General features: G+C 44.4%; 6 protein-coding genes and 4 pseudogenes across 6 annotated transcripts; 2 read left to right on the forward strand and 8 right to left on the reverse strand.

Annotated features, from left to right (window-relative positions):
* Positions 1-5017: 5017 nt before the first annotated feature.
* LOC136645293 (primary amine oxidase, lung isozyme-like) lies at positions 5018-6880 on the reverse strand. Its single transcript, XM_066621529.1, has 2 exons — positions 5401-6880; positions 5018-5076 (listed from the first exon to the last, which is right to left on the reverse strand). Exons 1-2 carry the CDS (start codon positions 6878-6880, stop codon positions 5018-5020), a joined length of 1539 nt encoding a protein of 512 aa, XP_066477626.1.
* A 16215-nt stretch (positions 6881-23095) lies between these two features.
* On the reverse strand, positions 23096-25429 carry LOC136645294 (primary amine oxidase, lung isozyme-like). Its single transcript, XM_066621530.1, has 2 exons — positions 23950-25429; positions 23096-23181 (listed from the first exon to the last, which is right to left on the reverse strand). The coding sequence occupies exons 1-2, from the start codon at positions 25427-25429 to the stop codon at positions 23096-23098; spliced, it is 1566 nt and encodes a 521-aa protein (XP_066477627.1).
* Positions 25430-33794: 8365 nt separating this feature from the next.
* LOC136645296 (primary amine oxidase, lung isozyme pseudogene) lies at positions 33795-35296 on the reverse strand (annotated as a pseudogene).
* Positions 35297-43018: 7722 nt separating this feature from the next.
* On the reverse strand, positions 43019-46251 carry LOC136645297 (amine oxidase [copper-containing] 3-like). Its single transcript, XM_066621531.1, has 3 exons — positions 44685-46251; positions 43317-43345; positions 43019-43057 (listed from the first exon to the last, which is right to left on the reverse strand). The coding sequence occupies exons 1-3, from the start codon at positions 46249-46251 to the stop codon at positions 43019-43021; spliced, it is 1635 nt and encodes a 544-aa protein (XP_066477628.1).
* Positions 46252-49378: 3127 nt separating this feature from the next.
* On the reverse strand, positions 49379-51492 carry LOC136645298 (amine oxidase [copper-containing] 3-like). The gene is made up of 2 exons (XM_066621532.1): positions 49920-51492; positions 49379-49575 (listed from the first exon to the last, which is right to left on the reverse strand). The coding sequence occupies exons 1-2, from the start codon at positions 51490-51492 to the stop codon at positions 49379-49381; spliced, it is 1770 nt and encodes a 589-aa protein (XP_066477629.1).
* Positions 51493-52361: 869 nt separating this feature from the next.
* On the reverse strand, positions 52362-55443 carry LOC136645299 (primary amine oxidase, lung isozyme-like; annotated as a pseudogene).
* A 35758-nt stretch (positions 55444-91201) lies between these two features.
* PLCH1 (phospholipase C eta 1) lies at positions 91202-217396 on the reverse strand. The gene is made up of 23 exons (XM_066620633.1): positions 217318-217396; positions 163650-163796; positions 162947-163190; positions 158133-158262; positions 154229-154399; positions 141730-141823; positions 138833-139036; positions 134077-134197; positions 132168-132339; positions 125992-126099; positions 121161-121322; positions 117026-117094; positions 114629-114723; positions 113887-113984; positions 110010-110189; positions 108101-108208; positions 107336-107460; positions 105089-105173; positions 101261-101407; positions 99586-99665; positions 96084-96143; positions 95198-95568; positions 91202-93245 (listed from the first exon to the last, which is right to left on the reverse strand). The coding sequence occupies exons 1-23, from the start codon at positions 217394-217396 to the stop codon at positions 91202-91204; spliced, it is 5094 nt and encodes a 1697-aa protein (XP_066476730.1).
* Positions 179538-179657, forward strand: LOC136647215 (5S ribosomal RNA; annotated as a pseudogene).
* Positions 201440-201559, forward strand: LOC136646127 (5S ribosomal RNA; annotated as a pseudogene).
* A 30493-nt stretch (positions 217397-247889) lies between the features above and the next one.
* C3H3orf33 (chromosome 3 C3orf33 homolog) lies at positions 247890-261625 on the reverse strand. The gene is made up of 5 exons (XM_066621686.1): positions 261512-261625; positions 257336-257395; positions 253203-253356; positions 251084-251244; positions 247890-250080 (listed from the first exon to the last, which is right to left on the reverse strand). The coding sequence occupies exons 1-5, from the start codon at positions 261596-261598 to the stop codon at positions 249814-249816; spliced, it is 729 nt and encodes a 242-aa protein (XP_066477783.1). The 5' UTR covers positions 261599-261625; the 3' UTR covers positions 247890-249813.
* Positions 261626-264553: the final 2928 nt, after the last annotated feature.

Consider the following 264553-nt stretch of genomic DNA (forward strand, 5'->3'; position numbering starts at 1 on the left):
ACTGTCCAGTCCTGCTGCTGGAATTTGCATGCCACAGAGAATTGGATATCCAAGAGCAAGGGATATTCTTGACCAGGGCAAGGGATTGGTGTGGATACCAGGAAGTTGAAAGCCATCCAATTCAATCAACCGATGGCATCATCAACTCTATACGGCAGCGGTATTTAAACTGGGGCATCGCGACGCCCCAGCCTGTGGGTCCTAGCCTCTGCCCCCTTAAGGGGCGGGGGCAGCCAGGAATCAGGGGGAAAGCAGCGGCAGGATCGCGTCACTCAGGGGACTGCAGGGGTTTGGTGCACTTGCCTAAGCGTCCTGCAGCCTCCCGGGGGTGCGGGGAGCCCTGCACAACCTTCGGCAGGGCTTCCCAGGTCAGGAAAAGTGAAAGCGGAGCGATCACGCCCCGCTCTGCAAAAGCGGAAGCGGAGCACGATCACTCCACTTTCCCTTCTGACAGGGCTGCAGGGACTGGGGTGCACCCTCCAGTCCCTGCAGCAGCCGTCCCTGTGTGCGGGGAGCCCTGCGCAAGCACCTGCATGGCGCCCCAGGTCAGGGAAAAAGAGAGTGGGGCGATTGCGCTCCACTTCCGCTTTTGCGGAGGCAGAGCAGATCGCTCTACTCTCCCGCTCCCTGACCTGGGGCGCCCTGCAGGCGCTCGCACAGGGCTTCCTGCACACAGGGACGGCTGCTGCAGGGACTGGAGGGTGCAGCCCAGTCCCTGCAGCCCCCTGAGCAATGCGATCCTGGGGATCATGTTGCTGCCTTCCCCCTGCCCCTGCTGCCTCCCCCCTGCCCCCGCGAAGATTTACTGCGGGTTTCAAACTCCTGGAGAGTTTGAAAACCGCAGCTACAGTCACTCACAAGTACACAATCCAACCCTGGTCTTCAGCCCAGGAGTGTCGCAAACATGTGGTAAGGTATGTTTGTGCCTCCTTGTGAGCTGTGGAGGTTGGTGTGAGGACACATGCTGGCCACCCTGTGCCTAATCCATGGGCAGTTAGCACCGGCTGAAAGCGGCCAGTGCAGGGGATTGGGGAGGGTGGTAAGAAGGCATACCAGGGGTTTTTGGAGTCAAGGGGAGGGTGGATTGGGCCCAGGAGGAGCGTGGGAATGGCCTGGATGACTAAGGATGAATTGTAACGCCCCTCATGAGCAGCCTGGCAAAATCATTGATGCAGATCTGAGTAGTCCCATTGGGGTTCCTGCCATGTGACACGGGGTTAGGGGAAATAAACCCCTTGTGCAGCAGTCAGCTCCTACTCTGTGCTGGATACACAGGATAGAATTGTACCAATGGTATATTTAGTCATCTCTGGGGAACAACTGCTATTTTAGTGAAATGGAGCACACCCTCCCTTTCCATAGCAAACTGGGTGTCTGGACCAGACCCTGGCATGTGCAAGCCACGCTTAGTTAATCGCATCAAGGAAATTTGATTTATTTAGCTACTTGACTTTTAATCTCTGTACCAAGGCTTTCCCAAACCCATCCTCTCTTTTGTTGTACCTTTTTTTGTTGTTTGATAAGTGTTTTGCTTTGATCCTTTGCATCCTCCCTTTTTATTACTTTGTTCCTTCATCTCATTCGTGCTTTATATTTGTTCCCCAATTCACTTGTCTAATCTGACTTCAGTTTGGTTAAAGAAGCACATTGTCACAGTCATCAGTTTGCCCAAGTCCTACTACTGTTTGTCTTCAAGAGGAACCCTTCAGGTTTTATGAGCCCTCTCACAAACCCTGGGAGGGAGCCTCCCCAAGGCAATATCCATCTGTGCAGGATTCCTAATCTTGGTGGTGACAGAGAAAGCTATAGTTTTTCCTAGAAAATTTTATTCTGACTAGTAAGAAGAGGAAAAGTGGGGAGAAAGAGAGAAAGGGGAATTAGCTAGGTATTCCACCCATTTTGCCCTTCTTCTATCCTCCCTCCATCTTCCTCCAAGATGAGAGTCTCCTGAGAGTTTGCAAATTGATCACAATGTAATCAAGGTGCATAAATGGAGGCTTACTTTTAGAAAATGCTTAGTCTTTCACTCACTGCCATACCTTTCTCCATAGACACAGAGCATCTTCCCTCTGCATTTCTGCCTTTGGACAACATGGTGGTATTTTGGCTCCACAAGGGACTGATCATACAGACCATGACATTTTAATCTGGTTGGTTTCCTACATAAATTACAGTCATGGCCGACTCTATCAGACAGTGACCACCATGATCCAGGAACTTCATACCTCAGTTTCAAATTGAAGCTGAAGGTTTGTTATCAATGCAATAATTGAAGGGGTTAGCATGGCTAACAGCCATTTGTGGTACCCACAACTTTCATTGCAAGAAACACATTTCTAGACTAGACAAAGATCATGAAAGACTATGTTGTGGTCATAACTTCTCAGACTGTGCCATGGCCAACTTTGCTTTCACAGTTTGCCAGCCTTGCTCCTTCACTCTGGAAAAGCCCATCTGCAAGGATTTCAGCCCATCATCCAATTAAAAAGGAACCTGCTTTTAAATCTATGTTTGGGATCATTAGAAAAGGTATTGAGAACAAACCGGCTAATATTATAATGCCGTTGTACAAATCAATGGTAAGGCCACTCCTGGAGTATTGTGTACAGTTCTGGTCGCCGCATCATAAAAAAGACATAGTGGAAATGGAAAAGGTGCAAAAGAGAGCAACTAAGATGATTACGGGGCTGGGGCACCTTCCTTATGAGGAAAGGCTACGGTGTTTGGGCCTCTTCAGCCTAGAAAAGAGGCGCCTGAGGGGGGACATGATTGAGACATACAAAATTATGCAGGGGATGGACAGAGTGGATAGAGAGATGCTCTTTACACTCTCACATAACACCGGAACCAGGGGAATTGAGTGTTGGGAGAGTTAGGACAGACAAAAGAAAATATTTCTTTACTCAGCATGTGGTTGGTCTATGGAACTCCTTGCCACAGGATGTGGTGATGGTGTCTAGCCTGGGCGCCTTTAAAAGGGGATTGGACAAGTTTCTGGAGGAAAAATCCATTACGGGTTACAAGCCATGATGTGTATGTGCAACCTCCTGATTTTAGAAATGGACTATGTATCAGAGTGCCAGATGCAAGGGAGGGCACCAGAATGAGGTCTCCTGTTGTCTGGTGTGCTCCCTGGGGCATTTGGTGGGCCGCTGTGAGATACAGGAAGCTGGACTAGATGGGCCTATGGCCTGATCCAGTGGGGCTGTTATTATGTTCTTATCTATTTTCAAAATAGCTAAAATCAGGTTCCTTGATCCCTCCCCAAAGCTTTTAAACTGCTGATTCTAGAGCTACACAACATAATTAACCCAAATACATATAAGAGATGTATACTTACTACTAAATGAGATACTCATACTAAATGAGATAATTTTATGTTCAGTTCATTTTATTCATTAACTTTCTTAGCTCCCTATGCACAATATAGGGATAATAATACTTAATTACCCTACAACAGTAGTTCTCACACATTTACCACCAGGACTCACTTTTTAGAATGAGAATCTGTCAGGACCCACCAGAAGTGATGTCATGACAAGAAGTGACATCATCAAGCAGGAACATTTTGAACAATCCTGGGCTGTGATCCCACCCACGCTTATCCAGCAGTAAGTTCCATTTACAGTGGTGCCTCACAAGACGAATGCCTCGCACACCAAAAAACTCGCAAGACAAAAGCGTTTTTGCAATTTTTTCTGGTAATTCGCAAGACAAATTTTTCTATGGCCGTACTTCGCAAGACGAATTTTTAAAATTAAAAAGTTGAAGTTTTGTGCTTGAAATTTTTGAAATCCTCTGTACAGTATGTATGCCTTTAAAGAGCACTTAATAAACACTTTGTAAACCAAATTTGACTTTGTTCTGACTTTTTTTGCCCATAGGAACGCATTAATTAAATTTCAATGCATTCCTATGGGAAACCGCGCTTCGCAAGACAAAATTTTCGCAATACGAAACAACTTGCGGAACGAATTAATTTCGTCTTGCGAGGCACCACTATACTATCATTGTTAAAACAATACACATAGTAGCTTGTTAAAAGTACAGGTCTGTAACATTACCCCCAATGCAGTCACATACCATGGGAGCATAAAGTCTAATATATTAAAAATAAAATATTGAAATGAATGGGGACCCAACTGAAATAGGCTCGGGACCCAACTGATGGGTCCCAACCCACAGTCTGAGAAACACTGGTCTACAAGGTTGTTGTAAGGATTGTTTGATGATAGCACATGTCAAGTGCTTTGAACATTCTGGCATAAGCGAAGTAAGGCTCAGGCACCAGATCTAGTACACTGGGGGGCGGGGCATGCAAGTGGCCCTGTGACTGCTCACCCATTCACAGCTATCAATCAGGCCTTCAGACCCTTCCCTCTGCATGCCCACAGTGACATTAGTGTTGCCCACACATGTATAGCCTTCCTCCCAGACACAGTCTTAGAGTTTCTGTGTTTGTGGGTATATCTTCAATCCTAACCCCAATCCTAACCCCATCCCCCACTGGCATAGTTAGTGTAGCACTGGCAGAGACTGCTTTAGGGCTGTCATAAAGCAGACTCTACCCACAAGCGCAATGGGCCTACTGACGTGGAGGCTGCAGTGGCCCCCTGCACACTGGCAGGTCCAGGGAGACCTGCCAAAGCAGATTTTTTGTGGATAGTTACAGACAAGTATGAACAATTTTTTAAAAATAAAATTTTGAACATTTACATAGCTATAAAATTCCACAAAATGAACACAGGTCACTAAAAATTGGCATTTTTGCATTACATCAAAGGACAAATCAGCACCCCAAATTACATTAAAATCTATGGAAATCAGGCTGAAATGGTGTGATGATTTGACATGGAAAGACTCAGTTACAGCACTAGCCAGCCAGGGAGAACATGATGCAACAGTGGAAGTGGCTATTGATACAATGCGCAGCACTGCATCAACAGCAATTTTGAGTAGAGAACAGTTTTATTTCTAGAACACAATGCACAAAAAATCCCTTTCTCTCATTTTAAATTTACAAACCACTCCATAAACGAGATGGAGGCAAATCTTCAAATAGCACATAATTAATACCTGCAATTCATTGCCACAAGGTTTAGTGATGGCCACTGGCTTCAATGGTTAGAGGAAGACTGAACAACTTCATGGAAGACAGGTCTATCAATGGCTCCTAATCATAATGACTATGAACTACCTCTAGGTATACTGACAGTATACATCCAATACCACTTTAGGGGCAGCCATGGCAAAAAAGATGTACACCTTTATCTCTTACATGTTTTTTTTCCAACACAAAAAACTCTTCACAGCGGAGCTCTTATTTGCCAACAAGCAAGGCATTAAACAAACATAGAAATTGCTTCAGTTCTTAAAAGTCATAAATAGACAGACACTTACCACTGAGGTCCATATCCACTTTGAAATTAATAGTGTGAGTGTGAATGGCTCCCAGCGTCGACTCTTGAACCATGTTGCCAAATTTTGAGGCATCACCAAAGAAAAATGCTGTTTGAATGTACCCACTGGCATAGACCCTGACACCAACAGCTCCGTTTTGGTGAAACATGAAATCCCACACATAATCGTAATTATCAGTGGAAGAAATGGATCTGAAAACCAGAACAGAATCAACCAAGCCCCCATAAAAGGGATTCTGTGCCCGGTCAAAATGGCGTCGCAAAGGCATCTCGGAATTCTGCTCAAAAATGCAGATGGAATTTTTGCGGGTGAGAGGCAACGTGGAGTCAAAGAAATAGTGTCTGTCCAAATAGGTAGCTAGGTAAGGACAATCAATGCCCTGAATGAGCGTGAAGGCATGATATCCAAAACCATAGCTTAAATCCATGTATCTGGTCAGCATCACTGCTGGACTGTTGGAACCGTAGGTGGAACTTCCTTCTTGCAAGCTTAACTCATAGACGATTCTCTCCCCCTTAAACCTGATGTCAAAGACACGGGGGGCCCCGTATGCATCCATCCCAAAGGCAAAACTCCAGGACATGAATTCAACTTTGTTATTCCTGACACGGTAGCGTGGTCCACGGGGTTCATATTGCAATGGACCTGGTTCTGTGTGTGGAACCCGCCGCTTCAGTGATGAGTATCCCCCATCAGAAGGAGCCTTTTTAACTTTGACCACTTTAACATTACCCTGATTGAACTGACTCTCAAGATCTTCCATGTTCTCAAAGTATCGTCCATTATAGAATGCTTTGCTTACCTTCCACTGAGAAGGATCCAGACTACTGACATCCACCTGCACCTCCAAGCCAATTGGGTGCAAGATGTAGCCAGGGACATTCTGGAAATGAGACAGCCATATTTTGCGGTCTCCTGATTTTAGCCCTGGTGGATATCCCCTAGGTACCACCGTGGTTCCATTGTAATCACTAATCTGATTCATAAAGTTTGGAGCCTTGGTGAATTCCTCATTCTTCAGGAAATTATTCACATCATCCATCTCTTTTCTCAATTGAACCCTTCTGTAATATGGCAACTTCCCTCCGTACTTCTGCACTGTGACATCATGGTGATATGCTGGCTCTGGAAGAGGACCCACTACATATTCCGTTACATTTGGGTCTTTCTGGTTTCCAAAAAATACCACAGCCAGAGCTTGCCGTGTGGGTCTGGCACCTTGATGGTCCAGGAACTTCAGTACCTCTGTTTTGGGGGGCAACTGCAGGACGATGGAATAAATGCAGTTGTCAGATGGTTCTGCTTCAGGAGCATCAACTAATGGCACTCTGAGGTTCTGTTGCAAGTAGCTCTTCACTTGTATCATCTCTCCAGGGCTTAAGTCATCAAATACCAGGCTGTGGGCAACATTGTCTTTCTTCTTTGAGGACACCTTCAGGTGCTGTTTCTCACAAACCATGGGCTTTCTCCCTCCACTTTCAAACACCCAGATTGCCAGGAGTGCACAAACCAATATGAAGTTCATTTTCAGCAGATCAGTAAAGCAGTTTCCTCAAACTGCAGGAACACTTGCAGGTTGAATCTACAATTTATGTACTTGGAGACTCAAAGGAAGGGCATGTTGAAAAGAGTGTAGGTGGAGACCTGATATGTAAATTTCCATACAGTATAGTCCCCTTGCCTTTAGTAACTACCAAAGCTGGTTCTGAAAAGTTTATATGCATAGAGCACAGAAAAAAAGCTTATTTTGTGCTGAACCTTTGTACTTTATCTAGGGATTGTATAGAATGCCTATCCTTTTTTTGACTAAGCATGCAATAAGCATCACTTTGGTCAGCTGCAACACAACAATCCACAGTAACCAGGCAAGGGTTTGATAAAGTACATGTCGTGTGTAAGACAAAGTATCAAACAAAGAAATTATGTTGTGTTAGGAGAAATGTTCTGTGCCATTCATAATATCATTCAAGTTCAAACTGCTGCAATAAATAGAAGTCTAATACAATGAAATGTTCACTGGAATATTTTCACATCGTTTCAGGTACCAGTCCATTAACACCAGTTCATTAAAAAAAAATTTGATTTCAGTTCATTAATAAAGTGTACCCCTTTCTCGTTGTTTGTTGTATTATACTTTGCCCAAAAATGGGTAGACATTCTATAGAATACTTAGGCATTCTGTACAATCCCTAGGTGAAGTATGTAAGATCAGAATGAAACAAGCTTCTTTCATAGTTTGCCAGGCATTCTATAGAATCCCTGAGTTTCACACAATGCCTATAACATATGCAGGTAGTATGCACCAGCCTTCACAGGCGTGTTCAGAAGAGGAAATTTGGGGAAAGCCCTTTAGAACATGAGAGTTGAAAAGAAAAACCAGCTGATCGGTCTTTTAATGAACCGAGCACCACTTCATGCAGCACTAATCACGTCAGGGTAACTTGCTTTATTTTGCTACTTGCCATTAAATCTCAGTGGACTGTTTGCCAACCACATCCTCTCTTTTGTTGTACCTGTTTTGCTGTTTGGTAAATGCCTTGCTTTGTTTCTTTGCATCCTTTATTTCTTTGTTCCTTTACCCTTCAATGGACTCCTTTTACTTATTTACCAATTCACCTGCGTAATCTGGGCTCAATTGGATTAAAGATGCAAGATGTCACACTCTGTATCCTATCCTCCATCCCGACACAGAGGCTCTGAAGTCTGTGCCAGCAAAATAGCTGACGCAGACTTGAAAAACCCCATTGAATGCATTTATCTGCATTTTCCTATGTGCCTGTATTGATATACCTAAACCTTTTACTTATTTACCAATTCACCTGCGTAATCTGGGCTCAATTGGATTAAAGAAGCAAGATGTCACACTCTGTATCCTATCCTCTGTCCCAACACAGAGGCTCTGAAGTCTGCGCCAGCAAACTAGCTGACGCAGACTTGAAAAACCCCATTGAATGCATTTATCTGCATTTCCGTATGTGCCTGTATTGATATACCTAAACCTTTTACTTATTTACCAATTCACCTGCGTAATCTGGGCTCAATTGGATTAAAGAAGCAAGCTGTCACACTCTGTATCCTATCCTCCGTCCCGACACGGAGACTCTGAAGTCTGCGCCAGCAAAATAGCTGGCACAGACTTGAAAAACCCCATTGAACGCATTTATCTGCATTTCCGTATGTGCTCGTATTGATATACCTAAACCAATGTCTGTGAGTATAAGTCCAGGTGTGCTAGAAATGGGACCAGCATGTGCTCATTTAGGAAAAAAAAAAGTGAAACAGGTCTCCCTATGTAAACATTGAAATGATTCAGAGGAGGAATGCTAAGGCCATGGGGGATCCTGGGTCATTCTAGGGAATAGAAGACCCCATGGGTCCATGAAGTTTCTTAAATCTAGGCCCCTGAATGGGTTCACTAAAAATCATCTCTCATTTCTCTGACTTAAAACTGCCAGTTATTTTTCCATGCTGCTCACAAGCAAAGGGTTAGACTAGCCTGTTGAAATCAGAAGGTTACCTAATAGTTGCCTAAACATAAAATATTGCAAGGAAACCCCAAAAGGTACCCTTTGCAAGGCTGAGAACCACAGGAAGTCCTTTCCGCAATAGCTTGATTGCTAAATTCAATAGCTTGATTGCTTAAAGCTTAAACAAGAAGATAAAGGAGAAGTTGGCAAGAATGTTGAAATGAACTGAAATTCTGCTGGAAGTGGAGAGAGGTGCTTTGTCATATGTACCCAAAAGCTATAGGATTCTAGCATTTTGCTTTCTGCCCTCAGGCTGATTTGGGTTTCTAGCACCAGCATCACCTTTATTTCCAATAAAGATACTCTCGAACCTCTTATTTTCCTGCCAGGTGTGATCTATTGGCTTAAGCGCACCTGGGAAACGAACCTAGCAATCTGCCCCTTGCTCCTTGCAGAACTCTTAACATGCAATATAGACATTGACATTTTAATCTGGATGGTTTCCAACATAAAATTAGTCATGGGAACTATTACAAAACTACAGTATGGGATAGTGACCACCATGATCCAGGAACTTCAAACGTCTGTTTTAAGGGGAAGCTGGAGGTTTGTTATCAATGCAGTCATCGGAGGGATTAGCCTTTCACTGCAAGAAAACTAGACCAGCGCTCCCGGACTGTGGGCACAATCCTAATCCACTTTCCAGCATGGACATAAGGGCAATGCAGCTCCTAGGCCAGGAAACAAACATTCCCTTACTTTGAGGAGGCCTCTGTGAGTGCCCCCCAACTGCAGGATGCAGCACATGTCCTATTGGCACAGCTATGCCAGTGCTGGAAAGTGGGTTAATGTTGGGGCCTAAGATCATTCAAGACTATGTTGTGGTTATAACTTCTTGAACTCCTTCAGGGCCACCCTGACTTTCACAGGCTGCCAGCCTTGGTCCTTCAATCTGGAAAAGCTCACCTGCAATAATTTCAGTCACGTATCCAGTTAAAAATAAATCAGCTTTTTAATTTATTTTCAGAACAGCTACAATCAAGTTCCTTGACCCTCACAGACACTTTAAAAGTATCAATACCAAAGTGACATACTGTAATTAAATCCAGACATGAAATGTGATGGTTTTTTGCTCTTTCATTTTATCAATTCGCTCAGCTTCCCAACCATAATATGGGGTTAATAATACTTAAGAATGCAATCCTATCCAGTCAACGGGCCAGTGTAAGTCCTTTTCACTGACCCAGGAGTGTTGCTAATGTGCCATAAGATCCTAGCTGATGACTGGTGAGTTAGTGCTGGCCTAGGGAGGCTGGCATGCAGGGTGGGGTGGGTGGCAGGAGAACAGAACTGTGGCATTTTGGGGCCAGGGGAGAGTGGGCCAGTGGACACACCAGGCCTGGGGGGGTTGGCAACCTAGACTAAATTCTATCTGCCTCCTGAGCATCCTGGCATTACACTAGGCTACTTGGATCTGCACCAGTGAATTAGCACCAGGAATTAGAATCCTGTGCTAGAACAGACTAGCCAAATGGTCTGCATTGTATTCAGCACAGGGTAGGAGGTGGCTGCCGCACAATTCAGAGTAAGGGAATTTATTTCCTCTTACTCCATGTCACACAGCAGTCGCCCCAATAGGGCCACTTGGATCTGCACCAGCTAATTCACATTCCTGCTTCCTCACTTGACACCATCCTCTCTCCTTTGCTGCCCCTTATATTTGCAATTACATCCTGAACACTTGTGGGTTGCTTCCTCACTTGAGATCTTCATCCTTCCTAAAAACCCACCTCTTTCATGAAGCCTAAAACATTAGTTCTTGCTCCCTTTCCCTCAGTGTAATTGCATCGGAGGGGGGGGGGTTGGCCTAGAGGTATCTTCCAGGTAAGGGAATATGTGATCCCTTGCCCAGGGTAGGGCTCTGTTTCCCGACTGGGTCTATGCAGACCTGCACCAGTGATTTTGCTGGTGCAAGTCCAAGTAAAGATGGGAAGGTGGATTCAGGTCAGAAAGGGATATTAGCTGCATTGATGGCACCTGACACACTCCCAACCTTGACCCAGTCTCTGCCCTACACCTCCCCCTGCGCCTTTCCGCCATCCGCCGCTTGCTTTTTCTGTTTCTATTGGTATGTGGTGGCAGCCTGAATGCACTCTATGGCATGTCACCTTTTTTGACAGCCATGAATCAGGCTGCAACACTGGAACACGGGTTTTGCAAGGACTGGGGCCCAAGTATATTGCTCATTACTATAGTAAGGAGCACATAAATATGGCCTACAGTTCCAGTGTGTGCATGTGGGGGGGGGGGAGAGAACAGTCCTATATCTAGAAGACAGAAATACTACTATGCAAAGAATACCTTTCATTTTAAACTTATAAACTACTCCATGAATGGTACGGACAAAATGAGGTAATTCTTCACACAGCTCACAATTTGTTTCTGGAATTAAATGCCACAAAGTGTGGTACTTGCCACTGGCTTCAATGCTTTTAGAAGAACAAACAAATTCATGGAGAAAGGGTCTGCCATTCTCTTCTTCATGTGGGCTTCCCAGTCACAGAAAATGGGCCATTTTGGATAACAGAATATAGACTAGTTGGGCCAATAGCGTCATAGAAATAGTGATCCCGTCTGATATGGAGTTTGAAAATAGCATCCAGAAACTAGCATTCACAGTAGAGTTATAAGTTGTTGACAAGCAAGTCACTAACAAAAAGAGAAATTAATTCATTTCCTGAAAGTCATAAAATAAACATGCACTTATCACCAACTTTCATATCCACTTTGAAGTTGATAATGTGAGTGTGTATTGTTCCCAGTGTCCATTCTTGAACCCTGTTGCCAAATTTTGAGGCTTCCCCACAGAAAAATGAATGTACCCACTGGCAGAGACTCTGACACCAACAGCTCCATTTTCATGAAACATAACATCCCAGACATAATCATAATTTTCACTTGAAGAAACAGCTCTGAAAATCAGAACGGAATCGACCAACCCTCTGTAAAAGGGATTTTGTGCCCTGTCAAAATGGTGTCACACAGGCATCTCCGTTCTGCTCAAAAATGCAAATGAAATTTTTGTGAGTGATAGGTAATGCAGAATCAAAGAGATAGTGCCTGTCCAAATAGGTAGCTAAGTAAGTACAATCAACACCCTGAATCAGTGTGGAGGCATAATTTCCAAGACCACGGCTGGAATCCATGTATCTGGTCTGCATCAATGCCGGACTGTTGGAGCCGTTGGTGGACTTGTATCTTGCAAGCTTAACTCATAGACGATTCTCTCCCCCTTAAACCTGATGTCAAAGACACAGGGGCCCCTGTTTGCCTCCATCCCAAAGGCAAAGATCCAGGACATGAAGTCAACTTGATTATTCCTGATGCGGTAAAGTGTTCCACGGGGTTTCCTCTAAAGTGACGATGCACCTTAATCCCAAAATCAGATAACTCTGAGGCTTGTACAAAAAGCTGCCTTGGGATATTGGTTGTCCAAAATGAAGAAGAAAACACTCCTGATGTCTCAAGTTGGGCAATCTTTCCTGCTTATAAAGATCTATCGCAGCAGGGGTCTTCCTGAGAAGGAACGCAAGATGCTGTCTATACGTCTCCCCCGGAAAGGGGAGATATTAATAACTAAACTGTTTATATCCAACTTAAGGGCAACAGAATCTTTCTCAAAGCTTGTCTGTGCAAGTTCCACATGCTTTGAGGAACAATTGGCCAAAAGCAGGTGGAATCAATGATTTGTGTTGGAATCCCAGAGAAGGGGAATGTTGAAATGAGCGTAGGTGTAAACCTGATATGTAAATCTCAGTACTGTATAATCTTGCCCTTAGCAACTACTACCACAAAGGTGGTTCTGAAAAGTGTATATGCATAGAGAGCAGTCAATGCATTCACATTCTTGATGGACTTATGGATGAGGTTTTGTCATCTTTTTCACATTTAATTAGTCATATGTTACACAGCTTGATAATACCTAAATGAATTTTACATGATCAATTATATGTAAAGGCAGGCATTGAGTACAACATACATGCAGGTAGTATGCACCGGCCTTCCCATGCATGTCCAGAAATCTGAAGAAAGCTCTTTGGAACATGAGAGTTGAAAAGAAAACCCAGCAGAACTGTCTTTTGATGGATTGAGCACTATTTCATGCAGCACTAATCACATCAGTGATTATTGTCCCCTGGGGGCTGGGGATAAGAATAGGCCCTCAGTTTGGCTGTACTTGTCGTAAGAGGCGACTGAACAGCCACCGGGTAGATGGGACTTGTTAGCCTGGGAAGGCAGCACCTCTGAGAGAAGGAAAACTCTGATCCCAAACCTCCACTGCCTTGTGGCTACATCCACTTATGGAAAAGGCAAAATCCAGGCAAAATCCAGAGCCGGAGTCCCTGAGGCAGTTCATGGCTGAACACAGTCACGTTCTGGCAACTCCTGTGACGCTGCTGGAACCAACCATATTGGCCTCTGCCTTTCCATTGGACCATTTCAGCGACGTGGAGAGGGGGGATTTGCTGCATGGGTAACAGTCTATCTTCCATATCTTCTTTACCCAGGCTTTGTGCACTGGAGAGGACACTCTGTTCCAGAACCACTATTCAGAGCGTGATACCATAGTCTTCTGAGACTGAAGGATGCCAACAATCACATCAGGGAAACGTGTTTTATTTTGCTACTTGCCATTTAATTTTTGTGCCAACTATTTCCAAACACCTCCTCTCTTTTGTTGTACCTGTTTTGCTCTTTGCTAAATGTCTTGCTTTGATCTTTGGCAGCCTCCCTCTTTATTTCTTTGTTCCTTCAGCCATCAACTGACTCCTTTTACCAATTTACGAATTCACCTGCGCAATCTGAACTCAATTGCGTTAAAGAAGCAAGTTGTCACACTCAGCCAATTGCCCATCCCATTACTGGTTCCACCCCCACCAGGGAGAGAGATTCCGCGAGGCAATATCCTTCTGTCCAGTCTTCCTAACTTTGGTGGTGGTAGAGAAAGCTATAGTTTTACCCAGTACATTTTATTCTGACCAATAAGAAGAGGAATGTCGGTAGTAAGAAAGAAAGGTGTGTTGCTAACTGCTAGGCACTGCAGCCATTTTGCCCTCCTCCCCCCCAAGATGTGAGTCTACTGAGAGTTTGCAAATTGATCTGAAGGTAGTCATGGTGTATAAATGAAAGCTTACTTTTAGCAAGTTCTCAGTCATTTCAAACTCACTCCCAAGTCTTTAACCACAGTAACAGAGCATCTGCATTTCTGCCATAGTGGTATCATGACTCTAGGAGGACTCTGATCATATAGACCAGCCATTTTCAACCACTGTGCTATGGCACACTGGTGTGCCATGGATGGTCTGCAGGTGTGTCGCAAAAGCTTGGGGGAGGGTTATTTGTGAATAGGGCCACTGGGGGACGTAAGCCTCTGCTGTCAATAGGTGTACCTTGTCAATTGTCAAAAGCGGACAGTGTGCCTTGACAATTTTAGCACCTTGTAATGTGCCATGAGTTGAAAACGGTTGAAAATCACTGATATAGACCCACAATTTTCAACCTTTTTCAACTCACACTGAGAAGGTGCTAAAATTGTCAAGGTACATTGCCTGTTTTTATAATTACATTAAATTAGTACATTACAATTAAAAAACAAAATTAAATTAATAAATTAATTCAATTTTCCTTGATGATATTGCAAGGATCTACAGGCCTGAATTCCTCCTCTGTATCCTTGCTTCCTAGGAAACTGGGCTTAGCTCTGTCAGTCAGGAATCTTTCCTTTTTTAAGGGCTAATCACGTTCTAGTGTTATTCATTGCCTCTCCCATCTATTGTTATGAAAACAACATAGGGCACAATCCTAACCAGGTCTACTCAGCAGTAAGTCAAATTTTGTTCAATGGGGCTTACTCTCAGGAAAGTGTGGTTAGGATTGCAGCCTTAGAGCCCAATCCTGTGGTCCGTGCCACGCCTCCACAGTCGCTAATGTGCCATAAGGCACGTTTGCGGGGCTTACCGCCGGGCTCCCGCCGGAGGTGGCTCAGCTCCGGCTGGTGCTGAGCCACCGCCTGGTGGGCGCCCATGTTCCGCAGCTCAGCGGTGCCCGCGACCGCCGGGCTGCGGAACAGGGAATGGGAGCATTCCCGGGGGCATGGGGGAGGCATTCTGGGGACGGGTGGTCGGGGGCGTTCGCGGGGGCAGGGGAGAGGCGGGTCCATGGTTCTGAGCTTTGCAGGATCCAGGGCACTTGGGCAGGGCTGCTCGCCCTACACCAGCGCCTTCACTTTAGCGGCAACCAAACAGTTGCCACCAAAGTGAGTAGTCCCATTGCGGGACTGCTTCCCTTACTCGGGAGAAGGGGACAAATGTCCCCTTCTCCTGAGGAGTCTCCTGAGGTAGCGCGGGAGACTCTGGATCTGGTGGGAGCCCTTTGTGGAGCCGCTGGGTCCCGCAGCTCCGGGAAGCTCAGAATTGCGCTGTTAATCAGTTACTTCATAATTACTACTAATGACTAGAACTGCCACTTGCAGTTCTGGTTGCAGTATGCGTAAGCTCATTATGCAGGGGATGGACAGAGTGGATAGAGAGATGCTCTTTACACTCTCACATAACACCAGAACCAGGGGACATCCACTAAAATTGAGTGTTGGGAGAGTTAGGACAGACAAAAGAAAGTATTTCTTTACTCAGCGTGTGGTTGGTATATGGAACTCCTTGCCACAGGATGTGGTGATGGCATCTGGCCTGGACGCCTTTAAAAGGGGATTGGACAAGTTTCTGGAGGAAAAATCCATTACGGGTTACAAGCCATGATGTGCATGTGCAACCTCCTGATTTTAGAAATGGGCTATGTCAGAATGCCAGATGCAAGGGAGGGCACCAGAGTGAGGTCTCTTGTTATCTGGTGTGCTCCCTGGGGCATTTGGTGGGCCGCTGTGAGATACAGGAAGCTGGACTAGATGGGCCTATGGCCTGAACCCGTGGGGCTGTTCTTATTTCTTAAGCTCAAGCAGACTGCTGGTGTCCATCCACACTCCACAGGAGCTCTTTTCTAGGGTCTCAGTGAGGATAGGAAAAACCTAGTGTCCAGTTCAGGAAGGCTGCAGTGGCACTGGGAGGTGCATGCGGCTGTGCAAGGAGGAGCCTGTGGAGGGACAGGCCCACCTGCCTGCTCTGTACGATCCAGGCATGGAAGAGTGGAGCATGCATTTTCTTGCTCTCCATCCTTCCACTTCTCTCTCAATAGCCAGAAAAGAGAATGCTCACAACTAGCAGGGAGACATATCTACACCACTCTCCTTTCCTTGTGTTGCAGGGAGAATGAATTAAATTTTTTAAAATTCCATCTTATGTGAATTGCCACTTCAACTTCAATGAACACCCAATACAGTATAGGACAGAATCGAGGTAAGCCACCTGGTGGAGCACTGCAAAACATCTGCAAAAGCAATGCCCAGGGAGCATGGCTAAAGTTTCTTTAGCGGTTCTAAGCCGCTGTGCTCCAAACTCCCGCAGCACATCTGAGGTCCACACGCAGCACACCAGTGTGCTGGGGACACCTGTTGAAAGCTTCTGATATAAATAATGGCATTTTACTCTGATTGGTTACCAACATAAATTACAGTTATGGCCTGCTGTATGGGATAGTGATCACCATGATCCAGGAACTTCACAACTCAGTTTCAATGGGAACCTGAAGGTTTGTTATCAAAGCAGTAATCGGAGGTGTTAGTGTGGCTGGAAGCCATCTGTGGCACCCACAAGTCTCACTGTAGGAAACATACCTTCTAGACCAGTGGATCCCAAACTAGTGAGTAACGACCCACCAGCCTGGGAAGAAGCTGTGTCTAGTCCTTTAAGGAGCTGGGAGGAAGGTAGGCAGAGACACGATCCCCAAAATCACTCTGCTGCAGGGAATGGAAGGTGGTGTTTGGCACTTACCTCCACCAGCACCAGCCTCTGGGGGATGTAGGGAGCCCAAGTCTCCAAAAAGGTAAAAATACTTATCGGAAACCAGTTCCAGTTTTCGATCACAAAACTGGAAATGGTTTCCGGTTATTTTGGGGAGCCCTGCAGAAGTAGCTGCAGGGCTCCCTGTACACCCCAGAGGATGGCACTGGCGGAGGTAAGTGTCAAACCCTCCCTTCCATCACAATCCTGGAGACTGCATTGCTGCCATAGGGTTCAATCCTGGGCCTGGCACACTGACTTACCGCCGGCGCACACTGTCACAAATGTGCAAAGGTGCTCTGGTACTGGGCCTGCATTCCGCCACCCAGCGGCTTGCCCGAACCACCAGGCAGAGAAGAGGTGATTGGGGGTGGGGGAGGCAGAGGCGTTCTGGGGTGGGGGAGGTGGAGGAGGGAGGGGAGAGGGGAGAGTAGGCATGGCAGGAGAGGAGGAGGGAGGGACCGACAGAGCTCAGCTCCACCGAATCCTGAGCCCTGTGTTGGGCCACGTGGCTGCCAAGCTTGCCCTTTAACTCTATAAAAGCCTACCTGCAATGATCTCAGCCACCCATAGAATTAAAAAGGAACCTGCTTTTTTTTACTTATTTTCAGAATAGCTACAAATCAGGTTCCTTGACACCCCTCCAGAAGCTTTTAAAGTACAGTTTTCAAAGAGACACAACATAATTAAGTTCAGATGGATATAAGAGATTATTAAATTTGACAGCTTTATGGGTGGTTCATTTTATCCACTCGGGGCCAAATTCTATCCAATTTTCCAGTGCCGGTGCAGCTGTGCCAGTGGAGTGTGCACTGCGTCCTATGGTGGGGAGGCAGTCATGGAGGCCTCCTCAAGGTATGGGAACATATGTTCCCTTACCTTGGAGCTATATTGCGGCTGCACCGGTGCTGGAAATTTGGATAGGATTGGGTCCTCACTCTCCTAGCTCTCCACTCGCGATATGGAGATAATACTTCTTAATTACCTTACGAGGTTGTTGTAAAGACTGCATGATGACACTGCATGTTAAGTGCTTAGAACATTCTGACATAGGTGAAGTAAGGCTCAAGCATCAGATCTGACTCATGGAGGCCTCCAACTGGCCCTGTGACTGCTCACCCATTCATAGCTATCAATCAGGCCTTCAGAGCCTTCTCCTCTGCATGCCCCCGATGATAGGAATGCTGCACATACCTATGTCACCTTCCTCCCAGACACAGCCTCAGTGTGTGTGGCCTCAATCCCAATCCCATCTCATGCTGACATTACTAGTGTAGCACTGGCAGAGACTGCTTTATGGCTATATGTATGCATAGACAGCAGACAGTGCATTCACCTTCTTGATGGACTTATGGATTATGTTTTTTCATCTTTTTCACATTTAATGATATGTGCTGGATACGTGCTGGATATGTGCTGGATACGTGCTGGAATCCCTAGCATGTATGCACTGCTGAAACAGAGACGCCTGCGTTGGCTCGGTCATGTCGTGAGAATGGATGATGGCCGGATCCCAAAGGATCTCCTCTATGGAGAACTCGTGCAAGGAAAGCGCCCTACAGGTAGACCACAGCTGCAATACATCTGCAAGAGGGATCTGAAGGCCTTAGGAGTGGACCTCAACAAGTGGGAAGCCCTGGCATCTGAGCGGCCGGCTTGGAGGCAGGCTGTGCAGCATGGCCTTTCCCAGTTTGAAGAGACACTTGGCCAACAGTCTGAGGCAAAGAGGCAAAGAAGGAAGGCCCATAGCCAGGGAGACAGACCAGGGACAGACTGCACTTGCTTCCAGTGTGGAAGGGATTGTCACTCCCGGATTGGCCTTTTCAGTCACACTAGACGCTGTGCCAGAACCACCTTTCAGAGCGCAATACCATAGTCTTTCGAGACTGAAGGTTGCCAATATGATATGTGAAACAGCTCAACCTCATGGAGGCTGCAGTGGCCCTGCAATGCCAGCAGGTCCATGAATGCGATGGGTCCAGGTGGGAATTTTTTACCATCATCGAGATTTGCAGATGGGCGGAGGGTTTTTTGCCTACCTCAGACAGGAGTTTTTGGTGGGTTTGGACAAGTAAATAGGTGTTAACCCATTGGTCACTTTAGGCAAGTGTTGTGGGGGGACTGGGGCAGGTAATTTGTGGAATGGCAAGGGCTGGGGAGAGCCCATGTTTGCTCATGCTTGGTTACCCAGCTGGGTGAGGCAGACTGGGTGACCCCCTGCCTGGTGGCAAAGGTGCACTTCAGGTTCGCCCAGGTGGCCTACGCTAACCAGCCACCCTAACAATCAGGCAAAACAATCTGCCTGTAATTAGCTTCAGGGGAGGTTGACGGGGAGCTCCATTTCCCCCATGTAGAACCTGCACAACCTAGTGAGTTTGGATCCAATCCTAGAGGGCTCGCGCCATCCCATCACAGATGCAAACTGTTGCAAATGTGCCATAAGGCTCAGCTGGTGCCGATCAGAGGCCGGTGCAACACTGCCTGACACTCCGGGCAAGCGCCAGGCAGCAGAGAGGTAAATTGGGGTAGGGGGGAGGCATTCCAGGGTGGGGGGAAAGTGCAGCAGGGAGGGAGTGGGAGGGGGTGGGACCAATGAAGTTTGGCTCTGTCAGACCAAAGTCCTACGTTGGGCCTCCCAGCCCAGCATGGGACTACTTTACTCTGTGCCAGCTAAATATACAGTGCGGAGTTGAGCAGTCCCATTGAGGGGCTCCTTACCTTATTCAGGGAAAGGGAACATATGTCCCCTACCCCCAAGGAAGCAGCAGTGTCAGGAGCAGCCCATGGCTGCCTGGCGTCTACAGGATGCAGTGGCAGCCATTGCTGTGACAGTTTAAGATTGGACTGTTAGTCCCTGCTGTTGTTAATAGTTTGTATTTAAATAGTTTAAAAAGTGGCCCTTTCTACCACAGAACCCAATCGGTGTCTTTATTGAGGGGGTACAGGGTAATAAGTGCCTCAAAACCAAAAGAGAATAGCAGACATGGAAAATGATGTGTGTAATCATCCCCTTTCCTACTCTTGTTTTCACACATTCAATATGGAATGTGTGTTTTAGGGAATCCGCATAGACAAGGGATTTTATAATCCAAAAACTCCATAGGAAACAAACTCACCAAACACCACACAGCCAGTGGTGGGATTCAGCCAGTTCGCACTGGTTCTGTAGAACCGTTTGCTAATATAGGAAGCAGCTCTGCGAACCGTTTGCTAATGAGCGGCGGGCTGGGCTGTGGGACTGCTGCCTGCTCGGTCCTTGCAAGCATGCTCAGAGGAGGGCTGGAGCAGCAGCTGCTCGCGGATTGGTGGCCAGTCGAAGCCCTGCAGCACGAATCACAGCCCAGCCTGCCTGCACAGCCTCGTCCCTTTCCCCTCCAGCCACCTCGGCACCCGGGAAACAGGCAGCGGCTTTGTCCTGGCCCCAGACCACCTGGGGGGGTCCATGATCTGCAGGGGAGCCTTTTGTTCTGGGCCCTCCCCTGGCTGCCCCGTGGGGAATGAATAGACCAGAAGCAGCAGGAGGTGGGGGCATCCGGACATCTCCCCTTTCAGGCTGCAATCCGTGCCACACTTTCCTGGGAGTAAGCTCCATGGACTAGAATGGCACTTACTTCTGAGTAGGCAGACAGGCAGGGGATCGGGCTCTCAGTGGGTGCGTGGAGTTCCACTGTCAATAAATAAATAAATTCATTTAAAAAGTTGGATAGGATTCGGCCCTTAGGTCAAAAAATCTGATGTGCCTTGACAATTCTAGTGCTTTGTTAGGTGTAAAAGGTAGAAAATCACTGCTTTCTCAGCTATGCACTTGCCTCCTTGAAAGAGGAACCTTCAAGCTCAGGAGCGTGTTTCTAACCACCCTGAAGTACTGAGACACTGAGCTGCGTTGCACACGAAACGGGAATGGAACGTCCCGAGAGTAGTTCAGGGCACGGAACTGGGGTGCACTCGGCTGCATTGGTGGGCAGCTTCGGTCTGTCTGAGCAGCAGCAGGAGGAGGAGGAAGAGGCACGAAAGCCTCCGAGATGGACGCAGTAGCAAGGGAATTGGCTTGGCTACTCACCCCATGGTTGGTGATGTGAGGCTGGCTAGAGAAAGCACTGCCCTCTCCCAGGCTGCAGTCCTGGCCACACTTTCCTGGGAGGAAGCCTCATTGACTCTGGTGGGACCTACTTCTGAGTAGGCAGGCAGAGGATGGGGGCTCTAAGGCTGCACTTTCCTGGGAGGAAGCCCCATTGACTCTGGTGGGACTTACTTCTGAGTAGGCAGGCAGAGGATGGGGCTCTGAATCCTTCATCATGGCAGGTGGCCCCTAAACCATGCCAGATGTTTGTGGGATGCTTCCCCATAATTAGTTTGCTGCACCCCACTGTATAGTTTTGCTTGACTGCTCCAGTAGGGTGGAGAGCTTGGCTGGTCTTACTCCCTGGACTGTAACTTAAGTGGGATGGGATGGGATGGGGTGGGAGATTGTGGAGAGGGTGTGTGATGTGTATTTTGCAGCATGCTGTGCCAGTGATTTTCAGTCTTTCTCATCTCATGGCACACTGCGAGACTCTAAAATTGTCAAGGCACACCATTAGTTGTTTTGTTTTGTTTTTTTAATTGACAAAGCACACCGTACTGCTCGTGGGGGCTCACATTCCCTACTGGCCCTACTAATAAATGATCACCCCCCAAATTCCCACAGCACACCTGTAGACCATTCACAGCACACCAGTGTGCTATGGCATATTGGTTGAAAATCGCTGTGGTATACCAATTTGAACTTCTGCTGCAGGCCTCCATCTCAACAATGAGACGATGAGTGCTAAGTCCGTAAGGGCAGGTTTTACTTGCAGCCCTAGCTCGGATCTGTCACTTATGAAGTAGTACTAGTAATACTATTTCTTAAACACCTCAAATAACAAAGAAATAGTCCATAATAAGTAAAAGCAGAACCATGCCTGCCGGATAATGTAAACAGACACCTGAAGCAAAGGAACTTGTGGCAAGTGGCTGTATATGTTATGCCAACTTTATGATTTTTTATTGCTATTTCTGGACACATACCTCTTAACAAACAACCAATTACCAGTGGTGTTGATTTTCTTCTTATATATCAATATACATGTTCATGACTATTGCTCTAATTATAACTGGTAGCAGGCCAGTGATGAAAATTTTAGGGCGCATCCTAACCCACTTTCCAGCACTGACCTAAGAGCAATGCAGCTCCAAGGTGAGGAAATATACATTCCCTTACCTTGAGGATGCCTTTGTGACTGCCACCCTACTGCGGGATGCAGCACATGTCCCATCAGAAATTTGGTTAGAATTTGGGCCTTACCCTTCTGTGCCTGATGAAATTACTGATATATAGTTCTGGGAAACTGGACTGTATATACATTTCACCTGGCACAGACGAGTAAGATTATCATCTATAACATACCACCAGTTACAACAGAACAATGGTCATGAATATTGTTCTCTACCAACTTCCATCTCTGCAAGTTTGTTGTTTAATAAAAATGAATGTGGAAGGGCATTACTTTGCCTTTTTGCTGCAAGTGTAAAAAAAACCAAGGCAAGCACTGCCTTCTGCACATGTTCAGAAGCGTGGCTGACAGCACACCCCCTTTTACGATCATCATCTGTCACTTATACTGCACCTATCACTATATCTGATTCAGTACCGTAACTCAAAAAGATTTTGTGGAAAACGTTTTTAAAAATTCCCAGAACTATTCAATTCCTGAAAGTGTTCGAAGAGCTAAAAATATTGTCAGAACAATTGCTGTGAGTTCAGCAGAAGTGGAAAGGGGTTTTTCAAAGATGAACATTATATGTTCAGACAAGAGAAGTCGCCTAACTGTTTCTAATATATCAAACATAATGATTATCAGTCTAATCGGCCTACCGCTAAAGGAATGGAATCCTACTCCATTGGTTAGGGTGGTTACAGATAAATCACACAGCCAATGATGCTTGTATAAAAGCAAAGAAAATTGCAAGTGAGGATGCCAATCAAACAGCAATATGGAAATATCTTCAATAACAGTTTGTCAGGTATTTAATATTTTTTCATTAATATTTCAAAACTCTTTATTAAAACATAACCTAGTTTTGTGTACCTCTTTTATTGTTCTTATTTGAGTATTTAATGCATGAATTATTGAACTACCTTTCGGTATATCTTTTGGTATACTTAAAACGGTCATTAGGACATAGAACCTGTTATTAATTTATTTGAATCCCATCACTGCACACAGCCCAATCTTATGCAGCACTGGACTGCTGGGCAGAGCATGTTGCAACAGTGGACGTGGCTATTGAAGGCATGCACAGCAATGCGATAGTGGCCACTTGAAAGAGAAAAGAGATTTATTTTTAGAGCACAAAAAAACCAATGTGCAAGGAATCTCTTTCTCTCACTTTAAATTTAGAAACTACTCCATGAATGGGATGGACAGAGGCAATAATTAGCACATAATTACCCTGTGGAATTAATTGCCACAAGGTGGAGTGATGGCCACTGGTTTTGATGGTTTGAGAAGAAGAATAAATTCATGAAGGACACATCTATCAATGGCTCCTGGTCATAATGACTTTAGACTACCTCTGTGTATAGTGGGTGCAGTATACCTGCAATATCATTTTCAGGGCAGCCATGGAAAAAAGATACATGCCTTTGGGCCCAATCCTATCCAACTTTCCAACTCCAGTGTAGCTACAATGCAGCCCCGTGATAAGGGAACACATGTTCCCATACCGTGAGAAGGCCCTAGAGACTGCCCCCCACCACAGGATGCAGCACATGCCCCACTGGCACAACTGCATCAGCACTGGAAAATTGGATAGGATTGGGCTCTTTCTCTCCTACATGTAGGCTTCACAGAAACAGAGAATGGGCCAATGTGGTGAATGGAATGCAAGGCTAGATGAGCTTATAGCCTGAACTGAAGGACTCTTCTTGTAATTGATGGACTAGTGATGCCCTGTCTGATTTGGAGCTTGAAAATAGCACCCAGAGACTCTTCACAGTGGATTTACAGGTTGTCAACAAGCAAGTCACTAAATAAGAATAGAAGTTAATTTATTTTCTGAAAGTCATAGAATAAACAGGCACTTACCATCAATATCCATATCCACTTTGAAGTTGATATCATGAGTGTGTATTGCTCCCAGCGTCCAGTCTTGAACCATGTTGCCAAATTTTGAGGCATCATCAAAGAAAAATGCTGTTTGAATGTACCCACTGGCATAGACCCTGACACCAACAGCTCCGTTTTGGTGAAACATGAAATCCCACACATAATCATAATTATCAGTGGAAGAAATGGATCTGAAAACCAGAACAGAATCAACCAACCCTCCATAAAAGGGATTCTGTGCCCGGTCAAAATGGCGTCGCAAAGGCATCTCGGAATTCTGCTCAAAAATGCAGATGGAATTTTTGCGGGTGAGAGGCAATGCAGAATCAAAGAAATAATGTCTGTCCAAATAGGTAGCTAGGTAAGGACAGTCAATGCCCTGAATGAGCGTGAAGGCATGATATCCAAGACCATAGCTTAAATCCATGTACCTGGTCAGCATCAGTGCTGGACTGTTGGAACCATAGGTGGAACTTCCTTCTTGCAAGCTTAACTCATAGACTATTCTCTCCCCCTTAAACCTGATGTCAAAGACACGGGGCCCACCGTATGCATCCATCCCAAAGGCAAAACTCCAGGACATAAAAACAACATGGTTGTTCGTTATGCGGTAGCGTGGTCCACGGGGTTCATAGTGCAATGGACCTGGTCCTGTGTGTGGAACCCGCTGCTTCAGTGATGAGTATCCCCCATCAGAAGGAGCCTTTTCAACTTTGACCACTTTAACATGGCCCTGATTGAACTGACTCTCAAGATCTTCCATGTTCTCAAAGTATCGTCCATTATAGAATGCTTTGCTTACCTTCCACTGAGAAGGATCCAGACTACTGACATCCACCTGCACCTCCAAGCCAATTGGGTGCAAGATGTAGCCAGGGACATTCTGGAAATGAGACAGCCATAGTTTGCGCTCTCCTGATTTTAGCCCTGGTGGATATCCCCTAGGTACCACCGTGGTTCCATTGTAATCACTAATCTGATTCATAAAGTTTGGAGCCTTGGTGAATTCCTCATTCTTCAGGAACTTATTCACATCATCCATCTCCTTTCTCAATTGAACCCTTCTGTAATATGGCAACTTCCCTCCATACTTCTGCACTGTGACATCTTGGTGATATGCTGGCTCTGGAAGAGGACCTACCACATACTCCGTTACATTTGGGTCTTTCTGGTTTCCAAAATAGACAACAGCCAGAGCTTGTCGTGTGGGTCTGGCACCTTGATGGTCCAGGAACTTCAGTACCTCTGTTTTGGGGGGCAACTGTAGGACGATGGAATAAATGCAGTTGTCAGATGGTTCAGCTGCAGTAGAGTCAACTAATGGCACTCCAAGGTTCTGTTGCAAGTAGCTCTTCACTTGTATCATCTCTCCAGGGCTTAAGTCATCAAATACCAGGCTGTCGGCATCATTGTCTGTCTCCTTTGAGGACACCTCCAGGTGCTGTTTCTCACAGACCATTGGCTTGCCTCCACTTTTGAATGCCCAGACTAGGATGAAGACTATGGTTGTGCACAAAGCCAGGAGTACACAAGCCAATCTCCAGTTCATTTTCAGCAGAATAGTAAAGCAGGTTCCTCGTGCTTTGAGGAACAATTGGTCGAATGCAGGTTGAACCAACCATTTGTGTACTTGGCGTTCCAGAGGAGGGGAATTATTACAATGAGCGTAGGTGGAGCTCTGTTACGTAAATTTCAATACTGTATAATCCTCTTGCCTTTAGCAATTAGAATCACAAATATAGTTCTGAACAGGTTATATGCATAGAGAGCAGAGAGTACATGCACACCCTTGATGGATTTATGTCATTTATTCATCTTTTTTCTCTCATTTAATTAGTCACAGCTTGATAATATCTACAATACTTTTAGATTATCAACTGTATGTAAAGGCAGGTAATATGTCCAATATATATGCACATAATATGCGCCTGCCTTCACACCCAAGTTTGAAGAGGAAATTTGGCATTGTTTGCTCAGTCAACTCACATGTTTTGTGGGTCACGTGGTGTGGTAATACATGGTGTCAGCCCCATGGACCACCTCATAAATGCAATAAATAATGTAATAATAAACTATAACAATAAATAATGTGCCGGTAATTTTTTTAAACCATAATTTTAAAAATCCCTGAATATTGGTTCTGAGGGTATCCATTTGTGTGTGCAGTTCTCCAACACAATGGCAGGCATTCTCATAAACATGTAAACAAAATGTGTCTTGAAATAACGGAATGGTGTATGGGGTGCCTCCTTGTATGGTGTTTACCTCCGTTTTGCTCCCACCACCCAAAATGGCTCCAAAGGGGAGGGGGAGGGAACACTTGCATGTTGCGATGAGGCTGCCTGCAAAACTTAGTGCTCTGCACCCACTCTGGCTATGCCACTGCAGGTATGATATCAATCTGATGAATAATGCTTATACACACATTTCTGGAATATAATTGGTAAGTACAAATTAAATTGTATGCAGAAGATACAATGGTTGCATATGTTCATGATACATAGGTAACACTACACTGGCTACTGCACGCCATATTCAGTTTTAGTTGGAACACTAGAACACTTAAATATACTTTGGATCTCATAAATGGGCAAAACAGCTAGCCAAGAAAGTTGTAGAACATGAAATGACTAAATGATTTGCTAACTGGAAGGATCAAGCTATAACTTGGCAGACAGAGGAGTTCTTGGATTATGTTTGTTACTGAAATATGTTTGTCTGTAGAAGTGTTCTCAAGCCCTAGAGGCTTCTGCCTGATTTATAAATGCCAATGGGTGTGGCTATAATGGTGATTGGGAAGTCAAACTCCCCAGCCTCCATGTATCAGCTTCTTTAACCTTTGATGCAGCTAGCCTAATCTGCCCCATCTACAGCACGAACCACCAAAAATTGTGTCACAGACCCAATTTTGAGAATCGCTGGTCTGTGGGATGCAGTTTGAGACTTACTTACCTATATCCAAATGTAACCTCTTTATGTAGCTTGTTTGTGTGACCCTATAAAGAGATCTGACCAGCTCAAGAGAATGAGCTGGACCCCTGAAAATTGTAAGGAGAACTATGCAGATCCTGAATAAAACAAAAATGAACTTTACTTCTGTTCTGCTGCTCTGAATACTTATTTGCATTCAGGTTAAAAAAAATCATACATTTTTCTACCTATAAGCACTGTATACAAGAGGGGTGGGGTTGGATTTCGAAATGAGTGAGCTTTCAGATAATCCCTCCTTTACATTGCTATACTTTCCCGGGTGATCCCAGGCCAGTTACTACATCACAGGGCTGAAGATAAAAAAAGGAAGATGAAGAATTATATTCAACACCCTGAGCACCTTAAATATAAGGGTATAAATATCATAGATAAGTTCTATGTATTTGAGAACACCATTTGCAGCAACTGTTACCCTGCACATGCCCAATCTCATCTGATCTCGGAAGCTAGGCAAGGTCAGGCCTGGTTAGTGCTTGGATGGGAGACCGCCTGGGAATACCAGGTGCTGTAGGCTTATACCATAGTCTTTCGAGACTGATGGTTGCCAACCAAAGAGCCCAGATAAAAATATAGACTGAAATGTTTAGTCCTCAAAGGCACTAAACATCCAGACCACTAAAGGCCTAATCCTAAACAGCCTAAGCACTGGTGCTGAGCTCCAGCAGCAGCACTGGGTGTTGCAAATGTGCCATAAGGCACGTCCGCTGCACCTGCAGAGGAAGGGCCTCAGTGCCATGCCATATGGACAGCCGGCTGGCACTTCTCCAGCACTGGCCAGTGGTAAAACTTCTTGGGATGGGAGGGGGAAGTGGGGAGTGGACGGAATGGAACGAAGGAAAGGGAGGATTGGGCCTGAGAGGGGGGGCCTCCCTCCCAGCCCAGCACAGGTCTGAAGTGACCCATTGGCTTCGCATTTGCTCCCTTACCCCGAGGAGACTCGCTGCCAAGGGCACACACCACTGGCACTCTGTACCACGATCTTCCAGGCGCCTCCAGAGGCATTGCCACATTACAGCAGTGGTGCTGCTGGCAATTGGCATCTTATTTTCTTAGCAAGGAACCTGCCTTGGCCACCCTTCCAGCTTCCAGATAGGTGCCAGGATGGCTAGGGAATGAAACAATAACAGGAGGTACAGGAGTGCCACCACCCGCCGTAGCTAGATGTCGTCATGCCCATAGCCAAGAGGCAGCACTGATTGGCTTACAGGCGTTGCAGGGTGTATACAGGGAAGGGGAAGGGAATCATATTGGAGTTGGCTGAAGGAGGGCCTTAAGCCTGTTAAAGGGACAACAAGGCTGCTGGGATTTGGGCAGACTGTTGCTACAAATTGGTGAGTGTGGGGCTGGGTTTTCTGGCTGGCTCCTCTTGATGGAGAAGGGATGTTTTTCAATGCTCTCTCTGTAAAAGTTTGTCCTGCAAGAAATCTTTTCCACCCTCCTGGTGGATTTGGGATCTTCACTTAGAAACTGATTAAATCTTGAGTTCTGATCATGTCTGAGTGACTCCAAAGGGGTTTTCTGATCAACGTGTACTAAAAAAGATTGTTGGGTCGTGGTTGAGCTTACTTCTTATGCTGGGGAGGGGGAAGAGAAGCTTAGACAGAATGCTGCCATGCTTCTGTTTAAATGTGATGATAGTGATAATACAATACATAGGAAGGCCTAACTCTCTGGTCTGTTCTTGTGGCAAGCTTGCAAAAGCCACCCAGATCTGATCAGCACCTAGATGGAATCTGTCTGGAAATGCCATGGACGCTGACTTAGGTTTAGTGGAACATTTCTCTTTCCCATTTCAATGGGTAGGCATGAAACAGAGAAATATGTTTTTATTCAGTGATATTGTGAGGAAACCCCCCAGAATTTAGAGCATTTGAATCCATTCAGGCCCCCGTTTGGGCCTAGCTGTGAGCATAAGCAGGGTGCTTTGGCCAAAGTAGGCCCTATGCTTAGCTGCTTGGGTCAGCAAGATATTTTAGAAGATGGCCCTTGAATGCCTTTTGTGTCTACAGGGGAAAGGGTGTTGCTAACCAAGCTTTGACCGCAAGAAGTTGTTTTGTAGAACTTTTGCAATTAAAAGGAAAACAGGAAACTGCTAGCTAACCGCAGCAGACAGGTGGTTAGAAGAGAAAAGAGACTTGCAAGTGCTATTAGCCAATGCAGGGAGAGGGAGATGAGACTTTTTGCAGCTAGAAAGATTTCACATTTTAAAAGTGCCCTATATGGTAGAGCATGCAGCGCGGAATTTAAGTAGTGGGATGTGTAGGCAGAGACAAAAGTCTCACGTGATATGCTGTTTGCCAATCAGAAGTCCAGCCAATGCTTTACAATGGAAGTTTGTTTGTATATCATCTCATACCGAGAGAATCGGTGTCACAGACTTTGGAAGCTATTCCTCTGTGACCAGCAGCTGGCTGAAAGAATAAAAGCTTGTTTTCCTTGAAACCTCCTGGTGTCCGCTTCTATCCTTGCCTGAACCTGCAACAATATGCCTTTTTTTCCAGGATACTATTTTTATTTATTTTAATTACGCTGCTTTTCTTTCAAATGAAACTCAAAAGAGTTGCCCAGCAAGCATTTTATGATAATATAGAGACATAAGATGTCTTATCAGAGAAACTCAAACACATTGTGATTTTTAAAATTTTCTTAAATTTGATTTTAATTACATTATTTTAAATTTGATTTCATCATATGGGGGGGTATTCATTATTGGGGGGGCACAAACTTTTCTGTGATGCCAGGAGCCAGACACTTTAGCAAAGTCACAGATAAACCACCAAGGCACTAAAGGGTTTTATAAAACTAGAACACAATAGCAGACCACGGAAGTTGCACAGGTACTTATTAACAGATATGAACATACTCTGAGAAAACAAAATATACCATGAACTGAAGGTGTAACTACACGGCACAAAGGAAACACCAGTCACCATAACAGGTTCCCTTCTGTAACACATAGCACAACAAGTCTGTAGTCACCTTACAAGCATCCTGGTCAGGTGGCATCAAATAGCATTCTGGGCATTCTGCCCCTAGCCAGGATGCTTGCAAGGTGGCTACAGATGGGCAGCTCAATCCTATCCTTCCCCAGTGCCCAGTGGTACAGCAGCACCAATTTGGCTGCCACTATACCCTATGGGGCCAAGGAAGCTGCTGGAGGTCTCCTCAGGGGTAAGGGAAAATCGGTTCCCTTACCCTTTGTCCAGCACACCTGGCTCAGATGGGTCTCCTCGGATCTGTAAATTGAAAAGGAATGGAAATCAATAGTATCAATGGACAGAACACTAAGAGCTTGTACCACCGGAGCGCATGCTGCATCTTTGGTGCCCTTCGGGAGAAAGGCCGAATACAAATCCAATAAATAAATAAATAAATAAATAAATAAATAAATAAATAAATAAATAAATAAATCCTGTAGGAATGGGAGTCGTGGTTAAGGTGACACTTATTCCAGTTAAGGTGACACTTGTTCTGTTACCCAGAAGTATGCTTACGGCATCTGAACCATTTACTTTGCCCTGTGATTTTACTGGTACAAGTCTAGCAAATTGAGGCCTGGAAGTGGGATGGGTCAGCAGCACAATCACTGATACAGCCCCCCATCCCGCCCCAGTTCCATCCATGTTCCTTGCCCTCCCCACCCCTTTCTTCCTGCTTACCATCATCCTCTCAACTCCCATACTGACTTACCAGTGCCAGGTAATGTCCAGGGGACCCTGGGAGGCCGCCACTTGCTGCTTGCAGCAGGGGCCCATCTGCTCTAAAAGATGTGTCATCTTTTGTGACAGCTAGAAAAGACCTTACACTGCTGAAACGCTAGTTCCTGCACTGTAAAGCCCTGTCCCAATGGAGCCAACAAGCATGCTTAGTATTTTTAGTAGTCCATCCCTGGGGAACTGTTGATGTTTTAGTGAAAGTGAGCACACCTACCCGTCTCACAGCATCCTGGGTGTCTGGACCAGGCTCTGGCACAACACAAACAAACCATGTCCAGTTAATCACATCATGGAAACTTGTTTTATTTTGCTGCTTGCTGGGCCAGCCTTAGGGTGATTCAGCCAATTTGACCGAACTGGGCCCTGCGCTGGGGCAGAAAGGGGCAGAAAGCCCACAGTCACCAACTCAGCACTCTACAGCTGATGCTCTGGCATGAATTCGTCCTATCTGTCCTTGTGCCAGCATGATGAGCATGCAAGTTCTCAAGAATATGCCATAAGTCACATTGTGGCAGTGCAGACAATCGTGGTGATGGCGGAAAGGCCTACCCTGGCATGCCGGCACCGGTTGAAGCCCTGTGGCCACTGAAGAAGGTATGGTCTCTGTGGGCTGGCTGTCGGGACAGGGAAGGCAGAATGGGGACAGTAGTAGGAGGGTGGGCAGGGAGGTGGATCAGTCTTAGGAGGGGGCAAAAAACTGCAGCAGAGCTCTCCTCAGTATCTTACCTCTTTTCCTGAGCCTGATTTCCCAACATGGTTCTGCTCGGAATTATGCAAGATATTTTGCTGACACAGGACCAAGTAGCCCCATTGCAGATACTGGGGCTTACCTGGGGGGCGGAGGGAGTGAATGTTCCCTTACCATGGGGTGCCTGCCAGCAGCCTCCTTTCCTACGAAGGATGCAGTGGAGGCTCTTTCAATGCCATTGCATCTCTCTGCGGAGCATAGGATTGGGCTGCCCCTCTTACCTTCTGTGCCGCAGGCGAAAACTCTTGTTCGTGCTCTGTTCATCTCTCTGCAGTCTCTTCCTTGCTCCTCTTCATGTTTCTTTCCTAGCCCCTCACCTCCACCCAGCACTCTGCTGCTGAGGTGATTGATCTCACTTGTTGCACAGACTACTTCATGTCCTTCTTCGAATCCAGAGAAGCCAGGGTGGTGTAGTGGTTTGGGAGGTGGACTTAGACCTGGATGATCCAGGTTCAAACCCCCCCTCAGCCACAAAGCTTCCTGGGTGACCTTGGGCCAGTCACTTTCTCTCAGCCTCACCTACCTCACAGGGTTGTTGTGAGGACAAGAAAGAGGGGAGGAGCAGCTATGTAAACCGCCCTGAGCTCTTTGGAGGAAGGGTGGTATAAAAAAATGTAAAAAAAAAAAATCCTTTCCCTGCCTTCCTGTCTGCTCCTGGATTGAGCACCACTCCTTGTCCTTACTGTCAAAACCTGCCTAGTCCTTCCCCTGCTTCTCCTGTACCCTTCACTTGACCACATTCATGCCTGTGCCCTTCCTTCAGCTTCACCAACCTTAACCATTCAAAGCTTTCCTGCTTGTTACCATCCTCTCTCCTTTGCTGCCACCTACATTTGGAACTGCCTCCCAAATACTCGTGGGTGGCTTCCTTGCTTGGAACCTTCACCCTTTCCAGAAACGCACCTTTTCCATGTAGCCTCAAACGTCACTTCTTGGTCTGTTTCCCACAGTGGAACTGAGTTGAAGCTTGTAGAACAGATGAAGTTTTTCTTCCCCTGATCCCCACTTCCCTGTTTGCCCTTGCCTCCAGCCAGTTCCACACTTTGTCTCTTTTGTGTCAGTGCCCAGATTGTAAGCCTTTGGGATGAGATCAGTCTTTTTATTTTGTGCAAAGTGCTGCATACATTTATTTCTTCAATTATTGTGGTGTGGTAATGAAGAAAATGGGCAGCCCAATCCTATCTAAACAACCCCCACTGATGCAACTGCAACACCAAAGCCTGTGCTGCTTCTGGCAAGGGGGGAGGTATCATGGAGGTCTCGTTCAGATAAGGGAATATATGATCCCTTGCCCAGGGTAAAGCTCCACTGCCCTAATGGGTGTATTCAGACCTACACCAGTAATTTTCCTGGTGCAAGTCCAAGTGCACCTGGCCTTGACACACCCGCACCCTTGCCCCCAGTCTCTGTCCGGTTCATCCCTGCCACTGCACATTATTGGCCTCCCCAACCAGTTTTTTATGGTTCCACTGGTATGTGGTGGCAGCCCGGATGAGCTCTATGGCGAATTGCCTTTTGTGACAGCCATAAAGTACGCTGCAACCCTGCAACGCATGATTTCTGAGGTTTAGGCCTCTAGTACGGCAGTCATGAATACTGTAGCAAGGAGGTCATATATTTAGGCTATAGTTCTAGAGAAGAAACAGTGCTATATCTAGAATACAGAAATACTACTGTGCAAAGAATCCCTTTTTCTCATTTTAAATTTACCAACTACCCCGTGAACAAAATGGACAAAAGAAGGTACAGTATTTCTTTGCTTAGCAATAGTATACAATTTCTCTCTGGAGTTCATTATCACAGCCACTGGTTTTGATTGTTTTAGAAGAAAATTGAACAAATTCATGGAGGACAGGTCTATCAATGACTCCTGATCATAATGACTATGCACTACCTCTTCCAACAGTGCCAGTATACCTACAATTCTTCTTTCAGAGCAGCCACGGTAAAAAAAGATGTACACCTTTTTCTTCTACGTATGAAACCAGAGAATGGGACATTCTAGCTAACAGAATGCCGTGCTAGATGGACCTATAGCCAATTAGACCTAGTCATCCCCTGCCTGTTCTGGGGCCTAAAAATAGTACCCAGAAACTAGTGGTGTTCCCACGCGGGGTAAAATGCTGTTTTTCAGGTACCTGAACCCTCCCCCTCAGTTTCAGAGCCATTCATGGCTATGTGGAGGAGATGGTTTCTCTTTACTTTTGAAGGGGAGGGGGAGGGCTGCTTTACACAGCGATTGAGCCAACTGAAAAAACTAGCAATTTCCCCCTTCTCTGGGAACACCAGTGCCAGAAACTCTCCAAAGCGGAATTGTTAGTTGTCCACAAATAACTCACTAAACAAGAATTGATTTCATTTACTAAAAGTCAAAACATACACAAGCACTTACCACCAACGTCCATAGCCCTTTTGAAATTAATATTGTGAGTGTGTATCGCTCCCAGTGTCCACTCTTCAACCCTGTTGCCAAATTCTGAGGCATCACCAAAGTAAAACGAAGACTGAATGTACCCACTGGCAGAGACCCTGACACCAACAGCTCCATTTTGGTGAAACATAAAATCCCAGACATAATCGTAATTTTCACTTGAAGAAATGACTCTGAAAACCAGAACGGAATCGACCAACTCCCCATAAAAGGGATTCTGTGCCCGGTCAAAATGGCATCGCAAAGGCATCTCCGAATTCTGCTCAAAAATGCAGATGCAATTTTTGTGGGTGACAGGTAATGCAGACGCAAAGAAATAGTGTCTGTCCAAATAGGTAGCTAGATAAGGACAATCAACACTCTGAATCAGTGTGGAGGCATAATTTCCAAGACCATGGCTGGAATCCATGTACCTGGTCTGCATCAATGCCGGACTGTTGGATCCGTAGGTGGAACTTGCTTCTTACAAGCTTAACTCATAGACGATCCTCTCCCCCTTAAACCTGATGTCAAAGACACGGGGCCCACCATATGCATCCATCCCAAAGGCAAAACTCCAGGACATGAAGTCAACTTGGTTATTCCTGATGTGGTAGTGTGGTCCACGAGGTTCATAGTGCAATGGACCAGGTCCCATGTGAGGAACACGCTGCTTCAGTTATGAGTATCCCCCATCAGAAGGAGCCTTTTTAACTTGACCACTTTGACATGTTCTTGATTGAACTGACTCTCAAGATCTTCCATGTTCTCAAAGTATTGTCCATTATAGAACACTCTGAGTACCTTCCACTGAGAAGTATCCAGACTACTGACATCCACCTGCACTTCCAACCCAATTGGGTGCAAGGTGTAGCCAGGGACATTCTGGAAATGAGACAGCCTTATTTTGCGCTCTCCTGATTTTAGCCCTGGTGGCATTCCTGTAGGAAACTGTTTGGTTCTATTGTAATCAATAAGCTTGTTCATAAAGTTTGGAGCCTTGGGGTATTCCTTATTCCTCAGAAAAGTATTCACTGCTTCCATCATAGTTCTCAATTGAATCCTTCGGGTATAAGGCAGCATCCCTCCATACTTTTGCACTGTGACATCGTGGTGATACGCTGGTTCTGGAAGAGGACCCACTACATACTCTGTGATATTAGGGGCTTTCTGGTTTCCAAAATAGACCACAGCCAGAGCTTGTCGTGTGGGTCTGGCACCTTGATGGTCCAGGAACTTCAGTACCTCTGCTTTGGGGGGCAACTGAAGAACAATGGAATGAATGCTGTTGTCAGATACCTTGGCTTGAGAAGGGTCTACTAATGGCATTCCCAGGTTCTGTTGCAAGTAGCTCTTCACTTGTATCATCTCTGCAGGACTTAAGTCATCAAATACCAGACTGTGGGCATCATTGTCTGTCTCCTTAGAGGATACCTTCTGTTGCTCTTTCTCACAAACCATAGGCTTTACTCCTCTACGGTGGATCACACAGGCTAAGATGATGACTACAGTTGCACAGGTAGCGAAAAGTACTCAAGCGTATCTCCAGTTCATTTTCAGCAGAACAGTAAAGCAGGTTTCCCTTGCAGCAGGATACTTAGGCAAATGCAGGTTGAATCAACGATTTATGTACTTGGAGGCCCAAAGGAAGGGAACTTTGAAATGAGTGTAGGTGGAGATGTATTTCAGTGTTTTATAGTCCATTAAATTTCATTCATTTTTTTCTCATTTAATTAGTCTAGGCCACACAGCTTGATAGTATCTTATCTTACATGATCTGCTATATGTAAAGGTAGGCAGTCTCAAGCCATTGAGATTTTATGGAAGAATAGCCACCATTACGCAACATTATCCTTACTTTGATCAGGCTTTGTAGATGTTTTGGCAGCTGTCCATCCAACAAAATATGCTATGATTTGTTTATTATTGGACCTTTTCAACCCCTCCCCCCCAGGCTTCTTTGATGTTGCAGGCTCCTAAAAACCTGCTGAGACATCCTGATACAGTAGATGTGAATCCTGAGGATCACGAGATCCTGAGACTCTTTGAATTCAGCAGCATTGCGGGGAAGCAACATGACAGAAGTCATTTTGAGGATTACCTTTTTTCATGTGTAGGTTCTCCCAGAATAATAATGGTCAGCCCTGCTGCTGGAATTTGCATGCAACAGAGAATTGGGCAACCAACAGCCCACCTGACCAGGTCAAGGGGCAGACTGAGATTCTAGGTGGATGTAAACTATCCAGTTTGAAGAACCAATGCCATCCATCAACTCTTGTTTTTATAAGGTCACTCACAAAGCAGAATCCTATGATTCTACACACACACATGCAGTTGCACCACCGGAGTACATGTTGCATCCAATGTGGGTGAAGACCTGTAGATCTCCTCTGGTTAAGGTAACACTTGTTCCACTACCCAGAAGTATGACTATGGCACCTGGATAGGTTTATTCGGTCATGTGATTTTTGCTGGTGCATGTCTCAGTGGACCCGAGAAGGTGGATCGAGGCCTGGAAGTGGGATTGGATACTGTCAGCTCCACTTTCGCCAATACTGCCCCCATTCCTCCCTGGTCTCCTCCTCATTCCTCGCCCTCTCTGTACCTTTTTATGCCCACTTACTGCCACCTTCTTGACCCACACAGGGCACAATCCTGAGTGGCAGATGGGCCAACGCAAGTCCCTTATGCCGGCCCATCATCATCATGAAAGTGCCGTAAAGCACTTTTGCGCCAACATAAGAGGAGATACACAGATGAGCAGAGGTGTGTGGCCTCACCGCACTGACGCAGGCCCCAGGGAAAGGTGAGTTGCGTCAGCTGAGCTTGGCCAGCACGGACGTCTTTGGGGGGCATGTGGAGGGCGGGGAGGAGGTGGAAGGGACGCATTTTGGTGAGGGGGAGGGCGGGCAGGGGGTAGGACCATGGGCTGGTGGAAGGGGAGCGGGAGTCGGGGCCAGGATCCGGAAGTTATACTGGATCCTTGCCCCATTCTCGGGTGGCCTGGGGTACTCCCAGGCTGCTCGGATTTACACCACCTCATCAGGTGGCAAAGATCCGAGTACAGTAATTGGGGCTCCTGTGGCTCTCCCTGGGGTAAGGAGCAAAGTTTCCCCTTGCCTCTGGCCAAGCCTCAGACAGCCTCAAATTTGCGCTGGATACAGCATTGCCTGCTGGCCTTCCTGTTTCCAGCGCAAGTTAGGATTGCGCCCACACTGACTTAACAGTGCCAGGGGATGTCCAGTGAACACTAGGAGGCTACCACTGTTGCCGCTTGCAGTGGCTGTCCAGCCACTCCTTATGGCGTGACACCTTTTGTGACGGTTGTAAAGGACTTTACACTGTTCCTGTATCATAAGGCCCTGTTATAATTGGGCAGACAAATATGCTTGGTATGCTTAACAGTCCATCCCTGGGGAACAACTGCTCTTTTAATGAAGAGTAGCACACCCACCCTTCTCACAGCATCCTGGATGTCTTGAGCAGACCCTGGCACAATATGAGCAAACCATGTTCAAGGAACCACATCAGGGAAACTTCTCCACACAGAGAAGGGGAAAGAACACTACAGAGGTGTACTGACAGATTTACACTACCAGACTACCATCACCCCCATCTACCCCAGCCCTGACTGCTGAGGGTTCTCTTAAAGTCAGAATTTCTCTCTTCTCCCCCAAAACAAGTGTCTTAAGAAAGATCCTTTGCACATAAGCTGGGTTTGTCTACACTTTTGAGCCAAGTGTCCCTTTTGGAAGGGTTGGGGTCTTGTCATCAGGGAAACTTATTTAATTTGCTGCCTTTTAATAGCTGTGAAATCTGATAGTAAACCACACTCTTCCTTGATCTACCTGTCTTTTTGTTTGATTTGCTATTTGATAAGGTCCTTCCTTTGATATTTTGATTGCTTTGTTTCTTCAGTTCTACAATGAACAACTTACCTAGTCTGAGGTCAATGGGGTTAAAGAAGCAAGTTGCCACACTCTCAAGAACTGCACGTCCCACTAATGTTTGTCTTCAATGCCTCAGGTTTACGGGTCCTCCTAGGGACCTGTGGAGGGAGCTTCCCCAGTGCAATACCCTTCTGCCCAGGTTTCCTAGCATTGGCAAAGAAAGCTATAGTTTTTCCCAGTAAATTTTATTCTGATCAATAAGAAAAAAACTGGGGAGTGAGAGAGAAAGAGATGTTGTTAACTGCTGGACACTCCACCTATCTTGCCCTTCTGCCCTCCTTCCTTACATAAGAATGGTAGGTCTGGGGTTTTTGTTTTGTTGAGATGTAAAATTATGAGCTGCATAATAAAAGAATTTGAATACAACTAAGTTTCACAGTTTTGAACAGGAACTTATGTAACCAATTTTAAAATCACCACACCAAACTCGGAATGGCTTATTAAATCACCAGTGGTCCCTCTGACCAGGAATACAATCAGACTACAAGGATGACAAAACAGAGGGGACAGACAAAATGTATCACAAAATTATACAGTGTGTGACGACAAACATTAAGGTTTTGGTAACAGAGGCTCAGTGACACATATTCTCTCTGGTTCCTCAAATCTAATTTCTCAAATTCCTCAAATTCCTTCAATTCGAGAGTCTCCTGGGAATTTGCAAATTGATCACAATGTAATCATGGTGCATAAATGAGGGCTCGCTTTTAGAAAGTGCTCAGTTTTTCAAACACTCTCCCATGCCTTTCTCTGTAGTAACAGAGCATCTTCTCTCTACATTTCTGCATTTGGACAACATGGTGGTATCCTGGCTCCAGGAGAAGACTAATCATATAGACCAGGGGTGTTCAAACCCCGGCCCGGGGGCTACTTGCAGCCCTTGGGGGCTCCCAATCCGGCCCGCAGTGAGAATCCCAATGATTCTCTGGCCCTCCTGAGACTTGCTGGAGCCCATGCTGGCCCAACGCAACTGCTCTCAGCATGAGGGCGACTGTTTGACCTCTCACCTGAGCTGTGGAACAAGGGCTCCGTCCACTACTTGCTGTTTCACATCTGTGATGCAGCAGTGGTAGCGAAGGAAAGGCCAGCCTTGCTTTGTGCAAGGCCTTTTATAGGCCTTGAGCTACTGCAAGACCTTCCTTCATTCATATAAGTGCAATCTCTAATGATCCAAGAACTTCACAACTCAGTTCCCATAGGGAAGCTGAAGATTTGTTATCAAGGCATTAATCAGAAGGATCAGTCTGGCTAGCAGACACCTGTGGCACCCATTGGTTTCACAGCAACAAACATACCTCCCAGACAATTTCTCTTGGACTAAGATCATGGAAGACTATGTAGTAGTCATAACTTCTCAAACTCCACCATGGCCAAACTGGCTTTCACAGGCTGCTAGACTTGCTCCTTAACTCTTTAAAAGCCCATCTGCAATTATCTCAGCCACCAATCCAATTAAAAAGGAACCTGCTTTTTTAGAATCAAGTTCCTTGACATCCCCTCAAGGGAATGTCCATCATTCACCATCAAGTTCCTTGACATCCCCTTCCAGAAGCTTTTAAAGTGCTGATTCCAGAGTGACATGTCATAATTAAGCCCAGATACATGTAAGAGATTACTAAACATGATAGTTTAATGCTCAGTTCATTTTATCTATTTGCTCTTGTAGCCACCCACCATCAACACAGTGATAATAATACGGGCAGCCCAATCCGACTGCCAGGCACTGCTGGTGGCCTGCACGCTGCCCCAGCAAAGGCCATTGCAAATGTGAGCTGTGTCTCCATGCTGGAAGGATGAGCATCAGTGAATAGACTGCCAAGAGGCGGGGAGGCATTCTAGGGTGGGGGGAGGCAGGAAGCAGGAAAATCTGGGTGGGTGGAAGGTAGGCTGGGTGGTTTATACCTGAGAGGGGGAGGAGCCAAAAGCCTTGGCTGCCACCAAATCCTAACCCCCCTCTTGGTCCATGGAGCCAGACATGGGTCTCCTCAGTTCTGCACCAGCTAAACACCTGATGCAGCACCAAGAAGACTCATACGGGCTGCTAGGGCTCTACATCAGATAAAGGAACCCATGTTCCTTAACTATGAGGCCACCAGCCGCTTCCCTGGCCCCACAGGATACAGCAGCAGCTATTTCAGCATAACTGTACCATGGGGCAATGCCCATGGATAGGACTGAACTCTCATCGACCAATCCTAAGCTCCCCAGCTCTGCAGACTAGAGGTGCCAAAATGGTCACCACTGTATCTTGCAGCGCCAGGGAAGCTACCAGAGGTCTCCTTGGAGGAAGAGGACATTTGTCCTCTTACCCAGAGTAAAGCCCCAGCCCCCACAATGGGGCTACTAAGTCCAGCTAAATCACTGATGCAGACTTGAGAAGCTCTGTGTCGGTCTTCCAAAGCCAACAAGGGGCCTAGGAGCCCGACATGGTGCATCCAGCACATCCCACACACACACCCCCCAGGCTGGTCCCTCCTCCAGTTTCACCCTTCCCCCACCTTTCACCCACCCCAGAATGCCTGCTGTCCCGCCATCCACCCCACAGCTCTGCACCACCCGCTGCTTACCTTTCCTTTGCTATGCCAGTGGCTGAGACTTCATTCACAGTACTGAATGAACACCTGATGCAGCACACATCAGGTGAGGCCTGAGGCCTGATCACCTAAGGCCTCCCCGCCAGCGCCGCTTACTCGAAGGGTGCCGCAAACGTACTTTACAGCACGTTTGTGACACCCAGAACAGGTGATACAAATGTGCCACCAGCACTAGAGCCTATAGGATTGGACTCTCAATTACCTCACATTACAAAGTTGTGTAGGATTGCATAATGATAGTGCATGTTAAGTGCTTTGAACATTCTGACATAGGCAAAGTTAGGCTCAGGCACCAGAATTGGCCTATGGGGGCCTTCAACTGATGCTTGACTGCTCGCCCTTTCATAGCTAACCATTTGGCCCTTTTCCTCTGCATGTCCACATTGATAGTGGCGCTGCCTGAACATATGCAGCCTTGCTCCCAGACACAGTCTCAGAGTGTCTGTTTGTGTGTTTTGCCCCAGTCGTAACCACTTCCCCACTAGAGTTGTGCTGGAGGAAGATGCTTTAACCAGCGGCCTCCCACAAGCTTGGCAGGTCCACAGATACCTGCTGGCACAGGTGAGCCTGCACAGGGTATTGGACAGAAATGGGAAGGGTTTGAAGGGAGAGGGTGGAGTGGGGAAGGGATGGGCGGAGCAGGGTGTGATGGGGCGGAGAGCAAATCAGCCCTGGAAGGGGGTGGGATCACTGGCAGCAGTGTGTGCCAAATCCCAAGCCCCTTCCCGGGACTTATCTGCCTGCACGGAACTATGTGAACTTGTTCCAGCGTCTGAGCTGGTGCAAGTCCAAGTTGCCCCATTGCAGGTGCTCGTGCTTAACCGGGACAAGGGTACAAATGCCAGCTGTCTCCTGTCCCACATAGGATGCCACTGCATCCTATGGAGGATAGGATTGGGTTGCCCCTCTTCCTTTCCGCCCCGTCCCAGGCAAAAACTGTTGCTCATGCCCTGGTCTTCTCTCTTCTGGATGCCTGCAAACACTGCCTTGCTATACTTCATGTCTTTTTCTAAGTCCCTCGCCTCCATCCAGCACTCTGCTTCTAAGGTCATTGATCTCACTTGTTGCAAAGACCACTTCAAGTCCCTCTTCAAATCCTTTTATTGGCTTTTTTCCTGCTCCTGAATTGAGCATCACTCCTTGTCTTTACCATCAAAACCTGCCTAGTCCTTCTCGTGTAGCCCTCACTTGACCACATTCCTGCCTATGTCCTTCCTTCTTCAGCTCCACCATCCTTAACCATTAGAAGTTTTCCTGATTCCTCACTTGACATCATCCTGTTTCCTTTGCTGCCCTTATATTTACAATTTCATCTCAAACACTTGTTAGTTGCTTCCTCGCTTGTGACCCTCCACCTTTCCAAAAACCCACCCTTTTCATGAAGCCAACGACATCACTTCCTGGTCCCATTCCCCCACTGTAAATGAACTGCATAGAACTGGTGCAACTCATAGAACCAATACAGTCATACATACACCCTTTCCCTGATTGCCCTTGTCGTCGTCCCCTTTTGTATCAATATCTAGATTGTGAGTCTTTGGAAAAGGGATCTGTCCTTTTTATTTGGTGTAAAGTGCTATACACATTTTCTCTCTGCAATTATGAAAATGGGCAGCCCAGTTCTATCTAAACAACCCCTACTGATGCAATCACACCACCGAAGCCCGCATCACACTAGGCAAGGTGGGGTTTGTCCTGGAGGTCTCCTCTGGGTAAGGGAATATGTGAACCCTCACCCAGGGTATAGCTCCACTGCCCTAATGGGTCTATTCAGACCTGCACCAGTGATTTTGTTGATGCAAGTCCAAGTGCACCAAGGAAGGTGGATCGAGGGCAAAAGGGGGGATAGGATATCAGCAGCACTGCAGGCACCGATAACACCCCCTTCCCAGCCTTGACATGCCCCCCACAGTTGCCCCAGTCTCTGCCCCATTCCTGCCCTCCCTGCACCTTTCTGCCCACCCCACCTGCTCTTTCTGGTTCCTCTGGCATGTGATGGTGGCCAGACTGCACTCAATGGTGGCTTGCCTTTTTTAACAGCAGTAAAGCATGTGGCAGCATGGGAATGAGGATTTTGCAAGGACTGGGCATCTGTTGTGGCAGTCATGAGTACTGCAGAGAGGAGGCCGTACATATGGGCTATAGTTCCAGTAGAGATATGCAGTCAGGGGAGGCTGAGTCTCACCACGTTCCAGCAATTAAAAAAGAAAGTACCTTGCCCTTCTGCACTGCGGCTTGCTTCTCCAGCATAGTCAGTGAGTTGACCCATTTTTGCCCAGCCCACAGCTGTACACATTTGGTCCCTGATGCATATATGCAGCGTTGGGCAGAAATGGCTTAAGCAGTAAACACACACATTACAATACACAGGGAGACAGGTAGCAGCAGATTGCTGTAATCATGGCTGGCTTTCAATTAAAAATAGGCAGGGTGTCTTTGTCAGCAATCGCTGGAGAGGCAGCGTGCAGAACTGCATCAGCTGGTTAGGCTGCAAACAAGGCTATCTTCCAATGAAAAACAGGCAGGGTGCCTGCATCCGGCAGATGCAACAGGGAGAGTTGCCTCTATTCAGTTCAAAGAAAGCCATGAAAACAGCAGAGAGCTTGCACAAAGAGACTCTAAAGCACCAGGGGAGGCAGCTATGCCTCAGGGGGTGTGCTGCTAAGTTCTCCCCAGCTCTGAGCAGGGGAAGAAGAGGTGAAAGTGTTCAAGAAGAGGGGGAGCGTTCCAGTGGCATTGCTAATGAATGTGTAGCCTGGTGCAGAGCTCAAAATGTTGCCCCGGAAGTGATGTCACAACCAAGAGGTGACATCATGCCTGGGCTTTTTGAAAAGTGCAAACTGGGGGGGGGGGGGAACCTGCCTCCTCCCCCCAGCAGTTCACCACCCACTTGGTCTGCCAACTCCCCCAGCTAGTGGCATAGCTCCTATCTGCTACCTGGAATCCAAGAAGGTTTTGTAGCCCCCCTTCCACAACAAAATCAAATTTAATTAAGTAAATAAATAAAAAGTGTGCCCCTTATCGTTACATTGTGCCCCTTATTGAGACATTGTGCTGGAGTGAAGAGGACGGTTATTCTCTCCTTGCTAAATATAAGAGGAGAACCACTTGAAAAAGTGCCTCTTTACCAGTTAGCAGGAGCAGCTGTATGGAGCATACATGGATATGAGAGTTGACTCATATTAACACCTTATTGGTTCCAGGCAGTATCATAATAGCATCTCATTAGATATTAGAACAATCAGTCTCATAGGTCTGTTTTGAGTTAAAGAAATCCACTTTTTGTTCTTTAAGGCAGTTGTGTTTTCATTTTCCGGTTAACTGGACATAACTTTTGATAGAATATAGATATTCTAATGTAGTTTGTTTAATTGCATTCTGCATTAAATTACCTTTCCAATGATATATAACATGATGGTATTATTCATACATAGCAATTTTTCCACAATTTTGACCACTAGTGTCAAGCTCAGCTTGTTGCCCCCCTAAAGCTTGTTGCCCGGTTCAACTGCTACCCCATGAACCCCCTTAGCTACGCCACTGGAGTGTTCAAGTGGCTGTGCCATCCTGGGCCTGGACCTCACTTTACATCACTGAGTTCCAGAGAAGAAGTTGGTGCTATTTCTTGAACACAGAAATACAACTACACAAGGAATCCCTTTCCCTCATTTTATATTTAAAGAATCCTCCATGAACCGAATGGGCAAAAGGAGGTAATTCTTCACTTTGCACATAGTTTGTTTCTGGAATCCCATTGCCACAAGATGTGGTGATGGCCACTGGTTTCATGGTTATAGAAGTAGTTTATTTATTTATTTGGAAAATTTTAATTTCACTTTTCCTATGCCACAGGAAATGCCAAAGGCGGCTTAAAATTCAGATTGAAATATACAATATATAAAAAAGATTGAACATGCTCATGGACAGGTCTATCAATGGCTCCTGATCATAATGACTATGAACTACCTCTGAGTATAGGGACAGTATGCCTCCAATACCTCATTCAAGGTAGCCATGGAAAAAAGATTTACACCTTTCTCTGCTACATGTGGGCTTCCCAGACACAGTGAATTGGACATTGTGGGTAGCAGAATACTGGGCTAGACTACGCTATAGCCTGATCAACTGATGTTATTGATGGAACTAGGGAACCCCTGTCTGATACAGAGTATGAAAATAGTGTCCAGAAACTCTTCACAGTGGAACTGTTAGTTGTCACCAAGCAATTCAGTAAACAAGCATAGAAATTAATTCATTTCCTGAAAATAAAAGGGGAAAAAAGAACAAAAGACAGATACTTACCACCGACGTCCATATCCACTTTGAAATTAATATTGTGAGTGTGTATCGCTCCCAGTGTCCACTTTTCAACTCTGTTGCCAAATTCTGAGGCATCCCCAAAGAAAAACGAAGACTGAATGTACCCACTGGCAGAGACCCTGACACCAACAGCTCCGTTTTGGTGAAACATAAAATCCCAGACATAATCATAATTTTCAGCTGAAGTAATGGATCTGAAAACCAGAACTGAATCAACCAACCCTCCATAAAAGGGATTTTGTGCCCTGTCAAAATGGCGTCGCACAGGCATCTCCGAATTCTGCTCAAAAATGCAGATGCAATTCTTGTGAGTGACAGGTAATGCAGAATCAAAGAAATAGTGTCTGTCCAAATAGGTAGCTAAGTAAGGACAATCAATGCCCTGAATAAGTGTGGAGGCATCATATCCAAGACCATAGCTTATATCCATGTATCTGGTCATCATTGATGCTGGACTGTTACAACCATAAATGGCACTTGCATCTTGCAAGCTTAACTCGTAGACGATTCTCTCCCCCTTAAACCTGATGTCAAAGACATGGGGGCCCTTATATACATCCATCCCAAAGGCAAAACTCCAGGACATGTATTCAACATGGTTTTTCTTGATGCGGTAGCGTGGTCCACGAGGTTCATAGTGCAATGGACCTGGTCCCGTATGTGGAACTCGCTGCTTCAATGATGAGAATCCCCCATCAGAAGGAGCCTTTTTAACTTTGTCCACTTTGACTTGTCCCTGATTGAATTGACTCTCAAGATCTTCCATACTCTCAAAGTATTGCCCATTATAGAACACTTTGAGTACCTTCCACTGAGAAGGATCCAGACTACTGACATCCATCTGCATCTCCAATCCAATTGGGTGCAAGATGTAGCCAGAGACATTCTGGTAAAGAGTTAGCCATATTTTGCGGTCTCCTGATTTTAATCCTGGTGGCAATCCCGCAGGTATCGGGTTGATTCCATTATAATCAATAGCCTTATGCATAAAATTTGGAGCCTTGGTGAATTCCTTATTCTTCAAAAAATTATTCATTTCGTCCCTCTCAGTTCTAAAAAGAACTCTTCGGTAATAAGGCAACTTCCCTCCATACTTCTGCACTGTGACATCTTGGTGATACATTGGCTCTGGAAGAGGACCCACCACATACTCTGTTATATTAGGGGCTTTCTGGTTTCCAAAATAGACCACTGCCAGAGCCTGTCGTGTGGGTCTGATACCTTGATTGTCCAGGTAGTTTAGTGCCTCTTCTTTGGGGGGCAACTGAAGGATAATGGAATAAATGCAGTTGTCAGATACCTTGGCTTGAGGATGGTCTACTAATGGCACTCCCAGGTTCTGTTGCAAGTAGCTCTTCACCTGTATCATCTCTCCAGGACTTAAGTCATCAAATACCAGACTGTAGGCATCATGTTCTGTCTCCTTTGAAGACACCTCCAGTTGCTGTTTCTCACATAACATTGGCTTCCCTTCTCCACTTTTGAATGCCCAGACTAGGATGACTATAGTTGTGCAGATAGCCAGGAGTACACAAGCCAATCTCCAGTTCATTTTCCGTGGTATGGTAAAGCAGGTTCCTCATGCTTTACGGAACACTGGGGTAAATGCAGGTTGAATCAACGATTTATGTACTTGGAGTCCCAGAGGAGGGGAATGTTAAAATGAGTGTAGGTGGAGACCTGTTATGTAAATTTCAATCCTGTATATTACTCTTGCCTTTAGCAAGAAACACCACAAAGTTTATTCTGAAAAAGTTATGTAAATAGACAGCAGAAAATGCACAATTAATGGATTTATCCATGACATTCATACATCTTTTTTCTCATATAATAATAATAATAATAATAATAATAATAATAATAATAATAAACTTTATTTATACCCCGCCCTTCTCCCCAAAGGGACTCAGGGCGGCTTAATTAGTCTCAGGCGACACAATTTGATACTATCTACAGTAATCTTGAACAGCTATACGTTCCTCCTAGGCATCCTTCAGTCTCGGAAGACTATGGTGTCACGCTCTGAATGGTGGTTCTGGAACAGAGTGTCCTCTCCAGTGCACGAAGCCTGGGTAAAGTAGGTATGGAGGATAGGCTGTTACCCATGCAGCAAATCCCCCCTCTCCACGTCGCTGAGATTGTCCAATGGAAAGGCAGAGGCCAATAAGGTTGGTTCCAGAGGCGTCGCAGGAGTTGCCAGAACATGACTGTGTTCAGCCATGAACTGCCTCAGGGACTCCGGCTCCGGATTTTGCCTCGAGGTTGACTCCTGAAGCCTTTTCCATAACTGGATGTAGCCACAAGGCAGTGGAGGTTTGAGATCAGAGTTTTCCTTCTCTCAGATGAGCTGCCTTCAGCTATACGTAAAGGCAGGTAAAATGCACAATATGCAACCAGGTAGTATCTTCCCTCCTTCACATACATGTTCATAAGTGGAAATTTGGGGAAAGCCATATGGAAAATTGATAACAAATCTTCAGGTTTCCCATGGGGATTGAGCTGGGAAGTTCCTGGATCATGGTGGTCACTACCTGCTAGTTTGGGCTGTGTCATTTATGTTGGAAAGCAACCAAATAAAAATGTCATGATCTTTATGATCAGTTTTCTCATGGAGCCAAGAGTCCACCATGCTGTCCAAAGACAGAAATGCATAGGGAAGGTGCTCTGTTACTATGGAGAAAGGCATGAGAATCGGTTTGAAAAGACAGCACTTTCGAAAAGTAAGCCCCTATTGATGTACCATGATTACGTTGTGATGAATTTGCAAAGTCCCAAGAGACTCTTGTCTTGGAGGAAGAATGGGGGAGGAGGGAGGGAGGGCAAAATGTGTGGAGTGCCTAGCAGTTAGCAATACTCCTTTCTTTCTCACTCTCTACTTTCCTTTTTTTCCTGATCAGAATAAAATCTTTTGGGAAAAACATAGCTTTCGCTGCCACCACCAAAGCTGTGAAACCTGTGAAGATTCCTCTGGAAACAAACAGTAGTAGGACGTGGGCAATCTCAGAAATGCGACAACTTGCTTCTTTAACCCAATATTAGGCAGGTGAATTGGTGAACAAATATAAGGGTTTCATTAAAGGGCTGAAGGAACAAAGCAGTAAAAAGGGAGGATGCAAAGGATCAAAGAAAGGCACTTATCAAACAGCAAAAAAGGTAGAGCAAGAGAGAGTGTGGTTTGCATTCATTTCAAAAGGCAAACGGCAAGAAAAAATCAAAAGGCAAGAAGCAAAATAAAACAAATTTCCCTGATGTGATTAACTGATCATGGTTTGCTCACACTGTGCCATGTTCTCGGTTAGACATGCTGTGAGAAGGGTGGGCAATGCTCCTTTTCATTAAAACATCAACTGTTTCCCATACTACTAAACATACTTACCATACTAGTCAGCCCAATTATAATAGGGTCTGTTGGTGCTGGGACTAGTGTTGTACAACTAGCTGTTGTAAAAGGTGACATGCTTTTTGGAGAAGTTGAGCCGCCACTACAGGAAGCTTCAACCCCTGGCACAGCTAAGTCAGTGAGGGGGTTGAGAAGATAGCGGTGAGCAGGCAGCAAGGGACAGGGAAGGGAAGGAAAAAGGAGGAGACTGTGGCGGAATGGGGATGTTATCAGAGACAGCGGTACTGACAATATGTGATCCCACTTCCAGGCCTTGATCCATCAGGTCCACTCAGACATGCACCAGCAAAATCAGAATCAAGTAAACCTATCTAGGTGCCACAGGGCACAATCCTAACCAACGTTCCAGCCCCAAGGTAAGGGAACAAACATTTCCTTACTTTGAGGAGGTCTCCATGACTGCCACCCAACTGCAGGATGCAGCACATGCCCTATTGGCACAGCTGTGTCAGTGCGGGAAAGTTGGTTAGGATTAAAATGTTAAACAGAGGAGACCTCCAGGACTGCTCTCCCCCACTGGATGCAACATGTGCTCTGGTGGCATGGCTGCGTTTGTGTATGGGGCAGAGGGAGAAATCAATACAATTGTGCTATGTGAGAGACCTTATAAAATGAGGGTTGATGCATGCCATTGGTCCATCAAACTAGATGGCTTACAACCATCTGGCATTTTAATCTGCCCCTTGCCCTGGTTAGGTGGGCTGTTGGATGTCCAATTCTCTGTTGCATGCAGATTCCCACAGCAGGGTTGGCTACTGTCTATTGTTCTGGGGGACACCAGACATGAAAAGAGGCAATCCACAAAATGACCTTATCAGCAGTGTTATGTTGCTTTCCAGCAATGGAGCTGGATTCAAAGAGTCTCAGGACTACATCTATTGTAGCAGGATGTCTCAGCAGGTTGTTATGAGCCTGAAACATCAAAGAAGCTGGGGGGGGGGAGAGAGAGAACTGAAAGAGTACAGGGATCATGAGTACTGTAGCAAGGAGGCCATAAATATGGGCTATAGTTCCAGGGAAGAAAACAGTGCCATATCTAGAACACAGATATACATACTATTGTGAAAGGAATCTCTATCATTTTAAATTTACAAACTACTCAGTAACTGGGATGGAAAAAGGAGATAATTATTCAGCAAGAACATAATTAGTCTCTGGAATTCATTGCAAAACGGTCTGGTGACAGCCACTCATTTCAATGGTTTTAGATTGAACAACTTCATGGAGGAGAAGTATATCAATGGCTCCTGGCCATAATGACTATGCACTACTGCTGCATCTAGTGGCAGTAGACCTTCAGTGTCACCTTCAGGGCAGCCACAGAAAAAGAAGATGTAGGAGAGAAAAGCATATATGTGGATCTTCCCAGAGAATAGGCATTGCGGCTAACAGAATAATGGGCTAAAGAGGTCCATCGCCTGATCCAGCAGGATGCTTCATATTGATGAAAATAGTTTTTCTTTGGATCACTTGAAGCTTAAAAACATGAAGCTTAGAAATAGCACCCAGAAACGCTAAAAAGTGAAGCTATTAGTTGCTCACAAGCAAGTCACTAAACAAGAATAATATATGTGGATCTTCCCAGAGAATAGGCATTGCGGCTAACAGAATAATGGGCTAAACAGGTCCATCGCCTGATCCAGCAGGATGCTTCATATTGATGAAAATAGTTTTCCATTAGAACACTTGAAGCTTAAAAACATGAAGCTTAGAAATAGCACCCAGAAACGCTAAAAAGTGAAGCTGTTAGTTGCCCACAAGCAAGTCACTAAACAAGAATAGAAGTTAATTCATTTCCTGAAATAAAAAAAGACACTTACCACCAACATCCATATCCACTTTGAAGTTAATATTGTGAGTGTGAATTGTTCCCAGTGTCCACTTTTCAACTCTGTTGCCAAATTCTGAGGCATCCCCCCCAAAAAACGAAGACTGGATGTACCCACTGGCATGAACCTTGACCCCAACAGCTCCATTTTGGTGAAACATAAAATCCCAGACATAGTCATAGTTATCAATTGCAGATATGCTCCTGAAGACAAGAGCTGAATCAGCCAACCCTCCATAAAAGGGATTCTGTGCCCTGTCAAAATGGCGTCGCAAAGGCACCTCCGAATTCTGTTCAAAAATGCAGATGGAATTTTTGTGAGTGACAGGTAATGTGGAAGCAAACAAATAGTATCTGTCCAAGTAGGTAGCTAAGTAAGGACAATCAATGCCCGGAATAAGTGTAAAGGCATCATTTCCAAGACCAAAACTTAAATCCATGTATCTGGCCTGCATTGGTGAGGGACTGTTAGAGCCATAGATAGCACTTGCATCTTGTAAGCTTAACTCATAGACGATTCTCTCCCCCTTAAACCTGATGTCAAAGACACGGGGCCCACCATATGCATCCATCCCAAAGGCAAAACTCCAGGACATGAAGTCAACTTGGTTATTCCTGATGCGGTAGCGTGGTCCACGAGGTTCATAGTGCAATGGACCTGGTCCCGTGTGTGGAACACGCTGCTTCAGCGATGAGTATCCCCCATCAGAAGGAGCCTTTTTAACTTTGACCACTTTGACATGTCCCTGATTGAACTGACTCTCAAGATCTTCCATGTTCTCAAAGTATTGTCCATTATAGAACACTTTGAGTACTTTCCACTGAGAAGCATCTAGATTACTGAAATCCACCTGCACCTCCAATCCAGTTGGGTGTACATAATAGCCAGACACATTCTGGACATGAGACACCCATATTTTGCGATCTCCTGATTTTAGCCCTGGTGGGATTCCACCAGTGTATATCAGGTTGGTTCCATTGTAATCAATAACCTTGTTCATAAAGTTTGGAGCCTTGGGATATTCCTCATTCTTCAGAAACCCATAAATTTCTTTTGTCTCAGTTTCCAATAAAAACCTTCGGTTATAAGGCAACTTCCCTCCATACTTCTGTACTGTGACGTCTTTATGGTAGGTTGGCTCTGGAAGAGGACCTACCACATACTCTGTTACATTTGGAGCTTTCTGATTTCCAAAATACACCACAGCCAGACTTTGTCGTGTGGGTTTGATGCCTTGGTGGTCCAGGAACTCCAGTACCTCTGTTTTGGGGGGCAACTGTAGGACGATGGAATAAATGCAGTTGTCAGATGATTTAGCTTCAGGAGCATCTATTAATGGCACTCCCAGGTTCTGTTGCAAGTAGCTCTTCACCTGTATCATCTCTCCAGGACTTAAGTCATCAAATACCAGACTGTGGGCATCATTTTCTGTCTCCTTTGAGGACACCTCCATTTGCTGTTTCTCACATAACATTGGCTTCCCTTCTCCACTTTTGAATGCCCAGACTAGGATGACTATAGTTGTGCAGATAGCCAGGAGTACACAAGCCAATCTCCAGTTCATTTTCCGTGGTATGGTAAAGCAGGTTCCTCATGCTTTATGGACTACTGGGGCAAATGCAGGTTGATACTTGGAGTCTCAGAGGAGGGCAGTATTAAAATGAGTATAGGTGGAGACCTATTATGTAAATTTCAATTCTGAATAATACTCTTGCCTTTAGCAACCACCACTACAAAGTTTGTTCTGAAAAAGTTATATACAGAGACAGCAGAAAATGCAATTACACAATTAATGGATGTATCCATGACATTTAGACATTTTTTTCTCTCATTTAATTAGTCTCAGGCTGCACAATTTGATACTATCTACAGTAATCTTACTTGAACAGCTATATGTAAGGGCAGGTAAAATGCTCAATATGTATCCAGGTAATATCCTCCCTCCTTCACATACATGTTCATAAGTGGAAATTTGGGGAAAGCCATATGGAAAATTGATAAATCTTCAGGTTTCCCATGGGGATTGAGCTGGGAAGTTCCTGGTTCGTGGTGGTCACTACCTGCTAGTTTGGGCTGTGTCATTTATGTTGGAAAGCAACCAAATAAAAATGTCATGATCTTTATGATCAGTTTTCTCATGGAGCCAAGAGTCCACCATGCTGTCCAAAGACAGAAATGTATAGGGAAGGTGCTCTGTTACTATGGAGAAAGGCATGAGAATTGGTTTGAAAAGACAGCACTTTCGAAAAGTAAGCTCCTATTGATGCACCATGATTACGTTGTGATGAATTTGCAAACTCCCAAGAGACTCTCGTGTTGGAGGAAGAATGGGGGAGGAGGGAGGGAGGGCAAAATGTGTGGAGTGCCTAACAGCTATACTCCTTTCTTTCTCACTCTCTACTTTCCTCTTTTTCCTGATCAGAATAAAATCTGTTAGGAAAAACTATAGCTTTCGCTGCCACCACCAAAGCTGGAAGCTTGGACAGAGGATATTGCCTTCGGGAGCCATACTCCCAGGATCCCTGGCCCATAAACCAGTGGAGATTCCACTGGAAACAAACAGAAGTAGGACACAGGCGATCTCAGAAATGTGACAACTTAAGCCCTCCAGGACTGCCTCATTGGATGCAACATGTGCTCTGGTGGCATGGCTGCGTTTGTGTATGGGGTGGAGGGAGAAATCAATAGCATTGTGCTGTGTGAGAGACCTTATAAAATGAGATTTGATGCATGCCATTGGTCCATCAAACTAGATGGCTTACTATCTAGCATTGTAACCTGCCCCTGGTTAGGTGGGCTGTTGGATGTCCAATTCTCTGTTGCATGCAGATTCCCACAGCAGGGTTGGCTATTATCTATTGTTCTGGGGGACACCAGACATGAAAAGAGGCAATCCACAAAATGACCTTATCAGCAGTGTTATGTTGCTTTCCAGCAATGGCGCTGGATTCAAAGAGTCTCAGGAGTACATCTATTGTAGCAGGATGTCTCAGCAGGTTGTTATGAGCCTGAAACATCAAAGAAGCTGGGGGGGGGGGAGAGAACTGAAAGAGTACAGGGATCATGAGTACTGTAGCAAGGAGGCCATAAATATGGGCTATAGTTCCAGGGAAGAAAACAGTGCCATATCTAGAACACAGATATACATACTATTGTGAAAGGAATCTCTATCATTTTAAGTTTACAAACTACTCAGTAACTGGGATGGAAAAAGGAGATAATTATTCAGCAAGAACATAATTAGTCTCTGGAATTCATTGCAAAACGGTCTGGTGACAGCCACTCATTTCAATGGTTTTAGATTGAACAACTTCATGGAGGAGAAGTATATCAATGGCTCCTGGCCATAATGACTATGCACTACTGCTGCATCTAGTGGCAGTAGACCTTCAGTGTCACCTTCAGGGCAGCCACAGAAAAAGAAGATGTAGGAGAGAAAAGCATATATGTGGATCTTTCCAGAGAATAGGCATTGCGGCTAACAGAATAATGGGCTAAACAGGTCCATCGCCTGATCCAGCAGGATGCTTCATATTGATGAAAATAGTTTTCCATTAGAACACTTGAAGCTTAAAAACATGAAGCTTAGAAACAGCACCCAGAAATGCTAAAAAGTGAAGCTGTTAGTTGCCCACAAGCAAGTCACTAAACAAGAATAGAAGTTAATTCATTTCCTGAAATAAAAAAAGACACTTACCACCAACATCCATATCCACTTTGAAGTTAATATTGTGAGTGTGAATTGTTCCCAGTGTCCACTTTTCAACTCTGTTGCCAAATTCTGAGGCATCCTCAAAGAAAAACGAAGACTGGATGTACCCACTGGCATGAACCCTGAACCCAGCAGCTCCGTTTTGGCAAAATATAAAATCCCAGATATGCCGTATTTTTTGCTCCATAAGACGCACCTGACCATAAGATGCACCTAGTTTTTAGAGGAGGAAAACTTACTTTTAAAGTAAGCCTGCCCTCCCCCTGTGGCGCCTGTGCAAATGAGGACCTTGCCCCCAGTGCAGACCTTGCCCCCACTATTCGCTCCATAAGACGCACACACTTTCCTCCCCACTTTCCCCCCCACATAAGATGAAGAAACGTGCGTCTTATGGAGCGAAAAATACGGTAATCATTGTTACCAACTGTAGATATGCTCCTGAAGACAAGAACTGAATCAGCCAACCCTCCATAAAAGGGATTCTGTGCCCTGTCAAAATGACGTCTCACAGGTATCTCTGAATTCAATTCAAAAATGCAGATGCAATTTTAGTGAGTGACAGGTAATGTGGAAGCAAACAAATAGTGTCTGTCCAAGTCTGTCCAAGCTAAGTAAGGACAATCAATGCCCAGAATAAGTGTGAAGGCATCATTTCCAAGACCAAAGCTTAAATCCATGTATCTGGCCTGCATTGGTGAGGGACTGTTGGAGCCACAGATGGCACTTGCATTTTGCAAGCTTAACTCATAGACGATTCTCTCCCCCTTAAACCTGATGTCAAAGACACGGGGGACCCTGTTTGCCTCCATCCCAAAGGCAAAACTCCAGGACGTGGTCAACTTGGTTATTCCTGATGCGGTAGCGTGGTCCACGAGGTTCATAGTGCAATGGACCTGGTCCTGTGTGTGGAACACGCTGCTTCAGTGATGAGTATCCCCCATCAGAAGGAGCCTTTCTAACTTTGTCCACTTTGACATGTCCCTGATTGAACTGACTCTCAAGATCTTCCATGTTCTCAAAGTATTGTCCATTATAGAACACTTTGAGTACTTTCCACTGAGAAGCATCTAGATTACTGAAATCCACCTGCACCTCCAATCCAGTTGGGTGTACATAATAGCCAGACACATTCTGGACATGAGACACCCATATTTTGCGATCTCCTGATTTTAGCCCTGGTGGGATTCCACCGGTGTATATCAGGTTGGTTTCATTGTAAACAATAACCTTGTTCATAAAGTTTGGATTCTTGGGATATTCCTCATTCTTCAGAAACCCATAAATTTCTTTTGTCTCAGTTCCCAAAAATAGCCTTCGGTTATAAGGCAACATCCCTCCATACTTCTGTACTGTGATGTCTTTGTGGTAGGTTGGCTCTGGAAGAGGACCTACCACATACTCTGTTACATTTGGAGCTCTCTGATTTCCAAAATACACCACAGCCAGACCTTGTTGTGTGGGTTTGATGCCTTGGTGGTCCAGGAACTCCAGTACCTCTGTTTTGGGGGGCAACTGCAGGACAATGGAATAAGTGCAGTTGTCAGATGTTTTAGCTTCAGGAGCATCTACTAGTGGCACTCCCAGGTTCTGTTGCAAGAATGTCTTCACTTGTATCATTTCTCCAGTACTTAAGTTATCAAATACCAGACTGTGGGCAACATTGTCTACCTTCTTTGAGGTCACCTCCAGGTTTGGTTTCTCACAAACCATGGGCTTTCCTCCTCCACTATACAGCACCCAGACAAAGATGAAGGCTATAGTTGTGCAGTTATCCAGGCATGCACCAGCCCATTTCAAGTTCATTCCTAGCATAGCTGTACAGCAGATGGCAGGGCTTTCAGAATAGTCAGTAGAGCCCTCATGTAATCAGCAAACAATGCAGTTAAAGCCAAGATGTCAGCAATGCCAATTTTAAAAAGGCAAGAGGGAGGAGGCTTCTGTGATAAATGGTGCTTTGTGGTTTCTAAAAAAAATACCGCAACCAATTTCAAGTTCATTTTCAGCAGAATTTAAAGCGAGTTTGAACTCATCTCTTTCTCTAGCAGAGATGCCCATGTTGCATTTTGGATCTTCTTTCTCTTCCATTTATTGGTCACTCCTAAAACCTCTGGGAGTGCCCTTGCTTCTGCTCTTCAGGTTTCTTTCTCAGTAAGACAGCTCCTCCATTTTGGGTCTTGCTAAGGAGCATCTTTGTAGTCTATGTATTATCCTCCTCTGGAACTGGAATCTCAAAACACCAGCAGAAAAGGATTGGTAAATCGCTCCTCCTTTTGACCTTCATAATAGCTCTCTCTCTCTCTCTCAATTCCCCAAAAGATTCAGTCACCTTCTCCAACTAAGTATTTCTTCTGTCATTTGAAGCTCAGAATCTGACCTTAAGCAAAGTAATTGAAAGTAAACATGTCTTTTACTGTTATCTACATTTCTTTAATAAACATCTTCTGAAAAGCTCAGTCTTATGGTTACTGGTAGGTAGCCTAATTTTTGAGGCACTCTGAGGTTATTTGCACTGCTCACCTACGCCAAGGATCCAAAAACTGCGACACTGCTAAATTTGACCTCTCGCTCTGAAATTATGCTAATCTCCCCATTTAGTTATTGTGTGTGTGACACGTGTAGGACACACATGTGAATGAGCATTGTTGGCAACATGATGACAGTGCATGTTAAATGTTTTGAACATTCTGACACAGCTAACAATCTGGCCAGAAGGCTTGCCATGGTTGGTGGCAGCTGTTGCTGTGTTCCTCTTTTTCACAAAGGAGACATCAGCCGAACATCAACCACTCATTGCTTATCCACACTGCATATCCACAGCTGAACATCATTGATGATGGCCACTATTAGGACTTCCCATCCAAGGGTTACTGGGGAGGGTGTCAGCCTGAAGTCAGCTGTATCTCGCACAACCCCCTTGCCAGTTCACCATGCCAGCACTTCCCAGACTACCACCATTGAAGCTGGGTGGATTGCAATAATTGCCTCTTTGCACGTCTGATGCAACCTCCCCAAATGACTCATTTTAAGAAACAGCATAGGAGGACTGTGATCATTGCTGCTGCTGCTGCTGCATCCTCTCCCTCACCACTCCCATCACTCCTTCTTCAAAGCAAGTCAGGCAGGGAGGATACTGGGAACTCTCAGAAACCTTCCTGCTCAGCCAATTTTAAAGAAATGGTACACAGAGATGGTGGAATAGCAGTGGAGTGCTCCTCATTTTTTAAAAATCAGAATACTATGAGGTGTTATAATTAAAAGATGCAAAATATTTCAACCACTCACAAGTACATGGTTTAAAATGTTTACGGTGCAATTCACATGCTTAATTTCTATTGTTCTCAATAGAGATTAAAATATGCTTAACCTGAGACTGGTGTATGGATAGTTTTGACAACGGAACATGGGTCTGCTGGCATAAAATGGTTGCTGATGGTGCAGACAGTGTGCCGTCAGCAGCCATTTGTGAGCACCACCACAAGAGGCAGCAGTGCTGCAGTGACACTGCCAGAGCCCACTGCCCCTACTGGAACCAGTAAGAGCCAACAGTGGGGGGGGGGGTGGAATGTGGATGGAACAGGGGAGGAAGGGGGAGAAACAGGGGAGTGTCTAAGAAGAAACAGTGGGCAGAAGGGGGCATATATCAGCAGCTGTGACTTGCATCAATATCCTTGCCCCATTTTCTCCCCATTCCCTCTCCATTACTCGTCTTGGACCTGCACCAGCAAAGTAGCTGGCACAGATCTAGGTTACCCATTGGACGAACAGAGACTTACCCCGTTGTTCCTTTCCCTGGAGGAGACCTCTGTGACTGTTCTCCCCATAGGATGCAGTTTGCACTGTGGTGGCATGGCTACATTGGAGGGGGCGATGTGCTGAGCTGCCCAGCACACGGGGCTGGTGCAGTGCTGAAACTGGCTGCCACAGCATCCTAAACATACATGGCAGCCGCAGGCATTTCCTTGGGGGAAAGGGACTTTTGTCCCCTTTCCCCAGCTAAGGAAAGTAGCACCTCAATGGGGTTACTCGATTCTGTGGCTGCTCTTTAGCCGGCGCAGAATCAAGGAGTCCCGTGGCATTCTGCGTGGCCTGACACAGGGCTCTGAATCCGGTGGAGCTGAGCTCTGCTGCTACTGCCCTCCCTTCTACCCTGCTCCCCCCCTCAGCTATGCCTCCTTTCTGTCCCAGAACACTTCCCCATGCCCCCACTCAACTCTTCACCACTTGGTGGTCTGAGCAAACTTCCAGGTGGAGGACCGTGGGCCCAACATCAGAGTTGGCCTAGCACAGACTCACACTGGCCTAGCTGTGATGCTGGGACTATGGTAAGACTCGCAAATGTGCCTTACAGCACATTTGCAACAGTGTGCGCCAGCGGTGACAGGTGCTCGAGGCTCAGAATTGGGCCCTTAGGATTGGGCTGTAAGTCTCTCTGTTTTCAGTGGAGACTACATTCTTAACAGTGCACATCCTTTTACTTTCATTGGCACTGAAAACATTTAGTTTTCTTTGAGTTATGCCCTTCATGTAGTCACAACTTGGGAAATATCATTCAGAACTGAGCATGGAGAGAGATTGGTCTCCCCATTCAGTGAAATTCATTGGCAGTTTTGAATCCTGAGTGACTTTACTACCCTCTAGTGAAAAATAAATGAACTTCATAAAAGGAAACTCCTGTTTAACCTGTGGAGTTCTCCTGTATATTGTACTGTATATCGAAGTAATTCAATATACAGTATCTAAAATATCCACTACAATAAGCATTATGAATATATAATATGAACTCTGGATTATGGGGAGATATTTCATCTAAGGAGGAGGGCAAGGAAAACCAGTTAGGAACTGCAGGGAACATTCTTCCTCCTTCCCCCCCTACCCCTGTCACAGTCACATCATAAATGATTCTTCTTTTAGAGCACCTGTATCACTGGTTATGACAAAGAAACCACAGTAAAATATTCTCAAAAGAAACTCATTCTTGCAATCTAATCCTGAACATCGTCAAGGGCAGCCCTTTCAACCATGTTGTGAATATAGGCTTCCCCAATTTGAAATGGTGCCCAAAAAGGTTTGGATTGAGATATGTTGGACTGCAGTGCCTATTTTGGGCTAGAAAAGGAAAACCTTCATGCTTTCCTTAAGATGAGGCTATGCATTTGCCGTTCCTTTATGATGTGGCTAGTCCTTCTGAAACGGTAGTAGATGTCTGCGCTGTATCACCTACCGTATTTTTCACTGCATTCCCTCCCAAAAAAAGTGGGGGGGGGGAAGTGTGTGCGTCTTATGGAGCGAATATTGCAAAAAAGAGTGCACGTTGGAGACCTTAATGAAGGGGGGATCTTCATGCCAGTTTATGATCCCATTCACCCTAATAAAGGGAGAGATCACGCCAGTTTATGCTCACATTCAAAAAATGTCATTCAAAAAATGTGGCATTAGCAATGCCTTAGATGGAAGTGAAGATGGTATCTTACATGAAGACAGCGAACAAAGTGATGTCAGTGATTGTGAGCAAATGAGCTTCATAAATTCTGACTCTAGCAATGATGAGTTCTTGGGGTTTCCAGAAAACTAGAGTACTCAAACCTTTAAGTCTCTCCATTTGTTAATGACAGTGATAATGGTTCTTAATGCCACTGTTGACTGCTGTTCACTTTACATGGTTCAAATGTTATTCTGTTATAGTTTATTAAATATTTTATTACACTATTTGGTTCAGAATATTTTTTTTCCTGTTTTCCTCCTCTAAAAAATAGGTGCGTCTTATGGTCAGGTGCATCTTATGGAGCGAAAAATACGGTATGCTTTGTGCCCATTTCTGCACAGCAGACACCATGAGCAAGTGGAAACAGATCCATAGCTCCACAATTGTGAATTGATTCTTTCCTTGCTTTCACAGTGAATCCCAGGCGGATGTCCATATGCAGAAGGCAAAGCAGTAAATCTGTTGCTGGTTTCTACATGGGAACCCAGCAGGATGTTCCACAAATGCAACACCTCTACCACACACCAAAGAGGATCATTGGATCAGGACAAGTTTCACCAGCAGACAGCAGGGAACTTGCTGTGAGAACAAAGTGCTTAGTTCTGGCCATCATCTGCTTAATGACATCACTTCCTGCTTAATGATGTCACTACAAGTTCTCAGCAAGCGCCATGAATGCTATTCAGCCCATTTTATGACACAAGCGGATTATCTGGATCCTTTTCAATCTGGTTTCAGGCCGGGCTTTGGGATGGAAACTGCCTCGGTCGTCTTGGTGGATGACCTACGCCGGGGACTGGACAGGGGGAGTGCATCCCTGTTGGTCCTGCTGGACCTCTCGGCAGCTTTCGATACCATCGACCATGGTATCCTTCTGGGCCGATTGGCTGAGCTGGGAGTTGGAGGCACTGTTTTGCGGTGGTTCCGCTCCTACTTGGAAGGTCGGTCCCAGATGGTGGTGCTGGGGGATGCCTGTTCGGCACCCTGGCCATTGAGGTGCGGGGTGCCACAGGGTTCAATTCTGTCCCCCATGCTATTTAATTTCTACATGAAACCACTGGGAGAGGTCATCCAGGGGTTTGGAGTGGGGTGTCATCAGTACGCGGATGACACCCAGCTTTATCTCTCCTTTCCTCCAGACTCCAGGGTGGCGGTTGAGGGCCTGGAGCGCTGTCTGGAAGCAGTGAGGATCTGGATGGGGGCTAACAAGCTGAAATTAAATCTGGATAAGACAGAGGCTCTCCTGGTTCGGAAATCCTCGATGCAGGTGCTGGATTATCAGCTTGCTCTGAATGGGGTTGCACTCCCTCTGAAGGAGCAGGTCCGCAGCTTGAGGGTCCACCTGGACTCGCAGCTGCGCCTGGATTCCCAGGTGGCGGCTGTGGCTAGGGGGGCCTTCGCTCAGCTTCGGCTGGTGCGCCAGCTGCGTCCATACTTGGATCGTGCAGACCTGGCCACGGTGATCCATGCTACGGTGACATCGAGGTTAGATTATTGTAACACGCTTTATGTGGGGCTGCCCCGAAGACAGTTCGGAAACTGCAATTAGTGCAGAATGCGGCGGCCCGTGTGGTCACTGGAGCTAGGGGGTTTGACTCTGTCAGCCCACTTCTCCGGGGGCTACATTGGCTGCCCATTCGTTTCCGGGCCCAATTCAAGGTGCTGGTTTTGACCTTTAAAGCCCTATACTGCTCTGGGCCAGGATATCTTAGAGATTGCCTACTCCCGTACAATCCGGCTCGTCCTCTCAGGTCATCAGAGAAGGCCTTTTTACAAGTGCCACCACCTAAGGAGGTACGTGGGGCGGCGGCAAGAAATAGGTCCTTCTCGGTAGTGGCACCAACGTTGTGGAACTCCCTTCCTCTTGACTTGAGAATGGCTCCCTCTCTTGAGACTTTTTGGCGAGGCCTGAAAACCTTGTTGTTTAACCAAGCCTTCTGACTTCATGGCCTTTTTAACATCTTTTATACATCTTTTAGTTGCTTTTTTACAGGCCTGATTCCTCTGCTGTTTTATGATCTTTTATTCTGACTTTTATCTGACTACTGTTTTTATGGGTTCTGCTAATGTGTTTTTTTAATATGTTTTTATCTGTTTGTGAAATTATGTTTTAATCTGTTTTATATGTTGTTAGCCACCCTGGGTCCCTTTGGGGAGAAGGGCGGGATAGAAATAAAGTTTATTATTATTATTATTATTATTATTATTATTATTATTATTATTATTATTATTAAGTTTGATGCCCCTGTCCTAGGGCTGGACTATGAGCTGCAAATCAACATTTCTCAGGTTCAAATTCCAGCTCTGCCATGAACTCACTAGAGATGCAATCACATACACACTCTCCTGAGAAAAAGCTCCACTGAACATGCTTACTTCTGAGTAGACATACCTAGGATTACACCATAAGTGGCCTTAATCAAGCCACTTCCTCTAAGCTTCAACTCCTCAGCAGGAATGCATACCTTAATTGTTATAAGGACAGTGGTCAAGAAGCACTTTCCACAGTCAGAAAGTACTTACACAAATGCTAAGGGCCCAATCCTCTCCAACTTTCCAGCACTGATGCAGTGTTGATTTCAAATGTTCCCTTACATTGAAGAGGTCTCCATGACTGCCCTCCCACCACAGGATGCAGCACACACCCCATTGGTACGGCTGCATCAGTGCTGGAATGTTGGATAGGAATGGGCTCTTTAAGTTTTCTTATTATACTAAAAAACAGAACAATCATCAATGTGTGCTTTATTTTTTCTTTATGGAGTTCATACTTCAGACTTAAAAATAAGTTGCTATTTATTTCAGAATTGTTACCAGCAGGTGGCAATCAAGGACCTCCTACTCACAGCAAAAGGGTAAATGAGTTTACAGGACAAATAACAATGGCATCTGGCTTGGTTTCTCAGTGTTGCTGGTTTTTCGATCAACATGTTAAATTGTACAATCGAAATATTTGGAAGAAAAATAAAACAGATAAAAATGGCAAGAAAAATAAAACAGATAAAAATGGCAAATTACATATATTACATATATATATGTAATATATATATATATATTACATTATACATTATACATTATTACATTATACATTATAATTACATATAAGAAGAAGAAGAAGAAGAAGAAGAAGAAGAAGAAGAAGAATAGGTATTTATATACCGCCTTTCTTGGTCTTTATTCAAGACTTTATTCAAGGCGGTTTACATAGGCAGGCTTTTATTTAAATCCCTTATTAAATAGGGATTTTTACCATTTGAAAGAAGGTTCTTTCTTTCAAGAACCACTACATTCAGGTGTTTCATTCCGATCTGGCTTCACATTCTGGCCTCCATCTCCCACGCTCAAAGCAGATGGAATAGCTTGGCTTCAGCTTGTCAGCTGCTTCAAGGTCGCACGGTGCTGGTGGCCTTATCTTCAGGCAGACGGAGGCTCTACCTTCTAGACCAGACCTCCTGCCCAGAAGCAGAAATATTTCAGTAATTTGGAACCCAATCCTATCCCCTGCCAGCTGGGACAATGCAATCACACCAAAAAGCCACACTGCATCCAGTGGTGGGAGGGTGGCCTGAGGGCAAATGGGAGGTAAGTACAAAATATGTATACTTGCCTCCTAGTAAGCCCTAGGGCCGCCTATGGTCTCCCCAGATAGACGCCACCATGTTTAGTGGTGTGTGTCCAAGGAGAGTAAAAGGGTGGGGAGCTTTGGAACAGAGGGGATAGGATCCAGTGTGTGCCATTGCCACAGTATCCACCCCTCCTAACTTCTCCCCTTTCCCAGTTCCTCCCCTCTCCCCCAATTATGCCTCTGTTATGCCGATTGCATGCTGCACACCACTGCCAATTTCAAAACTTGCAGCACCACACAAAAAATCTTATTACCTTGGCACTCAGATGCAAATGACCATCTATCTCTGCCATGAAAACCTGGGCTTTTTTGAAAAACTTCTACACACAGAGCTACTGCTGCACAACAGTATTTGTAATTTTTGTGTGTTCGAGAGTAAAATTCAGTTCAGATTTACAGCACACTGCTATGCATGTCTACTGAGAAGTAAGCCCAATTGGGTACAGTGGCACTTACTCTCAAGTATGAGTCTATAGTATTAAAGCCATGATTAATTAAATTCAGAAAGTTTGTGTTTTTTCTGATGGCCCCTAAGCTAATAGAAACATCTCTCCCCCCCCCCCCCGTGAGCTATTTTTAAACCAGCAGACCTCAAAGTTCAAACACAGCAAATGCCAAAGGATGTTTTATTCCAGATGAATACTATTTAAATTAGTAATATGTGCAACTGTGCTGATTTTGAATATTATATATTCAGAGACACAAACTGAGCTGCAATCTGCATGCAATGTTGGATGCACCTTTATCAGATAGTACCGAAATATTAATGTAAACTATACATTTTTACGGGGCTGGGGCACCTTCCTTATGAGGAAAGGCTACGGCGTTTGGGCCTCTTCAGCCTAGAAAAGAGACGCCTGAGGGGGAACATGACTGAGACATACAAAATTATGCAGGGGATGGACAGAGTGGATAGGGAGATGCTCTTTACACTCTCACATAATACCAGAACCAGGGGACATCCACTAAAATTGAGTGTTGGGCGGGTTAGGACAGACAAAAGAAAATATTTCTTTACTCAGGGTGTGGTCGGTCTGTGGAACTCCTTGCCACAGGATGTGGTGCTGGCGTCTAGCCTAGACGCCTTTAAAAGGGGATTGGACAAGTTTCTGGAGGAAAAATCCATTATGGGGTACAAGCCATGATGTATATGCGCAACCTCCTGATTTTAGAAATGGGTTATGTCAGAATGCCAGATGCAAGGGAGGGCACCAGGATGAGGTCTCTTGTTATCTGGTGTGCTCCCTGGGGCATTTGGTGGGCCACTGTGAGATACAGGAAGCTGGACTAGATGGGCCTATGGCCTGATCCAGTGGGGCTGTTCTTATGTTCTTATGTTCTTATTTCATAATTTAATGATTTATAAATCCTACCATTGGTGGCATTTGCTGTAGCATGAAACAGTTTTGCTTTGAAGCTTTATACCAAGAGGGTCTTGTTGTCCCTTTAATGTCTTAGGGCGCAATCCTAACCAACTTTTCAGTACCGAGGTAAAGACATTACAGCTCCAAGATAAGGGAACAAACATTACCTTGCTTTGAGAAGGCCTCGGTGATTGCCACCCAATAGCAGAATGCAGCACACACCCCATTGGCCCAGCTATGTCAGTGCTGGAAAGTTGGTTAGGATTTGGGCCTTAGTAGTCTAATTCTCCTGCTAACTGAGCAAAGAGGTACCTTTGAAAGTGGTCCTCCTATAGGAAGTCCTCCTATATCCACAGCATTGAGCTCACCAACCCAGAAGTTTGGCAATGACACCATTGCCAAATATCATCACCAAATATCCAACCCCTATGCTTTGCCCATATGGTCGGCAAACAAAAAGTTTGCCGACCCCTGAATTAATTGATCCTAAGTAAAATTCACTCTATCCTTCCAATTCTTCCACACACAAAAATTTTCTTCTCTATTTTTAGTTCAGGATAAACCCAAAGTATTATCTTGGCATGAGTAAATGGATCAGATTTATACTTCCTAGAAATTGTGGTCCATAAATATCTGACTGAAGAAATTGTAGGTGGAAGTCCATCCATTTTTACCCATGTAGATCCTAAAACCATCCATTTAGAAAGAGGTGCCAAAATAACCCATGGCATCTTGCTAGAATTTGAAAAGTGACCCCAATAACTAGTGGAGGTTAGAAGATATGCCTGTTTATATGAACTTAGAACTAGGAAGCCGAATCCTCCTTCAATATATGAAAGTTGCAACCTCTTTAGGGAAATTCTTGGTGAGAAAGAATCGCACAAACGTTTCCTAAACAAAACATAAAATTTATGTATATATCTAAATGGTATATATAAAGGAGGTACATATATAACACTAGGAATAATGTTCCATTTCAGTGCATTAACTTTGCCCCAAAGGGGCAAATTTAAAGGAGCCCATCTGTCTCGGTCTAATGCTATTTCATTTGTGACTTTATTAATATTCAATGCAACCATCTGTGATATATCCCTAGGAATCAATGCTCCCTAAATACTTTATGACATCTAGGCAGCATTGAAATTGACAGGCACAGTATATGCTATGTGCCTTAATAATACCAAGTGGCATCTATTCAGATTTTGTGCAGATGATCAAGTAACTAGATAAAGTTCCAAAAATATCTATTATTTTCACCAATTCTCCAATAGAAGACTGAGGTTCAAAAATAAATCAAAAAATATCATCTGCATATAAAAAGTATTATGTTCTTTAAAATTGTATGTAAATCCATGGATATTACGATTTTGACTAATGGCACAGGCTTCCATTAGCCACTGTTTCAGTTCCCACTCCTCCCCATCAACTACTGCAGAGCACCATTAAGGAGGTTGTAGTTTGGTCCAGGCCTCTCCCAGCCTTAACACCATAATCTGGTTTAAATGCCAGCAGCCAATAGCAGAATATGTGAAATAACTATTTTAAAAGGCAGCAACTTCAAACATGTACAGAGTTCCTTCTCCTAAGCATCAAAGTCTGAAGGAGAGGCTTTCCAATTCTAACAAGTGATTCGCAGGCCAGCTTGAATACCAGCTATGTTAGTTTTGACAAATGAAGCATCAGCAACTGATGTAGAAAAATCATTCTACCATTTACAAATGATCTCATAAGGCATCCACAAATCACATGGAGCTCATTTGTTTGCTTTTTAAACAATGTTCATGTACTTACCCATATATAGCCAACACTAGATAATAGGAACAAATTACTGGCACTGGACTTATCCCAATTTACAAAGGCTTAAGAATATATTATATCCCTTTCTCTTTGCATAGGCTAATTCAAGTTATATAATGGACCTGGATTTGCTTGCAACTGGATTCCAGATGGCAATATGGTATTAAGCCAAAGTTATACAACTGCAATTGGGCAGAAAGCAGGTCAGGACTTTATTTCGACAAAAGGCAAGAAGACAAGGATTCAAGGGTGTGAGATCATTTCAAAATGCAGAGGTACCTATGCTCACCCTACTCTAGTTCTAGACATGCAGCAACTGGTTGTGATGGCTCTGTAAGGTATTGATTGAAAAATATTCTACAAAGCATTCTTTACCACCAGGCACCAGTCACAAGTTTCAGAGGCTGGTGAGCCTTGCCTGCAAATTTCATTCTGCATCAGAATAAGGGGGCAATCCTACACACATTTACTTAGGAATAAGACCCATTGCAAATGGATCTACTGTACTTTCACATAAACATGCACAGGATTGCATTGCAAGTATTGCTTATGCTACTATTCATTTTGCAATTTTATAGATAGTGAGTGACAGATCCAAAGAACTGCATGGCTAGTTATATATACCCAAGGGGCATTTAAACTTGTATTCATCATACGTCCTAAGGCTTTTGTGGTCAGTATGGCTATCTTTAAAATTAAAATTGTCTAGGTTTTGAAACCATAGTCTATTAAAATCTTGCATTCCTAACATTTACCCACGCCTCTGATGGCCATTCACAATGGGTAAGAGATCAAGACACTCCAGCCTTTCAAGTCAATTTGACCATTGTGACCATTTGACCTTAGAAGCTTATGTAGGTTGCACCTGGGATGAGTGCATCTATCACACCACACTTTTCACACTATTGGCACCATTGTAAGGGCTTTGGATGGACAGCAGTATTCAGAATAGCTCCATTAAAAACCCTCATTGTCATTTACATCATCCTCTGTTTGGAGTGCTTCATATGAGGGCTAATCAAATCTGCCTCATTCCACTCCTTTGGATATACATGCTTCTTTCAGGACAGACACACTCTTGATCTCCTTTGTGTGGATGGGCTGGAACAGGAAGATGTATCATCCACCCAGTGTCTTTGGACAACACTCATCAGAATGTGTTGTACTAAGAACACAGAAATTAATGATAAAAGTAAGAAATCATATTCCAATAGCTGAACATTTAAAAACAATAGCTAAACATAATAGCTGATACTCCATTATGATCCTGGTGGCATCATATACCGCATACAAAAAATACTTGGGAAAATGCAGCTATTTGGCTCTCCTACATTATCATTAACCATTATCACTGAGGAGTTCTGAGCATGATCTGCATTTCCTGCATTGACAAAAAGGATTGTGCAGGAATTTAGGAGGCTGCATTCATCTTTCTGGGTTGTTGGCAGGGGAGGAGGGGTTGCACACATGTGATGCTGGCACTTCAGGAGCAGCGTCAAGCAGATCTAATTGGCTTCCAAGTCATCAGAAAATCCTGCCATTTTTGAAAAACCAAGGAGGCAGACTTTTAGCTGCTGCACCTTCAAATTATCTTATGGGGTGCTTTTCATGCCTTTTCTAGAAACTCATACTGTATAACCAAACACACAGTTTATGTATAGATATACTGAGTTTTCCCCCACTGCAAATGTGAATGACTTCCAGGATGGTATTTTGCAGACTGGAGGCGGAGCACTGGACCATTTAATCGCTAATGGCCCATTTAATTGACGTAAACTGTCTTGTACTGGCTACCTTGAGCTCTAGGGACTTTTCAGCCCATCACAGTATATCAACACTGAGTAGCTGAAGATATTAAATAAATTTGATTTTTTTTTCCTTTTTCTGTATTTTAAAATTATTTTTTCCCCTGAAGTTTTACTCTGATAATATCAGAGAAGTTGGGAACTGGGTCTCACTGGTGTTCCTTGATCAGTCAAGGTTCTCCTAGTGGAGAAGAACACTTACCACATTCTGCAATTGCCTCTGCAAACAGGCGCTGATGTTGGGAACATCCAGGGTTATGGCCAACAAGTGGGTCAGCACAGGGGACACAGCTGGTCATTTGCTCTTCATGTATTGGTCCTCCACAGACACATAAAATCTAAATGTGATTAGGGACAAGGAGTTTTCCGTTGCAGCCCTAATGCTATCCAACTTCCTCCTACCTCCAAACTGATCCAAACTGCCCCCTCCCTGTTGATCCTTTGAAAGGAGACAAATCCTTTGTTGCTTCAAGCTGACCTTTGAGAATTGACTGCTGTAGTCCTTGCTCTATGCTGGTTTTTACTGTGCTGTTTCACTTGTTTTGTTGGGGGTTTCAGTTGATTGTGATGTTGTATACTGTATTGTTGTTTTTTTTTAACTTTGCAAACTGCTTTGTTATATACAGAAATAGCCATATATTAATATTTTGAAAAAATATTTCACATAAATATTTATAGCCACATTGGAAAAAATATGTGGAAAAAATAAAGCCACATTGGTTTTTGTCTGCCCACTTGGCAAAGCAAATGTCATGAGAACTCATGTTCATATGATCAAGATCTCCAGAGAACAAACCATTGTGCCAGTGTTGCCCCTTCCCCATTCCTAGGCCTTCCACCAAGCTCAGTAGCAAGGCTTGTTTTGACTGAAAACTTCTTCAGTCACATCTAAAACTGCTCCTTATCACAAAACTCCCATTCAATTTAAGCTGTCAGATTTTGCCTCCATGCAGCTTTTGTATAGGTGCGAGACGAACTGATTCGTATGCAAAGATTGTGTGACTGAACAGATGGATTTGACAGCCGGAGCATATTATTTCACACCAAATGGCAGTATTATAAGTGAAAATCTTATAAACGTGACCACTTGTTTAGCAATATTGCCAGCTTGTCTGGGGCTCATTATACTCTCATGAGGTTAGGTTTATGAGGGAAGCAAACAGGAGCTCAGTTCTGAGAATAGCACTTGTACTACCCGTGGGATAGGCTTTGTATTCAAGATCCCCACTTTCTTAGAGAAATTACCTTGATTTCTCACCCTCTGATAGGGCACTATGGACCAGAACTAAGGGTTCAAGAGGCCCCTCTGATGGTGGCGGGGGGGGGCTTCAGTATCCACCTACCCTATCCCAAGCATCACCCTGGTTGGTCATCTACTCCGCACTGAATGTTTGTTACAGTAACTAGTTCTTGCAACTTTACAATCTTGCCTCTGTAAAACTCTTGCTGAGTTAGGTAGGGATACTTTTAGTGTTAACCCAAAAACAATAGTGAATCTCTAAAAGTCATCCATGTTTTTGTTTTAGACTTTCAGTAGATATGTTCTCAGAAAGGCAGGCAAGCCTGGATGCTGAATGATTTGGTACGCAGTCTATATGCTGAAACGTTTGGACATCCAAAAAAAAAAGCAACAAAAACAGAAGCCCCCTGTTCCTGCTTAACTGAAATTTTTCCTCTTTATCAAGAAAAATATGGATGGGAAGTCTGTACCAGAACCCCCGAGAATGTAAAATTATGGCAAGTTTTCTTTAGGCTTTACATCTGCCCCCTTGGAGCACAGGCATTGAAAAGAGAGAGTGACTGCAGATACAATGAAAACATCATTAGCTCGAGGTCTGCCTTGGGAGGATTAAACAACTCGGCAACTGAAACAAGGGGGCCGCAATTATTTCCCTGAGATTACCCCCCTCCATCACAAATAACTTTAGTGGACAACATGCCTGTGTGATTGAGGGTGATGCTTTGGGACCAGGGCACTGGTTCCCAAACTTTTTAGCACCAGGACCCACTTTTTTAAATGACACTCTATCACAGGCATGTCAAAAATAAGGCCCGCGGGCCAGATATGACCTCCCAAAAGCTCTTTATTCGGCTCTTGGGCAGGGCTGTATTGTTCATAAGGCTGACTAGGCTGAAGCCTAGGGGTCCCTCAGGGACTAGGGGCCTATCATTTTTTATTTTTTATTTTTTTTGCTGAGGCACTGTTTTACCTGGGCCCTAGGGCTATTCACATCAAAATATGACAGTACTGAACAATTACATCCCCAAAATGGGCTTCCTGAAGAGTTCTACTTGCACTATAAAAATATTTAAAAAAATTGGGAGACCCTCAAAACAGATATCAGGCAGCGATTTTCAAACACTGTGCCATGGCACACCGGTGTGCCATGAATGGTCTGCAGGTGTGCCACGGGGTTTTGGGGAGGATAATTTATTAATAGGGCAATTGGGGGATTTGAGCCCCCTACCAGCAGCATGGTCTGCCTTAAGAACATAAGAACAGCCCCACTGGATCAGGCCATAGGCCCATCTACTCCAGCTTCCTGTATCTCACAGCGGCCCACCAAATGCCCCAGGGAGCACACCAGATAACAAGAGACCTCATCCTGGTGCCCTCCCTTGCATTGGCATTCTGACATAGCCAATTTCTAAAATCAGGAGGTTGCGCATACACATCATGGCTTGTACCCCGTAATGGATTGCCATGGCAATAGTAAAAAAACTGATGGCATGCCTTGACAATGTTAGCAACTTGTCAGTGTGCCATGAGATGAAAAAGGTTGAAAATTGCTGATACAGGGCTATATACTGCAGCCTAGTACCTGCTGTACTAGGGTCAGGCTGTCAGCTATAGTGCAGTGAAGATTTAAGTGCCAGAAGTGGCCCAAAATACCTGTAAGCCTAGGGGCCCAGCCATGGGTTAATACGACCCTACTCTCGGGCTCTTCCAGTACCACTGTCAGCTCCTTAGCTGTCACTACTAAAAGGGCAGCCCGCATGATAATTGGGTTCCTCCAGATCTTGAAAATATGATCAAGATGTACATATTTTCTCTTCTGTCATTTGCAGTTCTAGATGAGTTCCTAAGTAGATCATGACCTGCTTAAAGACATCACTTCTGGCCCCCAGCAAGAATCATGAATGCTATTCACCCTTCTGTATTAAGTGAGTTTGACACCCCTGCTCTATCAGGACCCATCTAGATTTATGCGACTGAGGCCCAAATCCTAACCAACCTTTCAGCACTGGCATAGCAGTGCCAATGGAACGTGTGCTGCATCCTGCAGTTGGGTGGCACTCATGGAGGCCTCCTCAAGGTAAGGGAATGTCTGTTCCCTTACGTCAGAGCTGCATTGCCCTTATGTCAATGCTGGAAAGTGGGTTAGGATTGCGTCCTTAGGCCCCAATCCTAACCAACCTTCCAGTACTGACATAACTGTGCCAATGGGGCACTTGCTGCATCCTACAGTTGGGAGGCAGCCATAGAGGCCTCCTCAAGTTAAGGAAATGTTTATTCTCTTAACTCTCTTAGGCCAGCACATCTCCCTTATGATGGATCTCCTCCCATGCAGTGGGTGGGACAACACCCTGGGCAGTGGGCATAATAATGCAGCATTGCCCTGCCCCCGCTGGTTTTTTGGCTATAACGTTTAATAGAATTGAGATATTTGAACATGGTTTGTCTCACTGCATTCTGCATGAAATGACACATCAAATGATATATAACATGATGGTATTATTCAACATACCAAGATTTAAAAAATTTTGGCCAGTAGTGGTATCACACACACACACCCCCCCGTGTGTGTCAACTGGTGTGACCCACAACCACTGCACCCCTTTGCAGGCACATTCCCTGTTACATAAAGGGAAACAGTGTAACAAATCTCAGTGTTTCTGAGAACAGTAATCCATTTAAGTAAAAGACTATGAAAGAGTAATAGGGAGATTATAGGCAAATCAAATGCCTTAACGGCTGCTGTTGTCAGAAAATGCTGCTGTTTCCCATTGACCACACATAGGATTTAGATTTATCATCATTCCACTTCCATTACTGCTTGACCTACTGCTCATTTTTGTTTTTGTTTTTAAAGGTGAGTACCATTCTGTTTTAACTAGTGGGAGAAAGATGCAACAAATTTGAATACACTTTCCTTTTAACATTGAACAGAATACATGCAATACTATAACCAGAAGTGTTAGGGTTGGACTGGTGGGAGGGGGTGGGACCAGGAGGGGGGCGGGACCAGGATCCAGCACTTAGGTTGGATCCTAACCCCCTCCCAGGCAGCCCAGCCTACCACGATGCTGCATGGATCTCCACCACCTCTTTAGGTGGCACAGATCTGAGTCACCCGACTTGGCCCACTGACGCATCGCTTGGGGTAAGGGGAATTAATTCTCCTTGCTCCGAATTGCACTGCAGCCAGCCCCAACCCTGTGATGCAGGGCAGGCCAGTTGGCCTTCCTGCTCCAGGGCAGGTTAAGATTGGGCTGCCTGAGTGATACTGTTCAGAGAGTTTCTCGCACCTCCAAACATCCAGCACACCATAGTGTTTTAATTCCTCCCAGTTTATATGGTGTGATAATGAATGTTAACAGGTATCCAGGGGACATCCACTAAACTAGACTAGACTAGACTAAACTAGACTAAACTAGACTAGAACCAGGGGACATCCAATAAAATTGAGTGTTGGGAGAGTTAGAACAGACAAGAGAAAATATTTCTTTACTCAGCGTGTGCTTGGTCTGTGGAACTCCTGGCCACAGGATGTGGACTGGACTCCTTTAAAAGGGGATTGGACAAGTTTCTGGAGGAAAAATCCATTATGGGTTACAAGCCATGACGTGTATGTGCAATCTCCTGATTTTAGAAATGGGCTATGTCAGAATGCCAGATGAAAGGGAGGGCACCAGGATGAGGTCTCTTGTTATCTGGCGTGCTCCCTGGGGCATTTGGTGGGCCACTGTGAGATGCAGGAAGCTGGACTAGATGGGCCTATGGCCTGATCCAGTGGGGCTGTTCTTATGTTCTTACCAAAGGCATGACATAAGTCCTTCAGCATGTCTCTAATTTTCAGTACTTTCTGGCCTGGGTGCACACAGATACTCTGCTCGTAAAGAATAAGGAGCAATATATTAATCACTGAGGGGGAAATCCTTTTTGTCCAATGAACGACTAAGTCATTGTCTTTTCTTATTTCTAATTTATCTCTTCATCAGCAAAAGGACAGAAGGATAATCTTCCAAGAAACATTCAATCTGTTGTTGTTTCCCTCTTCTGCACATCAGAGCAGAAGAGTAATCAGTAAAATCAGTCAGTCCGTTGTCTTATTCATATTTAATAAGGACCAAAAAGGATTTATGCCCTGCCTGGCATCATAATGGCATGGCTCCAGTAGGTCATGGTCTGTTCATAGTTATGTAAGGGAATAGTCTAAAAATTATAGCATGACACAAGCTGGAGCATACAGAACTAATTTAAATGAATAACAGCTCTGCTTGTCCGCCTCTAATTTTTTTCCTCATGCACTTTTTAATGAGGATCTGCATAAAGTCAACTTCCTTGCAATAATCTACAAGCTTTTTGGGCAGCCCAATTTTACCTGAATCCCCGCATGGGAAAAATGGAAAATAGTTTGTTGTGCTCCATGCAGTCTAGCAGTTTGTTGTTCAGATGAATACAGGAAGCGGCCTTATGCCATGTCAGACCATTGAACCCCACCTAACTCAGTATCATATTGCAGAAGGAGATCTTTAGAACTTCAGACAGGGGTCCTTCCAATCACTACCTGGCAATGCCAGGGATTGAGGCTGGCATCCTCTGCATGCAAAGAATACTGTGCTACCACTGAGCTGCAGCCCTTCCCCTTGACATGTAACAAGTGAATAACACACAACTTAACTACACAAGAGTGCACAAGCAAAAAGAGAAGACCTAGCAGTTCAAAACCACCGAGGTTTATAAAATATCAAGATTATCTATGCATAGAACTATTGCAGACACACAGGCAGGCAGGCAGGCAGGCACATGCACGTGCGAGCGCGCGCACACACACACACACACACACGTTGTAACCTAAATTGCATCCTTGGGAGATTTGGGGCACAATCTTAACTTCCACTGGAACACGCGGGCTGATTGGCGTATGCTGTATCCAGCACAAGGATACAGCATAGAAGGTGTGAGCTGGAGTGCAACTCAGGGCAAGGGGATATTTCCTCTAGCTAGGCGGTTATTTATATCTGTGCCAGCTATTTTGCAGGTGAAAATCTGAGCAGCCCGTATAATGCTGCTTGGGCTAGGGATGGGGTTGCAATTTGGCCTAATCTGCTGTGGTCTGTTCCACCCCCCTCCTGGGCCCAATCTGCTTCCCAGGCTGCCCTCTCCCCACCCAAAAATACCCCCTTCCTACCTCCATTCCACCCTCCTTCCACTGTCATCCATCACTCCGGTACCTATGGATCCATCCTTACACTGGCCTAACCCACTCTCAAGTAGCCACAAACATGCTTTGCGGTACGTTTGCAACGCTCAGGAGCCAGTGCCAGGGACTTTTGCCAGCTCAGGGGCGAGTTTGGATTGCTCTGGTAACATATCTTCAGATGCAATGTGTGTGTGTGTATATATATAAGCAATATTTTTATTTTAGCATTCTAAGATAGACAGCACTGATTGTTTTTCTTTAAACTGGTACATTTTCCTTTCCTGAAGAAGAATATATCAGCTGTCACTGATAAAATGCCAAACAGCAAACAAAGAAACATATCCTCTGTTTGGTGAAAACTGTATTTTCCACAGCAACATTTTAGCCTATCTGTCAGTCTACTGTCTTCTCAATAGCCTGGTTTTAAATACAGTAGAACCTCCAAAGTTGACCACTTCTCTATATTGACCACCTCCTTAAGTTGACCTAATTTCACAGTATGGAAAGTTTAAGTTTCACAGTATGGACAGACACTGCATATACACTATAGGAGACCAACCTCTCTATATTGACCACCTCCGTAAGTTGTATCGTGAGCACTTGACCATTGCACAGAGTATTAATTTACCCTCTGTAAGTTGCCCACTGAATGTGATACTGTGGGCCTATGGTTTGTCCCATCTTGGAAAAGCAAGAAGCCATGCAACAATCCCTCCCCTATGCCTGCTAGCACATGCGTGAAAGGGTTTTTATAGATGGGCACACTGCACACAGCCGACAGACCTGCGCTGGCTGCCAATTGTACCTGGAAATGTACCAAGTTGTGAGGGACACAAGGTTGCTTGTGCATAGTGAAGCCACTGTCCTTTCACTTTGGTTCCCATCACCAGTGCATTAATTTACACTTATATTGAAACACAACTGCTATTTTGCTGCCTATTCTCCCGGTTTGGAGAGATGTTTCTGGAGCACTTCACAATCCCTTCTGGTCTTCACCACTCAGAAAAGTTTAGTGTCATCCACAAACTTGTCCACCTCCCTGCTTATCCCTGTTTCCAGGTCTTTTATGAAGATGTTGAAAAGCACCAGTCCCAGGACAGATCTTGGAGGCACTCCATTTTCCACCTCTCTCTACTTTTTTTGTCAATTGGCCATTGGCACCCACTCTCTGTTTCCTGGTCCTCAGCCAGTTCCCAATCCATGATGGGACCTGTCCTCTTATTCCCTGACTTTGGAGTTTTCTCAACAGCTTTTAGTGAGGGACTGTATCAAACACCTTCTGGCATTTAGTGAATCTGAGGAGACCCAGTGGAGGCCAGACAGCCTAAGTTAAAAAGTGTTTTGCTTTTTAGCTGTTGGGGCTATGTGACATGCTACATGCTATGGGCTCGCAAGGGATAGCATTGGTCTGCCTGTCTGCTATGAAACAAAGCATTTGTTTTAACTTACAATTTTTTTAAGCTTATGAATTTTCAGGGTTGTTTTTTTTTTAAAACACTGATTGTGGGTTGTTTATTCTCTGTCTCTTGATATAGATATAGATATAGATCAGGGGTGCTCAATAGGTGGATCGCGATCTACCAGTAGATCGCAAGGCAAAATGAGTAGATCGCGGAGTGCCGACCCCCCCTTCAGGTGCCTCTGGGAGGAAACACCGGGAGTAAGGCCCATTGTACTCAATGGGGCTTACTCCCAGGTAAGTGTGGCTAGGATTGCAGCCTCACAGCCTAATCCTAGGCATGTCTACTCAGGAGTAAGTCCTGTTATACTCAGTGGGGCTCAAGGTACACCAACATACATTGTACACATAAATGTTATATGTTATGATGGCGTGAACATTGTAAAAAAAAAAACTCTGGTAGATCTCCAGGCCTTGCTGGGTTTCAAAGTAGCTCTCAAGCCAAAAAAAGTGTGAGCACCCCTGATATAGATGATATAAATAGTGCCCGATCTCGTCTGATCTCGGAAGCTAAGCAGGGTCAGACCTGGTTAGTAATTGGATGGGAGACCGCCTGGGAATACCGGGTGCTGTAGGCTTATACCATAGTCTTTCGAGACTGAAGGTTGCCAACCAAATAGTAAGCATCACAAGAGGATCAATTCTCATTGATATTTTTCAATAAAACTTTTTAAAAATCCAATCTAAATAATAACTTGGCCTTGCATTTGTTTTCCTGGGAGCTAAACATGATAATATTTAAATGCCTTTTTTTCCATATGTTGACCACCTTCCTATGTTGACCAATTTCCTCCAGTCCCTTGGGTGGCCAACTTAAAGAGGTTCTACTGTATCAAATGCTTTTTAAATGGCAAATGTCCATCATAATTAAAGGGAGAGAGGTTGGGGCAGTCTGTATGCTTGACAGAAAGATGGGGACATCCCATGAACATCCTCATTCCAGCTCAAGTCTCAGCTTAGCAATAAATGTGGCATGTGGCTTTAGGTTCAGTTCTCCATCTGTACAAATTTTGCAATCTTAGGCCTGAGGTACAGGGAGAGTTAAAAATCCAATGACTTAATACCTGAAAAGAGCTAATAAAAGTGCTGGTGTTGTGTAGTGGTTAGCATCTTAGATTCTTGCTAGAGAGATGTGGGTTCAGATCCTCACTCATTCATGACGCTCACTGGGTGATTTGGACAGGTTACTGTCTCTCTGACCACCTATCTCATAGGGAGGTCGCAAGGATACACTATCCTGAGCTCCAAGTAAGAAAGTAATTAAAATACCTACTCCTACTACTGTCTTGTCTTATGACATTGGAAGATTGTATACATGAAGTTATGTACACTTCATGAAAGAGCTTTGCTTAAATCCTACACATTTTTATTTTTTGGCCATGATGAAGGGCCCAGGACAAGTTGCACACTGGCAGAAAGTCACATCTTGTAGTGGTTGGAGTTGCCATTTTCAAAGCCCTACCCTGCTGCAATGCACAGAGGTTGGTTCTAGGACTCTTAGTATGTCATGAACAGTTTATTTCTCAATGGCAATAAAATGGGGAGAGAGCTATATACATTGCTCAGCTCCTTGGAGAAAGGACAAGATACAAATATAATAAATGGTCTGTGATCTAATTACAATGACCCTGAGGAAATAGTAGGTTGAGACTTACCAAAGCCTGTGGGCAGTGCTGATGAGTGTCATAACAGGGATTTGAACCTGGGCCTCCCACTACTTAGCAAAAACCTCCAAAGATTTCTTACTCACTAAGGGCCCAATCCTAACATCAGCCTGTGCTGATGCTGAGCCCTAGTGCCAATGCTGGCTGCTATAAATGCGCCATAAAACATGCTTACGACACCTGGTGAGTAAGAAGCGCTGGTGCTGGGCCCACGCCAGTCAGGTGCCAGGCCCAGACTGGCAGGATGCACCGCTGCCAGGGGTAAATGCAACCACCAGGCAGCGGTGCAGCCTCTGGGAGTGGGGAGAGGGTGGAATGAGAGCACAGGAGGATGGAATGGGGGGAGGAACTGGGGCAGTCGGGACTGGGAGCGATGCAGCTCTGCTTCACCATATCCTGAACTCCGTTTCAGGCCAGAAGGTCCAACACAAAGTCTCTCAAGTCAATGCAGATTTGAGAATCCCCATTACAAAGTTTGGGGCTTTCCACGAGGGAAGGGGATCAAAGTCCCCTTTCTCTGGCTGCTTCCCAGATACAGTGGTAGCTGCTGACACCTCAGCTCCAGTGGGCATCGGGCAGCTCAAGATGGGGCTGTTAATCTGTAACATGATGGAAACTGCAGGAGACTGTAACGTGATGCAGCGTATGAGAAGAAATGTACATGTAAAAGATATGCTGACATTTCATCAGAATTTTTAAGCCATGTGCAAACCTTATGAAGTGGAGGGGTGATGTAGAGCAGGGGTGTCCAAACATTTTGGCAGAATGGCCACATCATCTCTCTGACACTGTGTCGGGGGCCGGGAAAAAGAAGAATTAATTTACAGTTAAAATTTGAATAAATTTACATAAATGAATTTATTAGAGATGGAACTTATATGAATGAATGAAGGTCTTGCATTAGCTCAAATAAAAGGGCTTGCACAAAGCAAGACCAGCCTTTCCTTCACTGCCACTGCTGCATCACAGATGTGAAACAGCAAGTAGTGGAGGAAGACCTTATCCCACAGCTCAGGTGAGAGGTCAAACAGTCGTCCTCACACTGAGAGCAGTTGCATCGGGCTAGCATGGGCTCCAGCAAGTCTCTGGAGGGCCAGAGGCTCATTGGAGACTGGGGGCTCCCCAAGGGCCTGATTGGAAGCCCCCAAGGGCCACAAGTGGCCCCTGGGCCGGGGTTTGGGCACCCCTGATGTAGAGCAATCTAGAAGCAGGGCAGTGCATGTACAAATGGTAAAAATGGAGGAACGATGTCAAACTGAGGGAAAATTCCTTGTGAACTACTAGTGTGGAAGAGGATCGACAAAGACGCAGGGAAGAGGATAGCATAGTCTCCAGTGTACTTCAGAGTACAATCTGTCTTGCAGAGATATTTTTCTCCAATTACCTCAGTGTGGGGTGTCTGTGAGCAGAATGCAGACCTGAATCAGAAGGGGATAAAAGCATTCAATTCTTCTTTGGTCAGTCATAAAAGGTGCTGTTTGTAATGCAGTCTGTATGAGGTATAGCAAACAGGAAGTTATCACTGAAAACTAAAATTGCCATTGAAATTTCACCAGAAGGATGATTTGAACTGCCTTAGGATTTTTTTAAAATTAGAAACCCTCATATAAATACGATAGTGCTAATGATGACGACGACAATGATTTACAGTGGTTTGGAGGTTTATCCTCCACAGAATTTTGAGGGGAGCCAAAAATAATTTTGAAAAGGTTTCAGAGAACCCTACAACCACCATTGCACTTCACATACCTGCATCTCTCTTCTATGCTGAATCTATCTAGACCAGCAACTCCCAAATGTTTTAGCGCCATATCCCATTTCATGAACCACAGAGGTTGTGTTGCACCCCAGAATGTGTTATTGCTTCCAGATTGCACCTCAGAACACAAGGCACATGACCACAGCTGCCCAATGTTTCATGTAGTGGAGCTTTGCTATGACGAAACACGCCATTTATGTTTTCAGCTGGGTTTTTCCCATTGGTATTTATCCCCCCCCCTTTTTTTCCTTTTTGCACATGCAAAAATCCCATTTTGAAAACTTTTCATGACTGACAGTTTGAGAAACACTGGTCTCGATCCAGATCAGAGGCTCCTGCTAACGACATTTAACAAAGAAAAGACAAACATGTAACTGCACAGCGTGTACTTATTAAGATCATGTCTCATTTGAAGCCAAGGGTGTGAAGGGTGCAACAGTGTTACTTCACATGCTCCCCTCCCTTGCAGTGCTTCCCACCTCAGATCATGGTACCTGACCTGCCTCCTTTTCAAGGCATACTATCCTGCAACACAATCAGAAATCAACATGACCATAGATCACCAGTATAGGAACCTGCTTAAATTCATGTCGGTTTTCATGTATAAATATTTCTAAGCATAAAAAATGAAATTATGATGCATTACTGATACTGACTCTCTCATCCTCTCTCATGCTGCTGTTGCTCTTCACTGTGTGGGCCAGATTTGTTAACTAGATGGGTAATGCTGCTCTGAATTTATGCACTCGTTTGGAGAGCACAAACAAATTAATTTAGAAATGCTCACACGGCATGAAAACTGTTATTCTTCATTGAGATGGAATAATTGCCTATTCCCTGCTTTGATTTTTAGCCACCAGGCAACAAATACATCCATTGAATGAGAAGCAGGGCCAGCTCACCCTTTGGCATTCTTTGCACATCTCTCTGGAAAAGATCCTTTTATAGGATAAAACAGAAAAACTAAGAGGTTCCACACATTGTTTTTTGAGCATGATCTTTGTCAGCATTGAAGAAGGAAAGTAACTGAGAAAAGAGAGTGAGGGTAGAGGAGAAATAGCCTTCTTTTCAGTTGCCATTAGTGGTTCCATCCACCACATGGCATGCTCCATTTATCTATGGAAAGGGAATCGGAAGCTTTGGCAACACACTGCCTCTCTTTCAGGGTAGAAAGATCCTTAAGGGAATTGCCTCTTTGTCCACTTTTGTTTAGTTCAGCAGGATAGCCAAGATTCTGAAAAAGTACTGACAGCAAGATGTCCAATAGGCACCGGATTCATTTTATCACCTTCTGGCTTCTCCTTTGCACAAAGGTCATTCATTCGTCTGTAGTTAACTGGTAAATTTCACCTCTTAAAATATACTCCCCTTGTGCTCCCCAGTTCTCCAAGTAGTAAGAGGTTCCAAACTCCTGCTTTTACAAGACAAGTTTCCTCGTGTGGAGAGTATACTGGAGACTTTATGTGTTTTGGTAATATCTATAAATATTTACAAAGACACAAGCTAAGCATGAGTGAGCAGGCAGCCACCCAGATGTATAATGCTAGATATTAAAAGTAGCACCAGGTCCCCCAAAAGTAAACAGCATGCATTTGCAGGCCCCACTAAATTCACTGGCTTTCTGCCAAGTTATTTCTCTCTGCATGTAATGTGTGTGGTAGCTAGTAGCCAGCAGCTAACAAAAGCCAACATTGCTAAATTAAACATGTATCCCTCCAATTTAGTAACTAAGAAGAGCCTTTAACAATTAAGCTAAACAAGTGAACAGAGAAAAGATCATCTCCCATATCTTGGATACTTGAGGGATTTCCTTCTGCATATAAACCTGTCCATGCACTATGTTCATTATCGAAGACCCTCATGAAGTATGGTTGGCAGGAAAACATGGCAAGTCCTTCTTGGTGGTGGCACCTAACTTATTGAACTCTCTCGCTTGGATGGCCCAGTCTTTGGCTATTTTTAAGCATGTAATTAAGACCCACCTGTTCCATCCGGCAATCTGTTAACTACAAGTCTACTTCTTTTGTTTCTTGGTCAGCTCTGTGTTGGGTTATGTCACATCTCAAAAAGGATACCGTGGAAATGGAAAAGGTGCAAAAAAAGAGTGACTAAAGGCGCAATCTTAACCTAGCATTAGGGACTTGGGACTTGTGCCAGCCTAGGAGGGTGGCAAATGTGCCCTAAAGCACGTTTGTGCCTCCTCGGGAGCAAGCCATGCTAGTGCACAAAGGTGTGCGAGAGCACAGAGTCTGCATCCAGATAACCTGGTCCGAAGCCTTGAAAGGCTTTCAAGGTAATCTGAATTGGATCTGGAAAAAAATCAGCTGAACAGTCTTCAAGGGCAGTCATGCACTGAATGCATTGCAGTAATCCAACTGTGATGTTACTAGGGCATGGTGGCGTAGCTGGAAGGGGGTGGGGCACCCTGTACGGCTCTGTTTTGCCCCCCCCTCCAGGAATGGCTCCAAAGGGAGGGGCCGCTTGCCCACCGGGCTGAGGCTCCCCACCAGACTTGGTGCTTCACCCCCCTCCAGCTATGCCACCACTAGGCATGGACGGTTGTCATTTCCATTGTCAGGGATGGCTTTGCTTATAACCTTTTATTCCCCCTGCAAGTACATGGCATCCTATGAAAATGCAGAGTGACATAATTTAATTGCTCAAATTGGCTCATGGCTCAACATGAACACCCGTCTCGGTCGTTTCTGTCATGAGTGCCTTCCATTTATGAATATCCAATACAATAAATGCTCTTGGGGCTTTCTGATAAATCTATCGTTAACTACTGTTCAGTCCTGGCATCATTATGGCAAAATCTATTACTTTCTGATTTGATTAGACAGAAGTTTTTAAATTCCGATGGTTTCTGTCATATTGAATTACTACCAAGATTCAGTGCTAGCCTTGATTGCTAACCCCATGTGCTTATACATGCACAATGGAAGAGAGAGTGGTACTCTTATTCACTGCCCAAATAGACCTAACACCACCACCCCCCAAATTCTGATGCAAGTGCACATGAATTCCACCAGCAGTGGGGGGTATAGGATTGGATGGTTAGAAGTGGAAAAATAATAGAAGGTAAAATTTAGGGGTTGGAGAATAGAATTTATAGGTTAATTTCATAATTGGACTTTATGGCCAGCATTAAATAACACCTTGTTATAAATATATATACTTCCACATGATTACTGGAATTTTTTTTTATATATTTAACTGCAGCTCCTCCTGCTACATTATGGGTGTTCAGGCAATCTCCTCCCACTCATACATAATAATTGCATGGAGGGGAAAGTGGGCTGTTGCTTCCACGCTTGATGTCTGTGTACCTTCTTGTCCTAACCCTCCCACATCTGTGCATACAGGAGAATACCAGAAAGCCTGGCCTAGATACATAGTTGAAAGCAATCTGGGCACAAATCCCAATGTTCTGCTAAACATGCAGAGATCAAGGTGAGCCTGGCAGACGGGCAGCCCAATCCTGAGCTGCATGGGGCGTGCGGCTGCAGCGGTGCAGAGAACGGCTGCTGCCGCATCCTGCCCGTCTCAGCCTGCCACAGGTGGCACCTCGGGAGAAGGGGATTTTCATCCCCTTCTCCCGGGTAAGGGAAGCAGCCCCGCAATGGGGCTATTCATTTTACCGCCAACCAAAAGGTTGTCGGTAAAGTAAAGGCTTTCATGTAGGGTGCCGAGCCCTGTATGAATGAAAAGGCGTACAAATGGACTGAGCTCCACTGGACCCACCTCCTGCCTCCCCCGCTCCCTTCCTCTCCCTGGCACACTGCCCTCCCTCTCTCAGCCCTCCCCACGTCTCCCCACTCCCCAGAACGACTCCCCCTCCCCAGAACGCTTCCTTCCCATCCCCCTCCCCACCCCCGCTTACCATGCCATGGCTCTGCAGTCTGTGAGACCGCCGAGCAGTGGAGGACGGGTGCCCACCAGTTGCTAGGCCAGCGCCGGCCAGCGCTGGGCTAGCACAGGTGCTGGCCTGGCGGTAAACCTCACAGACGTGCCTTACAGCACATTTGCGACAGTGCGCTCTGGCGGAAATCCGGAATGCCAAGCTCAGGATTGGGCTTTCAGTGCCCAATCCTAATTGCATGCTATGTCAGCAGTACGCATGTGCCACTGGCATAATGCCCATTCTGTCGCAAATGTGATAGCACTAGAGAGCGCATTCTGTCCCCCACAGGAAATTGTAAGCAGCAACAAATCTTGAATGCCTGCTACCTCAAGTAAGGCCATGCAGGAGGCAGGAGGAAGGTTGGGAGGGGGAAGAATAGGGAGGAGATGGGGCAGGGGAGGGTGAATTGTTTCCATAATTCAGCTAGTTCAGTGGTAGCAGTGTCCTCTGACTCCTTACGCCCTTTCCAGGTCTGATCCACCCTCATGGGTCAATGCAGATTTGCACCAGCAATAGTCCTGGCTGCAGTCCAAGTGGACCCAGCAAGCTGGCATGGGCCTTGGCTGAGGCAAGGGGAAAAAATGTTCCCTTACCCCAAGAAGGCCTCAACATGCCAAAACTACCCCGCAGGATACAATGGATTCCACATTGGTGCCACTGCATTGCCACAGGGGGAGTTACAGTGAATTGAGCTGACAGTCTGGCTTCCTCCATTCCCTTGCATTGTGTGTATGTGTGTGTGTGGGGGGGGGGAAGTGAGTGAATGGCCTTATTGAAGGACAATCTCAAAAGTTCCCCTATATTGTGGGAGAAACTTGGCAGGTGGCTTGAGGCACATGCACACATCTATATTAAACTCCCTAGCTCAGCAGTTCTCAAACTGTGGACCCTGAACCCACCAGTGGGTCATGACCCAATTTGTGGTGGTTCACAAAACTGATAGAGCTGGTTAGGCTATGCCCATCAAGGGTCAAACAAGCTGCTGCTTAAGAGGGAGGGGGCACTGATATCCAAGCACCATTATAGCCACACCCCTTGGCATTTATAAATCAGGCAGCAGCCTCTAAAAGGTTTGAGAACCACTGCCCTCGCCTATATCAACAAATTTCTTTGATCATTTTATTAAAGGAATCTGTTGGATTCCTGATTGTGACGGTTGTACGCTAATTATGGGGCTGCCATTTTGAATGATGTCTTCTCTCTTATATGCCATATATTAAGATGTCACAATGTGTCCTGTTGTACTTATAAAAAAATTAAAATGTGAAAATCCCCAGAATACCACAGCACTTTTCAAGATATAGTCATACGTTTTCATCTAGTGTGGGTTTTTTATAACCATCTCTTCACCTCAGGTGTAGTTCTTACTGAGGTGATGTCTAGCATGTTCTACTTCACATATGTCCCTACTTACAGTCTAAAGTAACACCATTACAACATCATTCCATGTGAACCAGCAATTAGCTGGCAGCCAGACTACATCGTAGATTTCCTGGCTTTCTAAAACATGGCAATGGAAAAGCAAAACGGGCCTTTTCAGGCCCAAATGACGAGACAGATCGGAAACATTATTAGAATCTGCCAAATCAATGTTGAAAGGTTCAGTAGAACTAACAGCCAATATATCTCTAAATTTCTATTAGAAAGAAATATAGATATGGCAATCCTTCAAGAGACACACATAGAAAACAAAGAACAAGAATCCAGCAGAGCAATTTCCAAGGTTATGACGTACTTGGGGCCACGTACCATCGCAGTTATGGCACAGCCACATATATCAGAAGAAACATAGAAAACACCTCTCTACTGTCAACCTCCACAAACAATAATATGCATGAAGTCGTTTCTAAACTAGGTGATCTCACAATAGTGAACATCTATAAGCCACCTCAGATACCCTGGCTACAGCACGTTCTGTGTGTCAAACCACGCCCTACAATTTATGCAGGCGATTTTAACAGTCATCACATCAACTGGAAATATCGCTCTTCGGACGATAATGGGGAACTGTTATTCAACTGGGCTTCTGAAAACAAAGTCCAACTGATTTTTGATGCCAAAGCAGAAGACCTAAATTTGCAGCCAGTCCCTATAACCAGGAAAGTACTGGACAAAATTCCCACACAGTCAGAATCGCCCTGTTTTGCTTGAAACTGGAATTCAGATTCCTTTAATCCGCTCTACTCCCAGACCCAGATGGAACTTCAACAAGAGCCAATTGGCCTAAATTAGCCAAAAATCTTGACAGGACTGTACAATGGATTCCACCTACAAGCCAACATTATCAAAGATACGCGAGGGCAATAATTGCCACAGCAAAAAGAAACATCCCCCGAGGATTTAGACAAGAATACATCCCAGGATGGAATGAAGAGACCGAAGAACTTTAGCAGACCTTCCTACATAGCGGTGACCCAGAGATTGCTGACGACATTCTACATAGTCTGGACACAGCACGAAGCAAGAAATGGGAACAACTTACTTCATCATTACCCCTACTAATTGAGTAAGAGGCACTTTTTCAAGTGGGTGCTCCTCTTTTTAGCAGGGGGAGAGTAACTGGCCCTCCTCACCCCAGCAGTGTCTTTTCTAGTGGCTGTCTGCTGGTGTTCTTTTTGCATCTTTTTAGATTGTGAGCCCTTTTGAGACAGGGAGCCGTTAGTTATTTGATTTTTCTCTGTAAACCGCTTTGTGAACTTTTAGTTGAAAAGCGGTATATAAATACTGTTAATAATAATAAATTAAATTCAGGAAACCAAGCAGGAAAGTTTGGAGCCTTTTAAGGAAACTGGGTGGTGCTAGTCAAGCCGCACAACAAATTCCCAGTGCAACTCCCAATCAAGTAGCCTCTCAAGTTGTATCCCTTTCCAAAGCCCCAAGGGGGAAAGAGCACTCTATTACCATCAAGAGAGCCCTTACAGCTTTTTTGGCAGTCGTCCCAAATGCATCCCAAATTTTCCCACCCATTTTCAATGGACGAAATCAACATAGCCGAAGTGTGGCAAAGCCCCTGGCTTTGACGGCATCCATCCTGAGTTTTTCACTTTCTGGGAGACACACAAGGAAGTGGCTTGGCAAATTCTTCTCGGACATACTTTCTAGCGGACATCTTCCACTGGAATTTAAAAAAGCTAAAGTAATATCAGTTCTGAAACCCGGTAAACTGCAAGAAAGAGTAGACAGAGTAGACAATTGCCATTCTGAGCTCATGCTACAAACTTTTGGAGAAAGTACGAGTACGAAAGTATGATTACGATAATTCGTAATCATAAACAGAATTGACCCTATAATAAATGAACATCAAGCGGGCTTTCAACAAAATCATAACTGTGTTGACCAGGTGTCAACACCTTGCTTGACAAGCTATATCGAGGCTGGCTTTCAACGAGGTTTAATAACTACAGTTGTATTTATCTACCTAACTGCGGCATATGACACCGTGTGGAGGGAGGGTCTGCTATATAAATTGTGTCACATCATCCCATGTAAAAAACTGTATCGATTAGTCAGCAATATGCTAAGTGACAAAATTTCCAGATCATAATAGGGGACAATGCAAGGTAAGAAGGCTGGACAACTGCCTCCCACAAGGCTGTGTAATGGCACCCATACTATTTAACCTGTACATCTCAGACTTGCCAGTAACAAGGGGACGTAAATTTGGTTATGCCAACAACTTGGTTTTGCAGTGCAGGGGAAAAAAAACATGGAGGTGTTGGATGCTCTCAGAAGACCTCAAGATCCTAGGAAAAAAAATTGCTGACTGGAGGTTAATACCCAGTATCAGCAAAACAGTGACTACATGCTTCCACCTTAACAATAAATTAGCTAATGCAGCCCCAAAGGTCTACCTAAATAACAACCTACTCCCTTACAATACCCATCCAAAATATCTTGGAGTAACTTTGGACTGAAGTCTCTCTTATAAGTCACACTGTGAGAACCTGTCTGCAAAAATCAATCCCAGGAACATACTCCAGCTCTTTTTACCAGTACATGCCAATCTTCCTCATCAATTGGTAGGCTTAAATCCAGGAAGCCTTCTCTGGCACTTGCACAACATCTGCACAACTATTTTAACATCAATGCCCAATGGAAAGCTCAAGGGGCAGTCGAATGCTCAGAAACGAGTAGATATTTAGACGATCCTACACTTAAGGTGTCAGGTTTTGACTTACCTTGTCAGCACTGGAAAACTTTGAACAGGATCTGTACCCTACATGATGTTAGTCAGGACTCAGTGTTTAAATGGGGGCTAGTATCTACCCCACAGTGTGATTGCAGGTTCTCCCGCCAAACCATTGTGTCTGGCTGCAAACTGAGGGTGTAGACTGGCCCATTGTCTGACTTTTTCAATGAAGGCAACCCTGTCTTTGAATGGCTGGTCGAACTGGACATTGACATTTGACCAAGTCTAATTGATATAAAAGTCCATGTATTATATGTCATATGCTAAATAAATAAATAAATAATTCCATCCATGGGGGCGGGGAACCAGACGTGTCAGGAATAAGCATTCAATCAGTGCTTTATATGGAAAACCGTCTTAAGGGGCGCATATAAAAAGGCAGTCTGTAAGACTGAGGCTATACTGTTTTTTTCTGCGCATAAATCTTATTTCCTGCATACTAATGGAAAGGGAGATTTAGCTGATTCATCCACAGTTCAGCTTGAAAAGATATTCCTTGCTACTGCTCTATAAACAGCAGATGAGGACGTACCATATCAGGCTAGGGCAGGGGTCTCCAAACCCCAGCCCTGGGGCCAGATGCAGCCCGCAGCAAGCCTCTTTCCGGCCCGCAGCCAACCTCTTGTCCCCTGAAAGCCTCTGGCCCACTCAAACCGAACATGACCAGAACTGTGCTCTGATTGTGTCTGGAGGGTGTTCTGAGGGAAATGAATGAGCCCATTCATTCATTTATTCACTCATCTAAGTTCCATCTCTAATTTATTTATTTAAATGTTATATTTAAATTTTTTCCCAGCCCTCCACACCATGCCAGATATTTGAGGCGGCCCTCTGGCCAAAAAGTTTAGAGACCCCTGGGCTAGGGGCATGAGCTGTACAGTTTGTTGTTACACATATAAGTTGAAGCCTGTCAAGCTATGGGGCTTGGAAACCCTGCTGAGAAAAGACATGTTTGTCATGGGTCCACAGCTCCAAATAAATGCTGCACCCTCCAGCACTGAATCTATTTAAAGAACAAAGCCAGTTTCTGAAGACATTGTCCTTTGAAGACTGAAATATTAAGGATTTCAAATCAAATCAGATAGGCTTATTCAGGAAGAGAAATATTTTTCCCATGTCAGTTTAAGTGACATCTACAGACACCTCCAAGTACAAGACTGGAAATATATTTTCAACCTATTATCTTCCTGCTAGAGTTTCTTGGGTCACAATCTTATTTTTTTTAAAAAGATTTTACTTCATAGCTTATAGTTTGCATAGATTATGTATGTGAATGATTATATTCAGCAGTGTGATTGACTCAAGTTCCAGCTGATTTTTTCCCCCACATTTTTATGCTACTCTTCCTGCTTGGAGGTATACATAGTTCCTCTCCTCCTTTTGTCCTCACAATGTAGGTGACATAGGTGAAGCTGAGAGAGAGTGACCAACCCAAGGTCAGCTTCATGGCTGAGCAGCGATTTGAACCTGGATCCTCCAGGTCTAAGTCCGACTCCTGAAATAGTACATTATCCTGGCTCTCAGGATCTTCTGCTTGTTCTCACTAGCAAAATAGGATGAGTCAAATTCCTTACTCAACAGGTCAAAATTACACATGCCACATAAACAACAGCCACTACTTTCAGTCTTTCATCACATGGAACACACATAAGCAGTTCACGCCTAGTGGATAACGTAAGCCTTGCTTACATTCAAGGTGATGAAACATCTGAAGTTCCTGGACCATGCTACTTACAGTGGTGGTGTGTACCCATTGTACCTCCTGAACCCCCTAAATGCCTCCTCTGTACATGTGCCCATGGATTGGGAAAGGACAGGTGGGCGAAAAAGCAGGCAGGCTCCATCCCACCTTGACTTATGAACACCATGGCATACAGACTCCCTGCTCCACCCCACTTCTGTTTGAAATGGGAATCCAGCATATATTGTTCCTGCCAATTATAAACAGAAGTGGCACAGAGAAAAGAGGTTGCCCTGCCAAACTTTTTGTAAGGAAAGGGAATGTGAATGTGCTCCAGATCTCCTTCACCTGGCCACTTGGTTCTACATATCATCCCACAAGTAAAAATCAGGCAAAGCTGCTTCAGCCTATAATTTATACCAGGTGTAGAATTCAGCTTTTCTACTGGGGGAGTTCGGGTACCTTGGAGCAGAAGTTGTATTTTTGTGCAGCCCCAATTCTGAATGTAACATTATAGCAAAACCTGAGTAATCTTCATACTGCAGACCCATGAGGAATGTGTACTATTTATTTTCCACCTTAAGTCTGCAATCCTATGCATGCTTTCCTGAGAGTAAGCTGCATTGAATGGGAGTGTACTTTTTGAATGGGGACATATTCCACTGAATGGGATGTCCTCCTGGGTAAACAGGTATAGACCGGGGTATAACAATTTATTCAAAGTGAAGTATAAAGCTTGCGGGAGTAGGGTAAAATAGACCTCTGGTTAACCAAACTTTCAATAGAAGGACGTTTAAATCTGAACAGACACAGCCCATTCTGTTGGAGAAGCAAGTGTTTAAAAATTCAAACCCTAGAAAGAGCAGTTCCAATGCTACATATTTCTCTGGCTCTCTGACCCTACTGGGGAAAAACACTTGCAAATCAGAAAGCATTCTTGAAAAGTGCTAACAGGAACAACAATTAAAGCTACAGTTATAAACTATTAATTACTCAACAGGATTAATTGCTTAACTTGGTTTCAATAAAATGAAAAAATGGCTGCTTAAAAATGTATTTTAATGTCTTTTCTCTGTGAATACAAATAATATCCTTTATTTTTTTTAAAAAGAGGTAATAGGTACATGTCTTTCACATAGAACAAAATGTGGGTCATACAGTGAAAATAAAGCTGAATTTTTCTACCATACTAGGAAGAGTTTGGATAGGTTTTTTGTTTCTACAATCACTCTCATTTTTTTTCGCAATAGAAAAAGCCCTTGTCTCAAAACCACAGCATGACAGGGAGCCTAACTGCATTTTTCTGTTGTGTGTGTGAAGTTAGATGTGGGTCAACAGTGTATCACTTTGAGACTGTTTGTTTACCAATTACATTCACAGCTAAATATACAGAATAAAAATGCGGAAAGCATGACATTCCCTTAAAAATTGCTCTGCTCTCTCATTTATACCCATTCTGAGATGATATGTAATTGGTACCAGTGAAATGCTAGACATTCCATAGAAAAGAAAGACAGCATCATATTGTGAATTCTGGGTTGGGTTTTATGATAAATATACAGGGTTGCTCTCTAGTTTACATATTCCCTCCTTTCTCCCATGTAAATTCTCCCTTTCCCCATAACTCTCCTGCTTATATAAATTGGTTTATTCACAATACTGGGTTGCATTTGCCTCAAAGCAAACCGTGGTGTATGTTAACCAGCAAGGACTGAAACACCAACATCAAGCTATCTTTTCAAACTCTGGTTACATGGATAATCTTGTTTGGCATTAACCACAGTTAGTACTGACATAGGTTAACCCCCATCCCAGCCCTAAAAGCCCTACATAGGGCTTCGCAGTTCTTTGCCTGCAATTTAGCTAGCATGGATCCAAGCAGCCCCATTGAGTAGGCTTGTGATTAATATGGGGCAACAGAACAAATGTTCTTTTACCCCAAAGAGACCTCCTGCCTGTTCAATTCCAGTGCTGGATACAGTGTGAGGCTGGTGGCCCCACTGTGCCTATGTTGGATAGGATTGGGCTGCAAATGTAGCTAAATGATTGCACAGAGAGAAAAATTACTGTACTGAGTGCTGCACTTTGCAGCAACTTATAGCTGTGCCAACTTTTGTTGTACATGCGCTGCAAATACAGGACATTGTGACTTACTGCATGCAAACAAAAAGCACAAATGCCTCATGTTTGTACATGATTTCTAAAAACAGAAGGACATGGAATCTTACAACATCTCTATTTATATCAACTTTGACGGAAATGGTCACATTAATTCATGACAAGACTCAAAGCGAGAAATACATTTCTGAGTAATTTAAATGCTAATGGCAGCAGTGCTTGCTTGCTGATAATCCTTCATTCAGTGAGAAAGCTTGTGAACAATGAAGATGTACATTTATACAATTTACAGTCTCAGAAGAAAATAAATTTCTGGTTTATCATCTTCACTTGACTTGGTCTCCAGAAGAGAGTCATCTGTATAAAACCGATCATTGTACCCATTGCGCAAAGTTGTACACGCACCTTCTGGGATACCGCGGCCTTCTAAGTTATCTGCGTTGAAGGTATCCAGATAGCTTGCTATGTAAGAGCCAGTGGAATGCCTGTTGATAACGTGTGGAGATGCAGAGGGCTTATTTCTAAGGACAACCCCTGTTACATTACTGACGGCATTTGAAAGTTTTTGCTTGTTGGCTTCTTGCCTTTCCTTGGCACGACTAGCAATGTTTCGTACTCTGCTTTGACTCCTCGATGATAGCTTTCGGACCAACATTTTAGGGCAATCATCATTCTGCTTAGAACAAAATGGTGGGCAACCATCCTCCTGATCAAAAGACACTAGTTTCCGTAGCTGTTCAGTCAGAGAATCTGTACCCTGTGGCTTCTTAGCCTTCAGAGCAGCCACCATCTTGTCTCTCATGCCAGATGTAATAAAACCTCTGCTAATGTACTTGTACTTGCTCTCAAAATTGCAGGAGATATCTTCTGAAGTCAAGTCTCCAAGACTTTTAGATTTGCAAGGACTTGGCTGTGTTTGAGTTGCGGGAGAAGGATAAGACAAAACATTCTTGGGCATCAGAAAGGAGTCCATGTTGGCTCTTTGAGAAATGTTCAACAAGTCATTTTGCGCATCTGAAATTTGTGAATAATTATTGTATAAGTGCGCCACACTTTGGTGTTCTGGGTAAGGGAGATACCGGTTCTTCTCACTGCTATACTTGGATTCTTTGACTAGGTTGGCACTGTGAAGGTTCTCACTGTTTAGATTCCCACAGATTCTTTCATTGTACTGCAGAGTGTCCTGATTATGCTTGAGTTTCAGTGGAGAAGCAAGGTGGGTCATGTCTTCTCTCTTATATTCGTACGCAGTTATCAAGAGGTCTTGTAGTGTCCCATCAGCCTCCATAAGGCTGCTACCTGTAGAATTTATGCAAGCTAAAGGGACAACTATTGTGTTCTCCAAGCCTGAGCTGTCACAGGAGTTGCTGAGTGATTCCCAGTTTGTCCCACACTTTCTTTTGGGGTTTGCTTTCCGTGTGCTGGCAGATGAAATGCAAGAAAGCAATGCACAAATGTCTTCTGCACAATGGTTTGTATCCTGGCAAGCAGATTTGCTGACAAATTTATGATTAGAAGGTGGAGAAAGAGAAGCCTCGTGGATAATTGAGTACAAAGAACATTCTGTTGTCTTAGGGGTAGAAATCATCATTGCTTCTGGTTTTGAGTATACAGTAGGTGTCATGCTAGGTGCCTGGTAGTCAAAAGTTGTATTTGGGTAATTTGGTAATGCCTGTGGTGAATGAACAGGCTTTATAGTAATTTTCTTGGTGCTGATTCCAGAAGGGCTTGAAACATCAGCCAAATTCATTTGGTCATCTGTGACATCCACCTGTCCTATCAATGCTGAAACAGAACTCCCTGCATCACTGTCATTGATTAATGACACTTCATTGATAAGGCAAGAAATATCACTATCTTGTGTGCCTGGTGTAGAATGAGAATCGGGGACATCGTAACAGAGAGCCAAAGATACATCCTTTAATGATAAATTAGTTAGAGTGCTATTTACAATTGTGTGAGATTTACTCTTATTCAGTGCTGGATCAGGAAGACAATTTCCTGCTACTGTTTTTTTGTCATTGCATAGCACACTGTCCGCCAACGTCTTTTGATCCGTACTACTTAGCTCTTGACCGTTTTCTCTTCCAAGTTCCTTCTTTGAATGAACAGACTCACTGGAAATACTACTTTTCCAATACTCAGTGGAGAAATAGGTTTCAGCTATTCCCATTGCAAAGTCAAGGCTTTCCGATTTTTCACAGGTAGGTAAAGTTGCACCGTCATCAATCTTGGGAATACCTTTCTTAAACGGAGATGCAAGCTTTGTAAAAGAGGGATCTTTTTCTGGAGAAGAGGAGGCTGGCTCTTTCACTTTTCTTTGGTCCTCGCTTGTATCGTTTTTACTTTCTGCTAAATCAATTAAAAGGAAAACAGAAAACAGATTCACTTGTTAAGAAGAATGCACTCTCCCCTGCTTACGTCTACTTTGCCTTGAGACAGACAAATGAAGAATGTCAAATTGGTCACAATCGTGAGAGGATTTAATTATGGGGTTGTGCAAGTTTAGTACAAATTATCCACATGATATGAAGAAATGGGAAAAAAATATATAGTCGGAGGCACTTCATTGAAGGTTTCCTTTAATGCTCTATTACATCATCAAAGACATGATGTAATACTGGTTGTAAAGAATGTCAATGAGGTACCATAATCTGGACATGTGGCATTACCTTCAGCTGTGTTCCTATTCAGATTTGTACTATATAGAAGCATGGCAAACAAAGACAGAACAAAACAGCTCTGTTAAAACACCATCTGGAAACAAGAGGCATACTTATTAGAACTCTTGAATTACACATCCAATACCTGGGTTCCGTGCACTGTGGCCTTAGGAAATCCTCTGACTTTCTAATGCCACACATTCATCAAATTAATGGGATTAAGAAAAAACATTCCACTGGGTAAAGTTTGCTTCTCTCTCAATCTGTCTATCTACAATTCTCAAACTGAAGAGAACCACTTCAAGGCAAATGGTTTAAAGATTGCCATGAAGCAAAGCAATCTTTATGACGGCTGCAAAGGCGGTCAACTTTGAACAACAGCTCGATAACATGAGCTCCAATCACTTCCTGACCCGTTCCAGGTCCCTAAATATAGCTGCAAATCAAACATTTGGGGAGATTTGGTAAGTAAGAAAGGAGGGATAGATGGAGAAAGCTTAAAAATAAGTAAGACAATGGCAAACATGACAAGCACTTTTGGAGTGACAAACAGCCTTTGTTTTTTAACTCTTGGATTCTGTTACAGCTTAAAATAATTAAATAAACCATGAAGAATTTGTCCACTTATCACTAATACAGGAGTTAAGTAAATCAGCTAATGAAAAGGGGAAAAAATAGTGAAGTCACTTCGCTATCTCATAGCCAGATAACAAATTTCCTTTTGTCTGGCTGCTTTATGGTTCACCCAACTATTGGCTTGTGATACACTGAGAATTTGTTCCCCAACCTTAAGGTGAAGGGGTTTTCCTGGTCAGACAAAAACAAAACAAAAAACCTGGGATAGTAATACCCCTATGCATGCTAAATGAACCAATTGTTTCCTAGGTGTACAAACTGAAATCACTTTGAAGCCTCCTTCAGTCATATTAAGCTATTTGGCAACAAGTTGAAACCTCCAGCTTTCCAAAAGTAAGCAATCTTTAAGGTGAGCAAAATGCTCTCGCTTGCCACTGCATCCGTTTGCCAGACACATATGTCAAGATCACAAAGTGGCCGCTCTTAGTCACTGCCATGTAATTAAGGACTACACTCCCTGGAGACTACCCAAAAACAAAATTGTAAGTCCTCCTTAGCACCCGTGCTTTGAAGCATGGGATACTGCAATGTGATCTCACATTGCTGGTATCTGTGCGGGCATGAGCAAATGCAATATGCATGCAGGTGAGCCAATTCCATCAGTACTGTCTTACCCAGCTGATTGGGTGGGAAAGATCCACATGCAATTGGTATTGCAATCAGTATTGCATGCTCCCCAACAGAGCTGCTAGTGCTCTTGAAAATGCACTGATCTGAATTCTAAAGCTCTAGTCTTCCAATTCTAAACCTTTTCACCACCATCATCCCAGCAATGCTAATGTGTCATGATCTCTGTTGCTGCTTGGCAAACCAGAGATGACACCTTCAACATCACATTATTCCATGGATCCCTGATGTCTGGAGAGTTGCTTGCTGTACAAACCTAACCCCATGCATGTTTCCTTGGACGTCTGTCCCACTGAGTTCACTGGAACTGAACTGATCAAAGAACTTATTAAAATGAATGCCTTAACAAAAGCAACTTACCAGGGGTCTTTTTATTTTGTGTAGCATCAGCACCTTCTGTATCACCCTGATCTGGTGATGGCAAGCCCATCAGAAGATATTTGTCAACTGGCATGGATATTGGACGTGCTTGCAAACTTCTGCTTGTACGTTTTAGAACTCCGTCCTTGTCTTTCAAATCTGTGCCCTCAGAAACACTTTCTTTAAGCTCAGTAGCTTCCTGAAAGCCCATTTTGCTCTTCTTCCTGCCCTTGGCTGGAGCACTGGCTGTGCGCCGGAGAAGTCGCTCTCCAATGGACCTTTTCCGAACACAATTAGCACTGTTGTCCACAGGATTATATTTGGGGTTCTTGTTAAAAAGCCCTCGGAGTCCTATCAGTTGCTTGTTCTAAAAGTATAAAGAAGTAGAATAAATGCTACAGATTTTTTGAAAATGTGGCATGTTTTACAGAAATGCATCTCTAAACTGTTGCCTGTGTACATCGTCTGGGCAATGAATGAAAAGAACCTCAAGCAAGCAAACAGCTATGAAACTAAACAAGACCACATCTAGTTGGTCCGGGAAAATACAGCCACAGCCACAGCTCACCATGAGTTCATGCATGCATGAGGGAGTTGCTGCCCATCAGGAAGGCAGGCTGCCATGATGGCAAAGGAGCTTTACAAAAGGTTCCCTAATTACACATGACAAGCTTGCAAGGAATGTCCTGAGGTGAAAAGGCTGCCTTGCCCACAGCCATGGACTTTGATGACATGGGCCACTTCAAAGCAACAGCTCAAGTTTTCGTATTCTTGATGGGAAATGAAGTGACACTGAAGTTACAGATCATGCGGTTGAGAACGGCTCCATAAAAGAAATCTGTGTCCAGCAAGAGCAGAAGTGCATGCTTAAAAAAAGGCTACCTTTGTGGCTCCTAGAAAGTGCATTATAGTGTAACTGGGGTTGAGGATTAAGGGACTCCACTGAAAGGCAAAGAAAGGCAAACACGTCGGGCAATTTGGTCACAAGAAAACAAGCGAAGTCAAGCGTTTGTCATAGATCAGTCTTGTGAATCATGGGGCTGCTTCAGGTGTTTTGTGTCTTCCTTCACATGAAGGAGTTCCAAGTATCCTGGAGCAGAAATGTGCTATTTGACCTGGTGCATTCCAGGTTACAGTCTCCACTCCCTGGTGGCTTGAGCATAATGGCTGAAAAATGCTATGCTATGTTTACATTAATCTCTGCAGAAAAGGTCTAACTGAGGATGCACCAGATTATATATTGCTTCCTTCATGTGGCATGCTCAGCTTGATCGACCTGGAAGCAACACTGCACGCCTGAATTGGCCCACAGAGCTAAACGGGGCATGCACAATTTTCTAGTCAATTCTCCATACCCACTGCATTCCCAAGAGCAGACAGGCCAACTAGCCTTGAAAAGCAGCCAAGGAAGATGGTTTTTTTTTAAACTTTTTTTTTTTTTTAATAAACTTGCTCTGCATCTTGTCACTTTGCTGAACTATGTCTACAATTAGGAAACTTTTTTCCCTTGTGCTGGATTTAACTACTTGTACTTTAAATGCTCATCTCTAGCTGGTAAGACAGGGAGGATCCAAAGCAGGACAAGTGTTCCTTTTTATAGAAACAGCAGAAAACCATCTACCCTATCCTTTAGAAACAGGTCATTCTCCATATACTTTAACTCAGTACCCTCCTGAAATCTTGAGATTGGCAGTACCTATGGCCCCTCAATACCCATTTATCCAACTCCAGTTTTTTAAAATAGACCTGAGTCAGCTGTCCAAGTTCTACATCCATGCAGCAACAACACAGGAATCAGCACCGAGCAAGGAGATAAGAGTTACTCAAAGCAACAAGCCACATCAAACAAAAAGCAGCAGCCCCCAACCTCTAGGCAGACAGGGGAAAAACACTGAGATAAAGGGGAGGGATGAGCAGGGTGACCAGACATCCTCTTTTTCCAGGACATGTCCTCTCTTTTAGCCTTGTGCCCTAGAAAAGAAATGCCTTCCTTTTCCCTGTGAGCGGGCCCCTGCAGGCAGCGCACAGCCTTCTTGCAATTAATTATACGTAATAAATTATATGTAATATAGTTTTAAATTTAATAAGTAATACAGTGTTTAAATTAACCACATGGAAACAATATACGAGTGTTTTTAGCTTTTATTTTATCATGTCCTACAAATTTCTTCGATATCCTACATTTTGGGGTGCCTTGTAATTACTGCAAAAGAGGACATCTGGTCACCCTGGGGATGAGTCTACTAATAGCAACAGTCAATTCATTCTACTATACAACACTTATTTTATCCGGCAACAATAAGCTGCATCTATCAAGTCGGATAATGGGTCTATGTTTTGCCTGTATTATTTGGGGGGAAAAGAATGAAGACAGGTGGCTAGATTATGGATGCTCTATGTTCAGAGGTAGCAACAGAGGGCTCTGAGGCATATTTCACCCGTCAGTTTTGGCTCTTGGAAAACCTGTTCCCCGCCTCCTTTCCCTGGTGTTAAGAGGACCACAATTACCCTCTGGTAGCAGTGTGGGGCTGCACTGATGAGCTTGATAGCTCCCAAAGGTTTCACATTGCCTGTCCTTGGCCCCATGTTGTCTGACCTGCAATACTGAAAACTGACTTAAGAAACTCAGCAGGATCTCCCTAAAAACTACTCCTTTGTGGAATGGTAAGCAAAACCTAAAAGCAAGTTAGCTTTAATCGTTTGATTCTTCTTTTTCAAGATATCTGTAAAGATAATAAATGTGCCTGATCAGAAAGGCCACATTTAGCTACAGACCTGGAGCAATAAATCAATCAATACAGTAAACTCTTGATTTAATGGATAAAAAGGGGGGGGGGAGACTGTCAAGTTCAAGTTTGTTAAATCCAAATAACCATTAAACTCCTACCTTAGAAAGCTCTGTTGGTGCTACCACATTGCTCTGCTCCCCATTAGGGTGCTCTATGGAGCTGCAGCAACACCAATGAGCTCGCTGAAGTTGGTAATGGTTTGGAGAGGGCTGCAGGAGTAGGCTGCAGGGCAGGCTATAGCTTGAAGGGGCAAGCTACCTTCCTTGGCTTGTGATTGAGCTGCTGTTCTCCATTTTGCCCTTGAGCAAGATGTACTGGGAATTTCTAGACATTTCTCCATTCCTGAGGCTGTTCTAAGTAATGGTGAGTTCCTCCCTTTCCAGGTGGATAAGCCTGCAGAGCGCAATTTCTGACTCAGCTGCTTTGGCATTCCCGAGAGAGTTCTGTAAGGGTTTAATGGACTTCTGGGACCTCAGAAATTGTCGATTGTTTCCTACAGCTGTTGAGCTGAAGTCTGCTAAATCATAGTTTTTCTGTGTGCGTAAGAGAAGCTGGGTCCATTTGCCTACTGCTGGCTTCTAAAGAAACTACCAGGAATAACAGTGTGATCACCAGAAACAATTAAAGTGGTGTATTTACACACAATTAAGCTAATTAAGCACTGGAACTCTGTTTTAAGTGATTTATGAAAGGCACCTGATGTTTCAAATTATCAGGTTTTGAAAACCTGAAAATTTGCATTCGTTTAAGACTATAATGGGTAGTAAAAGCAAAAATGCTAATATGATCCATAATGCAATCCTTTAAGACCAGATAACAGACTTGCAGCCCAATCCTATTCAGGCACTGTGCAACTAGATTCTCATTTTGAAATTGTTCTAGTGTGAAACTTGACTCGGGCTTTCAAAACACTGAGCTTTGAAACAATGAAAGTTGAAAATGTAGCTGTGATAAGAGAAGACTGAGTTTCAGTGTACTTAGGTTACCAATTGTCCAGTCCTATCCTTGGTAGGCCTGCAGGATTCAGCACCATTGACACAGCCTCTACTGCATCCCAAGGGCCAGTTGGGGACCAGATCGGTGGAGAGGTAAGTTCTTGCCTCCTCTACCACTCCTTGGTTCCCAATGAGCCTACTCAGGTCTCCACCAGCTATTCTGCTGTTGTAAATCTGTTAGGCCAAAGGGAGTGTGTTGGGTCCTGAATGGGAGCTCTGAATGTTGTGGATGTGATGACATCACAGTGCAGTGATGACAGCCTGCGTGACAATGCTGTCAGATGGTGAGATCTGCCAGCTTATCATATGATTAGGATTGGACCACAAGTGATGATGTACCAAGAGCACAATCTTGATTGTTCCATGTGCACAGAGCAGAGTGCAAAGGGGTTTCTACAGAGACCAGTATCCCTTTTTTCTGCCTAATCAGAACCATTGGTCCACCAAAGGAGGTACTGTCTACTCTCTACAGAGATGGGCAATTGTTACTATATTTAAATGCATTACTTTTATGTACTCAATATAATATTTTGAGTGCAAAAACATGCAACATACAACAACCCATTTAAGGCAGTGATAAGACCATGGTTCCCCTCTTACCTTTCCATAAATTTCATTGATTGTTATATGAACAAATATAGAGGCTTCTGTCAGGCCCTCCAGGTAAACATGACGGTACCCTGGTGAAGAGGAAAGTCAGCAATTAGTATTTTTTCCAGACCAAGATGCCTCCCACATGTAGCCATACATAGTCAATACACAGCATGTAGAATTGACCAGGAGAATTTTAAGCTGGGAAGCCTTATGTAATGATTTGTTTCTGCAGCCTTCAGCTGAGGAAGAAACTCGTCTCAAGCTTTTGTGAAGGGAGATGGAAATGCTGCAGTGTCTGATGTGGGAATGCCTGATGTAGGTGCCTGTTATCTCCTGATGGAGGAGAGACCAAGTTCCAGACATTATCCTGGAAATGTAAAGAATGGTTCCATCCCTTCCACAAGTTAATATCTTTCGGATTCAAAGTGCATTTGGTTGGTTGTTCCTATGCCTGGTCAGTGGCGGCTGCTTTTTGATGTTTTTGTCAATGTTTGGTTTTTCTTATTGTTTTGATTTACTCTGCAATTATAGTAAACTGTATACAGTACTGTATACACTGGGTCCTCCTGATTCGCGGGCTTAGCAGCTGGAGAGCCTCAAAGGACCTCCCAGACGCAACTAGAAGTGCCTTTCAGAAGCATCTAGGAGGTCTTCCGAGATGTAGGGTGGTCTTCTATGCTTCTGGTTTGCTGAAGTAGCCTCCTCCCTTAAATTTCATTATCTGCAGGATTCGGTATCCACAGGGATCCTGGAACAGATCTCCCATGGATACAGAGGGCCCACTTTATTTGAAATCTCTTGTTTGTAAAGGCAGAATTTAAACCAAGTGGTTCTCAAACTGGTGGGTCATGACCCATGAGGGAACTGGAAGAAGGCCATTCCCCCTTAAGAGGAGTGACCAAGAAATTGGCAGTGACTTGATCACCACTATCGTGTTGCTGCTGGGTTGGAAAGGGGTTTATAACTTTCCTGGGGGTCGCTATGGCTCTCTAGAGGGTCTGGGGATCCTGCAAACCCCTCTGCAGCACTCCCCATGCCTCCAAAGTACTGTAAAAAGCAAAAAAACACAACAAAAACCATTTCTGGTTTCTGTTGAGAAACTCAGAGTTGTTGTTTTTTCTTTTTACTGTATTTTGGAGGTACGGGGAGGGTGGCAGAAGGGGCCGCAGGCTCCCCAGACCCTCCAGAGAGCCATAATGAGCCCCAGGTAAGTTAAGAAAATCCTTTCTTTTCTGGCAGCAGCACAATCATGGCAACCATGTTGCTGCCCCTCCCCTCCCCACAAACACCATTCTCAAACTCCCTGAGAGTTTGAGAACTGCTACAATACATAAACCAATATAAAAGATCTGAATGACTCTAAGAGATCAGACTCCAGCAATGGCAGGTATCCCCTTCCAATTAAGTCGCAGAATTTGCTAAAACCATTATTACTTCAGCCTTATCTGGAGTCTAGCTTCCAACTCCAATGAAGACTACTGTTTCCCCCATTTGCCTATACATGTATTCTTGCACCCGTGCCTCAAGTGCTTAGACCAGAAGATCAGCATCATTTGTCCCTTTCTAAAAACCCACAACACAAGCAGAGACACTTTAGTCCTTTTACCTGTAGTACCGGTCTCACATTGCACTTCCTGGTTTCAACTCAGCAACAAAAAACAAGCAAACAAATTATACTAACCAGGCATAAGGCTGCTAAAGGCCACAGTTCTTTGTCCGACAAAGTCTCGGCCAATAGGATCATGATCCCAAACGAGAAACCGAACTAAAGCTATTTCAGGCATATGGATGGTGAAAGTGAGAGTTTCTTCCCAGACAGGATTGAACCCTATCAAGCATAGAGAATGCAAGAAGTCAAGGTGAGAAAAAAAAAAGTCATCTGTGCAAATTGTCATCATCATCATATCTATCTTTGTGGAGGAATGATATTCTTCTGGCCTTGGTGCTAGCACAGTATCTGAAGAACATGATGTCTCCTGATATTATAGAAGCTGGCCATCTCTACTTGGAAGTATCTTCTGTTTTCTCCAAAAACAGAGGTTATTTCAGCCACTTACTAAAGGCCCATGATCAGTGCATGCTGCAATTCTTTAAACCTGTGCATTTGTGTATTTCATTATTTTTATAAAAACAGAATAATGAAAAGTTTCAAAGCATGCACCTTGACCATAGTCATGCCTAGTCATGCCAAACTAAGACTAGGTGAAATGAAGCAGTAAAGGTCAATTCTCAAGTTAAGTCATTCGAGCAGCCCCATTACAGAAAGCCATTTCCATATGGTCTCACCCAGTAATCTCAATGTGTAAAACTGCTGCCATTAAGCCATTTCTGACCAACGTTGCATATATGCAACAGGGACCAAATGTGTACACCAGTGGCCTGGGCAGAAATGGGCTAACTGCCATTCTAAAGCACCATTTCAGGAAAATTCGAGCAATAGGTTCCAAGGTGACAGGCAACAGCCTATCTTAAGAAAGCAAGTGCAAGTTCCCTAACTCTTGTTGCCCGTTATTCAAAGTGACCCCAACAGCTTTGCGTTTTGCCTACATGAAGTGCCTGAGCACAGGAGCGCTGGGGGAAAAATCAGGTGGCATGAAGGGAGTGCCTACAGCCTCACCAATAAAGGGGGAGGCATTGCAAACAACATCTGGGGAAGGCAGCTGGACAGGGAACCTTCAAATCCCTGGAGTACTAATGCTGGAGGCCAGGTCAGCCAGCAAGAAGGGGCTCAAGTTCCACCAAAATGCTGTCAGGTACTCCAGAAAAACAACATTCTCCACCACGCTGTTTTATATTGTGCACAAATTGATACACAGGGCAGAAATACAGAGAGAAAGAAAAAGCGAGGTCTTATGAAAGAGATCTCTTTGGCTTGCCATTTCAGCATGTTTAGCTCAGAAAACGGAATATTAAGAATCAAAACAGCATCACCCATCAGAAGGAACCTGCAAAGCTTGACAGAGCAGGAGGACAAGCAATTATTTCTTACCCTGACATTGGTGGAGAAAGGGGGGAAAAAAATCTATAGCCCTTTGGCAAAGAAGTTAACATTTTTGCTAGCCTCTCTGAATTGGATCATGCTGTCGAACCAACATTCCTTGTGCCTTCACTGCCTAATTCTTCCCTTAGAAACTCAGTAATTACTCCAACACTATCCGCTTCCTTAACTCTCATTAATAAGGGTTTTCTTGCCCTTATTACCTCTTCTCATTATCTAGGAAACTTGACCTGCTCTTCAGCTTCAATATAAAGATTGTGACTTAAGCAAATCACACAGATTTCTTTCTGCTTAAATAAACATGAGGTTCAGTCTACATTGCTCATGCTTTGCAGAAACGTAGCCTTTGGGCAGTCCCTCGGGGGATTCTTTGTAAAATCTTGACCCATCAGCAAATGCATTGAACTGTTTAATATTCATTTATGATAGCGGAATAAGCTGCTGCTCAATGAGAATGACAAAATCTTCGCTGGTTCTAAGCTCCATGGGCTGTTCTGAGAGATGCATAGAACTCTCCATTCATTGGAGAGGTGACTGTTGAAGTCAGTGGGAAAGCTACAGGGGCTTATTTACCCATATGCAACCATCAGATCATGGCCACTAGCTATAGGTACGTAGCACCAATAAATATTAAGCAACTGTACAATATAGCAGAGGAGCAGCAGCCCTCTCCCCCACCCCACCAAATATCTAGAATCCTATTGGGGGGGCAGGTGTTTCCAGGGGTGGGCAGGCAGGGAGCAGGAGGCGGGGCCAGGACCCAGCACTTATGCCTGATCCTAGCCCTGCTCCTGGCAGGCTTGGGGCGGTCCTGGGCTGCTTGGATTTGTGTTGCCGATTGAGGTGGTGCCGATCCGAGTAGCCCCATTGGGACTGCAGTGGCTCTCCCCAGGGTAAGGGGAAAAGTTTCCCCTTGCCTCAGGGCGAGCCTCTGGCTGCCTGAAACTTGTGTTGCTTACAGCATAAGTTAGGATTGCTCTGCTAGTCCTATTGAGTTCACTACACTTTCCTCCAGTGGTTCTCGAACTTTTCCGGCTCTCGGCTCCCCTGATCCTTGTAGCCATTGGCCACGGCTCCCCATTACAACACCTTAACTCAGTTACCTCCAAAATGGGGATGAAGGTGTTATAATTATACATTAGAAACAAAAAAACAGCTGCCAGCACTCTGAGGCTGCAGTCCTAACCACACTTATCTGAGAGTAAGCCCCAGTGAACAAAATAGGACTTACTTCCAAGTAGACCTGGTTAGGATTGTGCCCTGAGTTTGTTAGCAGCACGCCTGGAGGGTTTTGGAAAGGGAGGGGGAAGTGATGAATTTGCTGGGGGACTCAAACCCATTTGAGTCAATGGGGCTTACTCCCAGGAAAGTATGGAAAGGATTGCAGCCACACCAAGGAAGATTACAACTCACCCCAAAGGCAGATGGGGGCTGCTCACACACATACACCCCAACATGCAGCTGCCACCCCTATTCCTCCCAGGCAAGATGGAGGAATGCAGGCTGAGGTATTTGGACCCCCCCCCCCACTAAGAGCAGGCTGGCTCTCCAAGTGGAGGAAAGCGCTGAGCTGCTTGTACTTACTCTTCCCTCCCAGTTTGAAGCCTTCAAGGAGCGTGCCTGGTGCTGATGAGATGCAGTACCTCTACCACTGCCCAGCCAGCCTTCTCTCGCACCTCCCCCTAACCTGTTTCACACGACCTCCCCACCTCATGCTGCCCCACCCACCTTGTTTACAGCCGAGGAAAAGCAGCAAGTAGGGAGGCAACACTTGCAGCTGAGTAGAGCAGCTACGGCCACCTCTCTCCCCTAAATGCCTCAGGATGCCCCTGGCAGCTAGCCACGCCTCCCTAGGGAGCTGGGATGCACAGACTGAATCTCAGCCTTACTCCAAAGTAAGTGCATACAGAATTATAGCTTTACAGAGTAATCCTATGCATATTTACTCAGACAAAAGTCCCATTGTGCTCAATAGGGTTTACTCTCTAGAGCAGGGTTGCCCAAACCCTGGCCCTCAGAGGCTCCCAATCTGGGAGTCTCCAGTCTCCAATGAGCCTCTGGCCCTCCGGAGACTTGCTGGACCCCGTGTTGGCCTGATGCAACTGCTCTCTGTGTGAGGATGACTGTTCGACCTCTCACCTGAGCTGTGAGATGAGGGCTCCCTCCACTACTTGCTGTTTCACATCTGTGATGCAGTAGTGGCAGCGAAGGAAAAGCTAGCCTTGTTTTGTACAAGGCCTTTTATAGGCCTTGAGCTACTGCAAGACCTTCATTCATTCATATAAGTTCCATCTCTAATATATTCATTTATGAAAAATTTATTCAAATTTTAAATGTAAATTAATTCTTTTTTCCCTAGCCCCCGACACAGTGTCAGAGAGATGATGTGGCCCTCCTGCCAAAATGTTTGGACGCCCCTGCTCTAGAGGCCTGCACAGGCCTGTTGTCTTAATTACATGCTAATACTTAAGAATGTAACCTATAAAAGATGCTTCAAGCTATATCTCTTACCATTGTCGTCTACCACTCTAGTCTGGTCCTGGCAGCAGTCAACAGGCAATCCAATAATTTCCACTTCAACAAATGGGTCAATTATCTGCTCGAGACATTTGGATATAGAACAGAAATTCCAATATTTCATATAATACTATCCCATTCATTAAATACACACAACAAATGACAGTTTTATATAGGGCCAGCCCATCCATGAGGCTGATTGTCATAATGGGTGAAAAGCTGATGTACTAATGAGGTACACATGAAAAGGGTCAACTTATTAGTAAAAAAAGAAAAAGTTTGTTTTTAGTACCTGCAACTACTCTATGGAGAAGTGATGCTGCCTTGCTCTAAACCAACCATTATTCTTTACATTTCAAATAGTATTATGATTCCGTAAAAATCACCATATAGCTGCCAGGAATTTGAAACTGAAGGAACATGATAGTCTACCTCCTGAAGATGGGACTTGATGAGACTTCTTGAGATTGAATTAACTTGCAACCGCTTGGCAATGCTATTAGCAATCTATCTTCAACTGATTTTCTACATAGCGCACCATCTAAAATTAATCTCTAGCTTGATTCATATAAAGAACCCCAGAGAATGGGTTCCATTCCAGAATGCTCAGCATTAAAGAAATCAGTGGACACCAAATCAGTGGAAAAATACCTTTGAAGACCCACTTCCAAGTTTCTTGTTCTTCCATTGTCACCCCAGAATGCATTGGTATAGATGCTATACAGCATTCAGCCAGTATAATGTCTATACCAATGCATTCTGGGCAACAATGGAGGAGCAAGAAACCTAGAAGTGGGTCTTTAAAGCTGTCTTTAACCCCCAAGACGCTTGCACCAGGTGAGGTTTAACAGTGCAAAGGTAGGAAATGGGAATTCAATGCTTTTTTGCAAGGCATTTGAAGTGGTCCCCAGTATCAGTGCGAGTCAAATCAGTGGATGACAAGGCATGACCTGTATCACGCTTCGTTTACTCTTTTACTTTTTCTGCCTGAAAAGAGCAAAACTAGTGCTGAAGTGGAATAGAGCCACTGCTGGACATTACATTCTAAAAGTGTGGGGTAGTCATTACTGTCTCATTTTCTTATCTAAGTCTTGAGTGCAAACTGAGATCCTGTCTAGCAGCTAGTGTGATTTATCCACAGAGTCTGCTTAATTCCTCATTCAAAAGAATGTTACAATTGCAGACTTCAAGAACTATTGCATTATGCCCTGCCACCCCCTGTCCCCTTTTTTGCTTTATTTAACATTTCTGCTCAATGTTGCATATATGCAACAGGGATCAAATGTGCACACCTGTGGGTTGGGCAAAAAATGTGTTAACATCCAGGCCAACAGCCCAATTCTAAACCCCCCTCTCTGCCAGCAGAAAATATGTTCTGTGCAACAAGACCACCAGCATAATGACTAGCAGTGAGGCCACCAGCCGCCGACACTGCTGAGGGTCAGAGTTGGGTTGAACACAGGGAGGAGGGGAAGGAATGGGGGAGTTTCTGCATAGAGAGGGAGTGGGGAGGGGTATGTGTTTCAGGTGGAAATGGGTAGTTATCAGTAGCGGCGCTCCACCAATGTTCTATCCCCCTTCCCAGCCTCGATCCACCATCCCACCTCCACTTGCACCAGCAAAATGGCTGCTGCAGGACTGAAGACCTATTGGGGCAGTGGGAGCTTATGCCAGAGTAAGGGAACAAATATTCCCTTACCTCAAGGAAGCTTCCAGGACTACTCCCCATGGGATGAAGTGTGTGCTTCACTGTTGCAGTTGCCTTGGTGATGGTGCTGGGGGCTTAAGTCAGATTGGGCTGTGACAAAGACTTCTGGAGCACCTGAATGCTTGCTTAAACTTATGTGTGTTTTGCTTAAAATTATGTGCATTACTTCTCCTAACAAAGTATTACCAGACTGTGGCAAATTACTGAGGTTTGCAAATTCCCAAGTCAAAAATTATTAAGAAATGTACTCTCATGTTCTAAGATGCAGTTAATCCAAACATTTTCCAATTTCGTTTTTTGTTGCAATAATAACTTAGTAAGAATTTTAATTTTAAACTAAGATAGCAGCTGTAAGCAAAATCCAGATGCCTGACATGCGTAGACTTAAATGTACTATAAAGGGCATGCAAGTAATATTCAGAAAATTGGATACTCTAATGACATTTGGTGAATATTATTTCTAGGAATTAATGTAAAGAGTTCTGCTAGTGGAAGAAGGATTTTCATTGTACAGTATCATCAATATCTTTTACCTCTCCTCTGTCTCCTAACATGGAATCTGGAGGTTTTGGTAGCTGCTGCCCACTGATGATTTTGAGTATAAGTTGCTTCTTAGGGAGAGCAGGAAGTGGATCCGCAGAGTAAGGACTGAATGTACCTAGAGGATTCAAAGAGCATGGAATAGTGCAATTGTTCAGATAAAGAATGGTATGTGTCACCCTCATCTCTAGATAAAAGCTTGCAGTTGTAAAGTGGTGAGTCCAATCCTATCCAATTTTCCAGCATTGGTGCAGCTGTAATGCAGCCCCAAGGTAAAGGAACAAATATTCCATACCTTAAGGAAGACTCTGTGACTGCTGCCCCACCACAAGATGCAGTGCTTGCCCCATTAGCCCAGCTGCACTGGCACTGGAAAATTGGACAGGATTGGGCCCTCAATTAACAATGAAATGATCTCCACTCTTGGCATTAGTACTACTTTTACTTCCTTCAAAGTATTCCAGGGTGTATTTCAATCTGTCAGTCTAGGTGCAGATATACAATTCCTTAGATACAAGTTAAAGTCAAATTCATATTAATTAGCTAATGTCACTGTTTAAGGTATCCTAATTCTGTTGTACAGTTCATCAGTCTTGCTCTGGTTATTAGGTTCTGGAAGTTTAACTATATCAGCTTTGCCCTAAACCTTCTACCAAAGAACTGCCATTATTACACTAAAGAAAATGCTGTAGTATTATACAAAATGATGAAAATCATAGCAGCACTAGAGAATCATTAAAAGAATTGCACAGGACTACCTTTGCACAACGGCTGAGGTTTCAAGATGTAGCCACAGTTTCCATTCATCCTGAACTTGGCTTGGTTTAACTGCATCACGCGCCCATCAGACTGGTAGTTTAACGCCACTGTAGAATTAATATTTTTGGATTCTTAATAAACTCTACTTGCATCTAATACAAAGTTGAATTGTTTGCTCATGGTGGCTTTGTAGCCTTACCCCCATGCTTTGATAAAGACCTTTGTTTTCAAACTACTACATGGAACGGAATCTCACAGTGGGTGTTCACCCAGGCAAGCCTGCCAATCATAAACCCTGTGAAGACTTGCAAAAAAAAAAGTGGTGGCCAATCATTTCTTCTCCCATCTCAAATGACCCACAGTAAGCACTTGTGGGCCAGCTTTAAGATGCCAGCTCTCCCTATATAGCTGAAGGTAAGGAGCATGAGGCAATTGCCCAGGTTAGAAGGAAGGGGTAGAGAGATTGTCAGGTAGGCACCTGTACCCCACCCTAAGAATTTCTCTTCCTGTCTATGGCCATCTTGTCTGAAAACAGGGAAGGCACACTCTACCTCAGGATCTCCTACTGTTGATCCTCCCAATTGCAGAATCTTTTGCCTGCTTATTCCACAGAGCCAGCAGACAAGAATTTGCCATTGCTGTACCCAACTGTGGTAGTGGTGTTCACAAGCATTGAGTACTCATCTGATGGAGCTCCCATCCCTCTGTCCCACTCCATCCACCGAATGTATAGTATCTATAGGTCTACACTTTTTTTAACCGCACTGCTGAAACAGAGACACCTGCGTTGGCTCGGTCATGTCGTGAGAATGGATGATAGCCGGATCCCAAAGGATCTCCTCTATGGAGAACTCGTGCAAGGAAAGCGCCCTACAGGTAGACCACAGCTGCGATACAAGGACATCTGCAAGAGGGATCTGAAGGCCTTAGGAGTGGACCTCAACAGGTGGGAAACTCTGGCCCGCTTGGAGGCAGGCTGTGCAGCATGGCCTTTCCCAGTTTGAAGAGACACTTGGCCAACAGTCTGAGGCAAAGAGGCAAAGAAGGAAGGCCCATAGCCAGGGAGACAGACCAGGGACAGACTGCACTTGCTCCCGGTGTGGAAGGGATTGTCACTCCAGAATCGGCCTTTTCAGCCACACTAGACGCTGTTCCAGAACCACCTTTCAGAGCGCGATACCATAGTCTTTCGAGACTGAAGGTTGCCAACAACAACAACACTTTTTTAAAATAATACTGGAAGAACAACCTGTTTAAGAATGGAAAACCAAAACACCACTAATGGTACCTGCCAGAATGCCCAGTGGATGCCATGCCAAAATCTAGGGTGTTAAAATGGGTGAATAGCATAAGAGGCCATTTTCTACTGGGCTGTGCCACTTGCAGAACAAGTGTTCCACCAGTGTTGACTGACTGATGGCAGTTGTAAACAGTACTCATGCAGAGGCACATGAGGTCCAACATGCTGTTGGACCACCAGCAGCAAGGCCAAAGTCTTCCCCGAGGCAAGAAAAGGTGGGCAAAGTTGAAATGGGGTAGGTGAGAAAGAACAGGGAGGCGATCGGAGCATGGCGTAGGTGGATCAGGTCTGGGAAGCGGGCAGCTTTAGTAGCAGCAGTGGCCACAGAATCCTAACCCCTTCCCAGACCTGATCCTGTAGAATGGGTCCATGCAGGCCTGTGCTAGTGAATTTGATAGCGCTGATCCAAGTGGACACTTCTGCACTGTGGAGAATAAGCCCTGGGTAAAGGAATGAATGTTTCCTTACCCAGAAGAGACCTCTGCAACTGCCCCCTCCCTGTGGAATTTTGAATTGGGAAGGAAAAATAGCAAATATAGCCGTGTTGCCCAAGGTGTAAAGAAATGTTAGAACCTTTGCATCTCTCTCACTCACTCACTAGCACTCACCTAGCTGACAGCCAACATTCCAGTAGGGCATAGGATTGAAGTTGCTAGAGTCAATTCGATACGCAGATGGATAGATTCTGGTGAGCTGCTTCTGGTTATAAAGCATAAATTGCTCTGCCTTCTGTTGCACCACCTGGTGAGCTCTTGTCTCGCTGAAGGATAACACATTCCCCACAGATCCTGAATGTTTAAGAGAAAATACTTGCTAAGAAAAGGGATAAGCTTACTGTACATGCTATAATTTCCCATTCCATTCTTGAATGGTTGTGCCATTGTAACAAATACAGCCATATGCCTGGGGCCCCTGGGATCATGTGGCACAGAAAAAATTTCTAAGTAGATGAAACAAATAGCTTGGTTTTAAAGAGGAAAATCTACAGGGGTCTGAAAATGAAGGCTCTGCCAAATTTTTACTTGGAAGGATTTTTGAGGTAAAGGGGTTCACTTCCAAATCCTTCCTTTTATTTTTTTGTGCATTTTCCCAGCCCTGTTCACAGCTATTCTTTCTCTGATCTGCTGCTGAGCTGGTGCCATTTTTAACTTGGCAGAGCTTCACATAGTCTTAGCTATTTTTAACTTGGCAGAGCTTCACATGGTCTTAGCCAACCAGTAATCACATTCCGAATGTGATGACATCATGGTGTCATGCAGCCAATCATATTTTAGGGCAGATGAAACCAATGGTTAGCAGTCACTCTGAAAAGCTGTGGGTGGGGAACATGATGTTCCACTGTTGAAGCAACAAGGTTGATATTCCCTGTTCTGCTACACGGTGATGGTTTGCTGGAACGTGCTGTAAACCACAGAGTATTGGGTACATCCCAAAGGAATGTATGAGTTTTGAAATGTGTTCAGTTTCAAAAGCATAAATATTCATGCTGGTAGTTCCAAAGCACATCTATATGTCCAATAGTAATGCAAAACAATTTATCTAAATGTTAACATGTCTGTAATATTTAGCAGGTGCAATTCTAAAAATGAATGATGATAATGATGATGAACGGAGTGTTAATTTTTGCACAACCTTGCATTCAGGTGGATTTCCTGAATCTGAATATACAGTATATTTAGATAATCTGAAGGATCTGACCAAGATTCTCTAGTCTCAAAGAATATTAGGCAAGACAATCACAATCCCAAGGTTGTACATAGTCATCAATTTGGGCCAGAATATCCCAATTCTGCACCAATTGCTATAGATTCTATGTCCTATGTAAATAATTGTACAAGCCAAGCATATTTACATAACATCCCCACTGGATCAGATCATAGGCCCATCTAGTCCAGCTTCCTGTATCTCACAGCGGCCCACCAAATGCCCCAGGGAGCACACCAGGTAACAAGAGACCTGCATCCTGGTGCCCTCAAAAAAATATTTTTTTGCCTTATAGGGATTTCAACCCCCAACCTCTAGCTTTGCAGGCCAGCACCTTATCCCTTGAGCTATAGGAGCTCTTACTTATACATTTACATTGATAGATATCTGCTTAGATTAGAGGGAGTAAGGGGTCACAACATTTGCTTTACTGCAGAATCAAGAGGTTCATGCCACAATTGGGCATAGCAGATACCATTTCAAGTCTGTCTTTGTAACCATGAGGACTAGAAACACAGGTCCCAATGCTGTATACTTGACCCACTAGTTTCAGCTGTAGAGAATTAAGCAAGTGTTCAATTCATCGAGCGGGTGGGGATAATGGTCCAGAAGGGGCATAAGTGAGAAAGACGAATCAGGCGGGCCAAAAAACTCAGGGGAAATAGTTGGACGAGGCAAGAGTCAAATGGGGAGAGAACGTGGGGTCAAAGAAATAAAACTTTGTAAAAGTGGGATTGAGGGATGAAAGGAGGAGCTAGTCATAGGATCCTTGCTCAGGGGGAGAGGATGTCAAAGGAAGTTGCTGTATGATCCGCCTACCCCCTTTCTGAGATCACCTGTGTGCTAGTTTTTAAGATAATTCTGGACTCCTCAGGGGTGCTTTGTTTTTCTCTTCCCCCATTTTGCCAGATTGGTGTTTGAAACAGCTGTGAGTAAGGAGGGCAAGTGGGAGATGGCACATGGTGAGAAATCAAAAGTGGAGAGCTGGAATGTTTTGAGAAATTATCCAGCCTTAACACAGGTCACTGATGCAGGACAAATTATTCAGAGAGATCAGTAGCTTAAAAGTGGTGTGCCCAGTTCTTCTACTCAGCTGAAAACCCCAAACACAACCCAGTGGGCCACATTTGCAATTAGCTCTCCATCCCCAAAGGCATAATCACGGTTTCTTAGGTACTTTGTCTTTTAGGCTCAAAGTGTATAATGACCACTAGCCCATTTTAGAAGCTGTGGCTGTGCTTAATAGCTATATTCTGCCAACTCCACTTGTTAAAATGGTTGCAGCCTTTCCTTCCAGATCTGGAGCTGCTGATCTTCATTCATGCCTTTGTAATGTTAAGGTTAGATTCTTTAAAAGCACTTTAAAGAAGGAAGCTGTATTTGATGGTGGCTTAGAAGTTTCAGCTGGTAAAGGACTCAATAGGCCTCATCTGCAGGCTTCAATAAAGCTACTCACCTACATGTCAATAGCTAGGGCACCTCTCCTGCAGGGCAGTGCTTCTGTGATTTAAGCAAATGCCCTGCTCTTGGGGGAGAAGCTACTTTTCCTGTCCTTCCCTCATTTAGAGTGACTGCTTCTCTTCTATTTTTTAGGTTTTGCAAGAAGTAGCATTCCTCCCTCATACAATGATCTGGCCAGCAGAAAGACCTAACCCCTTTCTTCTGCATGGAAGAAAGGCCTGTCCTATCATCCCCTTTTGTTTAGATGTTTGCAAAAGGGAGTCACTAGGCATGGCTGCTGCTTCCTAGGAAAGCCTAAATTGCAGGAAAATAAGTGCCTCTCTTTTCCTTGATGGTGAGTGAGGAGGAGAAAAGAGGTATTTTTTCTCCTCTAAGTTAGGCTGCAATTGTATGCACACTTTCCTTGGAGTAAGCCCCATTGAACACAATGGGATTTATTTCTAAGTAGACATGTATAGGCTTGTGCTATTCGGGAACTGCAGTCCTTGGGCACAGACCATTGTGAACATCTCCTGTTCAAGCCAAATTGGAATGAATTAATGATTTTTGCATAACTTTACTACTATGTTCTCATACAAACTGCATTCATTTCAACATTGTTCGGAAATTTGAAGGTAACATGCTCATTCTGTGTAAATGAACTACTAGCAGGGCAAGAGGTGTGATCTGATGCTTGAGCTGCTGTTCTGCCTGATGAGCTAAGGAGGAACAACCAGGGTCTCATTCTTGGATGGGAGATGGAATGCCAGGCTAACAAGCTGCTGTTATTTATTCTGGCAGAACAGAGCTGCTGCTAAGTTGATGAACCAGGATGCTAACAGAAAATGGGTTGGAGGGCTGAAAACAACATGAGGCTTAGTATTGCATTTTTCTCAGCCCTCCAACAAGCTTCCAGGTAGCTTTTCCTGCTTCCTGTTAGTGATTGCAGCAACACTATACACAGGCATGTACGAGTGAGAGAGCAGGGGAGTGTGTGACAAGGTTGGCCAGCAAAGAACAGAGAACAGCCCTGAGGACCTGTTTGGGCTTCATATATGGTTGCCTGAAGAAGCTTGATAGCACACAGTTAGAAGAGATAAACACGCCATGAAGGGAACATCTAGTGAACTGAGGGTTCTATTAGTCTTTTCCACAGAACATATTGTAAAAACCCCATTGAAAAATGGTGGTTTAGATTAGCCTGCCTATGGAATCTGCCTCAAATGCTGTGTAAAAACAGAGAAAAGCAATACATAAATACCTATGTGTGTATATATGTATGTATTAGATGTTCCCTCAACAGGAACAGGTATGTTAAATATTCACATGCAGTGGCCTTACCATCATCAACTATGTCTTGAGCGGCCACCGAATTTGTATACACCACCAAATCAGAAAGCTCACGGCACAGCTTCATGGTTTTTCGCCGCCGACCCAACCTGCTGGATAATAGTAATTTTAAAAAGAGATGATTTCCTAGAAGTAGACAAAAATGGTCAGCAGCTTTTCCAACACTTCTTGCTTTCTGCCATTAAAACCAGAACAAACCATTGACAAAGTACACAGGCTTTCTCTGTGCACTGTGACTAGACAAGAAGCAAGATGGGAAAAACATGACAAGAAAATAGGGAATGGGTTGGTTAGGTGTATAAACAATTCCCAGGACTCCAACACATTTTAACATGTATGCTCTCTCGCTCTCTCTCATCTCCTTCATACGCTCTCTCTACTTACATCTATCCAAGAGAACAGCAGGACATAAACCAGTTATGTTATTAATTGAAGGCAAGCAGCACATGACGGCTCTGAAAGACCATCAGGCAGGTGTTTGGTATCTACAATAAACTTATGTCTCATTTAGCGTATTTGCTACCACAATGAGCGGAGACAACTGTGTGGTAATATTTATTCAGCTTGCTTTCATCCAAGATTGAATGCGTCCTCTTCCTCTACCTGGAGTGCATTTCAACACTCCTGCTGTTCATTCTAAAAGTAATTGCTGCTCCCATTTCATGAAAAGTGAACCTTAGAAACATGCTTGATTTAGCAGTGAGATGGCCGAAAAAACCTGACAATTACTAACCTGTACAGTTGCCCAGGTTCCTTTGCAGAATAATTTTGTTGGGAATCCTCTTCATCAGATGTGCTATGACTCTTGGTCCTTGGTTTTGCTGCCTTCTGTTCGAGAAGTCAAAAGGTAGCTTTATCAGTACTGTGAACTTCTAACTACATGAAAAGCTGCCTTATTGGTCCATCAAGCCCAGTATGGTATACTCTGACAGCAGTTTCTGAAGGAAATGCTTTCACAGTCAGCCTCTCTTGATGCCTTTTACCTGGTGAAGATAGGACTGAACCTAAGACCTTCCGCAAGCAGTGCGGTGTGATGCTAACCAATGGCTCCTCCCCACTGTGAATTCCAACAGAAGCTGCTCACAGAAGCTTGGTTGGTATACTGTAATGTTGTTTGGTGAACAGAACTCACACTATTAGCATGACTGTCATGCTCAATTTAGTAACAAAGGTATAATCCAACCAAAGTTAAGTGATTGTAGTACCCATTCATTTCTGCTGGAGTAAATTAAGCAGCTGCATAACATTCCAACTGAATTTTATGGCACTGACACAAGATGAACTGGATAACCTACTCATTGCAAAAGGGCAATCCGTGTCCCCAAAAAATATGATTTCTATGAAGCACTTAGCCTAGCTCATATATTTTGATGTTAATAGTTCTAATTATCTATGATGGAGTTGGGGTAGGGTGGACCGAGGAAGAGATGGGGTGGGCATGAGCAAATCAGGCCTGGGAGGGAGGTGGGTTTGGGGGTGGCAGCACATGCCAAATTCAAAACCCCTTACCGGGACTCATCCATCTACACAAATCAAATTGGACTTACTCCACCTACATATCTGGTGCAGGACCAAGTTGACCTATTGCAGCTGCTGGGGCTTAGCCGAGCATTTAAGTAGGATTGAGCTACCCCACCTCTCTATAGCCAGAAGCATGCTAAATGAAAGCATTTTTAGGTTTAGGTCATCATGAAATCTCACCAGTAGTTTTCTATAAGGGTCATTAAAGAAAATATTCAGTCTACTTTTCATACAGATATGATGGAAATGGGGCAGAAATAATTAGGTTAATTAGCTGAAATGATTACATTATTGAAATATTTTGCAGCCTTCAAAGTAGTCAGCAACTGCATGTTCTTCAGAGGCTGATTTCTCTAATAAGCACTTTACTGAATTGCATTTATTCTCTTATCAGTGTGCTGGGAATTTCAATTGTTAATAGTGCCCATTAGCAAATATGAGCAATATTTGTGGAACTCCTCTGTGAATTGAAAATACAACCCAACTCATTAATTTTCCCTTTCAGTCCTTTGAAAGTCAGAGAATTTTACATATATGAGTGTGAATGAGTGGGAGAGTGTGTGCATGTTATAACTGAAATTTTAAAAAAGAAAATTAGTCTTAAGCTGGTCTTGCCAAATGCAAAAAAAAAACAAAAAAAAAAACTATACATAAAGCTAAATTCTTCATTCTACAAGCTCTATTTTTGAGAATCCTGGGCAGGAACCATTTTAAAAAAATGTATTTATCACATCTATACCCTGCTCTTTAACACAAGAGTTCTCAGGGCAGTTCAAAAAAATTTTAAGTCAAAATACAAAGCACTAACGGCAACACAAAATCAAGCAATAACAAAAGACGTAAATAACAGCAAATGAAAACCATGAGCAGATAAAACAATCAACAGCAGTTCAAAAGACCAGGAAAAATACTGCTTGGTGTCAGAATGACATCAGAACAGGCATCAGGTGAGCTTCTTTGTTCATACCAACAGGTAACTAAGCAGGCCTTCAGAAAGTGACTAATGCCGTTTGGCTGAGAAGCGTGCACCAAGAATTCTTCTAACATTGGAGAAAATCAACTACCCCCTGCTCAAAAATGTGAAATCATGTTTCTGTTGCTTTTTGTATTTGTGGGTATCACGAGTTCCTGCGTGCCAACACTCCAAGTTCAGAACACTTATGTACAAAAGCATTTTTAAAAATTGTTTTTGAAGCATAAATCTAACGTTTAGGCATCATATGTATATTATTCACAACAAGCTTAAATACGCCTCAGACTCCCATTCAAAAGCATGATTTCTCGAAGCCTAACATGACTCTGGATCACGGTTCCATTTTCCTTATATCAGAACTTATTTCAGAGTCCTGATGATATTAATCTCAAATCTGTTTCTTTTTGGGGACAGTTGTCTACAACAGGCATATCAGAGAACAGGGGAGAATCCCATTAAACCTCTTAAACATGAGATCCTCCCAGCACCTCTCTTAGCTGTCTGAGCAACACAGCTGGTATTGTATAGTTTACAGTAAACTGCCTTTGGGAATCTTTCAGACTGAAAAGCAGGGTATAAATCTTTCAAACAACTAAATAAAAATCAATCTCTACTTAAAGTTTAAGCTCTACTCACCTTATGCTTTCCAAAGTTGCTCATTAATCTACCATGGGATTTCTTGCCAGTATCTTTAACGTCAGAACTCTGTAGAAATAAAATGAGCAATGAATATACTTTGGGATTAGGAACTGTTATTAGCAAAAGCATTTATTAGGCAAACCCAAAGGGCCCACTGCTTCCACTGCAAGCCTGCCCAGCTGAGAAGATTGTCGTCCAAACCTTCTCCTCCAAGTGGCTGAGCCTTTGGAAGTTAGCTACATGTCAACCAGGGAAAAGGTGATGCCCTAACTTTTAAAAACCTTTTTTCCAAGGCTGCTCGCATAACACCCAATTTGATCAATTTTAGATGTCATGGTTTTAATTACAGATAACTTGGCAAAAGAATATATATAATTGCACAGGGGACTACAGACCAGTGCATGTGAAAAAAGCACTTTAAGTTGCTTCCCCAATAGCTATGACTCCCACTCTTTCTCCTGCCCCTTCCTTGTCACTGTTTCCCCCTCATTCTCCACTGAAAAAGGTCCAAGTTGACCCACAGTGACTGCTGGGGCTTAACCCAGGACAAATATTCCTTTACTCCAAGGAGACAGCCAGGTGTCATGAGCCACACCGCTGTGGAAGCCACACCAGTGTTGCTGCACTGCCATGCAGGGAATTAGATAGGATTGGGCTGTCTATCCTATTCAATTTTCCAGCACCTGTGCAGCCACAATGCAACCCCAAGTTAAGGGAACACATGTTCCCATACCTTAAGGAGGCTTCTGTGACTGCTGCCCCACCACAAGATGCAGTTCATGCCCCATTGGCACAGTTGCACTGGCACTGGAAAACTGGATAGGATTTGGCCCTTAGTCTGCTATTTATGCCCTTCATGCATCCAGTTTCCCCTTGTACCCATGACCACTGTAGATGAAAAGCAAAAAAGAATAAAGCTCAGTTAAGTGTGCATATATTCCTACAGAGTTATTTAGTGTTTTCAGATAGCATCGTAGCAGATTGCATTAGGATTTGGCAGTGAATTCACTTCCCAGCAATAATTTGTGCAATTATTAGATTTTGAATGACAAGGCAAGAGAAACATGCAACATTACATAAGCATAATTGGATGGTCCCATCTGGTACAATCACTTCTTTCGTTCATACTATTTAAGGGTCATATGCTATACTACAATACCTAGCAGTCCAGAATTCTGATGTTGCCCCAGTAATTAACCTACCTGTATATAATAGATACAAACACAAATGAAATAGCAGCAGGATTCTGATACCCCAAATAAGCAAGGGGAGGAGATAAAATAGGAAAATGGACTTAGGAGTTGAGCTGTTATCAAAAGCAATGCTATCCAAATGGACAGAGGGATTGACCCTCATGCTTCTGAAATTCTTAGATAAATGAGGAATAGAAAGCCCAACATCACAGAGACAGATGCAACGTTGGTTAGGCCACCTGAGATCCGCTGTAGGAGCTATCCCCTGGGTCATCAGTTTGATGATCTGTGGCAGGGTCTAGTGTTGCTGTCAGAACATCACATCCCTCCATCTCTCTGAAGAGCTGCAAAAATATATTCCCTCAGCTATTCGCAGTACAAGTCCCTTCACTTATGCAATACATAGCCTGTGGCTGAAATGTATTTTCCATCAAGTTTTTGTGAAGAACAAGAGAGGATTTTTTTTCCTTCCCATTTAGTCAAGCTTGACAAACTCTAACCAACATTTTCAGAATGCAGTTCATACATTGGGGAATCTCTTTGAGGATTGGTGTTCTCTATGGGAGAAATGTACATCTCTCTCTCTCTCTCTCTCTCTCTCTCTCTCTCTGAAATCTTGGAGGTTGGGGTGGGGAGAAAGTGCCCATAATGTACCTTTTCTCTCTCCCTGTTTTCTTGGAACATCAAAGGTGGCATTAAGTGTGCAAATTGAAGGGAGGGTATTTCGCATAAATAGGTCAGAGAAGCTGCATAAGTGCATGTAAACCAGCTGGACACGTTCATAAGACAGTAAAACACAACATGGATCACTGCTTGAGGAAAACCCACACGAGAGAACCCTTAAGCCAGGTACCACTTCACCACAGCCACACTGAAGGGAGAAATAAATATTGAGATTGGACTGTGCCAAATACAATATATTCAGGACAGGGGGACCCCCCCATCCATGGTTTCGGTTAACAGCCCCTCAATGACCCCTCCTGAGCTGTGGTTCCCTTGACTCTGGAGGGTCTTCTGAGCCCCACAGAGGCCACGTGTGTCCTCCCATGTCCTCTGCGGCCTCAGAATGACAGAGTGAAAAACGCTTTACTTATGGGGCTTCCCTGGGCCTTATAAGGCAATAAAAACATCACTTCTGGTTTTATCACAAGACTGGAATTAACTTTTTTCACTCTGTCATTCTCTAGCCTGTAGAAGCTGCAGGCAGATGTGTATGGCCTCTGTGGGGCTCAGAAGACCCTCCAGAGGCAATCCCCCATATCTGCGGATTCAGTTACCTGCCCGGGGGCGTATGTGTGTGTGTGTTCTGGAATGGAACCCCTACGGATACAGGGGCACACCTGTACTGTGCTGCCCACTGATGCAGACTGGTGCTTGTTGAATTTTATTACTTATTTAATGCTTTTATGACAATAGTTTTTTACTATTATTATTGTTATTTCTGCTGTTTGCCTCTGGTCTGCCTTCCAAATATGGTGTTCTTATGTATTTTCTAATTTTATTTTTAATGGATATGTATTTTTAATGTGAGCTGCCTTGGGTGCCCTTCAGGGAGAAAGGCGGGATATAAATCAAATGAACAAACACAACAAACAACGCTTCTATTTTTTTTTTTTAATTGTTTCTGGGGACACATCTGAAAATCTGGTACTGCTCGACAGCCACGACGCACTGGGAGAGAGGTGGAAGGTCTGCTCTCACAAGTTTGGCGATGAAGCTCCCTGTCTCGTAGGGGGAATGCTGGCTGCCACTCAGCTGACAGTAGTTGGGGCAAGAGGAAGGCAGTGCCTGCACTGGGTGTTGTAAAAGTGCTGTAAAGTGCTTTCTGACACCCAGTAAGCTGCACCAGCAGGAAGGCTACGCGTGCCGCATCCCACCCAATAGCCACTGCTGAAGGTAAGGTTTGTGCTGGGTGGGGAACCCTGTCCCAGCCCTGCCAGTGTTACACAGGGCTACTCAGTTCTGCACCAGCTAAACAGCTGACACAGACCTGAGTAACCTCACTGAGCAGGCATTCCCCTTACCCCAAGGACACCTCCCACCTCCTCATATCCAATGCTGGATACAGTGCGGGCCTGGCTGCCCCACTGAGCCAGCACTGGATAGGATAGGGCTACTAGTTCCTTGAAAAGTGAGCACTGAAAGCACAGAGGAAAGGCAGGCAGGAGGTGTTTAGCCCAAAATTTCTTTATTTGCATAGTACTGGCAACAATCTTGGAGCAGAATCTTTGAGGGGGGGGGGGGAAATGCTGGCTGCCAACATCGCAGACAGGAAGACACCTGTACCATTTTGACAGTCAAAGGAAATTTTTCACTAAATGCTTGAAGATTCTCTCCCTCAAAGAACTGAGCCTGCAATATAGGCTGTGCTGAAAACATTTTTTAACAAGACACTACAGGATACTAACAAAGACTTCTGTAAGAACCCCCTCTTTTTTGTTAGAGCTTTTTAAAAAAAAATCAAATATCTAAGGAACAATTTGTACTAGTGTTTTTTTTCCACTTTCCTTAGAAACCTTTGGGAGATGTGAACCTTTGCAGTAGGTTAACCTTTGAATTTGAATTAATTCAGATTTAACCTTTGAATTAATATTCTTGGTTTTCTACCATTTTCCACATTGCTAGCCCTGTTCATGAAGTGCAGCAGGGCAGTTGTCTCAGGCAGCAGGTAGAGTGAGTGAAAAATGTCTCTCCGTTGCCTCTCCCCATCTGTCCTACAAGGATGTGCCTCTTCACTGACTCCCTCCATCCATCCCATCTCGCCATATCCTACTGGACATCTGAGCATCACCCCACCACTCACTTGACAACTTTAAGTTAAGAACTTGCTTTATACAATACTAGTGTGATTGTGCCTTTTAGACAGCAAATCTGGAGTGCATTTTATTCCATTTTGATACTGCTGGATTTGAGATATCCAGAAGAAAAAAAATGCATACCTGTTTGAAGTTTACATTTAAGCCCTCATGTGTTGCTTTCAAGAGTGCCTTCACAGTGAAGCTGTCAGGGTCTTCTTTGTCCCTGATCTGAGATTCCTTTAACAAAGATTCAAGTTTCTTCCTTATAAAAGATTCCATCTGGTGCTCAGTGGTGCCATTATTCTGAAAGAGATTATCAGGTCCCAGTGCAAAATGGTTTTTCAAAAACAAAGTACAGAATAAATGTTTCCATACATGCAAACAGTGTCTCCCTACAGGTTCCATAAGCCTTCTTTGAAGTAGAAACGGGTTGGTGGAAGGAGATCACCTCTTCAAGGTGGGGTTTTTAATTCTGTATTTTGTCCTCTGCAGTTCCTGAGGTGGCAATAAAAGCCAGTACTACATGCCCTCAAAATTCAATCCTCTTCTAGCTTTTCGCTTTTAAATTTGTGCTTTCCTCAGTCAAACTTTTTAAAACACAGACAACCTCTGTCGTCTACTAACAATGTCTATCCGAGTCATTATACCAAAGCTGAAACCCTCAGGGGCTAAATGGGTGGATTCCACACATGCTCAGCTATACCAAAGGTCAATGCATACAACTGTATAGCATAGGTGAGAATGTGCATTAAAGCACAATCCTATTCTGCTTGTCCACTGGTGCAGCAGTTCCTGTGCTAGGACCATGTAAGTAGGCCAGGGGTGCTCAAACTTTCAACTTTAGGGATGCTGGACCTTTAACAAGTGTATAGAAGAGAGAACTGCAGCAGGTGCAACTTGACAAGCTGCACCTGCTGAAATTCTCTCTTCTATACACTTGTTAAAGGTCCAGCATCCCTAAAGTTGAAAGTTTTAGCACCCCTGAAGTAGGCAGTATGAGCAAGGAGGCCTGCACTGATTTGTTGACACTGCATCACAGACACTGCATCCAGAAGGAAGGCCACCTATGGAGATAAGAGTTGCGCCGGATGGTAGGGGGTGGCAGGAGGGTGGAACAGCATTGGGGAGGGGGGTTTCTGGGTGAGGAAAGGACAAAATGGGGAGCAGATCAGGCCCAGGAGGGAGGCAGGATCAGCCTCCGCCATACCCTTTACTCCCTTCTGAGCCTGGCCGCCCTTCACAGGGCTGCTCACACTTGCACCTACTATTTAGTAGGCACAGATCCAAGTAGCCACATAGGACATGCTGGGGCATTCCTCAGGGTAAGAGGAAAAAATCTTACCCTGAGGAGACCTCCAAACCTGCTGCTTCTAACAAGCGGTGAATACCGCAGAGGCCACAGAGCCCCTGCTACACCAGCAATAGTTAGGATTGGGCTGCCTGAGTTGTGTGGCTTAAGTTTGTGGCCAAATGATCATCTGATGGCTTTCTAACATATTCAGCCAAATATGTACACTATCTGCCACCCGACACCACCACAAAGCTGCCAAAAGCAGGCTGAACAGGGGCATGGTGACTGTGGGTTGAGTTGAGAATTGCATTTGGAGTGAACCACATACACAGTCCATGATAGTCAGAAGGGTAGATGGACAAGCTTTGCCCAAGGCCGGGAAGCTGGAAAATAATGAACTCCTTCCTTCACCTTTTTTTGAGTTGGGTCTAGCTCCCTTCCAGGTGGGGCCAACTTGAAAAAGGAGAACTTCCTGCATCCACTGCTCTCTGTTCTAACTTATCAGTCCCCCTCCCTGACCTTCCCCAAGCAAAAACCACCTTGTCTTGGGGGAGGGAGGAAGGGTGGGTAACAGGCAGAAGGACTCACTGGGTCACACAAAGGCCACTCACAGAGTATCATTTCCTGCTAAATGAAAATGTTACGTAATCAGGGTGACCAAATGTTCTCTTTTTCAGCCTTGTGTCCTGGAAAAGAACTTAAAAGACCTCCTTTTCCCTGTGAGCAGGTCCTTCAAGCAGTGCATGGCCGTCTTGCAATTAATAAAATACGGGCGCAATCCTAACCCGCGCTGGAGCAGGCAAGCCAGGAGGCTTGCGCTGCATCCAACGCGGGGTTGCAGCGAGCAGCGGCTCAGCCAGGGCAAGGGGAAGCTCTTCCCCTTACCCGTGGCTAAGGGCTGCGCGCCCCTATGGGTCTCCTCGGACCTGCACCACCTCTGGAGGTGGCGCAAATCCAAGGAGAGCAGAGTGGCTTGAAGCTGCTCCGCTCGCCCCGGGGACAGGGGTTGGAATCTGGCATAACCGCCGGGTCCCAGCCCCGCCCCCGGGCCCACCCTCCCCTGCCCCCTCCCCACGCCCCCCCATGCCTACCTTTGCTGCTTATGTTGGCGCGCTCGCACCAACACAAGCAGTGGCATGGGAGCCATGGTGGAGGCTTCTGTCTCCGTTCGCGCATCGACGCATCTGAATGTGCCGACGCAGCTCCTGCCTAAGGAGGCGCAAACGTGCTTTTTGGCACATTTGCGACCCTCCAAGGCCACCTATACCAGCATAACGGCCGGTTAGGATTGCGCCCTAAATGTAATAGACTTTTAAATGTAATAATATGTAATATAGTGTTTAAATTAACAATATGAAATCAATATGCAACTGCTTTTAGCTTTTATTTTATGTCCTACATTTTCCCTGGAAGTCCTACATTTTGGGGGGATTTGTCCTCTTTTGCAGTTATGACCTCAGGTCACCCAGATCTGGACATTTGCACATAATGTTAGCCAGCAAGACTCAGTGCTACTAGTAGGGACTGCTGTTTAAAAACCATTCATCCCCATGACCTGAGTCCTCCATTCCTTTTCTCACTTATGGGAATGAGTTCAGAGTCTGAGCAGACCCCCATTCTTCTATCAGCCCATAAGCAGCCATTTCCTAAGCAGAGTTCTAATAGTCTCCACAGTGGCTTTCAGGCTCTCACACTACAAAAAAGAAAATGCAGGCAGAGCACTGAGGGGGATATAACTTCTTGGGTCACTGCGCACACTGTTCCGCCTTGTGCTCTAAGCCAAATCATCTTTCTGCATGAGCCAACCTCACAATGTGCAAGGACTGAACCAGTGGTTGCAACATTCTGATCTTCACCTTCATCCAAGGGGGAAAATACGTTTTTCAAAACTGGAATGCGTTGAGATTGCTTCAATTCTCCTGCTTATTTGACTTTGGCAAAGGAACTGCGATATGAAAAGTCTTTGGAAAGTGGAGGAGGAGGATGTATTCTGAGCATCTGCTCTCTCTAAACCAAATCCAATGGGACCCTGCAATATCTAAAGCAATTCCCAAATCCTCCAACAAAATGTTTATGTCCCAATAGCTGATGCAAATGAGGAAGGCAGGAAAACAAAGAGCTCATTTTGCAGATGTATTGCACTACGCAAGAGCTCCCAGAGTGGGCAAGAGGAAGAGTTAGTGAAAAAAACAAATTCATCTGGTCACATTCTGACCTACAATCACTGATGTTGCATCTGCTTGTGCCAACTCCTGAAATGGCCAACTTTCTATCAGAAGTATCACAAAAATACTTTAACTCTTGTGGAAAATTTTGAACCATTCAAGTCTGACTTCATCTCGGCTGGAACACAACATCTGTTTCGTGATGGAACAGCAAGGCTGCATTGCCACTGACTGTTAGAAATTAAAAACTCATTACTGTAAGACAGTGTGGAAAAAAAATGGAACAGGAAGAGAAGGAAATACATGAGGGTAAAAAAAATACATTCAAAGTGAAGACAGGTATAAGCAAGTCTTGAGTCAGTCTTCAGACCTGCACATCTTAAAGATCTTAAGGGGAAAATGAGGAAAATTGTTAAGAAATCACTAGTTCTGCAAAGCTGAAAAGGCCAAGATTTCCTGGTGCACGGCCCTGCCTCAATCTTCCCCAGTGCTGGACCCCAACCCTTAAAATACTAGGACTGTAATCTGCAGCCTGCAGGGTCCATAACGCTTCTGTTTGAAATGGGGGTGGTTTGGGTTCCAAGCCTGCATTGCATCTGCTCATATCACACATAAGTGGTATGGACCAGGCAGGCTTCTGGCCATGCTCCTAGTAAGTGAACTAAATGGAAGTGGGGAGGGCTTCAAGGAAGAAGACAGCACTGCTTCCTTAGTGCTTCGTAAGCACCAGCTAGGTGGAGAGAGGAGATCTGGACTGCAGATGTCTTCCCCTTTCCTTCATCCAACAACTCTAGAAGGAGAACAGAAGGTAAAGCCCCTTACTACCTCACTGTACTCCATCCTTGCATGCAGTTTGATGGTTAAAGAGAATGTGTCCTTTAAACTTTAAATGCCACATGAGAAGGGAACAAGGGGAGGGGGCACCGAAGGATCCTTCCCCATGAAGTATTTAATGTTTAAAGGGACATGTGTGAGAACAGAGAGCTGGCAGGAAGGGGATGATCTGCTCCCACTCACATTTAGCAAACAGGGAGTGGATGAATGTCAGTTTCAACTGCAGTAGGCTGGAGGGAGATGACGGTGACAGACTTGGGGTGAAGTGCACCTCGAATCCACTGCTTCTTCCACCACCTGCCCTGATGCAAGCTGTATCATGCAGCTTCATGGTTGGGCCAGCCATTGTTGGGCCAGCCTCAAAAAGCTTGATAATGAGGAAAGCATCATGTGGAAGCTGAGAAGGTGATGGTTGGGTAGAAAGGGCCCAGATCATTGGCCACAACCATGGGGTTCTTGTCCTTGGAAGCCTGCTGAAGCCATGTAGAATCTCATTAGAGGGAACAGCTTCCATGCCTCACAGAATGTGGAAATGAGGCCATTATGTTGTAGATTACGATATTGTATCTAAAAATCCAACAGGCAAGCATTACCTACATCTGAACTTCAGTCACTTAGGAAGCAAAAGATTACACTTCTGTTGGGGGCAAAGGCATTGGGGAAAAAAATTACACAGACTCACATAAGAGAGTTTTAACTTGCAGTCATCCTCAATTTCGTCAGCACTGTCTTCATCAGAAACTTCCCCCTCTTCAGCATCCACACCAAGACTATAGGGGAGCTTTTTACCCTGAAAAGAAGGAAATAATCTTAACATAATGTTTTGACAAGTTGATGAATAGCCCAGAAGAAGGGCATGATGGAACAATTAGTCCCTCCATTCATTTCAACATCCTTTAAATACGAAAAACTTGTCAACATATCCCTGTAGTCTTCTTTTCACTGGGCTAAACAGAGGCCGTGGTTTTCCTTGTATGATTTGCAAAACATATAGTTTTGATAAAGTGCTCTTCATCCTGGGTTGATTGACAGCTACTGCAAACAACTTAAGTAGTGTATTTTAGCCAATCAGTATCAGTTTCCTGCCTTACTGTCAATGATGTCTCCTGTAGCACTGGTTCACACAGCATTTTTCCAGGAAATAACCTCCCCTCCCTCTATGTTTTTGGAAGGATTACTGTAACTACAAAAAGACAGGGGAGGAAAGAGGGTCACATGGCGCCATGCCACTAGATTGCCCAGTCCTAGGAGGAGGAGGCTTTTACATACCTCAGGGCATGACATGCTCTCAGGCTGGTACCAGATCTCAACACAAAGTTGCCCCATTGCCTTATAAGCATGCAATCCTTTCCTATGTGCTCTGGACTCACCTGGTTTTGTTACTATCCATCCAGTTTTACAGTTTACTGAAACAGGTGACAAATAGAGAAACTATCTTCCACTTTGTTTACAATCCTTCTCAGTTTTGCGGCATCTGCATATTTGCCAAGCATACGGTTGACTCTTTCATGTGAGTAAGTAATTACATACTTGAGATTGTGCCGGATCCTGCAACCGTGTTTTTAAAAAAGCTGCTGAAACCCTTTCTCAAGTCTGTGTCAGCCCATGAAATTGTTAGAGTCTGAATGTGAGAGTTCCTTAAAACAGGGGTTCCCACATTGAGGGTCAAGACCCACTGGTGGGCAGTGACCTGATTTTTTGGTGGGTTGCCAAAGGGTGATGGAAAGGCCAGAGAAGTAATTGCCTCAAGCTCTGAGTTTATTCAAAAATCAAATGCTGAAGCTGCTAATTACCCTGCAAAGAGCACAGCTCCTGCAATTTGCAAGCACATGTAAATATAGGGAGATAAACGTCTGAAAGTCTTTTTCGAGTTATTACTACATATAAATAAAATTATTATTTCTTTCTAGATCTCCTTTTTTTAAAGTCTGATAAACCTAGGTGGGTTCTGATAGAATATCATTTGAAAAAAGTGGGTCCTGGTGCGAAATAGTTTGGGAACGATTGTCTTAAAATATATCTTTTTGCGATGCCTTTTAAAATGTATTTTGAACTATAACACAGAGACTGTAATAGTCACACTACTTAAACATTAACATTTCCTTTGAGATCGGTTGAGCGACACAAAATTAGCAGATTTGCTTAATTTCCTGCTTCTGACAGATGTACACTAGGGATTGCTGACATGCCTGTAAATGAATATCTTAAATCTTTTCGACACTAATGGATCAGAACAAGCCTGCAAGCACAAAAGCGAAGAAACATGTTGGTTCTGCTCAGAGTACTGTGAGATAACTTTATATAATAAGGTATGTGCTTTGAGAGTATTTTGGTACCAGCTTGTTATTATCACATAACAATGACAAATAGGGTGACAGTCCCTTGCTACATTTTACATTACTTCACTGTGTCTGTATCCTTTCCACTCCACTGACTAAGGTTGAAGAAGTTCAGTTTTACTCCTTCTGGCCCTCTCCAGACATAATGCTTCACCACAGTTGGATTCCTTATTAATCATAGTTAAGTGTAACATCAAAATGCACATGCCCAATCTCGTCTGATCTTGAAAGCTAAGCAGGGTCAGGCCTGGTTAGTACTTGGATGGGAGACCACCTGGGAATACCGGGTGCTGTAGGCTTATACCATAGTCTTTGGAGACTGAAGGTTGCCAACCAAAATATCTGCACCATTGTTGGAAATGGGTAGGAGATGGGGCTGGGGATGGGTGGAATGGGCGTGGGAAGGCAGTGGGATTGGCAACATATTGGGCCTGGGTGGGGTCGGGATCAGTGGCAGCACACACCAGATCCGAGCTCTTTCCAGGGCCTGTTCTGCCTGCACGGAGCAACACTGAGTTGTGCCAGTGATTGATCTGGTGCAAGTCCCATAGCAGTTGCTGGGACTTACCCCGGAGCAAGGGGGCAAATGTTCCCTTACCCCAAGGAGACCTCCAGAAGCCAAAAATTCCCGGTGGGATTTAGGGGAAGCTGCACCAGTGCCACTGCATCACTGTACAGGGATTTAGGTATGATTGGGCTGTTGGCCAAATAATGGTAAAGAAATTCTTATTTATTTATTACATTAATTTGTACACTCCTTTTAAAATACATAACTGTGGTTATATATGGTGCCTTAAATAGAGTAAAAAGGAAAGATCCCTGCCCCAAGGTGTTCGCAATCTAGAAATAGGAGACAACAAAGGAAGAGAAGAGGGCAGAAAATGGGACAAACAGGAAACATACACGATTCTTACAGTTTCACCTATTTAAATTTAGTTGCAGTAGTGAATGCAAAAAAAGGCATGATGTTTCAGATGGGATTTGAAAGCTGTGAATGAAGAAGCATTTTATGATTGTTCAGGCAAGTGGCTCCAGGCATAAGCAGCAGCAAAAGAGTTTATCTGCACAGCAATATTAACTACAATTAGCATATCTCTTCCTTTTGCAACAGCTAAGAGCAGGGAGTGTCAGCTCTCTCTTGGGATGGGGGGGGGGAATGAGGGCAGCATACCAACAACCATGCCAGAAGGTGCCAGCAATGATGCCATGGGCAGGCATGCGTGTGGCTAGATGGATGGGTTGCTGCAATGGACATCCTGTATCACATGCTAGTCTAATAACTAGCCATGCCATGCTGCCATAAGTATATGTGCTAGAGCATCTCAGCCAGGTATGCCTGTCTGCAGCGACACACGGAATTAAATGCAGGATGAGGTATGTTTCACCTTTCTCCTGCTATGGCTGTGGGGATTAGAGAGCAGCTTTGATGAGCAGGTGTGGGCTCTAAACTTCTACTCTTTTTTTGTCCCTGCCATTGGGTGTTTCTGGTCAGGTATGCAAAAGGGGAGCACCTTGCCGGTTAGGGCAAATCCTTTGGCTGTGCCGAACCCCATCTGCCTGGCTCCCAGCCTGTGGTTTTGCACAGCGAGCTACCAGTATCTACCAGTGAGCTACAATAACAGTGCAGCTCCCCCTGCGGCTCATCCCATTCCTTCCTTGGGGAAAAAGAAAAGAGTTATATTCAGAAGTAAGCCCCACTGAGTTCAAGTGCTAAACATGTTTAGAAATATGCTAAACAAGTGCTAAACATGTTTAGCTAAACATGTTTGGAAATGCAACCTGAGAGAGTAAGAACCAGCTCTCATTAGAGAGCACATTCCACATGTGAGACATGAACCATTCCGTCCAGTTCTGGGCCTGAACTGGAAGGAAGCAGACCACTAACACCAGAAGCAAGCTAGCCTTTCCTAATGGCAAGTAATTTTTCTGCTGCATCTCTGCATGGTGGTGGTGGTGGTGGGGTACTGTTGATCAAACGATCTACTGACATGCTATACCTCATTTACACATCTCCATGAATGATTTGCATTAGAGGGTGGGTTCAATCAAGAACAGTGTTTAATCTGTTAAGATTACACTAAGTACACAGACCTGTAACACATTAACATGCTTTGCATGCTGAGCGTCCCAGGTTCACAACCCTTGGCATCTCCAGGGAGGGCTGTACAAAAACAGCTCTGTCTATAAACCCTGACGGATCTACACTGTTATCATAAACAATACTGTGCTACAGAGACCAATGACTTGGCTCAGCAGTTTCATATATTTCTCCAAGGGTCTTCTACTTGCCTGCAGCAAGTGGCTAATTGCAAAGTACTTTACAAAGTACTTGCAAACACTTTTGTCCATTCTGTTTGGTTAGTTGTGGAGTGGGGCTTTTCCTTGAAACAAAAGTTACTGGTTATTTTTTTTAATAACAGTGTACTTGTTGGACTAGCTGAATCAATAATGTTACTCATGTATTGACAGAATCTTTCTTGCTGGAGCAGATCAACTACAATATTCGGAAGAGTACTATTGATAAAAGGCCTGACTGAGATTGATGTTCGTGTGACAAAATACATGCTCACTGATTTTGATGAGCATCAAACACCAATAAGGGCACCATTACTCTGTGGAGGATGCCCACCGCACATCATTTATAGTCACTTTGATAAGTAAGGCAAGAGCACTGGTTCCAAACAGAAGCATAGGAAACAAAAAAAAATGCATCAAAAAATACCGGGCTGGCTTAGAAAGAACCAGAAAAAAAAAACTGAAAATGTTGTTGAACTGATCAGAAACAGTTACTACTGTAATATGAAAATAAAAATACAGGTGGGCCCTCAGTAGCCACAGGGATTCTGTTCCCAGAACCACTACAGATATTGAAATCCATGAATGGTGAAGTCCACAGATTTGGGCACCTGAAATCCTCTGAATGCAACCGGAGTTGTACTCCGGTCATGTCCAGAGGACCTTCTGAGGCCTCAGAAAGCCTTTTGAAGGCTCTGGAAGATCAAAAATCATGACTTCCACTTTTTGACTGAAAAATGAAGGCCTTCTGAGGCGACCCTCAGAAGGTCCTCTGGAGGCGACAGTTTCAGTCACCTCTGAAGAATACAGGCTGGACCCACCCCACGGGTTTGGAACCCACGAATGATAAAATCCAAGGGTTCCAAATTCGCAGGCAATGTGAGCTGCCTGTTTATGTAAATGCAAGTTGTTACCCTAATGAACTTTCTGAACATTTCTGAACAATTCATTTCAAAAGAGGATGTTCTCAAAAAGAAAGAATTTGTTAAAAGGAAAAGAAGAGACAGGATCCTGCAGATTAATTGAAGTCAATACAATAGATAAAATATAAACTCCAGATGAAGAAAGGCACAGACAAATCCAAGACAATGTGAGTGTGAAAGACATAGAGAGAAAAGGAAATAAGAAGGTTTCCCTTTAAAAAGGAGGAGTCTAATCTGAATGAGGGAAAGGGAGCAATAAGTCTGGGGAAACAACATATTTAAGTTGACAACGAGGCATGCAAAAGCAATGCCAAGAGCATTCTGCTAAAAATACTAATTTCTTTAAATACATCAGAGGCAGGAAACCAGCCAGGGAACCTTTCTCATTAGATGAGAAAAATGTGAATTGGGGGGATTGCAGAGAAGCTGAATGAATTTTTGCATCTTGTCTTCACTGTGAAAAACGTTGGACAGATACTGGTGTGTGACCACCTCTTCTGGGGGGGGAGGTGTCTGAGGAACAAAGTCAATTAGAGATGACAGAGGAAGAAGTTCTGGGGCAAACTGACCAATCTAAAAAACGAGAAGTCACAGGCCCCAGATAGCATAAAGCTGAGACTTCTGAAGAGACTCAAATGTTAAATTGCTGCTCTAACAAAAGCATGCAAGACATGAAACAAACAACAAAATGGGCTCTGTTCCCAGGTTAGAACTCCAGACCTGCAAGGAAACTCTGCTCTCTGAAAAGCAGTCTCAAAAACCAGAAGGGTTCTGTTCTCTGGGACATTCGGGTTTGTGGGCTTCCCTTCTATCACATCAGGAACGTACAGAGATTTTGTCTATTATATGTTACAAATGCAAACATGTCTATTTCAACAAGTGTATACATGGACAGGCAGATACGCAGATTCATTAAGAATCTACACACAGAGGATTCCTTCAACTTCCAGTTCACTTTGTGTCAGGTTGCAGCCCCTTCTATGGTCCAAACTGAATGAAGGTGGTTTTTCTTTCTTTTGACAGTATAAACAAAAACAAATTGCAATCAAATATATTAAACTGCTAGGACAGTAGTGGATCTGCTGCATGGACAACCCTAGCTTTTTCCAACTATCTCGGGGACAAAACCACATGTTATGGTTCCGTCATTACATCACACTTTTCATTCAGTTGTACACCACAGCACAAGAATGGAGGGTGAAAAAAAATCTCATCTTTCAAAAGGAACATGAGAAAAGGGGAAGAGGTGAGGACAAAAACAATTCAGCAACTAGCAAGCGTCACTCACTGCAGTCATTTACCTTGACTAGGATTTTTCCTCTCAAACTTTGCGGGCTCGGGAGTTGTTTGGAATCCCCTCCGCTCACCGAAGTCAAGTCCAGCTTGTCACCAAAAATCTCTTTGAGGTATTGAGCAATTTTCTTTTGCTGTTGAATACTGCAGTGGTTTTCAATAGACAGTATAATTGGAAACCTAAAAGGGGAGGGAAAAAACCCTCTAAGGTGTTTGTGATTCACCTTGACAAACAACTGGCCTACTCTAATGCAACTTACAGTGCACAACTATTATATGGGTTGTAGCCTAATGAGCACAAGTGAAAAGAAGTTCATGATGGCCCATGTCCCTGCCACCTCCGTGGCCCAGCAACCCTCTACATCAGAGGTCTCCCTGGGGCCCAGAAGCCACATCCAGCACCCTGAAAGATTTTATCTGGCCCGCAGCAACTTAAAATACTTTTATTGCTAATTTTTTTTTTTTGGCTATCATTTGATGTTTTTACTCATGATATATCATTTCTTAGTTCGAGCACGGCATTGTTCTTTTCTAATTGTCACATTTCTATTTTGTTCTGAATCGTATCATGCTGATTTCAAAATATCCATAAAACTTATTCATTCATTTATAAAACTTAGGGGGTTTTTTTGGAGGGAGGGCCTGCAAAAATATGTAAAATATACAATGGGGCCGTCGTACTGAAAGGTTTGGAGACCCCTGTTCTACAACCATCAAAAATTTGCTCCATGGGGTTAGTTCCCTCATTGAGCACGTCTGTATGATATGCAGAAGGCAGCAAAGTTAAGGAGGGATAGGTAAAAATGCCCCCCTTCCCCTTTATATGACTGGAAGCGCCTTCTTTTCACAGAAGAAAAACGTAGCATACAAGCTGTTATATGTTGGTTTTGTTCCTGGCTTGTTAAGATTGCTTTCATCTTTCCTGAAGCTGAAAATCCTCCCACATAAGCATGAAACCTGGCTATCAGTAAAATGGAGCATCTCTCTTCATCAGACAGATAATGATGGAAGAAGAGGAGAAATGGAATTGAGCTTCATGCTTCCTCATCATCTCCCTTCCTCCCAAATACCAACCCTCTCTCAGTGTCATAGAGTGCCTTTTGCTTGGAAGGGAAGAGAAAGATGGACATAATTCCCCATCATCCCCAGAAATAAAGCACCACCCTCTACCCTACTCTCTCCTCGTGTGATTCTTTCTTCACATGTTTTGGGCATTTGTCAGTTCCCTCCCTTATATTGAGAGACAAGAAGGAACTTGCTTACATTTGGTCCTAATGCCTGAATTTACCAAGGATAAGCGGTAAGTCTCTTGGATCTCTAATGAACATACAATTATCTTCCCCATATCCAGCCTTCTCTCCCCAGCCTTGCTGCTGTGATTCATACCCTTTGGAAATGTCAAAAGCAGCATCAGTTGCTATTTCTCTCAAAACAGCCATGGTAGTAAAGATAGGAGAAGCCAGCAAAGAAACCAGGGAAAAAATCTTTAATGACTTTCACTAAACAATCAATACTGCCCCTTGAAGCCTTGGACAAAAAAGGAATAGTGCTATTGCAAAGAATGCCTATTGCCACTGACATTGAGAATTATTTCCTTAAGCTCATAGCTATGTTCTTGTTGCTGCTGACTTTTGCAGCCTTTCAAACTCTTGGAAGTAAGTCCAATATAATCAATTTCAGCAGTAAAATAATCTCACTTTCTCTGGACTATGTCTTGAGTTAGTTATACAGTTTGCTTTAGCCTCAAAAGGATCGATGAATGTGAATGAAAATCCCATTTTTAAATGACCTCTTTAATAATATAAACACAGCAGTGGACAAAGAATGTCACAGGATTCCGCATATCCTCAGGAGATTAGGAGACTGCAAACAAGACACATGACTCACACATAGGTGCAAAGTTCCTTTTATACGTACTCATTTTTGACAAAGGCATTTTTGTTGATCGCTTCTACTACATCTTTAAAAAGTATTTTGGAAGTTAGAGTATAACCATGGTGCACAACGGGCTCGCCATCTGGACCATCCCAGCAGTCAACTATCAAGACAGGAAAGGGAGACATTAAACCATTTCTGCCCAATGTTGTACATCTGCAACAGGGACCAAAATTGTACACCTGTGGGCTGGGCAAAAATGGGTTAAAGAAATATCTTTTAGAGGAACAAACTGCCATTTTTTGCTGGAAAGGAAAGAAAATATACATAAAAATCAGGCATGCACAAATCCTGCCCTCAATAAATGGACATTCTTTGATCATTTGTATCATAATAGATTGAAGGAATAGTACAGCGGTTCTCAAACTTTGAGCACTGGGACCCACTTCTTAGACTGAGAACCTGCCAGGGCCCACTGGAAGTGATGTCATGACCGGAAGTGACATCATCATGCAGTAAAATGTTTAACAATCTTAGGCTGCAGTCCTACCGGCACTTACCCAGGAGTGAGTCCCATTTACTATCATTGTTAAAAGTATATACATAGTAGCCTGTTAAAAGTACAGATCTCTAACATTTCCCCAGATGCAGTCACACACCACGGTAGCATCAAGAATATTAAAAATAAAATATTCAAATGAATAGGGACCCACCTGAAATTGGGCCGTGACCCACCTAGTGGGTCTCAAACCACAGTTTGAGAAACACTGGTCTATAGACTTGACTATGGTGAAGACAAATTATGTTTTCCTTCAGATACCTATGTTTTGACTATGAAGATATTGTGTGCAGAATTATTTCTACGGCCGTGATAAATGACTGACAGCCCAATCCTATCCAACGTTCCTTCACCGCATACACCGCAACCGCAGTGCAGCCCAATAAATGTTCCCAAACCTTAATGAGGCCTCTGTGACTGCACCCCCAACACAGGAAGCAGTGCAAACCCCATAGGCAGAGCAGCACCAGCACTGGAAAATTGAATAGGATTGGGCTGTGAGGCTGCAATCCTAACCACACTTTCCTGAGAGTAAGCCCCATTGAACAAAATAGGACTTACTTCTGAGTAGACCTGGTTAGGATTGTGCCCTGAGCTAACTGCATAGCTAATAGATTTCCAAAATGTCCACCTTGACAGATAGCAAAGTTCAGATACAACTTTTAAAAATATACAATTGATTGAAAAAATTATCAGCAAAAATATTAAAACAGTTTGTTGCGTAAGCAGAATTTTCAGGTACATTTATTACTGGATGTCAAATAGTTAATTTGTTCAGGTGCTGGTAGAGTTTAACATATGCATACAAACAGACTCCAGAGCCATTTCAGAGATCAGAGAAGTGATCTGAGCTCCACTATATTAGGTCTCTGTAAATGCAGTTCTCAGAACTCTAATCAAGCACTTCCTAAGTTCATAATTGCATTGCTTTGTTTCGGCCGCTTCTGCGTACAATCTTTTTTTCCTAAAAGTAGGATTGTTCAAGCAAACCCTTCTGGAGAGTCATGTTATATTCTTAGGAAATAAACATTTTAGAGAGTGAATTTTTTCAGGCTGGGCTCTTTTTATTGATTTTGTCCACTGTAAAGCAGACTTGCCCTAAAACCCTCACCTGGTTTCCAGTGTCAACCTGCAATGCATGTCCCAGCGAGTGACATTTTTTTTGCCACTCTTTTTATTGACTTGTTTTGGCCATGTCAAAAGCAGCTGCTTTAACGGCACTTGAAGCGCTGCTCACGTACCCAGCAGCTGGCTCCAGGTGGTTGCCATTTTGTCCATTAAAATGTACCTGGAAATGACTCTGAGGCATGTTGCATTTGAAAGGCAAATATGGCAACTGGCAGGTGCCAGCCACCAAGAATACCATCGGCAGTTCCATGGCTGTTAAAGCAGCCACTGCCCACAGAGGTACAGCAAAAACAAGGTCTAAAACAGGGAAAGGAACACTAAGAACATAGAGGACACCCCTGCTGATGACAGCAGAGGCAGAAGGTATTTGTTTTTTAATGCAGCTGCTCAGAGGCATAACTAGGACTACAGCCTGAGGGGCACCTGCCCCTCGCACAACACCAAGAGGGTGTGTATGACTGCCTTTCAGGCTCCGCCTTATAGGATGCTCGCAGAGTCACACCCCCGTTTCTTCTCCTTCAAAGAGAAGCCTCCACTGGAGAAGGAACAGGGGCAAGAAGCCACTGCAGCAAGGGCTCCTTCCTTCCGGGAACCTAGCAGTGATGTCACGATGTCACATAATGTCATGATGTCACCTGGGCAGTGCATTATGCCTCTGCAGCTGCCACTGCCATCTTTGGGAAGCAGATGAGTAAAACATTTTGCTGGTGGGTAGCCATTTAGTTATTTGTCTGTAAATCGCTTTATGAACTTGTTGTTGAAAAGCAGTAGATATATAAATACTGCTACTAATAATAACAATTACTTTGACAAGACTGTTGTAAAGCACCTATTTAGTATTATATATTTATTATAAGAAACCTTCCTGCTTGGAAAAAAAAAATGTTATGCCATACTGAATGTCCGAAAGATGGTATATGCATCTAGAGCAGTGGTTCTCAAACTGGTGGGTCGCAACCCACCAGCTTGTGCAAAGCTGCCCCGTTCCCTTTAAGGGGTGGGGGCAGAGGGAAAGAAGCAAAGCAATCCCCAGGATCGCGCCCCTGCGGGGAGAGGAGGGCTACGTTTTCACAAACGTAGCGCAGCGCTTGCAGGGCTCTCCGCGGCTTGTAAACTGTGCAAGTTCCAAGCGCGATTAAACCAGAAATGGAATTTCCGGTTTCGTAGCACTTGGAACTTTCACTATTTACAAGCCGCGGAAAGCCCTGCAAGCGCTGTTCTGGGTTCCCCGCACCCCTCGGACCCTGGGAACATGTATGGTTTGTGAAGACATAGCCCCCCTCCCCCCACAGGGACATGATCCTGGGGATTGCTTTGCTGCCCCTGTCCCCGCCCCCGCAAAGACTTACCCCGGGAGTAAATCTCCCAGGAAGTTTGAGAACCACTGATCTAGAGTTTGGGAACCACTAATCTAGAGGGCATACTATTTTTTGCATCATGTAAAGTTAATGGCATCTGGAGGCCTCCTGGGGGAAGGGAATATTTGTTCCCATCCCCCAGGGTAAACCCCCGCTGCCCTCATGAGTCAGACTTGCACCATGATATCACTGGTACAAATCTGCATGGACCTGTGAAGACAGATCATCCTGGAAAGGACAATAGAATTTGGCAGGCACTACAGCAGCTGAATATGCCCTTTCTGGGTCCAGTCTGCCTTCCTCCCCCAAGTTGCCTCCCATTCCACATACCCCTGACCTATTGCACCCCTGCACCACCACATTTCCGCCTCCTACAAGGCCTTATCTGGGGCAGTGGGTATCCCTGGTTCATCTTCATGTGGAACCAGCCACTCACTGCTTCTGCCAGCAGCCAGGCTGCGCTCTCCAGCATTGCTGCATTTGCAACAGCTGGAAAGTACATTATGGCACCGGAATATGTGTTCTGGAGGCATAACAGCCAGATAGGATTAGGCTGTTAAATCTGCCTTTTTAAAGGTTACTCAACACCAGGAGTGCTCAAACCCTGGCCCGGGGGCCACTTGTGGCCCTCAGGGACTCAGTCCGGCCCGCGGGGAGCCCCCTATCTCCAATGAGCCTCTGGCCCTCCGGAGACTTGCTGGAGCCCATGCTGGCCCAACGCAACTGCTCTCAGCGTGAAGATGACTGTTTGACCTCTTGCATGAGCTATGGGATGAGGGTTCCCTCCACTGCTTGTTGTTTCACATTTGTGGCAGCAAAGGAAAAACCAGTCTTGCTTTGTGCAAGGACTTTTATAGGCCTTGAGTTATTGCAAGACCTTCATTCATTCATACAAGTTCCATCTCTAATATAGTCATTTATGCAAACTTATTCAAATTTGAAATGTAAATTAATTTGGCCCCCAACACAGTGTCTGAGAGATGATGTGGCCTTCCTGCCAAAAAGTTTGGACACCCCTGCTCAACACTGAAAAAAAATCACTCATTATTACTGAAGAATTACCCTCCAAAAAGAGAATTTCTTGGCACTATTTTAGCAGAATCTCCAGAATCTCTAAGCACTGAATGGAACTGCTAGATTGGGGCTCCTGTTTTAAAATGAGACATGGTTGGCAAAAAGCACTCTTCAGAACAGGGATGACAAAGTGGTGGTGAAGAAGGAAGGCTTAGCCTAAATCATACAAGGTAGTTCCCTCCTTCAACTTGCCTGTCCTTAGAAGACACAGTAAATAAATGATCCCCCTTTCTTCTTGCTGTTCCTGAAATACATGAAGATTGCCAATCCATTTCCCCTTAATTTTCCTCTCTAAAATGAATGAATTGTATTATATGATTCATGTGTTGTATTCAACTAATGTAAGATATGACTAACTTCCATTGAAATTAATGGGATTTATGTAAGTCATGATTAATTCGTCTCAATGGTGCTGGGTCATGACTAGTTTTCTTTGGACAGTCAAACCCAAAGGAAGTTAGTCATCATTAAGTATATTCCATTTCTTAATGTTTTCTTCATATAATCTATTATCAACAGCCTCTGTCATCTTGTAGCTCTTCTATGAATCCTTTCTAACTTTATAAACCTGAGACAAAATTGACAATTGTGTCCTGCTGGGGAAAGTTAACTTGGTCATTCAGTTCCAAACTCCCAGCAATATTCCATGCAAAATGAAATCAGATATTCGCAAAAAGACCTTCAAGACATCGGCAGCCATCTTGGAGAACTCGGGCATACATCTCAACTTTAGACTGAGAAAGAAGCTGGTCTCCAGTTAGGTATGTGTTGTGAGATGAAGCAATGTAATAATTGCAGAGGGGTTGATCCATATCCTGGTGCACTTCGCTGTGCAGTGGGTTGAACACATCACAGGCAGGGCTGCGCATGAAGTTGGTAAAGCCTGAAACAAAGGAGAAACATTGAGTATTCAGTATTATACTCAAGCACTAAAATAAAGTTGTTGATACATAATTAGAAAGTATCATTACAAACAACAAGCAACTTGTTTATTTAGTAAAAACAGGTGCTGGTTCTCATCAATCGACCATTTCCTTGCTACCAAAAAGGCACATTTATGCCAATTTTGACCTGAGGCTGGGAGATAATAAGGTAGTCAAATTTATCCAAAGCTGAGCTGGGATTTGGTGTCAGGCAGTCTAGGAAAAATAAAGAGCAACCCTCTCCACTGGGACAAACATCAATTTAAGTTTCTGTGCAAAGTCAACTGTGCTCATAGGTTGCTGGACTCACATCAGTGGATAGAGTGACACAATGAACATCATCAGATGAATGCACAGGCAGTGGTGTCGCTGGGAGGGGGTGCAGGATACACTGAGTGACGCGCACAGGGAGTGACACCACTACTGGCCAACATTTTTTAAAATCTTGGTGTTTTTTAATAATACCATCACACTATATACCAATGGGAGGAGGTCCATCACAGGGGTGACGTGCTGGCTCCCACACTTGGTAATGCAAACCCTAATGATGCCACTGTACAGGGGGCTGTCCCCTCTGTTGAAATGCAAAATGAAGCCTCTGGACACCAAGAAAGCTGCATGTTTCCATTAGGGTCCACAGCTCCATGGAACTGATGGGTTTCTCCACCCTAAAGATCATAGCTGTTATCAGAACACTGCAATGAATGCTGATGGTCAAAGGAAGAAGAGACATGGGCAAGTCCCTTTCCCAAATCTCTCCCATTTATTCCTGTGTTCATCTGCCATTTGCTGCTGAGTGAGATTGCATTCTGTCATTAACATGAATTGATGCAGTGGGCCCCAGGCAACTGGAGTCTTAAGAACTCTTTCTACAAAAGGCAACCACAGAAGGAAGAGAGATTCAAGTAAAACAGTATAAGAAAATAATTGTTTTAAAAGCAGTTAGCATAAGGTTACAAAGATCCCAGAACCCCAGAGCCTGTTTATTAAGCTTTGCAGTCTGCCTGTTTTCTTCAGGCTCTTGGGAAGGACATATGTGATAAAAAAATTTTCTCAGGCCCTGGAGAGCTTCGCCTTGCCAATTCCAACGCACACATCCCGGCGAGATTGCTCAAGTTGTCTACTGTAGTTCCATCAGCAAAATCATCCCCTAGCAAACAGAGCAACACACATTGTCGCCCCTGCTAACAGAATTTACTCAACAACCTGAACAATGAGTTTCCGTCTTTCATATCTACATTTGAAAACCATTTCTCTTCCTTCTTCTACGACCATGAACAATTTGGAACTGGACTGATCCAGCAACGTGTGCAGGGAGCAACCAAGGCTGTGTCAATGGTGAACCTTTTAAAAAAAATACTGATATTCCTATTCAGCAAAATTGTCTTGCTCCATCATTGATGGTCTTCCAGCAGATTTAAAGACATATTTTGTTTAGGCAAGCATACTGTCTTCCCAATTTTTTGTAAAAGTATTAGGCCACAATCCTATACACACTGGGAGTAAGCCCCACTGAATTACATGGAGCTTACATCTTAGTAGACATGCCTAGGATTGTGTTGCTGAAGTGCTGCTCTGCTGTTGTTTTGATAGGATTTTTAAGCAATATCTATTTTTTTCCCCGGGGTCTATTTTATAGATTCTAAACACTTTGAGAAATATTTAGGATAAAATGGTGGAATAAAAATTCTAAAATAAAAATAAATAAGCCTGGCTAATCAGCTGTTTACTGGATTCAATATCCAGTTTGTTCTCTTCCTTGTCTTGATAGGCAAGAGTTTTGTTGGGCTACATACATGTAGCCTAGGCTGTTGAAATGGGTAGACAGTATTTCTCAACCAGTGGTATGGTTACCACTGGTGGTACTTGAGGTGATGTCTGGTACTCAAAGGACCCCCAGACACCTGCCACCTGGCAGTGAAACCAGTGATGTGACATGGCAAACAGTGGTAGGAGGCTTGACTTCATAGGCAGAACTCAAAGCGTGCTTTTTGCATGCTCAAAAAAGCCCTCCTGTCCATCCTGAGCCTCTTACTGGCATTTGTCATACCACATCTGGCTTCCCAATCTTAAAGTAACTGGAGATGACATCATCAACAGTTACTTCCAGTGGTGCTTCCATTAGGTGGATCATGCAAAGTGGTACGGTGGTGGACAAACGTTGAGAAACACTGGGGTAGAGGAATCATACTGCACAGCATCAATTTACATGTGCAATTCTCCATCTAACTGGGAGGTCAACATATGAAAACCTGCTTCCACACACGTACACTAGCTAAATTGGGGCAATGGAATGTTATGTCACTCTCGCATAAAGGATGGCTGAACTGTAATCGCTCCCTGCCTAAAATGGCAACAGAAGGCAACCCTCCCTGTTCCACATGAAGAAGTGATGTGTGGCTGTCTTGGAACACCCTTCAGTTTCCCAAGGAAATCTTCCAAAAGAGTCTTTCCTATTTTCCTCTATATTCTTACCTGTGTTTTCTCCATCCGTTGAAATGCCTCAATTACTAGTTAGTCACCTTCATATTTCAGTTTCCTGCCACTACTTTTGCATATTCTACCCTGTCAAAGAACAGGCTGTTGCAGCTTTTGCTGTATGATTGTGATATAACATATTATCTGAACAAATTGAAAACTTGAAAGATGTTACCTTCTATGCCCAGTACATTTTGGGTCTTGTTTTCTTCTGAAACTTCAAATTTCTTTATGATGTCCAGACAATACTCCGTCGTCACATTATTCATCTGCACAAAAGACAGCACTGATATGTTTTTGACCCTTCTGAGTATAAGACCAACATATCAAAATCAGGCCCCAGAAGCAAGTTGAAAACTCCCATGGTCATACTCCGCATGTAGCCTGCCATGAATACCACTGACAGTAACAGTATTCTTCAATGACCTTTTAGACAGCTGGAGATTTTACTCTGTATAGTATCTTTTTTTTTGGGGGGGGGGGCATCCCATCTATCCATTTAAAGATGAACACCAAAAAAATGAGCAATCACAACTAAGAATGTACTCATATTTGTCAAGTTAGTAGAAAACAAGGTTACAGTAATTAAAAGTTGCAACAATATGTATTTATTTAAAAGTATATTATTGTCCCTGCCTTGCATCTCCTCTCTCAGAGAGAGAGGCACCTAAGGCAACTAAAAAACAATTCAACCATAAAACAAAACAACTGCCAGTTTCAACGAAACAAAATCAGAGCAAGCAGAGAAAAAACAACAACACATCCGCAGAAGCACAAAAGACCAATGAAAACAAGCGCCATAAGCAAGAGAGAATAGATATCCCTTAAGACTGAACCACATTTTTCTCCCAAGGCATGTGAGACAGTTTTGTGCTGCTTTTTCACTAAGTGTACACCATTAAAAAAATGCAGTAAGGAGCTGCAACCAGTCCCAGTTCTCAGATACGCTCTTCCCTGATGCAAGGGAAAGAAACCTGTGTACTGTACTTACCTCTCCTTTTAATAGGTATAGAGCTTTAATGGTTTGTGATTACCTTTCACTATAACGTGGCAACCTTGACTGCCAACACCCCCACCCCCGAGATAGTCTTGCTCTCCTAAACTGTCAGTTTGTCAGGCACTCCTAAATGAATTTCTGGCAAAAAAGAAAACCCACAAAAAAACAATCAAGTGTAACTTACAAGTGCTTGTAAGGAATGCTTCACCACCAGTCAGTGAAGGCTTGCAGATTGGGACCACACAATGACTATATTTATGTATTTCAAAATTCTCTATGGCACTTTGTATTATAAAAAGTAACGCAAAGCAGCATTTTTTGCCACAGGATGTGGTGATGGCGACTGGCCTGGACGCCTTTAAAAGGGGATTGGACAAATTTCTGGAGGAAAAATCCATTACAGGGTACAAGCCATGATGTGTATGCGCAACCTCCTGATTTTAGAAACGGGTTATATCAGAATGCCAGATGCAAGGGAGGGCACCAGGATGCAGGTCTCTTGTTATCTGGTGTGCTCCTTGGGGCATTTGGTGGGCCGCTGTGAGATACAGGAAGCTGGACTAGATGAGCCTATGGCCTGATCCAGTGGGGCTGTTCTTATGTTCATACAACTAACAGCCCAGTCCAGACCTACCCTGGAGCAGGCAGACTGGCTGACCTGTGATGCATCCAGAGCACGGCTAAGCCAGGTTGCAGCACAACTCAGAGTAAGGGGAATTCATTCTCCTTATCCCATCTCACACAGCAGCCCTATAGGGCTACTTGGATCTGTACCACCTAAAGAGGTGGCATAGATCAAAGCGGCCTGGTGTAAAGCCGGGCCATCCGGGATGGGGATTTGGTTCCAGCCTAAGTGTCAGATTCCAGTTCCACACCCCTCCCTGGCCCAGCCCAGCCCATCCCAGAATGCCCCCAGACCACCCTCCCTGAACCCCTGCACCAGTTGAGACAGGCCAGTGCAAACTTACCAGGCCCTGGCACAACCTGCCTCCTCCCATGGTGGCACAAAAGTGGCTTACAGCACTTTTGCGACACCTCCAAGCTGGTGCAAGAGACTTGCACCGGTCCAAGAGTGCTCTTGGATTGTGCTCTAATTAAAATAAAAGTTAGAAAATAAATGCAGCTGTAGATTTAAACAGCACTAAAAGCAATTAAATGCTCTATGCATGTGTGCACACATGCACACTCAGGATCTACCATCAAATGTTTTTTTCCTTACATAAGAGGTTACCTAATTTTACACCAGGCACATGAGATTTGCAGTAAGAGACAGGCTACCGACTTCCTTTTCGCCAACACAACTCTCAACCTTCATGGATTCAGGGATGGCACTAATGCATTGTCCTGAGCTGCTGGTAGGTTGCCAATGGCCTCACTTTCCAAAAGTTGCACAGTCTCTCCTAACTCCATCTTGGTTCCTTAGCAGTTCGGGACGTCAGCATGACACTTTCTTCTAAGGTCTTACAAAGTCAGGCTCAAATCTTCACCTTGGCATAATCTTATTTGCAAGCACTATCAATTCAGCCCAAGTGTCCAGTGGCCAAGTGTCTTCAACCTTCTTCTATATGATGTCTCTCCCACCAACAAGCTAAGCACAGGTGCAGCCCACACCCTGCCATACCTTTTGTCTATGGAGGGAACCAGGATGCAGATCTCTTGTTGTCTGGTGTGCTCCCTGGGGCATTTGGTGGGCTGCTGTGAGATACAGGAAGCTGGACCAGATGGGCTTAGGGCAGGGGTGCTCAATCGGTGGATCGCGATCTACCGGTAGATCACGAGGCAAAATGAGTAGATCACAGAGCCCTGTCTCTCCAAACCGTTAATATGTCAGTTTCGTCTAGTCACTAAACTAAACTGACATATTTAGCTGACACTAAACTGACACTGAAACTGACACTTTAGCTGCTCTTCAGGCATGCAACAACAAAACTGACAAAACTGACTAGACTCCAGCAGGGGCTCCATACATTAAAGGGGGTGTCTGTCAGACGCTTCCTTCCCCCCTGGTAGATCTCTGGGCCTTGCTGGGTTTCAAAGTAGCTCTCGAGCCAAAAAAGTGTGAGCACCCCTGGCCTAGGGCCTGATCTAGTGGAATTGTTCTTATGTTCTTATGTCTCTCAGGAACATTCCTGACTGGGGTGCAGTTAAGTCTTTGTGCCATCCTGGAATGACACACCTGAACTCAAATCAAGCCCTGAAAACCCCTGGCTGTATACCAGAAGATGTTCCAGATACCACTGTTCACCCAGGAATATCTTTGCATTCTTTGCTCTGGGAGCAGAATTTTAGGCATTTTCTTCCTTGCTGAAGGTGTCCATGCTCTCCATTTGGGTAGTCTCTTCCTCCACTAGAGACTTCCACTCTGTTTTTGTGAACTTTCTCTCACTTGGAGAGCCTCGTGCCTCTGTAGCCACCCTCATCTCCAGGGAAGTTAGTTTCCCTGCCCACCAGGTGGTACCTTTTTGGCTGCATTTTTCCTTTTTTCCCCAGGATCTGAAACCATGCAGTCTGGTTTTGCTTTGCAGGAGGACATCATAATCCAGCCTGCCCAGCAAATTAGAATATCTCTCTTCATCTAATCTTCATAACAACTCTTTTTCCCTTCTAAAATCCCCCTTTCCCCAGTGATTGTTTAAAACTTCCTCCAGATTTTCTCCTTCTCTCCAGCTGATTCATCTCTGGTGGAGGAAACTCAGTCCAACAATCTCTCTCTTTTTCTTTCACTCCTTCACTTAAATCAAGCCCTGTCCCAACAGAGCTAGTTAGAGGTCTCCTTTCATCCACAAACGCTTAAATCTATGTGCAACGAAACTTGCAAATACACATTGCCTTTTCCTTGTTTTCCTACTATATATTCTTTTGGAAAATTCTGCCTTATGGTTACTAATTAGGTTAGCCTGATTGGTGGCATTTTGAGGTTATTCAATGATCCCAGACAGACATACACTGCATTTTGATCTCTTGAGTATGAATTTCCGCCAATATGGTTTAATTCTGTGCTGAACAAACCTGGGCCTGAGACTCCCTGTGTGTGTGTCTGTGTACACAGGTACACACGTCTTCATGTGTATGAGAGCAGTGTTGGCAACAGGTAAGACTTCTCAAGCTTTTGTTGTGGGGCATGAGAAGTTAGTCTGACCTTCTATTACCTTTCTGCATGGCAGGTGACCACTGTCCTGCCCTAAGTGATCCCGCCTCTCCCCCCCCCTCCATTTCTGGCTTCCACCCTCAGTTGCCCGCACATGGATTTGTGGGCAACATTTGTAGAGGTGTTTGTTTCCGGTGAGTAAGATAGCATTACAGCCCAAGTCTTACTGAACACATTGGGCTTACTCCTGAAAATAATACCATTTTCAAACACTTCTAACCATTTGGAAATTAAATTCAGACCTTCTGGCTTCTGTGTGTAGTCAACTGAAAGGTACTTGCATTCCTTCCCTTACTCAGACTCCACTGCCCTGGCAAAGCCCGGAGGGACTTCCGATAGGGGACTTCCCCATTCAGCATAACAAAGTAAGGTCTTCATGCATGCGCAGAGTGGATCCCTTCTGAAGCAAACAGAAACCTGTTGCAAAGAAGGTCTATGTGCAAGAGAGCAGGGCAGGATCATTCTCACTGAGGACTTCAATTAGATGTCAAGATATAAACTCAAACGTGGTCTTTCCCAATGCTGCACAAAGCGAAGGTACAGCACAGCATTATTTTTCTGCAGCTGAGGTTTAGCATACAACACACTACAGGGGCCACTTATCCCAGCTTGATTTCAATAGCATGTAATGTGGCCTACAATATTCAACATACAACTAGAATGGTTCGGAGGGGGACCTTTGTCCATATTTGTCTAGAGTTCAGTAATCCTAAGCGTGTGACAAAAACCTTCCAATCCAAAATTGACTCTGTATAAAATTTATTACATTTTCTTTGTGCTTTGATTTCATTGTTTTCGTCTGGGGAAAAAAGCAACAAAAAACAAGCTCTGTATTCTCATCTACATTTCAATCATTTTAAATACATTCCCTAGAAAGGCTCCCTGTAAATGGATACTATTAACACTGTACTACCATACTGCTACACACAGCATTCCAAATGAAGAATATTAAAATTGCAAAAGCAAATGACCAGGAAAGTATATACACAAATACCTCCCTTAAAGGTCAGGGTGGTTTTCTGTTTGTCTCTGAAGAATCTGAAACATTTTTTTTTTCCTAGCCCGAGAACAATTATCATACTGACAACTTCAGAAATTCTATACACAAACTTCCATGCACTGGTGCTTTATTTTTTTCAAATTTATATAACCTGTTCAGCTGAAAATCTCTCAAAGTGACTTACAGATCCAGTGGTGTCACTAGGGGGTGCAGGCCATACTAGGTGACGTGCACTGGGGCGGGGGGAACACCACCAAAATGTTTAAAATCTTAGTATTTTCAAGTAATACCATCATGTTTCATATCAATTGACATGCAATTTCATGCAAAATGCAATGAACAAACCCTGCTGAAATATCTCTAGTCTATCAAAAGTTATAGCCAAAAAAAACCCAGTGGAGCCAGCGTGATGGTGCATTACCATGCCCAGCCCCTGGGACATTGCCCCTCCCACTGCACAGGAGGAGATCCATCATAGGGGGGATGCACTAGCCTCCCGCAACAGGTGACACAAAACGTAGTGAGACCACTGTATAGATCATCATGTTCTGCTCATTCTCTCTCAAAGTCTAACTTTTCCATGAAGCCTTTGGCCCAGCCCCAAAGGCACCATTCTGTTCTTCAACTGAAACCAAGTATGTGCTCATTAAATCAGGCATATCTTTCCCCAGCCTCTTCTGCTTCCTCTCTGTTGTCTCCCTTGTGCCTTTTTTCAAGCGAGTCCTTTGGGACACAGGGACTGTATTCTCACTCTGCATAGAGTGTGATGCACAATGGATGGTGCAACAATAATGATCCAGAACCATTTTAAAATAAACCCTTGAAAATGATTCAATACACAGTAATAAAGAATCATAACCAACGCAGAGAAGAGGAGACATTTCTATGCAAAGCTCAGATGTACACAAGATAAACATGGTGATAAGATGACCAAACCTTTTCGGGAGATCTCCCTGTGATCATGGGTGGTTGCTAGACTTTTATGTAAAGCAAACTCTGAAGTAAACTTTGTCCTCCGTCAAAACATCTGAGGAATTTCAAAGTTGGCCAAAAAAGTTTCAATCAGAACTTGAACAGACTGCAGCAGCACTGTAGCTAAGAGGCTGAGGGCGCAATCCTAACTGTTCTCTATGCTGGCCCAAGTCCCTTCGGCCAGCCTGGGAGGCTTGCAAACAGCCACCTTGAGGGGAAGCGGAGCTGGTGATCCGAGAAGCGCCAGCCCGCAGAGGCTGACATAAGCCTCCGTGCCAGCTTCCCCCCAGCTCCTTGCGTAAGCTCGGATGAGCCCACGCAAGGACAAAAGGTAGGCGTGGGGGAGGTAGGGAGGAGGAGGAAGGGAGAGATTCCTGGGCAGCGGGAGGGTAGGCAGGGCAGGGGGCGGCCCCAGGGGCGGGCAAGCAGGGAGAGGGAGGAGGGGCTGGGATCCAGCGGTTATGCCAGATCCCAACCCCAGGGTGAACAGAGCGGCGGACTTGTGCCACCCCCAGAGGTGGCGCAAGTCCGAGGAGACCCATTGGGGCCAGCAGCCCTTACCCTGGGGTAAGGAGAAATGTTTCCCCTTGCCTCTGGTTAAGCTGTTTCTGGCCACAATCCTGAGCTGGATACAGTGCAAGTGTCTTGGCTTGCCTGTTCCAGCACAGGATAGGATTGCACTCTGAGCTGTGAATTAGGACTTCCCCTGTTCAAATCTCACCACTCCCTTTAATCCTCTAGGTCAGTATTTCTCAACCAGTGGTACTCGTACCACCAGTGGTACTTGAAGTGGAGTCCAATGGGACCTTTGAGACCTCCAGACCCCTGCTGCCTGGCAGCAAGACCAGCAATGCAACGTGACAAGCAGCAATAGGAGGCTCCAGCGTTTGCTTTTCACATACTTGAAAAAGCCCTCCCATCTGCTCTGAGCCTCTTACTGGTGTTTGTTGTGTTGCCTCCCAATTTGGAAATAACTGGTGAGCACGTAATCGCTGGTTACTTCCTCTCAGCCGCAATACAATGAAAATAATAATTGCTTCCCTGATAGTTGTTGTGAGAACTACGTACTTCAAAATAATGCATGTGAGGTTCTTTGCACGCTCAGGAAGTCACACAAATGGTAAGTACTACCACTTGGCAACATTTCTTCATTGTGTGCATTTGCAGAGCAACCATGTTCCAAATGTTCCATAATTAAATGCTCTGATCACAGCATAAAGAAGAATAGCTGTCAGTTCAGGAAGTCAAGTGAAAATGCAGAATAGGAGGCTCATTTTGTAGACTGGAGCTTTTTAAAATCTCTCTCAAATCAAGACAAGAAAGCTGACGGCCTCACACGGGATAACTCTTCATTAGAGCTCTTCATTAGAATTGGTTTTAAAAAAAAAACCATTCATCTAAACTGAAGCGAATGTTTCAGTTGAATTGTAACATTCCATGTTGGCATCCTTCAGTCTCAGAAGACTATGGTATCACACTCTGAATGGTGGTTCTGGAACAGACCGTCCTCTCCAGTGCGCAAAGCCTGGGTAAAGTAGATATGGAGGATAGTTATACCTAGGAAAACCCCATGTGTAGTGTGAACTAGTTTCTGAAAACTCTCTTTTCTTAAGGCACCTTTGTCCCTGCCATCCCAGATATGGAAGGCTCAGTGGGGTCCACGAGGGGTCATGGCTGAGAGGCAAAGGGGCGGCTCCCCCTTTGCAGGCCCAGAGCTCTAGGTTCAGATAGGCTAGGGAGGAAGGGGGTGGCTTCAACCTTATCCTTCTCCCCGCTTATGGCTCCTTGTAGACTCACAGGCTAGCCAGCTTCTTCACCAGCCAGCCTCCTCACCACCACTGACCTTCATCCCCAGCCTGCTCCTGCCTTCTATAGGGTTTTCCGACGTCCGCTGGACCTGCCCCTTTCTCCCTCCCTGGTATAAGGTCTGTTGCAGGATCCTGCCCCCCTTGTTCCCCTTGCTCCCTCCCCTCAGTGACTCTATTCCTCCTTGTACTCTGCCCACGTCACCTCTGTCTTCCAGAGCTTCGACCCCAGCCACAGCTGTTTCACTCTGCTCAGCCTCTCTGGGCTGTGAACCCTGTTGCAGGGGCTCTGCAGACTTGACGGAGGGGCCGCCAGCCAGGAGGGGAATTGCTGCCCCCCGGGACACCTCAGACCAAACAAGTGTCCAGTTGGGACCCAGACAGCCTTGAAATCGGCAGAACAACATAGGCCCACATTGCTGGAATGAAAATCTGAATCCAGTCAATGCCCACATCTCTGTTCTGCATGTGCTTTTGTTCTTCCCTGTGATATATTCAAGTCCCTTACCTCAAGCCTCGAGTCAAAAGTCTCAACTTTCAACTCTCAAATCCAGGGGTGCCCAAACCCCGGCCCTGGGGCCACTTGCGGCCCTCAAGGCCTCTCAATGCGGCCCTCAAGGAGCCCCTAGTCTCCAATGAGCCTCTGGCCCTCTGGAGGTTTGTTGGAGCACACACTGGCAACTGCTATCAGCGTGAGGGCGACTGTTTGACCTCTTGTGTGAGCTGTGGGAGGAGGGCTCCCTCATCTGTGATACAGTAGCGGCAGCAAAGGAAAGGCCAGCCTTGCTTTGTGCAAGGCCTTTTATAGGCCTTGAGCTATTGTAAGAACTTCATTCATTCATATAAGTTCATCTTTAATATATTCATTTATGTAAACTTATGTAAATTTATGCAAATTTTAAATGTAAATTAATTCTTCCCCCCCCCCGGCCCCCAACACAGTGTCAGAGAGATAACGTGGCCCTCCTGCCATAAACTTTAGACACCCCTGCTCAAATCAAATCTAAAGTCCTTCTCAAAACCTTGAGCTGAGTCTCGAGTTTCAAGTCTCACAGCAAAATTTAACAAAAAAAGGAAGGTAGTGGTGGGGTGTGTGTGTGTGGAGTTGCAAACACTGCCCTAAGGCAGACACTCCTGGGTGCCTGCTCTCCACTGCCCGATGATCGTAATGCTGCAGGCAGCCTGGAGCCACTGGCAGCAGCAAATCACCTGGGCAAGGCAGGCAGGCAGGCACTTCCTGCCTTGGCCAGGTGAAGATGCTCGCTTCCAGACTGCCCAGGAGGTCTTGCAGTGCAAGGTGGAAGTGGCAGAAAAAAAGCAAGCAAGAAAACACACATAGCGACTCGGACATGAAAATGGCTTTGAGTCCCAAATCACTGCCTCTCAGTTCCAAGCTGAGACCAAGTCAGTGATTGACGGACTTAAGTCGGACTTGGGAGCAAGTCTGGTTCTCATGTCTAGATCACAGGTTCTTCCTTTGTGCTTCTGCAGTTGTAGTCTGGATTCTGCTAGGTTGGTTTGTGGCAACCTGACAGCAAGTGCGGGAGACCTTATAAGCACAACTACAATGCTACAAAGTTTGTGGTGGTTGCATTCCAAGACTCCAAGCTCTGTCCTTCAGTCACAACTACACAACTAGCGGTGATGGATGGAATAAGATCGGCCAACCCTGGCAGCCTTCACTGGCTTCACTTCTGCCGGTGAGCAAGCGTCAGCCTTCAAGCTCCAGTGACGTCTTATTACTGAAGTGCTTCCTTCTTTCCTTCCTCCTCTGCATTTTTCATACAGCTCCTGTTACTTGCTGGTGGAACTTCAAGGTTCGGTGAGCTGCCCATTCCACTGAAACCCATTCTTGTCTCCAGAAGGGAGGGTATAATGCTGAGCACGCAGGCAGGGACTATGAATGGACAGCAGGTGTTTCTCAAAGCCACTGATCCAGAGTGGAATTAATTGACACAATATAGCTGTCTTCCATGAGCACACTCAAAAAGCACCTACCATATTGAGAGAGGGGGCAGAGAGCCTGAACCGATGACAGCTGACAAATGTATTGGTAATGAACAGCAGATGACAAGTTGATGCTAGACAAACAGTGAAACAAAACACCAATTATTCATAACAGGTGTGGGCAGTGCTTACAGCCTGTGGCCCAGAGATGTATTTATGAAGCCTGTCATACTGGATCCCTCAAACCGACAACCTTTTATAGTTGTTCTCTCTTGCTCTCTTGTTTTGTTATGGCAGATGCTCATATGCCATTCAAGCAAGCCAAAAAAATGCTGTCTTTCTCCCCCCACACCACTAGGTGGCTGGGGCCATGGGAGCCAAGCCACAGAGCCCTCCAGCTTCAGCTGCCCAGAATGCAGTGTCCTCACTCCTTTTGGGTTCTGTTTGAAATGAGCAGGAAGAGCGGAGCGTGCTGGGAGCACAGCAGGCTCACTCGTCTGGGTCATTTCAAACTGGCAGAAAGAGGAGGCTGTGCCCATTAAGATGCAGCTGAAGCTGGAGGTAAGGGATAGGGTAAGGGGCTACACTATGAGAGACCCTGGAGGAAGAAAGGGGCTGCCACTGCCCAGATCCTCTTCCTAATCATTTTGAGTGAAAGCTGGAATGGGATCAGAGCACAGACTAGAGTGCCTCTGTCAGCAGTGGGCTGGAAGGGGCCACAAGAAGAAGTGGGGTATGGAGTGCCCCTCAACATTTCACCACCTCCCCAGATTTGACAGAAGGCCTTCAGAGCATAACATTATTATTATTATTATTATTATTATTATTATTATTATTATTATTATTATTATTATTATTATTATTATTTTATTAGTTTATACCCCGCCTTTTTGCCCAACGGGTACACAAGGCGGCTTACAATTTAAAAGTACAACATGAAAAACAATCATTAAAAACAATTTACAATAATTTAAAAAATCTAAAAACAAACAAACCCCGTGGATTTTCATATAAAAAACAAGAAGCAAGAACGCCAGCCAGCCTGTCAACAATTAAAAGCTTTTTGAAATAAAAAGGTCTTCAGTCCACGCCAAAACGTTAGCAACGAGGGAACAGTTCTCAGTTCTAAGGGGAGGGTATTCCACAGTTCGGGGGCCACCACCAAGAAGGCCCTCTTCCTGGCCGCCACCCCTCTCACATCTCTTAGTGGCGGCACAGTCAAAAGGGCCCCCCCAGATGATCTAAGATCACGGGCAGGATTGTAGGGAAGGAAGCGGTCCCTCAAATACCCCAGACCTGAGCCGTAAAGGGCTTTAAAAGTAAAAACTAGCACCTTGAATTGGGCCCGGAACAGAACCAGCAGCCAGTGTAGCCGCAGGAGCAATGGCTTGACAGAGTCAGGCCGACGTGCCCCAGCAACCACACGAGCAGCCGCGTTCTGCACTAGTTGTCATTTCTGGACCATCTTCAAAGGCAGCCCCATGTAGAGTGCATTGCAATAATCTAATCTAGATGTCACTAAGGCATGGGTTACTGTGGCCAGGTCCGCGCAGCTCAGGTACGGTCGCAACTGGCGAATCAGCCGAAGCTGAGCAAAGGCTCCCCTGGCCACCGCCGCCACCTGGGACTCCAGGAGCAGCTGTGGATCCAGGAGAACCCCCAAGCTGCGGACCTGCTCCTTCAGAGGGAGTGCAACCCCATTCAGAGCAGGACAATAGTCCAGCACCCGAGCTGTGGATTTCCGAACCAAGAGCACCTCTGGAATGGGCTGGCCCTGTGTTACAGAAACATGTTTGATTACAGGACAAAAGCACAAACTTATTCTGGTTGTGGCATTTTTTTTCTCAAGTTGCTGATGCTTTGATATTATTAATCTTTATCTGCATCCCTCACGACTGCTGCAGTGAATTCTGGAAAGTGAAAAAGTGAATTTCCACCCACGGTAAGTCAGGAGTTAAGGAGATTGCACCGGGAGCACCGTGGGCCAGGCAATTATTTCCTATACTGAGCAACACTACAGCCACTGCTAAGACGGTCTTTGCAGGTGGGCTTTGCCAGAACGCAAGCAACCCAGCCCAAAATCTTCCTGATCACATAGATCAGGTGATCACAGGGAACCAATCCTGTCCAGGGAACATTCCAAAACCCAAAGGAGTTCTGGATTTTGTCCAAAACTCCAGACATCTGTCTGGGTAAGTTGCCACTTTGTGAGGCTACCAGACTATCCCACTGTGCTTTCAAACTGATAAAGGGGGATTTGCAAGCCCTCAGACAAGTGTTTGAAATAGTTATAGAATGAGTGCAAGAGTGCTGAAACATGATGTCAGAGAAACTAATGGCTATAAGATTAGAAACACAGATAGGACTCTGTAACCTTGATGAATATAGACTTGGAAAACCTTTAAAGGTAAAAGGAATTGCAAACTCAACACTCAAATTACAGGCTACAAAGAGCACATCTGATGAAAGGGGGCTTTTTTTCCTCCTAGTCTTAAATGCATATTGATGTTATAGTTATAGTTTCTATGGATAATATGAAAGAGTATCATACCAATACAAGAACTGAAGTTCAAAAAGGAATCAGAAATAAAATGGGAAATAAAATGCAAATATCAACATTTTTCAAAGGTCCAAATATTAGAGGGAAGACTTTATAAATATTTTCAAGATAAAATTACTGATTTTTCTTTGCAGTTTACCTTCTCCACTTCAGCCTCCAATAGCTTTTTCTGGTTGAACAGTACAAAAAGCATTTCTGCTGTGCACTGAAGCAAAACCAATGTATATTCATTTGTGTTTCCCTACCTTTTGTTCTACCTTCAGAAACTGAGCAAACTCCTCAACTGTGAGGTGATCTTTTTTGTCACTGTAGCTCAACAGCAGCAAGTAGAGGTCACGTCTCAATGACATCATCTTGTAAAACACAGAAAACTCTTCAAAGGTCAAGGTTCCTTGGTTCTCATCCGTGTCAGCCTCCTGAAGAACAAGCATAACCAATTCATATGCCTGGTAAATGAATCAGGTAACAAGACAGAATATTCACAGTAGGAAAATTTCAGAGTGACATCAAACCATAGTTGGGGCTAAAACTCATGCAAACCATGATTTGGCTTTCCATACGTACAACTGGTTTAGAGCTGCTTATTTGCTTCAAATAAGCAAACGCTCAACCCTCAAGCAAACTCTCTCAAGACTTTATAGAATCACACTCATTTTCTATGGTGCGCAGCCTCTGAGGGGAGAGCGACGTGTATAACGATTGTTTGAGAATTCAGGCAGAAAATCTCAACCAAGAGTATAAATCAAACTTCCTTAGCCATGGATGGCAAGCATGATTTATTTATATACTGTATCTGTACCCTGCTTTTTTAAGAAAAAAAATCTACAGAAGGCAGCTTCCAAAATTTAAAACGCAGTAGAAAACATAATAAATAGCTGCAATTTTTAAAAGATATCTGCATTAAGCCAATGAACATCACTGCATCCAAAATTCCTGCAATTCCTAAATTATATCTGTGGTTGCTCTCCAAAGGTAACTCCAAGGTTACCAGCAAGCCTTTCAGCAGGAAGTCACATTTAATTGCCTCTACTGCAATGGTTCCCAAACTTTTTAGCACTGGGACCTTCCTTTTAAAAAAAAAAAAAAAAAGTCTAGTAAACCTAGGTGGGGACGATAGAAAAGGAGATCTAGAAAGAAATAATATTTATTTATTTAATTTATTTATCGGTAATAATAATCAGAGAAAAGACCCCTAACATTTATCTCTCTAGATTTACTCATGCTTGCAAATTTTAGGAGCTCAGTTCCTTGCAGGGCAATTAGCAGTCATCTTGCAAACTGTAGAAGCTAAGCTCTTTGCAGGATAGTTAGCAGCTACAGTATTCTATTTTTGAATAGCCTCGGGGATTGAGGCAATTAGTTCTCTGATCTTTCCATCACCCTTTGGCGGCCCACCAAAAATCAATCCATCAGTGGTTCCCGACCCACAGTTTAAGAACCACTGCTCTATTGCATATATCAACCTACAACCTACATGCATGTGGTGTTTGCATGGCAGCATTACACCTGCCCGCAGATCTACCCAGCACAGCATAGATATTTTGATTTTTTTTTCCATTTTACCAAACACTTTGGTCCACCACTCACTCACTAGTCTATTTCTGCTCACTGCAAACACGGGACTCAAGATGAAACAGCAGGACAGAGTAAGGCCGATCTGACACTTTACACAATCATCTTGTCGGCACAATCTGGCCTCAGTCATTGTTTAAAATAGCTGACAATTCAATGGGAACGCACAAGAGGCTTATAAAGAAACCTCCAGATGCAGAGGCAGTACTCCTTTGAATACTAGTTGTTCGACATCAGCGCAAAACTGCACTCTTGAACTGTGAAAAAAACTGGGGAAAGAAAAGCCTTAACCATTATACTTCCACTGCCAAAAATGAGGTTCAAGAACATGACAAGTCTGCAGTAACAGTAGGATTCCAGGCAAGAAAAAAAAAACCCAAACTCTAAACCCAGGCCTGATTGCAGTTTGAGTCCATCCTTGGGTAAGAAAGGAGTACTTATTCTACGTGATTACAGCTTTAAAAAAAAACAACAGCAACAACTTTGAGCATCTGCTTAAGAGGATTTGCTTGGGATTTAGAAAACATTGCAAAGCAAATTCTTCCAAAATACATTCTCTTGTGTGTAGGTAGGTCCCAACAGGAACAAAGAAGTCTGCTTTCTTTCTACATTTTAGGCAACTGACTGTAAGACAGTGAAGCAGTTTCACATCATGTTTTAAAAAAGACAATATTACTCCCTGTAGTAAGGCCTAAGGAAGGGGGGTTGATTTTTTTGTTGTTGTTTCTCTGAAACCAGATTCTTCACAAAACCTCTACCATGTGCCCAACTCACCACATTTTCTCAGTCAATCAGAGTTTGCGCAAAACTATGTCCTATAACAAGTCAAGTTATGCACCTCCTAAGGGCACAGAGATCATTTGTGTGGTATGGTAACCATGATGACTGGAGGACAAAGAGGTACTTCCTCACATGGAACTTCTGTTTCCTTTCCTTGTCACACAACTTCCTGTTTTATTTAAAGGGACTGCTTCTCACAACAAGGAAAAGAAGCAGAAGTCCTGTGTGCAGACAGCGCAAAGCAAGGAGAAAAGCAGTGTTCTCCCTTCCAATGATTTCTTCTTTAGAACATAAGAACATAAGAACAGCCCCACTGGATCAGGCCATAGGCCCATCTAGTCCAGCTTCCTGTATCTCACAGCGGCCCACCAAATGCCCCAGGGAGCACCCCAGATAACAAGAGACCTCATCCTGGTGCTCTCCCCTACATCTGGCATTCTGACTTAACCCATTCCTAAAATCAGGAGGTTGCGCATACACATCATGGCTTGTACCCCATAATGGATTTTTCCTCCAGAAACTCGTCCAATCCCCTTTTAAAGGCGTCTAGGCTAGACGCCAGCACCACATCCTGTGGCAAGGAGTTCCACAGACCGACCACGCGCTGAGTAAAGAAATATTTTCTTTTGTCTGTCCTAACCCGCCCAACACTCAATTTTAGTGGATGTCCCCTGGTTCTGGTATTATGTGAGAGTGTAAAGAGCATCTCTATATCTACTTTATCCTTCCCATGCATAATTTTGTATCTTTCAATCATGGCCTCCCTCAGGCGTCTCTTTTCTAGGCTGAAGAGGCCCAAACGCCGTAGCCTTTCCTCATAAGGAAGGTGCCCCAGCACAGTAATCATCTTAGTCGCTCTCTTTTGCACCTTTTCCATTTCCACTATGACATATGTGGGCAGACACAGTAGTGGCAGCTCAGGGGTCGTGGCACATAGCAGACTCAGTTGGGCCACCCCAGATGGTGAGCAATGCCAGTTCCGGCATTTAAGGGTCCTTTGGGCAATGCGTGCACATTAGGAATTCTATCCTGCTGCCTTTGAATCTCTTGTGCGATCAGGGCAAAGAGAGCCAAGAGGTGCTAGTGAGGCAGCAGGCCCTTTGCCAGCCTTGAGATGATGGCAAAAGCCAGCTTTGGCACTTCTAGAACTGGCCCTGCTTGCAGGGATCAAAATCACAGAACGAGTAAATCCAAACCTGAGAAAAAGCTGAATATGGTCATGCCATAAGGGATTCGCTGGAGCCCAATCTATTTAACACTGGCAAATGGAATGTGTTTACTTTTTAAAAGCCAGCTTCCACAAAGAAGTGATCAAAATCACTGGGAGTTTGGGAATATCCTCAATAAACTCCCAGGGTTCCCATTAAAGTTTGGGTTGGCTCTGATACTGGGAGAACTGCCCTCTTCTGGCTGCACAATATAAAGGGACCCATGTCTCAGAGAAAAATAATGGTGTAAAGGCAATGTTCAACATAAACACATTTATAAACTCAAACAAGGCTTGAAGGAATTAGGCCCGACTGCTATTAATCACTGGCCTCAAGGCAAAGCATAAAAAATTCTCTGTGTCCAGTCTGCAATTAATTGTTATAATTCCTTCCTGCCAGATGTCAGCAATCCAGCCAGAGCCAGATGTTGACATGACATTGTATGATTAGCTATCCCAGTTGCCTCCTCTATACGAACAATTAATTACACTGAGCTGCCTGCTCATTCATCTTTGTTCATGGCCTCAGGTTCCTCCGCTGAGAAGCTAACACTTCTGTACAAACAGGGAATGGCAAAGATGCTACTCACCTGAAACATTTGTCTTACTTTCCTCCGGGGCAGACTGACATTCAGTTTATGCATCAACTGGTGGATCTCCTCAATATTCAGCAAGCCATCACCACTCTTATCAGCTTCCTGAAAGGTCTGCTTCACCCAAGTGAGGATGGATTAAGGAAAGGATAAACTGATTGTAGAAAACATGAAGACTGCTAAGTTTTGAAAGCCCAGATACATAAATCAGGCATGGGCACATTAGAACAAGGCATAAATTAGAGGTTCACTTTATGAATAGTAGTTTTCCAGCAAGGGAGAGTGCACAAGTTTCACAGCCCTATCGAGTGAAAAATTGGCATATTTAGAGCAGTCCTTAATGTCACATCCTGCATATATCATTATTAGTTATGTTTTTATCTTGCTTTTCCTCTGTGGAGTTCAAGGTAGTTCTCTCCTCTTGACTTTCACAGCAACCAGGTCTGGCCCATCCATAAAGCCACTGAAGTGGTCACCTCAAGCAGCAAACTAGTGGCGGGCACCCATCTTTGTCTGCCTACTTTCCCCCACTGCTGTTCCTTGTCTTTCCACTCCTGGTTTGGAAAAGGAAGATGGGGGCTGAGAAGAAAATAGGGAGTGAAGGAGAGTGCTAAGCTAGAACATAGAGAATGGGAGGAGTAGGGAGCGGCACATCATCAGGTAAGGGGAGACAACAGTTGCCATGCTATCTCAGGGGTTAAGAGGTCTTGGGCCAGCCTTGGCAGCCTTTGAGGATAGATTAGGCTGCGAGGTCATGAGTTCCCCAGTAGCTTCAAGGCTGAGTGGGAATTTGAACCCATGTCTTCTGACTCCTAGTTTGACTATATACGGCCGTGTTTCTCAAACTGTGGGTCTCAAACCAATTTCAGGTGGGTCCCCATTCATTTCAATTATTTTATTTCTAATATATTAGACTTGATATGTGACTGCATTTGGGGAAATGTTACGGATCTGTACTTTTAACAGGCTACTATATATATGCTTTTAACAATGACAGTAAGTGGGACTTACTCCTGGATGAGTGTGGGTAGGGTTGCAGCCTAGGATTATTAAAAATGTTCCTGCTTAATTATGTCACTTCCAGTCATGACATCACTTCTGGTGGGTCCTGACAGATTCACATTCTTACAAGGCAGGGTTTAAGCTGAATGAGTCCAGACTCGCACCTCATTCAGGACTCATTCAGCTTAAACTCTGCCTTGTGAATTTGCAGAGTGGCTTTGGGCAAGCCACTCAGCCTCAGGTACAAAATGGGGGGGGGGGTGGAATTATAATGCTGACATATATTACTAGGTGGTTGTAAGGATTATAAAAAATAATTCATGCAAAGTTCCTTGAACACCCAAAAGTGCTTTACAAATGCTAACTATCATTATTTCCTCCTTTCCACAGATTAGAGCTGAACAAAATATGGAAGCAATTCAACATTCCAAAATGAAAGCTTTTTTGCTCCTGTAGGTAGAATGCAGGTGTGCACATATTCCTGACTAGAACACCAGTGGGGCAAAGTATCAAAGCTTTCCTAGTTCCATTCTCTGATACTCCAGATCACACCTCCTGTGCTACTTTTCAGAAAAGCAAATACATTTAAGGGCCAGTGCATGTGTTACTCATAACATGTAGTTTGGCATCCTTCATCTAACTAGGTAGTGAGTAAAACACCAATATTTTGGAAAAGAGAAGAAACTCTGGGAGAGCCTTGAGTTACTTATGCATGACAAAGTTATTTTAAAGGGGAAAAAAGAGTAGGAAAAAAAGATCTTAGAAAGTCTTCCTCAACAATGACATCATGTTAAAAATGACAGACACATGGCAATGATCCACCTCAATTAATGTCAAGAGATATATCCTTGATAAATATAATACCTGCATTACCTCTAAGTTGCACTCTCGCAAAAATTCCTCGCTAGATTAGATCAAGGTTAGTCTCATCTTTTCAGTCATGGTCAGCCAGTTGCCTTGAGAACTGAGCCTGCTGTTTGCTCCCGGTATCCAAAAATCAGAGGCCCATCTCTTATCAAGGAAGCAACATTTATCCTGTCATTGCTAACATCTCTGAATTTTTCAAACATTTTTGTTCTAAAACCAACTAAGCTAGAGGCTGCCGCCATGTGTCACCCCATGTGAACTACACAATTTGATGATGCATTGCAAGAAGTGCTTCTTTCTGTCTGTCCTCAGTCTACCCCAAATCAAATTCAGTGGATGACCGCAGATTTTGAGAAGAGAAGGAAAAGAAGCGTTCTATTTAACTCTCTCTACACTGTCCCAAATCTTGTACCCTTTAATCATGTTCCTCAGTGTGCTGTTTTTTTTTCTCCTAACACAAAAAGCTCAAACTGTTTAGCAAGGCTAAAGGAACAATGTGTCAACCCCTTGATCACTTTAGTTATTGTTTATTACATCTTCTCCGGCTCTGCTATATTCTGTCTCTCCCGTCTTTATTATTTCATTTCATGGAACAGCCTCCTATTGGTCCCATCCCTTTTTGACGATCAGCATCTAGCTCTTTTTCTGCAGATGCACCCTCCTGAATCCGCATCCCCTGGTGGCTTCTGTTACATTCTCATTCTAGCTGGAATTGTTAGAGGGGTCATTTCACCAGGCAGTCTCCCATCTGCCAGAACTGATAATGCAAACAAGCCTTGGAGTAAGGTTTCAGCGCAACCAAACACATGGCAGTGACATGCAGCCACCCAAAGTCAGGGATAAATATAGAAAGTACAGGAGGAGTCTATGGAGCTTGTAATTTACCAAAAAAAAAAAAAAAAAAAAAAGGTTGGCAAGTGTATCTCCATCTTCTGACAGCTGGAGCTGAATTTTGGAAACCAGAGTTATTAGGTGTGAGACAACATCCACTGTTCCCTCTCTATCCTGGCCACATGGGTCCATCCAAACAGCCAAGATCCAACATATCACAGGGAGAACTTAATTTTCCTCACAGTATCAAACTAATCTGAAGAGAATGAACTCCTTGCACAGTCAATTAACTCTTTGGAGTTTTTTGTTTTGTTTTTATAACTTATTTTCCTGTTCCTTTGTACAGTGTGTCTTATCGGAAACCTGGCCTATAAAAGGTCCATAAAACCTTATAAAAAAGAACTGAAAATAGCAAAATGTATCACCATCTAGTTGTGTTTTTTTACACTTTCATTTTAATTCCCCTCCCCCACTACCTTGTCTCCTAAGTTCTAATTTTGCTATTTGTAATCAAGTTAAAAGAGTCCGTATAGAAACCTTTTTGCTCCTTGGTTTGAAAGGCTACTAGAGTTTATCACAATCCAGGTGCATGCACGTCTGAGTATGCAGGTTTCGGACAAGGATCCAGAATGCCCTGGGAATAAAAAACATAACAATAACTAACACTTGGGCATTCTGTAATGATTCCCAGTTCTGCCACCAGAGATAGATGCCTTACTTTGCTCATTTGTAGGGAGAGTCAAAAATTCTAGCCTTTCATTGCAGAGGAGAGCCAGGAAGGACTGCCCTTCACTTCCTATCAAGTTTCTGTTTTAAAACTGTTTTGTGCCTTTGCAGGACTACCAAAAGCAAATCAACACTGAGTCGGTAGAACTGCCTTTCCTTGTCCTGAAAGTGAGCAGGAGGAAAAATGAATTGGGTAGAGTTTATCAACATAATAAGGTAATAAGCAAAAATAAGAATACTTCTGTACCGCTTTTCAACCTGAAAAAGCTCATGGTGCAGTTTACATAGCAAAACAAAAGCTTCCCCTGTACAAAAGCCTTCATGCTATTAAAAGATGCAGAAAAAAACATTGGGACTAGGATATTGGTGTCCTAGACCAGGGGTGCCCAAACCCCGGCCCGGGGGCCACTTGCGGCCCTCGCAGCCTCTCAATGCAGCCCTCAGGGAGCCCCCAGTCTCCAATGAGCCTCTGGCCCTCCGGAGATTTGTTGAAGCCAGCACTGGCCCAGTGCAACTACTCTCAGCGTGAGGGTAACTGTTTGACCTCTCGTGTGAGCTGTGGGATGAGAGCTCCCTCCACTGCTTGCTGTTTCACATCTGTGATGCAGCAGCGGCAGCAAAGGAAAGGCCAGCCTTGCTTTGTACAAGGCCTTTTATAGGCCTTGAGCTATTGCAAGACCTTCATTTGTTCATATAAGTTCATCTTTAATATATTCATTTATGAAAACTTATGTAAATTTATTCAAATTTTCAATGTAAATCAATTCTTTTTTTTCCCCGGCCCCCGACTCGGTGTCAGAGAGCTGATGTGGCCCTCCTGCCAAAAACTTTGGACACCCCTGTCCTAGACGATTGTGTCCCTGTCAAATGTGTCCCAGTCATTGGTGTCCCTGGACATTCACATCAGTTTTTTTTTTTTTTTAACCCCAATCCTACCTTTGTGTTTTAAAAATAAAAAGTACATCCAATCTAAATATACGTATATTAGGACACAAATGTCTGGAATGCAAAAAAACAAAAATTAAAAATGGCCACAATATCCAGGGATGCCAATGACCAGGATTCAATTGGCTGAAACACAGTTGTCCAGGATGCAATGACCCTGTTACCGAAACACTAGCAAACAACTATTAGAAGGACATTGTGGTGAAGGTGCTACAGGAAAGAAACTAAGCTGGGATGGCATTACTGGTGCCTCCAGAGGCATCAATCACTACTGTAAGTGAAAAGACATAACTTTAGGCAAATGCTTAAAATTGTATTTTCTAAACTGGACTGGGGGGAAAGCCCAGGCAGATCCTGAACCTTGAGGATCCTTGAGGGTCCTCAGCAATGGACCAGGCAGGGTCACTTGAGAACCACAGTAAAACTTCTTGAAAGGATATTGATCATGCGTTCTTTGTCTTTTAGCAAGAGAGTCCTCGTCACTGATCCCAGCCATCAGATATTTCAGCCCAGTGATCCAAGTGCGAGCTTCCTCTGGGTTAGAGGTGATCAGATCCAGCGACTCCATATGGTTCCCATGGTAAATAGTAAAGCAACAGCTTGGATCAAAGTTGCCCTCTGCATGGCGATGGAATATTTCTGACTGCCGGCCTTCAGTAACTTTGTAGATAGAGTCGATTATGACTGCAAAAGACAAAAGGGACATTAGGGGGGGAAAAATTAAAGGGCATCAAGCACCTTGCTTTGTGCTATGTATTCTCTTGTCCATGAATCAGTTGAGCATATGAATTCTCTAGGCAGGAGAGGCTGTAATAGCTGTTCTGTTTTAAAGGGCTTCGAAATGCTTCTTATCTGATGTCACAGCAAGTTACATCATTTAAAAAGGTGTGAGTGGACTGGCTGGACTTTCACTAAGAAAGGCCTCTGCAGCAGAAAATGAGGTGTGCCTCTGTTGGAGTGCTGCAGATGAAGATGAATTACTTTGAGACAGGGCGCTGGCACCTCCCTAGATGGGCCTATGGCCTGATCCAGTGGGGCTGTTCTTATGTTCTTAAGTTAACAGGGTTATGGAATCACACATCCCATAAATATGCAAATTCAAGGAGAGAATCCAAAATTGCACGAGTTCACAGATTAACTTACTTTTTGCTTTTTCGCTTTTCCTGGATGGCCTCCATCTGATGCAAGTTCTGTGTTCATCAAGGTAAAAGAGGCGTACCAGACCTTTGGCTCCATTTTTCAGCTTAACCATCTGAGTCCCAGACTGCATTACGCTCATGCATCTTTCCACTGAAAAAGGCGATTACAGTACATTAAACTAGAAGCTCCATGTTACTCTGCTAAATTTCAGAAGTGACCCCGCTGGAGTAGCAATTGACAAAGTCATTAGTATATAATCTTTTCAATGTTGCTCTTACGTGAAATAAATTTGGGGGAATTAGTATACTGTATCAGTTTTTATACATTAAAACCTTTATAATATTAGAGTGAGATGGGTTGGCAAACTGTAACTAGTATACACATATTTTCTTCTACAATACAGCAACACATTCATGTCCAACTGAAAGACAATGCATCACTTCACTGAAAACATAGGTACTGTATCTCATAACTCATTAGGCATTGACTTAAAGCCCAATCCTGAGCTCTTACTGCTGGTGCTGACTGCTGCAAACATGCTGTAAGGCACATCTGCAGCCATCAGCATCGGTTCAGCACCAGTGTTAGCCCAGCGCCAGTGCCGGTGGACTACTGCTGCTCTGCAGTCGCCCAAAACACCAGATGGTGGAGAGGTAGCTGGAGGCAAGGGGGGGGAGGTGGGGAGGAAGCATTCCAGACCAGGGGGAGGGTGGGGAGGAGGCGTGCTGGGGGAAGGAGTGAGGCAGGGGGGAGGCGGGACCGGAGGAGCTTCGAATCCTCTGCTCCTGTTCTGTGGGCCCGACACAGAGACTCTACGGCAGCCCAAGGGTTGCCACAGAATCAAGTAGCCCCATTGCAGGGCTACTTGCCTTACCCAGGGGGGAGGGGATAAAAGTATCTTTAATTCTAAAGCTGACTCATAGAATCATAAAGTTGGAAGGGACCTACGAAGTCATCTAGTCCAGCCCCCCCTGCCACAATTGTTCATCAAGCTGGTGTCCTGTCATAATAGAGAAACTTCTGAGAGTAACATTTCAGTTAATGAATAAAGGGGTCATGTGCTCATGACAGTCCATTTTTGCTAAACAAGAGAAACATAATTGGCTTGAATTATGTTATACAGAGAGAGTAAGGTTGTATTGCAAGCCTCTAGTCTAGCATGTTACTAAAGACATTTTTGGAAATTGTCTTTTTTCCCTCTTTGTTGATGTATAAATATATACCCAAAGGCTCAAATCTTTTTCTCACAACCAACTTTTGGTGCCACAATAACAAAAATAAATCATTGCAAAATGGCAGCTGTGATACGGCAAAGGATCTGGTAATCATGAGCGGAAAATAGGAAATTAGACACTGCAGTACATTTCTGAAATGGCTATCAGTTTGTGCCATACACAAAGTAGTCCTACAGCAGTTTGTTGAACCTTAAACTTTGCTGGGTCATGGGCTTCTCTAACAATTTGATGAAAGCTATGGGCCCTTTCTCAGAAAAATGCACTTAAAACACACACACAAAAATTATTTGCTCCTGGTTCACGGACACCCTGAAGCCCTCCATGGACCCCCAGTTAAGATTCCTTGTCCTAGAAGGTGCTGTACTTTCCATCAGGTCCAACTTCTTCTACTGGCAAGAACCTTACAGGAAAGTGTTGCACTGTGAAATTTTTCCTTGTATGGAAATTATAAAAGACAACAATACTCTCAGATCTTGACCTGGTAACACTCCACACATACAGGAGAGCACACTCCTATGAATCAATTGATCTAGAGTAACCACTATCCCAAGCTTCATAAAGCTCCATTAATCAGGATTAACCTCACCCATTGACTCATAAGGAGCATGAAGAAAAAGGGGAAAAGTCACTCTTTCATTCCTCTTTTAAACACCCTGGTTGTTTACATGGTAATGTTTACACTGGGTGATCTTGAAAATGCATCCATAAACTGGACGAGAATCATACAACACTAAATAATAGCCTAACCATGAACTGAGCCTCGTCAGAACAAATTCACAAGTGAACCTACCAATCTGTTTAGTAGCTACATAACAGGACCTGAGTATAGTATAACCCTGAAGTGGGTTATATTAATACACTGCATATATTCCATAGGAACATGTTTGGTATGCCTAATAATCACCAAGAGAAACTCCACCTTTGCAGACATGTACTTTTTTAAGGACACAGATACACAAATATAGTTGCCAAATTCTAGATCTTAACCAAACACCAATGCTCAAAGGGAACAGCTTTCCAGTGCTCAAAGAGAGCTTCGTGGTAGCAGAGGCCACCTGTTATCATCAGTCACATGGGGACTTGGCATATACAGTGGAGCTGTGCATATGGACAGAAATGTTGATTCTCAAGAAAATAGCAGGATTCACTATTTGCTCTAAGATGATCCACACATTACATTGTACGCATGAACATCTATGCACATTATGTTCAATGTTTATTGAGAGGTATGCACAATCTGGACCTTACTTTTGAGAGGTCCCGTCTCAGGCTTCACTTTGTATGTGAACTCAGGTACAGTCATTGATGCAAAAACATGTACAGGCACAACATCATATGCAACTAGCCCTTCTGAGCTCTATGTTTGCACCAAAGTGGAGCTTCTGTACCAGGGTATCTTCGTCTAAACACAATTGCTCCAAAAACTCCATAATGACACAATTACCGACACACTTAAACCAATACAGGTACAGTTTTGAGTGGTTTGTGACTTTTTCTCTAAGATTCCAAAGAGGGGGGAAAAAACAATTTTTTTTTTTTAAATAACAATTCATAGGACTGCTTTATTCTGCTAATAGGAAATGACCGATGACTTTATAAAGGAGGAGGAGAACCCAAAGAAGTGACTTTCTGCTTGGGCTCAACAAAATAACAAAAGATCTTTATATTCCAAGGCTGCAATCCTGTCCACACTTTCCTGAGAGTAAGATCCATTGACTACAATGGAACTTACTTCTGAGAAGACAGGCATAGGATTGGGCTCTAATATTTGCATTTTGACTGCAAATATTTCTAGATTAGTTAAGCAAATCTGCCAGCTTTTGGAAGCCAAGACACAGCCTGTTTCAGCCTGCACTTTCACATTGCATTATCAAACATTTCTCACACATCACAGCAGCCTAAGTTGTTACATTTTCTCAAAACATGTCTACAGAAAATGGGTTCCTTTCTGTGAATGTGCAGCCTCACCTTACTATCAGTTCACATAATGCTCTTTTTTTGCTTGTTTTTTTTAAGTATTAAGGCTTACTTACCTACATGCCCACTGAAGTAGTAACAGAACTACTGACAGAACTCAGTAAGTTAACTAACATGTTATAAGATTGGACTGCATGGCTAGAATCCTTCACGCAACTACTTCAGAGTAAGTCTCACCAGGTTTGGTGGGACTCTCAAAACATAAAATCAGGTTGCCACACATGTATTTAGCCATCAAAAATGCTATTTTGACTGACAGTTGAACTTAAAAGGAGAGTCTTGCTATCTAAAAAATGAATCACCCAAAATCAGCTGCCACAACAATAATTAGTGCTTGCTGTTAAAATGAGACATCCATTTGCCGACCATGCCTGAACAAATCATAGCACATTATTTTGCTGCTTTCAAATAATCTCTTGAAACAAAACAGATCAGAGCACCAGCAACATCTGCTAAAATCTCACAGCTGCAGCTATCACGCCCCTTGCCCTCTGGCTCCCTAATCACCAGGAAGTTCTTGGGGTCCAAAACTCCAAAACAACAGGTACAAACCCATTTGGGCCAGGTGGCATTGCTCTGAAGTTGCAACACTCCCCACCACATGGTACATCTCCGATGCTAGGATAGAAGCCATTGGAGCGTGAGAGGTCCAGATGTTGCTCAGATGCTTTATGACAGGCAGTTGATATTTATTCCACCTGACAAAGCTATGCTTCCCAGCGCCGAGGAAATCAAAAGCTGCTGGACTGGGACCCACTAAGCTGCAAGTCTGAGTAGTAACCCACACATGGCTTTGGCGAGTGAAAAGCACTCTTAATCTGCCCAGTCACAGCAACAGCCAATACCACCTTCCAGTTGTCAGTTATCCCCATGTAAAATGAGGTCTTTTAACATCCCGAGATTGTCTTGCTACAGGCACTTGGCATTATAGAGTCACCCGGATAACACGGCTGTTACACTGACCCCTCTGCAGCCGTTCCCCATGTAAGCCCCATTTCTAAGCAGTTTATGCATCCCTTTGAATAATGCATCGCCGGCGGTGCATAAAAATAGGCACGCTTGCACTTTATTAGCTGTGCATCAAGATGTGGCAGGCACACAAGTCAAAGAGCTATTCTCTGGAGCATGTATGGCAGTGTGCTTCAAATAACGCTTGGAACATTTGCTTCAAATAAATAAACACTCACACATTCTCTACCTGTTTTTTGTTGTTTTTTTTAAACAATATAAATGAGCAAAGTACAGGGCTTTTTAACTGCTACACAACACCCCAAATGTGAAACACTGTCAGACGTTCTAGGGTCAGTTTCCAAAGACACCAGGCACAACAAGTTCTACCAGTCAGCTGAGTAGTACAGCGTATAGTTGAGTTCCAGCTTTAAGCGCAAAATGAGGAAAGATTGACCCTGCTCTTATTCCAAAAGGTACTCCTGGATGGGCTATTTTCAACACACTCCAATATGAAAGAGTCCTACACCAAGGACATCTTGGGAGACCCTCCCCATTTGAGGCAAGGCATGTGATGACCAGGGAGAAAAGAGTGCCTCTCCGTGAAATATTTTCCCCGGGGACACAAGTCTGGCTAATTTGACGCCCTTTCAGTAAGGCCTTCCCACCCTGGCATTTCAATCCTGTTTGGATATTGCTGCTATTTGCTGTTTTATTTCTGACATACTTTTCCTGTTCTTCTTCATTCTAAAAGGCACCATATACAGTAGAACCCCTTTAAGTTGACCACCCAAGGGACTGGATGAAATTGGTCAACATAGGGAGGTGGTCAACATACAGGGGGGAAAGGCATTTAAATATTATCATGCTTAGCTCCCAGGACAACAAATGCAAGGCCAAGTTATAAGAACATAAGAACAGCCCCACTGGATCAGGCCATAGGCCCATCTAGTCCAGCTTCCTGTATCTCACAGCGGCCCACCAAATGCCCCAGGGAGCACACCAGATAACAAGAGACCTCATCCTGGTGCCCTCCCCTGCATCTGGCATTCTGACATAACCCATTTCTAAAATCAGGAGGTTGCGCATACACATCATGGCTTGTACCCCATAATGGATTTTTCCTCCATAAACTTGTCCAATCCCCTTTTAAAGGTGTCTAGGCTAGACGCCAGCACCACATCCTGTGGCAAGGAGTTCCACAGACCGACCACGCGCTGAGTAAAGAAATGTTTTCTTTTGTCTGTCCTAACCCGCCCAACACTCAATTTTAGTGGATGTCCCCTGGTTCTGGTATTATGTGAGAGTGTAAAGAGCATCTCCCTATCCACTCTGTCCATCCCCTGCATAATTTTGTATGTCTCAATCATGACCCTCCTCAGGCGCCTCTTTTCTAGGCTGAAGAGGCCCAAACGCCGTAGCCTTTCCTCATAAGGAAGGTGCCCCAGCCCCGTAATCATCTTAGTCGCTCTCTTTTGCACCTTTTCCATTTCCACTATGTCTTTTTTGAGATGCAGTGACCAGAACTGGACACAATACTCCAGGTGTGGCCTTACCATAGATTTGTACAACAGCATTATAATACTAGCTGTTTTGTTCTCAATACCCTTCCTAATGATCCCAAGCATAGAATTGGCCTTCTTCACTGCCGCCGCACATTGGGTCAACACTTTCAGCAACCTGTCCACCACCACCCCAAGATCTCTCTCTTGATCTGTTACAGGCAGCTCAGAACCCATCAGCCTATATCTAAAGTTTTGATTTTTTGCCCCAATGTGCATGACTTTACACTTACTGACATTGAAGCGCATCTGCCATTTTGCTGCCCATTCTGCCAGTCTGGAGAGATCCTTCCTCACAATCACTTCTGGTCTTTACCACTCGGAAAAGTTATTATTTAGATTGGATTTTTAAAAAGTTTTATTGCAAATATCAATGAGAATTGATCCTCTTGTGATGCTTACTATTTATATCATCTATATCAAGAGACAGAGAATAAACAGCCCACAATCAGTGTTTTAAAAAAACCCTGAAAATTCATAAGCTTAAAAAAATTGTAAGTTAAAACAAATGCTTGGTTTCATAGCAGACAGGCGGACCAATGCTATCCCTTGCCAGCCCATAGCATGTAGAATGTCACATAGCCCCAACAGCTAAAAAAAACAAACAACACTTTTTTACTTAGGCTGCCTGGCCTCCACTGGGTCTCCTCAGATTCACTAAATGCCAGAAGGTGTTTGATACGGTCCCTCACTAAAAGCTGTTGAGAAAACTCCACAGTCAGCGAATAAGAGGACAGGTCCCATCATGGATTGGGAACTGGTTGAGGACCAGGAAACAGAGAGTGGGTGCCAATGGGCAATTGACAAAAAAAGTGGAGAGAGGTGGAAAATGGAGTGCCTCAAGGATCTCTCCTGGGGCTGGTGCTTTTCAACATCTTCATAAATGACCTGGAAACAGGGATAAGCAGGGAGGTGGACAAGTTTGTGGATGCCACTAAACTTTTCTGAGTGGTGAAGATCAGAAGGGATTGTGAAGTGCTCCAGAAGGATCTCTCCAAACCGGGAGAACAGGCAGCAAAATAAAGAGTTGTGTTTCAATATAAGTGTAAAGTAATGCACTGGTGATGGGAAACAAAGTGAAAGGACACAGGTACAATCGGCAGCCTGCGCAGGTCTGTCGGGTATTTGCAGTGTGCCCACCTATAAAAACCCTTTCGCACATGCACTAGCAGGCATAGGGGAGGGATTATCACGTGGCTTCTTGCTTTTCCAAGATGGGACAAACCAGACAAAACACAGGCCCACAGTATTACATTCAGTGGACAACTTACGGAGAGCAAATTAATACTCTGTGCAATGGTCGAAGTGGTCAAGATACAACTTACGGAGGTGGTCAATATAGAGAGGTTGGTCTCCCATAGTGTATATGCAGTGTCTGTCCATACTGTGAAAATTAGGTAAACTTAAGGAGGTGGTCAATATAGAGAGGTGGTCAACTTTGGGGGTTCTACTGTAATACCAAGCATTGTGTATATTGAAGGACAGCAAATTATTTATTAATACAAAACAAACATGCGTACAGGACTGGCTAGTATTCTGCTCTTTACAGCTCTTTACAGGATTTCTCATTTTACTTCAATCTTAGGGTCATTTCATATACCTTGTCATCACAGTCCAGTGGGAGCAACAGGAAAAAGCCTATCTACGTGTTAGGAAGATAGACAGTGACTGTCTTCAGATTACCCGGTGAGTTTCAGGGTTTAGTGAGAATTTTTAAGCCTGGTCTCCCCAGTGTAATACCCTATCCACTACTATATTCACATAATTTCTAAAATCTTAGCAGTGACAGTTTTGCTGTTCAGATAGTTTGATTTTTAGATGTTGTGGTGAGATACAATTGTCTGCACAGGATCTATTTCTACAAACCTTTCATTCATCAGAAATAACTGCATGAAAAATAATATTTCAAAAATGGCAAAAAAGAAAAAAAATGGCAAAAAAAGAAAAAAAATGGCAAAAAAAAAAAAAAAAAAAGCAGGCATTCCATTTCCTTAACACATGGGAATGTGACATTGTGGCTAGATGGTTGACCTTAAAAAAATCCAGGTTTGAATCCTTGCTTGGCCCAGACATTCACTGAGTGGCTTTAGGAAAACAGTATCTTTCAGTCCTCATTAAATCCCTCCCCCCCATCAATGCAGCGGCACATGCAGGCTTGCGCTGCATCCTGCAGGGGAATTTTGCATGTCTCCTCAAGGTAAGGGGACATTCATTCCCTTGCCTGGAAAAAGTTCCAGCTGGTGCAATGGGTCTAGTTGGACCCATACTAGCAAAATCACTGATGCAAGTTCAAGTGGATCCATGTTGGCTAATAAGGACTGGAAAGGGGGATAGGATATGATGCGCGTCGGCGTTGCCATCCCCTCCCCTCCCAGTCTCGATCCACCCATCCCCGTCCTCCTCCCCCCCGCATTGCCTGGCAGGAACTTAGCTCCCTACATTGGCACCAGTGGGACAGCACAGGCCTTCCCTCCATTGGGCCTGGAATCTGCGTGGTCGCAATGTGCTTTATATCATGTTTGCAGCAGTCTGCACTGGCGAAGCATGCACTCCATTGGTGCAGAAGGGGAACAGGAATATGCCATAAACTACCTCACAGGGTTGTTGGCCGCATACGATATCCTGAACTCTTGGGGTAGGGGAGGGAATTGGATTAAAAATAATGGACAGACAGTGGGAACAAGAATTAGGACCACTGCTTCACCTGCAGTGGGTATGATCTGTTTGAACTCCCACCTACGCTGCAGGAGGCAATGCTATCATCATGCATTGAAGAGAGAAGCCATCCCAGAACCTAATTTTTCACTTATTTGCAGCATATTGCCAAGTTTGTCCTCCCCAATCACCATCAATCAGTACTATTGAACTGAAACTGCTGAGCATCAGTTTGGTGGAAGAGATCCCTGTGCACAGCAATATTTACATAAGGACCGCTGGGTACAGATTTACCGGAAGACTCTTTTGCACATTTTATGACCCTCCATGCCAGTCATATCCCACTAACAGTAAATTATGATCTGCTAATTGTTTTATAGTCTTCTCGGTTTGCTACCTGCCTGGGACTGCAAATAAACAACAACCTGGCAGGTCTCCACGACATGACTGTTTGGGTGCAGGGAGACTGAAAACCACCGTCATACCCTGTGGAGGCACCACTCCTGCTGCCTGAGCCTGCCAAGTGACTTCAGCTGCTAAAAACTCAGAAGTAACTGGCAGTGACATCATCACGTCAATGCCAATTAATTCCACATTTGCTGCAATTGGAGACAGACAAGTCATTTATGCAAACGGGGGGAATTTGTGAACCACTTTTTGTAGGGTACACTGCTATCTGTGGTTTCAGTATCCATGGTGGCAGCTGAAACCCATCCCCCTTGGATACGGGGAACACCTGTAGAGAGAAGGTGCTTCTATCTCCCACCCTAGGCACTTCAGTTCTTCTAGCAGCTCAAGGCCTAGAGCAGGGGTGTCCAAAGTTTTTGGCAGGAGGGCCATATCATCTCTCTGACACAGTGTGGGGCCGGGGGAAAAAAAGAATTAATTTATATTTAAAATTTGAATAAATTTACATAAGTTTACAGAAATGAATATATTAAAGGTGAACTTATATGAATGAATGAAGGTTTTGCAATAGCTCAAGCCCTATAAAAGGCCTTGCACAAAGCAAGGCTGGCCTTTCCTTTGCTGCCGCTACTTCATCACAGACGTGAAACAGCAAGAAGTGGAGGGATCCCTCATCCCACAGCTCATGTGAGAGGTCAAGCAGTCGCCCTCATGCTATGAGCAGTTGCGTGAGGCCAGTGCGGTCTCCAACAAATCTCTGGAGGGCCAGAGGCTCATTGGAGACTGGGGGCTTCCTGAGGGCCGCATTGAGAGGCCTTGAGGGCCGCATGTGGCCCCAGGGCCGGGGTTTGGGCACCCCTGGCCTAGAGGATGACTTTCAGAGGTAGATGGCGAGTCCATTGTATGGACTGATCTATGGAGGCTATTGTGGGACAAGTTCTTGCAACATAGGACCGGACATGATGCAATTTAGTTCCTCCCACCTCTTTGATTGTCAGGATATGTGCATGAGTTTTGCAGAATCAATAAAGGTTGCTGCTTTTCTGGGGCAAGTTAGTAAATTCAGCTTGCATGCTTCTGTTCAAACGGGCGCCCGCTCCTCTGGGTGCCTCCTGCCCTGCCACCCTCCTTCTCTGCTATTTGCTATTGCACCTATGCTGCGGAGCAATGCTTGTGAAGCTGACCAACTGCTGTTGTGTAGCGGAAAGCCTGGCTGCACAGCTAAAACACTGGATTGTACAGCAAACAAATCACACACTAAAATCTGCCTGCTTCAGACAGAACGTCAGTTTGTACGAATTCACAAGTGCATTCTATGCCATGACTCAGTCACAGTAGGCAAGAGCTGAGTGTGGCAACATGCAATACATGTGCCATCTTCTAGCTCAGGGGTGCCCAGACCACGGCCCTGGGGCCACTTGCGGCCCTCGAGGACTCCCAATGCGGCCCTCAGGGACACCCCAGTCTCCAATGAGCCTCTGGCCCTCCGGAGACTTGCTGGAGCCCGCACTGGCCCGACGCAACTGCTCTCAGCATGAGGGCCTCTCACATTAGCTGTGGGATGAGGGCTCTCTCCACTGCTTGCTGATTCACATCTGTGATGCAGTAGCGGCAGCAAAGAAAAGGCCGGCCTTGCCTTGTGTGAGGCCTTTTATAGGCCTTGAGCTGTTGTTGACCTTCATTCATTCATATAAGTTCCACCTCTAGTATATTAATTTATGTAAACTTATGTAAATTTATTTAAATTTTAAATGTAAATTAATTCTTTTTTTCCCTGGCCCCCGACAGAGTGTCAGAGAGATGATGTGGCCCTCTTGCCAAAAAGTTTGGACACCCCTGTTCTAGCTCCCAGTCCCTTTTCAGCGGGAATTGCCCAGCACAGCGATGATTATTCTAATGCTTCATATTTCTACAGCACACTTCAGATGTTCAAAGCACTTCAGACACATTTGCAAGTAACCTTTCGCAACAGTCTCCCATAAGGTACGCCAGTTTGACTGCAGATGGGAAGCTGAGACCCAGAGATAGTGTCTTGCCTAAGGCCACCAACTGAGCTTGCGGTTGACACAAAATTTAACCGGGACCTTCCCAGCTTCTATTCCTATGCTGTGACATTCTTGTGAACTACCACCAATGAAATCTGAAAAATGTTTATTCAAAGCTGCGTCAGTGGTGGAAGAAGACCCAACTGCTTAATTCTAAAACATGGCTAACTGCCAAGTGCCGTTGTCTACCCGGCCACTTTATTACACCAAGCACAGTGTCACTTTATTAAACAAACATGGCTAATGAGTTTACACAGCTTAATTACCACTATCACAAGGGAAACAGCTTTCCAATAGGAAGCCTTTCTGCATCTGACTTTGCCAGCAAGAGAGGCAAGTACAAGAGTTAACAGTTCAATTAGCTTGAGGGTTCTAAAAGTGGAAGACAACAACTTTCACCACCATGGCTGGCCTGAGGAGCTGCAGGGTACAAAGTGGCGGTACCCAGAAGTTGGTTGATGGTGACACAAAAACGTTGTTGCATCACTGACCATTGCTTCCAGGGGGCTCAATTTCAAGCCACTCGGAGGGAGGACCCTCCAAGGGTGAAGTTCTGCTTGAAGTACTGGCTTTGGGATGCCTTGGCATGAAGAATTCCATGCCAGAAGGTGACCCGATAGGCAAAGTGTCAGCTGCCGGGAGTCCATTCTCTGCCTTAGCACAGGGCCTCCTCAGACATGGGGTCTGACTGGGTCCAATCGACCTAAAGCCAGCCCCTGTTCACCACACTACCTAAGATCACTGAAGAGCTCACAACACCACATTTTACCAGGTTTTGTTCTAGTTTGTGGTTTCTGATTCCATTTGATGGTTTTGCATCAGAATTTTTACCTCAGTTATTTTTCTGAAAGGCTGAACCCCATCTGTGTGTTCCCTTTCCATTAGGAGGTCTCCAAGACCATTTCTTTTTAAATGCTGCTTTTAAAAAATCATTTAGCAGTTTCAGTCTTATTCTTAATAGTATAAACTACTATGTTAACGATTAAGGTTCACGCCCCCCCCAAAAAAGAGTAGAACCAAACAACAGACCAAAAAAAGAGGAAAAAAAGACCTTTCACACCTGTACAAATAAAACCCAGTTTACTATAAAATGTTGTTGATGTGTTTCATCATATCACCTTCTTCACTTTCTGCAACAGTGACTCTTCAAAAATGAGTTATAGTAATATAGTTAACTATATTAATTATATTTGGTAATATAAACCATAAAATATAAAGGGAGAAGAATAATCCTCCAGTTTGAGGATTCACCACTGTGGAAAGAGAGAATGCAATAAAGCAGAATGCGCTGGGGTTTCAACAATATTTATATTTATTGCTTCTTCAGAAGATGATTTTCAAGTGAGAAAACAGCACAAAGGCCCAGTTCTATCCAGCTTTCCAGCACCAATGCATCCGTGCCAATGGGGTATACACTGCACCCTACGGTGTGTGTGTGTGGGGGGGTTTCATGGAAGGAAAGTCTGTCCCTTTACCAAGGGGCTGCATCACGGTTGCATCAATGCTGGAAAGTTTGATAGGATTAGGCCTGAAAAGTATTAACCCATTTTTGCCCAGCCCACAGGTGTACACATTTGGTCCCTGTTGCATATATGCAACATTCTGCAGAAATGGCTTAACCCGCATTCCCATATGCTATGGTCCTGACTCAGACCTAAGCACATGAAAAAGGGACATTTCCAGTTTGCTTCCCAAGTTAAATCCATCTATTAACAGCAGGTTTAGTATCACATATCGCTTACCCCTAAAAATTGGAATCTTATACACCATCCTGTTTGTCAGGAAAATCAATCTTGTACTTTAAAGATAGTGTTAATAACAAAAATCTTTGAACTGCAGAGGATCAGCAAAAGACCAACAAGTCTAACACTTCGCAGTAATGCAAGAGTAGCCACAAAGCAGCTGACCCCAGACACAGGCCATGGTGCGTGTCATAAAGAAAGGGAATATGACCCAGAGCTAGAAAAAGGGACTTCAAGTGACTCCAGAAATTGGTACATAATAACTTTTAGAGCTTACCTTTAATCATTTGAAGATACTGCTAGTCTAGAGGACCTTTATCTCACACCACATAGTTTCTCTCCACGATTCTGGACAATTAAGAAAAAAGCAACAGCTATCCTTCTTCACTGGTCAACTGCATCAGTCATAACAGCAGCCTCCTCTTATTGGCTAGCGCAGACTTGCTTCTTACTGAAGAAATGGACAGAGTACTACAGTAATACTTCCATGATATCTCCAGAACTGCAAAGACTGGAGACCTTGCTTTTAGAAGACTGAAGATCACAATCCAAGCTAGAGAACTGAGTGACATGCCTAACGTTAAACCCCACCTATATCCAGGTGGTATGACAACTCAGACTAAGAGACACAATAGGTTTTACTCCATTAAATAGGATGAGAAGTCACATGTAAAAAATCCAAAAATGTTGTGCCTCCATTGATATTGAGGCTGGTTTGGTATTCACCTGCACACCGTAGCCATGCTGGATTCCCCAACACAGATTTCAACAACCCTGAAGTGCATGCAAAAGCAAGTGCAAAATGTGTGGCAATAAGCTATCTGCATTCTATCCCTACGTAGAATGCCCTTGGGGCAATCTATCTTGACCCTTGGGGTCAAGAAAAGCAAAATAACTTCAAGTCAACTATATGGGAATCAAACAGTCACTCCTGTGTCCTTCCAGTTAAAAATAATCATTTTGTACCACTTCAGTGGCAATGCTTCTACAAGGCATCAAGGGCTGGTGGCCTCTTAAAAAATGACTAATATATGACAAAGACTGAAGCCACCAGAGCAGGTAAAAGCATCTTTTGTCCTGTTTGATAATCCTAATTGTAAAAATCCAGAGTTATAACAGAAATTGGTTTTCTACCTTGAATGCATTCTCTTCTCCCACCCCACAGTGACTGAGAGCCCAATCCTATGCATGTCTACTCAGAAGTAAGTCCAATTATAGTCAATGGGGTTAACTTCCAGGTAAACTTGGCTAGGACTGCAACCTGTGACACAATGATGGCAAAAAAGGGCTGGAATGTCCTGCATCAGCCTCTTTCACTCATGCAAGCTAACTCGAGAGTGCAAAGAATTCTGACTTACAAAAAGGCAGTACTCCATTTTTCAGGCACAGGCTCTATATGCTGCTGTAACTCTAAAAGGGTAAATATAAAGGAGAAATAGAACTACTTGCCTAAGAGGTTCAATGCCGCACACTAAATCAGGAGCTATGGTCTCTCTATAGGCTCAACCCACTCAGGATCTGTTCCACTTCCAGCTTATGCAGGCTCAGAGAGCCACTGTGTAAGCAGGAATTCCAGCCAGTACTGCATGTTGCTTGGCAGAGCTGCAGATTTTTGCATACATTATGCTGGACACTTTCTTCCTCTTAGGGAAAAACAGAAGTCAAAACATGAAAACATCACCAGACCTCCCAAGATGGTGAGCACTGTTTGCTCAGTCTTATGCTTACCTGGTAAGTTCAGGTAATTTGATATAGTAAGTCCCATTGAATTTAATGGGCTTACTTCTGAGTAAGCAAGCAGAGGCTTGCACTGCCCATTTGTTTCTTAGTAAATTACAATTTTCACTTACTTCAGTACACTGAAAAACAAGTATAGCATATGAATCATGCACTTATTTTTGAAAATCTTCCTTCTATGTTTTAATAAATCTAACCTCAGACATTCTGCTGGTCAAATTACCCATCCAGTTTGGATATAACTGTCAAAGTATTGCAGTTTAATGCTGTATGAATGAACCTTGGCAAGCCAAGCACGCATGCTCACTTTTTCTTCTGTTCTTTACGCACAAGTGGAGGACATTTAAAGCTGCCATCCATGGTTTGGAACAAGCCACCATTTCCCATTTCATTCAGAAATGGGAAACAGCGGTTTGTTCAAACCACATTCTGTTTTCCAGCTGAATAAAACCATAGTTTCCCATATTCAGACAAAACAAGCAGTAACTTGTCCAAAGCTCCAGAAGGAAGCAAGGGGAGGGGAAGCGCATGATTCGTGCACACAACATGAAACCATGATTTCATATTATGTCTGACTTCAATTTTTTTAGTTGTTTCCAAACTTCTGCAGTAACATAGGAGTAGAAATATGCATGCGAGGGGTAAAATCGGAAACTGCAATTAGTGCAGAATGCAGCGGCCCGTGTGGTCACTGGAGCTAGGCGGTTTGACTCTGTCAGCCCGCTTCTCCGGGGGCTGCATTGGCTGCCCATTCGTTTCCGGGCCCAATTCAAGGTGCTGGTTTTGACCTTTAAAGCCCTATACTGCTCTGGGCCAGGGTATCTCAGAGATCGCCTTCTTCCGTACAATCCGGCTCGTCCTCTTAGGTCATCAGAGAAGGCCTTTTTACAAGTGCCGCCGCCTAAGGAGGTACGTGGGGCAGCGGCAAGAAATAGGGCCTTCTCAGTAGTGGCACCAACATTATGGAATTCCCTTCCCCTTGACTTGAGAATGGCTCCCTCTCTTGAGATGTTTCGGCGGGGCCTGAAGACATTTTTGTTTAAAGAAGCCTTCTGAGTGCATGGCCTTTTTAAACATCTTTTCTGTATCTTTTTTAGTATTTTTACAGGCCTGATTCCTCTGATTTGCTATGTTTTGCTCTTTTTATCTGACTTTTTATCTGACTATGGTTTTTATGGGTATATGTTAATGTGTTTTTAATATGTTTTTATGTGTGTTTAAATTATGTTTTTAATCTGTTTTTAATATGTTGTGAGCCGCCCTGGGTCCCTTTGGGGAGAAGGGCGGCATATAAATAAAGTTTAATAATAATAATAATAATAATAATAATAATAATAATAATAATAATAATAATAATAATAATAATAATAATAATAATCACATTGGAAGAATGACACAACTCCCTGACCCAGTCTCTGATGCTTCTATGGTTCTCAAATTTTTTGCCTCAATACACAGTTCCTTCATTCCTGTTAGTAGAAGGTGAGGGAAGAAACTATGTAAAAGCAGCTTCCATGCTACTATCAGCAGTAAGTGTAATTTCTTCTTACTTGTCCAATGTAATGTATAAAAGCAATTTTATGGAAATAGCAACTGTTACCCTGCACATGCCCAATCTCATCTGATCTTGGAAGCTAAGCAGGGTCAGGCCTGGTTAGTACTTGGATGGGAGACTGCTTGGGAATACCGGGTGCTGTAGGCTTATACCATAGTCTTTCAAGACTGAAGGTTGCCAACGAAAATGGAAATAGGGTTCCAAATCAACTGCAGAAAGATCTAGTTTGCAAGACACTCATGAAGGCCACTAGTAGAGGGGGTTGCCACCTTTTTGCAGAAAGAAATCTTGGCCTTGAACAGCTTCAAGACAGGTGGTAATTCAACAGGGGAATCTTCTCCTAATGTACTATTTATAGAGCTGTCCGATGAAAACCACAGAATAGTTAAAACCACCTTGCCCCAAGGGGAGAAGAAAAGATAGAACAGGCTGGTAAAACCTTCCACTACCCAGCTCCCTCCTGGTAGACGGAGCATCCGTGGCCTCTATTCCTGAACCACCACCACTAAATAGCCATCTTGCCCTGAAGGAACAAGACAACAGAGCCTGTCAGGCAACCAGACTAAAGACACCAGAATGAATAATGGAGGCAAGAGCAACCAGACTAAGCTGTCATTAGCCTGTGACAAATTTGGAAGATACATATAATCGTATTTGCCTTGTATTGTGTTTTCTTGCATTATAAATCATTTGTATTTAATCTTACTTTTATGTGAATATTTAAATGCACTTTGAATGTGCTTAAAATACCGTATTTTTTGCTCCATAAGACGCACCTGACCATAAGACGCACCTAGTTTTTAGAGGAGGAAAACTTACTTTTAAAGTAAGCCTGCCCTCCCCCTGTGGTGCCTGCGCAAATGAGGACCTTGCCCCCGGTGCAGACCTTGCCCCCAGTATTCGCTCCATAAGACGCACACTCTTTTCCCCCCACTTTTGGGGGGGGGGAAGTGCGTCTTATGGAGCGAAAAATACGGCACTTCCTAAGGTCAGTGAAATAAAGGTTGCTTAATAGTTCTTCACAAGAACACGTAGGGTTAATTTCAGTATCTCTTTCAAATACTGGAGCCTGCTTTTGCCCTCAGCTTCCACTGCTGGGGGTTTCCCTAAGCTCCTGGCACTATAATATTCATAGTATCTCAAAGAGAGCCCAGACGGCAAAGGAAGAAATGATATTCTTTGCTACAAAAGGAGCCCAGTGAGAAGGCTCTATTCAAGCTTGAACTCACAAAGCAGGCATGCTCTTAAAAGGAAAAGTGCTGAGTTAGAGGTTCAAGCATACTGCCTTTGAAAGTAGACCCACTGGAAGGATTCACCAGTCTCAAATGTACTGATGCATAAAGAGACACCAGCAACAGCCTTCAAGAAGGCTACTCAGGTGGAAACCCAGTACACGGGGGATAATTGCATCAAAGGATCTACATCAAAAGGACCTGAAGGTTCAAGAGCCATGCCAACCAAAGGGCGAAATGTTACATTATTTTTGCAAAGCGCAGGTGGGGCATCTTTATCCGCAGATTTGGCATCGGTGGATTTACCTCACTTTGGATGCTGAGGCTCCCCAGATGATACCTCCCAATCATGACCAGAACCTTGTTCCAGCTGCATCTGGGAGGCTTTCTGAGCCTTGGAGAGACATAGAATGTCTCCTGGAGCCTTTTTAAAGCTACTTCCAGTTTTCGGCAAAAACCAGAAGTCACTCTCCAGGCAGTATTCTGAGCCTTGGAGAGGTCACACATGCTCTCTCTCGGAAGCTCAAAACGGCTCTGGTAACATTCAGAGCTCAAAAACTGCAGTTTTTGTTATCTGTGGTTTTCAGTATCCATGGGGGGGGGGTCTAGGAGTGGAACCCCTGCTGATAAACAGGCTCAACCTGTATTACAAAGCTATTTTTACAACTATTTACATCTTTACATTTTTTTAATCCCATCCTTCCTCCAACGAGCTAAGGGCAGCATACACTGCTGGATTTCCCATCCTCCAGTGTTATCCTCCTAAGAGCCCTCGGTCTGACCAAAACTATTTCTAGGACTTTTCCCAATTTTTTTTAAATGTTCTTAAGCCAAGGAGACCCTGTTAAAATCTCCAGGATTGCTTTCATGAGTCACCTGGAGACTGATGCCATTCCAAGCCAATACTGGAAAACCAACAACCTTAAACAACCCTGCGAAGCAGGTTAACCTGAGAGGCAGTGACTGGCCCAAGATCACTCAGTTCGCTTTTGGCCTGGGTGGGGATTTGAACCTGGGTCTCCTCAATGCTAACCCGACACCCTAATCCAGTAGTTCCCAAAGGTGCCATGGTGCACTCACAGGGTCACCGTGAGGCCTTTTCCCAGCTTGCTGGGCCAAGATCATACAAGGTCTTATGCGATGACGCCACTGTGACAGGGTGCCACGGACAAAGGGCACCACAGCAGCAGTACATTTAGGAACTACTGCCCTAATTGCTGAGTTCCTCTGGCCTTAAAATGTACATGCCATCACTGAACGAGTTTTCAGTGTTTCTCTAAAAAATCTATCTCCCACATCAGTCAGTGGCCTGTAAAAGGCCAATAACTACCCTGCAGCGGTGCTCAGATATAAATAAAATTATGTTTTATTTTCCATTTTTAAAAACCAAGAGGAACTAAAGTTCAAACCTGCCTACAAATCACAGTCTCTGGCATTAAGTTTCTGTCTCTTCATCCTGGATGACTATGTATGAGAGGCTGAGTTTTTAAACCACTGGGTTTTAAAAATGTAGTGAGCTCAAGATGAAGGGTTCACTGCAGGTTAAAGACATCTGTGTGCTTTCTTTAATGCAATATCAGATATGCACTCCCCTGCAAACGGTAATGTATCCTTTGGAAGCACAGTGCTGAAATGGGCAGGAGTCACAAACTCTGCTCCTGACATAAGCGGGTTCACCCTGATCCTGAACATCTAGGAGGCTGCAGTTACCAGCATTTACTTTCATGGCCCAGATTAAACATTGTCTCTCTCTCTCAAACAATGGTTACATGTACACAGATGCAAATCACAGTTGATGGCTAAACCAAGGTTGGCAAAAGGTTCTGAAGTGATTTTGAGGGAACCTGGTTTGCATTAACCATGTTTGTGTTGGTGCACTGTTTGAAAGAAATCACCAAAGTCCCTTCTGGGGGCCCTGTGTTCAGTCCTAAATGACTGTTCATGAAATGAGCAGATAGAGCTTGCTGGACCTAATTTGTTACCAAAATTTTTTGAATGGTAAACTTTCAACCTTGGTAGTGTTCACCAACATAATTCCTAGTACAATTTTGTTTACATATGTAATACAGATAACCATGTTGTGAACTCCCCAGTTACCAGAAAATAAAAATAACAGTGCAGCTGACAGCTCCCTCAGGCAATTATCCCCCCTCCCCCCCTTAAAGCACTGACCTTTATTGTATTTATATCTTGACATTGAAAACCAAGTATGGTATGGAAGCTTGGAAAGAGATTTTGTTCCACTGACAAAGCAATGAACCCACTGGTGAATTTTTGCCAGATGACGTTCTTTTCTTGATGGTGGCGGTGGAAGGGGTCAGAAATTGCGCAGCTGCTCCCCCCCCATACCCACACCTGATCTTCAAATTTACAGTATTTATTAAATTATTTCTCCCACACTCAAGGGCACTCAAGGTGGCTTACAAAATAAAAACCAACACAAATTAAATTTAAACTTAAAGCAATACTAAAAATGTTAAATATAAAAATGATTAAAACACTATTTTAGGTCACAACATGTTCATGTAGATAGGCAGAAATTGCCTAATATGTACAACCCCATTTTTCTAGTGTACAGCTTCATTCTTATCCACAAGTATGCAACCTCTATGAGCACACTGTGATGAGCACGTGAAGGTCAGACACATGGAGGTGTCTAGACCTACTGCTATGATCTCTCTCTCTCTCTCTCTCTCTCTCTCTCTCTCTCTCTCTCTCTCTCTCTCAGCCTAACTCAGTTCATGTGAGTGTTATGAGAACTGAATTAGTTTTCCCAGAGCAAATTCCCTGGTGGAAAAGCATGGTACAAATGGATTAGCATTCTTAACACTCCTGTTTATTCGGAAAGAAGCCTTATTTGCTTTAAATGAGTGGATAAAATCAAGTTCTACTTAAACTGGAAACATAGCAAAGTATGTGTATATTGTCCCAAATATGCAACACAATTAAGTTTCGCCAGCGTGAGGTTTTGAAGGCTCTGGATTAACATTCACCCCTCAGGACGTCCTTTTGCCACTTCCAGCACCATCAAGAGGACATGGGAAAAGACTATCACTGTAGTCCCAAATACCTCCAACAGCCATTGCTCTGAGGGTTCCAAGGGCTGAGACCAGGTGATAACATCTGCCCAGAGCATCAACAGCAATACTTGGCTCAGGACTCTGGAGAAAAAAATCTGTCCCTTTTGCCAACACTACCATTCAAGGAAACAGAGCCATGAGTCACATGATACTCATGTGATGAGTAAGATATTCATGATGATACTCATGATGAGTATGACACATGATACTTCCCGGCCAGACCGGGAAGGAATCCAGCTGGAAGGAGGAGTTCTATGAAAGACCAGAACTATTCAATTGTAAAAATCCCTACAGGGGTTTAGAACAACCTGCCTATGTAAACCGCCTTGGATTAAAGTCTGAGGAGAAACTGACGACCAAAGAAAGGTGGTATATAAATACCTGTATAAATAAATAAATAAATGATACCATCACTGATACCACCACCATCACCAGAAATTCCAGACTTTTAATTATGCAAGCCATAAGATTCACATAGCCACCTGATCTCGTTATTATGAACTGTTCTGAGAATTCATTATGGTTGAAAAGTTCACAAATGTTGCAATAAATAAATGCACTGGGAAGCTGTGAGGATGTATGAAGCACTAATACTGTATATTACTATGCAATCCTGTGCATGTCTACTGAGAAGTAAGTCTCACTATGTTCAATGGAGCTTACGCCCTGGAAAATGAGGACTGGATTAAAGTTGTAAACTACAGAAGGTGTCCTGGAAAGGAAAAGGGGCTGATATACACCCAGCACCAAAGGGATACCCCAGCAGTTCTCAAACTGCCAGAGAACGTGAAAACCCCTGTGTGCGGGGGAAAGGCAGCGGGGCGGGGGGAAGGCAGCAACGCAATCCCCAGGATCACATTGCTGGGGGGGGCACAAAGGCTAGTATGTACTTACCAGTTCCTGCAGTAAGCTCCCAGGGGTGCAGGAAGCACTGCGCGACCCTCTGCAGGGCTCCCCAACCTTCAGAAAATGTAAGTGAAGCAAACAGGAAGCGGGTCACAATTGCTCCACTTTCAGTTTCTAAAATTCGGGGAACCCTGCGGAGGGTCACACAGGACCCCCAGAAAGCTGCTGCATAGACTGGTAAGTACATGCCAGCCCCTGCACCCTCCTTAGTGACACGACCCTGGGGATCGCGTCGCTGTCTTCCCCCCACCCCTTAAGGAGGAAGCAGCCAAGGCTGTCTGGCTGGGGCGTCGCAACACAGTTTGTGAACCACTGGGCTACCCTATCACCAGAAAAAGACCCAACCAGACCATTTTCAATTCCAATGCAGCAGAATTATACTCCTGCCTCTTTGTGCAATGTTTCTCTTCAACCATGAGGACTAGAAGATTTATTTCAAAATAAAACTGAAGTAAAAAAGGGAATTAACTGCCTCTTGATATTTTCACACAATTGACAGTCACCCACAGCTTGATGATTTATGAAGTGATCTAAAAACTATGCAGACTTCTGGATTCTCCATCTAGGTGGTTAAACAGAAGCAGTCAAGCAGAGATCAATGTTCAACTCATCTCGTTAAAACTATAGTACAAGTTACGTGAGTGGCGTAAATGAAAAGCACGGGTGACTGGTCTGCAGGTGGGCAGAACGTGATGAGGGGGTTCTGACTGAACATTCCTTGCTCATTTCTCCTGGCAAAAGGAGAAATGCCTTCTCATCGTTACAGCATTGACAATGCCACTTATAGAGATATGTAAATAATTGGGAAATAATATAAAGTTAGGCTTGAGGTTATATTTAGCTGAGTAAAAAAAAGCTACAAAATTACTTTTTGAGCCACCTGCAACGGAAAGTGTATCCGTCTGAAACGTGTTTGTTGAGAGGCACACATTTTTAAGTCACTTAACTCTCACCTGTAAAAGGAAATTCCTGTGATTCGGGTTCGTTCTTTCTCCCTCCTTCCACAACTTTCAGGACTTCAGCAAAGCTGCCCCTTTACAGAGCTAATCCTCAATTATTAAACTCTAATTCACATATCCATTACCTTATAAAATGCTGCAAAGGACAGATGGGCTGGCGGGTTGCCCTCGTTTGCTCTAGCATATGCATGAAATTAATCCCCAAGCTCTCTGCATACAGTCCACAAGAGGACTCCAAAAATATGAACACAGTTTGTGGAAGTCAAATACACTACGTCCTCTAGGCATGCGCCTAGAACAGAACAGGGGCCCTACCCACAGGCTTACAATCTAATAAATGGAAATGAAATTGAAATTAAAGACAAGACACACTAGGGTGAAACAGATCATTTGGGGAGAGTCAGGGCAAAGCAACGTGTCTTTAGAACAGCCATTTTCAACCACTGTGCTGTGGCACACTGGTGTGCTGCGTGTGGTCCACGAGTGTGCCACAGGAATTTGGGGGAAGGTCGTTTATTAATAGGGCCAGTGGGAGATGTGAGCCCCCACTGGCACCATGGTGTGCCTTGTCAATTGTCCAAAACCTGGTGGTGTGCCTTGACCATTTTAGTCAATGGTCAGCGTGCCATGAGATGAAAAAGATTGAAAATCACTGCTTTAGAGAATGAAAGGTAACTTCTTTATATTAAATCAGAATACTGGTCCATTCAGCCCAGTGTTCTCTACTCTAATGGGGAACCATTCCTAGGCAGTCTTTCTGCTTTCCAAGATCCTTCAAAGGGAGGTACCTGTGACTCACCCTGCAATGCAAGTCATGCACTGTCCTACAAAGCTGTATGTGGCATCCACCTATGCATTTCACATGCTACAAACACAAGCAGTAAGTAGCCTTTCTTCTTCACTGAATGCTTATTTATATATTTTACCGGAGGTATTTCTACCCAGCCTTCCCACTTTTAATCAAGACACCCAAGGCTTACAGTCATGCTGGGCTAGGTGGGCACGGCTGGGTTAACAGTCAAGACAAGTGTGGAGTCTGACCCACTGATCTCCCCACAATCTGTTTTGTGCCTACCTTGGCAACACTACAGAGAAAATCCAAGATGAGTTATCTCTCTAAAGCAAGTGAAACATCTGCACTCTGAATAAAACATCTGGTAATTTAACTTTAACACAGTTTTCAGAAACAGGTGTGCAAAGAAAGAGCAGGAAGGTCAACAAGCTGGGTTTTCCCTTCCCGCAACCCTACCAACGTTTTGCAACAAGTGTGCTGTACCATGAAGAAAATTCTGTCCTCATTGCAGCCAATGAGACATCTAAGTGCCTTTAATGAAGAGATGATCTCTTGTTGAGCTAATTAAAAGTGAGATTGTAATTTTGACAAACCCAGACTTAATGCCTCATCTTGCTGCTAATGAACACTAATTCAGGATATTGTGTATAACAGGTGGAATCGTTACATACACTAGCTACTCATTATACTCCACTTCAAAACTAATTAACCATTTTCTACCAGAATATAGAAAATGGATGGCTGATGAATTTACTAAGAATATTTTGGGTAACAAGCAATTGTTTTTCATTCACAATGGCACATAATGAGATGTAGAAATGCTAGTGTGTAGAAGGAAAAGTTTGTTCACAAAATAACAATCATTCTGAAATCTTTCCAAATGATTAGATCCAAATATCTCAGTGGAAAGTATTTCTGCTCATGCACAGATGGGGTGTCAATTCCCCCCCCCCCCCCCCGACTACAAACCTTTTTGCTGTAGCACACACCAATCCAGAAAGACCCCCAATCCTTTGTTGAGGCTTTCAAGGGGAGCAAAGAGCTGCACTCACATATGGGTGAGAACTGGTACCCCCGTGCATGACTACCAGTACATTTCACTTGCACACAAAGATTTTTGTCTGCAACCTTGTAGCAATGCAAATTAAATGAGGAAACAGATTCTTGAATGAATAAAAGAGTCAATCCCTAGAGTATGAGTATGGTATTGATCATTTCACAGCCTGCTGTCGACATCCAACTACAGAGAAACATGTAACTTGTAATATAAATGTAAATTAAAATGACAAAGTGTTCACTTAGTATATATAATAGAGATAGTTTTAAGCATGCATGCCCTCTTTCAAAGACTGAAAGGTATGCACACATCATATTCCCACAATATACTTCTGATACATATATTTTTAAAAATCCTTACCTTTTTCTGGACTTAGATTTTTATATACTTCGAGGTCTGCCATTAAATGTGTTACTGTTATACATTATTGGCAGAAGGAACAGAAATTCTCCCCAAAGCAAAGCCTGAACTCACTCACGTCCCCAGGGATAAAATATTTGCAACGCAATCTGTAGAAGTATTGAAGAACTTTGCCAATCCTGCCCATTACGAAACGCAATGAAGTCTGTGTTCTCCATAGCGTGGATTCAGGAAGATTAAAACAAAAAATCCAAACGGTGATGCTGAACAACTTTACTCCAAAGGTAGGTGGGAGGGGAGGAAAAGAAATCCCCAGTCTGACAGGCAACCTGGAAGGCTCTGCTCAGTGCAGCTGCTATTGTGGAAATGCAAGAGCTGTGACCACTTGGGGTATGAGACATGCATGCAAGTATGATGATTAAAATCCTCAGGGCGCCACATGTGCACACAGCGTTGTGAAAAGCCGGTCTTTAAAATGTCAAGGAGGAAGTCTGCACCTCAGGGGGGAAAAAAGGAGATAACCCATCACTACACTTTGGATTTTTTTAAAAAAAATAGAGAGCGATGCAGCCTGAATGTTGAAGACGAAAAGGGGGGGAAAACAGAATTCCACTTAAAAAAAATATCTCAGCATCTCTAGCAGAGGGAATTCATGAAGTAGAAGGAAGCAGACAGGCACTGTCACTCATTCTCCGCTTTCCCCAAGAGTATCCCTACAACAAGGGGGAAGGGCACTGAAGGCAGCCAGGGTCAGGCTAGAAATACATAATGAGCCATGGCTGATTTACATATTATTTATGATTAATTGGGTTTTCATCCCACCTCTCTTTGAACTAAAGTCAATCAGAATTGCAGGCGTAATTCGGTTTGCTATTGTTTTCCCTAAATGGAATCAACCGTCCATGAACTGCAGCATGGCAGACAGAGACGCAACAAGTACCACGTCCCTTGGTGGAAAGGGGTAGTGATAGGGAGGTGTGCTCCTGTCACATTTCTGCCACCCACACTGCCAATTAAGGCATAACATTGGATTAGGACACTCCCCAATGCCGAACTTCTCAGCAAACTGATGTACCTGTTCAGTTTTTACTCGTACTACTAGAACCATATTTTATCCTGTAGTTCCTCCAAGGAGCTCAGGGAAGCATATGCAATCCCAGTGGCATAGCTACAGGGGGGCATTGCGGTAAGTACTGCAGGCATTGCAGTGCGTTGTTTAAGGAGCCCCTCCCACTTGCTGTCAGAGGCATTTTGGGCAGCGACAGCAATATAGTTGCCGTCGCTGCCCAAAATGGCTCCAGCGGCAAGAGGGAGGGGATGTTTACATGGTATATTGTGGCACCTGAAATACTTGACACGCTGCCCCTGCCCCCACCGTAGCTACACTACCACCATTTTTATTCCCACCACAATCCTGTGAGGTACGTTAGACTGAGAAAACATTACTGACTCAAAGTGACCCGGTAAGTGTTGTTACCAGACAGCATTTTGAACACAGGTCTCCTAAGAAGACAGTGTTCTTCAACCTTTGGATCAGGACCCCAATGTGGTCACGAAGGTTCAGTTGTGGGGTTGCAGCAACTTATGGGAATGAAAAAGGATGAAGACCACTGGGTTAGAGAACCACCAGGTAAATGGGGCGGCATCCGGTGTACCCCTTCAGGTACCAGGCGATTGTGTCCCAATCCTGCTCAGGTTCTTAGCAAGTGTGCTAAAATTCTTCCTCTAGTGCCAGGCTTCACAGTTCGAGGGCATAATGGGGGCAGGAAGTGGGCAGACAGGGTCCTGCATGGAGGCAGGATCAAGAGTGATCAGTCAATATCCCAGTCTCATATTACAATTACCTTGAAAATCCCTCACATCTGGAAAATATGTACTGACCGTTTAAAAATTTCAGAATATCGGGCAGGAACTGAGACCGACTGACGGAACAGAAGCTTCATTCTCTTATTTCACCCTCACCCTCAGGCATGTATTTAGTAAGTGATATGGCAGGCAGAGCTCCTTGCACTGTTTAAACTGCTGTTTTTCTCTTGGTTGTTTGTTTGCCAAGCACATGTAGTTCAATTCATGTGAGTAAAGTGTCCCTAAGAAGAGCGGTGACTGTACATATTGCAATTCGTTCATTCATATGTCTGTTATCCTGCACATGCCCGAACTCATCTGATCTTGGAAGCTAAGCAGGGTCAGGCCTGGTTAGTACTTGGATGGGAGACTGCCTGGGAACACTGGGTGCTGTAGGCTTATACCATAGTCTTTCGAGACTGAAGGTTGCCAACCATTCATATGTCCAGGTTTTCGTAAGACTGCATTCAACATAGAAAGGTGAGAAACCATAGCTCAATGATGCAAGAAATGCAACACACAGTGGAGGTTTCAAGATTTAACGCCTGTGACCTCCAGTTAACAATTACACAGGCCTACAAAATTGAGGGTCAGAAAAGTTTTTCCCAAACTTTATGGTAGTTTGATATGAATTTGGAGTGCTGATTCCAAAAATGGCATCCGTTTTGCCCTATCACGTCTAGTTTTGGAGATATAGTATGGCCTCATTAGTGAATGGTTCAAGCAGCTTCCTCGTGAGGAAGCCATGGTGTAGGCTTCCTCCTGAAGAAGCTGCTTGAATCATTCACTAAAGAGGTTATGCCATGTCTCCAAAACATGGAGACGTGTTAGGGCAAAACAGTGGCATAACTAATGATTGTGTAGCCCGGTGCCAACTTCAAAATGTTGCCCCAGAAGTGATGTCATAACCAGAAGTGACATCACGCCCAGGTTTTTTAAAAAGTGAAAATTGGGAGGAACCCACCTCCTCTCCTCCAACAGCTCACCACCCACTTGCTCTGCTGCCTCCCCTCAGTCCATGGCATAACTAATGCATTTATTTGCTACCTGGGGTCAAAGAAGATTTTGTGCCCCCCTTGCATGACAAAATCAAATTTAATTAAGTAAATAGATAAAAATAATAACATCTTATTGGCACTCAGAACAATCAGTTTCGAACAATCAGTTTCATAGGTCAGTTTAGAGTTAGGCAAATCCACTTTTTGTTCTACAAGGCAGGTGTGTTTTCATTTTCTGGTTAATTGGCCATAACTTTTGATAGAATACAGAAATTCCAGTGCAGTTTGTTGCATTGCATTCTGCATTAAATTACCTTTCCAGTGATCTATAATGATGGTATTGCTCATACATACCAAGATTTTCACAATTTTGGTCACTAGTGTCAAGCTCAGCTTGTTGCCCCCTAAAGCTTGATGCCCGGTGCAACTGCTACCCCCTGAGCTACGCCACTGGGGCAAAACGGATGCCATTTTTTGAATGGGCATCCAAATATTCCCAGGAATTGGTGCAACATTTAAGGAAGTAAAATGTGTGTTGGCCTGTGTTTTGCCTGAAACTGTTTTAACTGCAGCTGCAAGTCAAAATATACTACAGAAGCCTAGCTGAACCTTTGGCCATTCTCAGGATAAGGCAAGTCCATATATCTTTGGCCCAAATCCTAACCAACTTTCCAGCACTGGCATAGCTGTGCCATAGCTGTGGGACCTGTGGTGCATCCTGCAGTTGGTCTCCTCAAAGGAGAGGGAACATTTGTTCCCTTACCTTGGAGCTGCATTGCCCTTATGTTGGTGCTGGAAAGTGGGTTAGGATTGTGCCCTTATATATCAAGGTAGGTGAAAATGGTTTTACTTTTTTCATTGATTTCACTGTTTTCCAAAGTTAGAAGTGCAGAAAGCAGCGTTGTTATTTTTTTCATTCCAAGGGTGCATTTTTATAAATTATAATCACTTTAAAAGTGTACTAGGTAGGTGATAAATGTGGTATAGTGTCAGCAAAGGCACCCACATGCATGTGGAGGTGTTAGAGAATGATCTTATTTTTTCACAGATTTTGGGGGTGCTTCTCTGTTTGTTTGTTTTTACAAAAATAGAAAGTGCAGAAAGCAATGTTATGTGTTTTTTATTACAGAAAATCCCACTTCTGCCTATACATAATACAGTAATTTCCCCTGGGGGCTGGGATAAGAATAGGCCCTCGGTTTGGCTGTACTTGTCGTAAGAGGCGACTAAACAGCCACCGGGTAGATGGGACTCGTCAGCCTGGGAAGGCAGCTCATCTGAGAGAAGGAAAACTCTGATCCCAAACCTCCACTGCCTTGTGGCTACATCCAGTTATGGAAAAGGCTTCAGGAGTCAACCTCGAGGCAAAATCCGGAGCCGGAGTCCCTGAGGCAGTTCATGGCTGACCACAGTCACGTTCTGGCAACTCCTGCGACGCCGCTGGAACCAACCGTATTGGCCTCTGCCTTTCCATTGGACCATTTCAGCGACGTGGAGAGGGGGGATTTGCTGCATGGGTAACAGCCCATCCTCCATACCTACTTTACCCAGGCTTTGCGCACTGGAGAGGACACTCTGTTCCAGAACCACCATTCAGAGCGTGACACCATAGTCTTCCGAGACTGAAGGATGCCAACAATAATGACCTTCCTAGTATATTCAGTGGCATATATTTGTGTTAACCTCTACACCTTTCTTTGTAGTGAGTTGCATTTTATTCTCAGCTGCTGCTAGCTATCGTCTTTTGTTCATCTTCCTTTCTGAAGTATAATCTATATAGTTCTGCGCTCTCTTCTCCATCTTCAACTCAAGACAGATATTCTACCTGCTGTGACTTCTAATTCTTCTTCTGAGACATCAGCTAGAACCAAACCCAAGTGGCCCTCTTACAGTCCTTCAATCAAGCACTGATGGGAAGCCAAGAACACACCATGCACAAGTGCTCTCCACAGCCTGCCGGCAGCTGGCTTGCAGTACAGAGCTATTGACACCCGAGACTCACTAGAGACACCTGGGGTCTAGCAGAGTGCCAGGAAGGAGGAGCCCCTGCTGTCCCTGGAAAGGCTGCAGTCTGATGCAGAGGACAAAAGGGAAAGGAAGGCAGCCAAAGCCGCAAGAGCTGCCAGTCTCTACAGTTGCATACCTTTACTGGAACTCAGACTCCATCAGAAAAAACTTTATAAAAAGTTTCACAACTATTTCTGTTATAGTTGAAGACTATAAATTACTGAGCACATTTGTCATATTTAGCAAGGGCTTCCTCAGCCCTCCAAAGTCCTTTAAACATTGCTTCTGGTTTTCTCTGAAAACGAAAAGTGTACTTCTAAAGCCTCCTGAAGGATTTAGATGGCTTTCGGAGGGCCAGAGAGACCACATATGGCCTCAGAACACCCTCCTAAGGCAACAGGAACAGAGCTCCTGCTGCCTGTGGAGGATTAGAGGTGACGAGACCCTCAGATTTCAGTATTCACAGGTTTCAGTATCCACAGGGGGGTCCTGGAATGGATCCCCCGCTGATACCGAGACCCTCCCAACTTAGCCATGTTTATTTGTACATTTGCTGATTTGATATTTCTTTCTTTCCTCCCCATTTCCCCCTTTAGTCATTTTCTTTTTACATTAGTTATTTTTGTTCAGCTATTAGGGGCACAATCCAACCAGGTCTACTCAGAAGTAAGTCCTACTTTGTTCAATGGGGCTTACTCTCAGGAAAGTGTGGTTAGGATTGCAGCCTGTATTACTGTTTTCTTCAATAAAGGGAGGAAAAAACCCACGCAAGGATGGAGAGTAGGAAGGGAAAGGGATTATCTGATTCCTGCTCATGTGAATCAATGCGGCTTTCATCCGGGGTGGGTGGAGGGAAGTCGTAGTGACGGAGACAGGATTGCCCTGAAGGGCACCTGGAATCCACTGCTCCTTCCACCAGTCACCCCGATGCAAGCTGCATCCGGTGGTTTCATTGTTTGTCTGACCACATTTAGAAGGGTGATTCAGAGTGCTAGCCAACTCAATCAAAAGCTCACAACAGAAGGGGTATGTCCATGGCACAAGTAGCAAAGTGCCAGGAGTTGCGTGCCTCCATTCTAGATTTACTCACCCACCCTGGCGCTCTACAGTTACGCGGAATTATTTGGTTATTTTCAAAAAAACAAAACAGGCATGAAGCCAAGGCTAAGAAAGGGTGACTTGCCCAAGGCCACAGCTGAAGCAGGGTCTGAACCCAGGGAGACTGTCAAAGATCAAATTCATGGGCTCATGTTAGACAACTGAGGGTCTAGGGACTAAGTCCAGCTTAGCTCGTGATCCTAAGCAACCTCCTCTTATAACGCACCTCTCTGATATTCTCCCTCACAGGCCAATGCGCCCCATCCTCTCTAATGTGAGGAACCACAGAACCTTTATAAGAGCTTTCCCCCTCAGCATGCACATTGGTTACTCACGCCTAGGACCAGTTTGCACAGCCAGCAAGACCAAGTGGTCAAGCTGCCCCTGGCCTAGGCCACATCAGACTACAGGCGTGGGCTGCATTGCTTCGGTAAAGGCATGTGTGTGTGCGCATTGGCTTGCAATGCATCTTAGCAACCCACAAAAACTAACAGATACACCTAACCTGCAGATCACCCACAGGTTTGTTTGTTTGTTTTCCCCATTCAGCCATTGTGTTCCATGAAGCATTTGACATCAGAAGTGCTGCAATAAATCACCTTGGAGCATTCACCCTCTTTTTATAGTCCTGCGATAATCAGATTCCACTCAATTACCCATTATTAGTGGCCACTTACTGTGCGGCCTTTAGTATTTTGCATCTGTAAGCAAATCCCAGCACAGTTATAGCTTTCATTTTGTTATATTATGGCACAATGTTCTCTCTACAATTTTCGTTTTAACTCAATGACCTGTCAAGAAAGCAAGTCAATACGAAGATGCCCTGCCCTTGCCCTTTATAGCCAAAACTGTCCTTATTTCACAAAGCCAATACAGAATATCATGATTTTCTCCCAAGGAAAGAAGTCACTCAAATGTATAAATCATATTCAGAAAATGCAAGAGGTGAAAGCCTTCAGAATAATAATCTTAGCATTCCTGAAGACAATACCCTTGATGGTGACACTTCTGATTGTATTTATTTGACTACTATAATTTACATATTGTCTTTCTGTCAGCGCACTCAACACAGTTTACGATTTTCAATCATAATATGTAGCCCAAGAGACACAATACAAAGAAAAAAAGGAATGAGAAGAGAAAAATATACAAGTTCAGGTATCAATTCTTACATAATGTAATATCATCATCATTATCTTCTGCTCCACAGCAAACTTCAAAGCAGAATGCTAGTGACTTTGAAGACAAAGATTTTCCTTCCAATGGGCCACCTAACCTTAGAAGAGGGATCCACAATGGGGAAGGAGCTATTGCTCAGTAGAAGAGCACCTGTGATGCAAAAGCTCAGTTCAATCCCTGGCATCTCCAAGTGAGACCAGGAAGGGCCAGCCTCACTTGAAGAGCCACTGTCTCTTAGTGTAGGCAGTTCTGAGCTACACAGGCCAATGGTCTAATTCAGTATAAGTCAAAGGTTCACAAGATTGGCTTGGCTTACCAGCCAAATTCCATTTGTGCTCACTCCAGCCTTGAATTTCTTCCTCTCCCACAAAGTCTTCTGGCATGCACAAAGTACTGGGGAGAAAGACAGTTATTTCTGTCATTTGCGCTGATGTATGGAAATGAGAATTAATGAGAGAGGGTTCAACTATTTCTTATCTTCTCCAAATCCCAAGTTAGAGCCTGGGGAAAGTGATGTAGGTTGCTGGATATCCTTTTGTCCAGAGGCTCAGGGGAATTTGTCTAGTGCAGGGTGCCCAAAGTTTTTGGCAGGAGGGCCACATCATCTCTCTGACACTGTGTTGGGGGCCGAATTAATTTACATTTCAAATTTGAATAAATTTACATAAATGAATATATTAAAGATGAACTTATATGAATGAATGAAGGTCTTGCAATAGCTCAATGCCTTGCACAAAGCAAGGCTGGCCTTTCCTTTTCTGCTGCTACTGCATCACAGATGTGAAACAGCAAGCAGTGGAGGGATCCCTCATCCCACAGCTCACTTGAGAGGCCAAACAGTTGCCCTCACACTGAGAGCAGCTGTGTCGGGCCAGTGAGGGCTTCAACAAATCTCTGGAGGGCCAGAGCCTCATTGGAGACTATGGGCTCCCTGAGGGCCACATAGAGAGGCCTTGAGTGGCCCCAGTGCTGGGGTTTGGGCACCCCTGGTCTAATGAGTAGATTGGTAGATGCCCAAGCCAGGAGTACAGTTTGTGAGGTGGCGGTAGAACAGCAGTGGAAGCTTCTCTTCTGCACTCTGAAGACAGCACTCTGCACATGATGGCCTGATACGTACTTTTTCACTCTTTTTTGGGGGGGGGGAAGGCAGGAATGGCATGTGGAGAACCCATCTCACATGTGCTGTTGTAGGCATGTGACTGAGTAGTGAAGAAAAGGTTGGGTGGGTGGGATGTGCTGCTCCCCATCACACAAATTGAAGGTCAGCCCAGTGTGACCTCCACACACTGGGCCTACAAACCTACAGCCCTCTTCAGATGAAATCCTTCCTATCTTCATTGTACCCGGAGGGGAGGACTTCACCCACTGCCCACCCACTCTAACACAACTGCTGGTTGCAGCCCTGGTGTTTGTATAGTCGGGTTTCATGAGAAAAGTTTGTACTGTACAAACAAAAAGTTTGTACTGTACCGTCTCATGAAGGTCAAACAAACAGTCACCCTTTAGTGCATGTGGGGGGGGGGGGAAGAGTGAATGCAACAGCATTTGGGGACATTATCGATTAGCACAGTCCCACTGCTCCTTCCCTGAATTTAGTGATTGTGAGAAGGATTTAATGTGCGGAGGGTCTATTTCATTTCCAAATGCAGAAAATGGTGTGTTAATTAACAAAAATAGAAAATGCAGTAAAGGCAGTGAAAAGATTCAAGCTAACTATCCCGTAGAGGAGAAGAGTGGCAGCTTTTATTCACCTTGAAAAGAAAAGAATAAGCGAATACAGCAGCCAAGAGCTGACATGCAAAATTTATGTCAGATTCCTAAGACTGTCACTCAGGGTGGGATAGGAAGCAGATGGATCCAGGGGGGAAAGCTTCTATGGCTATATTTAGTCTGCCTAGAAAGGGAGGGGGTGGAAATTAAGAGGCAATTTTTATTTTTTTGCAACATCTGTCCAAGTAGACAGGTTTTGTTTCACTCAACATTGTGTCTGAACCACCTCAGTGCTTCCAAGTTTGCTTGCTTTCCGCTCAAATTTCTGTCAACAGCAGTGCAGGGAGCAGGCTTCTCAATGGAAAATACCACAGAAACTTCCATAATGGTTGTAGAGATGAAATACCTGACTTGACAATTCTGTTTGGCATTCAATAATACAATAAATTAAGAAATGATAATCCAGTGATATACAGGCTGCTGTCTCCATTTCTGGTAGATAGCCAGGAGATAACTGGCTCCATCCCTTGACCTAAATACAGACACTTAAGTACCTGCTCGAAGGATTCGTTAGGACCTTGCTTTCCTACCATGTTGAGGCAACAAGACATGCTCAATCAGGTTTAGAGTAAATCTCACCAAATTTTCTAGGCTGTAAAACAAGTTTAGGGGAGGAAAAAAAAAAGGCAAACAGTAGCATGGTCATCTCTGGGTTGATACAAGCAAACAGAGCCCAAGGGCGACACAATACAATAAGAAATGAAATTAAGAGATTCTGGGATGCCTGTACAAATTTGCACATTTGAATGCCTTGCGTGTAACTCTTATTGAAAGAAAATTCTGTCAGTGGCCGAGTTTGGATATAACATGAAACCATGGTTTTACATCATCTGAATCTGCCCAAAGGGGGCTGACAAACTGAAACCATGGTTTCAAGACTGAGTGAGATGGGGGTCAGTCTAGATGTCTTCCCAGGGTCCCACTAGGGTTGCAAGGGGGGTGTTCTTTTCCCCAATCCGCCTAACCCAGGTGAGGTTGGAGTGTTTCTCCTCCAGGCCCAAGAGGGGAAGCAGCTGGAGGGGTGGAGGTGCCATCTAGCGGGTTCCCCCACTGCAGGCCAAGGGTTTGGCTGCAGCCCTTCCCGTCCCCTCTCCCTTTCCTCCCCTGCTGGGGAGCCCATGGAGGCGCGACCCCCCTCATTGGCTGCTGGGCTCCTTATGAGCCCGACGCTTGCCACGCCAAGCTCCTCCCCTTCTGCTGTGTGGCAGGGCCCAAGATTTCACTAGCTCTCCATATCCGGCCGCTCACTCCTGCCGCATTGCGCAGGTGCGGCTCGGCCACTCCTCGCCCTATGTGCGATTGTGCCACGGCTGCAGCCACAGCCACGGTCAGCTGCCTCCAACATCCCCAGCCCTGCTGGCTCCTACCTTCCCCCTCCAAGGGTTGCCCCCCAGCTCCCTTCAGCCCACGGGGGCTCAGGGCTTCTCCTCCCGCTGGCCGTGTCATCCTGGGCTGCTTGCGTCTCAGGGTAAGTCCCTGGGCAACAGGGGGATACAAAGGAGCCTTATCAAATTTGCAGATGACACCAAACAGAGGAGAGTAGCAAACACAACAGAAGACAGTAGAAGCCTATAGGAAGACCTGGACAAAATGGAACACTTCGCTGAAATGAATAAGATGAAGTTCAACAGGGATAAATGCAAAGTTCTGCACTTGGGCAAAAACAACCAAAGATACAGGTGTAAAATGGGGGATACATGACTTGGCAGCACTACATGTGAGCGGGATCTTGGAGTTGCGGTGGAACACAGGATGAACTGAGTCAGCAGTGTGATGCGGCTGCAAGGAATGCAATTTTAGCCTGCATTAACAGAACCATAGCTTCCAAGTCACGAGAAGTTGTGGTTCTGCTTTATTCTGCACTGGTTAGAATTCACCTGGAATACTGTGTCCAATTCTGGGCACCCCACTTTAAGAAAGACGCAGCCAAAGTGGAGCAGATTCAGCCTGAAGAAGAGAAGGCTGAGAGGGGATATGATAGCTCTCTTCAAATACCTAAAGGGCTGTCATATGGAAGAAGGGAATAATTTATTCTCGGCTGTCTCTGAAAGTAGAACTAAAACCAATAGGTACAAACTACAAGAGAGGAGATTTCGATTAGACATCAGGAAAAAATTCCTGACGGTCAGGGCGGTTCGGCAGTGGAACAGATTGCCAAGAGAGGTGGTGAACTTTCCCTCACTAGAGTTATTCAAGCAGAGGCTCGACAAGCACTTGTTGGAGATGCTCCAAGACAATTTCCTGCATAAGGCAGGGGGTTGGACTAGATGACCTGTTAGGTCCCTTCCAACTCTATGATTCTGATTCTATGATTCCATGAATGTGATTCTCTCAAGTTTTTCAAAGAGAATGGGTCTCTGGTTTTTCAAGAACGGATAATGTTCCCTCCTTTTGTGTCACCTTCATTTTTTCCTTTCTTCTTCCTGTTCATCATTGCCAGGAGCTCCATGTTTTACCCACCCGTATACAGGACCAGCCCAGCTGTAAGGTTGACTAAAATGCCTGCTTTTAACAGTGGGTGAGAGGGGAGCAATGAACTGACAAAGGGCACCCTGCACCCCACATCACACCACCATCATCCTTTGACCTTCCACCCACCCAGTCACTTCAGTTGGCTCTATGACGCTCTTCTCACCTGCTAAGGGCAAGCAAGAAGGGAGTCAGGGCAGGGGTAGCACATCTCTTTCTCCAGTCCTGTCACTGCTGCAATTAATTGTGGCCAGTGAAGCTTCAGAAAGAAGCAGCAGAGCAATCCTGTTCTGATCACTCAGCTCCACCTTTTTCTCCTTCTTGTCTGCCCATCAAGAAGCCCAGACAGGCAAGAAGGAGAAGGCAGCATAGCCCCCACCCCTGCCATCCTTCTTGCCTTGAAGTCCGCCACCACCTTGTTTTTCCTCCTCCTGGTCTTGTTGAAGTAAACAGACTGGGCAAACCTTACTGGCATAACTCCAATGAGTTAACAATAATGTACAAGGCTTCATGATGCATCCTCCCCCTGTGCAAAAGCATCCATTTTCTTTTTAAATAAAGGAGGGAGAGAGTGGCTTGCTACAACTAAGAATTACAGCCTCACAATAAATTTCAATGTTCTGCTTCACTAGACCTTCTCTTTCAGCATCAAAATCAAACTGGAAAAAAACACACATTTCAAATGCTAATTTTGTTAAAGAGTGTGATTAGTGGAGGGATTGCTCTTCTGCAATAAATGAGAGCATACAAACCTGTTTTAGCACTTGGTATTAATCTAATTACCTGATTTAGATATAATTTATAGCATGAGCCTGTGAAAGGTTGTACAACAATCACACAAGCCCCATAAGCTTTTTCCCCCATCCGTACATAATGAAATGGAAAGATGAGGAAAGGCAGATTTTGAGACAAATGGCAAAAAACACATTCAAAATCGAATGACTGGAACAGTTTTAGGCAAAGCCTAATGAAGGAAAGGAAACCAAGACGGGAACCATCCAGATTTTTCCAGATGTGACAACACACAAAATTCTACAGGATGAACATGAAGCTCTCTTAGATGAGTTCAGGTCACCCAAACTGGGCTCACCATACTTTTGCATGATCAAGAAACAAAGTCCAGTGCTAGTCCATGCTACTATGGGCGGTAGCTTGATTCCCAGCTGCCCCTATTGAATCCTATGGGAGGGGGGAAGTAGGTGCACAGTGGAACATAATAGAGAAGAGACAAAATCTTCTCAGGAACAGAAGAGATAAAACCTTCTTCTGATAAGTAACAGCAGAGACAGGAGAAAAATATAAGCCCTATCCCAAATGGTGTCCAGGGCTGCAACCTATTTTCTCTCGTATTGCTGAATTGAAATTTCCCATCTATCTTCCTCCACTGTTTATGTAGAAGGTATAGTGGGGCTCTGTAGTAACTGTGACACCAATTTTTTGTTTTCTACCAAAGCAAAAAGTATTAAAGTATTTTTGGCTCTCTATCAAAGCATTATGCCTTCTATGGTTCTGGTTTCCCTGTTTACATAAAATTAGACATGGGAAATCTCCTGAGTGGAGTATACCAGGTTTCCCAATTTTAGAACAACTGGAAGGAAAATGACTGAGCTCTTGTAGTTTTCGGTTGGAGAAGCAAGATTCTTTCCCTTCTGACCATTTTGTGCAAGTAAATGTACCTTCGCACTTTCTTTTTGAAGCATGTATTCCAGTGGGATGCACCTTTCATTGATTTTGGGAAAATTAAAAAATTTAATTGTATTCAACAAGGAGAGAAATCATGCAACGTAAGTCATCTGGGCGCAGCAAAGGCAAAATAGGGTGTAGGAAAAGTTGGCAATTGCATCCAGGTCTTCAGTTCCAAATGTCTTCTGCACAATAAAGAGAAAGTGGAGAAGGGAGAAAGCTCCACAAGTTGAGGGGTTAAATTTCCCCCGTTTGCATTTAGACCAAGATTTTGGACTCTGGGTTCATTCCAGAAGTCAAACTACTATAATGGATTGGGAGTTGATTTAAACTTCCCTCACCCAATAATGTGAGAGAAACTTCAGAGATAGATCAGCAACTTCCTGTACATCCACCCCCCAAGGCAACCCACAATAGCACAGGGAGGGAAAACACTGGAAGCTGCTGTGTACTAAATCAAGACCATTGGTCTATCTAGCTCAGTATTGTACACACAATTAGCAATTGTTACCCTGCACATGCCCGATCTCGTCTGATCTCGGAAGCTGAGCAGGGTCAGGCCTGGTTAGTACTTGGATGGGAGACCGCCTGGGAATACCGGGTGCTGTAGGCTTATACCATAGTCTTTCGAGACTGAAGGTTGCCAACCATAGCAAAATTGTACACACTGACTGTAAGAGGCTCTCCAGGTGGAAAAGCTAACGGCTGAGCTGGGGCCTTCTACATTCAAAGCAGGTGGACTGCCACAGGGCTAGGGGACTGAATTCTGCCCACTCCACACTGTAGCAGAAATTTCAGGGCTAGGTACACTGCTTTCTGTACTTTCAGCCTCTGAAGCCAATCCTATAGGATGGAGAAATACCAACACCCCCCGACTGCCTTGCACAATGCAATCTGCACCCCTTTACCCATGTGGTAACATATTCAGGACTGTAAAACATCTTTCTTACATGGTGCACAAGCTAAAAGCAGGAGCCTTAATTTATACTTTCTAGTTTCTAACTTAACACATTCCATTTAGTGCATGAATAAATCTGTAAGAGCCTTAAGGCTCTCTTAAGAGAGAAAGGTCTTGATTCTGGAGAATTTAGGATAACACTTCCCATACATGATCCATATTAATGATTGTAAAACCCTGTTACGTAGGTTACTGTTACCACTGAGCAGAGCTATGACTCCAGATCGCCCACATTCTATCCAGCATTAATTCTCATGCTGAGAATTAATAACATTAGCATATCTTGCAGAATTATTGTATAAAGACAATTGAGATAACGCATGTGGAGCAATATTAAGTTGAATGTTTGGGGGGCATATAAACCTGCCAGTCCTTCAGTTTATTTGCTAGATAATCCGAATAGCTTCTACTTAGCAGGGTAACCTGCAGAATTGGGGCTACTTTCTGGAATGTTGTCTTTAATGAACAACAAAGATTTCGGATGAAAAACTACAGACTAAAATGACTGGTTCTAATATGAGCTCTGCTCCATCTCTGGTCTGATATTCTCTAACCACGCACACAAATATCTACTGCATTTCTTTGTTAGTGAAGAAAGCTGACATTTTTGCTTCAGGGCATGCCAAGTCTCCCCAGAATACCAGACGACATCAGCGACAGCCTGTGATGGGAAGTTTTTGACGTATGCGGATCACGACATTAATAACATGCAAACAGAGCTATTAACATTTTCTCCCCCAACAACATTAGAAGGGACAAGGTACCCTCAGGCAATTTTTGAGCTATGGAATGCTTGAACATAACCTGCCCAGAATGTATAGGACAAGGTTTTATATAGATGTTTGCTTCTGATATGCATGATGAGATGCCTGCTGGCCTCTACTGGTTACGACTTTGAAGTTTTTGACTTTTCAAAAATGTCTTCTGGAGAATCAAAGTTCCTTGAAACTGAGTGGGTGTTTGTCAATAAGGGCCCTATCCTATCTTTTTCCCCCTGCTTGGAGCTTCCAAAACCAGAAGTGAGCTCTGATTGCAGATCAGAACTCACTGCTGTGGATGGGAGGCTCGTCAAGGGGGCTGTGAGACTCCAGAACCCTCCAGGAGGCTGCACAATCCCCCCAGGTATGTTAATTGCTCCTGGGTCCCCACAGTGCCACAGTCTCTGTGGCACTGTTGAGGCGCCCATTTCTAGGTCCCCCCTCAGGCGCCTCTTTTCTAGGCTGAAGAGGCCCAAACGCCGTAGCCTTTCCTCATAAGGGGCACCTTCCTTATGAGGAAAGGCTACGGCGTTTGGGCCTCTTCAGCCTAGAAAAGAGGCGCCTAAGGGGGGAAATGATTGAGACATACAAAATTATGCAGGGGATGGACAGAGTGGATAGGGAGATGCTCTTTACACTGTCACATAACACCAGAACCAGGGGACATCCACTAAAATTGAGTGTTGGGCGGGTTAGGACAGACAAAAGAAAATATTTCTTTATTCAGCGTGTGGTTGGTCTGTGGAATTCTTTGCCACAGGATGTGGTGATGGCGACTGGCCTGGATGCCTTTAAAAGGGGATTGGACAAGTTTTTGGAGGAAAAATCCATTACGGGGTACAAGCCATGATGTGTATGCGCAACCTCCTGATTTTAGAAATGGGTTATGTCAGAATGCCAGATGCAAGGAAGGGTACCAGGATGCAGGTCTCTTGTTATCTGGTGTGCTCCTTGGGGCATTTGGTGGGCCGCTGTGAAATACAGGAAGCTGGACTAGATGGGCCTATGGCCTGATCCAGTGGGGCTGTTCTTATGTTCTAGGTCATTCCCTTTAAGGAAAAAGTGCTCCTTTTAAGTCTCAACAACAGGTCGCAACCCACCAGTTTGACCACAACTGTACTAGGGTATCCATTGGCAGATGCTCAATTCTTTTCTTGGTAGTTGGAGAAAAAGATGTTCTGAAGGAAGAATATTTGAAAAATGCCATGCAACTTATTTGAATTCAGTATGATTGTGTCCAAACTTCCCAACCCAACAAACTGAACTTCAGAATCATTATATGGCTGAGACAGCAATTCTATCCTTACTCACCTAGAAGTAAACCCCTTGGACAACAATGGAGCTTACTTCTGAGTATAAGTAAGGCTCTGAGAGCCACAAGGTACTTGCAGACTGAGGCTCCCCCCTGCACCATATATATATTTCATTTATATTAATTTAAATTTATATTAATATTTAGAAACAAAATTAATTTCAACTTGTTCCATCTCAAAAGTCTCAAGGGGCAGACAATAATGTTGAATTCTTTGGAGATATACATTGAACATTCAAAACTTTACATTTGTTTCTTGCCCCTCCATTGCTCCTAATAAGGTAGTGTCTTGACATTCACAGGGGTTTGATTCTGGGACTCCCTGCTGATACCATAAAATGAGTTAAATAAAAGCAATTTTTTAAAAATTAAAAGGTGTGTCCCTTTACAATTGTGGTTCAAAAACAGTTTTTTTCATTGTTGTAGAGAGGCAGTCATCAATTAGATATGCCAAGGAGCCCTTGCCTTTGCCTGGCTTAGCTCAGGGGTGCCCAAACCCCGGCCCTGGGCCATTTGTGGCCCTCGAAGACTCCCAATGCGGCCCTCAGGTAGATCCCAGCCTCCAATGAGCCTCCGGCCCTCCAGAAACTTGCTGGAGCCCGCACTGGCCTGAAGCAACTGCTCTCAGTGTGAGGGTGACTGTTTGACCTCTAGTGTTAGCTGTGGGATGAGGGTTCCCTCCACCACTTGCTGTTTCACGTCTGTGATGCAGTAGCGGCAGCAAAGGAAAGGCCAGCCTTGCTTTGTGCATGGCCTTTTATAGGCCTTGAGCTATTGCAAGACCTTCATCCATTCATATAAGTTCATCTTTAATATACTCATTTATGTAAACTTATGTAAATTTATTCAAATTTTAAATGTAAATTAATTCTTTTTTTCCCTGGCCCCCCAACACAGTGTCAGAGAGATGATGTGGCCCTCCTGCCAAAAACTTTGGACACCCCTGGCTTAGCCGAAGAATGGAATGATCACTTGCATGACTCTTTCTACAACAGTAAGAAAAGCAGTTTTTTAAACTGTAATTTTAAAGGGATGCATTTTTCCCCTTCTCCAGGGATCAGCACATCCCTTCTCATTTGCAGTGGCCTTTCGTGCTGAGTCAAATCCGTGTATAAAAAAATCTGTGTATAACAAGGTTGGACCTGTACATGAATATGATCCCCATATTGCAGATGATGAGTTGAGACTGAGAAGTGACTTGCCTAAAGCCACCAGCTGACTTCCTGGTAGAGACAAGATTCTAACCCGAGACTTCTCAATTTGTAGTTCAGTCTTTTAGGCCCGCATCAGATGCATTTCCCCCTGGAATAACTGCACATCTATGAGTCCCATCCACAATGACAAGGAGGAGGAAGCATTTCCTAAATTTCAAGTCTCCCAAGTGTTACGTTAGCCACCAACCACATTTTGAACTCTTGCTTTAATTTGTTCTCTTGATACTTAGATCATGTTAACTGTCGATTTCAATAAACCTAAAGCAAGACATGGGCATTTTTGCCTTTCACCACATTCAGTGTGCTTTAGCATCTCAAGCTTTTGATCCAAACCATGAGCAAGCCTCTTACGTTTCACCTGTTTTTCTACTTTTCCCATGAGTTTTTTTTAATCTCCTTTTGTTCTTTAGGACCCATGCTCACAATAATTTGTACAAACACTGTACAAAACCAGAAAAAAAGAAGCATGTCATGTACATGCCTTGAAAGCCAGTAGGAAGCAGAGTATGGGGACACACTGTATAACCAAAATTTTGGTACAGACAAAGAAATACAGGTCCAGCCTATTTATACACGGCTTTTTTATACACAGATTTGACTCAACAGGAATGGCCACTGCAAATGAGAAGGAATGTGCTGATCCCTGCAGTAGGGGAAAATGTATCCCTTAAAAATCAGTTTAAAAAACTGAACAGTCCTTTAACAATAGCCTCCTTAATGAGAGGGGGGGCAGCTGGCTGACAATCCATCAGTCCAGGCGACCCCTCCCTTCCCCCTGAGCATGTTAAAGAAAGGTGATTTCCATTAGTGAAGGGAGGGGCTGAGTGAAGTGCTTTGGCTTGGAGGAAGACTGAATGATGATTGTCTTCTTAATGACTCTTATCTTACATCACAAAGGTCATCAAGGCTGTTTTTAAATCACCAGGGCAAAGAAACTTTGTTTTTTAAATTGATTTGCTATAGTGCATTTTTTGTGAGTGCTTGGAAAGGAACCCACTTGAACAGGGGTCGGCAACCTTAAACATTCAAAGAGCCATTTGGACCTGTTTTCTGGAGAAAAGAAAACCTCGGGAGCCACAAAACCCTTTTGACATCTAAAATGAAGATAACACTGCATATATAGTTTTTTTTACCTTTATGCTATGTATAAAAAAACCTATAGTGTGCTGCATTTTTGAAATGAATGAACTGCTACAGAGAAAACAATATGTAACATATTTTAATGTTACAAGATCACCATAATCTTAAATTTAGAATTACATATAAAAAACGAAAGAGCTAAAATAAAATACATTTAAATTAAATACTAATTTATTTTCCCAGGGCCTGCCCTAGCCAATTTGGTGCTATAGGCAAGACTTGGGCTGGTGCCCTCCCTAGCAGAAAATCCTGACCAACAGTAAATAGTCATCTTTGTGTCTTTTCCACAGTAATGTAAAAGAGGTACAATGAAATACAAAATCTAATGACTAGTATTTTTCAATACAATAAAGAGATTTACAGTTATTACTCCCCCTTGTATGTCCCAATTTATAATGCACTCCCCTCTTGTATATGCAACTTTTATAATGCACTCCCCTCTTACAGGTCCCATTTTTATAATGTAGCCCCTTCTTGTAGCTCCCTTGTAGGTGCTGGGGCACCTTCCTTATGAGGAAAGGCTACGGCGTTTGGGCTACTTCAGCCTAGAAAAGAGGCACCTGAGGGGGGACATGATTGAGACATACAAAATTATGCAGGGGATGGACAGAGTGGATAGGGAGATGCTCTTTACACTCTCACATAACACCAAGAGCAGGGGACATCCTCTACCTGTCTCCTCAGAAGTCAGCCCCAGTAGAGTGAACGGGGCTTCCTCCCAGGGAAGTGTGGACAGGCTCCTCTCCCTGTCTACTCAGAAGTCAGCCCCAATAGAGTGAACAGGGCTTCCTCCCAGGGAAGTGTGGACAGGGCCTGTCTACTCAGAAGTCAGCCCCAATAGAGTGAACAGGGCTTCCTCCCAGGGAAGTGTGGACAGGGCCTGTCTACTCAGAAGTCAGCCCCAGTAGAGGGACCGGGCTTCCTCCCAAGGAAGTGTGGACAGGTTCCTCTGCCTGTCTACTCAGAAGTCAGCCCCAATAGAGTGAACAGGGCTTCCTCCCAGGGAAGTGTGGACAGGGCCTGTCTACTCAGAAGTCAGCCCCAGTAGAGGGACCGGGCTTCCTCCCAAGGAAGTGAGGACAGGCTCCTCTGCCTGTCTACTCAGAAGTCAGCCCCAGTAGAGTGAACGGGGCTTCCTCCCAGGGAAGTGTGGACAGGGCCTGTCTACTCAGAAGTCAGCCCCAGTAGAGGGACCGGGCTTCCTCCCAAGGAAGTGAGGACAGGCTCCTCTGCCTGTCTACTCAGAAGTCAGCCCCAGTAGAGTGAACGGGGCTTCCTCCCAGGGAAGTGTGGACAGGAATGCAGCTCACCTCGCTCCTTCCTGCCCATTGCCTCAACTGCGCTGCATCTCCCGTGCTTCTCCAACCAGCCTCGCCTCTTCCGTTCAGCCCCCTGCCCGCTGCAGGGCGAAGGAAGGAAGAGCGCAGGGAAGAGGTGCCCGGCTGCCCCCCCGCACCTGCTCGCAGTGGGGCGGGGAGAGCAGGTCCAGGAGAGCGCAGCTGCCCCTGCCTGCCTGCCAAGGAAGGAGCTGCTGTGCGCGGGGGGGGGCGCTTTGCAGGGAAGGAGCTGCAGCTTTGCAGGGAGGAGTGGCGCCCCGCATTCACCAGCAGCCACCCGCAGCACATCGCTGGCTGGGCAGAGGCCAAGGGGAAGGGTGCCCCACTTCCAGCCCCCACTGGGGAGCCGCATCAGAGGACTGAAAGAGCCGCATGCGGCTCTGAAAACACAGGTTGCCGACCCCAGCACTTGAATAATGAGGCTCAACCTGTATGGTCTTAATAGTTGCGGGTTCATATAGACTGTATATTAACATACAGATAACAGGAGAACTGTGTACAGGGCCTACCTGTACACTGTTTGGAGCCCACGGATTTGACTCAGCGCAGGTTCTGAACAGTCTCTGGAAGGACTCACATGACCTCCCGGACGCAACCAGAAGCACCTTCTGGGTGCCTCTGGGAGGCTTTCTGAGGCTTGGGGAGGCCTCATATGGCCTCCCCAAGACTCAGAAGGTCTTAGAAAGGCACTTCGGTGTTTGCGAAAATGGGAAGTGCCATTCTAAGACCTCCTGGAAGCCTTCTCAGGCTCTGGGAGGCCAAATGTAGCCTCCCTGGGCCTCCGAAAGCCTCTTGGATGCAGGAGATGGAACCAACCTGTGGATTCAATTATCTGTGGGTTTTGGTATCCACAGAGGTTCCAGGAACAGACCTCCTCCCCCATGGTTACCAAGGTCCAACTGTACACGTAATGTACAGAAATGTGGGAGCTATCCTATTCTGTCTCCTATTCTGTCTCCCAGCTAAAGAACCATCTTTAATTTTTGGGAATCACGTTTTTTCCCCTTTGCTCTCTGTGGGCATCACCATCTTATCCCTTTGTCCCTGATAAGTGAGGACTGATACGTTTACATTTTAATACCCAATGAGTCCACGGCAAATTCCACATACTATATATTATGTGGAATTACGACACACCTGCAGTGGGAAAATTACAGACATTCTTAATAAAACCAAATTGAAGACACTAAGTGAGAAAGCACCAGAGAGCTTTCTCTGTGAGCAAGACTGATTTAACATGACTGGATTCCAGCACTGCTTAGTTCATTCTTAATGCCAAGGTCTCCGAGGCACAGAGTAGAGAGAGAGAGTTTATATATAGCAAAGGGAATATAATGCCTTTCCACACACCACACTTTTAAAACATAAGGCTTAAGTTTCAGACAAGCATCAAAGAGAAGGGAAAGATGAATTGGCTTCCAAATAGCCAATTATAGCACCCAAAAAATTAAGGGACCCTTCGCAGAAAAGATCAAAGAAAATGTTCATTAAACATGTCATGTCTGCTTAGGCAATTGAGTGAATCTGGCAGTGCTGAGACTGAAGAAACAGGAGAATCAGCCATGTATTTATTATACGGCTAAACTAAAAGCAGCTAGGGCTGTAGCTGACCAGTTGTGAAGTGCTAAAGAAAATTAGCAACCCAATCCTAACCTGCACTGGAACAGGCAGGCTGGCTGGCCTGTGCTGTATCCAGTGCAGGGTTGGAGATGGCTGTGGTACTACTCAGGGCAAGAGGACATTTTTTCCCTTTCCGCTGAGCACTGCCCCAGACACAGCAATGGTTCTACTTGGATCTGCACCAGCTAAATCACTGGTGCAGTTCCAAGCAGCCTGTGTTAGGCCAAACTGCTCAGAAGAGGAGTTAGGATCTGGCCTAAGCGCCAGTCCAACCCCCCTCCCAGGCCTGGCCCACCCACCGGTCTGCCCGCTGCCACCCCTCCCCGCACCCTGGAACACCCATGAAATGCCCTCCCCCGCCCACTCCAAACCCCTGCACCAAGGGCCCACCACTGGCACAAACTTACCTTTACTGGGGCTTACTCAGGGGCAGAAAGACCGGCGCACTTCCTTGCACTAGCCTCCCATGCTGGCTTTATGGCACATTTGAGTCCTTTCTGCTAGCTTTAGCACAAGTCTGGCTTGTGCTGTCACTGAAATTCGAATGGCAAAAGCCCCCTCAACTGGTAAAGGAAGGTTTTGAACACAGTGGGCTGGTTTGGACAATGCACCAATCACCCAACCAGCCCTACGCGATAAAGAAAATGCACAGTCCAACCCTGGTCCGGAGCATCTGCCATAATCTTGTGAGGAGTTCTTCCAAGCAGCTCATCTAAAGTGTGAATTTCCCCCACTACATGTTTATAAAAAACACCCCAAGCTCTCCCAAAAAGAGGGGTCAGGGGTTAGGATATGTATGCATTGTCAGAATGAATGCCCTTTATAACACATGGCCAGTGAGGAGATGGGTGTAGCATTCAGATCGTTCACTTGGACTTACTTCCAAGTAAACATGGATAGGATTGCATTATATTGAAGTTCCCCGCTTAGCCAGTGTCTGTAGCTGATTAACAAATGCTAACAAAAAGGTAACCTGATTAAGCTTTAACCATGGCTAGCAACTACACCATGACTGGGGTTAAGATTGGAGGAAAGATTTGCCCATAGGGTACGGTGGAATTGAAGAGAAGTTAACAATTGTATGGCCTGTTCTTGATCTGGAAAATAATTAGCATTACATCTATACAAGTTATATATAGTTTCCAACTTTATCACTCACCAGTGCTGAAGGGAGGGAGCAAAGCCCTGAACCTGAATGGTGCGCCGTCCATTACATGATGGCACACTGGGGGCACTATATCTGCCACTGGTACTGAGGATTCAGGAGTGGCATCAGTGTGGGCTCTTGCCAGTGCTCAACCCCAATGCCCAGATTTAGGTTTCAGTGCTTGGGTCTACATATGCAACACAGTGAGATGGTAAAAGCCAAGACCAGAGGGTGGACTGCACCACTTCAGACAGCAGGTGGAAATATCATTGTTTAACAGACTCCCACACAAAGATTCGAACGTAGCCCACTCATGAGTGCAACTCATAGTTGCACTCATTTCTACTTTCAAGGAGGTTTTTCTTCTACATAGGACAGCAGTCAGAACTGTGATCCTTCTGAGGCAATCTGCAATGAAAGCACCTCAGGACTTAACCATCTCGTTCTTTTGCATAGATAAACTGTATGCATTTGAAACTGGAATTCTTAGATAGCGTGGCCTTAACTAACATGCATTTGGTTCAAAAATTGCATTGTATTCCAGTGTGTAGATTCCAGACAAAGAATTGTGCCTTCAACCATTTGTATGAGATTATTCACCTGAAGAAACTGGGCTCACACAACCACCTAAATTCATCAATGTGCATTCTCATCACTTTACATCATATTTCTGACCTGGGATAGTTTCATAAACTTTCCCTACATTCATTCCTACATAAAGCAGCATGGAATAGTCATGTGCAATGGCAAAGTTGGAGGGGAAGTAAACTGATGAGCCCCCAGCCTGTCTGCCACCCTCTCCAGCCTACCACTCCAGTGGGTGCTCCACTCTTCTTCTGGTTAGCCAAGGACAAATCAGAAGAGGACTGCAACAACACCAGCCCCCTTCTCCCTCCATTGCTGCTGAAGGAAGAAGTCGGAAGGGGGAAAAAGCTGAAGAGAAAAGAACAGTGGATTTCTGTGAAAGTATAAGCACTGCAAACTGAAGGCAAGGGCTGCAGGTGAATGCTGCACTTATACAGGCAGGGACAGCCTGGAAAGAAAGTTCAGCATGCAGGTTGGGACCATCAGTCATTCAGGCTAAGAGGAGAAGGGAAACAGTCACAAGCCCAATTCCTTCCCACCAAGATTTGTTAAGGTGCCCAGGAGACAGCCATGTTGTCGCTGGAAAGATGTCAGGCAGGAAGAACTGGGCTCAGAAGAAGATCCAAACCCAATTTCCTTCCTTCATAACATTCCCTGTAGGTCCCCACTTGCATTCTCCTGCAGCTACACCATCCAAAGACAACAGCAGGCACAAAGGAAACATTATCTTGGGTCAGGATATTTAAAACACACACACAACAGCTGGAATGTGAGATATTTGACAACACCTCTGTGCTGGTGGGGCAATAAAGGGGCCAGATCAGATCATTGTGTAGCAAAGTGCAACCTTTTCATATTTTGTTCACCAAATGTGAGCAAGCAGATCGCTATCAGCTCCGGCATGCTTAGCTTCCTCCCGCCAACCTGCTGCTCGATCTGGCATCTCCGAGATGATGAGCATTTCAATTATTTCATGTTAATTGTAATTCTAGCTTTAGAACAAAAAGTGGATATTGGTTTTTCAGTCCCTTGTATATTAGCATCAAAATGAGCATCCAGGCAAGTACGTTCTGCAGAGAACGGGTAGGAGGAAATGAAAATGAACACAAATAAGCTCGTCCTGACTCAAAGGAGATGCCTTGGCTGAATTAAGAAGATACGACTGGCGACACAAAATGAAATATTTCATTCCCACACGCTAAAGTGGAATAAATGATCTTGGACTGCATTCATATGTTTCATTCTCTCACTTTCCAAAACATGGTTTCAAGGAATGGGAATGAGTTCTGTGCGCTCCCATCTGCTATGCCCAGCTTAAGCCATTCCTGCCCAACTCTGCATATACAGAACAGGGACCCAATATGCACACCTGTGGGCTCGGCAAAAAAATGGGTTAACAGTACTGGTATTGATCAAAATACCATTTGCTGGTTGGAAAGCCACAGCAAACTATGGTTTGAAGAAACCAGGAAGTGCTAGCACTGGGGACCCTGAAGCAAAACCCGGCAGTCAGACCCCCGGAGCCACCTCCCCTATGTTCCGAGGACACACTGGGTATTGCCACTGTTATGAAGAGTTCAGTGGGCAGCTCAGCCAGGTGGATCCTCTAATATGGGACCCCTTGGTCAGTGCTTGACCTGGCTGACCCCCAACACCACCCCTGAAACCAGAAGGTGCTCTACTAAGTCAAATGTGCAAGGGGAGGAGGGAGCACACATGGCTTGTTCCCAATCTCTTCCTAACTATAATCCAGAAAACTGGAAAATATGACATCTGAATGGAGCTGTGGATTCACTGGAGCATGGAATCAGCGCAACACACTTACTGCTGCACAAGTTCTTTTACAAAGGAATTTAATCTGCTGAAATGCTCACTATACCAGCATAATCACCCTTCATCCAACCTACCATTACATCAAATTCAAACTCTGCAATTTACATATGCTTATATATTGTTTCTAGACAAGAACAGGACTGCATTCAGAGACAGCTTTAACCCTCCAAAAGGCCTGTATTGCTTCAACCAGAATAGAGCCAGTCTCTCAGCCTGTAATTGTAAAAGATGGTTCCAGCTCCAATTCTAGTCATTGAAATATTATTTCATACCTTTTGATTACAATTTTAAGTGCTACAAAATTGTAACTTGCTCTGCTTAACGATGTCTCCAGACACTGAAATCTAATTATATAAAAATTTCTTACAGTTGTACGTGATGGACTGTGGTCTGAATTGAAATTTTTTTAAGTCCTATGCTGCCCTCTTGTGTAGAACTTTAGTGAGTTAAGCTACAATCAAGCAATATCTGTGCTCACAAGCCTCTGTTCCTTGCAGAGGACACAAACCTTATCCAATGACTTAAGCTTCTCATCATCACAGTACTTAGGGCTCAATCCTAACCAGGTCTACACAGAAGTAAGTCCTGTGGTGTTCAATGGGACTTACTCCCAGGAAAGTGAGGTTAGGATTGCAGTCTTAGTGAGATCATTTGTCCTTTCCACTCCATTACACATGCACCAGGTATAATACAAGTTATTTGCAACCAAATGAGGTCTGCTTCACACATTACGTATTTAGATGGGTGCAACTGGTTTTATTTTTTTTAATGCATTCCTATAGGTAGGTACAAAGTGTGAATGCTGCACACAGGAATTTTGAACATGCCTATATACTCATGAGTACTCATCTGAGATTCAGGTTAGGTTAAAATCCCACATCAAGTTTATGCTTTGTTGCAAACCCAGCTGTGTTTTGTACTACATGAAACAGTTTCAAAATCTATTTAAATTTTTTTAATCCCAACATTTTTTAATAATCCTTTGTTTAAAAGACACTATGAAAAAACAAGGGAGAAGAAATTAGAGAGGGAGTAGAACTTGTCTGTTCATAAATTACAAACAGAAGAGTCAATTAGACAGGAGCAGTTATTAAGATTAAAAAACTGAATAAATGTATCCATGTCTGCAATGCCAAATGTTCATATAAATGTCAAATTTCTGAACCTAGCAGTACATAATAATTTCAATATAGAATGGGAATATAAATTATGCATGGGAAGAATAAAGTGGATAGAGAGATGCTCTTTACACTCTCACATAACACCAGAACAAGGGGACATCCACTAAAATTGATTGTTGGGAGGGTTAGGACAGACAAAAGAAAATATTTCCTTACTCAGCATGTGGTTGGTCTGTGGAACTCCTTGCCACAAGATGCGGTGATGGCATCTAGCCTAGATGCCTTTAAAAGGGGATTGGACAAGTTTCTGGAGGAAAAATCTATTATGGGTTACAAGCCACAATGTGCTTGTGCAACCTCCTGATTCTAGAAACGGGCTATGTCAGATGCAAGGGAGGGCACCAGGATGCAGGTCTCTTGTTATCTGGTGTGCTCCCTGGGGCATTTGGTGGGCCGCTGTGAGATACAGGAAGCTGGACTAGATGAGCCTATAGCCTGATCCAGTGGGGCTGTTCTTATGAGGAAAGACCAATCCTCAGTCCACTGATAAATTGACAGGCAATATTTGTAAAACAATATGCTATGCAGCTGAAAGGGTTCTAGATATTGAATGTCTATGCCAAGGAGAAAGAGTCTATAAAACAGATAAATAGCCCAGGAGAACCATTCTACCTGTGTCTGCTGCCAGTACTAAATTAATCCAGGAAATAACCTCTGAGCAAAATGGGCCAAAAACTTGACATGAAATATGCCAAATGACTGGATAGTTTGACCCCTTTGCCATGCAGAAGATGCCACTCTGAGCCCAATCCTAACTGCCCACCCCACCACCAAAACTAGCAGCAGGGAATGCTTTACGCCCATCATGAATGGCCTGGCAGCAGCACATAAAGCAACATGCTGCCAGCCTGCCAGTAGCAAGGCTTGAGAAGCCCCACGAGTGACGACAAATCACTAAAGGACAGCCAGAGACAGTAAGGCTCTGTTCTTTTTTTTGCTAGAAAAAATGTGGAAGTGATATTTCCAGCATGCTGCTAGCATGCTTCCAGTGCAATTATTTTACAAATGACAAAATGGTGTTCCCTCTTTGAAATCCATTGTATGGAGAATTCTACATAAACATGCATAGGATTGGGCTGTAAGTGGTGCAAGATTCTGATTGGATCGTTACACCTGAGAGAAACAGCAGGTGTCTTGGTCCCCATCGTCGCAACAACAGAATACATGGGCCCTTATGCAGTGGTGGCCACCTCCAGTATCAACAGAACAAAATGGACACTGTGATGGCACCATGACCAGCATACCCAAATCTAGGCAATAGCTTAGGCAAGGACTTAGCTATGAATTTTGTGGGCATCAAGAAGCAAAGATGAGACTGGAGATTGGGTGGGGGAGGCAGGTGTTCCCATTCATAATTCAGAATGTATGTGGGTATTTCTCAGGACCACATATCTCTCTGGTTATTATGGAGATATGTGAATGGGAGTATGTATTTTTGGTTTTGTTTTTTTTAAACAATAGGTTCGTTTTCTTTTTAATACCAATGCTTTTTGCAATCTCACTAATCATATTCTCAAGAGTAAGCCTGTGAACTTTTATATAAATCTTCCCCATCACCACCTCCACTGATATCTCTTTGCTGTCTTCCTTTGGACACCTAAAATAAGATGCCTACCTTAAACTGCCATCTATGCTTTCAGAGGTAAGGTCAGGATGATCCAGAATGCCACCAGATGCATTCTTGGGGATGCAGCCTCCATGTTACAAAAAGCCCCCAAAACCTGAATTGTACTCCTCACATGCTGCCATGAAACCCAGATGTGCAGGACTCCATGTTTCATTTACTGGAAATGAATGAAATTTTCCTGTCCCTTTAAATGACAGGGATATTGTAAATGTGCTGTCCCTGTAAACGAAAGCTGAAATCACACACTTCTAGGTCTCATAGCAGCACATGAGGAGCAGGGTAAGGAGGAGGAATAAAAGGAGATCATTCCAATTTGCACTGGCAGAGGGAGGACTGGGATGAAAGGCACCCTGAATGCATTGCCCCCTTGAACTTTTTGCAATCTGCTGCTGATGCAACCTGCGTCAGGTGCCTCATGGATGGGCCAGTAGCAGGTAGGTCCTACAGGGTACAGTAGCCAATCTGCATAGCCAGTCCCTCTCTTACATTGGAGTGTTTCAGCATCAATCCTTGTAGAACAGCAATTCTCAACCTTTTTCATCTCATGACACACTGACAAGGCACTAAAATGGTTAAGGCACACCATTAATTTTTGCACAATTCACACGGCACGCCGCACTGCCAACAAGGGGCTTGCATCCCCCAGTGGTCCTACTAACAAATGATCCTCCCCCAAACTCCCACGGCACACCTGCAGACCATCCGCAGCACACCGGTGTGCCAGAGCAACGCGGTTGAAAATGGCTGTTGTAGAAAGTAGAACCAGAGAATCTCTCCACTTGGTCGCCTTCAGCATATACGGTAATGCTGGGGATTCCAATCTGTGCTCAGATTGCCTACTCTGTGGAGCCTGCCCCAAGCTTAGGAATGAGTTTCAAAGCAGTACAGGCAGGGCCTCTTTATCCACGAGTTCGGCACCCGCAGATTTAACTCGGTGCGGGTGCCGGAGGGCCTCACCTGACCTCCCAGACACGTGCGGCCTCTCAGGGTTTCAGAAAGCCCCCCCCTCCCCAGTGGGGTCAGAAAGGCACTTCCAGTTTTCGCAAAAACCGGAAGTCCCATTCCAACACTTTCAGATATGACCGGAGGTCCTCTGATCACCCCCATCTGCAGATTCCATTATCTGAGGGTTTCAGTATCTGTGGGGGACCATCTGAAAACGGAACCCCTGCCTCCATGGATATAACAGTCCAACTTTACTATCTGAATGACAGCATCATTGTATCAATAAGGCCCTTTACACCCATGCTCTTGATTCTGTTTTAGTGCTACAACTTTAAGACCACAGTTTCCAACTGTGCCGCAGTGCCCCAGGGCATTGCATAAAATGCACAAGGGTGCCATGGGATATTGGAAATTTTTAAGGGAAACACGGTGATGGAACGGTAGGGGTGCTGTGAAAAAATGACTGAGTACTATAGGGGTGCCTTTAGTGACCGAGAGAGTTTGGGAACAGCTAGCATTTCCAACAAATTGGAACCAATAAAGAACACCCAATCAGTGAACAAAACATTTCCATAATGAACCTGAGTTTGAAGCCAGTTCACTGCAAGTAAATAAGCAGCCACGTTAAGGAGATACCACTGTGAAATTCCAGCTGCACTTGAATGGAGGTACGAAACTAGAGATGTCAGAAATCGAAGAGATAATGTCGCTTACCATGAAAAACCCCATTGTCCACTAAAAAATGTCTGCAGTACTGCAGACAGCTTCTCTTATCCAGGTTCCAGTAACTCATTGTTAGGAGACTTTCTTCTCAGCATCAAAGGCAGTTATCCTGCAAAAATAAAGAGGAGATAAATGGCGATTCTCTGAAGGTGATCATTAAGTGGAAAGAAAGAACAATCTACTAGAATTAGCTCCAATAAAGGAATTATGTAGTGTTAATCTTTGTACAAAAAGATTCCCTGCTTTACATAAAAAAGCTCAAACAATAATTGCTGAAAAAATCCCTCATTTCTTGGGCCCGTAATTAGGCCATCATCAAGGACCTTGGGCTATTTTCACACAATACACCCCCCCCCCCCAAAGAAGACAGAGAGAAAAAAATAAGTATGCCAATGATATGGGAAGCAAACTCAGGCATTTAACAATGTAAATGGGGAACTTCCTTTGATAGAACTGAGCATAATCTTATAAATGCAAGAGTGGATTGCAAGACCCTTCAAAAGGAGATATTAATTGCTTTCACACCCTGACCCTAAACATAATCACCTTTCTCCAGCAGCCCCATGGACTATACAAGGTTCCATGAAGTGCTGCATAAGTAAAGCCTCTCCCTTTCTCTTCAATGGCAGGGAATCAAGCCTGAAAACAAGGAGGCAGCTCCTGATCCTGTACAGCTGCCTAGAACTGTGAACTGCTGTAACTGGGAAGAAGTGAATCCCATGGATTTTCAGTGCCACTTCTTTCTGCACACAATGGTATAGTATTTTATTTGTATTTTTTCACATTGCCCTTCCTCCAAGGATCTCAGGATGGTGCACTTGGTTCCTTCTCTTCTTCTGTCCTCACAGCAACCCCGTGAGGTAGGTGAGAGATAGTGGTTGGTCACCCAGGAAGCTTCAGGGTTAAGCCGGGCTTTGAACCTGGATCTTCCAAATCTTTCAAATCCATTGAATGTGGAAGAAGGAAATGGACGACAGAATAATAATAATACTAATAATAATACAGGTATTTCTATACCGCCTTTCTTGGTCCTCAAATTTCTCCTTAAGACTTTATTCAAGGCGGTTTACATAGGCAGGCAATTTAAATCCCCGTAGGGATTTTTACAATTTGAAAGAAGGTTTCTATCTTTCAAGAAACCACAACATTCAGGTGTTTCTTTCTTGATCTGGCCGCACATTCTGGCCTCCATCCTCCCACGCTCAGAGCAGATGGAATAGCTCGGCTCAGCTTGTCAGCTGCTTCAAGGTCGCACGGTGCCGGTGGCCTGGAACTGGCGACCTTCGGATGTTATCTTCAGGCAAATGGAGGCTCAACCCTCTAGACCAGACCTCCTGCCCATGAAGAGTGAAGAGTGGTGAAGAGTGAAGAGTGAAGTGAAGAGTGGTGGGGAGACGCTTTAGCCCCCCACTCTCTCCTTCTGGGTAGGGAAAAGACCTGTACGAAAACATGGAGAGCCACTGAGCCCAATCCTTAAACTTACTGGCCGTCATCAGGTCAAGGATTCTGTTGGTGCTGACTGCCGTATAGGTGCTTTATCAGTGTGCAACTCAGCATGCTGCTAGGAGCACTAACGGGAAGGCCTGTGCCTTCCAGCCCCTGTCATTGTTGATTCACCCACTCACTAGGGGAGGTAAGACAGCGGAGGAGGTGGGAGGGGTAGCAGGAAGGTGGAACAGGGATGGGGAGGGGGTAAAATGAGTCAGGGGGAGACCGGGAGGGGGCAAGGGGTGGATTGGGGTCTGAGAGGGGGACAGGATTGGCACCAGCGGTGCTGCTCAGTGCTGTTTTGTGCCACAGAAGCTCACCTCCTGATAAGGGAACGATTGTTGCTTCAACAAGACTGGGCAGACAATAAGTGTTGATAATGCGGACTAATACAGATCAATGGCCTGACTCAATAGAGGACAGGTTCATATGGCCACGTGGCCCCGGAACAGCCCTGTTCCCCAGGGTCCTTGCAATATACAAGCCAGTCTTTCATACACACCTTACAAATCAGCAAGCCAGGTAGTTTGTGAGTTAATAATGATAAAGCAGAAATGCATAATGAGTAAGTTAAGTTCACAAAGGAGGCCAAGAAAATGAAAGTCCTATATGGGTTAGCAGATCCTGCGGCCAATGCAAGGCTGGGAGAAACAATTCGCCCTTCAGAGCCTGCAGCAGTTTCTTCTGTTTGTCTACTGTTTGGGGCTGTTGCCACAGAACAATGCAAACAATTGTAACTGTTATTTTCAGCGGCTAACATATAACTCATTAAGAAGCTGATCATTAGATTTCTTTCCACAAGGCTTCCATTGTTCACATCATTTTACTCAATTCATTTTCTGAAGACTCGCTTTACTCATTAGAATGGGGCCTTGCAAAATCCATCTCAGGGAAAGTCAGGCCTGTTAGGGAAGATACTTGCTTAAAGTGGAGCCTTCCGAAGACAAGGATCTAAGGGGTTTAGGTATCTATCATATCCCTTTGACAATGGAGCTGGTTTACAAGCCATGATATGTAATGTGCAACCTCCCGATTTCATGCCTTGGTGTTGAGTCAGATCATTGAACTCATTCCCAAGCACAGGAAAGTCAAGGACTCAGGTGACTCTCAAGTATCTAATCCCATAGTTAAGCCTCCTTATAACTCACAGGTTATAAAAAGTGGGGTCATGTGTACAGCCTTGTGTGCATTTGACCTGGTCCGTATCCAAGCACTGGATGGATTAACGAGTTTGTCTAAGTGTTGCTATAAGGATTAAGATCCTGGACTAGTGTGATTATGTAGGATGCCTACTTAGGGTCGGTAGTATAAGGCAGGACTCTCACCCTGCTGTCTTAAAAGGCACTGTGATAGCATGCTGAGTGCAATGCTACCGGGCCAGTCCAAGCCACCACCAAAGCAGTAGCAGCCTCAGAGCTGTGCTGTCATGGACCACAGACCATGCCAGGGCAGGTAAGTTGGTGGGGATATTTCTTGGGACAAAAGGGAAAAGGCATAAAGAGTTTCAGGGAGGCCAGGGAGCAGGCTGGTCAGAGTGGATTTTGGCAGCACATGCGCAAACCAGATCCTACTGCCCTTTTTTGACCTGCTCCACCCCCTTTTCTTTCCTCAGACATACATTAGACACACAGCCAGCAGAGGTCTGAGGAGACCTATAAGCCTTCAAGGGGCCTATGCAGAAGTTAGGGAAAAAAATATTTGTCTTACCTTGAGCAAGCCTCCTGATTGCCTTCCCCCACCATAGCATGCAACACACACCTCCATTGTGCAGCTGCATGCTTCAGCATGGTGGGGGCTGAGATTGCTAGACTAAGAAGTGGAACTGAAATATTTTAATGAATCAAATGAAACTCATTGCTCAGGAGTAGAATTTGGGAACACACTGGTGCCCTCTTTCTAGCAAAGTAGAACTACTATGATTGAATGAAATATACTCAAAGGCCGGCTACTTGCAAGTATAGTGCGCCCTCCTTATCCAACCCACATCAGGAGGGCCTTACTGTACCTCCAAGGCGTGACTGCAACAGTTTCCAGTCATGTCTGGGAGATGGCTGTGTGCAGTCTCCCAGTGCCTCAGAAGACCTCCTGGAGGCCTTAGAAAGGCATGTTCCGTTTTTACCAAAATCCAGAAGTGCCTTTCAGAGGCTTCCAGAACTCCTCTGAGACCCGAGAAAGTCACACGTGGCCTCCCCAGACCTCAGAACACCTCTTGGATGGGTCTGGAGGTCTTCTGATGGCCCCAACCTATGGATTTCATTATCCACGGGTTTTGGTATTCATTTGGTCTGAGAAGGGAACCCCTGCAGACGCTGAGGACCAAATGTAGCAGATGGGAGACCTTTTTTAGGTTTGGATTCTGACAGGTATGAAATAGGTAAAATGACTCCCCTCTTGCAGTAACTTTGGTTTGTGTGAAAATATGCAAGCTTTGCAGTTACATGCTTCTCCAAATTCTTTCTGCAACCAAGCCCTCTTTATCTCTGTAAGAGGCCAATCCTATCTTCCTCCCTACTGATGCAGCCAAATAAAAACAAAAAAACCATCAATGCATCCAGCAGGTGTGGGGCAGCTTGGGGGGCTTTCGAAGGGAAAGGGAAATTTTCCCCTTACCCCCATAAGCCTCCCACTCCACTCTTTAATGGATCTCCTCAGACTGGCACCAGCTCTGCAGTTGGCCCAAGGCCAAAGGGAAGAAAGGGGCAGGGATGCTGCTCAAAAGGTGATCCACCCCCCTGTAACGTCTCTTCCCCATTCCTCTCCCCTCCCCACCCATTTTCATCTCCTCCTTCCATCTGCTGCATTACCTGGTCCAGTGGGCATGGCAGAAAATGAAGACAGATCCAGAGCTCTGCTACCTCTTGTGGCAGCACTTCTAAATGGCTGCTGGCGGAGTGGTACATGCTCCATGGGCATCCATTTTACAACAGTAGAAGCCTCTTCAACTGCCGTAAATCCCTCTCTCCAGCAACCCCATTGTGGATAGGATCGGGTGGTTATTCCCCCATACCAACATGTCAAACAACCCTATGAAATTGGTATGCTTTATGCAAAGGCACATGGAGAACCGGTTTAAGGAGGAAGACACATTAGCCCACTGGCCTGTATCAAGGAACATGCAGTTCTAGATGCCCTCGAATGCAATGAAGTAGGACCTCAAAAATGGTGCCGAACAGACAGGGCAGAACAATATGCCCCAAGAAGGGAGGAAGTGTTAAGACATAATCCTTTGCTAAGGTTCAAAGAGCTCCACTGCATTAAAGGAAGAGGTTCACTGGGTCAGGAGATAACTAATCTTTCTCCAGTGTCTCTCCAGCTCCCACCTTTTGTTTGAACTCCACTAGTAAAATGTATTGCTTGGCCAGCAGGGAATCCTATTGATTGGCACAGATGGCTGTTTACTGCTCCCTTCCCCCACTATCAAAGCCAGAGCCTTAAGGGCCCACACACAATAGCAAAGAAACAAAAGCGCAACACACATGTCACTTAGCATGGGTTCATTTTCGGGGTCAATATCCTGCAAATGGCTCCGCAGTAATTGAATCCAAGGGCCACAAATCAGTAATCAAAGAGCAACTCTGCAAAGATAAGAAGGTGAAGACCATTTCTTCTCATGTCAGTTTCAAAAATTATGGCTTCTACCAGGTCACCCACCCTGTTTTATCCACTGAAACAAACCAAGTTCGCAATCACACATTGCCTGACATTTCAGCAGTAAACTGAAAGCCACCATTGGCCACTCCCTTCTATAGATGCCAATAGAGATGTTATCTAGACCTCCAACTTTATGATGAAAGTCTTATATGTCTGACACTGGCAACTCAAGTGGCAACACTTTCAGGAATGTGTTGGCCTGGACTGTACACCCTCTAGTAGCAATTTTCAGCTTTTTTCATCTCACAGCACACTGACAAGGTAGTAAAATTGTTAAGGCACAACATCCGTTTTTTGACAATTGACAAGGCACACCCATTGACAGCAGGGACTCACATCCCCCAATGGCCCTACTAACAAATGACCCTCCCCCAAACTCTCATGGCACACCTGCAGACCATCCGCGGCACACCAGTGTGCCACAGCACAGTGGTTGAAAATGTTTGCCCTATGTTTCCTTTTGTCGTTAGATTTAATGTTGTCATTTTGATTATTCTTCTATTATAGCGCAACCAATATGCATATACAGTATTTCTACCCAGCAAGGTCCAAGAGCCTCAGATGGTTTGCCTCAGTTTTAAGGCATAACATTTCCCACCATTACAACACATTCTTCAATACAAGGAGAAAAACCTGAGCAACCTGAAGGCATTTAGGACCGAGTAGGGCACATCAAAGCACCCCAAAAGAAACTATAACAAAAGCCACAAAATACTCAGTTAAAGTCTGTGATATAATTTTGCAAAAATGCATCCTCACACTTGATATTATTAATTTGGTCGTAACCAAATCCGCGTTCTCAAAGAGCCTACCATAAAATATCCTTAAGTTATCCATAGCGCAGTGGTTCTCACACATTCAGCACCGGGACCCACTTTTTAGAATGAGAATCTGTCAGGACCCACTGGAAATGGTGTCATGACCGGAAGTGACATCATCAAGCAGGACAATTTTTCACAATCCGAGGCTACAATCCTGCCCACACTTACCCAGGAGTAAGTCCCATTTACTATCATTGTTAAAAGAATATACCTTATAGCCTGTTAAAAGTACAGGTCTGTAACCTTTCTCCAAATGCAGTCACATACCACGGTAGCATCAAGTCTAATATATCTAATATATTAAATATAGCGTACGGAGTTGGGAGAGACCCACCTCTTCCACCTGGTCAGCCCTCTCCATCTAAGATTAAATCCTGGACGAAGATGGTCCTATGATTAACATACCTGGCAACTGAGACTAGCACCTTCAAGCCAATGGGACTGACTGCCTTTAGAGCCATCAGAAGCCTGTTGGTTGGAAAGGGGAATCAGAAAGAAGGATAGACACCAACTGACAAGGCCACTTCCTCCTATAACAGCTTTTCCCTCCCTCCAACTGCTACACCTCCCATTGCACATCACCCTCAGAACAGCAGCACTCCCATTGTCTCCCTCCTGCACCCCATCAACACACACATTACAACCCTATCCCTCACCAACCAAATGCACATGGAAATACAAATCACTCTGTCTCTCTAAGACAATCCAAAAGCAATCAGCCATGCCCCACTTAAATGGTGGGGGAAGTGCTGTGACAGTCTCACCTACCAAGCACAACTCTCTTGAATTCTTACATGCATAGGCCTGATCTGCACATGAATGAGGAGGAGATGGAAGAGTGGACTGTACCACCTGGAACTGTAGCTAAGGAATCAAATGTTTTGAATCTTCCTGGCCGCAAGTAGGAAAACAGCAGGGGATAGGCAAGACCAGACAACAGGATTTTCTTCCAATGCAATGGAAGAAACAGGGATCCCTGTTTTACTTTCAGGGATCTATATTACAGTATTAGTGCTCTACCACCTCATTCTGCTCCGCACATAGACCAGATCATGAAGTCACCACAGAAGAGCAAGCATCACAGGTTCTATTTAGATTTGGGTGGTCAAACTTTGTTATAGTGCATCTTTCCTTCCTTCATCCATAAGGAAACAGTTGCTCATGTCTCTCCTAATACAACAGATGGCTTGCTTGGCAGTGTTGTGTCATTACCCCCAGGGACAAGCAATTCAAAGGAAAAGAAGTGGCATGGCCACATGTCCTGACAGCATGTTTTAAGGTCCCGGATGGAGAGACAGGGACCTCACAGATACAAAAGCATGCTCCGGTTAACCACATAAGGGGCGGGACAATAGTATCATATTAATGGGGGGGGGTGCATTTGCCTCCTGGTTCCATTAGGGCACAGAAGAGAGATAAGGGAGAAGCATCCCCTTGGTAACTCTGTCATTAGGAGGCCAGACTCATACATCGAAAATGATCACTAAATGATAGACTTAATACCAGGCATCCAAGCATGTGCCCAAAGGCAGGTACTAATCTCGCAGTCTGTGAGAGGCAGGTGAAGGGTCTGTCTTCTCCAAGTGCAAACAAAGGCTCTTCATCAGTAATCCTACTTGGACCTGCTTTGCTTCAGAAGATGGCTGAATCATCTGCCCTCAGATCAGGCTTAAGGTTTCTCGCACTACTGCATTTGATTTCTTTATCTCCCAATAAAAATAAACTTTGTAACCAAAAAAGTTCATAAAGCAGTTTATAGGCAAAAATCAAATAAATAAATGGCTCTGTGTCCAGGGCTCACAATCTAAAAAGATGCAGAAGACCACCAGCAAACAGCTGCTATAAAAGATACTGTGCTGCAATGAAAAGGGACAGTTCTCCCTGGGCTAAATATAAGGAGCACTACCTGAAAGTGTCTCTTTGCCCAGTTGACAGGGTGTACACAGTATGCACAATATTTAGTCTGGGATGGATCCCAGCAGAATACTAGCATATTTTTTAAATGTTCTCCACCTCCTCCTTCATCTTGTTCTTTGAAAATCAGAACCTAAAACTACAATTCATAATCCACTGATTTTTTTTTTTATTACGATAAAAGCTACAGCATTGAGAGACCAGCATTCAACAGCAGGACACAAACTTTACATGCGAAAGGTTCCAGAACAAGCAGGCTTTGTGACCTCCAGTTCATCAAGGTTCATCAACCTCCACGACATCAAGCAGCAGGGTCAGAAAAGATCCAAAGACCCTGGAAAACTTTTTTCCAATCAGAGTAGCCAGCATTTGAGCAGGTGGAGCACTAAAACAACACTAATGTATTAACAGTATGTCAATGAAGGGTTAATATTTTCCATAGAATGATCATGTGGCCAAGCCATGCACTCAATATGTAGCCAAGGGCTTAAAGTGAAATCCATAAACTAATCAGTGAAGCTTTCGTGTGCACACAGATGGTGTGATCTGCAGCACCAGTCATTGCTCACTGACATGTGAAGAGGTCATGGGTTTTAACTGATACTCAGAAAAAAAAAATTTACATTTTAATCTATGGGCTCTCACTAAAAAAAAGTCAGTTTGTGCAGGGAAATATCACCATGAGGTGTGTTTTTGCATTTCTCTTATTTATAGAGCAGATGAAAAACCTGCAATGACTAGAATGGTCAATCACTACAAAATGGTCCTCTAATCTAGTTTTGATTCCACATAGTCGGTATCCAAAAGTTACACCACACAGACAGCAAGAGTTCTCACTCATGAAAGCGTGACAGCCTTTCACTTGCTGCACTGCAAAACTGAGATGTACCATTTTCATTTGAATAGTCCAGTGTTTCTCAAACTGTGGGTTGGGACCCACTAGGTGGGTCATGAGCCAATTTCAGGTGGGTCCCCATTCATTTCAATATCTTTTAAATATATATTAAACTTGATTCTACCATGGTATGTAACAGGCTGTATATGCTTTTAACAATGATAGTAAATGGGACTTACTCCTGGGTAAGTGTGGGTAGGATTGCAGCCAAGGATTGTTAAAAAAAATTTCCTGCTTGATGATGTCACTTCTGGTTATGACAGCACTTCCAGTGGATCCCAAAAGATTCTCATTCTAAAAAGTGGGTCCCAATGCTAAATGTGTGAGAACCACTGGAATAGTCTGTTGTTTCACCAGGCTATTACATACAGGTAACATATCGTGCGCTCTTCAATTCCACGACCATCATACAGCTTCCCCTTTCAAGACCAGGTCAATGGCTAAAATAGCCTTGGAAAGATATTCACTTAAGGAGAATATTGGCCACCATTGTGATGTGGGTGGTGCTCTTGATTCCTGCTCCTTTCTGCATGTTCCAATGACAACAGAAGATTCCACTTGACTCTTTCAACATGGACTTCACAAAGGAGGAAAATTTGAATCTCTTGGACAGGACCGGCTTTTAAACAATTGGGGAGTTTTCACCCAGTTGGGTCCTGCAGAAGGTGGGGGCCCTGCACTGCCTTTCCACACACCGATGCTTCCACTCGGCCCAAAACTGGGACACTTCAGAAGCAGATCTTGTCCACTGCTGCTGCCAATTGGCAACTTCGACCCACTGCTGCTTCGAGTTGGCTGAAAATTGGTGCCATGCAGATGGCAGCATGCACGCCTCACTCTTTCCCTGCCCTCGCAGCTCCCTGTGCCATCCTCTCCCCCATCTTGCTCTGGAGCAAGCTGCTGTGGATAGAGCAGTGACGGGTGAGAGTTGGGGAGCACCGAGGGTTGGGTCCGCACTCTCTCCTCTCTCCAGCTATCCAAAATGTATAGGAGTCCTTCCACTTGCAGAGAAGTAACAGATTTTTTTTCTTGGTCTGACTCCATTCAAGCTAAGAGTTAAAAAAAAAATAGTAGAGGGGGCCCCACGAAAGTGTTTCCAATTGGACCCTGCAGTTCCTAAGGCCAGTCCTGGTCTTGGAAGCTATGGTAGAACTAAGGTGGATTCCTTACTAGGATTGGCAGCTGCCTATTCAGGCTGCCTTGCCTGGTTGTTGCAAGGACAGATACAGTTAAGAAATACAAAATGCTCAGACTGTGCCAAAGAAAGCTGCATCAGATACAAGGGAAACCAGTGCCAACAAAACAATGGCTATTTTGTTTGTTAACAAGCCATGGTTTAGACCAGCAGTTCACAATCTGTGGGTCAGCGGCCCACCAGTGGGTCATGACCCAATTTTTGGTGGTTCACAAAACTGACAGGGTAGATTAGGCAATGTGCATCAAGGATTAAACGACCTGCTGCTTGGGGAGGGGCACTGCTACCCAATCACCATTATAGTCAAAGAGGCTTGAGCATAAAGTGAAACTTTTTTTAGGTTCCCAAAAAAGTTTGGGAACCACTGGTTTAGACAATTATGAACAAGTCACAGTGAGACCTGGGCTCATATGTTTCCCTTCCCCTGCAAGTGAAGGGAGAAGGAAACTTCCACTTTTAATAGACCACAGTTTCACATTACTGTACAAACTCAAGAAACCGTGGTCTATTCAAAAGCAGACACCTTCAGCCCCCTTCCTTCCCATGCAAAGATAGAGAAGGGAAGAGCAGCATGAATCCCAAGGCTCTCTGTGGCTTGTTCATGATAATCTAAAATTGATGGTTTGACTGCTATGCCACAGCAGCTCTCAGCATAAATAGCGAGGCAACATAAATAAAAATTAGGGAAGACATCTTCAAGATTATTCTTCATGCTGAAACGTCTGACTGTAGCAGAGAATAGATAATCTATTATGGTCCTGGGCTCTTGGCAATTCTGTTCTGAGCTTGCCAGCAGACACTGCTGCATACAGGCTGTTGGGCTAGGCTTATTGGCCTGACACTAGGAGTTTTGTTGCCTTTTGTTTTAATCTCTCTTCAGAGACCCAGTCAAGCATCCTCCCTAGCCCTAAAAGGACCTATAAAAATGCATGTCCTTTAGCCTATTGATTATGACCCTCACAAAACTGTGTAGATGTACCATAGTTTGGATCAGACTTTTTCCCCATATGCTAAAGGCCACCTTTGATAAAATTGTTTAGATCCTATAGCTTTTTTCCCCCCTGAAACTCATTAATGCAACATAGTATTGTAACACTGCATGCTTGAAAGACTCTTCACCATTAAAGAAGTCATGGATAAACAGACCACTATTCCTAGGAGACAGTATGTTCCTGCCCCCCTACACACACTTCCAATGCTGATGTTTCTGGACCAGTCCTTTTGGAACATAGGCCTCACAGGGTGAAAGGAGAGAGGCGTTTACTCGATTTCCTAGGCAACCTGGCAAGCTGAGTCAGTATTGTTAACATAATGAGTCTTGCACGGCTAAACCCAAAACCACCAGCTGATGCCATCTCTAAGGTAGCGTGAAAAATGGGAAATGCTCTTCAGACAACACTATCACTTTTCTAATGTGTCATTTATATTCAGCAGATAAATCACAATGTTCTACAGCAGCATATTGTATCAGAAGCCAACAGGGGTTCTACCACTAGCCAACCACAGAGGAAGAATGTCCACGTACAAGCATGAGAGTTTAAACTGAAAAGCTTCGAACAATTGATTGAAATCAGAGGGGTGCTGTTTCATTTGGAATGTCAGACTCCGCACTAGTGGCTCTAACAAGATTCCAAGCATAGTTCCAGGATTCTCATACCTTCTCTGCTTACATGATGAAATAAACTTCTGCTATGAAAAGTCCACAAGAAAAAAATATGCAAGTTTTAACTGAGTCATTCGGAGGTGGAACTGGCAGATGAAGATAGAAGCCAATGCTCTTTATTGTCATATCCCTTTATCAACCCACTCCATTTTAGTATCCCCTTAATGCTTTCACAGTGTTTGTATTTCTTTTCTTGTAGAACTTACATTTCCATAGTTATTCCTCAGAACTAAAGAATGTTATCCTTGGAAAGACTGATATCTACAGGAAATAAAGAAGTGATTGAAAGGAGGACTGAATGGTGCTAAAATGAAAAGCACAATTGCTTTAGTCATAGGAGATGGAAGCCCTGCAGAAACTGAAAACATCTTGTACACTTCAACTAAACACTAACAGTTAAAGATCTCTTTCTGACCAATATAGTCACTGGAAACAATGTGACCCTACTCATGTGGCACACTTTAAAACTGCCATTCTTAAAATACATTCAATTCTCGTTATTCACTAAGGTTAGGTTCCTGGAAAATCTAGTGGATACCGAATTAGCTGATACCAAATCACTGAGTCTATGGGAAAAATTGGTTTAGGTTCAAGGGGACCCTCTTCACCATATACACCATACACTATGAACTTTATGAACCTGAATCATATCTTGAAGTCTATGGAGCTGGGGCATAGTGAAGGCTCATCAACATCTGATGCTTCCTCCTCCATGCTGGCTATCCCTCAATTAGTTCAAGATTGCTGGTCCACCGATGAGACCTCATAGTTCAGCAGTGAAGAGGTGGAGAAGAAGGTGAAGCAACCCCGTGTATCTCGGCTCCTTCCCTGGGCTTGCCCCAGCTCCAGAGCAGCCCTCAGGTATCCTTCCAGAGACCTCTCATCATAGACCTTGCCAGGGCTGCAAAGGTTCAGCTGGACTCCCCAAGATGGTGGGGTAAGCTGGAGTCCCCCAGGATGGTGGGAAGCTGACACAAATGTCTGATGATTCTGCTTGGGTCAATCCCAATGCCTGTTTGATGCGGAAAACTGGCCCAATTCAGACAACTTTCTAAAAAAACAAATATAATTGGCTGGACACACTTATACTATTTAACTATAATTAGACAGTATACAGAATATGGCCATATATAGTACATTTATACTGTGCAGAGGAAGAGACACCTCTCCTTCCTGCACAGCACCACCTTAGGTTCGAAAGGAAGCCATTGTCTCTCCTCCTCCTCCTGCAGTCTCTCTTGCCCCTGCCTACCTGTAGCAGCACTGATCCCCCCCAGCCCATGCACCAGCACAATATTCACAGATAAGGAGAGGTGAGAAGCAGATAGTGAATTTGCATATAAAGAGAGCTGACAGTGCTTGCTAGAGTGGAAGTCCCATCAATGGATCTCAGTTCTGGGTAAACATTCATAAGATTAGCTGTATATCAGAAATTAAGGAGTAAAAATAAAAGTTTTCTTTGGGAGGGGAATAATCATTACTGGATCCAATGTTCTCTCTAGACTACTGTAATTCAACAAGCTATCAATCTAGAAAGCAAGATGCTCTTCCATCTTTGCCTCAACACCCAACCTCTGAGTTTTCCCACCTAATTACCCAACCCCCTACCCTTTGCAATTTACTTCCAGCAGCCAACAGAAACCCATTTGTATTAGAAATAAAGGAACTTTCACAGGATACAAACCAACAATGGGGACTAAGCTCAAACTCAATACAAAAACTTTTGGGGTTCTCTCTAAAGCTGCAGCCTTTGGAGCAAACGTCTAACATTATTCCAAAAGCAGCAGACATGAAGTGGCTGATGGAATGACCTTATTCAGCAAGATGAAAATAATTATTTCATTGGATGCCCAGTGTTCAGGCCAAGAATGCATTATGCTCTCTAGCTGAGCCACAAGTTGTGCACACAGTCAAAAGAGCTGGTTCTGTCCATTTTCATGAAGCCAGGAAGTCAACAACCAGCACATTCCCACTAAATGTTCACCAGCCCCACTTGAGAAATCCCAGGTGCTTACTTGTGCAAATAAGTGCAAGAAAAAAAGGCCACCAATAAAAGTTCTTCTGCATGGTTGATGGTAAAAAAAAAGCACTTAAAACAACTGCAGTGGCTGTTTGAAAGGAGTAGGAAGAACAAAGGCAGAGCTGAGCTAAGCCAGGAGAAGTGCAAAGACTATTGACACAGGAACCAAAGCATATTGACATGCACCAAATGTAATGCTGTTGGTAAACAAGGGCTGCTAGCAAAGGACCAAGTCTGTGTTTTGAAAGACAAGGCCTCTCCAAGTTACTCCTGGAGACTTTAACGGCTCTCTTGAGCCACAGTGAGCTTGCCAAAGCCTTAAGGAGGTAATGCAGTCACATGGAGGCCAAAAGGAAAAGCAATCTACCAGTCTTCAAAGGTTAACCTTTTGCTCCATCTTTCCTGTACATCAACTCATCTGTTTAATACATAAGTGTACCTTACAAGAGGAAGGAGTTTGGAAATTACATCTGAACAGCTCAGTAACCCCTCTGCTGCCTTTCAGGAGGAAAGCACACTCTACTTCACCAGAAATCAATCATACCCATCACTTGTAGCTTTGTTTACATATAACTTCATCAGACATCACAGAATAGCCAAGAGAGTTTGGCCTTACTTAAAACACCATTTTTTGCACTGTCAGTGATAAGACAGAAAGTTTTGAAACAAAAAGATTTCTAGGACATTTCTTTTCAAACATATCACTTTTTCGGCCCTATGCATGTCTGCTCTGAAGCAAGTCCCAATAAGTTCAATGGATAAGAGTGCTTTGGACTGCAGCCATCAACTTCAGTAGGATTTGCACTGAGAAGTGCATGATCTTACCAAAGTTCAATGGGACTACTCCAGAAATGTATGTTTTAAACATGGATTCTTAACTGCCTTTCTGGTCTAGAACTCAAAATAGTAATTATGATAATTAGTATTATTACTGCCTCACATTTATATGGGGCTTTCAAGTTGTTCAAAGTCTCATGCAGATCACCTTGCTGTAATCACTTACTTTGGAACTAATTCCCATTGCAATCAATGAGACATACATCCAAGTAGACAGCCTTAGGATCACTGTTGATCACTTACATGGCACTTTTTAATTAGCAAAGTGAGGACTATACTTATCCTCCATAACCCTGTAAGGTAGGCCACTTTTCCTTATATGAATATAAAACCGACTGAGAGTTAAGTGACTTAAAGCCCTAACAGAGCAAAGCTTTTAACTTGGAATATCCCCAGATCCAAGAGCCAATGGGCCAAACATTAACATTGGATGTTTGGACCAAACCAACAGGAAACCCTCCATCCTGGTCAATGCCTACTCTAGCTTGACAAGTGAAATACAAATATGTGGCAACATTTAAAGCAGTGGTAGCCAAACTGTGGGACAGGACCTGATTTTTGGTGGGTTGCCAAGGGGTGATGGAAAGGTCAGGTAACTACCGTAATTGCCTCAAGCCCAGAAGCTATTCAAAAAATCACATACTGCTAATTTACCTGCAAAGAGCTCGGCTCCTTCAGTTTGCAAGGTAGCTGCTAACTACCCTGCAAGGACCTGAGCTCCTGCAGTTTGCAAGCTTGTGTAAATCTACGGAGATAAACACTTGAGGGTCTTTTTCTGGTTATTACTACTTATAAATAAATAAATATTACTCCTTTTTAGATCTCCATTTTTTCAAAATCTGGTAAACCTAGATGGGTCCCAACAGAATGCCATTTTAAAAAGTGGGTCCCAGTGCTAAAATGCTTGAGAACCACTGCTCTAAAAAGATAGATGTGCTTGGTTTGAAGCTTGTCTGAACTCCCTCTTCCCACCCACCCCCAATGCATCCAACAAAGGGCAGCATGTGGCTGCCCCCACGGGGCGGGGGGGGGGAGGATAAGAGGGGTTTGCCAGAGGGCGTTTTCCTAGAGTGGAGAATCCACACGTTGGCACTTTGGTGGGAGAAGAAGCTCCTTTCTACTGATGATGCCTGGCAGAGGAGGGGAGAGGAGAAGAGAGACCCAGCGTCCTGGGAGGCCACGCGATGACCTGTTCCTGGTTGGAACCAGGATCTAGAGAAGAGACGGGAGACAATAGCCGCCGCCGCCTCCTCCCCCCTTCGGGCTCCCTCTTGCTTTCCTCCAGCGCACCCGGTGGCAGTGGCGTAGCTCGAGGGGGGGAAGCACTAAGTTTTGCAGAGAGCCTCAGGGCAGCGTGCATTCGCCTGCGGAATGATATCCAAAGGGGAGGGGAAGAGGCCACTTGCAAGCTGCGGTGAGGTTTCCCGCAAAACTTAGTGCTTTGCCGCCCCTCGAGCTACGCCACTACCTGGTGGGCTATAAGCTGCAAGATGAGGCGCCTTCCAACCCCCCTCACGCCCCCTCGCCCTCTCATCCCTCGGAAGCCGCATATCTCGTCCCACCGGTGGCAGCCAGCCTGTTGTGAAGCTCTGATCCCAGGAGCGCCGACTTGGGACACGAGTCAGGCTGCAATCCTATGCACTTTCCTGGGAGCAAGCCCCACTGAACATAATGGGGCTTACTTTTAGGTAGACCTGCTGAGGCGTGGGCTGAAAGCCCCAAAGCACCACTCCGTGGCACTTACTCCCGAGTAGTCAGCATCCCTTAGGACTGGGCTGGAGGAGCGGAGAGCATCCAGAGGGGTTGTGACTGCAGAAGCCCAGCTCCAGGGCTCTTGCCCCTGGTGCATGCGCTCAGGATCGGGGCATCTCAGGATCGGGGGGCCCGATCCACCGGGAAGTTTCCCTGCTCAAGCCTCCCTGGAAGGAACGCGCGTGGGATGCTCAGTGCAGTCCCCAAAAGGGATCGCGGGTCGCCTCCTCCAGGCTAGCCCGTGGAGGTTCCCCAGCGCCCCTCTGTCTCTGCATGATGCCCTGGCAGGGCGGGCATCGCTCCCTCACCTCTCGGCTGGCTCCCCGTTCCTCCCGGGCTTCTGGCTTTGTCTTCTGCCGGGCTGAGGCCAGGCTGTTTCCTCTCCTCCACCCTGCCACCCTCCGCTCCGGCTGCCGCCACAACCTGCTTTCCCATTCAAACCTACAGCAAGCCACCCCCGGCAGTGCAGCGCAGTGGCGGCAGGACAAACCCGGAGTGGATTGCACCGGACGGGGCTCCCAGCCCCAACCAGTGAGCAGGGACTGTGCATCGCCTGCAGTACTTTGGGGCTCCAAATGGCCTGGGAACCACCTTTCTCTCACAGGAGGTTCTACTCCAAAGTGTACAGAGCAGTGGTTCCCAAACTTTTTAGCACCAGGACCCACTTTTTCAAATGTCACTCTATCGCAGTGATTCTCACACATTTAGCACTGGGACCCACTTTTTAGAATGAAAATCCGTCAGGACCCACCATAAGAGATGTCATGACCAGAAGAGACATCATCAAGCAAGAACATTTTTAACAGTCCTAGGCTGGAACTGTTACCCAACACTTACCCACACTTACCCAAGAGTAAGTCCCATTGACTATCATTGTTCAAAGAATATACATAGTAGCTTGTTAAAAGTACAGGTCTGAAACATTTCCCCAAATGCAGTCACATCCCATGGTAGCATCAAATCTAATATATTGAAATGAATGGGGACCCAACTGAAATTGGCTCACGACCCACCTAGGAGTCCTGACCCACAGTTTGAGAAACACTGCTCTATCGCATCCACTGTGCCGTGAGTGGTCCACAGGTGTGCCACAGGAATTTTGGGGGATGTCATTTATTAGTAGGGCCAATGGGGGATGTCAGCCCCCACTGGCAGCATGGTGTGCCTTGTCAATTTTCAAAAACCTGATGGTGAGCCTTGACAATTTTAGTGCTTAGTCAGTGTGCCATGAGATGAAAAAGATTGAAAACTGCTACTCTATCAGGACCAACCTAGGTTTACCAGACTTTAAAAAAGGAGATCTAGAAAGAAATAATATTTTATTTTATCAGTAATAATAAAAAGACCCTCAAACATTTATCTTCCTATATTTACACATGCTTGCAAACTGCAGGAGCTGAACTCTTTGCAGGGTAATTCTTGTCTGATTTTTGAACAGCCTCAGGGCTTGAGGCAATTACTTATCTGATCACCCTTTGGCTGTAGAGGTCAGGTGGGGTTACAAAATGGGAAGAAAAATACACTCTGCCATACCTGCTCAAAGAAGCAGGTTTCTCTCTTATTTATTTACTTTAATTAAAGCAGTGTTTCTCAAACTGTGGGTCAGGACCCACTAGGTGGGTCCCCATTCATTTCAATATTTTATTTTTAGTATATTAGATTTGATGCTCCCACAGTATGTGACTTCATTTGGGGAAATGTTACAGGTCGGTACTTTTAACAAGCTACAATTTATATGCTTTTAATAATGATAGTAAATAGAACTTACACCTGGGTAAGTTTGGGTAGAATTGTAGGCTAGGATTGTTAAAAAATTTTCTGCTTGATGATGTCACTTCCGGTCATGACATCACTTCCAGTGGATCCTGACCAATTCTCATTCTAAAGAGTGGGTCCTGGTGCTAAATGTGTGAGAACCACTGATTTAAAGGATTTTGAGCCCAATCCTATCCAATTTTCCAGCGCTGGTGCAAGTGTGCCAATCAGATGTGCGCTGCATCCTGTGGAGGAGGGGCAGTCACAGAGGTCCCCTCAAGATATGGAAACATGTATTCCCTTATCTCTCGGCTGCATTGCAGCTGTACCAGTACTGGAAAGTCGGATAGCACTGGTCCCTTATACCGTACCTTTCTACCCCTCAAAGGGCACTCAAGGCAGCTTACAAATAAAACAATACTAAAACTTTAGTATTATCCTACGTAACTCATGGTAGTTTTATTTTACTAGTGTTATTATGTTATACACCCAGGGCTGACCTCCAGTCTAGACCAGAGCTCAGATCCTTGCTCTGTCATGAAATTCATTGGGTGGTCTTGGGCTAGTCACTGCCTCTTGGTCTAATCTGCCTCAGAGGGCTATTGTGCTTAAAGGGAAGGAGACTCAAGTAGGCCACTCAGAGCCCCTTGCAGGCAGGATATGATAAACACATGATAAGCAGTCTTCACATAAGTTCTGGAGTTTAGTCCTCCCTCAGATTAAACCCGGTGCATTGTTGGATAGAAAATATTCTATTCATAGCATTCACATCTCTGGCTTCCTCCAGAGTGCTGAAGCAGAGCACTTGGAAGTGATTCTTTTATGAGTTCCATGTGCACAAGGCTGACCTAAGATCTCCTGGCACTAGCTGTGTGCCACATGCTGCCCCCTTTACCTGGTGATATGCCCGCCTCTGCTCCTCCCTGGGATTGGACAAGGGGCTGGAGCAGAAGAGGAAGTGTGGAGAAAAGTAGTGGGCTAGACCCTTAGGACACCACTCTCATCTCCTCCATACTCCTCCTTCCATTTCTAACCCAGGGAGTGAGAGGATGAGCACTGGAAGTGGGCGAACAGATGGAGGTGGTAACCCCTGCCAATCTGCTGCATGAGGCAACTGAGTTGGTCAGCTTCATGGATGGTCTGTCCCTGCATGTACAGCATACCTACACGTGTGGAGATGTGGAATAATCTTTAAAGCAGCACTGGAAATGGGATACTGGAGCAAAATATGGACTGTAAACCTTGGATTTTCAATCCTCATCAAACAGAAGATAAACCTAATTTTAAATCCATAGTTGTCTAATTACAAGCAGTATCACACGTTTTATAAAGATCTGCATAGATGTGTAGAGTTTACACTGACATACTGTCGTTGCTTAAATCAGTGCATCCCTGGAAAACAATGAGGTTTGTGGTTTAGAGACAGGAAGGGAAACCCTCAAGTTATTTTATTAAATGAATTATTTTTATTCAAGTTACAGTTTTAGTCAGGAGGGGACAGAAGTGACCACCCTGCTATATTAAATCATTGATTTATGTATATGATCTGTAATTTATTTTCATTTTCTTGAACCAGTTCAGAGTTCACTTCGACCCCCTCCCCTTTTGCCTGGCCTTTCCTTGCTTCTCCAAAGAATCCTGCTCTCTGCTGTTCCTAGAAAGCAGCAGCAGGTGAACCATGGTAGTATGATGGCACAGAAAGACCCCTCCAATTGCAACTGTTGCAGCAGTGTTCCACATTTCTGCAAGGAAGACCACAGATGTGATGGAGGTCAGCATATAAAGCAGATCAGAGAAAGGGATATGGACACCTGTTTTTACCAAGATGCTTCTCTCTCGCTTCCAAGGCCTACGGGGGGGGGGGGTAAAGGGGGTGATTTGTACGCAGGCCCAGTGTGATAAAGGAGTCAGGAGCCAAAGAAGGGGTCCCAGAAATTTCCTGGATCTTATATATTTTCCTATTTCACCTGGGTTCACTGTCCGCGTGGGATGCTGGGTCCATAGTTGCTGCTGCTACCAAAGGTCATATGTGCTGGGCCAAGGAACGCATACATGACACTCCTTAATACAGTGTCAAATCTGGGAGGAAACTGGCCTGCTAAAGTAGCTCTTGGGCATGTAGATCTGCTTGCCATGAAAGAGTACATAGAAGCTCAGGGGCACAGCTGTGGGGCTATGTTTGGTGCAAACGGGACACTTTCCATTTTAGTGTGAGCTGCAGTACAATGATGCTAATTTTCTGCAATGATTTTCTATATTTAAAAGAAAATATTTGAAGAGTGCATTTGGTTTTTCATATTATGGTATCCAGCTGCCAACACCGCATAGGCAGGTAGACCTGGGCTCTTCATTGGGAAGCCCAGTAGACCTGAGTTCCAAAGACTTTTTTGGTTGTTGCCACCCTCCCCTGCCCTGTTTTGTCCCCTCCCATCCTCCTTTGGGAATTGGTCCCAAAGAAATTTTGTACTTCCTAAAAAAATTCCTCCCAGAGGCCCTGTTCTCTTCCACATGTCCATATACCTGCTAGGAACAGCGTCATAGCTCAATAGTAGAGCATATGCTTTTCAAGCAGAAGGGGCTGCAGTCAATTTCTGGCATCCCAGGTTAGGGCTGGAAAAGATCATCCATTCACAGACTTGCAGAGTGACTGCTAGTCAATATAACTGGGTAGGCCAATGGGCTGATTCCATACAAGACAGCTTCATATGTATCCCTGACAATGAAAGTTTCAGGTATTTGCACTGAACATCATTGTTAGTTTTAATCTTATTGATTTTTGTGTATTATTTTTAGCTATTGCAAATTGTTTTAATTCACTTTGAGCTTCTGGAAAAGTGGATAAAAATCTTTTCAATTAAAAAATTAAGATCCAGGTTGCACTTTGGTGCTATTAGCCATGAGGGCAAAACAGAAAGTATGTGACAGCCATTAGAAGGGAGCCACAGTCCATGCAGAGCAGCAGTTTGGGGGCAGTGAATGGTTTTCTGGTCTGTCCTTGAATTTCATAGTGCGCACGTCCATGTGATGTCATTGCAATTACACTTCATGCACACAATGTCGCTGGATGACTAATTCTGTGTGGGTGTGTGCGTGGGTGGGTCACTAAACATAGCTCACCAGTTCCTCAAACTGTAGGTAGTTCCAGGGAGCCGCTACAGATTGTTACCTTGTGAAAAGAGGGCCCTGGAGGCTTACAGCCCAAACCTATACTTCTCTCCTGATTTCACAGCACCTCTTTTGTCACCGACTGCCATAAAGCAGTCAGCACCAATTGTAAGAGGCACTCTGGCAGCGCACTGCTCAGTGCACTGTCAGGAACTCTGAGGAAAAGGCCAGTGCCTGCCCACTCAGGTAATTGGCCCACCACCACAGGTAAGTCCGTGAGAGAAATGGGAGGGGTGGAGGAGGGCAGGAGGGAGAGGGGAGGGGCAGAACGGGGTGGAGATGGGCAGATTTGGTCCAGGAAAGGGGTGGGTTCAGTGGCAGCGGCAGCAGGCTCCTAACTCCCTTCCCAGACCCGATCATGTGGCATGGGTTCGCATGGATCTGTGCCATTTATTTAGCTGGTATAGGTCCCCCACCACCACCACCACCACAAGGAGACCACCACAACTGTCCTCCCTAAAATACAGTGGTAGTCATTTTGGTTTTGCTGCATCAGTGGTGGTGGTGGTAGGGGGAAAGGATAGGATTGGGCCCTTTCATATCACAAAACTTTTACATTGTACATCACCATGGTGATTTTTCTGTTCAAAGACAACAGATTTTTTAAAAAGTCAATCAAAATAAATACATATTGAGAATGGTAAATCAGACAATTGTCCAGACAGATAATGCAGTTTTGTAAAAAGAGGAGCATCAGTGCCCCAAAGCAAACAGCAAACACTTGGAAGCTCCCAAGGCTATGTTTTCAGCCACCTGCAAACTGCAGGATTTTGTGTTCTTTTCTGGCCATATTGCAATTTTCTCACTATTTCAGCCCCCCATCCATTTGAGAACAGTTACCAATAATAAACACTCACTAAAGAAGGGAGACAAAAGAAACTTCTCTTTGTCCAAAACTATTGAGCAAGTGTCTCCAGTAAGCTCTAAAATAAAGGTGCTCATTAGTATGCAATCAAGTCAATCATGACTTGATGGTCCTCATGACACAACACTATCATGTTCCTGTTGCAATATGCATGCTGAAAATGCAGAGCCCATCTGTTTTCTCCTGGATGGATTTCATCCAAGGGCTCCAGAATTGCCTTGTAATCCAGTCCCAGGAATTCCAGCATATTCTAGCCTCCTACCCAATTCAACCTGCTTCTATTGTTTGTGGGTTCAAAGTCTGTTGGAAGAACTAAACAGCTTTTCATTCACCTATTTCAAATTCTCCTCCAATGAGTGAAGGCTCTGAGAAAGTTTGGGGCGCATTGTTTATGCAACGGGCAACTGCCCTGTTACACAGAAATATCTTTTACACAATGGGAATCTTGCCACTGGAAAGCCCAAGAAATTTTTCACTTGGAAAGCTTTCAAAAAGAGCTGGAAAAGAGCTTGGGCATCCAGACCACTCTTTCCTGTGTGTGCAGGACATAGTTTAGTTTACATGTTATGGCAACTTAACAAAAGCAATATTTTTTTTATTTACTAGCATTTATATAGTTCATTTCAACAGTCAAGGCACTTGCCACGCACGGTCTCAGTAAGGCTTTCGAGATACATTGTTGTAAAAAAAAAAAACCATTGTTCCTATATTGCAGATGTGTCTGGTGGAGGGGTCCACTCCAGATGTGTCTGGTGCTGAGCGAATGGTGGTTTGCTTAACGCCATGTACACTGTGAATTCGAACATTTTATATGTTCCACTGAGTCTAACAAATCTTACTGCCTAGTGTATGTGCATAGAATTACAGCCATAGTGAGTTCACAGCTGACACGGGACTATTAAATTTGCTCACATTCGTAGCCACTATGCTGCATCAGCTCTTTGGTAATTATGCACAAGAGAGCCTTAAGAATCCAAGAAATGGTAAAATTTGAAAATGTTCTCTGACCGTAGTCTTTTCTTTACTCTAGGGGCCGCAGGAGGGAATTATTGTCAGTCTGATTTGTCAGCTCTGAGGAGACAGCTCTGAGGAGGGGAGGTGGAGTGGGAGAACTGTGACCTCTAGGAGCAGCCAGCTTAAGTTTCACCTTTTCATCACTGTCCAGCAACAGATTGGCTGAAACCATAGAAACAACCCATTGATGTCATTCAATTCAGCCAAAGTAACTACAACTTCAGAGCAAAGCATCATGGCCCCAGATGAAGAAACTTTATCCAAAAGTAATTGGATGTGACATGGTTGGGGAGTTGCGCCCCTCATAAATGCCAACAAAGAGGCATGGAACACTGGATTTCCCGCTGGAATTTTGTTGCATTATCATCTTCACAAAACAACAAGGAATTTGGAAAAATGAATGTACCTGCACACAAAGATTTCCTGTATCTGTCCCCATTACCCACCCCAATGTAATTTGGCCAGGTATTTCTGAATGTTTAGCAACTATAGTCAGCTATAGTTGCTAAAAGTTTATCTAAAATGAATTAAAAGGTGCTGTTCCCTTTGGGAGCTGAAAGGGGAAAATGACCTTTTTAAAATCCTGAAGATATTTAAGTCAAATATCTGACCTTGCCATGAGGTCAGGATTTCATTTCACTCTTAACATATAAATCATGCTTTCAAATAGAGCTGAACAACATGATATTTAAAACAAATGTGCAGCCTTCAGTTAATTAGAAGGTAGGTGTTTTATATCCTTCATAGAATTGTGGATCTGGAAAAGGTTTGCGAATCATATAGGCTACTGTTTCTCAACCAGTGGTACTGGTACCACCAGTGGTACTTGAGATGGTGTTCAGTGGTACACATGGGATCTCTAGACCCCCGCCGCCTGGCAGTGATATCATAGCAAGCAGCAGTAGGAAGCTTGGATTGGTGGACAGAGCAATAGCCTGTGCTTTTCATGTGCTTAAAAAAGTCCTCCCATCTGCCCTGAGCCTCTTACCAATGTTTTTCACATCGCATATGTCCTCCCAATCCTGAAGTAACTAGCAATAATGCTTGTCAGTTACTTCTGGGGACACTTCCAATAGGTAGATTATGCCAAGTGGTATGACAGGGGACGAGAAACGTTGATATAGGCCACTCCCCTGCTTTAAGATAGGTGATATCAAAACTTCCCTCAACCCCACCAGATTACCGTCTCTCACAGTCTGATAAGGAGTATGACATGGACTTGAATTCACCACTAGAATTCCTTCTACCTGTTCCACTGACTTCCAATACTGTCTCCTGACTTCCTCTGTCTCCCCTGGAGCTAGAAATTTGCTTTTGGAAAACGAGCACAGAAAGTCTCGGAAAGCCAATTTTGTAATCAGCCAGTTTTTTTTTGCACACGATGCATAAGCCATTGTGCAAGGTGAGAGACAACAATCTCTCTTTGCATGTGGATTTCAGCAGTATGTATTTATCATAGAAACAGAGTTGGAAGGGACTAATAGCTCATCTAGTCAACCCCCTGCCTGTAGCAGGAAATTCTCCTAGAGCATCTCCAACAGGTGCTTGTCAAGCCTCTGCTTGAAGAACTCCAGTGAGGGAGAATCCATCACCTCCCTTGGCAATCTGTTCCACTGCTGAACCGCCCTTACTGTCAGGAATTTTTTCCTGATATTCAATTGGAATCCCTTCTCTTGCCATTTGTACCCATTGGATCGAGTTCTACTTTCAGAGGCAGTTGAGAACATATTTATCCCTTCTTCCATATGTCAGACCTTCAGGTATCTGAAAAGAGCTATCATATCCCCTCTCAACTTTCTCTTCTCCAGGCTAAACATACCAAGTTCCCTCAACTTTTCCCCGTGGGGCTTGTTCTCCAGCCCTCTGATCATCCTCATCACTCTCCTCTGAACCCGCTCCATTACAACATTTATATCCCACCTTTCCTGTACTAGCAGGAAAGGTCAAGGCAGCTTACAAGGTTGAAAACCATCAAGAAGCAGCAGTAAACAAACACACACACAAGCAGGACTGCCAAGGTCACATCATCATGTTTCAACTCTATTATTTTCAACCCAATGGTGCATTTACTGCAGGAAATCTTTAATAAACACATAAGAACAGCCCCACTGGATCAGGCCATAGGCCCATCTAGTCCAGCTTCCTGTATCTCACAGCGGCCCACCAAATGCTCCAGGGAGCACACCAGATAACAAGAGACCTCATCCTGGTGCCCTCCCTTTCATCTGGCATTCTGACATAGCCCATTTCTAAAATCAGGAGGTTGCACATACACATCATGGCTTGTAACCCGTAATGGATTTTTCCTCCAGAAACTTGTCCAATCCCCTTTTAAAGGCATCCAGGCCAGATGCCGTCACCACATCCTGTGGCAAGGAGTTCCACAGACCAACCACACGCTGAGTAAAGAAATATTTTCTCTTGTCTGTTCTAACTCTCCCAACACTCAATTTTAGTGGATGTCCCCTGGTTCTGGTGTTATGTGAGAATGTAAAGAGCATCTCCCTATCCACTCTGTCCATCCCCTGCATAATTTTGTATGGCTCAATCATGTCCCCCCCTCAGGCATCTCTTTTCTAGGCTGAAGAGGCCCAAATGCTGTAGCCTTTCCTCATAAGGAAGGTGCCCCAGCCCCGAAATCATCTTAGTTGCTCTCTTTTGCACCTTTTCCATTTCCACTATGTCTTTTTTGAGATGCGGCGACCAGAACTGGACACAATACTCCAGGTGTGGCCTTACCATCGATTTGTACAACGGCATTATAATGTTAGCTGTTTTGTTCTCAATACCTTTCCTAATGATCCCAAGCATAGAATTGGCCTTCTTTACTGCCACCGCACATTGGGTCGACACTTTCATCGACCTGTCCACCACCACCCCAAAATCTCTCTCCTGATCAGTCACAGACAGCTCAGAACCCATCAGCCTATATCTAAAGTTTTGATTTTTTTGCCCCAATGTGCATGACCTTACACTTACTGACATTGAAGAGCATCTGCCATTTTGTTGCCCATTCTGCTAGTCTGGAGAGATCCTTCTGGAGCTCCTCACAATCACTTCTGGTCTTCACCACTTGGGAAAGTTTGGTGTCGTCTGCAAACTTAGCCACCTCACTGCTCACCCGTCTCCAGGTCATTTATGAAGAGGTTGAAAAGCACCGGTCCCAGGACAGATCCTTGGGGCACACCGCTTTTCACCTCTCTCCATTGTGAAAATTGCCCATTGACACCCACTCTGCTTCTTGGCCTCCAACCAGTTCTCAATCCATGAGAGGACCTGTCCTCTAATTCCCTGACTATGAAATTTTTCAGTAGCCTTTTGTGAGGGACTGTGTTGAACGCCTTCTGAAAGTCCAGATATATAATGTCCACGGGTTCTCCTGCATCCACATGCCTGTTGACCTTTTCAAAGAATTCTATAAGGTTCGTGAGGCAAGACTTAACCTTACAGAAGCCATGCTGATTCTCCCTCAGCAAGGCCTGTTCCTCTATGTGTTTTGAGATCCTATCTTTGATGAGGCATTCCACCATCTTACCCGGCATAGATGTTAGGCTGACCGGCCTATAGTTTCCCAGGTCTCCCCTCTTTCCCTTTTTAAAGATAGGCATGACATTTGCTATCCTCCAATCTTCAGGCACTGTGGCCGTTTTGAGGGACAAGTTGCATATCTTAGTCAAGAGATCTGCAACTTCATTCTTCAGTTTCTTAATAACTCTTGGGTGGATGCCATCAGGGCCCGGTGACTTATTGATCTTTAATTTATCAATGAGGTCTGAAACAACAAATGAAAGATGGTGATTCACAGTAGAAATTAGTAATAGTACTATTGTCATTCACAGTCCAGTTTCTTCCCACCCTTAACTGAGTTCCCTAAGCTGCCACTGGGCACAAAATTGCTTGCAAATTGAGAGAGAATGCTGCACCAAGAACCATTAAAACCCTTTCCACAGCCCTGAGCCTTATTGGGTCATCTCTGTAGCCACCATCCCAGCCTTCCTTGGCTATGTACCTTAGAAAATACCCAGATACCAGGGCACAGGGCAAAACAATGTATTTAATCTAATATGAAGTTTGACCCCTTGATAAGCTAGCAGGGTCACTCTGCTTTCTATGAGTGTTAGCTCAAATATAAACAGTATTAAATATTGAGTGAAGTGCCCTAAGCACTCTTGCATTTCTATTAGTCTACTCCCCAAGTTCCAGGCACATTGAGAGTGGATGGTTTTGAAGATAAGACATTAATCATTGATGGTTTGGGATCTATTTTCAGTTCCAAAATGAACAGTTTCCTTGTGGCAGCCCTGGGAACCCAGCCACTTATCCAACGGCTCATAGAATCTGGCTCTTTTTTTCTTTTTAGAAAAGACATAGTTTTCCCAATGCACTTTCTTATCTTTGTTTATTATATGTATATCTGGGAAGTAAAAACATATTGTTATACTTGCCCCATTTTCCCAAGAAGTACATAGGTAAGAAGAGCCCAGCTGGATCAGGTCAAAGGCCCATCCAGTCCAGCTTCCTGCATCTCACAGTGGCCCACCAGGTGCCTCACAGAGCACTCAAGACACCTGCATTCTGTTGCCCTCCCTTGCATCTGGCCAGTAAGCTAAGGGGGAAGCACTAAATGTGTTGTGCTGTGAGGATCAGAAGAACGCTCAATCGCTTTGCTGCTTCTCCATCTGTCAGAGTGAGAGAATAGAAAATGAGCACAGGCATGCAAATGAATTTTCAAGCAGTCCCACTTGAGTGCAATATCAATTTCTCAGAGATGTGCTGAGTCCAACCTATCTTTCAGTGTTAATCTACCAATTATAAGATTTGTTTTAAAAACGTCACGAAACAGGGGCATCACCTTCAGAGGAAGAAAACAATATAGGTAAAAACAGCTCATCAGGGTATGTTGCAAGGGCTAACCATGGTCTAAGACCTAGACCATGGTTAGCCCTTGCAACATTCCCTGATGAGCTGTTTTAGCATAGGGGAGGTGAAGGGTTGGTGAATGTATCATCTGCCACCACTAGCTTATAGGAATCTCTCAGCTATATAGCAGTGTTCTTCAACCTTGGGGTCGTATCCCCAATGGGGTTGTGAAGCCTCAGTTGTGGGGTCATGGCAACGGGAATGAAAAAGATTGAAGACCACTGGACTAGAAGTACTTGGATGGGAGACCGCCTGGGAATACTGGGTGCTGTAGGCTTGTACCAGTCTTTCGAGACTGAAGGTTGCCAACCATTTACTGGACTAGAGCACCACCATGTAAAGAGCAAGGCATCTGGTGTACCCCTTCAGGCACCAGGAGATTGTGTCCCAGTCCTGCTCAGGGTCTTAACAATTGTACTAAAATAGCTTTTGCTAGTGTCAGCCTTCATGGTAACTTTTTCTGCTCTCTCCAAAAAGAATATTTGGTTACAGTGAACAGTGCTGGGAGAGCATTACAGCGTGGGGAGCAGGTGACAAAAGGGTGAGAGTGGATGGATAGGGTCCTGGGAGGGGGGCAGGATTGACAGTAGGGTCCCCAGTCTCATACTTCATTTATTTATTTATTGGGGTTGTGACATGAAAAAGGTAGAAGACCACTGCTATCTAGGACAGGAGCAGTCGTGATGTGCTTGCAGAACACCTGATAACATCATTAACTGTTATACAGACTACTACAGGCAAGGAATAGAACAGGCCTTTCCTCTCCTCCTTACTCACATCTCAGCAATGGGGGCAGAGCATGCAACGTAGTCACAAAGGTGGCTGCCGCTTATGGATGCTTGATTTGGTCATGACTGCAGCCTCATGTCTGAAGTGTTATTAGCACGTATGATGGAAGCTGATTTGCTGATTATGCTAGATCAGGGGTGTCCAAATTTTTTGGCAGATGGCCACATCATCTCTCTGACACTGTGTCAGGGGTGGGAGAAAAAAAGAATTAATTTACATTTCAAATTTCAATAAATTTACATATATGAATATATTAGAGATGGAACTTATATGAATGAACGAAGGTCTTGCAATAGCCAAAGGCCTATAAAAAGCCTTGTACAAAGCAAGGCAGGCCTTTCCTTCACAGCTGCTGCTGCATCAGAGACATGAAACAACAAGCAAAGGAGGGAGTCCTAGTCCCACAGCTCATGCGAGAGGTCAGACAGTCACCCTCACGCTGAGAGCAGTTGTGTTGGGCCAACACGGGCTCCAGCAAGTCTCTGAAGGCTCAGAGGCTCATTGGTGACTGGGGGCTCCCCGTGGGCCAGATTGGGAGTCCCCAAGGGCCACAAGTAGCCCCCAGGTTGGGGTTTGGGCACCCCTGTCCTAGATAGAAGCAAGACATTTGATGGAAAAGCAGCCAAGAGCAGCATATGTAAAATCTTTCATTAAATACACAGACACAGAAAACAATGCTCTGAGAGGTAAAATGCTAGCAGAAGCAAGAACTGAAAGATTTCTTATATTATGCATAAATCGGTTTAATTACTAAACATCACTGAATTACTATTTGAACTGGGGGAAAAGTAAAAACAAAGCAGAGTAAGAAATCTTTTCTGACAAATAATAATCAAACCTTTTCCTAATCCAGATATATTATGCTTAAAAACACCCACTCCATAAAAAAAAACAGATATTCAACACACCATCAGTTCCAACTGCCTGCAGGGGTTGGGGGAGAGACTGGAGAAAGAGATGCCCGACTCCCTGTCTTCTTCCTCTTGATCAGCACTGACCGACTGTTTGATGGAGAAGCATAACATGGCATAATTCCTCACCCCCAGGAAATGGATATGAAGGTCTGTTCCAGCCTGGCCCCATAGCAACTTTTATACAAAGAAACCCTTCCACTTTGCAGGATCAGAAAGCAGAACTCCCGAAGGAGCAACCACATACAGGTCCATACATTGCATTCATCATTCTTACACTGATATTTAGTAACCTAGTACTGACTTCACATAATATATGCATAAGTAGCCTCTGATCTGGCTTTGGTGATGAAGAAGTAGAGAAGCTACCAGTGCACTATTTTTTTCTGTCTGCTCAAGGCATTATGGCAGAGTCAAGGGCTCGTAATAAAGCCATTACGACTATTCTGTCTCACAGGTCCTCCTCCTGTGACCCAGGCGTCTTTTGCCACTTGAACGCCTTTCAGCTGACCAAGGATCCAGTGCGGTGCCTCACCCTTCTCTAACCATTCTGTTGATACACCCAGGCTTACAGTACCAATATTATTAACTAGAGAATTAGGTAACAGGATGCACTAGCTTTTGATTTATTCCCTTGACAAAGCATAAGGGACAGACCTCAGATATAGGCGCACATGGCTGGCATCCAAACACACACATGGGCGAACAAAGTTCCAGCTGTCATCACCAGCAGTGGGAATGCCATGTTGGGCACACACAAGTTATATGCTTTTTGCGCTGATGCTGTTATAAATGAAAGCCACAAGCCAGTGAATTTATGAGAGAGAGAGAATAAAACTTTACTGTTAAAAATTCATAATTGATCTTTTAATCAATATATATTGATTAATCAGTACTGATCCTACAAAGACAACACAGAAAAGCAGCAGAAGTACTGAAATGAATGGCTTTAAACTAGAACTCTTTAATTCTCCAAGAAAATCATTACTATTTTGTAGATTTTCAGACAAGATTACTAAAATAGTAGCCTTATCATCAATTTCCTAAATTCTAGTTAACCATATAACAAAATGGCTCAGAATACACAGGCAGACATCATGTTCTGCCAAAGTAAATATAAACGCATGTGCTCAGATCTTGAGTAGGTCAATTAATCTTGATGGTGCACAATGAAGGTTAGACAGCAAGCTAAGTTACACCCCGATTCAACACATATATTGCCTTGAATGCATGTCTTTGAGTTCAATGGAACTTCCCCCCAAGGCTGTGTACTGAGTACTGCAACCTTAGAAAGTGATTCATAAGGATACAATTGCTGTTAAACCAGTTTAGACTCTATAATATTAGAACATCCAATTTACACAAGCAACAACCAGGAAGATGAAGGCTTCTAATGGCTTCAGCCATATGGGATCTGCACAACATAGGAAGCTGCTTGTTTGAAGGCAATTTCCCCACATGGTTTGATGGATTTCAGTCATGTGATTTCAACAAAACTAGAAACAGCTTTCAACATGGCGCAATACTAACTCAGCTGCTTTAGAAGCAGACCTCAGAGTAAAGTCTGAGATGCCCTTGAGCTGATCTTCAGCTTCTTCTAGCAGTGTTCAAATTTGCGCCCACTGCACACCAGGAACGCGTTCCCCAGCGCGACCAGCACTCACAGTTCCGGAGCACCGCAGCTCTTCTTGTTCCCAGATCAGGAAAACACGATGCTCTGGCCAGTCGCATCTATAGTGAAATGCCCCAGCAGGCTTTTAGGATTTCGGCAAAGATGCGACTGGCCAGAGCTGTGAGTGCTGGTCATGGGAGGAAAGGATTAAGCTGAACCCCGGAGCCAGACTTTGTGCCAGGATTTGACCAGCCCTGTACTAGAACACCACTTGCATAATCCAAGAAGCAGAAATGGAAATATTCAAGGAAGAGCAAGAAATGCTACCGCTGTGTCTTGATATTTGTAACTTTTCTATGGTACAATGGACAAACAGGCATAATAATCCTGAGCCACACAATGTCTGCAGGTCAGTTCACACAATGGTTGATGGCAGCCAAGGATTTCAGCCCACCTGTGCCCATTTCAAAGAGCATCAGCCCCTGACACGGTTGCCAAGATTGTGTGCATGCTGCTGCCATGCACTGAGATTAACCCAGAGAAGCTTTCACCTCTAAGTTATGTCCAGCACACAGTAACAACATGTACGTGACCACCCTTCCAGTGACGTCAGAACTAGCTGACTAAAAGCTGTGGTTACCACATACTGAGAGAGTTGTGTGAACGGAGCTGAAGTTCCCTGCAGAATCGTACAAGGAAGTAAGCACTTCTCTCTCTCTCTCTCTCTGCTAGCTAATCAAGTAGCCTCATGTTCAATACAAAATTCTCTCTCATAAGAAAATAGCCGTATCTAACCAATCTGCAGGATTTTGTTGCCACATCTTATCTGAGTGTTACATGCATTTTGTAATTGTTATTTTTCTGTCTGTTGTGTGACACTTCAGACATAAAAAAGCAACATGAAAACAAAACAATGAGTCAATGAAATATTCCTTTGCTCAGTGAGCTTTCAGTTTTCTTCTCCTGCTGGACAGTTATCACATAAACTAGCTTTGGCCATCTCAATTAAAAAAAATCATATTCAAGTTATCCCCATATGTAAATGTGCCATATGCGACCATCCCCTCAAAAAATATTTCTTGTGATATTTTCATTGTTCCCTGAGGGCAAGAACCACAAACAAAATGCTAGGTGACTGTTGTACTATCACTTTGATGCAAGGAAGATATTATGTCCCATCCTCATCCACTGGTGCTTTCTTCAGCCAAAACTTGCCACTTTCAAAAGCGTATCCTTAGCCAGGTTGCAAATTCTTTTAACTTGTGCATGTATTTATTATTGCTTATAAGCTCCCTAAGTTTCTCGGTGAATGTCTCTTCTCTCCAGATCCCTTTATTTTTCTTCACAGCTTTCAACTCGGCTTGAAGCAGCCTCTTGTGAAGTTTCCAGTAGATTTGGGATTCATGAGCCAGTCCTTCAATAGAAACCACCTTGCCAAGCCCTTGTCTCAGGATCTCTTCATTCAAACAGAAACTGGAAAATCTACCCTGTTCAGAAAGGACATCAATATTTATTTTTGACAGTTGTATCCCAACCTGTCTTCCAAGGACCTGAACACTTTGTACATAATAAAGCTCCTCCTCTTTTTACACCTCCTCCTCCATGCTGTAGGTTAGGCTGAGAGATAGTGACTAGCTCAGTGGGTCTCAAACTGGGGTCTAGCTCACTGAGTCTCAAACTCTAGCCTGAGAGTCCTGGCCTCTGCCCCCTTAAGGGGCAGAAAGGGGAAGACAGTAACGCGATCCCCAGTTTTGCAAAGAGATGAAACCAGGAAGTGGCTTCTGATCGTTTTCAACATTCTAACACTCAGGGAGCCCTGCTGAGGGCTGCACAGGGCTCCCCGCAACTCCTGCAGCTTGCCCCAGCAGTCTGTAAGTAAGAAAAGCCCCCTTCACCCCCCTGTAGTGACATTCTGCCTTTGCCCTTCCCCCCAAAAAACTTACCTCAGGAGGTTTACTCCCGAGTTTGAGAACCTCTAGACTAGCTCAATGTCACCTAAGTAAGCTTCATGGCTAAGTCGGATTGGAACCCAGGAGGCTCCTGGTATAAGTCCACTATTCTAATATAACCCATTGGTTCTCAACAGAATGGTAGCATTATGGTGCACAGTAGGCCCTCCTTATCTGTGGACTCGGCATTTGCAGACTTCAGGATCCATGGAGTGCTGGAGGGTATCACAGGAGCTCCCAGATGGAAGTGCCTTCCAGTCGTGACAAGGGGATCTTCTGAGGCATGGGGCATGCAGCCTCCCTGTGCCTTAGAAGGCCTCCTGGAGGCTTCTGAAAGGCACTGGCAGTTTGCCAGCAAACCCCTCCCCCCATTTCAGTATCCGTGGAATTTGGTATCTGGGAGGGGGTCCTGGAAAGGATCCCTGTGGATACTGAGGGCCCACTGTATTGTATAGAAGGCAAAAAGGAAACAACAGTCATAACTAGGTAATATAGAGAGAATTAAAGAAAGTTATCCATTTTTTCCTCTAGTTTTACTCACCTTATTTAACACCACAAGGCAATCAAGCGCTGAATCCTTCCTTCCCAGAAGTTGGAACCACATCATCTGTGAGGGTTTTATCTCTTCTTTTAACCAGACTATGCCATCTGGCGTCAGCTCCACACCAGCAAGCCTGACCAGCAATAAACCACTCGAAAGCCCTAGTAAGAGCGCACACACACAATCCATTTTTGTTTCATTACACCACTATCGAAACACTTTGTTGACTTACAAGTATTTTATTCTGAGTAAATATACAAAGGATTGCACGGTTAATAAACTTAGATATACAGGAACTGTGGAGATTTCCAGCACAATCCTAGGCATGTCTACTCGCAAGTAAGCCCCACTGACTTCATTGGGACTTACTTCCAGGCAAGGGTGTATACAAGCGCAACATTAGTCTTCAATGAAAGATGAAAGACCTCAAAACCTGAAATCTTGGTTTTATAGCTAGGTTTTTTGTTTGTTTTAAAGTATTAGCAATTCTATGGCCTGATGGGACCAAGAGTTGAAATCAGTGGTTGTGCTATAGTGTGAGCAGAAAAATCCCCCATCAGGCTATCAGCAGACTATCTAAGGTTGCACTCCTATACACACTTTCCTGGGAGTAAACCCCACTGAGCAAAATGGAACTTACTTCTGAGTAGACATGTATAGGATTGTGCCCAAAATCCATTTTCTCATCAGAAGTAGCCAGGATTCACCATGATGCAGAAGCTTCCAGAAGATATCCTTCTTCATTTATAAATTTGAACAAATACAATTCAGAGATCTGCACTATGTACCTGACAGAAGCACAGCATTTGAGACAGACACATTTTCTTTTAACCTTGCAGACACCTGTTAAAAAGGTGCCACCAACAGCACTTGATTCATAATGTACACAAGGTTTAAAAAAAACTAAAAAAAGATAGTCTTCAAATATTACAGTTTTTGTGGGTACAAAATGCAGGTCTTATGTATGTCTATTTCAGATGTAAGGCGTGAAGTAAGCATCCTCCCACTTAGATTTACACCCTATATCTAGAATGTTACATATTACAAAAAGGACAGGGCTTCTGTCCCCTGAAGTAGAAAACCCTGAACAGGATTCCTGTGATCCCTGCCACACCATTAGGAAAAGAACTGAGCTCGTGCAATGTTTGTCTATTTCAGGGGTGCCCAAACCCCAGCCCTGGGGTCACTTGCAGCCCCCGAGGACTCCCAATGTGGCCCTCAGGGAGCCCCCAGTCTCCAATGAGCCTGTGGCCCTCCAGAGACTTGCTTGAGCCCACACTGGCCCGATTCAACTGTTTGACCTCTCCTGTGAGCTGTGGGATGAGGGCTCCTTCCACTGCTTGCTGTTTCACATCTGTGATGCAGTAGCAGCAGCAAAGGAAAGGCCAGCCTTGCTTTGTGCAAGGCCTTTTATAGGCCTTGAGCTATTGCAAGACCTTCATTCATTCATATAAGTTCATCTTTAATATATTCATTTATGTAAACTTATGTAAATTTATTCAAATTTTAAATGTAAATTAATTCTTTTTTTCCCCCTAGCCCCCAAAACAGTGTCAGAGAGATGATGTGGCCCTCCTGCCAAAAACTTTGGACACCCCTGGTCTATTGCAAAGCTTTTAAAAGCCAGTAAATTTTGCTATCTGGTCACCCTGCCTATAGCAACATTAATTTTCCACAATGTCAGTCTATAAGCAACTGCATAAAAGGATCTCCCTTCATGTACTCCCGATAAATGAGAACAGAGCCAGAGAAGTAGGAAAATTACTGGACGTGGTTGAAAGAGTTTCTTTTGTGAGAACTGCAGTTCAGCCATGGCTAAGAAAACTGGTGTGGACAGAGGTACAAGCAGCTTCTGAGTTCTAGAAGCACTTTCCTTGCACTGACAGACGCTATAGGATTGGGCCCTAAGTGCTCTAATTGCAGTGAAATGGCCTACTTGCCACACATTATATTTGTTTTGCATATAAATAGTATTTTCTAGGAATGGTTGTTTTAACCAATAGTATTTTCTAGGAATCGTTGTTTTAACCAATTAATTTTAAAATTTGAAAAAACAAGTTTGCATGGTGAACGACTGTCATTACTATACTGGCTTAATCAAACTTCTCAACACACTTACTTCTCCTCTGCAGTGATGAAATGATTGGAAGGACAATGGGAACATGCTCAATTTCTAAACCTTGCTCAGTTATCTGGTGAAATCGTCCCCGGAGCTTAACATTCTTCTCTATAAATTCAACTGGTATATCCAGAGCGTGAGTGAACTTGGTTGTCTAGTCATAAAAAAAAAGAAAGAGTCAATCTTTTCTAAACAAAAATGAATGCTGGACCAATCACATACACAGAACAAGACACATGCGAAATCTTTCAAGTATCACCTATTAAAAATGCAGAGCCAGTTCAGTTCATGGCAAATACTATTAATTAATTAAGGTATTATTTTATTTACTTAAATTTATCTCCTATCTTGAGGTGGGTGACAGTATGTAATCGATGGGGCCGTGCATACCAAAACTTTGAAAGAACATTAGTGAGTATTAATTATAGAGAAAACATACACATATTCTCTCTTTTCTATTTTATTTAACAGGAACATTTCACACATTATGTATAGATCAACCTGAGTTGCCCCCGAAACACTCAACAGGGGACTGCAAACTTTTGTGGCTCTGTGACAAGTTCATCATACGATCCGTGTTGCAATACATTTGTTGAATTCAGTTTTCGTTCTTTGGGATACACCTAAAATATCCTCATCGAACCCTTCATCATGGAATATGTGGAGTGGCTGTATATGTGTATACTGTATATGTTCCACCTAGCGACCTTGGGATACTTCTTTCAGCTAAGGGAGGTAAAAACTAAGACAGTTAGTCTTCAGCCACCACCAGGCCATCTCTGGAACAAAAAAAAAAAAGAGGAGGAGGGAGCACTGTGGAAGACAGAGCTATGGGTGCCCAACTCAGACAGATGAAGGAGAGAGAGTGTTAATGAGCAGAGCAGGTGGTATATTAGTAAATAAAGTTCCCCACCAGCTCAGCCTTTGAATATGCTGCTCAAGTGCCATCTGGCCTTTGCTACCCAGAAGGCTGGGACACCAGGATTTATTTTATTTGTCAAACCTTCACTTCTGTTGTCCTGCAAGGTCCCTGCATAGAAAGAGAAGACCTTGCAAACAGCATCTGAAGGTTCTGTAAATAAACTGGATTAAAAATGTATGAGGAATGTGCTCCATCTGATATCTCAAGGTCCAAAAGCAATTAGCATATTTACAAAGGAGGTAGACATATTTAATTAACATTTAATTAACAGTATTTATATACCGCTTTTCAACTGAACGTTCACAAAGCGGTTTACAGAGAAAAATCAAATAACTAAATGGCTCCCTGTCCCAAAAGGGCTCACAATCTAAAAAGATGCCAAGGAATACCTGCAGACAGCCACTAGAACAGACAGTGCTGGGGTGAGGTGGGCCAGTTACTCTCCCCCTGCTAAAAAAAGGAGCACCCACTTGAAAAAGTGCCTCTTACCCAATTAGCAGGGGTTCACACATGAAAATACTCTGGTTGAGACACATTGGTAGCAACAAAAACTATTTAGTACTTATTTCAATTAAGAATATTAGGTATTTCACATCTTAGGTCGGCTCCTGGATTAAGACACCTCAGCTAGGAGGGTATTATGCACTGCACGCAAAACAAAGTAAAAGACACATCTGCCCTGTTTTCAATCATGCAATCCAAGTAAAACAAGAGAAACAAAGGATGAGCAGCAATGGGAAGGTGCCAAGGTGCAGATCAGACCCAATTCACACATGCAGAAAGAAGTCTAACAGCCCAATCGTATCCACACTGTCCTGGGAGTAAGCCCCATTGACTCTAATGGGTCTTACTTCTGAGTAGACAAGCATAGGATTGGGCTCCAAGATACCAGTTTACGCTATAGGTGGGGAATACCACTTCTGAATGTTCCTTCAGTTCCCTGCAAACAGAAAACTAGAACATGAGAAAGAAAAATTCTGGCACATTCATTTGCCTGCTTTGCTAGCTTTCTATTGGCAGGGAGTTATTCAATGTAGGGCAGAAATTGAAAAATGTGAGCCTCCACCTGCACCCTGAAGTGGGGCAGTCCAGGCTACTATCGCCACACTCTACAATCGAATGAGTAGCCGAGACCTCAGTCAGAAGGATAAAGAAGATGCTTCAGGTGTTCCAACTCAATAGCTGGAAGCCAGACAAATGCAAGGAGATAAAGTACTGGAATGATAGGAAACAGCAAGGGAGAAAGTGCACAGTAGAGGAATGGGGGATGTAATCCTTCACCCAGTAAACTGTGCAGAGTCCCTTGAATAGCTTTTACATATCTCCTGCTTTTCCCTTGACCAAACTGCACCTTGTACTTCTACTCCGCACACAGATTACTTTTCCACTCTGGCCTCTTACCAGACAGTCACACACCTTCTCCCCCTCACTACCTTACAACCACCTGTAGAGAACTTCTTCAAAAGTCAGGAGCTTGTCAGCCCACCCTGCCCTTTCAGCAATGCTCAAGGGACAGTGAGCAATATGTTTGGAAACCCCGAGTCTGGTTGTTTATGGGTCTATCACCTATATAGGGTCTATCAACTATTTATTTAAAAGATGTATGTCCCACCTTTCCCTCTGAATACATGGAATGTTCAAGCCAGCATATGACACAGAGAAAGAAAACAGCACAATCCAAAAATAAGGATGAATTATAAAGTGCAATAATAGATGCCTTTCCCAAGCATCCATGAGAGGTGGGGGAATGTGCCAATACTGCTTTAGAAAGCTAGATGAGCTACACAGCTCTGTATAAAATTGTTACAAACATTTTCAAGACAATTCACAAGGGCTCCACTGCACATCTCATTTGCAAATACTCTTTTGAGCAACGTAAGCAGAACAGTGGCTTGCGTGGCAGGAAAATGGTTCATATAATCACAGAGGCCAACACAGATCACAGTAGGGAGGCTGCTAGGGAAAGGCAATGCTTATTTGCTAGGCGCTGCTCAAAGACCCAGGACAGATACTGACCAAGAAAGAAAAACTATTTAAAAGAAGAGGGAGTAGAACACACACAAGCAGAACTCCTCCTAAACCTGGTTGAAGCTGCTCACTTCCAAGTGGTTTACATTACCTTGCAGAATTACAGCTTGATTCTGACAACCGAACAATAGTTCTTATGTCACTCCCCTTGTCACCTTGCCCTACTTGCCTGCTTAATTCATGTGCAAGGACTTGGCTGGAAAGCGGCCAAAGATGCAATTCTTTGTAGGATGTTCAATTTCAGTCCAGGAGACACAGTAATTCAATCAACTTCAGCTGAAATGCTGGTATCTCAGGCCAAAGTCAAACTGTAAAGTCAATCAGTTGTGCTCATTTTCCTGTCAACCCCCTACATGGGCTTTAAAAAGGGAGTATGGAAAAGTAATATGGGAAGAGTTTTTTGATTATTTCAGTCATATGAAAAATTATCTCAAGCTATTCCAGTAGTAATTTTGGAATGACTGATTGCAAGGAACCATTGATTGATTGATTTTCTTATGTAAACTGCTTTGTGAACTACTCTAGTTGAAATGTGATATACAAGTATTCTTAATAACAACAATAATTTGATTCATGACTGACAATTTCCAATAAAGGATCTGTCTGTGGCTAGACAACGCGCTCTGTGGAGGCACTGAAGAAGCAGGCTACTAGTAGCAGAAGCTTGCAATGTTAGTACAAAACAAAATTATCCCTGGATTCAGGCAAGTTCCTAGTTTAAAAAATAAACCCCTGAGCACACGACTTCAACCAAAAAGTAGTTGCTTTCCTACAACTTTCCCTTTCTCCCTGCAATTTCCCCAAGAAATCTCTCTCTGTCCCTAGATAAACTGAATCCAAAGGCGGCAGACAACTGGTCTATCTCCTCAATTAAACTAGTTTACATGCAGTATATAAATGCAACCATAAAACACCCCAACTGAAAGTGAACAATTAAGCTTCGCGTGTAGTATAATAAAGTTAATTAAATTCAGTCTTGAAAGATCTATTTAAGCAGGGAGGTTGTACACATTTTTCAAACAGCAAGTAATGATGGGATTTGACAGGCCTCTTTGAGGAGGCTAAAAATGATAAATAAGACAGTAATTAATCTGCTTATTATCAAATATGTTCTTTACACAATACCTAGCTGCCACAGGCTTTGATTAATATGAAATACTATTAAACCCAATCCATAACTTACCAATTTGACACTCTTTGCAAATAAAATTACACCAGCTATTGCCATTCCTGTACTGATGTTCTGTAGGGGAAAAAAAATTTCAAAAAATCATTCAAGTCTCTGCTGTCCTTTAAACATCATCTTTATAAACTTTGTGGTTGCCACACTACAAATGACAGATAACATGAACTTAGTTATGCAAAGCTTGGCTATTGAAAAATATTAATAGAATTTGTAGAAGTTGTGAACAACATACTAAGAACATAAGAACATAAGAACAGCCCCACTGGATCAGGCCATAGGCCCATCTAGTCCAGCTTCCTGTATCTCACAGCGGCCCACCAAATGCCCCAGGGAGCACACCAGATAACAAGAGACCTCATCCTGGTGCTCTCCCCTACATCTGGCATTCTGACTTAACCCATTCCTAAAATCAGGAGGTTGCGCATACACATCATGGCTTGTACCCCATAATGGATTTTTCCTCCAGAAACTCGTCCAATCCCCTTTTAAAGGCGTCTTTAAACCCCGTTTGCCACTTTCACCCGGAGGAGCCGCTGCAGACAGCTGAGAGAGCCACATGCGACTCTAGAGCAGCAGGTTGCCGACCCCTGGTATAGGCACTATACCTCATTCAGCCACTAGATGGGATGAATAATGGAGTCTAATGGAATGAAATTAAAATTATTTAACAGCATGAAGGTAGGAAATTGGATTTTGCTTTTTTTCCTTGTTACAAGGCATTTAAAGGTGGATCTCAGTATCAGTGGTAAGTCAAATGTGTGGATACCAAATCAGTGGATATCGAGGTCCCACCTGTACAAACTTATGCATGTTCTCAGACATAAATCCTATTGAGTCCAGTGGCTCTGTATCTCCCTCAACTCCTGAAGTGGTAAAAGAGAAAGTAAAGAAGAAGAGTTCAGCGACACTGAATCCAGTGTACAGAATTGCAGCCTTACATTTGCAATATTGCTGAAACGCATAAATATGTATTGTATGTATGTGAAGGAGAAAGTCTCCTGTGAAGGAGATTTATTTTATCATAAATAAAACATAAATGTCAGAACAGGCATTCATCTAATATTTGAGGTTTATTTTATTTTTTTATTCTGAAAATACAGGTAATTCAAAAGTCAAACTATGGTAAATATGCTTTCCAGGCTGAAGGAAAATGCTGGTATTTCAAAACATCTTTAGGACCACAGAAGCAATGTTTGACTCTAGTATGTGACAAAAGATGTCACTCTACAGCCAATCATGTGCATGCAGTTTCATTTGTCAGTCACTGAAGCATAGAGTACATGTAAAACCTATCAAAGTTGTCACAACAGGGGCTCCCGGTTAATCTAGGGCTGTTCACTGCTCCAACCTAGCCTCATGTTGTCAGTGCTATGATCCAGGACCTCATTTAGTGCTGAGGCACAGTCTTGCAAAGCAAAGTAATAAAGAAGGGCATACTAGAGCACAGCACTTCTTCATACCACACATAATTAAGGTTGCAATCTCATGCATATTTTCCTGTTGAAAGCCTTACTGAACGCTACAGGACTGGCGTCTGAGTAAACACACACAGGATTGTGTGCCTACTTGTGAAACACTGGGCTATGGTGAGGGCCACTAGCTTAGATGAGTTTGCAAGTGGATTAAACAAATTTGTGGCAGGCAGGCAGGCCAATCAGTAGCTGTTAGCAAAGGAGATTTTCCACAGTCAGGGACTGTATACCTCTGACTACTCATAGTCTGTGCGGGGAGGCACATAAGAAGAGCCCCACTGGATCAGGTCAAAGGTCCATCTAGTCCAGCTTTCTGTATCTCACAGTAGCCCACCAGATGCCTCAGGGAGCACACAAGACAACAAGAGACCTGCATCCTGGTGCCCTCCTTGCATCTGGCATTCTGAGGTAGCCTACTCCTAAAATCAGGAGATTACACCAGGGCTGTATTATTCATAAGGCTAACTAGGTTGAAGCCCAGAGGCCCTGCAGAGGCCCCTCACTTTTTTTGCTGAGGCACTTTCCCGGGCACCCTAGGGCTCCAATGGCTAAAGGCACTTTGAACTCTGTGCCGTAGCAATATGCGTACATATATACATACATATATGTGTACATAAATAATAAAAATTTTATTCACTTCCAAATATTTCAGAATTGAACACTTATATCCCCAAAGTGTGCTTTCCTGAAGAGTTTTCATACAATACAAACACCGGTATAAAAAAATTATGAATAGAAATCATCAGGAGACCCTCAAAATAAATATAGGGCTATGTACTGTGGTCTAGTAACTACTGTACCACGGTCTGTACAGTTGTAGTGGGGTGAAAGATTGACATGCCGGAGAGGACCTGAAATAGCCTAGGGGCCCAGCCATGGGTTAATATGGCCCTGGGCTGCACATACCCATCAGGGCTTGTAACCTGTGATGGACTTTTCTTCTAGAGATCTGTCCAATCACCTAAGGCCTCTAGGCCAGATACCATCACTACATCCAGTGGCAAGGAGTTCCACGGACTAATTACATGCTGGGTAAATAAATGTTTTCTTTTGCTTGTTCTAACTCTCCCGATACTCAATTTTAGAGGATGTCCCCTAGTTCTGGTGTTGTGTGAGAGGGCAAAGAACATGCCTCTATGTATATCATGTCTCATCCCCCCCCCTCATGGTGGCAGCTATCACCTTTTTATGTCCTGTTTGTAGGGTTTCCACCAGGGCAAACAAGGGCCAGCCCTTGGTCTAAGGCAGCATACAGACCACCTACCTCTAAAGACACAGTCACGGGTTTGGAACAGGGCACAGGGCACAGGGTTGAATTCAAGGGGAGCCATGGGTGTATGCCCCCAACTGTTGTGCCAGGGGGAACGGTGCCCACTGGGATGGGGAACAGTTCAAGCAAAGCTGGGAGCCCAGGTATCCCCAGTAAGAAGATCTGGGCTCCAAGTCTGGGTTAAAGCCCAGGTCTACCTGCTCAGCAAACTTTGGCCATGGCCATCAGCAGATTTGGGCTCAAAGTTCCGGTGGGAGCCCAGGTCCACCCATCCAGCAAACCTCAGCCATGAAGGCCAAAGTTCAACTGGGAGCTGAGGTCTGCTTGCCTGGAAGAGGTTGCTGCAGATGGCAGAGTCTGAATGGGAGCCAAAGTGTACCCAACAGATAGATTGGGGCTCCAGGTCCAAGTGAGGCCCAGGTCTGCTTGCCCAGCAAACCTTGGCCACAGAGGCCAACTCAGAACCCAGGTCTACCCGCCTGGAATGAATGGCTCCAGAGGACAGTCAAGAGGAAGAGCCCAGGTCTACCCAGCAGGTAGATCTGGGCTCCAAGCCCAGGTCTACCCACCTAACAAACCTCGACCAAAGAGGCCTAGACGCCTTTAAAAGGGGATTGGATGAGTTTCTGGAGGAAAAATCCATTATGGGGTACAAGCCATGATGTGTATGCGCAACCTCCTGATTTTAGGAATGGGTTAAGTCAGAATGCCAGATGTAGGGGAGAGCACCAGGATGAGGTCTCTTGTTATCTGGTGTGCTCCCTGGGGCATTTGGTGGGCCGCTGTGAGATGCAGGAAGCTGGACTAAATGGGCCTATGGCCTGATCCAGTGGAGCTGTTCTTATGTTCTTATGTTCTTATGACCAGTTCAACCAGGAGCCCAGGTCTACCCACCTGGAAGGGATAGCTCCGGAGGGGGGCAGTCAGAGTAGGAGCCCAGGTCTACCCAGCAGGTAGATCTGGGCTCCAAGCCCAAGCGGGAGCCCAGGTCTACCCACCCAGCAAACCTCAGCCATGGGGACCAGTTCAACCAGGAGCCCAGGACTACCCACTTTGAAGGGATGGCTCAGGGAGGGGGGCAGTCAGAATGGGAAGCCAGGTCTACCTGCCCAACACACCTTGGGCAGAGACGCCATCCAGGAGCGCAGATCTACATGCCTGGAAGGGGTGGCTCCAGAGGGGAGCCCAGGTCTACTCAGCCGGTAGATCTGGGCTTTAAGCCCAGGCGGGAGCCCAGGTCCGCCCACCTGGTTGACCTGGGCTCTGGAGTGCTCCTGCCCCCCCCAACACAAACATTGGGTCCGCCCCCGCCAGGGCACGCCCGCACCTGCCTGCTGCAGCCCGGAGCCAGGCTGCCTGTTGCACCCGCTTGCCCTCCGCCCCAGCAGCAGCGAGCCACTGCCTGCGCTCTGCAAACGCCCCTCCACCTACCCGCAGGAGGCCGAGATGCGCGTCCGCCCACTCGGAGAGGCGCGCCACGTAGTTCGCAGGCTCTCCGCCGGGCTGCTCGCCCGCCATGGCCTCCCTGCAGCAGCCGCTGCTTCCCAGCCCCGTCCCTTCAGTCCCTCCGCCCGCAGCGCCGCTTGCTGGCCCGCTTCTGGAAGCGACGTGACTGGAGGATGCACTCCTCGCCCCGCCGCTTCTCCTTTGCCATCAGGACGGTGATGCTGTCGCTGGAACATGCAAATAGGGATGAGGGGCAGCGGCGGCTTGTTGAGTTGACTTTGGGGGGCAACCCTTCCTTTTTCCTGAAGCCACATGCGTAGGATCTGAGTGCAAATATTCAGCAAAAACTGTACTGATGATGGTGATGATGAACAGCATTTTTGGACTACTTTTCAACAAGAAGTTCACGAAGTGGTTTACAGAGAAAATCAAACAATGGCTCCCTGTTCCAAAAGGGCTCACACTCTAAAAAGGTTCAAAAGAACACCAGCAGACAGCCCTAGAAAGACACTGCTGGGGTGAGGAGGGCCAGTTACTCTCCCCCTGCTAAATAAAAGAGCACCCACTTGAAAAAGTGCCTCTTACCCAGTTAGCAGGGGTTGCTAACAGCTCCCATTGATGCTCAACACAGCATCCATTGCTTACAGATGTCTAGGGCAGTGCTTCCCAAACTTATTAGCAGCAGCCCCCACTTTTTTTAAAACACCAGGACCCACCTAGACTTTTTAAAAGCTAGGAAGTAATATTTATAACTAGGAAAAAGACCCTCAAACGTTTATCTCCCTATATTTACACATGCTTGCAAACTGCAGGAGCTCAGCTCTTTGCAGGGTAGTTAGCAGTTACAGCAGCCATTTTCAACCAGTGCGCCATGGCACATCAGTGTGCCACAAGCAATTTATTAGTAGGGCCAATGGTGGATGTGAGCCCCCTCCCAACTGGCAGCACAGTGTGCCTTGTCCATTGTCAAAAACCTGATGGTGTGCCTTGACAATTTCAGTGCCTTGTCACTGTGCCAGTGCCAACTGAAAATATCTGATTTTTGAATAGCCTCAGGGTTTGAGGCAATGGTTATTTGATCCTTCTATCACCCTTTGGCAATCCACCAAAAATCAGTTCGCAATGCATCAGTGACTCCCAGTCCACAGCTTGGGAACAACTGCTCTCTGGCTGAGTTTGACATTGGCAATAGGTGTGGGGTCTCAACTCTGGCTGCATTTAAAGTCCTATCCACAGGCACAACTAGACTGCCAGAGAAACATAACAAAATTTCTCAAACTAAAAATTGTTCCCAATAAAAATATAACATTTGAACATGCAATCTACAGTACTTGCAGAAAAGAAGTCCCCAGAATAAGTGGTGTGGGGATGCAAGTCTAGTGCACAGTGCATGCAAGAACACCTTACATGGCTGCCTGCCATTTCAGATCACTTGGAAATCTTCAAAGGGCAAACAAATACAGTTGCACCCAGTCTGTTACTCTGGAAAGAGGCCAAAGACCTGCATATGGTCTTTGAGGACAAAAGGCATAGTGTTTTGGAGAGGCAGAAGGTCTAAGCCAGGGGTGTCCGAAGTTTTTTGGCAGGAGGGCCACATCATCTCTCTGACACTGTGTGGGGGGGCCAGGGGAAAAAAAGAATTTACATTTAAAATTTGCATAAGTTTACATAAATGAATATATTAAAGATGAACTGATATAAATAAATGAAGGTCTTGCAATAGCTCAAGGCCTATAAAAGGCCTTGCACAAAGCAAGGCTGGCCTTTCCTTTGCTGCTGCTACTGCATCACAGACATGAAACAGCAAGCAGTGGAGGGAGCCCTCATCCCACAGCTCATGTGAAAGGTCAAACAGTCGCCCTCAAGCTGAGAGCAGTTGTGTCGGGCCAGTGTGGGCTCCAACAAATCTCCAGAGGACCAGAGGCTCATTGGAGACTGTGGACTCCCTGAGGGCCACACTGAGAGGCCTTGAGGGCCGCAAGTGGCCCCAGGGCTGGGGTTTGGGCACCCCTGGTCTAAGCCAACATGAACTTGTTCAGAGTTCTTTTCAGACATCCCAGATAGCAGTCCCTTGAGAAGCCTCCAAATTCATTTGTTCAGGACATTGCAGTTTATTAAGGAAGTGGCAGCAGAATCATCAGGAGCCCATCTCTTGACAGTATCCTGAAAGGTCTTACCTAGCAGCTGCAGAACAATTGAGAAAGTTGTGGGACAATTTCTGAGGACCCATCCCCAGAGCTGGAGTGATCCTAAGCATTTCTTTCCTGAATATTGTTAAGGTAGAGTCAACTTCTACAAAGACTTAATTTGGAATATACATAATTGGTTATTGTTTTTAACTGTGTAGGAGGCCATAAGGTGGGATCATCCTCAAACTGTCATCATCCTCAAACTCATTTTCCCCATTTAGGCATGGGTTATGAGAACCCTATGCAATTCCAACCTGTGCCAGGAGTTACAAATGCATCAAGTGTACACTACTATATAAAATACTATTTTATTTTTGTAAAATATTTCTGTGGCACCAGCTAGTCCCCTAGAAGATCCCCTTATGAGACACAAATAGTTACAGATATAAGGGTGGTGTGAAATTTAACATCGTCAAGTACAAAATGCATCAGCCTCTATATATTTCAAGTGGAGTCACTGTCAGAGGAGGCAAGTGTCTCTGCCAAGACTTGTAGAACCATGGAGGCTCTTAACAGTGGGAAAGGAGAACAGGGATTGCTAACCGACACACTGCTTAATGATCTGCTCCAGAACCTTTGAAGGTATCAACATCAAGCTGACTGATCTGTAGTTGCCTGGATCTTTTTTCTTTCTGGAAGGTAAGGGATCATGTCTGCTTGCCTCCAGTCTTCTGGCACCTCCAGTTCTCCAGGAGTTCTCAAAGACTGCAGAAAGAGGCTCTAAGATAACATCTGCCAGTTCTTTGAGCACCCTGGAATGCAGGCCATCTGGCCCTCAAAGCTTAAATTCACTTGGAGCAGCTAAATGATCTCCAAACATCCTTACCTATCTTAGGCC

The sequence above is a fragment of the Tiliqua scincoides genome, chromosome 3 (assembly GCF_035046505.1).
Source record: "Tiliqua scincoides isolate rTilSci1 chromosome 3, rTilSci1.hap2, whole genome shotgun sequence".
Classification (NCBI taxonomy): Eukaryota; Metazoa; Chordata; class Lepidosauria; order Squamata; family Scincidae; genus Tiliqua; species Tiliqua scincoides.

What these genes read in the sequence shown, in the direction of transcription:
- LOC136645293 (XM_066621529.1), bottom strand. Translation starts at nt 6,880, where the DNA reads ATGGTTTGTGAGAAACAGCACCTGAAGGTGTCCTCAAAGAAGAAAGAC. An exon ending in AGTGGATATGGACCTCAGTG is followed by an intron (nt 5,077 to 5,400) that starts GTAAGTGTCTGT and finishes AATGAATTGCAG; the next exon opens with GTATTAATTATGTGCTATTT.
- LOC136645294 (XM_066621530.1), bottom strand. Translation starts at nt 25,429, where the DNA reads ATGGTCTGTGAGAAACAGCACCTGGAGGTGTCCTCAAAGGAGACAGAC. An exon ending in AGTGGATATGGATATTGATG is followed by an intron (nt 23,182 to 23,949) that starts GTAAGTGCCTGT and finishes TTCTCTTTCAAG; the next exon opens with TGGCCACTATCGCATTGCTG.
- PLCH1 (XM_066620633.1), bottom strand. Translation starts at nt 217,396, where the DNA reads ATGAGTTACTGGAACCTGGATAAGAGAAGCTGTCTGCAGTACTGCAGA. An exon ending in TGTTAGGAGACAGAGGAGAG is followed by an intron (nt 105,174 to 107,335) that starts GTAAAAGATATT and finishes TGTCTCGAGCAG; the next exon opens with ATAATTGACCCATTTGTTGA. An exon ending in CTTTAGCAGCCTTATGCCTG is followed by an intron (nt 99,666 to 101,260) that starts GTTAGTATAATT and finishes CCTCTTCACCAG; the next exon opens with GGTACCGTCATGTTTACCTG.
- C3H3orf33 (XM_066621686.1), bottom strand. Translation starts at nt 261,598, where the DNA reads ATGGCGGGCGAGCAGCCCGGCGGAGAGCCTGCGAACTACGTGGCGCGC. An exon ending in TTGCAAAGAGTGTCAAATTG is followed by an intron (nt 253,357 to 257,335) that starts GTAAGTTATGGA and finishes TTTTATGACTAG; the next exon opens with ACAACCAAGTTCACTCACGC. An exon ending in GCCTTGTGGTGTTAAATAAG is followed by an intron (nt 250,081 to 251,083) that starts GTGAGTAAAACT and finishes CTTTCTGAACAG; the next exon opens with GGTAGATTTTCCAGTTTCTG.
- LOC136645297 (XM_066621531.1), bottom strand. Translation starts at nt 46,251, where the DNA reads ATGAACTGGAGATTGGCTTGTGTACTCCTGGCTATCTGCACAACTATA. An exon ending in CAAAGTGGATATGGACGTCG is followed by an intron (nt 43,346 to 44,684) that starts GTGGTAAGTATC and finishes TTGTTGTGGAAG; the next exon opens with GGGGGCTACAAAACCTTCTT. An exon ending in AAAACCTTCTTGGATTCCAG is followed by an intron (nt 43,058 to 43,316) that starts GTAGCAGATAGG and finishes TCCCCTGCTCAG; the next exon opens with AGCTGGGGAGAACTTAGCAG.
- LOC136645298 (XM_066621532.1), bottom strand. Translation starts at nt 51,492, where the DNA reads ATGAACTGGAGATTGGCTTGTGTACTCCTGGCTATCTGCACAACTATA. An exon ending in AGTGGATATGGATGTTGGTG is followed by an intron (nt 49,576 to 49,919) that starts GTAAGTGTCTTT and finishes CATGTTTTTAAG; the next exon opens with CTTCAAGTGATCCAAAGAAA.